The following is a 263,767-nucleotide window of genomic DNA, read 5'->3' as shown; positions in this document are numbered from 1 at the left end:
CCTAACCCTAACCCTAACCCTAAAACCCTAACCCTAACCCTAACCGTATCCTGGGAAGAGCCCTAACCCTAACCCTAACCCTAAAACCCTAACCCTAACCCTAATCCTAAACCCTAACCCTAAAACCCTAACCCTAACCCTAACCCTAACCCTAACCCTATCCTGGGAAGAGCCCTAACCCTAACCCTAACCCTATCCTGGGAAGAGCCATAACCCTAACCCTAACCCCAACCCTATCCTGGGAAGAGCCATAAACCCTAACCCTAACCCCAACCCTATCCTGGGAAGAGCCTTAACCCTAACCCTAACCCTAACCCTAACCCCAACCCCAACCCTAACCCTATCCTGGGAAGAGCCATAACCCTAACCCTAACCCTAACCCTAACCCTAACCCCAACCCCAACCCTATCCTGGGAAGAGTCATAACCCTAACCCTAACCCTAACCCCAACCCCAACCCTAACCCTAACCCTATCCTGGAAGAGCCATAACCCTAACCCTAACCCTAACCCCAACCCCAACCCTAACCCTATCCAGGGAAGAGCCATAACCCTAACCCTAACCCTAACCCTAACCCTAAAACCCTAACCCTAACCCTAAAACCCTAACCCTAACCCTAACCCTATCCTGGGAAGAGCCCTAACCTTAACCCTAACCCTAACCCTAACCCTATCCTGGAAAGAGCCATAACCCTAAACCTAACCCTAACCCTAACCCTAACACCCTAACCCTAAAACCCTAAACCTAACCCTAACCATATCCTGGGAAGAGCCCTAACCCTATCCAGGGAAGAGCCCTAACCCTAACCCTAACCGTAAAACCCTAACCCTAACCCTAAAAACCCTAACCCTAACCCTAACCGTATCCTGGGAAGAGCCCTAACCCTAACCCTAACCCTAAAACCCTAACCCTAACCCTAAAACCCTAACCCTAACCCTAACCCTATCCTGGGAAGAGACCTAACCCTAACCCTAACCCTATCCTGGGAAGAGCCCTAACCCTAACCCTAACCCCAACCCCAACCCAATCCTGGGAAGAGCCTTAACCCTAACCCTAACCCTAACCCCAACCCCAACCCCAACCCCAACCCTAACCCTATCCTGGGAAGAGCCATAACCCTAACCCTAACCCTAACCCTAACCCCAACCCAACCCTATCCTGGGAAGAGTCATAACCCTAACCCTAACCCTAACCCTATCCTGGGAAGAGCCATAACCCTAACCCTACCCTAACCCCAACCCCAACCCTAACCCTATCCTGGGAAGAGCCATAACCCTAACCCTAACCCTAACCCTAACCACCCTAACCTAAACCCAAACGCTAAACCTAACCCTAACCCGCTAACCCTAAAACCCTAACGCTAACCCTAACCCCCTAACCCTAAAACCCTAACCCTAACCCTAACCCTAAAACCCTAACCCTAACCCTAACCCTATCCTGGGAAGAGCCCTAACCCTAACCCTAACCCTATCCTGGGAAGAGCCCTAACCCTAACCCTAACCCCAACCCCAACCCTATCCTGGGAAGAGCCTTAACCCTAACCCTAACCCTAACCCTAACCCCAACCCCAACCCTATCCTGGGAAGAGTCATAACCCTAACCCTAACCCTAACCCCAACCCTAACCCTAACTCTATCCTGGGAAGAGTCATAACCCTAACCCTAACCCTAACCCTAACCCTAACCCCAACCCCAACCCTATCCTGGGAAGAGTCATAACCCTAACCCTAACCCTAACCCCAACCCCAACCCTAACCCTAACCCTATCCTGGGAAGAGCCATAACCCTAACCCTAACCCTAACCCCAACCCCAACCCTAACCCTATCCAGGGAAGAGCCATAACCCTAACCCTAACCCTAACCCTAACCCTAAAACCCTAACCCTAACCCTAAAACCCTAACCCTAACCCTAACCCTATCCTGGGAAGAGCCCTAACCTTAACCCTAACCCTAACCCTAACCCTATCCTGGGAAGAGCCCTAACCCTAACCCTAACCCTAAAACCCTAACCCTAACCCTAACCCTAACCCTAACCCTAAAACCCTAACCCTAACCCTAATCCTAACCCTAACCCTAAAACCCTAACCCTAACCCTAACCCTAACCCTAACCCTATCCTGGGAAGAGCCCTAACCCTAACCCTAACCCTATCCTGGGAAGAGCCATAACCCTAACCCTAACCCCAACCCTATCCTGGGAAGAGCCATAACCCTAACCCTAACCCCAACCCTATCCTGGGAAGAGCCTTAACCCTAACCCTAACCCTAACCCTAACCCCAACCCCAACCCTAACCCTATCCTGGGAAGAGCCATAACCCTAACCCTAACCCTAACCCTAACCCTAACCCCAACCCCAACCCTATCCTGGGAAGAGTCATAACCCTAACCCTAACCCTAACCCCAACCCCAACCCTAACCCTAACCCTATCCTGGGAAGAGCCATAACCCTAACCCTAACCCTAACCCCAACCCCACCCTAACCCTATCCAGGGAAGAGCCATAACCCTAACCCTAACCCTAACCCTAACCCTAAACCCTAACCCTAACCCTAAAACCCTAACCCTAACCCTAACCCTATCCTGGGAAGAGCCCTAACCTTAACCCTAACCCTAACCCTAACCCTATCCTGGAAAGAGCCATAACCCTAAACCTAACCCTAACCCTAACCCTAACACCCTAACCCTAAAACCCTAAACCTAACCCTAACCATATCCTGGGAAGAGCCCTAACCCTATCCAGGGAAGAGCCCTAACCCTAACCCTAAAACCCTAACCCTAACCCTAAAACCCTAACCCTAACCCTAACCGTATCCTGGGAAGAGCCCTAACCCTAACCCTAACCCTAACACCCTAACCCTAACCCTAAAACCCTAACCCTAACCCAACCCTATCCTGGAAGAGACCTAACCCTAACCCTAACCCTATCCTGGGAAGAGCCCTAAACCCTAACCCTAACCCCAACCCAACCCAATCCTGGGAAGAGCCTTAACCCTAACCCTAACCCTAACCCCAACCCAACCCCAACCCCAACCCTAACCCTATCCTGGGAAGAGCCATAACCCTAACCCTAACCCTAACCCTAACCCCAACCCCAACCCTATCCTGGGAAGAGTCATAACCCTAACCCTAACCCTAACCCTATTCTGGGAAGAGCCATAACCCTAACCCTAACCTAACCCTAACCCTAACCCTAACCCTAACCACCCTAACCTAAACCCAAACGCTAAACCTAACCCTAACCCGCTAACCCTAAAACCCTAACGCTAACCCTAACCCCCTAACCCTAAAACCCTAACCCTAACCCTAACCCTAAAACCCTAACCCTAACCCTAACCCTATCCTGGGAAGAGCCCTAACCCTAACCCTAACCCTATCCTGGGAAGAGCCCTAACCCTAACCCTAACCCCAACCCCAACCCTATCCTGGGAAGAGCCTTAACCCTAACCCTAACCCTAACCCTAACCCCAACCCCAACCCTATCCTGGGAAGAGTCATAACCCTAACCCTAACCCTAACCCCAACCCTAACCCTAACTCTATCCTGGGAAGAGCCATAACCCTAACCCTAACCCTAACCCCAACCCCAACCCCAACCCTATCCTGGGAAGAGTCATAACCCTAACCCTAACCCCAACCCTAACCCTAACTCTATCCGGGGAAGAGCCATAACCCTAACCCTAACCCTAACCCCAACCCCAACCCTAACCCTATCCAGGGAAGAGCCATAACCCTAACCCTAACCCTAACCCTAACCCTAACCCTAAAACCCTAACCCTAACCCTAAAACCCTAACCCTAACCCTAACCCTAACCCTATCCTGGGAAGAGCCCTAACCTTAACCCTAACCCTAACCCTAACCCTATCCTGGGAAGAGCCATAACCCTAACCCTAACCCTAACACCCTAACCCTAAAACCCTAAATCTAACCCTAACCCTAGCCTGGGAAGAGCCCTAACCCTAACCCTAACCCTATCCAGGGAAGAGCCCTAACCCTAACCCTAACCGTAAAACCCTAGCCCTAACCCTAACCCTAACCGTATCCTGGGAAGAGCCCTAACCCTAACCTAACCCTAAAACCCTAACCCTAACCCTAACCCTAACCCCAACCACAACCCCAACGCTAACTCCAACCCCAACCCCAACCCCAACCCCAACCCTAACCGTAACCCTAACCCCCAAACACCCTAAAACCCTAACCCTGACGCTGACCCTAACCGGTTCAGCTCAGTGGATAGAGCGTCGGACTATGGACTGAAGGGTCCTGGGTTTGATTCCAGTCAAGGACATGTACCTTGGTTGCGGGCACATCCCCAGTGGGGGGTGTGCAGGAGGCAGCTGATCGATGTTTCTCTCTCATCGATGTTCCTAACTTTCTATCCCTCTCCCTTCCTCTCTGTAAAAACTCAATAAAATATAAACAAATCAATAAAATATATATTAAAAATTAATAATTAAAAAAAAAACTAAATGAAAGGAACATGCTCCTGAGGACACATTATTCTTTCATATTAAAATGAAAAGACCTACCTTGGCAAGTAGCTCAGTTGAATAGAGTATCCTCCCCATACACCAAGTTTGCAGGTTTGATTCCCAGTCAGGGCACATATAAGAACTAATGAATGCAACAAATTGATCTCTCTTGCTCTCTTAAAAAAATAAATAAATAAAAAATAAAGGAAAAAGCCCTACCAAACTGATTTACAACCCTGACAGTGGGGAGATAGTAATGAAAAATAAGGGGAATTTCATTTTTTTAAAAAATATATTTTATTGAATTTTTTTACAGAGAGGAAGGGAGAGGAATAGAGTTAGAAACATCAATCAGCTGCCTCCTGCACACTCCCTACTGGGTATGTGTCCACAACCAAGGTACATGCCCTTGACCAGAATCGAACCTGGGACCCTTGAGTCCGCAGGCCAATGCTCTGTCCACTGAGCCAAACCAGTTAGGGCGGGGGAATTTCATTTTTGTTGCTTACTAAACCCGAGGCAAAAGAGATAACAGCCAACCTTCTGGTAAGTTAGGCTTGTTTTTGTTTTGTTTTTTAAGATTTTTAATTGATTTTGAGAGAGAGGGAGAGAGAGAAGCATCAGTGTGAGAACAAAACATCTATCTGCTGCCTCTTGCATGCCCCCTACTGGGGATCCAACCTGCAACACAGGCATGTGCCCTGGCCAGGAATCAAACCAGCAAGCTTTTGGTGTATGAGACAATGCCCAACCAACTGAGCTACACTGGCCAAGGTTAGTTCTGTGTATTTTTCTTAAGTCTCAATAAAACCACCAAAATTCCATGCAAAGCAACTCAAAACTGGAGGCCACAGTAAAGCACTCCTGGCCTCAGTGAAGGGTTCTGAGTACTCACCACCACTGGCCAATCGTGCCTTCTCAACTGGAATGGTGATCTAAAGATAAACTTAGAGACAAGGTAGAGGGGGTGGAAGTCACCGCAAGGGTTGGAGTCATAGACCACTCTCCCATCACCCCTGCCAAGAGGTGCCAAAGCTGCCCTCTAACCGGTAAAGCTCTCAATCCCTGATTTGCAAGGGGCCTGGGCCAGGACCCCCCCGGCGGTCCCGTAGTCGTGGTGGTGGTGGTGGCAGGGCAGCCCACCCTCCAGTCTGCTCAGGGCCTGCTTCCTTTCATACAGCCACTGGGACAGCATTTTGTGGGTCCTTGTCTCCTGGATGCCCCAAAGAGCCTTGGTGCTTCTGGAGAGTCATTGGTTCTTCCTCAGGATCTCTGGGAAGGGCCTCTCCTGGCACACCAGAGCCAAAGTGTGTGTGTGTGGGGGGGGACATGCATGCACACCCAAGTGCTTAATTGCCAGGTGTGGCATCTGGTTAATGCTTGTGGCTCCTTGCCTAGCACAGGACAGGGCATGTAGTAAGTGCTCACATTCACCTAACAAATATTTGCACTCCTACCGTTAACTTTGGGAAAATAAAAGAGTGAAAAAGAGGTCCCTGCTTTCATGGAATTAATAATTTGGCTAGAGGGACAACAGATAATACCCCAAATTAATATCTAACTATAAAGCAGTTCAGTGCCAAGGAGGAGCCTGCAAGCAAATCATCACAGGGGCTCTGACCAGGCCGGGGCAGGCAGGTGGTCAGCTCCCAACCTTCACCCCAAGCCCAAGTCATCCCTCTGTGCTCTGCTCTACCCAGAGGCTGGGGATCTGCATAGGACTTGGAGGGCTGTGACTAGGATGTCTCCTCACCCAGACTCTATGCTCCCTGTGTAAGGCAGGGTCTTGTCTCCTGTGCCTCATTCTCCCCCCAGTCCCTTGTGTTTGGCCGGCAGTCAGGTTGATTTTAAGCTAAAGAATTCAGACAACTAGTACTTTCAATAATAAAGATTTTTAAAAAGATTCAGACAACTTCCAACAACTTTATTGAGAGACTCAATAAAGAACCCTGCCACCAAGCCTTTTTTTGTTTGTTTCCAAAAAAGCAGTTTTGTCCACAGAAAGCCCAAAATAGTAAGTCCCAGAACTACCCCCACCAATAGCATTTTTTGAAAGGCAGACAGTTTATAAAATTTAATTTATTCAGAAAAAAATAATGTGTTAAGAACTTAATTCCAAAGGACTGAAAGAGCCCAAAGGCTAAGCAGCACCAGGTCAGGTGCTGAGAACTGCCAGCAGGATCAGGCTTTGAGGAAGGTTCCATCAGGCCTACCAAGATAGGGCTGCAGGCATAGTGAACCCCTATGAGGTGATGGAGGTGGGCGCTCCCCTTCCAGGCTCCCATATCCCCTCTGTGTGTTCTTGGTCCCAGCCAGGTTAGCCATTCCCCTATGAACCCACAGCTGTTAACTAACACTGTGCTACCTCCTCCCAAAGCAAATCCATATACACACAATGAAAGAATCTGTTATCAGCAACAGTCTTTAGTACAGCAAACCATGACCTTGGTCTCTGAAAGTCCTGCATTACTGGTTGTGAGGTCGCTTGGCCACTGGCTCTTCCTCCTTCTCCTGTTTCAGCCATCGCTCCAGACATCCTGCACCTCCTCTCTTGGTAGGGAATGGGCTCTTCCGCAGGAACTGGCTGGACCACTGGGGCACATCTGGCTCTGCCTTTTGGGGTGTTTTTGGGTCTTCCTTTTTGGGTGACTTTGTGGCCAGCCACTGCAACATCTTCTGGCTGCTGCCACTTGCCTTGGACTCCTAGGAAAAAGATGAAAAAACATTTAGCTCAAGCTTTTGGGAAAAGGACAACTCCAGGGGAAGAGGCATGAGGTACTGACTCAGATTTATAAATTGTTACTAAGGGCCAGATAGGACCCACTAGTCAGGAGTGGGAAGAAAGGAGCAACTGAGTGTACTCCAAGGGTGTAGGGGGTAGGGAGTAACTCTTAGAGAAGGCTTGATGAAGGTATGTGGGGCCGTTCACAGAAGAGCACTGACAGGCATTCAAACATGCAGAGAATGAAGCATTCTCAGGGAAAACAATGTAATTTACTGGGACCTGGCAGAGTTGGGAGATGAAGTTGGGGAGACAGGGCTTAAACAGCCTCTAAGATTAGGGATTCGGCCTAAGCCTGAACAGGCTGTTTCTCTCCATGTAACTTCTCTGCACAGCCTCTGCTTGCCCAGCACTGCTCTTCTGCTTCCCTTAACTGCACCCCAACCCACACTGAAGGTTCTGAATTCAACAATGCTACCTCACCAAAATGTGAATTCTTTTGGTGTAAAGACCACGGCAGAAATGGGGCAGTGTCTAGTGCAAAATGAATCGTTTTTAGAGACATCTAATTGGGGTTGCATGAGTTTGCAGATAAATGAGACAAAAGAAAAAAAGATGACACTGACTATGGATATGGAAAACTTTTTTTTTTTTTTAATATATTTTATTGATTTTTCACAGAGAGGAAGGGAGAGAGGTAGAGAGAGTTAGAAACATCGATGAGAGAGAAACATCGATCAGCTGCCTCTTGCACATCCCCCACCGGGGATGTGCCCGCAACCCAGGTACATGCCCTTGACCGGAATCGAACCCGGGACCTCTCAGTCCGCAGGCTGACGCTCTATCCACTGAGCCAAACCGGTTTCGGCTGGATATGGAAAACTTTTAAAAAAAGGAAAAATGGGGGGTGCTCTTGCAATCGTCGTCCTTAAGACCTCTCGGCATTCTCAGATGCCTGTTCTTGGAAGACTCAGAGCCATTCCTGCTTCAGATCCCTCTATGCACCTAAAAACAGTAGGGCCAGCTTTTTGCTCTGAGCTCCTTTTCCCACTGCGGGCCATTTGTTTGTTCAATTTCCCTTCAAAATACATCTACAGGATCGTTACCAACTCTAAGAAGTTAATGTTGCCGAAACTGGTTTGGCTCACTGGATAGAGCGTCGGCCTGCGGACTGAAAGGTCCCAGGTTCGATTCCGGACAAGGGCATGTACCTGGGTTGCGGGCATATCCCCAGTAGGAGATGTGCAGGAGGCAGCTGATCGATGTTTCTCTCTCATCGATGTTTCTAACTCTCTATCTCTCTCCCTTCCTCTCTGTAAAAAATCAATAAAATATATTTAAAAAAAAAAAAAAAGAAGTTAATGTTTATAGCAGGAGTGTTCTCAAATAGTCCTGAAGGGGAACAAAGATTGGAACTCCTCCAACATGTGGTTGGGAAAGCAGAGATAAACTGAAAAGATACAAAAAAAAAAATCACAGTTAATTATGGACAGATTATGGTCAAGGGCTCTTTTTTCTTTCTCACAATCACCCTCTAGAGTAGAAGCCCTCAAACTTATTACCAAAGAGCTTCTTAATGATAGAGAAATCCAAGCTCAGTCCTGAATAGTGACTGAGTCAGTAGGTCGACATAGGGTCTAGCATTTACGTTTGAAAGAGCTCTCCTGAGGACTCTGAATTACAGCCAGCTTTGAATCACTGCTCTGCTCACCCTGGCCATGGATAAGGAATGTGAGTTTTGGGTGGTGGCCCTGATTGTAAAAGGCCATATCCTAAAAGAAAATGCTAAACTGACAGAAGACAGAAAGCTCAAAAAAGACTGTCAGAGTCACAGACCCCTACCTTTTTGACCTCTAAGCCAACAGGAGCCAGACACTCAGGAGTGTTGTTTCGGGAGTTGTTCACCACGGTAGAGACTGGATGGAAGGTGATGTTTTCTGAGGTCTGGATTAACTTCAGAGCTTCCTGAGTGGAGACCTCACCAAAATCAAGCCATTTAGAGACTGCCTCCTCTCCATCTAATATGGCAGGCATCCTAGCCAGGGAGGTCAAAACATCGGTTAGAAGAGACAAAGTGAAGGTAGGGAGTGAGACTTGAGTTAGTTGAGAGCACAAATCATCCCAAGGAGAAGCTCGCCCTCCCTCTGTGCCTTACATGCTGATTGTTGCCACGTGCTCCTTGACCACAACTTGACAGAGCATGAAATTCAACACTAGGAGAGCCAGCTTATAAAGTTTTATGGCAATGACAGGGAACAGTAATTATGACTGGACCCAGTGCACTGCAGTGTGCACATTAGCAAATTGGTAACTTTTCTATGATGCCCCAGGCTACAATTAAAGGAGAAACAGATCCTGAAAAACTCGTCTATCAACAATAATCTCCAGTCTTACAACCTATGACAGATTTACAGTAAGAAAGACCTATCCAGTGGTCGGCAAACTGCGGCTCGCGAGCCACATGCAGCTCTTTGGCCCCTTGAGTGTGGCTCTAACACAAAATACCGACTTCTGTGCATGGGCCACGAAGTTTCAATCGCAGTGTACATGCTTGTCCGCACGTGGTATTTTGTGGAAGAGTCACACTCAAGGGGCCAAAGAGCTGCAGTTTGCCGAGCACTGCTGTAAAAGCTAACTGTTGTTTATATCATGAACAGTGCGACTGAAATTTCATGGCCCATGTGCAGAAGTTGGTTTTCAGCCTGGCGAGTCTATTTTGAAGAAGTGGTGTTAGAAGAAGTGGGGGGGGTCAGGCGGGCGGCGCAGGCAGGCTGAGGGATACGCAGCTCGGGGGAGGGACATTGTTTTGAGGTACGTTCGCTGAGGTCAACCCCTTCCAACTCTCCCATCCACACTCATCTATGTGATACTTGTTTAGAAGACGAGTGTGGATGGGAGAGTTGGAAGGGGTCGACCTCAGCGAACGTACCTCAATCAGATTGAGGACGTTTTTAGCAAAGGCCAGCTTAGGAGTACCCTAATTATGTTAATAACAATGTACCTACCTATATAGTTTAAGTTTAAAAAATTTGGCTCTCAAAAAAATTTCAATTGTTGTACTGTTGATATTTGGCTCTGCTGACTAATGAGTTTGCCGACCACTGTCCTAGGCCAACGCAAAGCATGGCACACACTTCATTGGTGGGTGGTATAGTTGATTTTAGGAGATAAATGCATAAATATCCACTTCACAATATCTCATAAGTTGCAACTCTTCCAACACACACTCCCACAAGCAAACTATGGGTCTTTTTAAGGTAAAGTACTATATTTATTGTAGTACCTTGTATTTTGTAATCACCTAATACATAAAACTGTGGTAATTTTTAATAGATTTCTATTTTTTTAATGTGTCAGTGACAAAGTTTTTAAGTGTAGTCCTCTTAACCCCTTTCCCATAAAGTGTCATTTTCATTATACGATTTTGCATACTATGGAGATTTTTAGGAATGCATGTCATGTTATAGCCAAACTGACTGTAACTGTATTCTGTAAGTAGCTGTCCTAGTTTCCTACTGTCTAAATGTGTGCACACAGCCAGGCCGGCACCACTCAGTGGTCAAGCAACGACCAGGCAATCACAGTTCGATTCCTAGTCAGGGCACACACCCCGGTTGTGGGCTTGATCCCCAGTGCAGGGTGTGCAGAAAGCAGCTGATCAATGATTCTCTCATCATTGATATTTCTATTTCTCTCTCCCTTCCTCTCTGAAATCAATAAAAATATATTAAAAAAAGAAAAAAAGAATAAGGACCTGGCGGACCAAAGCATTTAAAAAGTAATTAAGTAAATAAATAAATGTGTGCATACAGAAACTTTAAATTTGAAAAGCTACCTACCTAAAAACAAAGAGAACACACCCTCCCTGGTATCCTTCTGGACCCAGGGATAAGAAGTATGACTTGCCTATGGTGGATGTCATTCAAGCCTTTGCAGGAATCCACTGTGATGATGGTGTAGGAATACAGGCAGTCTCCTCCCTGTGGTGGCTCCCAGCAGTCAAAGATCCCGGCCATTGTTAGTAGCCTCCAGTTGTCCCAAACTTTCTCCCAGTCCTCAGGACTACTTGCAGCATCAATGCTGCTTGACTGGAAACAAAATACATGGGCAGATTAGATACTCATCAGCCTTCTTCCACATGCAAGTTGGGTACTACTACAGATTTAAGAGCATCACAATCATTTTGGAAGTCATTTAGCACATACCTTATTTACTCAAAGGAAAGAGGATTGGTGGCAAATACTCACCAAAGCCATAAATTTATGGTTATTTCAGTGCTTTCATAATACAACTTAATACCTTCATTAGGCATCCAGGCCATCTAGTCCATCATTCCAGCTTTCACTTACAATGTTAATCTGAACCAAACCAAGCTGTTTGTAAACGAAGCTATCATATAATTTTGTTCCCACTGTCTTACTGAAACAACCTTCCCTTCCCCAAAATGTCCCTCTCACCCTTTCTTATCATGCCAACACCTACTTGCCATTTAAGATTCAGGTCAAGGCCTAAAATACAGAAAACTAGAAAGAGTGTCACCTTCACCTTAAATAATAAGAAAAAAGGCTAGATAATAGACCAAATCATAACTTCAATTCATTAGAAAACTGAGGTCACAGGGCAACCAATTAGCCTAAACTTCACAGAAAGACAGGAATCTCTGTGGGGAGATGAGACATAAGCACTGGCTTAACAGTGGCAACAGGAGGAAGGCAAGTCCTTCATACAGCAGATAGGAATTGAGATAAAATTATTATCAAATTGCTATAAGCAGAGTGTGGGCTAGCCTGAGAGTACAGGATCCCTGAGAGTACAGGATCCCTGAGAGCTACAGACATCAGGAAGTTTCCATAGACCTCCCTGGGTGCTCACAGGAAAGACGGGGAACAGGGCAGGAGACTGGAGAAAGCCTTTCCTGCTGGTGCATGCCTGCAGGAGGGGCGCTCTCCTGCTTCAGGAAAGGCATAAAGCTTCACCTGATCACTTTTCCTCTAAGGCAGCAGTTCTCAACCTATGGGTCGCGACCCCTTTGGGGGTCGCCTAAGACCATCGGGAAACATATATATTTTTACATATTGTTTTTGTGATTAATCACTATGCTTTAATTATGTTCAATTTGTAACAATGAAATTGGGGGTCACCACAACATGAGGAACTGTATTAAAGGGTCGCGGCATTAGGAAGGTTGAAAACCACTGATCTAAGGAATAAAACCCTTAAGGGGTCAGGGGGAAGGGTAATAAACCCGGTCACTCTTAAGATACAGACAGGTAAAGACTCATGGGGTCTGGAGAAGGGTAAAAGAAAGTAAAAAAAACAACCCCAAAACCCTCTACTCCCCTGGGGAAGGACCATGATCACTGAGAAAGGCTGAGCCTGAGAGCTAGTGGTACAGTTCTGCCTACGAGTGAGACTGAATGAAGACAACAGAGAATACTCCCCCTCCCCTTCAGAGTAGCAGCACCAAGTGACAAGCAACAGCAGTCTAATTCTGGATAAGGCACAAGAGCATGGGGAGATCCTCTCTAGGCACAGGCTCAAAGGGAAATATTATAGCTGAAGGGAGCAGAGCTACTGAGAAAAATCCTCTGGAAAATCAACTCTTACTCTAAACACAAGGTGACACCAAAGAAATTTAAAACCAGCGGTGAAGAAAGGTAATCATAACAACAAAATTCAAACCCAGTTCAGCTGACAAGATCCCCTCAATCTCACATGGTAATGGCCTAATAGAAGGATAAGTGTATCCATTTCCAGGCATAAATATTATTTATCTCAGTTTCTATGTTACATACTATGGCAATCAATCAAAAATTACAAGACACAATCCTGGCCAGGTACTCGGTTGGTTGGAGCATCGCTGTGATACACCAAGGCTGTCAGTTAGATCCCTTCATCAACCAATGAAGGCATACGTAGAAAGCAAATTGATGTTTCTCTCCCCCACCCCAATCAATCAATAAATAAAAATTAGCCCTGTGGTGTGACTTAGTTGGTCAGAGTGTCGTCCTGTGCACCCAAAGGTCACAGGTTAGATTCCCAGTCAGGGACATGCCCAGGTTTTGGGTTCAATCCCTTTTGGGGGTGCATGTGGGAGGGAACCGATTAATGTTTCTCTCTGCCCTCTCTCCTTCTCCCTTCCTCTCTCTCTAAAATCAATGAAATGCATGTCCTCAGGTGAGGATTAAAAAAAACCCCACAACAAGACACATAAAAAAGCTAAAACAAAGAAACCAAACAATAACCAATCAACTGCCAAGAGATATAGAAATCAACAGAACCAGATTCAAGAGATCACATTTCCCAAATGCTGTAAGTATCAGGGATTTTAAAATAAATATAATATGTTAAAGGCTCTTGTAGAAACCCTGGCCGGCTTGGCTCAGTGGATAAAGCGTTGGCCTGTGGACTGAAGGGTCCCGGGTTCGATTCCGGCCAAGGGCACATGCCTGGGTTGTGGGCTCGATCCCCAGTAGGGGTTATGCAGGAGGCGGCCGATTAATGATTCTCTCTCATCATTGATGTTTCTGTCTCTCTCGCCTTCTCCCTTTCTCTCTGAAATCAATAAAAAAATATATATATTTTTTAAAAATAAAGGCTCTTGTAGAAAAGGTGGACTACATGCACGGACAATTTGGTGAAATTAGAAAGAATCAGAGAAACCAAGATGGCGGCATAGGTAAACACCGGAAATTGCTGCCTCCCACAACAACTTCAAAAATACAACTAAAAGACAAAACGGACATCATCCAGAGCTACAGGAAGGCTGGCCGAGTGGAAATTCTACAACTAGAAGGAAAGAGAAAAGCACACTGAGACTCAGAGGAGGTGCGGAAGTCAAGAGCAGAGGTACGGAAGCGCACGCAGCAAGGGCTGGCAACTGAGGACACGGCTGTCATTTTGAATCGGGAGGGAGTCACAAGCCCCTGACTGCTCTGAACTCCAGTTCCGGGAAGTCTCTGCGAACCCAGACTCATACGGGGAGAAATAGACTGTCTGGCAGCGGGCAGAACACGGAACTCGAGGGTGGCTTTCTCTCAGAGGTGCTTGCAGTGATTACCCGGACACTGAGACACAGGGACCCTTAGGGCAGGGCTGAGGATCAGCCATAGCTGCTTGCTCCACCCTGTTGATTCCCGGAGACCCCGCACCACCCAAGCTGCGGCAGAGGCTTTTGCATATGAATGGCCTGGCCCTTTGCAATCTGAAAATTACCTAACAAACTGCAGCTGGGCCAGACAGACCCAGAACTTCCAAGAGAAGGCCCAAGGCCCCACAGCAGCTTGCATTGCTTCACAGCTGGGCCTCATCTAGGCACCTCCAAACCCCAAACAAGGAAGGGGAATCTGCAGATCTCTTCGTAGCTCCTGCTGGGTAGCCTCAGGCAGAGGCTAAATTAGCACCTCCTTAGATCCAAGTGTACCCAATGGTCAGAGTGGGACCATCCAGATTACAACTCCTCAGATCCATAAGGGACACACTCAGGGGGAAGACTCAGTGAGCACCAAAGCCCCACTGAAGCAAGTCTTGCCCCATAGGAGTGTCTTCAGCACAGAAGTTCTCCCATTGTAGACACAGCTGATTCACACAGCCAATTGGCCTGGAGGTCAATTCCTCCCAGTGATACCTACAACAATCAAGGCATAACTACAACAAGACTGTGCACAAAGCCCACAAAGTGGTGCACCAAGAGTGTCCACCTCAGGTCATTGGGGAAGCTGAGCCACTGGGCCCTACAGGACGACACCTAGCACACAAAGCCACTCTACCAACACAAGGAAGCATAAAAAATGCGGAGACAAAGAAACAGGTCACAAATGACAGAAATGGAGGAAAGCAAACTACTGGATATAGAGTTCAAAACCACGGTTATAAGGTTTTTCAAGAAATTTCTAGAAACCACTGATAAATTTAGTGAGACCCTGGAGGATATGAAAAAAGACCAACTAGAAATTAAGCATACACTGACTGTAATAAAGAATATTATACAGACTCCCAACAGCAGACAAGAGGATCCCAAGAATCAAGTCAAAGATTTGAAATACAAAGAAGCAAAAAACACCCAACCAGAAAAGCAAAAAGAAAAAAGAATCCAAAAATATGAAGATAGTGTAAGGAGCCTCTGGGACAACTTCAAGCGTACCAATATCCGAATTATAGGGGTGCCAGAAGAAGAGAGAGAGCAAGATATTGAAAACCTATTTGAAGAAATAATGACAGAAAACTTCCCCTACGTGGTGAAAGAAATAGACTTACAAGTCCAGGATGCACAGAGAACCCCAAACAAAAGGAATCCAAAGAGGACCACACCAAGACACATCATAATTAAAATGTCAAGGGCAAAAGACAAAGAGAGAATCTTAAAAGCAGCAAGAGAAAAACAGTCAGTTACCTACAAGGGAGTACCCATACGACTGTCAGCTGATTTCTCAACAGAAACCATGCAGGCCAGAAGGGAGTGGCAAGAAATATTCAAAGTGATGAATAGCAAGAACCTACAACCAAGATTACTTTATCTAGCAAAGCTATCATTCAGAATTGAAGGTCAGAGAGCTTCACAGATAAGAAAAAACTAAAGGAGTTCATCACCACCAAACCAATATTAAATGAAATGCTGAAAGGTATTCTTTAAGAAGAGGAAGAAGAAAAAGGTAAAGATAAAAATTATGAACAGCAAATACATATCTATCAACAAGTGAATCTAAAAATCAAGTGAATAAAAAATCTGATGAACAGAGTAAACTGGTGAATATAATAGAACCAGGGGCATAGAAAGGGAGTGGACTGACAACTCTTGGGGGGAAAGAGGTATGAGGGTGCAGGAAGGGACTGGACAAAAATCGTATACCTATGGATGAGGACAGTGGGAGGGGTAAGGGCAGAGGGTGGGGAGGGAACTGGGTGGAGGAGAGCTATGGGGGTAAAAAAGAGGAACAACTGTAATAATCTGAACAATAAAGAATGAATTAAAAAAAAAAAGAAAGAATCGTAGTAGCACAGACAATAGGGTGGTGAGGGGATGGGGGTGGGGCTTGGGGTAAATGGGGGAGAAAAGGAGGACCTATGTAATACTTTCAGCAATAAAGATTAAAATAAATAAAAATAAAAAAAGAGGCACCCGCTAAGTTCCTGATGGATGAGATACCATTGCTTTCAAATGGTTCAGAAAAAAAATACAAATAAAATAAAAATATATTTTATCAATTCGTAAAAATAAATGAAGGTTCTTAAGCTGTTAAAAAAAAACATAGGTCATTAAAAATTCCAAATTAAAACACAAAGAAAAACTAATGAAGCATACAGAAAAGAACATCCAAAAACTATGGACAATATCAAATTATCTAACACATGTGTAATTAGAATCCCAGAGAGAGAAAAGAGCTCAGCCCATGTGGCTCCATGGCTGAACATCGACCTATGAGCCAGGAGCTCACAGTGCAATTCTTGGTCAGGGCACATGCCCGGGTTGCGGGTAGAGGGTGTGCAGTAGGCAGCTGATCAATGATTCTCGCTCATCATTGATGTTTCTCTCTCTCCCTCTCCTTTCCTCTCTGAAATCAATAAAAACTTATTTTTAAAAATTTTCTAAAAATAGTGGTGATGGTTGCACAACTTTAAATATACAAAAAAATCAGACTTGCATAATTTTAAAAAGTGAATTATCACTTTTATAATCAATAAAGCTACTAATTTTAAAAAACTCTATGAAGGCCCTGTCCAGGTAGCTCAGTTTGTTAGGGCATCATCCTGGCACACCAAGTTTGTAGGTTCAATCCTCTGTCAGGGCATATACAGGAGTCAACTAATGAATGCATAAATAAATGAAACAACAAATTTATGTTTCTCTCTCAAAATCAATAAAACACTATGAGAGAAGAAAAAAAATGCCCTTCTTTACATTAGTCCTCTGTATCTTTCTAAATATTTACTGTGAGTGCTGCTGCTGATACCTTTTCTGTTTTGATTTGGGGAAAGTAGATGAAGTATGGCTGCCTGTGGCTTGTGTTCTGACATCGCTGCCACTCATAGAATCCATCTGCTAGAACAACACAGCGTCTTCCTTTTCCCAGAGGCACCTGAGGGAAAATGTGAGCAAGATACGGTCTTAGTGATAGAATCACGTTTCATGGACTTGAGTTAAAATCTTATGTCTGCCCGGCGGTGTGGCTCAGTAGTTGATCATCAACCCAGGAACCAAAGAGGTCACTGGTTCCAATTCCCAGTCATGGCACATACCCAGGTGGTAGGCTATATCCCCAGTAGGGGGTGTGCAGGAGGCAGCTGATTAATGATGTATCTCTCTCATCTCATTTATGTTTCTATCTATCCCTCTCCCTTTTCTCTCTAAAAATAAAAAATTATACGTTAAAAAAAATCTTGGGTCTGATTTTTAGCCAGTTTGGCTCAGTGGATAGAATGTTGGCCTGTGAACTGAAGGGTCTGGGGTTCAATTTTGATCAAGGGCATATGCCCGGGTTGCAGGCTCGATCTGCAGTAGGGGGCATGCAGGAGGCAGCCAAGCAATGATTCTCTCTCATCATTGATGTTTCTATCTCTCTCTCCCTTTCCCTTCCTCTCTGAAATCAATAAAAATATATTTAAAAATAATAATCGCCCTAGCTGGTTTTACTCAGTAGATAGAGCATCTGCCTGTGGACTGAGGGGTCCCAGGTTCAATTCCGGCCAAGGGCACATGACTGGGTTGTGGGCTCAACCCCTAGTGGGGGACATGCAGGAGGCAGCTGATCAATGATTCTCTCTCATCATTGATGTTTCTGTCTTTCTCTCCCTCTCCCTTCCTCTCTAAAATCAATAAGAATATATTTAATAAAAATAAAAAAAATAATCTTGGGTCTGCCAGTGTGTGATCTTAGAGTAGTTATTTCTCTGTGCCTCAGTTTTCACATGTATAAAGTCACCGTCACACAGATGTTGAAAAGATTAAATGTACACAACAGCAATAGCTCTCTAACAAATAGGCACTTGTGGTAGCTGGTCTCCAAAGTTGGTTCCCCAATGAACCATGCATCCCAGTATTCATCTCCCATGTAGTTCCCTCCCATACTGATTTTGGGCTGAGCCAATAGCGTGCCATAGAAGTGATGCTATATGACTTCCATGACTAGGTCACAAAATCCTGCAGGTCCTGCCCTACTGTCTTGAATCATGAGCTTTGGTAAGCCAGAAGCCATGTAAAAAGCCTGACTACCCTGACAACCCCAGCGGTGCACGTGGAAAGGCTTTCACTTATTCTACCCACGCCATCTGGGATGTCAGACATATGGGTAAAGAAGCTATCTTAGCCCTAACCGGTTTGGCTCAGTGGATAGAGCGTCGGCCTGTGGACTGAAGGGTCCCAGATTCGATTCTGGTCAAGGGCATGTACCTTGGTTGAGGGCACATCCCCAGTGGGGAGTGTGCAGGAGGCAGCTGATCGATGCTTCTCTCTCATCGATGTTTCTAACTCTCTATTCCTCTACCTCTCCCTTCCTCTCTGTAAAAAATCAATTAAAGCCGAAACCAGTTTGGCTCAGTGGATAGAGCGTCGGCCTGCGGACTGAAGGGTCCCAGGTTCGATTCCGGTCAAGGGCATGTACCTGGGTTGTGGGCATATCCCCAGCGGGGGATGTGCAGGAGGCAGCTGATCGATGTTTCTCTCTCATCGATGTTTCTAGCTCTCTATCTCTCTCCCTTCCTCTCTGTAAAAAATCAATAAAATATATTAAAAAAAATCAATTAAAAAAAAATATATATGAAGCCATCTTAGCCCTAGCTGGTTTGGCTCAGTGGATAGAGCATTAGCCTGTGGACTGAAGGGTCCCAGGTTCAATTCCCAGTTGGGAGCACATGGCTGGGTTGCAGGTTCAATCCCAAGTGGGGGACATGCAGGAGGCAGCCCATCCATGATTCTCTCTCATCACTGATGTTTCTCTCTCTCTCTCTCCCTCTCCCTTCCTTTCTGAAAAAATAAAAAAAGAAACTATCTTAGACATCCAGCCCCAGCTGTCATCTGATTATAGCTACACAAGTGAAAACTGTCCACTTGAGCACAGTCAACCCACAAAATATAAGAAATAATATAGTTGATTTGTTAAACCACCAAGCTTTGGCATGGTTTATTACACAGTAATAAATAAAACAGCATTCAACACTTTGGGACCTTAAGAGCGGTTCCAAAGAGAACCTTATTTTACTTTTCAGGTACCTAAGGCTCTAATAGCTCTGTTCATAAACAATACCTTTCCCTAGATGAGCTACCTACCTTGAAGGACCGTTTCTCCATTATGGTATCACTACGGCAGTTGCTCGTGTTGAACTGCAGTTTGGAAGGATCATCTTCTTTGAACCAAGATGGGACCAAGCCCCATCGCATAGGAGCAATGATACGCTCAGATGAGTCTGCACCCTGCCAAAGGTTAATATGATCCAGTGAGGAGATCATAATAAAATTTTAAAAACCAAGTTTAGCATATGCATTACATTACTATTAGTATCAAAACACAAAGAATAGAGAAAAGATTATTAAAAAGGAAAGATTCTACTTGAAAACAATTTTAGTAATTTATCATGATGTAACTTGTTCTTTAGCAAATATATTTATGGGAATGTAAGACATTCTGCTTGGGTAGAATAGGGGATATAAAGAGATTCTGTTCCTACAAACATTTAATTAGTGTCTATTAAGGAATGTGCTTAGTTTTTCCCCTTACAAGAAGAGAACATAAGGAAGTATGTACACAAAATTTTCCAGATTTCTACTTGTGTTTTTTCCCCCTTTACTGATTCTATTGTGTATCTTTTCACTGTTATAAAGCTTAGCGACTATATGCCTTATATGTTGAGTCCCTCTAAAATTTTCCAAATGTGGGGGCAGTTTTGGCCCCCAACACATGGTTGTTATACTTTTTTTGGCATTTGGCCCTTGAGAATTTGATAAAATTTACAGATTGAAGTGCACATACACACTATTCTGCATAGCATAGTACGCATGGAAGAAACCAATGGTAGAGAGTACATTTTTGGTGCTACTACAATAGTCCAGGGATCTGATAATGATACAGTAGCTCTGGTGATAGTGAAAATAAAAGACATTTAAAAGATAGAAAAATGAGGTGGGAGAACCAAGATGGCGGCATAGGTTAACGCCGGAGTTTGCTGCTTTGAACAACTACTTCAAAAGTGAAACTAAAAGACAGAACGGACATCACCAAGAACCACAGGAACGCTGGCTGAGTGGAAGTCCCACAACTAGGAGGAAAGAGAAACGCATACGGACACTCAGAGGAGGCACAGTGCTGAAGTCAAATTCTGAGGTGCGGAGTGCGCAGAGCGGGCTGGCGGCGGAGGGCGCGGTTGGCGTTTTCAATCGGGAGGGAGTCGCAGACTCTGAGCTCCAGATACGGGCGAGTCTCTAGGGACCCTGACTCAAACGGGAGAAGCGGGACTGTCTGGCTTCGGTCAGAGCGAGTGCAGCTTTCTCTCCGAGCTTTGCAGCGGGTGCTGGGACTCAGAGAGGCGGAGCCCCTGGGGACAGGACTGAGAGCCGCCATAACTGCTCTCTCCGGCCCACCCTGTTGATCCTGTGCGACCCGCCCCGCCCAAGCCCTGCACACAGGCATTTGCCGGATAGCCTCAGGCAAAGGCTAGATTAGCACCTCCCTAGAGGACAGAAGTTCTCTCACTGCTGACACAGCTGATTCTCATAGCCAATTGGCCTGGAGGTCAAACCCTCCCTGGTATTAGCTACAACAAGGTTTAACTATAAGACTTCGCACAAAGACCACTAGGGGGTGCACCAAGGAAGCATAACAAAATGCGGAGACAAAGAAACAGGACAAAACTGTCAATGGAGGATATTGAGTTCAGAACCACACTTTTAAGGTCTCTCAAGAACTGTCTAGAAGCCGCCGATAAATGTAGTGAGATCCTCAAGAAATCTAATGAGACCCTCGATGTTGTGATAAAGAACCAACTAGAAATTAAGCATACACTGACTGAAATAAAGGATATTATACAGACTCCCGACAGCAGACCAGAGGAGCGCAAGAATCAAGTCAATGATTTGAAATGCGAGGAAGCAAAAAACACCCAACCGGAAAAGCAAAATGAAAAAAGAATCCAAAAATGCGAGAATAGTGTAAGGAGCCTCTGGGACAGCTTCAAGCGTACCAACATCAGAATTATAGGGGTGCCATCAGAATTATAGGGGTGCCAGAAGATGAGAGAGAGCAAGATATTGGAAACCTATTTGAAGAAATAATGACAGAAAACTTCCCCCACCTGGTGAAAGAAATGGACTTACAGGTCCAAGAAGCGCGGAGAACCCCAAACAAAAGGAATCCAAAGAGGACCACACCAAGACACATCATAATTAAAATGCCAAGAGCAAAAGATAAAGAGAGACTCTTAAAAACAGCAAGAGAAAGAAACTCAGTTACCTACAAGGGAATACCCATACGACTGTCAGCTGATTTCTCAACAGAAACTTTGCAGGCCAGAAGGGAATGGCAAGAAATATTCAAAGTGATGAATACCAAGAACCTACAACCAAGATTACTTTATCCAGCAAAGCTATCATTCAGAATTGAAGGTCAGATAAAGAGCTTCACAGATAAGGAAAAGCTAAAGGAGTTCATCACCACCAAACCAGGATTATATGAAATGCTGAAAGGTACCCTTTAAGAAGAGGAAGAAGAAGAAAAAGGTAAAGATACAAATTATGAACAACAAATATGCATCTATCAACAAGTGAATCTAAGAATCAAGTGAATAAATAATCTGATGAACAGAATGAACTGGTGATTATAATAGAATCAGGGACATAGAAAGGGAATGGACTGACTATGCTTGGGGGGGAAAGGGGTGTGGGAGATGCGGGAAGAGACTGGACAAAAATCGTGCACCTATGGATGAGGACAGTGGGTGGGGAGTGAGGGCGGAGAGTGGGGTGGGAACCGGGAGGAGGGGAGTTATGGGGGGGAAAAAGAGGAACAAATGTGATAATCTGAACAATAAAGATTTAATTAAAATTAAAAAAAAAAAATAAAAGATAGAAAAATGAAATTGCGGTGCAACTGGAAAAATAAAACAGGGATGATTAAGTTTTCAGTCCCTGACAACTGAAATAAGGATGCCACTATTGAACAAAAATTCTGAAGGGTTTGATTTGGGGAAAGGTCACATGTTGAGTTTCTGATAATAGTGGCAAGTCTAGACATGGCAATTTAAATAAATGGTTGAAAAATCTTTCCCATTTCCCCCCTTGAGAGCTGGAGTCTATGTTCCCTTCCCTTGAATCTGAATGGGCTGTGACTCACAGGATGTGGCACAAGTAACACTATGATTTCTAAGGTTAAGTCAGGAAGTCAGCTTCCTGCTTATTTGCTGAGACATTGCTTTTGGAACTCTGAGCTGCCCTGTTGTGAAAAAGCCCAGGCTGTGTGGAGAGATCACATGTAGGTACTCTGGCTACCAGCACAGGTTAACAGCCACAGGTTATCAACTGCCAGATAAGTGAAGATGCCCCTAGATCAGAAGTTTGCAAATTTTTTTTTAAATAAAAGGCCAGATATTAACTACTTCTCAGGCTAGAGAGTCTCTGTTGCAACTATAACTGCTGTTATAGGGACAAAGCATTAATAGACAATCTAGAATAATAAAAGCATAATATGCTAATTAGACTGGACAGCTGAACATCTGCACGAAGCTGCGGCAGCAGGGGCCTAGGCAGAGGAGTTAGGGGCGATCAGGCAGGCAGGCAGAGTGGTTAGGGGCGATCAGGCAGGTAGAGGTGGTTAGGGGCGATCAGGCAGGCAGGCAGGTGAGCGGATAGGAGCCAGCGGTCCTGGATTGAGAGAGGGTGCAGGCCGGGCTGAGGACCCCCCCTGCCCAACACACACACACACACACATTAATTTCATGCACCGGGCCTCTAGTAGATAAGTAAATGGATATTGCTGTATTCCATATAATTTTATTACAAAAATTATCAGAGGGCTTTAGTTTTCTAACTCCTGCTCTAGATGATTCTAGACCCAGGTGACAAGTCTTTTCAGCGGAGACCCCAGACTTCAGGAAAGTAACAAACAATATCTGCAATGCTTTGTCTTAATTTCTCACTAGTGAACATAATAAAGGTTATTTTGGCCCTGGCCAGGTAGCTTAGTTAGAGTGTTATCCTGATATGCCAAGGTTCAATCCCCAAGTCAGGGCACACACAAGAAGCAACCAATAAATGTATAAGTGGAACAACAAATAGATGGTTCTCTCCCTCTCAAATCAATTTTTAAAAATAATTAAGGATTATTTTAAGTCACTAGAATAAGATCCAAATAGAGCTGTTTACTATGTCCAAAAAGCATGAAGAATTAAACTTAGGAGAGAGGCAGCATGATAGAGAAAATGGGTCACCAAACTTTTTCTGTAATGGGCTAGATAGTAAATAATTTTGGCTTTGTGAGTTCATATAGTCTGTTGCAATGACTCAAGCAACTAAACTCTGCCACCATTGGTAGTGAGAAAACAGCCAAAGAACAAATGAATGAGCTTGGATCCGTTCTAATAAAACGTTATTTGCAAAAACAGGTAGTGAGCCAGATATGGTCTGAGGACCATAGTTTGCCAACCTCTGGTACAGAGGGAAAAAATAAGGCCTTTGTAAGACTAGGATAAAAAAAATTCCTTCCCTATCGAAATAAACCTACATTTCTATGAAAAAAAAAAAAAAAAAAAAAAAAAAAAAAATTCCTGCTATTTACGAAGTTGGACTAGTTTCAATTTCCTGGACCCTCAACTTTCCTTTTCTGTCAAAATAGAGTGAATAATACCTGCCTTGGAGAATCATTAAAATGTGTGGCATGGAATACACATACAAATTGCAATTGAGTATTTTTTTAGGTTAGAATTACAAAGGTGACTTAAAGCCATTAGGATGAAGTTTCTAAGGGAGTAAATCAAGCACGGGATTTAACCTAGTGGTACAAAAAGAGAAATGAGGGGAAAGTAGAGTCCAAGAAAAAGTACCTAGAGAGAAAAAAGTTAGAATGAGAAAAGTCAAGAAAGGAATCATCATCAGTAGTGGTGTCTCAAGAAGAGCTTCCCTTTTAATTAAAGCTAATCCTTCCACTGTGCTCTTGGTAAGATCCTGTCCTGTTTCTTTCAAAATCTTGTCTGAATAGTCAATCCCCTGTCTATACACATACTCCAGTCTCATTATTCACGACAGGTTCTACAACATTGCTGCAAACACTGAATTAGCAAATACTGATCTGCTGCTCTTAGGGGAAATGCAGGGCTTGTTTCCCATGAGCCAATGGTGACAACATTTTCATCAACTGATTAATATGTCACCTTGTTTAATGTGTACTTCTGTTTTTTTTTTTTTTGTTTTTTTTTAAATATATACTTTATTGATTTTTTACAGAGAGGAAGGGAGAGGGATAGAGAGCTAGAAACATCAATGAGAGAGAAACATGGATCGGCTGCCTCCTGCACAACCCCCACTGGGAATGTGCCCGCAACCCAGGTACATGCCCTTGACCGGAATCGAACCTGGGACCCTTCAGTCCGCAGGCTGGCGCTCTATCCACTGAGCCAAACCAGTCAGGGCGTGTACTTCTGTTTAAAGACACTATTTCATATATTGCTGATCTGTTAATGTTGAATTCATGACTAACAGCACAGTAAATTATGCTGGAATGAAGCTTATCTAACACATGTATTTTCTCTGAAAGGCATATTACAACCTTCCTACACTTGGGAATACTAGCCAGCAAGCACTCCAGGACTATGCTTGGGAACAGTTTTATTTTATTTTATTTATTTTTTATTTTTTAATATATTTTATTGATTTTTTACAGAGAGGAAGGGAGAGAGATAGAGAGTTAGAAACATCGATGAGAGAGAATCATCGATCAGCTGCCTCCTGCACATCTCCCACCGGGGATATGCCCGCAACCCAGGTACATGCCCCTGACCGGAATCGAACCCGGGACCTCTCAGTCTGCAGGCCGACGCTCTATCCACTGAGCCAAACCGGTTTCGGCATTGGGAACAGTTTTAAACAGTGAAATCACAAATGCATAAAACATAACACTAAAAGGACACTTGTTTATAGTATAAGAGCTGAAACAAGAAGGTAGAGCTACACACACACACACACACACACACACACGAAGGTAGAGCTTCATTTTTTGTTTCTTTTTTTTTTTTTAATATTTTTTTTATTGATTTTTTACAGAGAGGAAGGGAGAGAGATAGAGAGTTAGAAACATCGATGAGAGAGAAGCATCGATCAGCTGCCTCCTGCACATCTCCTACTGGGGATATGCCCGCAACCACGGTACATGCCCTTGACCGGAATCGAACCTGGGACCCTTCAGTCCGCAGGCCGACGCTCTATCCACTGAGCCAAACCGGTTTCGGCTTTTGTTTCTTTTTTAAGAGCTTTGTCTTATTCAATTAGGTGACCCAAATTTTCAACACCTGTATTGTCCATGAATGACAAATATACCCGTGTTTAAAAGTAACATAGTATATTTGGAGGTTTACAAATACATTTTAGCAAGTAGGCAAATTTGCAAACACAGAATTTATAAATGAGAATCAATTGTGTGTGTGTGTGTGTGTGTGTGTTTTCCTCCCTTAAAGACAGAGGCAGCCTAGGTAAATTGTGTGGATCCTGAGAAAGAAGATATCTACTAAGAAAGGCTCCCAGTGGCTGAGTTCAAATTTAAAAAACAGAGCCTAGTAGCCATTTCTATACAGGGGCCTTTCACACAAACTTCTCTTGAGGGAGAAGCCCACACTAAGCTGCTTGCCTACGCTGTGTTTCGCCATCTGAGCCAATCCTCGTGAAGGAGTACCTGGAGCCTCGGCCTTCGGACTGAAGGGTCCCAGGTTCAATTCCAGTCAAGGGCACATGCCCAGATTGCAGGCTTGATCCCCAATAAGGGGCGTGCAAGAGAAAGCCAATTAACGATTCTCCCTCATCATTGATGTTTCTATCTCTCTCTCTCCCCCACTCCCTTCAGCTATGAATTCAATAAAAAATGTATTTTTTTTAAAAAGGAGTACTGCCCTAGCCCGTTTGGCTCAATGGATAGAGCGTCAGCCTGTGGACTGAAGGGTCCCAGGTTCGATTCCGGCCAAGGGCATGTACCTGGGTTGTGGGCACATCCCCAGTACGGGGTGTGCAGGAGGCAGCTGATCGATGTTTCTCTCTCATCGATGTTTCTAACTCTCTATCCCTCTCCCTTCCTCTCTGTAAAAAATCAATAAAATATATATTTTTTAAAAAGGAGTACCTGGAATCCTATTTTCAACCAATTAGACTGAGGATTTCCCCGTCCAATCAAGGCTGCGCAACTATATCCAGCTTCTTTACCAATCAAAGCAGTTCCATTCTAACCAATCAGGACTGTCTCTTTTGGACCAACTGAACTGTGAAGATTTGGCATCCTCATCTGCATGAGGGCAGATCAATCAGGGACCAGTAGCGGGACTTCTTGTCTACTTAACCCATTGTATGCCATAAGCGCCTGCAGACTCAAGCAGTGGCCCTTCCCCACAAGCCATGTGCATCTATTAAAAAAAAAAATGTTTTCCCTAAGTGGTAGCCCTGACCAACTTTAAAATGATTTTTCGTGATAATTTTCAGTTGAAAATATTCAAGAACACCCGAATTGTGAGTAATATCTTTATTTTTATAATGTTCATTGCAAATTGATTTTTTAAGTTAAATTCAAAATATCATGGCGTGTGGGGATGGTTTTTGTTTTGGGCGTGTGGCAGTTAACTGGTTAAGTTAGCTCCTCTCTGGCTCTAAAAGCACACTTTCTCTTTCCACCAAAGACTGACAATTGCCTTTCCCTGCCTGGAGTTGAAACATCAAAGATGAAACAATGAAGATATCTTGCTGGAGCAGACCAGCTAAGAACAGAGCAGAGCTGTCCACTTGTAGAGGAGCCTGACCCCAGGACCATCACACAGCCATGCCTTTTCACAGACGTGCTGTGTCATAGTTGAGCTGTTTGCACTGAATAAGATTTCTTTTTTCACCACACCCCAAACTGGGGATTCTAGTTTGTGTTGAATTAACACCAGTGACCTCTGGTTGACAACTGTATGCCAAAAGAAAAACAAAACAGTAAGTGTTCAGTATAATTTAAAAAAAAGAAAACCCTGGAAGAAATGGTAGGATAGAGGATGTAAACCCAAGCATTACTTTCATCAGGGATAGGAAGAAGAAAAAATGTGTGAAAACAGAGCCTTTGTAAACCTAACCCTAACCTCTCTTCCAGAATCCAATGTGCCTTCCAAGCAGAAGGGACCCCTGCTCAAAGCAGAATGAGAATAAAATAAATAACATTATATATGGCCAAATAAATGATGTCTCATCAGAAATTTGCAAAACAACACTCTTAAATCTGAGGTTCTCAACATGGGGCAATTTTGACACCCACCCACCCCCACCATCATCACCACCAAAACCTGATACAGATGGGGGAGAGGGATGCGCAACATCTAGTGAGTATATTTGACATTATCAGGAGTTGTGTTTGGTTGCTATGATGTGGGTGATGCAACTGGCATCTAGTGGGTAGGGGTCAGTGATATTGCTAAACATGTTACAACACACAGGACAGCTTCCCACAACAAAGAATTATCCCACATAAAACGTCAATAGTGCCAAGGTTGAAAAACCTTTACTTTTACAAATTCCAGTGATCACCTTTAACTTGAGTGTGTTCACTGGATAATTGTAAATCAAACCCAAACGTGAGGCCGCCCTCTACTGGGAACAATGAATAAAAAGTGGCTGCAGCCAGGCCAGTATGACTCAGTTGATTGAGCACTGTCCCATGCACCAGGAGGTCCATGGTTTGATTCCTGGTCAGGGCGCATGCCTGGGTTGTGGGCTCCATTCCTGATAGGGGTCATGCTGGAGGCAGAAGATCAACAGATGTTTCTTTCTCATTGATGTTTCTATCTCTCTCTCCCCTCCCTTCCGTCCTCTGAAATCAATAAAAACATTAAAAAAAAAAAAAAAGTAGCTGCAAAGCCAAAATACTGAAAATATTGCTCAGTATTACTCATCGTTCCTCTAGATTTTTGGACTTGTGACCAGAACAGCTTGTAATCCTGAGGTAGATAAATGAAAGAGGAAGTAATTTGCAAACCACTGGTTTCAAATGTAAATGTTGCAATCTATACATATGTACTGGCCGTTGATGATATGGATTAAATGAACTGATGAAATGGTTCTAATTTTGCTTTACAATTTACAGGTTTGAGAAAAAGAAAACCAACTATTTATCAAAATTAGGAAAGCCTAGCAATCTTAGTAAAATTTATTAGAGATGTGGAGTCAAAACACTACATCAATAAGCAAATTCATACCACTAACAGAAAAGGAGGTCTAAACTTGCTAGGGCCTGCCTCCACCTTCCCCATTCCCAGTTCCGGGAAGCATTTACTCAAGTGGGGTCAGCAGTCTGAACCTTAGTCCCAGCTGTATCCATCACTAACTGGGTAACCTTAGACAAGTCACAATCTTTCTACACTTCTGCCTTTACATCTGTTTAACAAAATTATTCTTCCAGCTAACATTCATTCTATAATTCTAAAGAGGTAGTACCAAAAAAAAAAAAAAAGCTGAAAAAGAGTAAGTCTCATACACTTAATTCTTCTCTCTTTTCATTTCAAATTACTGTATACCTTCTTTGAAAACATGTTTTATCTCCCAGTCAAGGTTCATTTTATTTTGATTATCCTCTCATTAAAAATAGTTTCCTTAAATGGTTTCATAGAGGAAGGGAGAGGGGGAGAGAGCCAGAAACATCAATGATGAGAGAATCATTGATCGGCTGCCTCCTACACTCCCCACACCGGGGATTGAGCCTGTAACCCCGGCATATACCCTGACTGGGAATCAAACCATGATCTCCTGATTCATAGGTCGATGCTCAACCACTGAACAACAACAGCTGGGCAAGAATAAACTATTTCATGTAAATGGCTTCATTCAATCAAAAAGATAAATGCTATTAGGTTATTTTAAAATAATGTGATCCCTACAATGTAGAGGTGAGTCTTTCTTGACTACCATATTATCACAAGAGTTCTGAAGAGTATGTAGCACTGGTATAATCAGCTTGATAAAGCCATTTAAGCATTATGGATCACACAGAAAAATCCAGCATGGAAATAATCATGTTTTTAAAAACATATCAAGGATATTTAATATTTAAATTAAAAAACAAAAGACACAGAGAAACTATTAACTTCTGGAATGAAGCATTTTTATCACATGCATGCTTATAATAAAAATAAAGCAAAGAACAAAAACACGATTATAAATTATTGGTCACTCCAACACTACAATAGGTGAATACACAATGAATGCAATTCAGATAACCAAACCTTATACATCTAGCTTCAATAAAAGATAAGCATAAAAAGACTGAAAACAAGCAGAGAGAACAGAAACTTCTGTTCTGCAACCTTCAAGAAACATCAGAGGTGTTTTAAGTTAGCTAGTCTTAATCCTGCCTTAGGCCTAGAGATTCTGATTCAACATGACTGGTAAGGGGCATGGAAATATTATTATTATTTAAAAAGGAAAAACATTAAATATTTTTTTTTTGAGAGGAAGGGAAAGGGAGAGAGATAGAAGCATCGATAAGAGAGAATTATTGATCAGCTGCCTCCTGAGCCACACCAGCCAAGCAAAGAAAAAAAAAATATTTTTAATCCTCATCTGAGGATATGTTTATTGATTTTAGAGAGAGGAAAGGAGAGAGAGAGAAAGAGAGAAACATCCATTGGTTGCCTCCCATACGTGCCCCTACTGAACCAGCAACCTAGGTATGTGCCCTGACTAGGAATCAAATCTGCAACCTTTTTGATATATGGGATGATGCTCCAACCAACTGAGCCACCCAGCCGAGGCCTTTTTTTTTTTCTTAAAGATGCTCAAATGACCCTGATGATCAGTGTGGTTGGAAAGATGCTGCCTTTAAAAAATGTATTCAAATACAAGGCTCATGTAAATTGGACATGCACTAAGAGTGATATGCCTTGTATAAAGAAGGCACTTAAATTGAGCCTGAAGAATATGAATCATCTTGCAAGATTGAAAGATACCAATAAAACTCCTTCCAGCGAGGCCCAGAGTGGTTCTCAACGGGGGTCCAATAAAGGCTGGTTTTAAAGATCATCTCAGGGACGGAGCATACACCAAACCAAACGCAGTTAACCCAGAACAACACAGGTTTTACCTGCATGGGTCCATTTATATGCAGATTTGTTCCAATAAACATTGCAAATGTACTTTCCTTAATAACATTTTATTTTCTCTGGCTTACTGTATTTTAAGAATACGGTTTGTAATATACGTAACATGCAACAATATGTTAACCTACTGTTTCTGTTACCAGCAAGGCTCCCAGTCAAGTGTAGGCGATTAGTAAAGTTTTTGGAGAGTCAGAAATTATATGCAGGTTTTCAGACTTTTGCAGGGGTGGAGGTGGGGGTAATTGGCGGCCCGCCCGCCCGGCCCCGGCCCCCCCCCCCCCCGCCCCGCCGGAAGCCAATACAACGCGGATAGAGCGGTTACCTTCTCGAAGTGCAGCCGCGACAGCAGCACGGGGCTGTCGGACTGCGGGCTCTTGTTGTAGGAGGGCCGATACCGGTCCGGGTCTCTCCACTCGGGGAGCCGGGGCTGGCCCTGCCGATCCCGGTAGGCGCACGCCCGGGTGAGCGCGTCCCTGGGCAGGTGGCAGGACGTGCGCCCGCACATTCTCAGCGCAGCCTCAGCCTGCGGAGCAGAAACACGGAGCAGCCTGAGCCCCAGCTCCTCCCGGAGGGACTCCCGCCCCACCCTGTCCGCCCTCCCGTCCGGGGCACTGGGCCGCCCGGCAGCGAGCCGCTGCTGACCTCCACCGTGGCAGCAGGCCGCGGGGTCCGGCCCGCAGAGCCAAACTCAGCCTCTCCCCGGCGGCGGGGACCCCAGGCCACACCAGCCCCGGCGCCGCCTCCCCCGGCCCCTCAGCCAGCGTTGGCGCACTCACCGCCTCCCCCCGCACCTCCCCCCGCACCTCCGCCCGCGCCACCTCAGCCCGCGCTGCCCCCAGCACCGCCTCCCCCCGCACCTCAGCCCGCGTTGGCGCACTCACCGCCTCCCCCCGCACCTCCGCCCGCGCCGCCTCAGCCCGCGCTGCCCCCGCACCTCAGCCCGCGCTGCCCCCAGCACCGCCGCCCCCAGCACCGCCTCCCCCCGCCCCTCAGCCCGCGTTGGCGCACTCACCGTCTCCCCCCGCACCAGCCGCCCGCGCCGCCTCCGCCCGCGCCGTCTCCCCTCGGCCGCCCCAGCCGGCGCAGCGCCGCTCTCCGCGGGTCCCGCTCGCTCCGCGCCCGCCTCGCGGCCCCGCCCGCTGACGCACTAGCCCCGCCCCCAGCCGAGGAGGCCCGGGGCCCCCCCAAGGCCCTGCCGCCCAGCTCCGTGCGCTCCCGCTCCGGGCGAGGCGGCCCCGGAAGGTGAAGCTTCGGAAAGCGCCCGGGAGGCGAGGGCTGCCGCCGGGACTCCTGGAGACCTGCTTTCCTCCACGTTGGATCCGCAGGTCACGGCTCCCCCAGCACCGTCCCAGGGAGCCTGCGGGGCCCTTTGTGTAACTCTAGGGGGGAAGTCAGGAAATAGTTTTACTTCACAGTCCTAATAACGGCCTCGAAGTTTGGGGCGAAAGTGGACCATCAGGAAAACTTTCAGGAATCCCACACGCCACTCAATTCAGTGGGCACTGGCATGCACCTTCCCAAGGCCCTCACCTTCACCCCGTCTGAGTCTCTAAGGGGGGGGACGGGACTGGGTTCCTTTTTAAAAATATTCTGATTTCAGAGAGGGAGGGACAGGGAGGGAGAACATCGGAGTCACTGATTGGCCTCCGGCACGCCCCCGGGGGGATCCAGCCAGCAGCCCTGTCAGAATCTGGGGGAATCCAACGGTGACCTCCTGGTTCATAGGTCAGCGCTCAATCACGGAGCCCGGTGGGCCGGGCTGAAGATTTTTAAATAGATTATTTACAGAAGGGAGAGGGAGAAACCCTGATAAGGTGAGAGCGAAAAACAGGGGTGGCTGCCTCCTGCACGCCCCCAACCAGGGATCCAGCAGCAACCTGGGCGTGTGCCCCAACCAGGAATCAAAGCAACAATCTGGTGCAAGGGATGATGCCCAACCGGGGCCACACCAACCAGGGCTGTCCTGGATTTTTAAAAATGGGCTTTGCAAATGTATTTCAGTCACAAAGTTGCTAAACCACCTGGCAAATGTAACTAAGGTGGCCTCTGAGCCTGCTCCCTTGGGACATAGACCAGGGATTTCTGCCTCTGGAGCCAATAGAGTGCTCGCTACAGGCTGTTTTTCCTGTCTGTGCATGCCCTGAATTGGACTGAGGTGGGAGCAGGCAAACCCCAGCACACACTTCAGATGTTAGGATACCCAGGTCATCCATCCAAAACCCTCAGGGGCCTCCGTCCATTATGTAGAAAAAGAAGGTGGTTGTGAAAATGCAAAAATAAGGGCTTGAGCTCAAAGCCTGTCAGCTGCTGTCATTCCCTCAGCAAACCTGCACAGCTCCTGCTCCCGAGTGTGGGGCCTGGACAGAGATGAGTAGGAGAGGGTCCTGCCTCATGGTAAGAACAGCAGCCAAAGGTCTGTGGATGCAAAGAGGGCAGAATAGGTGTTCTTGGTGGTGGGGAGGCCTAGAAGGGAAAGGTGGAGCCCCTAAGCATGGGTCAACAAGAAGTAGCAGTCATTCAATAAATACATACTGATTTATTTATAGGGATAAGCTGGTTTCTTTGGGGATAAATTCAAGAGATGCAAGCATTTTATTAATTTGTGATATCCTTCCCTGGCAGGCAGGGCAGCAAGTTCTAGGATAAACTACTAAAATGATCCTTAAAAAAAAACAAAACAACACGTTACCCCTAACAGTCCTGGGGCAAAAGTAAAATAAAAAAAAACCCACCCCAATGATTCCTAACTGTTTTTGAATACAGAAGCTTAGGATGGAGTTTCCACTGGATACATGAGGAAGGTGCAACTTCTGCGTAGTGTTGGGGGCAAAGCGGGAGTAGGACCTCAGCCAACAGATGCCAAGATGATGTCTACTGGCAGCTCCTCTGAACTTCTGGCTGTCACCTGCATTGTAACTGTGTCCAAAAGCAGCAGCCGGGAGCGCACAAGGATGTCATGACCACCCCGGAAGACACCTAGAAGGTGAGAGAGAAACACAGGTGTGTAAGGCAGAGGGGGCTGCAGAGGCTATGCTGAGGTGGCATTTGTAGCAACTGATCAAGGCCGCCCTCGGGTAGTGAAGTGGGAGTAGGCTTGGGACCAGGAAAACTGGACTGAAATGCCTGAGTGACACCTTGCACACATCACTTTAACCTCTCTGAGCTATAGTATCCTCAACCAGAAAGTGGAGGAAATAATACTAACCATATTTTAAGTTTCTGTCAAGACCAAATGAATTAGTGGACGTATAAGGGTGTACCTGGTATCACAGAGGCTCTCACATATGTTGGCTGAATCTAAGAGCACAGAGGAAGGGACAGCCCCGCCATGACAAAACCGCAGAGCAGGTGTCTGCAAGACCCAGGGGACTGGGTTGCTTCACTGTGGCCGGAAACATGGGCTTGGGGCTGTCAACTGTGACAGGGCACTGAAGCAGAGCTACTGTTTATAAACACTCAGAAAAAAAAAAATCTCCATTTCCTTTTACTCATTGTTTTAGGTGTGATAATTGTATTATCCACCGCCCTCCGCCCCCCTTAAAAAAAGGATCATTAGAGGAACATAGTGATACGGGAAGATTTACATATATGATATATTTGTAATCTGCTTTACAATACTCGGGGGGAAACAATGGTAGGGATATAGATGCTATAGTTGTTGAAGCTAGAAGATGAGCTCATAGATATTCATTACACTATTCTATTTTTTAAAAAATATTTCCATGATGAATGCTTAAAATCCCATTCCTATTAGAAAATTAGACAAATAATATGAAAATGATTCACAAAACAGAAAATAAATGGTACTTCACAGTTGAGAAGAAGCTTAATGTCATTCAATATACAAGAAATGTAAAATAAAACTACACCAAGATACCATTTTCCATCCAGCCTGGCAAAGGTCATAAGGTTTGATAACACACTGCATCAGAGTGTGGAATGAAAGGCATACAATTTCTAGGAAAGGTAACTGGAAATATTATCAAAATGAGAAATGCACTTTGATGTCAGTGCACACGAGCCAAATAAAGTATGTGGGTATACATATATGCATGTGTGTTATTCACTTTAGCAGTGTAATAGCAAAAGACTGGAACATTCTTTGACGTCCATCCACCAAGCCAAACCAGTTAGGGCGGAACATTCTAAATATTCATCAATATAGGCTGGTTCTATAAAATATGGTATGTCCACACAATGGATTTTGAGGCAGCTACAAAAAAGAATGAGGATTCAGTTTGGAAAGATAAAAAAGTTCTGAAGATGGATGGTGATAACTGCACAATAATATGAATGCACTTAATGCCACTGGACTGTACACCTAAAAATGGATAAAATGGTAAAATTTATTTTGTGTATATTTTACCATAATCTGAAAAAGAAAATGAGAAAACGGTAATGATAGGGAAGATTTCCAAGATGCACCGTTAAGTAAAAAGTAAAACCATTTGGCCCTAGCTGGTTTGGCTCAGTGGATAGAATGTCAGCCTGCAGACTGAAGGGTCCCGGGTTTGATTCCAGTCAAGGGCACATGCCCGGGTTGCAGGCTTGATCCCCAGTAGGGGGCATACAGGAGGCAGCCAATCAATGACTATCTCTTATTATTGATGTTTCTCTCTCTTCTTTCCTCTCTGAAATCAATAAAATATATATATATATATAAAATAAAACCATTTGCACATAAACATTTGAATTAAAAAGAGAAATATGTACATATTAGCTTTTATATCCATAAAATCACTGGAAGGATATACTGGTATTGTTTGTAATAGTAACAATGGTTGCCTGTTGGAAGGGAACTGGAAGACTGGCAGCAAAGGCTGGGATGCAGACTTTTCACTGCAGGTCTTTTTATTACTTTGTGAATTTTCAACACCATGAATTTTTCGTCCCTGTGATTGCAGTGGGAGCCCACAGCCCAGGCTACATGCAGTGGCATCCAAGCTACAAGATACCCAGGCCCTTCCCGACTGAAATGCTGCTTACCGGCCAGGAGTAATGTGTGGGTGTTCTTGTTATCTGGCACTTTGTCTGACCTCTCACAAGGGTGCATTCCCAGGAATTTCACAATATTTCCCACAGCCTCTGTAGGGAGAAATGCTAGTATCATTAAGCCACATACCTTTTTTACTTTTTAATTTCATTTTCAATTAGTTTCCATTCAATACTATTTTGTATTAGTTAAGCCACGTAACTGGTCTCCCCCTTGTGCCACCACAGCTTCCCCATCCCCTACCCCTACTCTGAAGGGCTTTTAATAAAGTGGCATCTGAAATATGTGCTGCAGAGATGGCTCTGACCCCTGGGGGCAGAGGAGCAGGGAGCGAATGTGAGGAGTACTTCAACAGTAGCAAGGACTTTACCTTCCAGTGTCTTGGTGGTAGACAAGGTGAAGGTTTCCTCCTTCTCAAACTCATCCCCCACCTCCTCCCAGGCTGCTTCGAAGTTCAGCTTCATGACCTTTTGGATGTGGTCAGCTACAGTGACTTCCAGGTCTTCCAGCTGGGGAGATGGGAGTTAAAAGTTAGGTCCACACCTCCAGTGGAGAGTCCTTGCTCCGCACTGGGCCTCTGCTCTGAACTCACTGCTCACTCTTCCTGCAACACACTGAGCAGTTACTTCCTAGGTGCTGAACACTGTGCTAGGCTCAGGTGATACACAGCAACTTGACCAGGTACCTGTCCTCAAAGTCCTCACAGCCAAGTATTCCCCTGGAAAATGCCCTGACCCAAGTGCTCACCTGAGGGTGTTAGCTGCAAGATCAAATCCCTTTTGAAGCCTGCCTAGAATCAGTGCCTCAAAGACCCAGGGACTATATAGGAGAGCACACAGAGGTCTGAGTGTCGCTCCTAACACTCAGGAGGTACTCCCCTTTACTTCAGCTGTGTCCTCTGGGCCTGATCCATGCGTCCATCTTAGCTGTGTCCCTGAACAGGACACATAATTATCCCCCGCACCTTGGACTAAGTGTACAAAAAGACTTCCCATTCATCCATCCAACAGATCTTCACTAAGCCCTATTCTTGCAGATGTTTAAGGTGTGCTTAAGTAGGACTCAGCTCCTACAGCAAAAGCAATGTCAGACCCAGCTCTCCCAGGAAGCTCACTTGGTCTCGGGCAGTTCCTGCCCACTGGGTCATTGCTGGCTCAGGAAAGGCCCTTCCTCAACAATGACTCTAAGATAATACAACACAACAGTGATGTCAATTGTATTCCACAGTGACAGGCCCTCTAGTTATAAGGAACTTCAACAATCTCCATTCCCAAACTGAGCATCATGGTCTATAATCAGGTGGTACTGAGCCACTGCTCCATGGTCAAAGCCCAGAAAGATTCCATTCTAGCTCAGAAAGGTAGAATTGGAAGGGCCGTTTCAGTGTATAAAAGGACTAGCTAGCAGATACAAACTCATCCAATTTCTCTAGAAAGCAATTTATAATATAAATGGAAAAGTCTTAAAATCATGCTTACCCTTTGACCCAATTATTCTACTGCCCAGAATCTATCCTACAGAAATAATCTGAAAATTTGTATCCAAAGGGATATTTAATGCAGCATTTATAAATAGTAAAAATGTGGAATCCCAAATTAAAGGAATCAAGTGAGTTATGACACAGCTATATAAGAATATTTTAAAGTCTATGGGTAATGTTTGTTTGGACTTTGTTTTTATATTTTCCAAGTTTTTTTTACACACGAGCATGCATTTTTTTTACGTTAAAAACAGTTTCTTTCAAAGAGAGCTGTAAAGCTCAAAACAGCAAGAAAATGCTTCAAGTCTGGTTGTCAGCTTCTGGGGGGAGTTATTCTCAGCTCAGGCACAAACAGCCTCTTGACTCTAGCTTCTTACCACATATTCATCTTCATAGCCTTCATCGTCAGTCTCCCCAGTGGTGGGATCACAATCCTTTACAGTGAACTTCATCATGCAGCTGAATGTGCAGGCCACTGTGAGAAAGAGAGGCTGTGGTGAGGATGTCCCTAGTCACTACAGGGATGAGCTTCTCCATAGGGGAGGTGGCCACAGCCAGCTCTCGAGGCCTTTGCCATGTTATCAGTAGTGGCAACATGCTATCCAACCCCACAAATCTGGACAGAAGGCACCACCTTGTTGAAGGGCAGGAGAGTTAAGTCATGAGTTTGAGGAGTCCCATTGTGGGGAAGGGAGAAGGGGAAAGCAGGCCTGGAAAAAGAAGCTGATGGCTTCCTTGGGAATGTTTCAGTGTTTGTGCCTGTCTCTACTCTTTCATGGTATAATGTAAGGATACTGGTTTGAGGACCAGAAAGACATGGTTTTGGCCTCTTATCAGCTATTTGAACTTAGATAAGCCACTTAACCCCAGTCTGTTTCCTTCATCTATGAATGGGCCTCTATGAGGAGGAAATTTAAAGCACCCAGACTTAGCCATTCTTCTTCTCAGGACTGAAATCAAGGAGTTGAAGCTGTAATAAGAGATAAATGGTCAGCACACTAGCTGCCCATCCCATTCTGACCCTGAGGCCAGCATGGTATCTGGAGGGGGGCTCACCAGCTGTGGGGTCTTCCTTGGGTAGTGCCACCAGCGTGTAGCAGGTTCCAGGCTGATTGTAGGGTAGGGTCCAGGCGGGCACATAACAGAGCACCTCATAGCCCTCAGTGGGCTCCATCTGCACTGTGACATTCTCCAAGGTCTGGTCATTGAGTGTGTTTGTGCAGTCGAACTGGATTAGGAAGGAAGAAGGAGTTACTTAGACACTGCTCTAGGTCTAAGCCCTGATGCAGTAGAAAAGCCAGGAGATTCTACCTCTCAGGGGCCAAGCTGACTCCCATCCCAGTCACCCTGCTTAGGTTCCTTGTCTCTATGCTGACATTCAGGAGCCAGAAAGGTTCTGGGTCAAGGGTGCAAGAGACACACCAGTTGGTGACAGACCCAGTCATCAAGTTGGGTCCCAACCAACTCAGTATGGGGAAGCCATTACCCTACAGGACCCATCAAATCTGGGACCGCTGCATGGTCTCACGAGGCTTTAGCAGAACCTCAGCCCTCTCTGCTCACCTGGAACACCATGTGGTGGGTGAAGGTGTGTTTGGTGCAATGGATGACATACTCTGTCTCTGACTCAGTGAGGGCCACAGGCTCAGGCGAGGACTTGAAGAGGGGCCCCAGCCCCTGGAATTCTGGCACTGCTGCCAACTGCTCTGAAAAACACAGGCCACACACACGTTTACTCAGCTTCTCAATTCCCAGAATAACTTACTTATGATGGTTTCTAATAAATGCTCATGCCCAATTCTTAAGGTCTTTCATCCTACTGAGATGGGTGGAGATGTACACACAACTATTTCCTATTTCCTAAATATACTGACATATTTTCTCATCTCCCTAGCTTTGCTCAGTTGTACCATCCACCATGAATACTCCCCTCCCCTTGGTCCCACAAAAGATCTCAGAAGCAACGAACTGACTAGGAGACCTCAATGTACTAGGCAAAATCCATTTGGAGACCCGCCCGCCCCCCCCCCAACCCCTTTAACTTTAGAAGCTCACCAAAGATTCTTAAAAGAAGATGAAAGTAGGAGAGTACTAAGGGTATTAGATGAATGCTGTTATAGCTACGGAATCCGATCCTATACATTTGTCAGTTAAGACAAATGGCCAATAAAAAATGTTTCATTGTACACCTGAAACTAGTCTAATATTGTAGGTTAATTATAATTGAAAAATGCATTTAAAAAAAAAAGATGTTTCAGATTCTGCCCTAGCTGGTTTGGCTCAGTGGGTGGAGCCTCCGCCTGAGGACTAAAGGGTCCCAGGTTTGATTCCGACCAGGGCACATGCCTGGGCTGCAGGTGGATCCCCCCAGTAGGGGGCATGCAGAAGCCAGCCAGTCAATGATGCTCTCTCATCACTGATGTTTCTCTCTCTCTCTCCCTTCCTCTCTGAGATTAATTTAAAAAAAAAAAAGATTCAGTGTTGCAGAAAACCCAATCAGGGTGGTCTATGGGCATATGGTAAAGCCCAGCCCATGGACCCCACCCTGGCCGGTCCCGGTGAATGCGGCATCTGCACAGGATGCCTGCCTATGATGGCTCAAGCTGCTGCTCTCTTCCCCATTCTACATCAGAGGCAGGACTCTTCAAACTATGGTCATGGATCACCTATGTCAGAATTACCCAGGAGCTTGTTAAAAACTCTGATTCCTGCCCTGGCTGGTTTGGCTCAGTGGATGGAGCATCGGCCTGCGGACTGAAGGGTCCCAGGTTCGATTCCGGTCAGGGGCATGTGCCTTGGTTGCGGGCACATCCCCAGTGGAGGGTGTGCAGGAGGCAGCTGATTGACGTTTCTCTCTCATCGATGTTTCTAGCTCTCTAGCCCTCTCCCTTCTTCTCTGTAAAAAAATCAATAAAATATATTTTAAAAAAAACACACAACTCTGATTCCTGGCCCAAATGGCATGGCTCAAGGCTGAGCATTGACCTATGAACCAGGAGGTCATGGTTCGATTCCTGGTCGGGGTACATGCCTGGGTTGCGGACTCGATCCCCAGTGTGGGGGGTGCAGGAGGCAGCCGATCAATGATTCTCTCTCATCATTGATGTTTCCATCTCTCTCTTCCTCTCCCTTCCTCTCTGAAATCAATAAAAATATATTTTTAAAAAACAACAAAAAACAAAACTCTAATTCCTGGACCCATCCCAAAAATGCTTTATCAGAATCTCTGGGTTTGGGACCCAAGAACCTGAATTTCTAGCAAGTTCCTCAGATTAATTATATCTAATTATATTTGAAGACCACTACTCTAAGACTTCAACTTGTCTTTCCAATTTAATTGAACTCCTTAAGGACAGGAATTGTACCCTGTGGCCAGGGATCTGATATTTTTTCCTGTACTTAGTAGGTACTCAATTCTATTTCAGGGATAGAGACAGAAAGTAGGCATTATTGTTATTATTTTGCTTCCTCCTCACCACAAAGAGTCTACGTGATTGCTTCAGTCCGCTGCATCCTAAAAGACATTCTCTAACAAATGTGCAGGCAATAGGATCCAGCCCACTGCTGGAACTTGGCAGTGGGGTTTAGGGATAGGCCTTACTAGATACCTAGAAACAGTCAGCTTACATATTAGGAGGAACTTTTAGGCTATCATGATCATCAGCCACCAAATGTGTTTCTATGGGAATTCATTTCCCTGGGCCTCAAGGTTCTAGAACTGGTACTTACTACCTGGGGGATTTTGCTTCTAGCTATCAGTCAATGTTTCTGAATTTCAGTGTCTTCATCAATAAAATAGATACAATAACCTTTCTCACGGGTTGTTGTGATGATAAATGAGACAATAAGTGTCAAGATATAGCAAAGTTTCTGTAACTTAACATGTGACTAATAAATGTTATATTTGGAAGATTATTCAAAATGGAATTGATAACGTCTAAGAGGCTTAGGAGGAATCTTCCTTGGAAGGTGTGACAGAATGATTGCCCCCACCCCCAAGATACTCACATGCTAATTCCAGAACCTATGAATATGTTTTGTCACATGGTAAAAGGGACTTTGCAGATAAAATTAAGGTGGATCTTGAGATGGGGAGATTATCCTGGATTACCTGTGGGCTCAAATGTAATCACAAGGGTCCTTATGAGAGGGAGGCAATTGGTGGCCTGAGTCAGACGGCTTTGAAGAGGCTATGCTGCTGACTTTGAAGATGGAGGAAGGAGTCACTACGAAAGAAATACGGGAGGACTCCAGAAAGTAAAAACATCTAAGAAACCATTTTCCCCTGGAGCATCCAGAGGGAGCTCAGTACTGCCAACACAAAACTCATTTCGGACTTCTGACCCTAGAACTGTATGATAATATATTTGTGTTATATTAAACCACGAAGAGTGTGGTGATTTGTGACAGCAGCATGAGGGAACTAATACAGAAGGAAATGTTTTGAGTTAGGAGTGATCCCAGCCCTGGCAGGGTACTCGGTTGGAGCGTCATTCCATACATCAAAAGGTGGCGAGTTCGATTCCTGATCAAGGCACTTAGGGGAGGCAACTGGGCAATGTTTCCCTTTCATATCGAGGTCTTTCTCTTTCTCTCTCTCTCTCTCTCTCTCCCTCTCTCTCTCTCTCTCTCTCTCTCTCAAGTCAATAAAAACATATCCTTGGGTGAGGATTAAAAAAAAAAAAGTGATCCCAGTTAGAGCAGGATCCTAGCTTTCCTGAATCTGAAAGTTAACATGTTGACAGGAGACAGGATTCTGAAATGGACTGGGAAAGAGGGGATTTAATACAGTTCAACAATAACGATCTACTCTGAGGAAGGAAGGCACTGTGCTAAGTGCTGTGTATACAACCACACAGAACTATTTAAAACAGAAAAGGCAGAACAGAAGTGATCAGACAGAAGAGCTTAGGAGATCAGTGAGGGCTACACAAAGGAAGAGGGATATGTGCTAGTCCCTGAAGGTAGGAATTCAATGGATAAAATGGTCTAGCAATTAGGTACATAGCCTTGTCCCTTAATGCAAGACCAGAGAAATAGATAAATACTTAAAATGTTACAATACAACTTAGACTGAACACATCTGGAACCTAAGAAAAAGTACCCGTCTTAAAATCCCAACTGTTCTGAATCAAACATCCTGAACTGGCCTGGGTTCCAGCCATTTGAGGCTTCAGAACCAAGGCTGAGAGGCAGCTCTAAGCCAGTTTTATTTGGACCTTAATGTCAGCTCCTTCACCTGCTTGCTGTACAACCTTGGGGAATTACTCTCTCCGAATTTCCAATTCCTCAGATTCCAAGTGGACCTAATATCCTCCACATGAGGATCAAATGTACTGTCAAAATACTCTCAGGGCTCAGCATCAGGACAGACCCAATGAACGACAGTTCTTACTCTGAATTCCCGGAGGAGGACAACTACTCCAAAGCTGAGGAGACTGAGCCCTGCCCCTAAGAGCCCCACCGAGTACTGTTACTCACCCTGGAAGATCTCCTGCCGGGTAGCTGCCACTTTCTCAGGCTGCTTAACTGCTGTGATGGGGGTGCTTTCTGCAGGAGCAAATACAATGGTGATCAACAACTGCACTAATGGGGCACTGTGGTGTTGAGCACAGTGCTGTTATTTAGGGATTACAATTTTCTGAGAGTGTAGTATTAAACATGTGAGAAAGAGAGCAAGTGTGCCTGTATGTGTGTGCGTGTGTGTCCATTTCCTGGAGCCAGACACAAAAAGGATTATTCCCTCCTCCCAGCACAACCCCATCCATCCTGGTTAGGTTTAGTGGCTTCATGGCCAATGCAGACCCTCCAATGAAGGCCTGAACCTGAGGGCCTCTGAAAGGAGTATAGGCGTTACTCACCTGTTCTTTGCTCTGCCATGGGTGCGGTGGCCAGGGGCACAGACTTGAGGTCAAAAGGTTTTTCTGATGGTTCTAGAGTATACTGCTGTAGAGCCCTCTCCAAACCAGGGATGGACACGGTCAAACCTAGAGGCCAGTGAGAGAGAGGTCACTCTGCTTGGAAGGAATGACAGAATGAGCACCAGGAATCCCCCATGGAAAACAGGCCCAGGGATCGGGGTTGTATGACCCTGAGAAAGCCACTTAACTCTCTGAGCCTCTACTTCTTCATCCAAACCCTCCTTGATAGGATTGGTGTAGGGAATAAATATACATACAGCAGGGACTGGTAAACAATAAAGCACTATACAAACGGTTTTTTAAATTAATGACTAGTGTTTCAATTCACTGGGCTGTTTCCACCCACATTGGGTAAACCACATGACCCGAGGTCTACTGGGCTCAGAGGCATGCCATGAAGTTGCCATGGAAGTTCAGGAAATTGGTGCCTCCGATTATCCCTGCCCAGCTCAGAGTAATGAAAAGGGTCACAGCTCTGGGAGGGGATCAAAGACAGAGCAGGAAAGGCTCACCATTTAGGATGTAGCTCGCATTGAGGGCCTTCTGCTTCTGTTCCAGGACATTGAGATAGAAGGTGGCTCGGTCCCTGACTTCATTGTCATCATCCATCACACACCTGCAGCCAGAACACAAGGCACTTCTGAATAAGGGGTGACAGGATGGGTACTGAAAGCTTCATCACAGAGTGGTGAGAGGAAGCCGGTCTCTTCAAGCTCTGAGAGCACAGTCCCAGATGTGGTATCTAGCCAACAAAGCCATGAAGGGACCCACAAAACTCTAACTAATTATCAGGGGGTGACCATATTCATAGTCCCTGGATTCTCTCCCAAAAGCCAACCCAGGAGGGAGGCAATGAATCTCCTGTATTCAAGAGCATATGTCAAAAAAAAAAAAAATTAGTATGACCCTGTAATTTCACTCCTCGTTATATCCTCAATAGAACTGAAAACATATGTCCACACAAAAATTTGCATAGGAATGCTCATGGGAGTATTATTCACAGGAGACAAAAAGTAGAAACAACTCAGATGTCCACGAACTGATGAATGGATAAATAAAATGTGGTATAGCCAAAACAATGAAATATTAGTCAATAAAAAGGAATGAAGTACTGGTCTATCCTGCAACATGGATGAACCTTGAAAACATTTTGAAGAGCCCAGACACATAAAAGACCATAAATTGGCCGAAACCGGTTTGGCTCAGTGGATGGAGCGTCGGCCTGCGGACTGAAAGGTCCCAGGTTCGATTCCGGTCGGGGGCATGTACCTGGGTTGCGGGCATATCCCCGGTGGGAGATGTGCAGGAGGCAGCTGATCGATGTTTCTCTCTCGTCGATGTTTCTAGCTCTCTATCTCTCTCCCTTCCTCTCTGTAAAAAATCAATAAAATATATTTTAAAAAAAAGACCATAAATTGTATGATAGCATTTATATGAAATATCCAGAATAGGCACATCCATAGATATAGACAGTAGATTAGTGGTTGTCTAGGGCTGATGGTGGTGGGAGTGTTAAGAGAAAGTGGAGAATGATAACTAATGGATACAGGATTTATTTGGGGGGGATAATCTTTTTAAACTTAAATTGTGGTGATGGTTATACAACTCTGAATAAAAACCAACATATTACACATTTTTTTATTTTTTATTTTTTTTATTTTTTTTTTAAATATATTTTATTGATTTTTTACAGAGAGGAAGGGAGAGAGATAGAGAGTTAGAAACATCGACGAGAGAGAAACATCGATCAGCCGCCTCCTGCACATCTCCCACTGGGGATATGCCCGCAACCCAGGTACATGCCCTTGACCGGAATCGAACCTGGGACCCCTCAGTCCGCAGGCCGACGCTCTATCCACTGAGCCAAACCGGTTTCGGCCATATTACACATTTTTAATGGGTAAATTATAAGGTTGACAAATTGTGTCTCAGTAAAGTTCTTTTTTTAATAACTCAAATGAACAATGCTCACATCTGGGTGAAGGCATTTTTGTATATTGTTTTTCATGCTCTTCTATGCCATCTATTTTCCCCTACAATCCATAGTTGTATAATTTATCACCCCTCCCCTTTACAGTTAAAGAGACAAAGGAAAGTTGCCTGAGCCTGCGGGAACTCTGTCATCCATCAGGGCCCTCAGGCACAGACTCACCTCTTCAGCAACACCAAGATACTGGGTAACATCTCTTCATTCTGGGCTCCAAACTTGGCCAGAGCACTCACAGCACCTGTGTTTATGAAGCACATAAAGTATACCTGATACACCAGAGCCAACACAACAAGTGTCTCTGGGGGAATCTTTACCCAGCCTCAATTTCCTCATCTATTTCATTGAGAAGCCAGTCCCAATCTAGGGTTCCAGGAGCCATTTTCAGCATTAACTATGATGAGGCCCCAGGAGCTGGCCAATGTCAGGCTTCTCAGCTTATGTATCCAAATGGCCTAATTCAGTTAAGCACTAGATCAACATCAATGAGAAAATGAACAATTACTTCATGATTACCAATTGCTAAAACAGAAAAATCTATCCAGTGGGCATGAGGAGAAAAAAGCAGTAAATTAAAATGAATAATATACAGTGGGGCCTTGACTTATGAGTGTCCTGACTAATGAGTTTTTTGAGATATCAGCTGTCTCTCGGCTGATTTTTTGCATTGAGTTGATAGAGTAATTTGAGTTAACGAGCTCCTTAACGAGCTTGGTCTCGGAACAAATTAAACTCGAAGTCAAGGCCCCACTGTAATGATTGCACAATAAATTACATTTATTTAAAAGAGGAATTTTATGGTATGTGAATTATATCTCAAAGCTATTGTTAGAAAAAAGAAATAAAGTTAAACACGAAGTGGAAAAAATCAATAAAACAAATAGATTAAGAATCATTCAACTAGATGACCTCTAAACATCTAAGGTTCTTCTACAATATTATAAAAAACTGAGTTTGTGAGCCCAAAACACCAAGTGCCCTGTCCCCACTGGGGCCTCAGGTCCCTTTGTAAGAGCAGTCTACTTAAGACAAGCTAAGAGTCAAAGTTCAGCCCTATCTCAGACCTACCTGCCCGGACCTCCTCATGCTCCAAGACCACTCGGTTATAGATAAAGCGAATGTACTTGGAGGGGTTGTTGGTCTTGGGCCCCTCCTGGCCCAGGAGATGTAGGATGCGGGTGGCCAACACAGTGAATTCGCAGTCCTCGATGAATTCACACAGGTGTGACAGTCCTGTCTCCTTGCTCTCTGAGTTCTCCTCAATGATGCTGATGATGCAGTCCACAATGGCCCGCTTATACTCAAAGCCACCCTGCAGTGGGAAGGGTCAAGATGATCAAGGAGGCTGCTGGCTCCAGAATGAGCTGTGAGGCTCGGAGACTAACCAGGATCAAAAACAATCTTTTTGTGTAAAACAAAAGACCTGGACTGAATGTTTGCTGGGACCTTTCCAGTTCTAACCATACTTGGTCTAATTGAAACATGTTGAGTCTTACTTTCTTCCTAACTTTGACATAAAAGGCAAAATGGGTGGTACAGATGCTATGGCAAACAGTGTGGTGGTTCCTCAAAAAAATTAAAGAAAACAGACTTGCCATATTATCCCAGTTCCACTTCTGGGCATATACCCAAAATAACTGAAAGCAGGGTCTTGAAGAAATGTTTGTATACCCATGTTCATAGCAGCATTAATTACAATAGCCAAGAAGTAGAAGCAATCCAGGCGTCCATTGACAGATGAATGAATAAAAAAATGTGGTCTATATATACAATGGAATATTATTCAGCCTTAAAAAGTAAGAAAATTCTAGCTCTGGCCAGGGAGCTCAGTTGGTTAGAGCATCGTCCCAATATGCCAAGGTTGAGGGTTGGATCCCCAGTCAGGGCACATACAAGATCAACCAATGAATGCATAATGAGTGGAACAACAAATCGATGTTTCTCTCTCTCCCTCTCTCTAATCAATAATTTTTTTTAAAAAAAGATATGTCTTTTAAAAAAAACAAAGACAATTCTGACACATGCTACAATGTGGTATATAACCTTGAGGACATTATGCTCAATGAAATAAGTCAGTCACAAAATGACAAATATTACTTGATTCCACTTATATGAAGTCAAATTCATAGAGAAAGTAGAATGGTGGTTGCCAGAGGCTGGGGGGCAGAAAATGCGTTGCTATTTAATGGGTAGAGTTTCAGTTTTACAAGATGAAAAAGAGATGTTGCACAACAATCTGAATATATTTAATACTGATCTGTACACTTAAAAACAGTTAAGATAGTAAATTTTGTCATGCATAGTTTAACCGCAATTTTTAAAAAAAAGGCAAAATGGGGCAGTGGAGAATCAGAAGATCCTTGATCAAATCTATGTTCTGCTAGTTACAGACTTTAATGACAAAGATGGCAAATGAGATGCCTACAGATGCTAAGAATGCAACCTGGCAACATGAAGCAGACTAAATGGGAACGGAGGGGCAAAAGACAGTGCCTGTCCCATCTAAAAAAGGAAATCACCACTCAGCCTCGCATTACTGCCAGATCTGACAAGTTTTTTGGGCGAAACTGGAAATCTGTTATGGTGGTGGTGGCAGTGTTTTCCTGATTTTTTTAATAACGGCTACTAATCTGAAATGTTTAAAGCTTTTACAATCTAAGTAAAACTTATCTGTGGATCAAATCAGGCCCCTGTTCTCAGATGAGTTTGTTTTATGGCTGTGAGCCGCTTACCTTCCCTGAGCCTCACACTCCTTCATAATAAGGACCACTAGAGTGTTTACCTCAGAGTTATTTTGAAGAATAAATAAATGCATTTGTACAGTTCAATAAGGTTGTCATATGAGTAGGTACTCTGTAACCCTTCAAGCACTATTTTCGTATCACCTCTATAGGCTGGTCCGTCAGCCTGGTGGGCAGCAAGCTAAGAGTAGGTGCATCCAGGCTGTGCTGGCAGCTGCTCTAACTAGAGAATGACAAGCCTCTCTGCAGAAAGCTAGAAACAGACTCCTTTCTAGAAGACAAGGTCTCCCTGTCTAAGTGCTGCAACCTGATAAGTGAAGGTCTTACACTCAACTTTATATGGACCCATGAATTTTTCTAGGAAAAAGGAGATCCGGGAGAAAATCATGGGCTTTTTAGTCAGACAGATAGGGGCTTAGACATATATTGGTCAAGTGACCAGAGGCAGATTACTCCACTTCTGAGTCAAATCTCTGATTTTTATTTTCTATTTTTTTAAAATATATTTTATTCATAAAAAAAAAAAAAGCCGAAACCGGTTTGGCTCAGTGGATAGAGCGTCGGCCTGCGGACTGAAGGGTCCCAGGTTCGATTCCGGTCAAGGGCATATACCTGGGTTGCAGGCACATCCCCAGTGGGAGATGTGCAGGAGGCAGCTGATCGATGTTTCTCTCTCATCGATGTTTCTAACTCTCTATCTCTCTCCCTTCCTCTCTGTAAAAAATCAATAAAATATATCAAAAAAAAATATATATATATATATATTTTATTCATTTTTTACAGAGAGAAAGAGAGAGGGACAGAGAATTAGAAACATTGATGAGAGAGAAACATCAATTTAGCTGCCTCCTGCACACTCCCTATTGGGGATGTGCCCACCACCAAGGTATATGCCCTTGACTGGAATCGAACCCGGGACCCTTCAGTCCGCAGTCTGACGCTCTATCCACTGAGCCAAACCAGTTAGGGCAAATCCCTGATTTTTAAAGGGAGAAAATAATGTCCATGGACAAGGCCTGTTATGAGGATCACAAGATTGTGCACACTGTGTAGTGTCTCCAAAGTGCTGGGTCCATTAGCTAACAGCTCCCTAAGCGTTAGTGTTCTCCTCCCTTCAATACCTTTGGGAACCCCAAAGACACCCAAGGCAACGGCTCCTCTACTCCTCGGTCCAAGGGCCACTCTGGGGCTGGGGCCAAGGAGCACCAAATATCTGGGGACCAAATCTACTCCACAAACATTTTGCTTCTGCTCCTCTGAATTAACTGCTTTGTTGAGACATCCAAGAAAGGTGGGGTAAGTAAATCACTAATTCATGTCAGAACGAAGAGAACAATGTCACAATATTAGCATAGGTTTCACAAGAAACCACCCCATGGAGTTCCTGGAATGGTCCAGAATGCTTCTACACTAGCTACCAGTAGAAAACACATTTTCCATTATCTGCACAAGTATTGCCTCAGAGGATCTACTGTTTAAAGTCAGGGTACTGAGTCTTTATAGTTATTACTGTAATTACTAGTAATTGCTACACGTTTATCTGTTGGTTCACAAGGAGTTTAAAGGGCCACAGGAACCAGGAAATCTACCCAGTTAACAATTTGATCTGGGTTCACCCAAATGACATGGAGGCAGCAGCCAAGTTGCTCCCAGCACCAGGAGCCCTGGCATGCCCTGCATGCGTCCTACTCTTACCTCTTCCCGCAGCATGGAAAACAGGAAGTTCATGAGGACAGCATGTTTGCGAGGATACTTCTGACACAGGGCACTGATGGCCTGGACGACTACCACCTGAGTCAAACAGACATGCATAAGCAGAAGCCTCCTGCCACCAGGGTGGAGTTACTTAGTTCACTAATTGCTAATGAAGTCCTTCCTTAAGCAAGGCCAGACCTGGGATGTGACACAAGGCAGGGAAACAAGGAACTCCATCCCCCACCTACCCTCAGGGAACATGCAATCCCTGAACCCATCCAGGGCAGGACAGCAGGCAGAACAGTCCCAACAGTCCCAGACCCATACACAGGACCCCAAACTCTGCTTTGCTACTCAGACCTCATGGTAAGTCTATGAGCCCCCTCTCCATCTCACTTGTCCTGCTTCTCTTCCTATTGCCTCCTCACCCCCATTCCTTTGATATTCTCCCAATCAGCTTTTCTGATTCCTCTTTGGGTATTGTCTCCTCTCCTCTTCTCTTCTCTCATAATCCCTTCAGCAATCTTATCTCCTCCCATAGTTTTAACTACATCTTCTATGCCACTGACGCTCAGATCTTTGTCTCTTGTCCGAGCTCAGTGTTTCTAAATGTCTACCAGATAACTCCACCTGGTGCCCACAAACACAACACGTCTGCAGTAACCATCACTACCTTCTCCTTCCTTCACCCAAGACATAACTTTCTCCCTCCTTCCCCAAACCAATCAATGGCCCCACCATCAACCCAAACTGGAAAAAAGCATCATCCTTGACAGCATTTACTCCCTCGGTCCTCACACAATGTCCTGTCAACTGGCTATACAAAGAAACAGTGTAGACAAACACCAGAGGCAGGACTGTGCGCATCTCCCAAGGCCAAACCCCATGAAGGATTATGTACCAGCCTTCTCCACTGAATCTTCAAGCCTGAACATTCCCTCAGGTCAATCCTGGCCCAGTGGCTAGGGAACATGGAGTGGGAACACAGAGCATCTTCCTGATTCTGGGGACTGTGGGTGTTCCCTAGGTGCCCTGGGTACCTTGAATTCATCTGAGATCTCTGACATGAAAGAGGAGATCTGCTTCATGAGGCGGTCAATGCTGCTCTCGCTGCCAGTCTTGAGCAGAGTGGTGATGGCTAGCGTGGCAATGCTGCGATTCGAATCTGTGACAAGGTTCTCTAGGTCTAGATTACAGGCTGTCACTGCTGACGGATGCTTCATGGCAACCTATTTTGGGAGGAAAGATAAAAAAGACAAGGACAAGAGATAAAAAAAAAAATAGGACTTGTCATCCCACTAGATGGGTTTGGTCTGGTCAGAGCTCATTTGGATGAACTCATGTCACCATCTGGTAGAAAGTGACTGTGACTAGGGATACATACATCCAGGTAAGGTCAGGGACATGGAAATACCTCCAGCTGGATCAGGTTACCTCCCGTGACCCTCTCAGAAGGCCAGGTCCCCTCTCCTGCCTGTCTTGGACCCTTACCTTATTGAGGGTACGGACAGCGGCATAGCGGAGAGCGGCCTTGGGTGAGCTGCAGAAAAGCTGGAGCACTGTGGGGAGACAGATGCCATGTGTCAGGCTGCTCTCACTGCTGGGCAGCTGGAAAAATCCAGGTAGGCCTCCAGGAGAGGGCAGGAATAGGGCATCGAGGGCATGCAAGGGCTCTGAGGCTGTTCAAACCCAAACCCTCTGCTTCAGCTCATTTCCCTGCTGGCACCCCCACCTCAACCAAGGAAGCGAGTTCTCTCCCTGGGTACTTGAGCCATGAGCACAGAGGCCTTACTATGAACTCGAGAGCCCAATGGATCCCGTGAATGATGAGAGTGGCTGTTTACTGAGCACCTGCTGTGTGCCAGGCACTCTGCTGGGGAGCTGCCATGCCTTGTCTTATTGATTCCCCACAACCTTATGAAGCAGCTATGGTTATCCCCATTTAACAGTAAGGAGGCTGAGGCACAAAGGGATAAAGCAACTAAAGTAACGCTAGGTTAGGAGTAAGTAAATGGCAGAACCAGGACTGAAATCGAGGACTGCCTGCACCTGAATGAAGTCTGAGCTGTGAAGTAGAACTCCATTCCTTTCTCCTGAAGCACATACAGAACTTCCTCACTCCTGGCTTCAACAACGGCCTTGGTTCCTCTACTAGCAGATGCATGTCAGGCAGCACATCCCTTCCTGTGCCTTAGGTGTCAGGAAGTTCAGGGCTCAATTCTGCACTCGAGGTAGTAGTAAATATGACTGCTGTTTTCTGAGGTAACCATGTTCTTTTCTATTACTTGGCTGTATTTTGAAGGCTCTATCCTATTTATGTGTTTCATTATTCTGGAAATATGGGGAATACAATAAGAATGAATGACTGAATACTTAAATCAGTGAATAACTTCCTTTGGTTCTTCTGTTTTCGTCTCCAAGAAGAAAGAGACTTCTCTCTCCAAACATGAACCCCATCTCTCTGCCTGGCCAGGTTATAACATTATTATGGTGATCAGAAAAACATGTCCATTCATTCCAAAAAGGCTGCACTCAAACTCTCCTGCCATAACATCTTGACTTTCATTGGGTTCGTCCTTCTAGAACACTCTCCCCCTCTCTGAATCTGTGTTTAGCAATCCTAGCAACATCTCCTTTTCTAAACTCTTAATATACCAAGTTTCCAGTACCAACTACTTAGCACATCACATGTGCATTCTTATATACAGTGAGATTGCAACACCTAGCACCGTGACCTGTAAAAATAAAGCAATGAACAATTCAAGGCAGGTGGATTCTCCTTAATAACAGCAAAGAACACTTTCCCTGTGGTCACCATGGTGCTAAGCACTTTTCCAAGCCATTTGTATAGATCACACAAATTTACTGCCTACTGTAATCTTATGTAACAGGCACAATTACTATCCACATTCCAGAGAAGATGAAGCATGGAGAAGACGGATGATTTGCTCAGGCTCACTCAGTTGCTAAGGGGCAGAGCCACTTAGCTATCAGGCCCTGCCCTCTGAATTGCTTTCTCCTTTACCTGAGACAGCTCAGCACTTAGGAAGTATGCACTGGTTTCATAATTCCTGGTTTCCTCCACCAGGCCCTCTTGCACGGCTGGCCAGCCCGACAGGTGCAGAGCAGATCTGAACCTCACCTATGGCACTTACCAGAGCCCCAGTCTCTTTAGTGGTAAGATGGAACTAAGTGCACACCATCCCCCAAAGATAACACATGTGAGAGGCCCCAGTAGAGTACCTAGCACAGAGCAGGTGCTTACTGGGTACTAATTCCTTTTCTTAACATTAGACTGTGGCCTATTCAAGGGCATTTTCTTTCTTCCCCTGACCCCCAGCCCAGGGCCTAGTTCCCAGCAGGTACAAATGTGTGAAGTGGAGTGAAGGAATGCCTGGTAACCTGACACAGCTGGGGCCAGCTCTTTGGCACTGCAGCCTGGCAGATTGACAATGGCCGAGGCAGCCTCGTAGACCACCATCTCATGCTTGTTGCGTAAGCAGCTCTCGATGAAGTCAAACAGTGGGCTGTCACGGCTACAAAAGAACATAGGCAGTACGGAGTTGGAAATGGCCCAGCACGGTAGGTTTAATGAGGCATCATCTAGTGAGGGGAGACAAGAGCCATTACCTGCTGTCCTCCTCCTCCAGCTGCTTGCTGGCCACCCGGATCATCATGCAGTAGGCAAAGGGAGACTTGAGGCCGTGCCGTGTAAACTTGCTAATCATTTTACTGACAGCCAGGCGGTCATTCTTACGTACATGGTATAGGAGCCCCAGTGCGTGGTACTAGAGGACAGAAGATAGCAGCTGAGTACAAACATGTGAAGCCTAGGTCTACGAGTGTGTGGCCTGGGGCAGGCCACTGCATCTCTCTGGGCTTCAGCCTTCTCATTTTTAAAATGGGCATCATAATGGCTGTGACAAGTCCTCCAAATGGTCTGGATAGACACTCCTGACACAGTGTATATGAGTATATCTGTAGTTATTGTTCCTGGCCCCGGTTCTGGCCAGGGCTCTGACAGGCATCATTGAGTACAGATGTAAAGGGGACAACAGACGCCACAGAGGTGAAAGAATGGGAAGAAACCCAGTGTCTTTAGACAGAGGAGGGAGCTGGGCCCTGAGCTTGCACATAGGTAGATAAGTAGAAAGATATTCTTAGACCAATGACTTGCCCAAGGACTAATGGCTGGTACTGGCAAAGATCTAGAGGACCTGAAATCCAGGGATTCCATCTTAGAGATGCATGGTGTACAAAGTTATTTCCTATCCCTTCTGCTCTTTTCTGTTTCCTTATCAGAGTGGCGTTCAAGTGCTAAGAAGCTTCTCTGACCCTGGGAAGTGTTTTGAGATGACCCTGGGAGATGAGAATCAGTGCAAAGGGTGAAGAGAAAGAGAAGAGAAAAATACACAGAGACTGTACAGGTATGCACCAGATGTGTCAGATATTTATAGATGTTGTCTCATTTTATCCTAACAGCTTAGTGAGGCAGAAACTTTCATTTCCATTTTATAGACAAGCAAACTGAGACCCACAGAGATAAAAGGACTCCCTGCCTACATCACTAAAGAAGAGTTACGTAGACAACAGTCCCACGAAGATATTTCTATGCATCACTGACAAACCCAGGTCGCGAAGGCCCTCTGCCTGCCTGGGCCAGGTTGGCTACAGTTCATACCCCAAAACTTTATCAAAATACTTTAATATTTTGGCACCAGGTGGTAAGTAATCTCTAACCCAAGCCCCCCTCTACAAAACCCCTCAAATCTCCCCATAATCCAGTGACAAAAGGATTAAATCCTGCTCTGGCTAGGGGCCACCAGGATGTCTGTGGTGAGAGTCCATTCTGACTTGCCAGTGCCATGCCATCGGCCTAAATAATTTAAAGCCACTGCTCCTCTCACACCTCACCTGGACCATGATGTTATCACTTGATGCCGCCTCCTGGGCCTCATTCACCCAGCGCTTGACCACGTCAAAGCTGCACTTCAACAGGTGCTGTGGGCAAAGGGGCACATTAAGGGGCAGGAAGTCAAGAGGCTCTCCCGTCACATCTGCTGGGCCTGGCTTACGGTGCAGCCGGGCCCTGGTTCTTCCCTCAGACAAAGCCCAGGACGTCTCCATTGTCTTGGTCTTCTGAGATGGTGCACAAGCATAGGACAGCTCCCACCCTCACTCTCCTAGGCTTTAACTCCTATAATAAGTCACCCCAAAGGATGGACCAGGCTCTTCAACTGACCCCTCCTCAATCAACCCAGAATTCCCTGGCACTTTTCACTAAGAAGGTAAGTGGGACTCTCAGATGGGGGGATACAGAAGCACTTTTTATTATCTACTGGAAAGCAATTCTAATATTTTCTTTAGAATATATCCTGCTCTCCTCCAACCCCAACCCAACCCCTAGCCCTGCAGGGTCCCGGATGCAGTTACACACCAGAGAAGACACCAGGGCAGAGCTGGAGACACTGGGCACCTTGTCCACGATAGCCTGTTTCATGTAGCGCTCAATAGCCTGCAGCATGGTGCTCTGTGGGGACAAGGAGTGGGGCAGGAGGGGACCCAATCAATCCTTAGTCACCTTCAGGAGTGCAGGTGACAGGGGGTGGAGAAATGAGGCGAGGAGGAAGCAAACATGTTTCCTATGCACTCCAACCCTCATCATCTGGCTCAGTGCTTTGCCCAAGAGGCAGGGACAACCTAAAGCATGCAAAGGATGAAACTGAACTTGACTGAAAAGCAGGGAAAGGACAGATGGCTGGACAGTGGCAGCAGACTCACATCCGTGATCTGGCAGAGGGCTCGCACGGCTGGGCCTCGGTAGTTGTCTTCTTTCCCAGTCATGTCCTTTGTCAGGCTGCAGGGGGAGAAGGCAGAAAACTCAAAACTGCCCAGATCACTCCCCTGCTTTTACTAAAACATTTCCGAGGCTTCCGACTGCCATTACCACCAAGCATAAACTCTTAACAAAAAAGTCCCCGAATAGGCCATGGGATCTCTCCGCTCCAGGCATCTGTGTATGCTGTTTCCTTAGCCTGGAAAACTCCTCACCCCATCACCTCCACCTCTGCTATCTCTTATTCCTCCTTCAGGACTCTGTTCAGTTCTTCTAGGAGGCCTTTCCTGACCCCAATTCAAAGCGGGTGCCTTTTTGGTCTGCTCTCACAGCCTATCATTGTCCCATATTATATCCTATCTGAACAACCTGACTGCCTGGTTATTTCTCTGTGAATTCTCTGAGTGCAGAGGCAATGTCTGTCTTGTTTGCTGCTCCAGTCCCAGAGCTAATCACAGGGACTGATAGACAGTCAACAGATATCTTCAAATGAACCCTCAAATAAATATATGACATCCCCTGCTATACCCTCCCCAAAAAACTGTGACAAGAATAAATAAGAGAACTGAGCCCTAGATCTTAAGGGCAGGGATATACCTTAGTCACATCTGTCCCCTGTATCACTCAGCCTAATGTAGAAACCGGTACTTAATAAGGAAGCCTATTTGTATACCTCTTGTATTCTCTATGTCCATTTTTCTTGTGTTCTCTCTTGGTACTCACTACAGTCATTGTGAGAGTTCCAGGCTGGCTAGGTGACTAAGAGAAATCTAAGGGAAGGAAGAGTTTGTGCCTGAGCTAAGGCCAGAGAATTAAAAGGGAAACAGCATACTCTGGAGGCTGCCATGGGGTGGGCAGCAGTAAATGAAGGATAAAGGAATCAGAAGATGAAAGGGCGCCTAAAAGTATGTCAATCAAAAATTTCATCGTCTAGCCCTAGCTGGTTTGTCTCAGTGGTTAGAGTGTCTGCCTATGGACTGAAAGGTCCTGGGTTCGATTTCAGTCAAGGGCACATGCCTGGGGTTTCGGGCTCAATCCCCAGTAGGGGCTGTGCAGGTGGCAGCCAATCAATGATTCTCTCTCATCATTGATGTCTCTCACTCTCTATCTCTCTCCTTTCCTCTCTGAAATCAATAAAAAAATATATATATTTTTAAAGTTTCATTGTCTAGTATATATGAGAAAAAATGGTCTCTCTGTATCAATAGAACCCATCAGAAGAACCATCCACAGACCCAAGACTTACCTACTGGTGACGATGATGACATCCTCTGCAATGCTAGACATCTCCTTGATGGTCAAGTAGCACATTCGACGAAGGGTGGGCTGGGAAAGAGATGGAAAGAGCCCTATGACTCCTAGCCCAGCATGAGGGCCAGCGTTAGAAAAAGAAAAGTCCAGACTACACGAAACTTATCGCTTCTCGGCCTTTTGGCTAAGATCAAGTGCAGACTACACGAAACTCCAGGCTTTCCCCCCCTCAAGGAAAGCTGGGGGTGTGGCACTTACATCGTTGGACTGAAAGAGCTTGGTCATGGCGAAAAAGGCCTCAGTTGCTTCAGTGGTCCCCAGGTGCTCCCCCTGTTTTAATCAAAAAAGAAGTATCAGCTTGGGATGGACGAGCCAGAATGCTCTTGCAGCTGGATCAGCCCAAGCCAAGTCCTCAGAGCCCTCAGAGGCTCCATCAAAGGCAACACATCAGAATTGGATGCTGAGGGGATCCAGAGCTGGGCCATTGGCTACAACCACTAATGGGCTGTTGAAGAGCCTAAGGGCTACTGGACTTAGTACCCCAACATCTCCCAACACTGTTTTCTCCACCTCTAAGCCTCTCCGTTACCTGATTTATGAGGTAAAGGATCTTGGTGAGAATGTGGGCACATTTCCGAGGGTTGATGGGAGTTTCATTAAATACACGGGCCTAAAAAGAAGTGACCAAGGATATTACTTTCTAGTTCAGTATATTTCCTTCCATTTCCCATCAAGCACATTCAAAGGCTGAGAAGTCCCAGAGTCAATAAACACAGTTGCTTAGATAAGCTTATTTTCAATAGGAAAGAGTTTTAGCTTTTATTTCTTTAATTCATCTAGTAACAACTCCTGAAATCTTCCTTAATTTCAACATTAGTTAGGAATATACTCACTTATTGACTAACGGGTAGTAGTAAATGCTTGTTAAATAGAAAGAGAAATGCAGAACAACAAAAATGTAAGCATACTGCACTCTCTCCAGGAAGAAGTTTTCCTGTCTTTCCAGGAACAAGTTTCTTTCTCCCCTATTGGTTCTTTAAACCAGCACTTTGAATGTGCTCGCATATCAATCAAATCCATCTGAACATGATGCTCAAAGAGTGGAACAAATGACACTTGCCTCCTGGAGCACCGCACTCTTCTCAAGGTGCTGGAATGGGTTGGAACCTCCACCTAGATCAGAGAACAGAGAAGGCTGAGCACAAGCTGTGACCCTGAATTTCAAAACTCTCCCATAGAGAAGGGACATAGGACCCTACTGTCTACCTAGTCAAGTCCAAACTCCTACGAATGGCAATCAACGCTCTACAACCTGCACGTAAATCATACCACCCTCCTGCAAGGGTTGCCCTGTACCACTTAGTCACTCAGCTGCCCGGGCACAGTTGTCCTGTGTCTCTCACAGTGTCTCGTCTCGCATTCATTAATGCAAAAGGTACTTAACTGACCCCTACTGTGTGTGAGGACCACCATCTCCCAGTGACTAGGGTGTCTGCACAGGAGATGTCACGTTTGTAATTAACTACATGTTTTATTATTGTTTGGTTTATGTCTCTCGCCTCCGTGATGCCTGTGACCGTTCTAACATCCCCAGCAGAGGCAGCAAGTGTCTCACTTCCACTGCAGTGTCAGGACACAGTTAAGTGCCTGGCCTGCAGTAAGTGCTCAAGATGTTCGCTGAACAAATGAATGAGTCCGGGTTCTTCGCCGCAGGACACTGGCCCCACAGATAACGCCCCCGTTTGCCAGCACCAACTCAGTGCTGGCGAATCCCAAGAGATCGGACGGGAAAAGGGACAAAAGAGCATCTGCTACTCCCCTGACAGATGCGGAAACTGAGGCCCAGAGAGGCGCGTGACCCGCCCAAGGTCACCCAGCGAACAGCGGTCCGATCTAACGAATGCGGGGCAATGGAGCATGCGCTGGCTCTCCGAGGCTCGCCATTGACCAGTTGTGGACCTTTGCACGAACCCCTGCCCCTCATGGGGCCTCGGGTCAGACAGAAGCCCCGAAGGAGGGCTCCCAGGGAGGATGCTGAGAGCCTACGCGATGGTCCAGCTTTCCTCAGGCCTAGCTTTAAGCCTGGGCCCCCTCACCCGATTCCTCGTCTTTCTTGTCGAATTTCTTCAGCATGGTGGCGCCGGAGGGGGCGCAAAGCAGTAACCTGGTGCTGGACCGGCGCGGCGACCAGCGGTGCTCCGATGGCGTTTTCACACCGCACTTCCGCCGGCCACGTAGCCCTGCGTTCTGCGCAGGCGCACTCCGCGCTCTACGCATGCGCAGGTGCCGACCGCCCCGCCTAGTCGGGCTTTAACCCTGGTCCTGTCCGGAAGGGGCTTGGGCTGCCGGGGAGGCGTAGGGGGTTTGGGGCGAGGGGTGACGCGGCCGAGGCCTTAGACTCGGAGCTGACGGGCACCCCAGGTCTGCACTTTACTCCCACCTTATCTGTACAATAGGAGGAGGAGGGGTCCCTGCGCCATTGCGTCGTGGCGTGAGTTTAAACGGGCTTTGGGAAGTGAGGCGCCTAGCACACTGGCCCGCGGTAGACCCCCAATTAATGTTACGTGTTATCCCCTTAGGGAGGCCTCTCTAGCCACTGCTCACTTTCAGCCCTCTGCCCTGGCCTGGTTTCTCTCCCTAGCTAGAATAACCATCTCACACACTATTTTTAATTTCTTGCTTTTGTTGTCTTTTATTCACTGCTGCGGCATATAGCAGGTGCTCAGTAAACTCTTGTTGAATGAATTAATGCATGAACTTGCTTTATAATTTACCTCTGCCCACCTCCTATCACGTCTGTTTCTGGTGCAGATTGTTTTGTAAATTCAGGGATCTAGCTAAAGTAAAAGATCAGCATAGAAACTTAAATGTGCTTTTTAAATACTTGGGGTATTTATCGGGAGCCTGTTAGATGCGCCCCCTAGCGCTGGGGACGAGAAGAAATGGGAAATGGGGAGAATGAAACATAACCCAGGGTTTATCTCCCTTGGGCGGCACACCTCGATGCCAAGGTAAGGACCGAAAGTGCCCTCGTGCCAAATTGACTACCACAAAGCCGAGTCAGGATGACTGAGCGCTGCGACGCCTGGCACCGGCCTGACTGGGGAGGAGAAAGAGCCCGGCTGAGCGGAGAGGAGTGGCCAGATTTTGGGGCACAGGCCTGCCGGTGAAGGTGGTGATGATAGGAGAGCAGGGGTAGGGGTGTTGGGAGAGGGGCCAGGCTTCAGGGTTGCAGAGTAGGGCTGCGGGCTATTGGGAAGTAGGGGATGGGGACAGCGGTCTTGCGCCAAGGTGCAACTGTCAAGAGCCAGAAAGATGTTCAAAATCTTTAACCAGTAACCCCACCCCTTATCCGGAGGAAATCATCTAAAAAAAGAAAATAAAATTGCCCACTTCAGCAGTTTGCAGCCAGAAAATTTGAAACACCCTAAATGTCCAGCAATGAAGGGATGACAGTGGGAATTATGGAACAGCTCTAGGATGAAATATTCTGGACGCACCATTTATAAAGGAATATTTCTTTTCTGTTTGGTTGTTTTTAATTTATTTTTAAAATTATAGTTGACATACAATATTATATTAGTTTCAGGTGTACAACACAATGATTAGACAAAGGGATATTTCTGATGACTTGGGAGGCAATATTCAAACTTCTTATAATGAGACATTAAAAAAAGAAAAGCAGGGTGTAAAAGTGTTCATAATTAAGGTGAAATAAATTTGCCTCATGGTTAAAAACCAAGAAAGAACCCCAGAGATTTGGATTGTGGTGTTAAGACAATGAAATATGAATGAACTGTATTGAATTAAAGTAGTTTTTTATGTTATGATATTCTAGGAAACTATGTATCAAGAGCAATTTTTTAAACCTTATCTTTACAGTGAGGATTGTGAGTTGTGACTCCAGCTTTAAGTATGGGTTTATAAATGTACAGTTTTTATTTTTATTTTTTAAAATACATTTTTATTGATTTCAGAGAGGAAGGGAAGAGAGAGAGATAGACACATCAGTGATGAGAGAGGATCATTGATTGGCTATCTCCTGCACTCTGAGGATGGAGAATCAAACCATGACCTCCTGGCTCATAGGTCGACGCTCAAACCTGAGCCACACCCCCTGGTCCTCTGTATCATAAGTGTTGATATCAATACCTAGTAGGGCAACTCCTTCCATCTTATTCTCCTTGCGGCATGTCTTGCCCCTTCTTGGCCTTTACTCCTTCACATCACATCAGTCTTCCAAATAAAGCTCGTTCCATAAACACACTTATTGGGTTTTAATTGGAATTGATAATATCTATAGGTCAATTTAAGCAATCTTTAGTATTAGTGTATTCAGTCAAACCTCGTTTCTCAAATGTCTCCCATCTCGAACAATTTGGTTCTCTACCAAGTTGTTCACAGAAAAAAATGTCTTGAACCAAACTTTGGTTTTCAAACTGACAACCCTTTCAAGGTGATACCTCAGCGTTACAAAAGGTGTCTTAGAGGCAACATGGAAGAGAATGCTATTGTTGCTGAGGAAATCAACAGTTAGCACAATTTTAGAACATAAAGAGGCCATCAAGAGTGCTAATGTTGCCAAGAGTGTGAAAGAAACAATGACCACAGGGAATTAAAGACTTAGAAAAGCAGTTAGGTTGCATTCCTAGTTAGGGCACATGGGGGGGCGGGGTGAGGTGGGGGGGCGCGGGGAGCAGGCGGGGGAGGGGGCGGGAGTTTAGGCTCAATCCCCACCAGATGTGCAGGAGGGAGCCAATCAATGGTTCTCTCTCATCATTGATGTTTCTATCTCTCTTCCCTTCCTCTCTCTGAAATCAATTGAAAAAATAAAAAGAGGTACTTCTATTTAAAAAGAAAAAAAGCCGAAACCGGTTTGGCTCAGTGGATAGAGCGTCGGCCTGCGGACTGGAGGGTCCCAGGTTCGATTCCAGTCAAGGGCATGTACCTGGGTTGCGGGCACATCCCCAGTGGGAGATGTGCAGGAGGCGGCTGATTGATGTTTCTCTCCCATCGATGTTTCTGACTCTCTGTCTCTCTCCCTTCCTCTCTGTAAAAAATCAATAAAATATATTTAAAAATAAATAAATAAATAAATAAATAAATAAATAAATAAAAAGAAAAAAAAAAGAAAAGCAGCCAGTGATAGCATTTGGGAGGCAATGATATGTGAACAAGCAAAGATGCTACATACTTACCTGAAAAACATCCCTGGAGTGCTGAAAGTGATGCCTTTAACACTAGATTGCCCAAGGAAGTCATTTTGACTGCTTTTTAATTTCAATTAGAAAAACAATTATATATATATAAGGACACAATGTCTTAGAATTTTGTGACTTTTTGTACAACATATAAATGCATTTATTAATAATTGTAGTTACCTCCCCCCTCCTTCATTTCCGGTATATATATATGTGTTATACCTATATTGACCAAAAGCAGTCATTTTGACTGCTTGGGGGGGAAATTTTAAATAATCAAATGACTCTTATTATTGAATTGAGTAAATTTCTTATATGACCAGTTCAGCTCTGTATTGAAATAACAGTTTTCTTTTTTTTTCGATTACCATCACATGATAACATACAAGTACATGATAAATTGTCGATACTTGATAAGTTGCAGTTGCTCAATAAGCTAAACTAGTTACTTGTTATTCGAATCTTTATGCAGTGATACTTGTTCTAATAAGTTGTTTATTTTATTTCTTTTGCGCCCTAAATTCATGAAAGAAATGTCGAATAGAAGTGAGTTATTGGAAAAGCTAAGGAACATAAGTGAAGAGAGCTCCGATATTATTCTTTCACAATGCAGTCATTTTGACTGCTTTTGGGCAATATAGGTATACACTAAGTTTCAGTCTTTCTAGTGTTAAGGCTAGTAGGGAGTGGTTCGATAAACTTAAGAAGTGTTTCTAGATTAAACCGTGATTAGACATGTCCTGTGTATAAGAAAGGTTAAAATGGAATCATTTGGGGATCCGGAACGAATTAATTCAGTTTACATTATTTCTAATTGGAACAAATGATTCAGTTTTCAAACAAATCACTTCAACAGCCTTCCAGAATAAATTAAGTTAGAGAAACGAGGTTTCACTCTATTTAATTTGTTTTTTTAATTTTCTTTTATTGATTAAGGTATTACAAATGTGTGATTATCCCCCCATATAATTTGTTTTTTAAAAGTTAATCTCACTTTACTTGCATTTTCCTTTGATGGCTCCCAAGCATTGTGTTATATGTTGCACAAGCCCTCTCATTTAACCCCAAGAGTGGATATGGGTACTGTTGTTATCTCCGTTTTCCAAATTAACTGAGGCTTACAGGATGGCATGACTTGCCCAAAGTCACCCAGGGGATGCAGTTGAAGAGCCAAAGTTTAAGCCCAAGTCTATTTAATATTTAACTTCAAAACTCTCACTTTTAGTAAAGGTTTGCTTAAGTCATCCCCTATTAGAAATGTAATTGTTTTCAGTTTTTCCACGTGTAAATAACATTATGATGAACATCTTGGTTATACATTTTGTTTCTGTTTTCCATTGTTTCCCTAGGCTACAATTCTAGTAGGACATTCCTTTGTCAAAGAGTGTGCTGTATACTGCCTTCTGGAAATTCATGTCAGTGCTACTTCCCCCTCTTGTTTTAGTGTCAGCATTTACCAATCATTGCCCCTAGTGAACAACCGGGAAGAGAAACTGACATTTTTACAGCTGTTGTAGGCGGCCGGAATGGCACCAGCTGTCTGACCAGTGGGGTCAGACTAAACGTGGGTTCAGCAACCTTGGTACTAAGGTTCTGGCTAGGAAAGAATTCAGAGCAAGACCCAAACTGTAAGAGAACATTTGGTAAATACAGCGGTAGAAAAGGTAATTCCTAGAAGAAATGGGCTTGTCAAACAAGCTCTAGGGGTAAAGGAAGGGCCCTTGGAGCGTGGTAGTGAGGAAGCTAATGGTAATGTGCCTGGGGAGGGGGAAGGGAAAGGCACACTGGGTCCTCCATCCTAAGGGTTTTAAGGGCAGAGATTTTAGAGGAGGTCCCAGGAGAAGATCTCAGTAGACTATTCAGTAGCTTTCCAGGTGTGTCCATTCAGGGTTGTGGTCTCCACTGATTGATTGGCCAGCACCAGGTCATTATTCAGTGGAGCTGTATATCAGTTGTGGTTGGTTTTATTGCTTATCTGGGCCTGGGGCTGAAATACAACTGAGGCCTAGATTTATCTCTAGGGAGGAAAGGTCAGGAGATCCAAACCTCAGGACCAGCAGATATGCTAGGGGAGGGAAAGTCACCTTGGGGGTGAGGTCCCACCCTACAATTGATTGTCTGTTGCTAGGCACCTGGGGCTTTCCACCCTGATGACCTTCTGTATCTGGCCCATAGTCCTTGCTCTGCTCATGTCTAACTGCTTTCAGCACAGCCACTACTTTTGACCAAACACAATACTAACTCATCCTCTTATATTGTCTCATTTGATTCTCAAAACAAACACCAGGAAACTAAAATTCAGGGAAGCATATATGCATTTACCCAAGATCACATAGCAAACTAGGGACGAAAAGCAGCCAGAGTATGTTACATGGCTGTTGCTCTCCCAGTCTGGCTCAGCTGAGTGGCCACCTTCTCAGAGAGGCATTCCTGACCTCTGTAGTTAAAGTACCACCCCCTCTGTTTACCATGATCTTGTTTTATTTTTTCATGGAAATTTATCACTGTCCGAATGATCATTAGTTTGCTTGTTATATTAGTGAGGGTTCTGCAGAGAAATAGAAACAATAAAATGTGTGTGTGTGTGTGTGTGTGTGAGTGTGAGAGAGAGAGAGAGAGAGAGAGAGAGAGAGAGAGAGAGAGATTGATTATAAGGAATTGGCTCAGCCGGGGCCGGTTTGGCTCAGTGGATAGAGCGTCGGTCTGTGGACTGAGAGGTCCCAGGTTCGATTCCGGTCAAGGGCATGTACCTGGGTTGCGGGCACATCCCCAGTGGGAGATGTGCAGGAGGCAGCTGATCGATGTTTCACTCTCATCGATGTTTCTAACTCTCTATCTCTCTCCCTTCCTCTCTGTAAAAAATCAATAAAATATATTTAAAAAAAAAAAAAAAAGGAATTGGCTCATGCAGTTATGGGAGCTGGCAAATCACAAGGTCAGCAGTCAGCAATCTGAAGACTTAAGAGAGCCAGTGATTTAGTTCCAGTCAAAGTCCAATGGTCTGAGACCCAAGAGATCTCATGTCTGAAGACAAGCAAGCTCAAGACTCGGGAAGAGCTGATGTTTCAAATCAAGTCCAAAGTCAGGGAAAAAGCCGATGTCTCAGAAGGCAGTCAAGCTGGTGTAGGTCCTTCTTATTCAGCCTTTTTGTTTCATTCGGGCCTTCAACTGATTGGATGAGACCCACCCACATTGGGGAGGATTCTCTGCTTTATTCAGCCTACTAATTTAAAAGTTAATTTCATGCAGAAACACCCAGAATAAAATGTTTGACCAGATATCTGGGTGCACCATGACCCAGTTAAGCTGACACAAAATTAACCATCACACTTGTCTATTGTTCTCTCTCTCCCCCTTCAGCTGCTAAGGCAGTTCCTTGACACCTGGCACATAGTAGGTGCTCAGTAAATAGCAGTTGAATAAACAAATGTCAGCGCTCAGATTCCAGCCCTGGTCTTAGTAACTCCATGTTTATTCTTTTTCTGCAATAAGAAATCCCTTCATGTTGATCCCTGATTTACTAAAAAAAAACCACATTACATCTCAAGTCAAACCAGTGTTTGTGTGCAGTTGTGTGATATTCTTTTTGTGTTACGTTAGCACCCTGAACTAGGAGTGTGAGTGTAAATCAGCTTCTTGTGGATCCTCAGTTCCCAAGAAACAAACATACATCTTGCCCTTCTCTGTGTGTGTGACTGTAAGTCTAACAGGCCTGCCCCAGGGCTGCAAAGTTACTGAGAGTTTTCCTGCCACTACAAAGAAGGAGGAGAAGCAATCATCTGCAGGCTCTCTCCACCCTCCAGGAAAGGTGGTGTGGCTGAAAAGTTATTAAATGACTCACCTGAAACTTGTGACAGTGAATGGAAAGGGTTTAGAACATCTCCACCCACCAGCAGACTAAAGAATAATGACGGTCTAATAAACCAAAAGGGAGTGTCTGTAATGAGCTCTGAGGCCTGCTCTCATCCCTTGGTAAGTTTCTTTATACAATCCGTAACACCTGGACACAGTAAACATTAGGTTAAGCCTGGACCTGGGGATTTTGTAGTCAGGAGGCCCCCAGAACAATTTTGTCTTTACATAAACAACTAAAACACACACACGATCTATGGTAGAGTGAGCACAAATCATACTTGTATAAATATAGAAGGAATATATTTCATATAATAAACCTCGGTACCTGAGTTCTGGCTAGGAAAGGATTCAGAGCCAAGACTCAAACCAAAAGAGAACATTTATTTGAGAAATCACAGAGGTAGAAGAAGTAATTTGTAGAAGAAATGGGCTTAGGAAACAAGTTATAGAGGCAAAGGGCCGGCCCTGGGAGTTTGGGAGTGAGGAAGGTAAAGGTAAGGAGCCTGGGGGGAGGGAGAAGAGAAAGTGGGCCTGCTCCCAGGAGGGAGAACATGCTGGGTTCTCTGTGCTAAGGGGTTTAAGGGCAGAGATTTTGGGGGAGGTCTGAATAGACTATTCAGCAGCTTTCCAGGTGTGTCCTTTCAGGATCTAGCTCTTCACTGATTGGTTGGTCTGCACCAGGACAGGGGGTCATTATCCAATGCAGCTGGTCCTGAGGTCAAACATGGGGTCACTCTGGTTTTGTTGCTTTTATGGGCCTGGAGTAAGGCCTAGATGTTATCTCTAGGGAGGAAAGTTCAGGGGGTCCGAACTGCATGACTAGTGATATGGTAGTGGAGGAAAGGTCACCCTGGGGTGAGGTCCCACCTTACAGTTATCCTTTGCTAGGCATCCATGACTTTCCACCTGGTGACCTTCTGTACCTGGCCCATCGTCCTTGCTCTGCTCATGTCTGTCTAACTGCCTACCACAGATCCATTTCAGATATATTTTGGAAGTGGAATTGACACAATTTGCTGTGGGTGGGTGTAGCAAGGGAAAGGAAAGCATCAAAGAGGATGCCAATGTTTTTGGATTTAATTAGCCAATTTTATTTATTGAACTGGGAAACCTAGAACACTACCTAGTATAGGGAGGGACAGAAACAAGATTCCCAGTAGCCCATTTTCTGCATTGTTGCTTGTCCCTCCCCACTGCACCCCCCAGCCCAGGCTGTTAGCCTTTCTCCCTGGCTACTGCAATAGCCTCCATCCTGTTTCATTCCTCTCCAATCCTCCATCATGCTACAGCTGGAGTGGCCTTACCCACACAAACCTTCAGTCACTCCCTGACAAGCAAATAATTGCTTAGTCTAAGACTTCAACAGGTGCTATTGACTTACGGATTTATAAGCTGTTAGAGCCAGAAGGGTCCTTAATAGCCAATTACTTCAAATTCTCAGTCAAGTGGTCTTTATGCTTCCACATTCCTCAACCCCCTGGTCTGTCATTACAAGAGGCGGTGCAACATGGTGACAGGAGCCAGGTTTTTAGAGTCAAATAGAACCTGCATTCAGTTAAGGTAAGTTACTTATGTTCTGGGGGCCCTAGTCATTTTGTCTGTGAGGGAAAAAACTTTCCTTTTTAATTGGTGTGTTGGGGGTCAACAGGACACATTCAGGTTCAGTGACTAGGCAGAGGATTCATACAACTCAGAAAAGCAATTATACTCATGGTTACAGTTTATTACAACAAAAGAATAAAGATTAAGATCAGCAAAGGAAAAGTGCATAGGGCAGAGTCTAAGAGAGGTAAGTGTGAGCTTCCAGGTGTCCTTAAGAGTGCTACAGACAGTGCTGAATTCTCCCAGCACTGAATGTGTGACAGCATGCACAAAATGCTGCCAACCAGGGAAACTCACCTGAGCCTTCGTGCTTAGGGTTTTGTTGAGGGTCAGTCACAATGGCATGGAGCACCGGCATGACTGACCACGGGTATTCAGTCTCCATTACCTCCACCCCCAAGTCAAACTGAAACAGCATGGTCCTTGGCCTCGGGAAATAAAAACAGGTGTTCACCATAAATCACATGGTTAGCATAAGCTCTCTGACATAGCCCAAGGCCCTGGGTGGGACAGTCTAAGGCAGCGGTTCTCAACCTGTGGGTCGCGACCCCTTTGGCGGTCAAACGACCCTTTCACAGGGGTGGCCGAAGACCATCCTGCATATCAGATATTTACATTACGATTCATAACAGTAGCAACATTACAGTTATGAGGTAGCAACGAAAATAATTTTATGGTTGGGTCACAACATGAGGAACTGTATTTAAAGGGCCAGAAGGTTAGAACCACTGTTCTAAGGGTTTCTGTTGTGTCCCAGAAGCCAGTCAAGTCCTTCTTGGAATGTGCAGAGTTTAGCACCTCAAGCCTGCTGAGTTATCCTTTCACTGCATACCTGTTTTGAACAATTGCCATGGGTATCAGCCAGAGTCCAGTCAGGAAAATTGAACCCACTATAGTATTTTAAATAGGGGGAATTTAATAGGGGTTGGTCACATGGGGGATAGAATAGCTGGGAAGCTAAGCAGGAGACACTGAGGAAACCCAGAAGTTGGGCGCAGAAACAGGAAATTCCTACTGCTCCTAAGACTAGAGGTGGTATTTTTTTAAAAAAATATATTTTATTGATTTTTTTACAGAGAGGAAGGGAAAGAGATAGAGAGTCAGAAACATCGATGAGAGAGAGACATCGATCAGCTGCCTCCTGCACATCTCCCACTGGGGATGTGCCCGCAACCCAGGTACATGCCCTTGACCGGAATCGAACCTGGGACCTCTCAGTCCGCAGGCCGACGCTCTATCCACTGAGCCAAACCGGTTTTGGCTAGAGGTGGCATTACTAGAGCCCAGGAGCTGAGTCATTGTGGGAACTGGTATGTGGGGGCTACCAGGTGGGTAATGGGCCCACAGAGGGAGGGATGTCCAGTAGGGAGTGAGAACTACAGAGGAACATCAGGTCCCATTTCACCCCCAAGGAGAGGGAGAAAGGGCTAAATACCCTGGCCTCTCACTTCCTCCTATCAGTCAGTCTCCCACTTGAATGTTCTATTAGCTGAACCCAGCTATGAACCAACTGGTAAGGGAGCCTGGGAAGTGTAGTTTCCATAAGCCGGTGAGGGGTGGGAGGGGGACTTCCTAGGAAATGAGTCAGACACCATTACTTAGGGCCTGTTCTTTAAAAAAACTTTTTAGTTAATTTATTGGCGTGACATTAGTTAATAAAATTACATAGGTTCCAAGTGTACAGTCCTATACTGCATCATCTGCATATTGTATTGTGTGTTCACCATTCAAAGCCAAGTCTCCTTTCACCACCATTTATCCACCTTTATTCTCTTCTACCTGCCCCCATCCCCCTTTCCCTCTGGTAATCACCATGCTGCTGCCTGTGTCTCTGAGTTTTGTTTTGTTTTCTTAATTGCTTCACCTTTTTCACCCAGTTCCCAACCTCCCTTCTGACAGCTGTAGACTGTTCTCTGCATCTATGACTCTGTTTCTATGTTGTTTATTTTGTTCATCAGAGTCCACAGATAAGTGAAATCATATGGTATTTGTCCTCCTCTGACTGTTTTTTTCACTTAGCATAATGCTCTCCAGCTCCACCCATGCTGTCCCAAAAGGAAAGAATTCCCTCTTTTGTATGGCCCAGTAGTATTCCATAGTGTACATAGTGTAAATGTACCACAGCTTTTTGTTGTTATTGTTAATCCTCACCCAAGGATATTTTTTCCTTGATTTTTTTTTAGAGAGAGTGGAAGGGAGGGGGGGAGAGAGCGAGAGAGAGAGAGAGAAAAGAAAGAAAGAAATTTCGATGTGAAAGAAACACATTGATTGGGTGTCTTCCACATGGGGCCCTGACTGGGGGCTGAGGAATGACTCTGCAACCCAGGTACATGCCCTTGACCAGGAATAAACCAGAGACCCTTCAGTCGCAGGCCAACAGTGTAACCAATGAGCCACACCAGCCAGGGCAGCCACAGCTTTTTTATTTACTCATCTACTGATGGGCACTTGTGCTTTTTCCAGATCTTAGCTATTGTAAATAGCACTGCAAAAAACATAGGAGTGCGTATATTCTTTCATTTAGTGTTTCAGGTTTCTTCGGATATATGCCCAGAAGTGGGTCATAAGGCAGATCCGTTTTTAATTTTTTGAGGAAACTCGATACTGTTTTCTTTTCTTTTTTAAATATATTTTTATTGATTTCAGAGAGGAAGGGAGAGGGAGAGAGAGATAGAAACATCAATGATGAGAGAGAATCATTGCCTCCTGCATGCCCCTTACTGGGGATCGAGCCCACAATCGGGGGGGCATGTGTCATGACTGGAAATCAAACCATGACCTCCTGGTTCATAGGTTGACACTTAACCACTAAGCCATGCTGGCCAGGCGATAACTATTTCTTAAGGTTGTTTTCCGATTTAAAAAGGTTGTGCAGCATTTAAACAAGTGTGCCATAGCTCTTGATAAATATTGTTTTGTGAATAGCTGTTCCTTTCCACCTATAGACATAAACTCCTCCAGAGTCTAGCCTGAATCTTTTTATATTTTTATCCTTCGTGTTTAGCACAGTCCTGGCACTTAGAAGGTGCTCAAGGACTTACTGAAGGAATTGGAGGTGAGAGATAACGTAGAGAAGGGCCACGGATGACTCCACAGCTTCTAATCTGGACAAACAGAGGGGTTGTAACTGACAGTGACTTCAAGGTGGGAAGCAGATTTCATTTTGCTTATTTATATGAGTAAAGCATATTCTAGTTTATACAAATTGCATTTGAGCCATCTGTGGAATACCCAGGTTAATTTATCCAAATTTTAATGGGAAAAAATACAGGTCTCAAGCTCAAGAAAGAAGTGTGGGGTAGAGCTAGAAAATGTGTCACAGGTTGCTAAACAGTGGTCTGTGGGCTAAGTCCGTACTATTAATGGGTTTCATTTGGCCAGAGCAATTTTTTAAAATAGAGATTATTTTTTACAGAACTTTTAGGTTCCCAGCAAAATTGAGCAGAAGGTACAGAGAATTCCTTCATACCTCTTTACCCCCAACACACACACCGCTTCCTCAGCTATCAATATCCCCCATCAGAGGGGCACATTTGTTACAGTCAGTGAATCTACATTGACATCATAATCAACCAAAGTCCATAGTTTACCTTAGGCCTTACTCTTAGTGTTGTATATCCTACAGATTTCGGAAAATTTATAATTATATGTATCTGCCATTATAGTGTCATATGGAGTTTTTCAGTCTTCCCTAACAATGTTCTGTGCAATTTTTAAAAATATATTTTTATTGATTTCAGAGAAGAAGGGAGAGGGAGAGAGAGATAGAAACATCAGTGATGAGAGAGAATCATTGATCGGCTGCCTCCTGCACACCCCCTACTGGGGATCGAGCCCACAACCCAGGCATGTGCCCTTGACCGGAATCGAACCCAGGACCCTTCAGTCCACAGGCTGAAGCTCTATCCACTGAGCCAAACCAGTTAGGGCATCTGTGCAGTTTTTAAGATAAATTGCCAACAGTTTAAAGTTGGGAGATTAGTTATAAAAACCAAGAACTTTAACTTCTGTTGAAAAATAAGACATCTGGAGACCCTAATCCCATGTTCTCCAAAGGCAACAACTCGCTGGAGCTTTTAGGCAGGCAGGTTCCCATGCTCAGGTTTGTTTCAATCATTTTCATTCTACCCGCATGTTACCTTAGTTGGCTCCTTTGTCTTAGATGGTAGTTTAAACAGGGAGATGAGGGAATGAGGACAGAAAGCAGCCAAGAGTGGGTCCTACTAAAAATTAAGAGGTAAAAGAAAGCAGGCACAGTGGTAGGTCCTGTGCTCATTGGTCCTTCTACCTCTGGGCCCTTTTCTGGGTTTCCCTAATACTTTACTTGGCTTCTTGTTGCTTCCTCAAGAATCTAATCATTGTTGATCTTGGAGAAGTTGGGAGTTGATCAAGAATCTAATCACTGCCCTGACCGGTTTGGCTCAGTGGATAGAGCATCGGCCTGTGGACTCAAGGGTCCCAGGTTCGACTCTGGTTAAGGGCATGTACCTTGGATGCGGGCACATCCCCAGTAGGGAGTGTGCAGGAGGCAGCTGATCGATGTTTCTAACTCTCTATCCCTCTCCCTTCCTCTCTGTAAAAAATCAATTAAAAATATATTTTAAAAAAGACTCTATTTATATATATAAAAAAATAATCTAATCACTGTTGATCTTGTACTTGGAATTCCTTTCCATACTTCTTTTTTTCTCTTTTCTCTTTCCTAGCAAAAGGTTAGTGAAAGCTAGAAATTAAAAATAGCTCTGTTCTTCCCATTCATTTTAATAAAACTCTTGGATTGCATACTAAGAGTGAATGAGATAGCAATTCTTGAGGTATTTTGTCAAAATGATTAACTGACCAAAAATATTGGAGAATACTGTTTTGTCACATAGAATAAAAATGACCTGGAATAATTACTCTTTGCAAGGGCCTTTGGGTTGTTTTCTGATATTCTAATCATGACTAACATGTGGATAGCAATTTACAGTGTAAAAAGTACTTCTTACATACATTATTCTAAACTCACAACTCTCTAGTGAGGTAAGTATCACCCTCCCCTTTGTGTGGTAGTTCTATTTGTACTAACATTGATTCTGCTTTACTATAGCATTGCAAAGGCCAGCATAAAACACATGCCAACTGATGTTGTCACTAGCAAATCAAGGTTGGAAGGTATTTAAAGAAAACAGGAAAAGCCTATGGAAAATGCCTTGTCTTAGCAACTTTAGAGTGAGGTATAATAAATGCAGGCTCTATTTGGGCAATCTCAGGCATGATGCCAAGAGGAAAAATGAAGTCCTCATTTAGTCAATAAAAATTAGTCAGACCTTGCCAACCTTTGACCTTGGAGGGTCTATAGTTTAAAATCATATAATTAAACTAAAACCTGTTTTCAAAGACTTGCTATGATTTTACTTTTCAGTGTTATCTGTTTTCTCTGTTGTGAATCTTAAACTACAGTTTCATCATTTATTTCCCTAAACAATAACCCAATATTACTGGGTTTTATATTATCCCTTATATAGGAATATATAAAGATATTAAAAGTGGGTAGGGGAAAAAAAAGGTAAGGGTCTGTGGCTATGATGTGAAGACCCTTGCGGAGACTGTACTGTTTTAGCCTATCTGTGAAATCTACCACAAAGAATGGAATGAGGTCTTCAAGAAGCACCCGGAAACCATGAAAAGCTAAAGTCCTTGGTTAATGTCTCCTAACCTTCCAACAGGAAGTTATTTATTGGCTCTTATTCAGCTGGGACCATTACCTAAGAAGAGTAGAAAGATAATAGTAAGGGGAAAGGGAATTTTGAAAAAGAAGAGGGGCAGAAATCAAAGACAAGTTTCACCCTCCAATTGTGTCTTAGGTCTTCTTGAGGCTCTGTTACCACCCTTGGTATGATTCATCGCCATGAGGCTTTGCCTCCTATTATTCTTCCAATCTTCCAATAATCAGGGGCATGCAAAGTGCTGCATGCAGGTGTGCGCACACACAGAGACAGACGTTGCTCTGAACTTGGGATGATGCCTGTGGTTAAAGAGACTTTTCACCTACCACCTTACACTGAATTTTGAAGACATACACATCATTTGGAAATTGAAACGCTCCTATATCCCTTCTATTAGCCCTTTACTCCCCTCCTCACCCCAATAAACAGCCTCACAGACAGTTTCCTCAGAATAGCAAACAAACACGAAAAACTGGTTGAACAGACGGTCTGCAAAACCCTGTACTACAGATTCTTCTGCTCAAAGACTGCACAGAAAAGGAATCAGAAATAGACACTTGGTTCAGTTCTGCCCAAATTTAAAAACATTGTTCCTCCTCAAGAATAGCGGCCAAAATGTTATTATTACTCAACAGCTTCATCTTCAAGGGAGAAGACAATCTTGTGTTTTACTTTTAGTGGTGATAGCCTATTTTTTGAAGGTCTTTTCTTTTACCATAATTATCACATACATTACACAGGTGATCCCTAAAGCTTGTCAGAGTCGGAAGGCAGATGCCCAAATTGTATTAGGTTGAGAGGCTGTGAAAATGCTACTCACATATGTACTTCGTTTCTTCTCTTCCACCATTAAATATTCCGTTAGATGTCACTGGGTTTTCCACACTTGTTCCACTTGCATACCATCCACTCCATTTTTGCCAAATTTACCCATCATTGTGCACTATCTTTGTGATTGTTTCCATTTTGTTGTACTTCTGCTCTTGATTCACATTTATTTTTAAATTAACTCACACTTTTCTTATTTTAAGAGAAAAGTTGGGAAGCAATCTGTGTCCATTGATAGATGAATGGATAGAGAAAAAGTGTGCATATATACAATGGACTAGAATTCAGCCATAAAAAAGGATGAAATCTTGCTATTTAAAACAACATGGACAGACGCTGAGGGTGTTATGCTAAGTGAAATAAGTCAGACAGAGAAAGACAAATACCCTACAATCTCCTTTATATGTGGAACCTGAAAAAAACAAAAACAAAAACAAAATGAACTAATAGATACAGAGAACAGACCAGTGGGAGATAGAGGGTGTGTAAAATGAGTGAAGGTATACAGGCCATTTTACTGTAAGTGTGCTCTCAGTGCAAATGGGAAAGACAGCTCATGAGCTCAGGACACTACTGCCCAGGCCAGTGTGTATAATCCACAGCTTTGGGGCCAGGATTGCAGAAGTGTGGCTTCTACTTCTATCAAGGGAGAAAGAATAAGCAGATGAGAAAGAAAAGAAAAAAACTATTACCTGAAATCGTACTGACTTTAGCTTGTTCAAAAACGACTTCCCCTTTCAAAGTCACTTTGTGAGCACTGACCATACCAGAATAATGAGCATTCTCTGCGGCCGGCTAAAGGGTGAGTCAGGATTCTAAATTCTGGCTGCAGTGCCGGGGAAATGGAAACACCAGTGAAGGAGTACATCATGATGTCAGCAGTTTCTGAGGGCTGGTCAAAATGCTAAAAACAAAAAACACCCTATGGTTTTGTGATGCAGTGAATACACCTAAATGCCTCCCCACCCCCCCACCCCCCTGCAAAATGAAGCAAAGGGTTTGCTAAAAGCAAATCTAAAGGCTCACCAAAAAGATTTTAAAAATAATCTAAAGGCTCATGGCATCTGTCCTGAAGCAGGAAGAAGTTTTGCTATGTTTTGCCTAGCATTCAACATGGCACCATTTAAGCATATTGTGGCATTTAGTAGATGCAAAGTGATGGTACAAAGTGTGGGAGTGCAGCAGTCTCCTCAAACTCAATGAAGACAGCTCTGAATGGCATTCCCTGAATAAAATTCCTCTGTCCCTTCATTAACAATCCAAATCCAAGTTTCAGAAATTCTTTATCCCTAAACTTCACATCACTTTGAAAAACAACGATCACCAAAATGTCAACTCGTACAATCTTGTATAACTGACAAAGGATTGGTATCCAGAACATATAAAGAACTCTTTCAATTCAGTAAGAAAAAGGCAATAATCCAATGGAAGAAAAAGTGAGCAAAATTGGCCCATCTCAAAAGAAGAAACTTGAATAGCCTAAAATATATTACCTCACTGGTAATCTGGGAAATGCTAATTGAAAAAATGAGATAATGAATGAAAATTCATGTTCACACCCCAAAACTGTACATGAATGTTCATGGTTGTATTTTTTTTTTTTAATTTTTATTGCTTAAAGTATTACAAAGGGTATTACATATGTGTCCATTTTATCCCCCCGCCCTAGACAGTCCCCTAGCCTCCCCTATCCCCCAATGTCTTATGTCCACTGGTTATGCTTATATGCATGCATACAAATCCTTTAGTTGATCTCTTACCCCCCTACCTCCTGCCCCGCAACCCTCCCCAGCCTTCCTGCTGCAGTTTGACAATCTGTTTGAGGCAGCTCTGCCTCTGTATCTATTATTGTTCAAAAGTTTATAATGGTCTCTATTATCCATGAATGAGTGAGATCATGTGGTATTTTTCCTTCATTGACTGGCTTATTTCACTTAGCATAATGCTCTCCAGTTCCATCCATGACGTTGCAAATGGTAAGAGTTCCTTCCTTTTTAGAGCAGCATAGTATTCCATCGTGTAGATGTACCACAGTTTTCTAATCCATTCATCTACTGATGGGCACTTAGGCTGTTTCCAGATCTTAGCTATGGTGAATTGTGCTGCTATGAACATAGGGGTGCATATATCCTTTCTGATTGGTGTTTCTGGTTTCTTGGGATATATTCCTAGAAGTGGGATCACAGGGTCAAATGGGAGTTCCATTTTCAGTTTTTTAAGGAAACTCCATACTCTCTTCCATAGTGGCTGCACCAGTCTGCATTCCCACCAGCAGTGCACAAGTGTTCCTTTTTCTCCACATCCTCTCCAGCACTTGTCGTTTGTTGATTTGTTGATGATAGCCAGTCTGACAGGTGTGAGATGGTACCTCATTGTTGTTTTGATTTGCATCTCTCGGATGATTAGTGACTTTGAGCATGTTTTCATATGTCTCTTGGCTTTCTGACATGGTTGTATTTTTAATAGCCCAAAACTGGAAACAATATGAATCTTTCCATGGATTATAGTTAAACAAACTGGCCCATCCATACCATGGAACACTATTCAATAATAAGGAATGGACTGTTTGTTTTGTTTTTTTTTTAATATATTTTATTGATTTTTTTACAGAGAGGAAGGAAGAGGGATAGAGAGAAACATCGATAAGCGAGAAACATCGATCAGCTGCCTCCTGCACATCTCCTTCTGGGGATGTGCCCGCAACCCAGGTACATGCCCCTGACCGGAATCGAACCTGGGACCTTTCAGTCTGCAGGCCGACGCTCTATCCACTGAGCCAAACCGGTTTTGGCTGTTTTTTGTTTTTAAATAAATCTTTATTGTTTTACATATGTCCTCTTCCCCCCCCCCCCCATTCACTCCCTCCAGCCCACCCCTGCCCCAGGTCTTCAGCACCCTATTGTCTGTGTCAGGAATGGACTGTTGATACACACAACTCAATGACTCCAGGAAAGCATGCTGAGTGACCAAACTCAATCATAAAAGGTCATATACTGCATGATTCCGTTATGTAACATTTTTGAAAGGACAACATTTTGGAAATGGAGAACAGGGATTAGGAACGAAGGAGAGGGTGGGAGGAAAGTAGGGTGGCTGTAAAAGGGCAATTAGGAGTGAATCATGTGGTGGTGTAACTGTTCTGCACCTTGAGTACAGACCTACATGCATATGAGATATAATTGTATAGAACTGAATAAAATACACACACAGAATACAAGTAAAATTGGGAAAATCTGAACAAAATTGGTGGGCTGTATCGATTTTAATATCCTGGTTGTGATATTATACTATACTTTTGCAAGATGTTACCATTGGGGGAAATTGGGTAAAGGATATGTGGATCTCTTGGTATTACTTCTTTCAACTATGTGTGAATCTACTATTATCTCAATAAAAACAAACAAAAAGGAGACAGCTTATTTCATCCATTAGATTGGCAAAAAATTAATCTCACAATATAGAGTGTTAGCAAAAATTTCAAAAATATGCCGAAACCGGTTTGGCTCAGTGGATAGAGCGTCGGCCTGCGGACTGAAGGGTCCCGGGTTCGATTCCGGTCAAGGGCGTGTACCTGGGTTGCGAGCACATCCCCGGTGGGGGATGTGCAGGAGGCAGCTGATCGATGTTTCTCTCTCATCGATGTTTCTGACTCTATCTCTCTCCCTTCCTCTCTGTGAAGGATCAATGAAATATATTAAAAAAAAAAAAAAAATTTCAAAAATATGATGCACTTATCCACTGCTGAGAGTATAATTTGGTATGGTCACTTTTGAGAGTAATATGGCAGACAACCAGAGATATTTAAAATACACACCTTTCATTGCCCCAGCCATTTTCCTTCTGGGTTTGTATACTCTGGGAGACTCTTCCACATGTCCTGAGCAGGCCTGTATACAAGGGTGCTTATTACAACATTGTCCATATAGCAAAACATGAATGTCCTCCAACAGGTGAATGGCTAAATACAATATAATATATTTATAATACACAGCAGAAAAAATAGTGAACTAGATAAGATATATATGTATACTAGAAGCCCGTTGCACGAAGATTCACGCAATAAGTCTTCCTTCCCCTGGCTGCTGGCACCAGTTTTCCTCTGGCACCCGGGACCCAGGCCTTTGGTCCGGCCACAGCAGAGAAGCCAAGTCTCTTCAGTCTTCACTCCTCTGCGCCTGCGTATGCAAATTAACCACCATCTTTGTTGGGTTAATTTGCATAGTTGCTCTGATTGGCTGGTGGGTGTAGCGGAGTGACACCAATTTGCATTTCTCTCTTTTATTAGTGTAGAGATATATATAACAATATCAGCCCTGGCTGGTGTGGCTCAGTTGGTTGGAGTGTCATCCAGTACACTGAAATATTGTGGGTTTGATTCCCAGTCAGGGCACATACCTAGGATTAGGGTTTGAACCTGGTCAAGGCATCTCTCTCTCTCTCTCTCTCTCTCTCTCTCTCTCTCTCTCTCTCTCTATCAATAAGCATATCCTTGGATGAGGATTTTTAAAAAAGAAGCACAATATCAAACTTGAGAAGCAAAGTACAGATTGATATTTATTTATTCAGAAAATATTTAAATGCCTCTCCTGTATATGTAGCTGTTCTAGAACCTGGAAATACAGCAGAAAATAGACAAAGCCAGACAAAGAACATAAAGATATTATGTTCTTGTAAATGTAAGGGAACACAAGTTAGTAAACAGATATACTATTTATGTAAAATTTTAATTGTTCATGTAGGGTTTGATATGTATTTATATATAAATAATTTTTAATATACATATAAAATAGACCAGGAGGATATACACAATTTTTATATCAGGAGGAAAGAAAAAATGTGGGACTTGGGGTGAAGAAGGTTAAAGGGAACATTAGCTGTATCTCTAATATTTGAATTGCTTAAAAGCCATTCTATTGCCAGGTATATAAATTCAAATGTTCTCTTTTGTAGTTACAATGCATAATTGAAAGATATTTTCCTAGCAAAAAAATTTACAGTCTAAAGTTAATGTTCCTTAAATTGAAGTCTGAGTACAGCTCTCAAGATTGAGAAATTGATTACTGATTCATCCTTTCCAAACACATGATTAATTTATAAACAAAATGTCCATTTGTTTAAATTTCCAAAGAAAAGGGCTGGAGATATAGGAAACAAATGTATAGATTAGATTTTGACTCTCCTTTTCTTACCACCACTGCAATTGATTGGATTAATCAGGTTATGAGTATAGCTAACAGTCCCTTATGATATGTGGGTTAAAAACACGGGTCCAAAAAATGCAACAAAAAAAATCAGTTCTTTTTGGGACTTGTAGGAACTCTGCAACTCTATAGGTCTCCTATTCTCATTTAAAATGAGGGGATTAGACTAAATACTCTGAGATTAGACTAAATATTCTTGTCTTGATCTTAGATTCTAATTCACCCAATAATATGAGCTGTCAATTTAATCTTTGAAAATCAATTACATTATTTTGTAAATTATGAGAGCTACATGATAAAATTGTACATTTTATAATACTGTCTCAAAGAATAATTTAAGACATCCTGTCAAAATAGTATTTGGAAATGATTTAAACACGTTATTTTTCTATTCCTACCTATTCAAAGTTTCAATAATGTAAGTGCTTAATAAGAAATTACTTTTGAAAAATGAATGCATCTTCCTAGCTGGAGTTTCTCAGTGGTTAGAGCATTGGCCCGCTTTAATTCCTATCAAGGGCATGTACCTGGGTTGCAAGTTTGATCCCCACCCAGGTCAGGGCGCCTGTGAAAGCTAATCAATGGATGTCTCTCTCTCCCCCCACTCGCTCCTTCCCTCCTTTTACTCTCTCTCACGTGAGGACAAAATAAATAAATGAAAATGAATGGGTAGTTTTACTTTAAAATTATTTGCAAATAAAGTTTTTCTCTTACCAGTTAGTTTGCAGCAGTAGAGACAGTTTCAATTTGAGGTCACAGAGGGCAAAGTCAACATGGAACACTAAGTTATTTTTTTAAGAATAGTTATTGGACACTGGGGGGTAGGGGAGGTCAGGGGTTGTCAAGGGTGGGAAAAAAAGGAGACATATGTAATACTCTTTGTAATACTTTAAGCAATAAAACAATAATTAAAAAAAAAAGAATAGTTATTGGGCCGAAACCTGGGCATGTGCCCTGACCAGAACGAACCAGCAATCCTCCAGTTCATAGGTTGAAGCTCAGTTGAGCCACACAGATCAGGGTGGAATGCTAAGTTATTCATCAGTGTTTCACATTTTCCTTATCATTAGTTAGCATTCCCTACATATCATTTTAAGGAGTCAATGGGAAATTGTAGGATTAGGTCTCAGTAACTACTGGGACGCTGGAAGCTTTGTGTTTAAGCATTCTGCCTCTGTTTGAAGTGTGTCCTGTCATTTATTTACTCTATTACCTTTAACAGATTACTTAAATCCTCTGGACTTTTTTCCTCATGGGGATTTTGTGAAAACATATCAAAAGGTTATAGCCTGGCTGGTGTGGCTCAGTGGTTGAGCATCAACATTTGAACCAGGACATCATGGTCAGGACACATGCCCAGATTTTGGGCTTGATCCTCAGTAGGGGGCATGCAGGTGGCAGTTGATTAACGATTCTCTCTCATCATTGATGTTCTGTCTCTCTCCCTTCCTCTCTGAGATCAATAAAAAACATATTTAAAAATAGAATAATAAAATAAAGAGGCTATAAACAATGCCTGGCATATAGTAAGCGCTCAATAAGTAACAATAACAATCATAATGGATAACACGAGTAGATATTACTCTATGCTAGGCACTGTTATAAAACTTTATACTATTAGCTATTTATTAGTATAACTGATGCCTATTTCAGGATTTAGCTTAGTAAACTATGTTTCTGCTTCAGAAGCAGGCAGGATAGGTGGAAGCAATTTATTTTTCTTAAACTTAGCTGCAAACATTCCAAGTCACACAGACTATTTTCCTGCTGGCTGAGATAAGACATGGAGGAGTTTTAAAGGATATATACCATTTCCTTTCCTTTTATCAGCAGAAGCTAAGGCATACACTATGCAGTTGAGCTCTTTAGCAGAAATTAAGAGTTGGCAAGTATTGCTATTCAACTGGTACGAATTTTAAGAAATCCTGAATCATGCTGAATCATAGCATTTTAGTTGGTTCTCTTAATACTTTCTTATGGCCCTGTCATCCTACAAGATTACGGGCAAGGCCTGTGACTTAACTAGTCACCTTTGTAATCACTACATTGTTGAGCACAATAACTGGGTAAGACTGAACACGAGGGGAGGAGGGGGATAAAACACATTTACTGCCCTAGCCAGTTTGGATCAGTGCATAGAGCATTGGTCTATGGACTGAAAGGTCCCAGGTTCAATTCCCGTCACAGGCACATGCCCAGGTTGCGGGCTTGATTCCCAGTGTGGGGCATACAGGAGGCAGCAGATTATTGATTCTCTTTCATCACTGATGTTTCTATCTCGCTCTCCCTTCCTCTCTGAAATCAATAAAAATATATTTTAAAAAACAGCCAAATTTACAGAGGAGGAAAATATAACAGGAACCTTTCTTCAAATACAGTTGGCAGTTTATCTTTTTAGTGGATTTTTTTTCTTTCTTTCTTTTTTTTTTTTTTTAAAATATTTTATTGATTTTTTTACAGAGAGGAAGGGAGAGGGATAGAGAGTTAGAAACATCAATTAGCTGCCTCCTGCACACTCCCTACTGGGGTTGTGCCCGCAACCAAGGTACATGCCCTTGACCGGAATCGAACCTGGGACCCTTGAGTCCGCAGGCTGACGCTCTATCCACTGAGCCAAACCGGTTGGAGCGATTTTTTTTCTTTCTTATTTTTAAATGTCTCTGTGAATAGGTGTACCCCAGGGCATATCCAGGCAGCACGAGTAAATGGAGTTAAATCCCATCATAGACCTTCTCTGGAGATAGTCAGACTGCCTCATGATGACTTTGGTTCTATTAATAATAGTCATTATGGAAAGCCGGATGCCAGGTAGAGAAGAGCCATTAGCTATTACTACTCCCAAAGCCAAGCAGCAAAGATTATATTATATTTCCATTCCTTCTACTTAAGTCTTTTAAATCCTATAGAAGAACACTATGTCCAGTGTCTCTATTTCACACCCACCCTCATTAAAAAAAATATTAGGAACATTCGTCCTTGAATAGCAAACATTGATGTAGCTCTATGGTTGTAATTGTAAACAAAAGTCAAGCCAGGAAATATTAATTTATGTTTCTTAAGACAATTTTAACTTGTCTTCCTAGTATGGCATGGATGCACCCAAGGTGGACTGCCTACCTAGCCTCTTGCACTTGTTAAACTCAAAGGCAAACAGAGACCAACATTGAAGACTCCCTGAGCAGATAAAACCAGTTTAGTCATTAATTCAGCTTAATTACCAATCACTGCAAAAACACGATTTTCTCACTGCATAAGCTGCTTTGTAACGGTAAATCCCTGCAGCTCATTTGAGTGCTCCTAGTTTATAAACTGTCTTTTTGGCATGTGCACTGTAAATTTTTACCAATTACTACTTCAGTGACCCTTTGGTTTTATTTTGGCTATTTCTGAACCTTTGACACATTACACTGACTCACTTAGGAAAGCACTACTAAAATGTCTGCAGTTATACTTACTATTCCTTACCTCAAGATATTATAAATATTAATCAGTCGGAGAGGGGAAATCTATAAAGCTGTGTAAGCTTATTGGTAACAAAACAGTTATATTATTGGTAACTCCCGTGTTACAACTCAATACATCAAGTGCTAGACAATTCAATCTTATTGGAAATGGGGCCTTTTTATTCTGAATTTTAAAATGTTAAGTTTAAATTGTGTTAGTCAACAAAAATTTTAAAAAGACCATTAGTCTTTAAAAATAGTCCATTCCCTTGCCCAGCCGGTGTTGCTCAGTGGTTGAGCATGGACCTATGAACCAGGAGATCATGGTTTGATTCCCAGTCAGAGCACATGCCTAGGTTGCTGGCTTGATCTCGTGTCAGGTGTGTAGGAGGCAGCCGATCCATGATTCTCTCTCATCATTGATGTTTCATCTCTGCTTCTCCCCTCTCCATTCCTCTCTGAAATAAATATTTAAATTTTTTTTTAAAAAGCAGGTCTCAAGACTTCAACTTAAAAATATTTTTAAAAATTAAAGTCCATTCCCTCTTTATGTTGACAATCTGTTAAATGCTTTACAATAACTAAGTAAGCCCTAGTGATTTGAACCCAGGTTTAATACCTGACCCTTAATATCTGTGCTCTTAACTACTTTACTGTCTCCTCACAAACATGATTTCAAAAGCCACACTACCTTGAGGCGGGAAGGATTCAATGAGTTGAAACTAGGGCAAAGAATAGGATAGTCACTAAAGGATAAAATGGACATGGCTGGGATAAACCAGCCAACAACATGGGTTGCATACTGATCTCAAGCTGCATTTTAAGTGTGTAAGAGACTATAGTACTTCCAGGACCTTTTAAAGTTCAAGAGGCTGGAGATGACACTTGGTTGTTGTTGTTTTTAATATATTTTTATTGATTTCAGAGAGGAAGTGAGTAGAGAAAGAAACATCAATGATGAGAGAGAACCTTCGATGGGCTGCCTCCTGCACGCCCCACACTGGGGACTGAGCCCACAACCCGGGCATGGGACCCGACTGGGAATCCAGCCGTGACCTCCTGGTTTGTAGGTCGATGCTCAGCCACCGAGCCACGCAGGCGGGGCCTTTCCTTTTTCATTACACGAAAATTATGCAAGACTCTCTAATTCTTTAGTTCACATTAAACAACTTAAGTTGATGTCATCTTAACAGTACCTATGAATATATATATATATATATATATATATATATATATATATATATATATGCAATCTCTTTTGGAGAAAACACCAGGTCTAAAGGCCAATCAATTCTGGCTGTGAAAGCCCAGGCTAGATGGAGCCCCTAGCACTCACTCTTCCTTCCACCTTTCGGTCGCAGGGAACGTTCATAAATATTCTAAACCGGGCACCAGGTCTGTTGGGAGGCGGTAAGCCTCAGTGCCATCCTCTATCTTCGCACCTTCCCCAACCTGGCGCCTTTCCCTGGTCGGCCACTGACTTAGAGGCGGGTATGCGGGACCCACAGGTGAAAGCAGGCAGTTCCGGGCGCTGCCCTGGCTCACAAACACTACAACACACCTCAGGGCCTGCGGCCGACAGCCCCAGCCTCTTGTGACAAGACAGACCACTTCCCCCCAGACTGATGGATCGCGGACTGGGGCCCGCCTCTGAAGGCGCGGCCAGGGCAGGGGTCGAAGGGCCGACACTCTTTCCGGAGCCCACGGAGAGGAAGGAGTTTGTCCCGGGCCCACGCTCATCACAGACCCGTCCCCTGGCGTCCCTCCTCGCGAGCGGATGGGACAGATCGCCGAGGCCGGGACACACAGGCTGGCCACCCCTCCCCCCGGCCCGGCGGGGCGTGGAATCAGCGAGAAGGCCGCGGGAGGGGACGGCGACCGGAAAGTCGGGAAATAAGGGCCGCGCGCGCGGAGAGCTGCCGGAAAGACCGAAGGGCGCGGACGAAAACAGCCCCGCGCGGCCCCGTCCCGCCCTCGGGCTGCGCCGTCTTCCCAGCGAGAGGCTCTGATTGGCCGCCCGCGCCGTGCGCACTGATTGGCCGCGTGGGCGAGGCGGCGGAGAGCCGTGCGCAGCGGCGTGTGTGGGGCCGTGTGCAGACCAGCGTGTGGCGCAGGCAAGGACCCTCCTGAAAATAAACAGCCGCTACCTTGCGAGCCGCTTCCCTCGGCCTGCATCGCATTCTCCGTCGCGGCGGGTCTGCCCAGACGCAGAAGGTGAGGATCGGGAGCGAGGGGAGGGGAAAGCCGCGCTGCGGGCCCGTGTCCGAGGCGGACGAAGAGGGCAGGGAGCGGTGAGGCGGCGATGGCGGCCTCACTCGAGCCTTTTCCGCTGCTGCGTCAGGCGGGAAACTCGGCTGCCCCCGCCGTCTCCGGGCCAAGTTTCCGGCCTCCTGCAGTCGGGGTACCCTCCCGCCCTTCCTTCCGTCCTGGGAAGCTGGCTCCCCGCGCGTCGTGGCCTCTCTCGGGGCGAAGGCCGCACCCCAGGCCACAGCCTTTACAGCCAACGAGGCCCTGGCTCGTGCGCTCTTGGGACCGAGGCTCCGAGCCTTCGAGGGTCTCGGGCTGCGGGACGGAGGGTCGTTTTGGCGGGAACTTCTTCAAAGGAGGCCTTGTGGTGGGAAAAGGCCTCAGTGCGGAGGGAGGGGGATGGGGCTGGGCCCTTAATGCAGGCCACGTGCTGGTGTAATGGGCCGGCGGGCCATGTGCCAGGGGAGCGGGGTGGGCCCAGGAAAGGGTCCTGGAGGAAGTTGTGGCATGTGGGGGGTGGTCCTCTCCGCGGGGAGGCCCGAAAGCCTGGAATCACACTCTCCATACTGGATAGCTTCCCGACTCTTGAATTTTTATAGCCAAGCCTTAATGTACTTGTCTTACGTTACACTTCGAAAAGGGGCAGTTAGGGCTCGCTTTCACGAATCAACACTATTTAAGTTAGAGGGGCCTTTAAAAAAAAATCTCATTACCAGAGCGGAACAAATGGCTAAACCTCCAAAATCATAGCATCGTTCATTGGATTAAGGAAACCGATACTGTTGAATCTAACAGTGAGACGTGGTTGATTAGCCAGCCTCCGTCTAGATTTTCCAAACGTGAAAGGCATCGTGGCCCGCATTTGGGTTCTCATGATGTTAATTGTATGACGGGTAAGGATTTTGCTTGTTGCCACATGTTAACCACGTGGCCTCAGACACACGGGGCACTTCCAAGGAAGTGACATTTGGGGGGGGGGGGGTGAAGGGGTCTTAGAAAAAGAAAACATCGCTCATTGTGACTTCAGATAGTGTCTAAAAGTCTGTTTTCATTTTTTGTTTCTTTTAAGGTGAAGGAGGATTAATTACATCATCTTGCCCCCAAATTTCAAGTTTTTTAAAATAGGTTTTTCTTTTTTCCAGTTGTATGACCCAGTTTTAGAGAGAAACATAACCAGTTAATTTCCTCAACGCTATCTCTCTAATCAACTAAATCAACAGCGTTGTTCCTTTTTTGCTTAAGCACCATAAATTGCAAGTTAGGATTTGAAGGTTTTAAAAAATGTATGGAATGAAGTTCCTACCTCTTTGCCCCCCCCCCCCCCGCCCCCCAAAAAGCAATTATTTTCAAATACTTCTAAAAAATCACTGATTATGGCTTAATCAAACACCTTCGAAGTGCCACATACATCGGGGCATGCTCTTTAGCTTGTTGAACCTGATTCTTGCCTTCAGGGAGCTCTGTGCTGGAATATAAAAGGAATAATGTATTAGATCCCAAGAGGTGGACAAAGAATTTTTCTTTCTAAATTGCAACTCTTGGCAACAGTATTTTTAAAAAAGCTAACCGTAGGAGCCAAATTGGTGGAAAATCAAGGGTCAGTTTTTACACCAGCATTTGAATACCTGGAACAGGCAGAGTGAAACCTTTTTTAAGGTATCATAAATGGTTTTGTAATGTGATTTTATGACTATTCTTTTTTTATCTTTTAAAATCTAATAAGAATATGTGGTATGTACATGGGAAGGTACCAAATCAGTGCTACAAGCAATAGAGCCACAATTCGACTTAAGGCATACCTCATTTTATGGCAAGTCACTGTATAGCAGCAGATGTTATGATTTTTACAAATTGAAAACAAGACCCGCCCTGGATGGTTTGGCTCAGTGGAGAGAGCAGACTGAAGGGTCCTGGGTCGATTCCAGTCAAGGTCACATGCCTGGGTTGCAGGCTAGATCCCCAGTGGAGGGCGTGCAGGAGGCAGCCGATGGATGATTCTCATCATTGATGTTATTCTCTCCCTTCCTCTCTGAAATCAATAAAAAAATACATATATATATATATATATATATATATATATATATATATATATATAATACATATATATAAAAGAAAACAAGACCCTCCAGCAAAAAGATTAAAAACACTTTACTGCTGTGATCTGGAACCAAACCTACAATGTATATGAGGTGTTCCTGTAATTGGAAAAATAGATCTGTTGGTTAAACACTTGACCACAAGAGATTTTGCTTTTGCTTTTTCCCCTGCAGAAGTGAGAGTTTTTTTATTTTTTTAATATTGGCTCCTTTCCTCTTCATGGCCTCCTGACAGTAAGTGGAGAGCCAGGAGACTGATGCCAAGGCATCCTGGCCTGCTATGTGGAGAATGCTCTTTCTATACCATCTTACTTAATAGAACTATTCTGGCAGTGTCAGATGCTGTTGCAGTAAGGAGACTGGAGTAAACTGCACCATTTTCATGTTGTAAGTAAAAAGCTTCTGGAATAAAATGAGAGCTTGTGGCCACCAAAATTCAAGTTGTAAGCCAATGGAGTCTTAATTAGAAGTATGAGGGTATAGTGCAGTGATTACCTGGTGTTCCATAATTGCAAATGAGAGCATTAGTGAGTGAAATCAGGTTGCCGCGAGCCCTGGCTGGGTACGTAGGTTGGTTAGAGCATCATCCCAATAAGCAAGGTTGTGCGTTTGATATCCGGTCAGAGCACATACAGGTAGCAACCAAAAAATTAACTTCTCTCTCTCTTTGAAATCAATAAATTAAAAAAGAAATCAGGTTGCTAGTCTTTGGGTCCGTGGTGGCACTCTTTAAGTTATACCTTGAAGGTTAAGAAAATCTGTCTTGGCTTAAAATTCAGGAAAGCTGTGTAATGGTACACTGTGAATAAATTCATTTATGGCTGTGGATTTTTAAATGTAGAGTTTTGAAGTATATTTTAAATGTAGAACTTTAGAACAGATAACTGCATTAAAATTTGTGAACATGTGGTTTACAGTTATTTGCTATATAGCAGTAATATGCTGTATAATATATATATATTTTTTTAATATATTTTATTGATTTTCTACAGAGAGGAAGGGAGAGAGATAGAGAGCTAGAAACATCGATGAGAGAGAAACATCGATCAGCCGCCTCCTGCACATCCCCCACTGGGGAAGTGCCCACAACCCAGGCACATGCCCTTGACCGGAACCGAACCTGGGACCCTCCAGTCCGCAGGCCGACGCTCTATCCACTGAGCCAAACCGGTTCCGGCCTGTATAATATTTTTGAAGTAGGGAGTGAATTGGTATATTCTTCCTGTACTTTATTACCACTTAACCCTAGCAAAGGACTCTGCAGAAGACTTGAAATGCTGACTTGAGAACTTTCTAGTTACAGTATAAGGCTTTGAGTAAGTCTCTTGGTCTCAGATCTCCAGTTTCTTTGTCAGTAAAATGGGAGCAAGAGTACATAACTTGCAGGGTTGTGAGCATTATAGATAACGTGTTTATTAACCCTTGACTCATAGTAGATATTTAGCTATTAATTAAAACCCTTCGGGGTAACGAGAGCAGACAGCAGTATATGTAAATACTAATCAAGGTCATGCAGTAAATGCAGGAACCAGGATAAGAACATAGAATTGCTCCCAGTTTTGTACTTTGTTCTCCATTATTCTGGTCAGAATGCAGGTAATATACAATGTAACTTCCTTCGAGCTTATCATCTGTAGTATGTTTTTGCTAATAGTCTGAAGTGTTTCAGTAACTTGTTGGAACACTAAACTGATTCATTAGAGCATAAAAATGAGTGGGTACATTCATGGGACTAAAGCTCTGCTGTGGTCTAAATGCAATTAGGTCAACAATGTTGGATGAGTCAGGGATAAACCTAAGGTTAAAATAACTAGAGATAGAGCATATGTGAGTATATATAGCTGTGTTAGGAAAATCATAGAAAAATAAAGCTAGCCAGATCACACACACATACACACTTTCCTTTTGCTACTTTTCTTTTTTTTTTTAATGTATTTGTGGAATGAATTATGGAACTCATTGTTAGTCTTGGGCATGTACTGTTAAGATTTAAGTAGTTTACTGGCTTTGTTCTTAGAACCAAAAATATGGTTCAGTTACTAACATTAATGAAGACAAATAAGTATAACCATTTGTGTTTTGATACCAATACCAGGATTTAAATCTTAAAGCCTAAATGAGTGCAAAACCTGTAAAATAGGTCTCTTAGTTTACAGTACATGGCCCCTCACAGTGAATCTTCAATCTTTTCAAGCAGTATCTTGGCTGCTTTTAGTACTGTTGCTTGATTTCTCTGTGCTCTTACCATCTTTAGGTGTGGTTTCTGTCATGAAAATTTAACACACAAAAATCGAAATGAAAGCAGGTAATCTGTTGAAAACATGAAGTCATTTATAATTCTCGTTTTTTTAAGTTGGGCATAACTGATTAAATCACATTAAGCCCAAGTCATTTAAAAAATATATTTTTATTGACTTCAGAGAGGAAGGGGGTGGGAGACAGAAACATCAGTGATGAGAGAAAATCGTTTATCGGCTGCCTCCTCTACGCCCCCTGCTGTGGATCAAGCCAGCGACCCAGGCATATGCCCTTGACCAGAATCAAACCCAGGACCCTTCAGTCCGCAGGCTGAAGCTCTATCCACTGAGCCAAACCAGCTAGGGCTATAATTCTCTTCATTCCATTCTGGAAGTAGACTTGAGATGGGAGAGTTGAGTATATGCAGAGTTAGCCTGCTCTAAGCCTGCTATATAGATATTAGACTGAGCTCTATCTACTTTTAAGCAGTCTAACTTAATTGGGGGAGAAATGGAAAAGAAACTATATAAGCAGAGGATATAAACCCTTGCAGTTTTTAAAATTTAGAATCTATTAAGCACTAGACACCTAGCAACAATTCTCATCACAGATCAGTTTTATCATCCTTTTCCAAATAAGGACAGGAGAGGGGGTCAAGTGCCTGAGGTAACACAGCAAACAGATCCTTAAGCTGGGTCAGATGGTTAATCCAGAGTTACTTATGGTCCCCAAATCTTGCTGTGTAAGGATACATTGGTATAGATACTGCTATGATTTTTAGCAGCAAAAGGAAGAAAATATGTGCTCTCTTAACTGCCTGACAACAGTGAAAATAGCTGTATTTTGTCTTACAAGTTAGCATGTATGTGTGTTTTGTAGCATTCTGTAAAATATTACTGAGGCTGTGAATTCTTGGGGTAATAGGAAGAGCCTAGGTGGCAAGTTAGGGGTCCTGGCTTGGCTGCTAACTTTTTAGTAACATGGAGTGAAAAGTTTCTGTTACATAGGAGATTTTATTAGATAGTCTGAAATATTCTTGAGTTTAGAGTGGTGGTAGTCCATCCTTAATGGGTACCTAATTGAAAAGACATTGTTGCTTTAAACTAGCAATTTTTTAGCTGGTGTACCCTAAGAATTTTTATATATTTTATTGATTTCAGAGAGGAAGGGGGAGAGAGAGATAGAAACATCAATGATGAGAGAATCATTGATCGGCTGTCTCCTGCATGCCCTCTGCTGGGGATTGAGCCCACAACCAGGGCATGTGCCCTTGATCGGAATCCAACCCAGGACCCTTCAGTCCGCAGGCTGAAGCTCTATCCACTGAGCCAAACCAGCTAGTCCCTGAGAATTTTTAAAACATGCAATACCTGTTTCAATTAGTATATTTTTTGGTGTGCTGCAGAATTTTAGTAATTATTTTACATGTGCCATTAGTTGAAAAAGGTTGGAAATTGCTGCTTTAAACTAATGGTACAGTGACTTTTGATAGCAAGAATTTAGGTATTTTATTGTCAGTACTCAATTAGATTGGATTGGGTCTATACAAGAAACACAATTTGTTTCATTTAGCAAATGACTGTTAGGCCTTACACACACACATACACACACCACCCCTGGCCAAAAGCAGTTAAAATACTGAGTTATATAACTACTAAAGGATAATCATGGAGTGTTGTGATGATTCAATAATGCATTACTTGGTCTCTGCCCTAAAGGAATGTGATAAAAGGCAAATATGGTAGTGCCATCAGACAGATATTAACAAACTGTCCTGGGTCTTAATAGGAAGGAGAGTTCCAGGCTGGGAGATGTCAGATTTTTTTTATAGAGTTGGCATTTAAGTTGGCCCTTGAAGGTTGGAAAAGGTTGTGACAGGTGGAGGGGGCAGAGGCAGGACAGTGCAGCAAAATTCTAGCCAAGAGCAGTCATAGGCCTTGAGAATCACGAAGCCTGAAGTCTCAGTTCTGTCTTACTTTACTGTCTCTAGTTTTCCTAAGGAATAGCATGAAATTCTTTAAAGACCTCTTGGCTAAATGCAATCTGTATATGATGATTGGGATAGGGGATCTCTCCCAACCCCCACCCCGCCAGGATAAGCAGCATGACTCTAAAATGGTCGACAACTGGTGGTCTGCAGACCACTGGTGGTCGTGAGGTCCAAAAGGTTGGCGACTGCTGCTCTAAAACATATTAGGAATAAGTAAGGAAGATATATTACAAGGAGCTGAATGAAAATGTAGACCAGCTGATTGGCTGTGTTTGAGCCAAAGGGGAGAAGGCAGGTTGCATACACATTACCTGAGCCCCACTGGGATGTGCCCTACTGATGATAGGTCTTTGAAATATTAATGAAATTAATGTTTTCTTTACCGTTAAGATTTAGTGGGTTTATTTAGTTATTTTTAATATATTTTTATTGATTTCAGAGAGGGAGGGAGAGAGAGAAAGAAACATCAATGACGAGAATCATTGCTTGGCTGCCTCCTGCATGCCCCCTACTGGGGATCAAGCCCACAACCCAGGCATGTGCCCTTGATTGGAATCAGACCTGGGGTCCACAGGCTGACGCCCTATCCACTGAGCCAAACCGGGTAGGGAGCTAGTGAGCTTTTTCAAAACCTTAATTTATGTGAGAATAAAATTTGTTGATGTGAACACAAAACATCTAAAACAAGTTTCAGTGTATAAAGTCCTGCTTTTGCCACTAAACTGTTCATGTCTGTTTTGCAGAATAGTTTAATTGCAATCTAATTGGAGAAATACTGCTTTTCCTAAAATTGTAGTTCATAGAGAAATCACATTTTGACCAACTTTCAGTTAGGAATTCGGGTAGGAGGAAATAGAGTGTTTTGTTCATCTGAGAGTTACTTTAGCTAATTGTCTGCTCTCCAAAATACTACTTTTCCTGTCATTTCTTTTTTCTCTGTTCATTTTGGATCTGGGTCCCATGAATGGAGAAGAAAAAAAGAGTTCATGAAAAATCTATATGTAGGTTAATCGGTCATTGAGTAGCTTAATTTTAATATTTCTGTGCAGAAAGTAAACCTAAAATTTTAACTACTGACTTTATTCCACTGACAAAAATCTGATAATTCATTATAACATGTTTTACTTGTACTTTACTATTATGAAATAGATTATTTTAAAGCAACAGTCTTAAAGTGGGGGTTGCTCAAACTATCATTTCTTTAGTTTTAAACAGTTTTTTAAAAAATATATTTTTATTATTGGTTTCAGAGAGGAAGAGAGAGGGAGAGAGAGATAGAAACATCAATGATGAGAGGGAATTGTTGATCAGCTGCCTCCTGCTCACCTACACTGGGGATCAAGCCCTCAACCTGGGTGTGTTGTGTGCCTTGACCAGGAATCGAACCGTGACCTCCTGGTTCATAGGTTGACTCTCAACCACGGAGCCATGCCAACTGGGCCATTTCTTTAGTTTTAAAAATGCATGTTGAATATTGAATTGTCATGTTTTCTAAAAGATAGTATCTTGTTTAAATATTAAATTTTAAAATACTTGGGAATTTTCAAATTGCCTGGATTACCTTGTATAAGGTAGTGATTGTTTTTGTGCAAAGAACTCATTGAGAGCAATAGGTAAATGTGCTCAAATTGGTCTGACTGTAAATTGGAGAAGATTGTAAACTGCAGTTCATTTTGTAAACTGCAAAATGAAGAAAATAGGAATGAGGGAAGGATGAAGTACCATAATCAGCTTTTTTTCTGTGATCATTTTTATCTGCCACTCATTTTTTCATTCTGTTTTTTCAAGTGGAAATTAGCACTTTACATGATTTAGACTAACATCAATAAAGAAAGCAAACGTAATCTCGAATTTTGCAAAAAAACATTTTTAATCTTCACTGTCTGGTTTCTCCTGACTAGAAATTTACATTATGTATCTGCATGATTCTTAAATAATGACAAGTGGCAAGAGTTGGTAGAAAGATTCCTCTGAAAATTTACACTGCATCTGATTGCAGAGTTAGGATAAGTAGACACTGACATTTTTTAAAAAATGACAGTGGAAGCTTTTGAAACTCGACATTAGCTTAAATTTTTGGTCACTAGATTTTTCTACAACTTGATGAACCATGTATGTACCATGTACTGACTTTTGGTGCTTTGGTGTGTTTGGATGATTCCACTATCCTGTCCGTTTTAATTGAAACAGTATGTTTTGCTAGATCATGGTGCTTATTATACTTGGCTTTGAGAGGGTATTTAAAAAACTTGGTGTATTGCTTGACACTGGAATTTAAGGGTAAAAATGTTTAGATGTGGAAGTATGGCAATGTAAAGGTTACATTATTTTTAGCTAGGTCCCTTTTTAAAAGCCACTATACTAGGAATTTGTCCTGCAACATTCCATTTTGTTCCAGGAATAGCCTGTTTATTTTTAGATTGTTATATAAAAAGTATAAAATCCACTTGCTTTGGTAGGAGTTTTGCTTTAAATATAAAATTACAGAAAAATTTGAAAAGAGAAAAATAGAAAAAATATAAGTGGTCCAGTTCTTTAGATGGTATCAGCATGTTGGTTTACTTCTTTGTTGTTTTTCTTATATATTTTTATTGATTTCAGAGAGGAAGGGAGAGAGAGAGATAGAAACATCAATGATGAGAGAGAATCATTGATCGGCTGCCTCCTACAGGCTCCCATCTTGGGGTCAAGCCTGCAACCTGGGCATGTGCCCTGACTGGGAATTGAACCGTGAACTCCTGGTTCATAGGTCGACACTCAACCACTGAGCACACCAACCGGGCTGTTGTTCTGATATTTTTAACATACTGTACCCTCTATGTAGAGAAAATTTATATCCTGCCTTTCTAAAGACTCAAGCAAGAGCTCAGTATAACTAGGTACTGTTAGGTGCTAAGGTTACAGAGAGAAATTATTTTTCTTCACCTATCCCTCACAGAATCCACACTACAACTCCATTGGTTTGGGTTATTCCAATTTTATTACCAGTAAATGACTTCCAGTTGCCCAAAATAATGTTTACTGACTTAACAACCATGAAGATGTGTCCTTTAAGTTGGATCTGGAATGAGATATTACTAATTGTTTAATGAGTGTTCATTGATAAGCTGAAAATTGCATCACTCTATCAATAACTTTTGTGTATTGATCTATACATGCATAATCTTATTTTTTTAACAATTATATGAAAATATATAAGGCTTTACTTTATTCACTTTTAATATATTTCATAATTAGGTGTATAATGCTTAAGCATATAGTTGTGTGGTTATTTTCCTAAGCAATATTATTTGTTGGCTTTTCCCCCCAGAATAGTTATCCAAAAACATACTAAAAGGGAATAAAAGCTAAAAATAATTTCAAGTGGTTAAATGTTCTCATTTTTAATATTTTGAAGATCTGACTGCAGCCATGAGCAGCAATGAGTGCTTCAAGTGTGGACGATCTGGCCACTGGGCCCGGGAATGCCCTACCGGTGGAGGCCGTGGGCGTGGAATGAGAAGCCGTGGCAGAGGTGGTTTTACCTCGGATAGAGGTATTTTTGTCAAATAAAAAATTTTGAAGTACTAGAATATTCATTAGTATCAAGACTGGTCTAATTTGTTAAAATTTTTTGTTTTTGTTTGTTTCTACCCAAAATAGGTTTCCAGTTTGTTTCCTCATCTCTTCCAGACATCTGTTACCGCTGTGGTGAGTCTGGTCATCTTGCCAAGGATTGTGATCTTCAGGAGGATGGTAAGTATTTAACACTTCTCATATCCTTCTAGAACTTGGAGAGGTGAGCATGCACAAAGCATTGGAAAGATTTTCCACTCTTGAGGTTTCCTATTTGTATGGTTTAAAACACAGCAACATTTTATAAAGGTTTTATAGTCTTGGTCTGCTTCTTTTTCTTATTGTTGAAGCCTGCTATAACTGCGGTAGAGGTGGCCACATTGCCAAGGACTGCAAGGAGCCCAAGAGAGAGCGAGAGCAATGCTGCTACAACTGTGGCAAACCAGGCCACCTGGCTCGTGACTGTGACCACGCAGACGAGCAGAAGTGCTATTCGTGTGGAGAGTTTGGACACATTCAGAAAGACTGCACCAAAGTGAAGTGCTATCGGTAAGTCGTTAGAATGTTGCTGCAGGTAATGCTCATTGCAGATACTGTTTTAGAGATGAATTTGCTATAAATGGAATGACCTTGTGGATCAGTTCAGTGTTTAAAAATAAGAATGGTAAAAGCTTTGAGATGTACATACCTGTGAAATCCTAGAAATTATTTTGCATAAAGATATAACATCTTGGCCTGTAATTTGGTTTTGATGTTGGTTTATCCCTTCTGGTGAAAATTTTAATTTTGTGGTTTTGCTACACAATTGAGTAGCTTTGTTATCTAATTTCTTCTTGCTTTTAGATCAGGGGTTAATGATAAGACTTAGTGTCATGCAAACAAAAATATGTTGATTCACTTGTCATTGCTTTTTGTTCTGCGATGACTTTATGTATTTCAGAGAGGAAGGGCGAGGGAGAGAGAGAAACATCAATGATGAGAGAGAGTCCTTGATCAGCTGCCTCCTGCAAGCCCCAAACTGGGTACTGAGCCCACAACCCGGGCATGTGCCCTGACTGGGAATTGAACCCTGACCTCCTGGTTCATAGGTCAACACTCAGCCACTGAGCCAAACCAGCCCGGGGTGCAATGACTATTTCTTTAGTACAGTTTTACATTTTCTGAACACCATTGTGAAATTTTTTATTTATTTTAGGTGTGGTGAAACTGGTCATGTAGCCATCAACTGCAGCAAGACAAGTGAAGTCAACTGTTACCGCTGTGGCGAATCAGGGCACCTTGCACGGGAATGCACGATTGAGGCCACAGCCTAATTATTTTCCTTTGTCGCCCCTCCTTTTTCTGATTGATGGTTGTATTATTTTCTCTGAATCCTCTTCACTGGCCAAAGGTTGGCAGATAGAGGCTACTCCCAGGCCAGTGAGCTTTACTTGCCATGTAAAAGGAGGAAAGGGGTGGAAAAAAATCGACTTTCTGCATTTAACTACAAAAAAAGTTTATGTTTAGTTTGGTAGAGGTGTTATGTATAATGCTTTGTTAAAGAACCCCCTTTCCATGCCACTGGTGAATAGGGATTGATGAATGGGAAGAATTGAATCAGACCAGTAAGCCCGTTCTGGGTTTGTTAAATATGTTCCCATGTAGGAGGTAAAAACCAATTTTGGAAGTGTCTGTGAGCTTCCATAAATAACTTTAATTTTAGCATAATGATGGCCTTGGATTGTCTGACCTCAGTAGCTATTAAGTAACATCAAGTAACATCTTTATCAGGCCCTACATAGAACATCCAGTTGAGTGGGAGTAAACAAAATAAAATGACAAATATGTCTGTTAATGTCTATGGGAGGAAAATCGGGATAAATGCCTAAAAAGGAACAACTTAACGCAGCATTGATGCTGGATATGCAGATGGTGATGGCAAAGGTTTAGAACACATTTTTTTGCAAAGACTAAATCTAAAACCCAGAGTAAACATCTATGCTTAGAGTAAGCATAATTTGGAGCTATTCAGGAATTGCAGAGAAATGCATTTTCACAGAAATCAAGATGTTATTTTTGTATACTATATCACTTAGACAACTGTGTTTCATTTGATGTAATCAGTTTTTAAAAGTCAGATGGAAAAAGCAACTGAAGTCCTAGAAAATAGAAATGTAATTTTAAACTATCCAATAAAGCTGGAGGAGGAAGGGGAGTTTGACTGAAGTTCTTTTTGTTTCAAATTTTCATTGCTGTATATAGTACAAAATGCCATATTAAAGAAGGGAATGTGGAGTACTGAAAGCTGACAGTTTGGACTTTTTTTTGTGTATTAACTCAGTCATGTCTTCAGTAATGAAGAAATATAAACATAGGCTTAACTACCTCGGTGTCCGTTTTGAGGGATATAGAGAAGATTTAATTTTCTTTCTGTGCCATTGTAATAGTGCCCTTTAGTTCATTGTTGATACTGAATAGTTGTAATACCATTGCTATGTTTTAGCATTTCGTATTTTTCCTGGGCTTTACAAGGATCTGAAATACTGGATTCCTTGTTTTTTCTTTTTCTAAGATCTGATCTAGTGTTGAGATGGACTTTGGAAATCATTTAGCTTAAAGAATTCACTTTGTAGGTGAGTTAACTAGAAGGTTCATTTGCTTAAACGTGTAGCGACCTAAAGCCTAGAACCTCAAGTGTCCTTTCTACCCTATGTCCTCTATTCTTTTTTGTCCCCCCACTAAATTAAATACAGTTAGTGGCAAAATTTCCCGATTTTTTTTTTTTTTTTCTCTTCACAATGTCATGTGATTTCTTGTATCTATTGTGAATTTTTTATCCTTCAAGTGGAGTTTGGTCAATTTGTGATAGTATATCACTGCAGTGCCACGATGTTGGTATGTCAGCTGTGCTGTGTACCAATTCAAACTTTGTCAAATAGTCCAAAGCAGGCAAGAAAGAAGGCATGGCAGGTTCATTTCCTTATGAATACAGTTTTACATGTTTCTCTTTCATTTTTTATTTTTCCTAAGCATGCTGTCTCTGATGCTAACTAAACACATTAAATATGTTAATAATCTTGGTTTCTACCATAGTATGTAACAGAAGACCTGTTGTCATATGTACTATTTAGAGTTGGGGTGGTGTGGTGCATGTACATGGGATTGTTTTTCCCCAAGGTTTCTGGCCTCAAGTACAAAAACAAAACATAGCAAATGAGATATTTAGAACTACTTTGCTTCACACCATTCTTTGGGCTGCATTTGTGCCTAGTAGCCTTTGTTTTGAGACCCTTTGATAAGAACATTTATTTGTATTGACCTTAGTTACCGAGCAAGTGCAACATGAAAATAGGTTTTGTAGGGAAGTCAAGCTAATTACTAGAACCAATAGCTAAGAAATCTAATTCTGAACTTGGAGAATCTTCCAGGAGCTATGAACTAGAAAGAACCCACTCCCCCTGTGATTCTCTCATCTCTGCTGATATTCCCATCCCTGTAAGCTAGGTAAAAGATTGGGGATTTCTCTCACAATATGGGTTGAAGGGATTGATGAAGGAAAGGTAAGTGGGGTAATACAAATAATTTTGCCTTGTCTAAAGGATAAGACTTATTAATCTTGCTCTTGCACCCCTGTTTTGTTGCCTTTTTACCTACTAGAATAGAGGCTTTATCAATCACTTAAATGAGAGGATCAAAAAGTCCTACATAGCCAGTTTTTCCAAACCAGCTTCAATCACAGTTTAGAAATTGCATTTGGTTAAGTTCCTTTAGTCTCTTAATCTCAACAATTGTAACCTTGATTTTTTTTCCCCCCAAGAAGACAGTTTTCTTGAATGTCCTATGTTTACTGATCTACATGGTGTCAACTTTATATCCCCCGTGTTTCCTGATCTAGAGACTTTATTATTGGGTTCAGCTTGAATTTGCTTTAACAATGTTTAAAAGTGTATTGTTGCCCTGCTGGCATAGCTCTGGCTGAGCATTGACCTATGAACCAAGAGGTCACGATTCAATTCCCTGTCAGGGCACATGTCCGGGTTGCAGGCACCATCCAGTACAGAGCATGCAGGAGGCAGCTGATAGATGATTCTCATCATTGAGGTTTCTATCTCCCTCTCTCTGAAATCAGTAAAAACATTTTTTAAAAAAGTGGCCCTAGCCAGTTTGGCTCAGCTGTTAGAGCGCTGGCCTGAAGACAGAATGGTTGCAGGTTGTGTTCTGGCAAAGGGCACATATCTAGGTTTCAGGCTCAATCCCTGGTCCCAGTCCAGGCAACCAAGGTATGTGCCCTTCAAACCTGCCACCCTTGTCTGGGCTGACGCTCCATCACTTGAGACAACTAGCCAGGGCAACATTACACTTTTATCTATTCTTATTTACTTTTTGTTAATCCTCTCCCAAGGATATTATTTCCCACTGCTTTTTTTTTTTTTTTTAAGAGTGAGGGAGGGGGACGGACAGAGAAACATCTATGTGAGAGAAATATCAATTGGTTGGATGCCTCTCGTGTGTGCTCAGATCAGGGCCAGGGATTGAACTCTTGACCCTTCTGTGCTTGGGCCGACACTCTTAACCACTGAGACACACTGGCCAGAACATTTCTAGGACATCTTATAGAAACATTTATCATAGACATAAAAAGTCTGTTATTTATGGACGTGTAGAACTCAGGCAAAATAAAGTGTGAACTTGAAAAACATTTGAATTAGTTTCTGTCTAAGAATTTTAGTATAGCAAATTCTTAAAATTGCTTGCCTTTAAATTTTAACAATACCATTTGGAGGTAGAAAAGTGTCTCACATTTACAACATTATATATATATATATATAGACTCACATGCAGACAGACATTTGAGCCATGAGAAAAACTTAAAAAACTGGGATTCAAATTTTGCCCTGGAGGCCTTCACAATTTATATTTGTCATTGACAAATCAGGTCCCAAATGACCTTCCCTCTTTTAAAATATGACCAGCCATTTTTAACACTTCAAAAAATTGGGTTGACAACTAAACAACATCATAGATTGATCTATTTACCTAAATCCTCTTCAAAGGTGTGAGAGACCAATTAAAAATGTTTTCCATTCATTATACCTATTTTATCGTTTTTCTATATTTGGTGCATGAAAATTAATGTAGATGTATAAGAATCCTCATTTCAGCCATCTTTCAAATATGTTTAGTGATTTCAGAAAGAGGAAGGGAGAGAAACATCAACTGGCGGCCTCCTGCACCTTCCCTACTGGGGATTGAGCCCAAAACCTGGACATGTGCCCTGATCCAGGATTGAACAGTGACCTCCTGGTTCATGGGTTGATGCTCAACCATTGAGGAACACTGGCCAGGCTCAGCCAACTTAGTATCAATGAAGGGCAGATAGGGGACTTACTGGCTTTCGAGGAATCATTTCCCTTGTTAATTTTGAGATCTGTAAAGTCTGAACAAACTTCCAGAAAAAAACAGGCCTTTTGTGTACTCCAGTCTCCTAAGAATACCCAAGCAAGGGCCAGTAAGAGCTTCCCAGATGCGACGGGAACCGAAAGCACAGGTCCCTCGGTGCACTAATTCCAAGGTGTCCTTCCCAAGGCTGCCATCAGCTTTGGGATCGGGATCATCTGTACTGAACTGGACAACTGGATGCTCATCTCTGCCACTCCAGGTTCAGGGATCTGAAAAACTTCCATCATCCCATCAGCTATCAGGAACAGCTCAAAAAAAGGCATGGCTCTGCGACTTGAAGCGAGGAGGCCCAGAATTCCAAGAGAAACACCCAAGTTCATTAGATGTGTAAAAGGAACCCAGTGGGGCCCAATGGGCCACTGCTGGTACCTTGCATCGGGTCTGGGTCCATTGGGTGGTCCTGGGTGGGCTTCTTTAGAATCCTGTGCTATGCCAAGTAAATTGATGAACTTATAGAGAATTACATTTTTTTTTTTTAGTTTGGAGCATTGGTTCTCAATCTTCCTAATGCCGTGACCCTTTAATACAGTTCCTCATGTTGTGACCCTCAATTTCATTGTTACAAATTGAACATAAAACATAGTGATTAATCACAAAAACAATATGTAATTATATATGTTTTCCGATGGTCTTAGGCAACCCCTGTGAAAGGGTCATTTGACTCCCAAAGTGGTCGGGACCCACAGGTTGAGAACCACTGGTTTAGAGGGAGGGAGAGAAACAATTTGTTTTTCCACTTATTTACGCATTCATTGGTTGATTCTTGAATTTTTATTATTGATTTCAGAGAGAGGAAAGGAGAGAAATAGGAACAATGATGAAAGACAATCATTGATCAGCCGCTTCCTGCACACTTGCACTGGGGACTGTGCCCGTGACTGGGAATCGAAATATGACCTGGTTCACAGGTTGACGCTCAACCACTGAACCACAATCAATCATTGGTTGATTCTTGTATGTGCCCTGACAGGATGAAACCCACAACCTTGGGGTTTCAGGACAATGCTCTAACCAACTTAGTCACCTGGCAGGGCCCCTGTAGAGAATTTTTATGAGTTTATTATTTGAGCCAAACTGATGACATATGCCTGATAGCAAGATCTCAAATGCACCCAAATTCCATTGAATTTTGAAATGCATAGCAGAGCTACACTGGTAATATCTTTTATTTTTTTAAATATATTTTTATTGCTTTCAGAGTGGAAGGGAGAGAGAAACATCAGTGATGAGAGAATCATTGATCAGCTGCTTCCTGCATTCCCCCTACTGGGGATCGAGCCCACAACCCAGGCATCCTTCAGTCTGCAGGCTGACACTCTATCCACTGAACCAAACCATCTAGGGCTGTAGCAAAGCATTTTTTTTCATATGTTAATTTGATTGGTCTGTGCATTCTTGCTTTGATACTTAAACAACTGAAGAGAGTCCTCAACCATTTTATTCCTGCCCTGGCCAGTGTTGCTCAGTTGGATGGGTGTCATCCAGTGCACCAAAAGGTTGCCAGGATTCCCGGTTAGGGCACATGACCAGGTTGTGGGCTTGATCCCTGGTAGGGTGGGTGCAGGAAGCAGCCGATTGATGTTTCCCTGACATCTCACATCAATGTTTCCCTCCCTCTCTAAAAAATCAATAAAATATTTTTTTTAAAAAAACAGATGATGAATGAGAAGCAAATTTACCGGTTTTGCTCAAAGAAAACTCAGCCTTGGAGGCAGTTTCCCAGCTTGCTATCTGCAATCATGCCATGTACATTCTAAGTATATTTGGCATATTTTAAGTTCAGTGCTTTATGTAAAAAGTACCTGTTTTTATGCTGTCTCTTCATCAGGGCATGAGCTCCAGAATGTTTACTGGATTTTTTATTTAAAATTTATTTTTATTGACTTTAGAAAGGGAGAGGGAAAGAGAGATAGAAACATCAATGGTGAGAGAGTATTGTTGATGGGCTGCCTCCTGCATGCCCCACAGTGGGAATCGAGCCCATAATCCGGGCACATGCCCCTGCTGGGAATCGAACCATGACCTCCTGGTTCATATGTCAATGCTCAACCACTGAGCCACTCGGCCGGGCTGTTTACTGGATTTTTTAAATACTTCAGTTGTTAAATGAGATGAAATGCTCAGCCTACAAAGAACTTGGGCCTCAGAGGGTTTTGTTTTTGTTAATTACCAAAGAAATAGGTACGCGAGTATATTATTGTCATTAGCACATGAGCTTTGAGGCCTCTGGGGCCGAGATGTGGGACCCACAGTAGTTCTGCTTCCCTCACTAGGGCTGTCCTCTGCTCTCTGTCCCTTTCCCTCCCTTCTCCTCTCCACAAAAAGCCTTTTTTTTTCCATCCTGTCCAACACAGGGCTTTTCTTTCTTTTTTTTTTTTTATTGCTTAAAGTATTACAAAGGGTATTACATATATGTCCCTTTTTCCCCCCCCGCCCTTGACAATCCCCTGGCCTCCCCTACCCCCCAGTGTCTTATGTCCATTGGTTATGCTTATATGCATGCATACAAGTCCTTCTGTTGATTTCTTACCCCCCTCCTTCCTGCCCCACAACCCTCCCCGGCCTTCCCACTGCAGTTTGACAATCTGTTTGAGGCAGCTCTGCCTCTGTATCTATTATTGTTCATAAGTTTAAAATGGTCTTTATTATCCATGAATGAGTGAGATCATGTGCTATTTTTCCTTCATTGACTGGCTTATTTCTTTCTTTTTTTTTTTTTTTTAATGTATTTTATTGATTTTTTACAGAGAGGAAGGGAGAGAGATAGAGAGTTAGAAACATCGATGAGAGAGAAACATCGATCAGCTGCCTCCTGCACATTTCCCACTGGGGATGTGCCCGCAACCAAGGTACATGCCCTTGACCGGAATCGAACCTGGGACCCTTCAGTCCGCAGGCCGACGCTCTATCCACTGAGCCAAACCGGTTTCGGCTGACTGGCTTATTTCACTTAGCATAATGCTCTCCAGTTCCATACATGCTGTTGCAAATGGTAAGAGTTCCTTCTTTTTTACAGCAGCATAGTATTCCATCGTGTAGATGTACCACAGTTTTCTAATCCATTCATCTTTTGATGGGCACTTAGGCTGTTTCCAGATCTTAGCTATGGTGAATTGTGCTGCTGTGAACATAGGGGTGCATATATCCTTTCTGATTGGTGTTACTCACAGGGCTTTTTTCTTTCTTTTTTTTTTTTTTTTTTAAATATATTTTATTGATTTTTTACAGAGAGGAAGGGAGAGAGAGAGTTAGAAACATCGATGAGAGAGAAACACCGATCAGCTGCCTCCTGCACATCTCCCACTGGGGATATGCCCGCAACCCAGGTACATGCCCTTGACCGGAATCGAACCTGGGACCTTTCAGTCCACAGACCGACGCTCTATCCACTGAGCCAAACCGGTTTTGGCAACACAGGGCTTTTTTCAAGTTGCTGTTTTTCATGGAAGATTTGAGTGTGGAATAATGTATGACTTTCTCTTTATTATGGTACCATTTAAATACATATAATGAGCAGTCTGGATGACATAATGCCACTTGGACAACAGAGAAAAGGACAGTAACACATAATGTGGGACACAATGAAAGCCATTAGATGGGCAAATGTTGCTTGGGTTTGAGGATGTTCTGTTGGAGTTCTTTTATTTATTTATTTATTTAATTTTCATTGATTTCAGACAGGGAGAGAAAGAAACATCAGTGTTGAGAATCTGGGTTCGAGCCTGCAATCCAGGCATATGCCCAGACAGGGAATCCAACCATGACCTTGTGGTTTATAGGTCGATGCTCAACCACTGAGCCACCCCGGCCAGGCAGTTAGAGTGCTTATTTTGCTTATTTTTGTTTTGTTAATCCTCACCTGAGGATATTTTTCCATTAATTTTTAGAGAAAGTAGAAAGGAGAGGGAGAGACAGAAACATTGATGTGAGAGAGACACATCAATTGGTTGCCTCCTGTAAGCACCCCGACCAGGGCTGGGGAACCTGCAACCAAGGTATGTGCCCTTGACCTGAATCGACCCTGGGACCCTTCAGCCTGAGGGCTGATGCTCTTATCAACTGAGCCAAACCAGTTAGGCCCGTTGGAGTGCTTTTTAAAGATTTTTTTAAAAAATATATTTTATTGATTTTTTACAGAGAGGAAGGGAGAGGGATAGAGAGCTAGAAACATCGATGAGAAACATCAATCAGCTGCCTCCTGCACATCTCCCACTGGGGATGTGCCCGAAACCCAGGTCCATGCCCTTGACCGGTATAGAACCTGGGACCTTTCAGTCCACAGGCCGACGCTCTATCCACTGAGCCAAACCGGTTTCGGCTTTTGTTTGTTTTTTGACCCTAGATTGTAGGGTCACTTGAATGAGCCAAAGCATCCTACTATTTTTTTTTAATTTAATAAAAATATTATTTTTTTGACATTTAAAATAATATACTGTAATTAATCTGAGTAATAAACATCCTGACATTCAAATTCATGATTAAGACCTTGGGGGGAGTGGCAGGGCGGTATAAGTAATTCAATCAAGGTCTGGCATCCTACTATTAATGGAAAAGAGATACTCTTTCAGCACCCTTTTTCACTGCTATGACGGTGCTGTTGGACATGCTTCCTCCTTCTGTGTGTTATGCCAGGAAACACTACCAGGGTGGCTGATAAGGCAGTCAAAGTCCTCAAGGGCCTGTGATAGAACCTCATGGTTGTCACAGGATCCTCAGTCCCAGGCCAGGTCATAAGTGCTGTCATAGCCAAACTCCTCCTGCGCATACAAAGGGTATTTGCTCCACATATGTGGTCTGCTATTGCCTCTTTCCTCTTCACTGAGGCTGTCGCATTCATCAGAGCCTCTGGAATCTTCATCTCCATCACTGCTCTCCTCCTCTGGGTACTCATTGCGCCAATTATTCTCACTATTCTCATCATCTTCATCTTCCTCTTCATCAACGTCCTCTAGTTGTTTGCCATCATCCACCAGCTCCCACTCCTGGCTTAAGGGCTGCACAGAGAGGTCCTTCTCAATCCATCCTGGAGTGGCTGTCTCCAAGTAGTAAATGTCATACACATAGTCATCCTTCTCTTCCTCCCGGTGCCCGACACTTGGTCCATCCTCAGATATAGTTAACCGCTCAGGGAGCAACTCTTGTGGCGGATACACTGAGGGGTGGCCCGGGGTCGGGGCAGAGCGCGCAGGAGCGGCTGGACCAGGTCCTCCTGGGAGCATGTGGTGGCCACCAACTGGAAGACATTTTTCTCTGCTGTTTTCTACAGACCCTCGGGGGGGTGTCTCTTGGACCGCCGACTCCCCCGCATCTCTCCGGAAGCGTTTACAGGCGAGGACCAGGGCCTCGGCAGGCTCCTCGCTGGGCTTCCGCTTCACGCGGAGTGTAGCCGTGCGACTAGCCTCCATAGCGGTAATCGCCGTGCGACTAGCCTCCATAGCGGTAATCGCCGCGCGACTAGCCTCCATAGCGGTAATCGCCGCTCAACTAGCCTCCATAGCGGTAAACGCCGCGCGACTAGCCTCCATAGCGGTAAACGCCGCGCGACTAGCCTCCATAGCGGTAAACGCCGCTCGACTAGCCTCCATAGCGGTAAACGCCGCTCGACTAGCCTCCATAGCGGTAAACGCCGCGCGACTAGCCTCCATAGCGGTAATCGCCGCGCGACAAGCCTCCATAGCGGTAATCGCCGTTTGACTAGCCTCCATAGCGGTAATCGCCGCGCGACTAGCCTCCATAGCGGTAATCGCCGCGCGACTAGCCTCCATAGCGGTAATCGCCGCGCGACTAGCCTCCATAGCGGTAAACGCCGTTTGACTAGCCTCCATAGCGGTAAACGCCGCGCGACTAGCCTCCATAGCGGTAATCGCCGTTTGACTAGCCTCCATAGCGGTAATCGCCGTTTGACTAGTCTCCATAGCGGTAATCGCCGTTTGACTAGTCTCCATAGCGGTAAACGCCGCTCGACTAGCCTCCATAGCGGTAATCGCCGCGCGACTAGCCTCCATAGCGGTAAACGCCGCTCGATTGGCCTCCATAGCGGTAAACGCCGCGCGACTAGCCTCCATAGCGGTAAACGCCGCGCGACTAGCCTCCATAGCGGTAAACGCCGCGCGACTAGCCTCCATAGCGGTAAACGCCGCTCGACTAGTCTCCATAGCGGTAAACGCCGCTCGATTGGCCTCCATAGCGGTAATCGCCGCGCGATTGGCCTCCATAGCGGTAAACGCCGCGCGACTAGCCTCCATAGCGGTAAACGCCGCGCGACTAGCCTCCATAGCGGTAAACGCCGTTTGACTAGTCTCCATAGCGGTAATCGCCTTGCGACTAGCCTCCATAGCGGTAATCGCCGTTTGACTAGTCTCCATAGCGGTAATCGCCGTTCGAGTAGTCTCCATAGCGGTAATCGCAAAGCACGTCCAGAGGTGTGGATTCTTGGTAAAATAATGTGTAGCGCAACAGAAAGGAAAACTGTGTTCCTCTGCGCGGAAACCACCAGTAAAGGGTAAAACGATAGTAACCCAGTCTGAGGATAAAGCAGACCGCCCCTAGTAACGCCAGAGTTCCCTTCCCCAAGACGTACAACACCTAGTTCAGTTATGGTGGCGTTTTAGCGCTAGCGGTATTTTCTGCCCAAAGTTTGCACAAGATGTTTTTCAAGTAAGTTTCTTGTACTTAGAAATGACAAGTTAAAAAAAAGTCTTTTAAACTTGAAAAGCATTGTACTCTGCGCAGGGTATTATGGGTATGCAAATGAGGCTAAGTCATCACCCTTGACATTGTACAGATACCTTAGTAGTCACTGGGTGCCTCTGGAGCCACCATTAGAGGGCGAAGCAGAGGTCAGGCTGACTGGGCTCTAAACCTCATTCTGGTTCAATCATCGAAACTGGTTTTTTTTCCTTTTTGTTTTTTTAATTAAATCTTTATTGTTCAGATTATTACAGTTGTTCCTCTTTTTCCCTCCATAGCTCCCCGCCACCCTGTTCCCACCCCAGCCTCAGCCCTCACCCCCCCCACCGCTGTCCTCATCCATAGGTGCACGATTTTTGTCCAGTCTCTTCCCGCATCCCCCATACCCCTTTCCCCCCCAAGAATAGTCAGTCCACTCCCTTTCTATACCCCTTGAAGAGACAGAACAGAACTTGAAAGAACTAAGCAGAACTAAGCAGAAATGCACCCTCCTCCCTCTTCAAGGACGAAGCAGGGACATACTCTTCTCCCTCTCCTCTATCTTGTCTTGCAAGCCTGGGCCCTCAGCCCAAGCCGCCCCCCCCCACCCCCCCCCCCCGAGAGTGACCACAAGAATGCTGGTATTGTCCTAACTCTCCCAACCACCCACCTGAGTGGACCAATGAAGCTCCAGAAATGTAGCTAAGGTCCTAATAAGGCTATAGTGGAGGACAGTTCCAACCTTCAGAATGTGATGGTCACTTCCTGACCCTTATGCTGTAAAACCCTGACCAATCTCTGTAACTCACGCCACCCCTAAAGCCCACCCCAAATAGCTAGCCCTATATAATCTTTGTTCTCCTGGGACACGCTCTCTCGCCTCACCGCTGTGCCGGATAGAGGCTGGGAGCCAATTCTATAGAATTGATCAATAAAGACTCGTTGCTTTTGCATCAGAGGAGGCTCCCTGGTGGTGGATTATTGGGGACCCCGAGCTCTGGGCATAACACCCTGATTCTATTATAGTCACCAGTTTATTCTGTTCATCACGTCAGGGTTAGCTCAGTGGAAAGAGCGTTGGCCACACTGTTCAATTCCGGCCACTTCTCTCTTATCAATGTTTCTTTTTCTTTTTTTTTTTTTTTTAAGATATTTTATTGCTGAAATGGCTCAGTGGATAGAGCGTCGGCCTGCGGACTGAAGGGTCCCAGGTTCAATTCCGGTCAGGGGCATGTACCTGGGTTGCGGGCACGTCCCCAGTGGGGGATGTGCGGGGGGCAGCTGGTCGATGTTTCTCTCTCATCGATGTTTCTAACTCTCGAAACATCGATCAGCTGCCTCCTGCACATCTAATGGAGATGTGCCCGCAACCCAGGTCCATGCCCTTGAACGGAATTGAACCTGGGACCTTTCAGTCTGCAGGCCGACTCTCTATCCACTGAGCCAAACCGGTTTCGGCTAAAGGTCTTTTGAAGCAAGTCTCTAGAGGCTGGGGTAAACGTAATCAGGTCACTATTTCCTTATGTTAGAGCAGTGATTCTCAACCTTCCTAATGCTGTGGCCCTTTAATACAGTTCCTTGTGTTGTGGTGACCCTCAACCATAAAATTATTTTTGTTGCTACTTCATAACTGTAATTTTGCTACTGTTATGAATCGTAATGTAAATATCTGATACGCAGGATGTATTTTCAGGGGTCGCGACCCACAGGTTGAGAACTGCTGAATCGTAGCTATAATTTATTTATATTCAAACTTATATAGTGTCACCAGATTCTTTGTGTGCCACCAATGAGGAATGCTTCTTAGTACACTTGGCAAATCTGAAACCCGCCCAGTCGGTTGTGAGAATTCGGTCCATTCATTGAGAAGAGAGCATGAGAGAGTAGCCACAACAACTTCACACAACCTTAGACAATTGCAGCGCTGCTGGTTCCTGCAGTACTGATAATTACCGCGTGAAATTTCGCAGTTGTTCTCGCGGGAGAAAACCAGCCGCCGGGGCAGAGTCGCAGTACTGGTGCGCAAGCGCAATTTTGCCAACGCCCCATTCTTCCTACGCACGCGCTGGTGACGTCAGAAGTCAAGGGAAGGCCGCCTACAAGGGCAAGTCTGCATTTCCTCCCCCTTCCCTGGCCCATTCTCAGTTTCACTTCCGGTCCCTTATTTCCGGTTCCTTCCCTGCCCCCCTTTTTTCCTTCCGACAGAAAAATCGGTGGTGCGTCAGTTAGAATCTTCAGTTCCCGCCGGGGTTGGCCTCCCCTGAGGCCGGGAAGTTCTCTGGCCACGCGGTCCGAGGGCGGCCCCCCTTACTTGCACCATGGTGAGTAGGGGGACGGGATGTAGGGAGAGCGAGCCGGCGGGCCGTGAGGACTCCCCCACCATCGGAGGCGCTCAGGCGGCATCACTGCGGGCCTCGGGCTCCTAGACTGTAATTTGGGAATTCTTTTCTTGCCTCTCTTTAGCTGTCAGAATTTGGAGGAGGAAACTGGAATGTCGAGAGCCACCATCTCCCAATGGTGTTTTAATCTGGACGAAGCGCTTTACGTTACAGATAGGGGAAACTAAGGAAATGAGAGGCTCTAGGACCGGCCCCGATTCAGGGTGTCGGATTGTTTGTCCCCAAGTCACACTGCGGTTGTGACCATATGTTCCTAAGAGTATTTGACTTAACGTCCGTTCTTCCCCGCAAGTTGTAAACTTTCCGAGGGTAGGGTCTGTTCACCATTTCTTCTAATGTCCAACACTGTGTCTGACACGTTGCAGAAGTTCAGTAACGTGTGAATGAATGTCACAGTGTCATTGCATGAGGGTGCGATCTCTGGGCTGGCGTGGTAAGTGGGCTTCATTCAAGAAGTGCTCACGACGGGTAAACAGAAGAGTGCTGGTACAAAAATGACGCGCATACGTGTTGGTTACAATAGTATTTTCATTAAGTGAGGCCTCCATAAGAAGCACTCGACGCCATAGTAAGGTTAGAATAATTACAACATAAGGGCACAGTATAGAATAATTACAACATAAGGGCATAGTGGAAGCCCTTATAGATTGATGAGCACAAGTGCCTAAGAAGAAAGGAACCAGCTGGCTAGAAGCAGCACTTTCTGTAGGAGGACATGCTCCAAAGTTACTGCTGCATACTGTCCTTTCTGAACTCTGGCGAGCAGTGGGCATCTCCTTGGACCTGGATATTTATGGTTACAGGAGTTGTTGGGTATTTTATACAACTGTCACCATCACACGTTCATCACCCTGGATACATACCCTTATCACTGATCACTTATAATTGATTCATTGTTTTGGAGGACGTTCCTGTGAATTCCATGGGAAGAACCATGGCAGAATTCCCAGCACCTCGCATGGTGTTTTAAGCATGGAGTCAGCATTGAGAAACACTGAATTTAATATTTAGGAACTATAGGCTTTAATGAAATACTTAAGGCACAGACCACCTCAGCCTTCAGCAGGATGGCTTCCCCTCCGAGAGCCTCTATTTTATTCCTTAGTAGACATTGTGCTCATTTATCCCAAAAGCATTTGCCAAGTTTGTTTCTGTGTCCAGTGAAGTGGAGGGTCAGAAAGGAGTTTTAAGTGAGCTCATTTGCTGAGTGTCTATAAACTGCATAACTGATGTCTTCATGTATTTCTCTCATTAAGTCATCATGACATTTCTATGAGATAAGAGGTACACACTATTGTTTAAAGTAGGCTTAGAGAGACTACTTCTTAGGGATGGTAAGTTGAAGAGCCGAGAATAAAATTCAGTTACATGACTCAGCAAGAATTCTTTCTACTTATATCCAGAAAACATTTTCCCTGCCTGACATTGTGTTTTTCAGGGATAATTGACTTGGCACTAATGTGACAATACTTACATAAAACTCACTTTGTAAAAGTTTTCCTCAAATTGCATTGCCGGGGAACAGGCAGTTGTGATGCTGGATAGGAAGTGCCATGGTAGGTATACCCAGACAAAGGGTAGCAGTTGAGCTGGGAAGAAGGGGGTCATGAAAGAACTTCTGGGATAGTGATGACAAAGGTAAATTTTGAAGGATGACCAGGAGTTAGATCCAAGGGGCTGGGGAGCAAAGATTTTAGATAGAGGGAGCAGCATAGGTAAAGTCACAGGATTTGGGATATCTTTTAATATATATTTTTAATATGTTTTTATTGATCTTAGAGAGAGAGGAAGGGAGAGGGATAGAGAGAAGGAAATATTCATAAGAGAGAACCATTGATCGGCTGCCTCCTGCATGCCCCCTAATGGGGATCGAACCTGCAACCTGGGCATGTGTCCTGACCAGGAATGGAACTGTGACCTCTTGGTTCATACTTCGAGGCTCCACCACTGAGCCACACTGGTAGCACATAATATATTGTTTTATTTTGAGAGGATGTTTACTAAAGCTGGGGACAAGGAAGGGCTTAGGATAGAAGAAGCAACAGGAGAGAGCCTAGGCAGGGTTGCTTTGGGTCTCTAGAAATGTTATAGGAAAGAAAAGAGCCTCGGCCGCTTTGGCTCACTGGAAAGTCAAAGGAAAGGAGCCTTGGAGATGGGGTCAGGGTTAGCCCAGGATGAGCTGTTGCTGCCCATTGCTCCTCTGGTTGCAAGTCATTTTAAAAATGGATATTGTTCTTCCCTTCTCTCTCCTTTCAGGCCCGAAATGCAGAAAAGGCCATGTAAGTATCAACTTGATTTTGTCTGTAAATTTTATGTAACAATTATTACCACAGAGCTCTTTCTGTATTTGGTCCTTTTGGTATATGAGCCTTTTGGTACATGTTTCTCTACATACTTTAAAATAGTATTCCCATATTTTCCCATTTGTTTTCCCCATTAGTGTTTTCTGACAGCTCCTAGAACTTTACCAGATGAACATTCATTCATCTGGGGATGGTGCATGGGCTGTGAGAGTGGCAGCTAGGGCACCCCAGGATATTAGCCTTTAACATCTGGATGTGTTGCTCACCGCAGTGGTCTGATAAATAGTTTCCCACAGTCCTTACATGCAGTGAAAATAAAATAAAAACTCATAACTTCTCTGGTTTCTAAATCACAACACACACACACACACACACACACACACACGATGTTAAATATGGTCATGAGCTGATTTACCCTATCCAGGAACTTGGGTGACAAGAGTCTGTGAGCAAGATCTAATGGAGTCTTCTTTCTTTCTGGTAGGACGGCCTTAGCAAGATTTCGCCAAGCTCAATTGGAAGAGGGAAAAGTGAAGGTTGGTGTAAATTTTCCTCATACGTTGTAAATATCATGAACAAATGTGGTAAAATTCTCTCCTGAGTAGTCTTCAAAACTCCAAATCTTCCTATTTCTTGTCTGCACTTGACACACTTATGAACCTATACAGTTAAATTCCAGGTGTATGTCTCTGTACCTGGGGCAGTGTGAGGATTTGGCTGCTTGTCCTTCTGTCTCTTTTGTACGATGATAATTGAGTTCTGATATCCCAGCTCTATTTAATATTGAATAATAGGAAGTGGAAGTGCTATGGGGAACAGCTCTAACCTGAAACCAATAAATGATCTCAAACTCACAGAGACTCAGCCAGGTTAGGGATAAAATGTACCATTCTTTGAATTATTTTATTTTTTTCTTCAGTTTTTTGTAATAGTTTCAGGTGTACAGAGTAGTGATTAGACAATCATACACTTTACAGACTGTTCCCCCTAATATTTCTAGTTTCACCTGACACCATACATAGTTATTACAATATTATTGACTATATTCCCTATTCTGTATTTTACATCCCCATGACTATTTTGTAACTACCAATTTGTACTTCTTATTCCCTTAACCTTTTTCCCCAGTCTCCCAACCTGTCCCCTGCCCTTCTGGCAGTCATCAGTCTGTTCTCTATGAGTTTCTTTCTGTTTTGTTTGTTCGTTTATATTGTTCTTCAGATTTCACATATAAGTGAAATCACATGGTGTTTGTCTTTCTCTGACTGACTTATTTTACGTAGCATAATACCCTCTAGGTCAGCGGTTCTCAACCTGTGGATCGCGACCCCTTTGGCGGTCGAACGACTCTTTCACAGGGGTCGCCTAAGGCCATCCTGCATATCAGATATTTACATGACGATTCATAACAGTAGCAACATTACAGTGATGAAGTAGCAACGAAAATAATTTTATGGTTGGGTCACAACATGAGGAACTGTATTTAAAGGGCCAGAAGGTTGAGAACCACTGCTCTAGGTCCATCTATGCTATCACAAATGGTAAGATTTCATTTATTTTAAAAAAACAAAAACCATTTTTATTGACTTAGAGAGGAAGGGAGAGGGAGAGACAGAGAAAGAGAGAGAGAAACATTAATGTGAGAGAGAAACATTTATCAGCTGCCTTCCACATGCACCCCAACGGGGGATTGAGCCTGAAACCTAGACATGTGCCCTGACTGGGAATCGAACTGGTGACCTTTTCTGTGCACCTGATAATGCTTGACCAGCTGAGCAGCACTGGCCAAGGGCATTCTTCTTTATGGTTGAGTAATATTCCATTGTATATATATGTACCACAATTTTTAAAAATGTATTTTTATTGATTTCAGAGAGGAAGGGAGAGAGAGGTAAAAATGATGAGAGAGAATCATTGATCAGTTGCCTCCTACACGCCCCACACTGGGGACTGAGCCTGCAATCTGGGATGTGCCCTGACTGGGAATCGAACCGTGACTTCCTGGTTCATGGGCCGAGGCTCAACTACTGAGCCACGCTGGCCAGGCTATTATTGGACTTTTAAGTTGTTTCCATTGGCTTACTGTATTAAATACAATGCAATGAATGTTTTTGTTTATATAGTTGTTTCCTAAATAGAGACTATAGAGTGGGTTTAAGACTTGATTAAGATCTGCAATTGGAACTTCAGATGTGTTTAAACCATTAGACATCTTAGATTTCAGGCCTGAATCAGTTGAATGGTGAATGAAGCTTGTACTTTCATACAATATAGTGCTAACGTGTATAGCTTCTTTTTAGGAACGAAGACCCTTCCTTGCCTCAGAATGTACTGAGTTGCCGAAAGCTGAGAAGTGGAGACGACAGGTAAATTCTGAATATGATCTTAGTAGAAGTAACAAGTCTCTAATTGCTTCTTATTACCTAAATGACTCTTAAAACCAAAATTCTAAGTTTTTTAATCACCAGTTTTTAATTATATTTTCCTTTGCTTTTAGACATATTGAAAAGTCATAAGAATTTACTGACTTTTTTTTTTTTACAGATCATTGGAGAGATCTCTAAAAAAGTGGCTCAAATTCAGAATGGTAAGTTTATCTACTTAAAGTGCTTGATTTTAAAAGACACAATTAGACTTGGGGACTTTGACACACTATTCTACCTTTTTATTGATTTATTGATTGATTGTAGAAAGAGAGAGGGAGGGATAGAGAAAGAGAATATTTGTTCTAGATCTGTGAAATATGCTTTTGGTATTTTTATTTATTTATTTATTTATTTATTTATTTATTTATTTACTAGAGGCCTGGTACATGAATCTGATGGGGGCCGATCGGGCAGGGCTGGTGGGGAGGAGGGGACATAGGTGGTTGGCCGGCTGGCCCTGCCCCTGATCCGGGTGTGTGTGGGGGGGCCGATCGGGGGTGAGGCTGGCCAGGGGGAGGGGCCATGGGTGGTTGTGGAGAGGGGCCTATGGGGCCCTGATCAGACCTGTTGGCTGCTACAGTGCGCGTCATAGTGACCAGTTGTTTGGGTCACTGGGCTTTTATATATATAGATTTTTATTTATTTTTTGTTAATTCTCACCCGAGGATATTTTTCCAGTTATCTTTTATTTATTTTTTTAATCATTATTTTTTAATGAGGCCTTTTTTTTTTTTTTTTTTTTTTTCAATTAATCTTCACCAGAGGATATTTTTCCATTGATTTTTAGGAAGAGTGGAAGAGAGAGGGAAAGACAGAGAGAAACATCAGTGTGAGAGAAACACATCAATTGGTTGTCTCCTTCACGAGCCCTGACCAGGGCCAGGGCTGGGGAGGAGCCTGCAACCAAGGAATGTGCCCGTGATCAGAATCGAACTTGGGACCCTTTGGTCTGCAGGTTGACGCTCTATCCACTGAGCCAAACTGGCTAAGGCTGTCTTTGGTATTTTAATAGGAATTGTATTGAAGCTATAGATTGCTTTGTGTTGTATGGATATTTTAATTATGCTAATTCTTCCAATCCTTGAACACCGTATATGCTTCCATTTGTTTGTTTTTTCCTTTATTTCTCTTTTCAATGTCCTGTTTTTCGAGTACAGGTGTTTTACCTCCTTGGTTTAGTTTATTCTTAGGTATCTTATTTTTTTGTTGCAGTGGTAAATGGGGTTATCTTTTTAGTTTCTCTTTCTGAGAGTTCATTACTGGTGTATAAAAATGCCATTGATTTCTAGATGTTAATTTTGTATCCTGCTTCTTTGCCAAATTCATTTATTAAATCTAGTATTTTTTGGTGGAGTGTTTTGGGTTTTCTATATATAATATCCTGACATCTTCGAGGAATGACAGTTTTACTTCCTTCTTTCCAATTTGGATGACTTTTTCTCCTTGTCTGATTTCTTTTTTCATCTCATTGGTAACCCATTCATCATTTAATAACATGCTATTTAGCCTCCATGTGTTTGAATGTTTTTTAGTGTTTTTGTTGTCGATTTCTATTTTTATGCCATTGTGATCTGAGAAGATGCTTGATATGATTTTAGTCTTCTTAAACTTATGAAGACTTATTTTGTGTTCCAGCATGTGGTCTGTTTTGAGAATGTTCCACGTGCACTTGAGGAGAATGTATATTCTGCAGCTGTGGGATGAAATGTTCTGTAAATATCAATTAAATCCATCTGATCTAGTGTGTTGTTTAAGGACATTGTTTACTTGTTGATTTTTGTTTGGAAGATCTATCCAGTATGTCAGTGGGGTGTTAAAGTCCCCTAATATGTCTATTGTTGTGGCATTTATTTTTATGATCATGACACTGAGTGGTGTTTTGAAGATATGATATGAATGTTTTTGTTTTATAGCTGGTTTAGGTGAATTCCGAATTCGTGACCTGAATGATGAAATTAACAAATTGCTAAGAGAGAAAGGACACTGGGAGGTCCGGATAAAGGAGCTGGGTGGTCCTGATTATGTAGTAAGTAAGCAACAGTCCCTGTGGCTGTTCGGGATGAGCTTGTGAGATTTTGGGCGGGCTGGATAGGGCCTGTCTAGGAGCCTGCAGCTCCCAGCCTGTGACTGCTAGAGGGCAAGCACTCACGACATGAAAGAAAGCTTGAAAAAGTCCCTGTTGGCCCTAGCCCGTTTGTCTCAGTGGACAGAGCGTCGCCCTACGGACTGAAGGGTCCCTGGTTCTATTCTAGTCATGGGCACATGTGTGGGTTGCAGGCTTGATCCCCAGTAGGGGGAGTGCAGGAGGCAGCCGATCAGTGATTCTCTCATCAGTGATGTTTCTATCTCTCTCCCTCTCCCTTCCTCTCTGAAATCAATAAAAATATATAAATATTTTTTTAAAAGGTACCTGTTGCATGTGGACAGGAAATCTATGAAAAGGATAGGTTGGATAATGTTTAAAGACTCCACAGAACAAGGCTCAGATCAGATAGGATACCTACAAATACCAGCCAGATGTCCCTGAGTAAGCCCCTTGGTTTCTCTGGGCCTTGTTTAAAATGACCATGGCCCTGCCCAACCGGCATAGCTCAGTGTTTGAGTGTCGACCCATGAACCAGGTCACGGTTCAATTCCCAGTCAGGCCATGTGCCCAGGTTGCAGGCTCAATCCCCAGTGGGGGGAGTGCAGGAGGCAGCCAATCAATGATTCTCTCTTATCATTGATGCTGAGCCCCAGTGTGGCAGGTGGTGGCTGAGTCTGCCACTGAGGTTAGAGTCCCCTCCCTGGTATGTTGATTTTTCTCCCAGCTGCTACCTAATCGATGAAAAGAGTTATTACAATGGATGGTGGTGATGGTTACATGACCTTATGAATGTATTTAATATCAGTTTTGTGTATGCATAAGAATGCTTAAGATGGTAATTTTTTTTTTCCTCATCCAAGGATATGTGAGGGTGGGGAGAGGGAAGGATAGAGAGAGAGAGAGAGAGAGGAAAAAAAAAGAAACATCGATGTATGAGAGAGAATCACATTAATCGGTTCCCATATGTGCCCCCACCGGGAATTAAAATGCTAACCTTTCTGTCCACGGGATAATGCTACAACCAATTGAGCCACACTGACCAGGGTGATGGTAAATTTTATGATATGTGTATTTTTCCACAATAAAAAAAGAAGAAATAATACATTGTCATCAAGTTCAGAAAAGTATAAAGAAGCAGAACAACACTTAGTTGTCTGCAATACTTGAATATTTCCTTTTTTTGTAATCCTGCTTTTTTCTTTGATCGTCATCTGAGGATATGTATAATAATAAAAGCCTAATATGCTAATTAGGCCAGAAGTCCTTCTGGATGACCTTCCGGACGAAGCTGGGGCTTCCAGGGTAGCCCAGGTCCGGGGTGCCTGCCCGCAGCTGGAGGGAAGCCTGGGTCCCAGGTCTGGGTCCCAGGTGCCGGAGGGAAGCCGGTGCTGGCAGCCGGGGGAAGGAAGGCCTATCCTTGCACGAATTTCGTGCAAGGACCTTGGCCCCGGCCCCCGCCCGCCATGGCCGGGGGCCTCTGCGGCCTCTGCTTTGGCCCCTGTCCACCACCGCGTGGCGGAGGGCCTCTGCCACCTCTGCTGTGGCCCCCGCCTACTGTGGCTTTGTCTGGGAGGAAGGACATCTGGAAGGACATCAGGTCTAATTAGCATATTACCCTTTTATTATTATAGATTTTTTTTTTTTTTTATTTAGAGAGAGGAAGGAGGCAGGGAAAGAGAGAGAGATAGAGAAGTATCCATGTGAGAAAGAAATATCATTTGGTTGCCTTCTATACCTGGCTTGACTAGGGACCGAACCCACAACCTGGGTATGTGCCCTGACCAGAAATTGAACCCACCACGTTTCAATATATGGGAGAACACTCAACCAACTTTTAGGTATTTAGATGGATTTTTAAAGGATAAAAAGGTACCTAATTATTTTTCTGTGTACATAAATATTTTCTCTTTTTCTTTGCCGTTAAGAAAGTTGGCCCTAAAATGCTGGATCATGAAGGCAAAGAAGTCCCGGGAAATCGAGGTTACAAATACTTTGGAGCAGCAAAAGATTTGCCTGGTGTTAGAGAGCTATTTGAAAAAGAACGTAAGTAATTAATGTTTGTGTGGGTTTTGGCCTCAAATGTTTTTTAAACATTACAAATAGACTTTTACTTGTCACCATTGAAGTAAGTCTGAATTTTAAGCCTTTGAGTGCCAACCAATATCCTAGGAACTATGCTAAAATTGCCAAGGCATTTTTGCTGATTTTACAGCAGTTTAGGAAAAAAATTATGAATCGCAAGTAAATGAAGTTACATATTCAAAAACTTAAGGAAACCTTTACTACATTTGTTTTCATCTTTGACATATATTGTTTGCTGATTGTATTATAAAATACTAGTAGAAAAAATATTTGAACAAAACATATAATGTTAAAATAGAGGGACACCCTTCTCCAGTATCTTCCACAAAATTGTCATCTTCACATCAAGAATTGACATATTTAGCAATATCATCATCACTAATAAAAGCAGACTTAGAACTGGATGCCATTTCGAAGCTTTAGGGCTACAGAATCTGAGTAAACTTCATAAAAATCGTAGTACCTGTAAAAAATTAGGCAGATAAATGCCAGTCGTCAATTTTAGAACTACAAACGTTCGGCATCATAAGTACTCTGCACTTAGGTGCCATCTGTCAATGAAGAGTGAACTACTAGCATCTAATAGTGACACTGCAGGAGGAGCGTGATCGTGCTCCCCGGCACTCTAGGGGTTAAACAGATTCTTGGCCTGGGGGCTCATATCCATTAGCTCACTTAACTTTCAGAGCCTGACTCATCCCTAGTGGCTTTGCCAGAACTGCTACCTTCACCATGAAGCTTCATGAGTTTTCCCAATTCAAACTTGTGCTTCTTCAGCATTTTTACTTTTCTGACAAAGACATCATGGAGCAGACAAATAGAATGGCAAGACTTTTCTATGTCTTTTCCAATGCTATCTGGAATCAATTTTTTGACTACTTCTTTCAGGTCATTTGTACCTCTTGGGTCATGATTTTCAACTTTTTCCGGATTTGGCAGACTGTTGATACTGAGCCTAAGAAGTCTTTTGAACCTGATTTCTGTGTTTTTTAGTAAAACCAACACAGAATAGATGAATTAAATAACTGTCGGTAGTCTTGATGTCAACATGAGCTTTAATCATGGGCTACTATTTTTTGAATATGGAACACATTTTGTCACAGGTTAAGATCCATGTCATGAAAATTGGGCAGTTTTTGCCCTGAGTATCCTCAGTAATTAGCTTTAACTTTCTAAATACAACTTTATCATTCTCAGATAAGTTAGGCTCACTTCAAAAACATGACCCTTAAGACCATCAGGCCGAAACCGGTTTGGCTCAGTGGATAGAGCGTCGGCCTGCGGACTGAAGGGTCCCGGGTTCGATTCCGGTCAGGGGCATGTACCTGGGTTGCGGGCACATCCCCAGTAGGAGGTGTGCAGGAGGCGGCTGATCGATGTTTCTCTCTCATCGATGTTTCTAACTCTCTATCTCTCTCTCCCTTCCTCTCTTTAAAAAATAAAAAAAATAAATTTAAAAAAAAAAAAAAAAAAAAAGACCATCAGGTGCAATTTGGGTTTCTTGAGTCCTGTGACTAGTGTTTTTCTAATATTTCTTACATTGAACATAACTCGTGCTTTCACATCATACCAATCTTTCTCAGAAAACAGATCAACCACTTTCTCTTTGGCTCCCTTTTTGCCACTTTCTGATGCCGCTCAGAGAACCAAAAATACTAGCCTTGAATTTATTAGTAATCATCATAACAGTAGACATGCTGTTTGCTGGTTGCTTCTCCTATATTACTTCTTAGCTGCACAACAGCCCAGTAGTATCAGAATTATTGTTCCCAAGTTTTTAACAAGAACCTTTAAGCACTAGGAAATGAATTTACAGGCCCAGGGTACATAATTGGGGCTGAAAAGTACCTAGAAATGACTAGTGCCAAATTCCACACTCTTTGCACATACTAGACTCTTATTCTGAATGAGGAGTTCCTCTCTTTTAAATGTCCCAAAATTACAAGGCAGGATTTTAATTGAATTGGATTCATATTTCACTTACCTATTATTTGGGGGGGAACCCCCCCCCCAAAAAAAAACACCTGACAAGTAAAACCATGGACCTAACCACAATAGGTAAAGATAGAGAAAAGTCAAGCTGCTCTGTGTCAATCCAAGACAGGCACCCTTATTTCTCCTGTCCTTTCACGGCCCTGGGAAACTTCAGTTGGCCTTTCACAATGGAAACCACTGGTCTGGAGTTTTCGTGCACAGGCATACACTGGAGATAGTACAGGTTCAGTTCCAGACCACAGCAATAAAGCAAATATCTCAGCAAAGAGAGTTATGAATATATTGGTTTCCCAGTATATATAAAGTTGTTTACACTATACTGTAGTCTATTAAGTTTGCAATAATAGCATTATGCTAACAAATAATGTACACACCTTAATTTAAAAATATTTTATTGCTAAAAAATGTTAACCATCATCTGACCCTTTAGTGAGTAATCATCTTTTTGCTGATGGAGGGTCTTTCCTTGATGTTTATGGCTGATGACTCATCAGGTTGGTAGTTCCTAAAGACTGGGGTGGCTTTGGCAATTTCTTTCTTTCTTTTTTTTTTTTTTTTAATATATTTTATTGATTTTTTACAGAGAGAAAGGGAGAGAGACAGAGAGTTAGAAACATCGATGAGAGAGAAACATCGATCAGCTGACTCCTGCACACCTCCCAGTGGGGATGTGCCCGCAACCCAGGCACATGCCCTTGACCGGAATCGAACCTGGGACCCTTCAGTCTGCAGGCCGATGCTCTATCCACTGAGCCAAACCGGCTTCGGCTGGCAATTTCTTAATAAGACAACAGTGAACTTTGCCTCATTGTTTCACTCTTCCTTTCATGAATGATTCTCTGTAGCATGCCATGGTGTTTGATAGTATTTTACACACAGTAGAACTTATTTCAAAATTGGAGTCATACATACACACACACACACACACACACACATACACACACACTTGGAGTCAGTCCTCTCCAACCTGCCACCACTATATCAAGTGTATGTAATATTCTAAACCCTTTGTTGTCATTTCAACACTCTCCACGGCATCTTCATCTTCTATCCACTGAGCCAAACTGGCCAGGGTTTCTATTCCATCTCAAGTAACCACTTTCCTTGCTGATCTATAAGAAGCAACTCCTCATCCATTCAAGTTTTATCATGAGGTTGCAGAATTCAGTCCCATCTTCAGGCTCCACTTGTAATTCTAGCTCTCTTGCTGTTTCCACCACATTTACAATTACATCCTTGACTAGAGTCTTGGACCCCTCAAAGTCATCCATGGGGGTTGGAATCAGCTTCTTCCAAATTCTGGTTAATGTTTATATTTTGACCTTCTCATGAATCATGGATGTTCTTAATGAAATGTAGAATGGTGACTCCTTTTCAGCAGATATTTCATTTATTTGCCCAGATCCATCAAAGGAATCACTATTTATGGCAGCTATCGCCTTACAAAATATATTTCTTAAAGAATAAGACTTAAAAGTTAAAATTACTCTTTGATCCATGTGCTTCATAATGGATGGTGTGTTAGCAGACATGAAAACAACATTAATCTCATACATCTCTTGGGTGACCAGCTGCATTGTAATGAGCAGTAATATTTAGAAAAGAATCGTTTTTTTCTGAGCATTAGGTCTCAACAGGAGCTTAAAGTATTCAGTAAACCTTGTTGTAAGCAGATGTGCTGTCATGTAGGTTTTTTGCCCCATTTATAGACAGGCAGAGTAAATTTAGCATAATTATTTTGTAATTGAATTTTCTTATTTTTATTTTTTATTTTTAGAGAGAGAGGGGGGTAGGGAGAGGGATAGAGACAGAAACATCGATGAGAGAAACATCAATCGACTGGCTCCTGCATATCCCCTGCTGGGGATAGAGCACATAACCTGGGCATGTGCCCTGACTGGAATCAAACCAGTAACCTCTTGGTGCATGGGTCAATGCTCAACCACTGAACCAAACTGGCTGGGCTATTTTTATTTCTTTTATTACTAATGAAATTGATAATTAAATTCAGTTATTAATTGACATTTGCATACTTATGAATTTTTTTCTTAAATTATCAGTTTTATTCTTTGACCAATCTGTTGGGTTATCATTTCTCTCCTCCACAACCCCAAATTTTTATTTTTCGATTTTAAGGAGAGAGAAAGTAAGGCGGGGGGGGGGGGGGGGGTGGAGAAAGAGAGAGAGAGAAAGAAGGAAGGAAAGGAGGGAGGGAAAGAAACATCGACTTACTGTTTCACTTATTGATGCAATCATTGCTTGATTCTTGTATATGCCCTGACCGGGGATTGAACCCATAACCTTGCATATCGGATGACACGCCAATCAACTGAGTTACCCAGCCAGGGTGTCATTTCCCTTTTGATTTTCAAGATTTACTTAAATATTCTGAATAGTAATCCTAAGTCTGAAAATATTTTCTTCAGACCTTTCTCACTTATCTGTTTTGTTTTTTTATAGTTTGTTTTTTATATACTTATGTTTTCCCCTAATGTTTTTTTTCCCCCCGTGTTTTTGGGTTTTTTTTTCATTAAACATTATTGCATTTTCTGTTATCAAAGCACCTTGTGAAAAACAGTATTATTGGGGCTGGAGGCTACCCCATCTCATACACATTCTGCAATGAACTATTCTAAGATATTCTCAATTTTCATTGTTATATAAATAGTGCTGTGATGTACATCTCTGTCCATAAAGCTTTGCCAGCTTTTGTTGTTGTTTAATTAGGATAGATTTTTTTTTCTCTCTTCTCTCTCTCTCCCTTTTTTTTTGTTAATCCTCGCCTGAGAATATTTTCCCATTGATTTTTATTTATTTACTTATTTTTTTATTGATCTCAGAGAGGAAGGGAGAGGGAGAGATAGAAACATCAATGATGAGAGAGAGTCATTGATTGGCTGCTTCCTGGATGCCCCCCACTGGGGACCGAGCCCACATCGGGCACGTGCCCTCAACCAGAACCAAACCCAGGACCTTTCAGTCTGCAGTCTGATATTCTATCCACTGAGCCAAACTGGCCAGCTATTGATTTTTAGAGAGAGTGGAAAGGGGGGGGGAAGAGACAAAGAGAAACATCAATGAGAGAGAGAGAGAGAAACACATCGATTGGTTGCCTCCCGCATGCACCCCTACTGGGCCAGCTGGGGGTCAAGCCTGCAACCAAAGTATGTGCCCTTGACTGGAATCGAACCCGTGGCTCTTTGGTCCATGGGCCAATGCTTACTATCCAATGAGCCAAACCAGCAAGGACAGGATAAATTCTTTTTAAATGGACTAATTGGGTGAAAGGTTTCAACACTGATGGATAGTACCCCTTATAAAATCCAATTACTAGTGTAAAGAAATGTCTTTCATATTTTCATGAACACACATACTATATGCCTCTGTAACAGTGTGTACAGAGAAGGCTTGAGTGTGATAATGATGGGAAGTTCAGCTAAGTTGGTACTCTTTCTTTTAGCTCTTCCTCCTCCAAGAAAGACACGTGCTGAGCTCATGAAGGCAATTGATTTTGAATACTACGGCTACCTAGATGAAGATGATGGTGTTATTGTGCCTTTGGAACAGGAATATGAAAAGAAATGTAGGTCTACAGGCATTTCATTTCATTATATTTGGCATCTGGTTTCTCTCTCTTGAAACTGGGTTTTTAGATAGTGCTTTATGCCAGAAGGGAGTTTTCTTTGTTGCTAATGGTTCTCAGAGGAAATGATCTGCTAATGCCCTAACTCCCAGTAACTATGAGGCAGTTAGCATGGTGTTGGGCCAGAAGGAGCATGTTGGAGAAGCTACAGAGTGTCATCTTACCTGCTCCCTGTCCACCAGGATTCCTTCCCAGGCTAGCCTTTCTTGAACTCATGAGGTAGTGCCCACTTAAGGAGGTTTAGATCTGCTTTAAACACAGGTAATGGGATATCAGTGTAGAGCAAAATGGGTCTCCCTTTCTGAGCGCTTCCTCCATGACAAGCAAAATGCTGAGCCTTTCATGGACATTCTTTTGAAGCCTCATGACAACTCTGTGAAGAATAAGTGCTACTCCCCAGGAGGTGTACTGAACTAGGGCTTCAGAAGCAGGTAGTCAGGAGTTGGAGCCCTTTGCCAAGGTGCTGTATACGGCATCTCTTTTCACCTGGGCGCATCAGGAAGTCACCAAGGTTGATGAACGGGAGGATCTGAGGGTGTTCCCTAAAAAGCTGCCTTGTCATGACTTAAGTCAGAGCTGTGTGAGACAGACTGCCCCTCACACCTGATTCCCTCCCACCAGGGCAGAGTGAAGGGCGACCCTTTTCTGAGGGAACGTCTTGGCTTTGCTCTGCATGATGTTTAAAGCTTATTTAGAAACCAAAGTAACACCGCTGTCTCTTGTCTTCAGTCAGAGCCCAGTTAGTGGAAAAGTGGAAAGCAGAGAGAGAGGCTCGGCTGGCAAGAGGAGAAAAGGAAGAGGAGGAGGAAGAGGAGGAAGAAATCAACATCTATGCTGTCACGGAGGAGGAGGTACTGGTGGGCAGTGAGGGTCTCTCTGGCGCTCACTTACCTTCTGCTCTGAGTTGTGAAGCCTGGACCTTTTGGGAAGGGTGTCAGTGCAGGTCAAGTTTAGCCACCGCTTTTTGCCTTGCTTGGGACCTCCTGGTAAGAGCTACAAAGTGATCTGCAGTTGTGGCTGCTTGAAGGCATTTGGGGGAGGCTATGCTGTGAACCGAGGCCGACTGCCCCTAATGTTGGGCTTTGGACCCTTTGCTGGACACTGTGATATGAGCTGAGGCCAGCTGCCAGTTGTGCTAGGCTTATGGCCACTTATTTGAAGCTACATTTCAAGCTGTGACTGGCTGCCACTTATGCCAGCCTTGGGGACACCTGATAGGAGTTATGGTGCAAGTTGTTGAGACCAGTTGCTGCATATACTCAGTCTGGGGCTGCTTACCAAGAGATACAAGGCATGCTGAGGCCAGCCACTGCTTGTTTGGGGTTTATGCATCTTTCAGTGATTTTAAGAAAGTGCTTATGTGGAACAGCTGCTAGAAGAGGCTCAGGCTGGGTGATTGAGTTGAGTGGGGCTGGATCTCAGGGAATCAGGGTGGGGAGAACCATGTTAGTCAGGCTGGATGGGAGGAGGGCTCAACAAGGAAACAATGCTGCCTGCCAACATTTCTGTCCTGGAGAGAACTGCCCTGACTCCTGCCCCTCCAGCACTTGTCCTGAAGCTCGTCAATTTAGTTCCTCCCCAAATGTATCTTGCACTTTTCAAGCTGTTGCCCCAGTGCTGGAGCCCAGAGTGAATGAGTTTGTGAGTCCATTTCCAGGCCCCTCAAGAGGAGTGCCTCGGTCTCCAGCATTCCTCCGTTTCACTTGGATGAATTCTCTGCTGTTTCCACAGCCCAATGTTATGGGATTCCTCTTCCTGGCACTGGTGCTCTGGGTTGGGGAGCCTGGTATGGGGGTGGGGCCCCCTGTTCCTCACTGGGGACATCCGCAGCAGAGATATCTCTCTTGATTCTTTTTTTTTTTTTTAAATATATTTTTATTAATTTCAGAGAGGAAGGAAGAGGGAAAGATTGAAACATCAATGATGAGAGAGAATCACTGATTGGCTGCCTCCTGCACACTCCCTACTGGGGATTGAGCCCACAATCCAGGCATGTGCCCTTGACTGGAATCAAACTGGGGACCCTTCAGTCCACAGGCTGACGCTCTATCCACTGAGCCAAACCAACTAGGGCTCTCTTGATTCTTAATTGCCATACTGTGAGTATGAGACCTGCTGGTTCAGCATCTCTACCCCTCCTGCCGGTCTTGACATGACGACTTCTATGTAGCTTAGTTATAGGGCTTTTGTTCAGTTGGTCTCCAGGTTGTTCTCATGACAGTCTATAATTTAGTTGTAATTTTGATGTGGTAGTGGGAGGACAATACAGCATTTACCTACTCCATCATTTTGACCAGACTTTAAATTTAATTTTTTTTAAATAGATAATAAATTTACAAAGATCAAGAACAAAACAGTATATAAAGATAGTCAACAAAGATTGTCTTTTGCAGCTCTGCCCTCCATCTACCTAGTTCTTGCTGCTGTCACTAGTTTCTATTCTCTTTTCTTTCCTACTGCAAAAGTTAGCATACTATACACAATGTTTTGTTGATTTTTATACTTAACTAGAGGCCCGGTGCACGGATTTGTGCATCGGTGGGGTCCCTCAGCCTGGCCTGTGCCCTCTTTCAATCCGGTACCCCTTGGGGGTTGTCAGACTGCTGGTTTCCACCCAAAACTGGCAGTTCGACATCACCCAAGGCATATAGTAGTGTATGAAGCGGCAGGCGGCTGGGGAGGAGCCTGAGCCTGGGCCGGGCACCGCGCCACTTCCACTCATCCCAGCCCCGCTGCGCCTGCTGCTGCCACTCCGTAGCACTGCCGTGGAGGTGGGAGAGGCTTGCGCCCCTACAGCTGCACTTGCCAGCTGTGAGCCCAGTGTCTAGTGCCCATCAGTCAGCTAAGCGTTGCTCCTGCTATGGGAGCGCACTGACCACCAGAGGGCAGCTCCTGCTTTGAGCGTCTGCCCCCTGGTGATCAGTGTGTGTCATAGCGACCAGTCAACTGGTCGCTTAGGGTTTTATATATACATAGATGATGTCTTGGCTTTGTTTCTGTATGAGTACAGAACTTCCTAATCTCCCCGCCCCTCCCTCACCCCCCTTTTAAACAGCTGCAGAGTAGTGCATTTTATAGCACTGCCAATGTTTATTTCATGGTCTCCTACTCATGGACTCTTGATTGTTCTCTGTTTGTAGTCTGATGAGGAAGGCAGCCAGGAGAAAGGAGGCGAAGATGAGCAGCAGAAGTTCATCGCCCATGTCCCTGTGCCGTCGCAGCAAGAGGTAGGGTGAGCTGCGTTGGAGGTGTAGTTTCCCAAGTGCCAGGGGCCTTGCCTCTAAAGGAGACTCCATTGAATGCTTCACTGGGTTCTTTTCCCATCTGTCCATATGAGCAGCTCTGACTCCTGACCACATGGCACTGGTCACTGTGCTTATAATAGGGGTGGGATCTAGAGAAGCAGGATTTTATCTGCTTTAGAGGAAACTGGTAAACATTCTGTTGTTCACATGCTTCCAGTGGGAGAGAAAGGGACCTTCAAGACGCTCTGGGTATTGAGCTCAATGGCCTCCTTCACAGGGACTCCCTCCTGGCTGGGTTCCAGCAGGACATAGAGGGCCTCACTGAGGAGTGTTGCCTGAGTCTTTTACTCTTATTCACAGATCGAGGAGGCACTTGTGCGAAGGAAGAAGATGGAACTCCTCCAGAAGTATGCAAGTGAGACCCTGCAGGCCCAGAGCGAAGAGGCCAAAAGACTCATGGGATATTAGGGCTGAGTGAGGGTGCTCCCTGGGTCTGGAAACCTGTTGGAAGTTCTTCAGCCCCAGCTGGCCCTTGCATTAACCTACAGGGTTCTGCTGTCCTGGGACTACAGACTGGCAGGCTAGTGCGGCAAGGCTCCCTGCTACTTCTTACCATTCGTTCTTTTACCTTTTCTTACCTCAGCTATGGTCTCAGGGGAGGAGTCTGTCCCATCCCTCCCTTGCAGGCTGCCTACATGCTATCAGTTTAGCTGTCACCTTTGTACAAATGTTTTGCTACTGTATGAACCCACTTATTTTTATATTGAATGGGTAAAACAGGCTGCTAACTGGCTGCCTATAAGTGTTTTATTTATCCTTTAATGCCATTTGGTGGGGAGGGTGATCAATTAGTGACCACCATTTAAAAAAATGAAGTTTTTCCTAACAAGACATTATTTGTAACTCCTCTTGAAAAAAGGAAATGTGTCAACCCTGAGCCCACATCCCATGTGTCAGTAGCCAGCCAGAGCTGTACCTTTTGGGCCTGGCATAGTTTTCTGTGGCCTGCTCAGCTTGCCTCATTCCCTCCTGCCCAGGTGGCAGGAAATTGAATTTGCTATTTCTGTTTTATGACTGGTTCTGTAGAGAGCTATTTTTTAAAAATTAAAATTTATTTTTTTAAATTAAATTTATTGGGGTGACATTGGTTAATAGAATCATATAGGTTTCAGGTATAGATGTCTATGATACAAGATCTATATGTTGCATTGTGTACCCACAAATCAAAGTCAATCTTCCATCACCATATATTAGGCCACTTGAGAGCTATTTTTATTAAAGATTTTTATATGAAGGGGAAACCTCCATGCCTGCAGCTGCTTGTTCCCTGGTCTCCCTGTATCAAGGTGATGGTTGCATTAAGCTGAGGTCAGTGGGCAGAGCCAACCTTCCTGTGCCCCCTAAGTGGCCTGGGTGAAAGTACACTGGGGATGCCCAGGAAGCACCAGTTGGATCCAAACCTGCCACCTGAGCTGGGTCTTTTCTTTCCAGTGGGAGAACTGACAGCAGAGGTGCAGCCTCTAGGGCAGTGTTGGGGGGGCCTCCCCATATGCAGAGGGGTCCTGGGAGTGTCTGAGAGTCAGTGTCAGGGCCAGGAGATATTTGGTTCTTCAGGTGAGTCTTGGCTTCTTTGAAGGAAGTGCTGGTGTACCCCAACCCCCACCCAAGCCGCTGGGCAAATGTGTGCAGGGTGCAGGGAGGGGTTGAGGTAGGAGCTCTGGGAGTGGAGGCCTTGGGGCAGAGCAGAGTCAGATTCAGCTCTGGGACCCAGTACCCAGCCCGGGCCTGGCCTGAACTAGGAGGTTCAGGTGCACATTTAGTGGGGGCTTTGAATAAGCCCCTCCAGGTACCTGGCCTCAGTTTCCCTGCCTTAAAGTCCAGGACTGGACTTGTGAGTTTGACCCGGGGTCTGGGTAGTCCCTGCTATGGGCAGAGAAAAGGAAGGACCCTTGGCACAGCCTGGCCCACATCAGAGCCTCTGGGATGGGTGTGCAGTGCCCGGCTCAGATGTGGGTTTTTCTTTCAAGGGACACACATTGGGCTTGGGGCTGCCTTGCATTCACTGAGAGCAGGAAATTCAGACAACGGTGTTTCTTCTCCCTGGAAAAGGTGGTTGGCAAGTGCCTGGAGTTGGCCCATCTGGAGTTTCCAGGGCTCTGGGCCTTCCTCACTCTGTCAGCGGAATTCAGCAGCCTTCTGCCACCTGGGACAGACAGACAGGAGGCCCTGCTCCAGCCCTTCCAGTTACTAAGCTCCTCCCAACCCAGGATCTCATCTTGGCATCCCCGATGCAGGCAGGACGGGAATTAAGAATCCTATGTCCTTGGAAATGGAGGCCCCGAGTGGAGAAATGACTTGCCCAAGTGCATACAACTAGTCAGGGCAGGCCTGGACTTTGCATGGAGGTTGGTCTGAGCCCATGATGTCAGTTTGTCTCAGAACGAGGCTTGGCCGGTGGATGCATGCCACCTGGCTGCCATGAGCAGTCATGCCATGCTCTCTTCATCTCACCCCTTCGGCCGAGGCCTTTTGTGAGCGGCCAGGAGCAAACCCATTATCGTGGTGGACTCTGGGTTCACAGGATTCCTGGTGCCCGGAGCCAGTTCAGGCCTCAGCAGTGCTTTCAGCACCTAGGTGCCGAGCCCCTTCTCGGCGCTGCTCTGGGAATAAGCAGTGAACAAGAGTCTGGCCCTCACGGGGTTCTTAGATTTGACTTGGAATAAGAGCTAAACTTCCTTCCCTGACTACAGAAGTACCTGGCCTGATATCCTGCTGCTTTTCCTGGCAGAGATGGGATCCACCCCAGGCTTCTTCCTGTCTTACAGGTCCTGGCTACTTGTTTGCCAGAGACCCCAGAAATGAAATCTCTGCAGGGCCCGCACCACAGGCCAGGGACAGCAGGGAAACCTGAGTTGGCTTGGATGTGACCACTGGTGGATGTGACCGCTGGTGGGTGTGACCACTGGTGGGTGTGACCGCTGGTGGGTGTGACCACTGGTGGGTGTGACCACTGATGGATGTGACCACTGGTGGGTGTGACCACTGGTGAGTGTGACCACTGGTGGGTGTGGCCACTGGTGGCCCAGCTCATGCTCTGTCAGGATTCTTTGTTTACCAAACCGGTTTCATGGTTTCCATTACCGTTGGTTCTGCCTGAGTTTCCTAAATGGCAGCTTTCTATATACACATTTCCATGGACTTCCCTCCCCTCCCCTCTCCCCATTGGTCTTCTGAATCTAAAACATCAATCTTCCTTCTGTTTTGTTTTAAGATTTGTCCTGTCAGCCTCACCTAGACTTCCTACTGCCTTCCCTCCCTTGCACCCTATCCGCTGCACTCTGCCCCCTGACTTCACTTCACATGCCCCCACTTTGGGTAATTTATAAACGAGATTAAAAACATTTTTTAAAAAAGATTTTTTATTATTGATTTTTAGAGAAAGAAGAAGGGAGCGGGACAGAGAAACATCGATGTAAGTGGAACATCAATTGGCTGTCTCCTGCACACCCCCAGCAGGGATCTAGCCTGCAAACTAGGCAGGTGTCCTGACTGGGAATCGAACTGGCAAACTCTCAGTGCCTGGGACAACACCCAACCAACTTTCCTCCGCACCATGGGCTGCTGTGAGAGGGATGGCCTACTAATGGAGAACCAAGGGGCTGGTTTTGCTGACTCATCGAATGCCTTACCCCAACTCCATCCTTTACAACTGTCCCATCTTACTGCTTCCTCCCAAAGCCCCTGCTCACATTAATGCAGCAGGATCCCCCCTGGAGTCACCAGGTGTTCTCTCACTTCCAGCACGTACTGCTTGGCTAATGACACAGGTCCACTGGGAAACTACAAGTGGCATCCTGGCCCTTCAGGCATCTTTACATCTGCTTCCTTCCTGCTTTAACTCCCCCCACCCACCCCCCCGCCCGCAACACACACTTCCACCCCAAACAAACGAAAAAACCCCCATAGAGGTAATATCTTCTGTAGGGTTGACCCCGTACTACAGACTTCCTACACAGGGTACTTTTCTGCGAGTCCCTGAGCCTGGGTTCCCACCTCACTAAGATGAGTGGGACAGGCAGATCTGCTCCCAGGCCTCTGTCTGGGCCCTGTAGGATCCTGTGAAAACTGGTGTGGGGGAAGAAGAAACTTCTCTGCTCTCAAGGTTCTTCTGGCTGGTCTACTAATTAAATAGACGTGAGACAGCAAAAGAAAATGACCAAATATAATACATACATGTGTATGGGAACCTTGCAAACATGATAGAGAAACCTCGCATGCAGGAGAGGTTCAGAGATAGAAAGGGAACATGGATGTATATAAGACATCCTGAGCTAGGGGTGAAGTAAGGTACCTTGGGGACTTCAATGAGTCATTGCAGAATGATAACAAAGACAGACACCTAACTGTTTATTTTTTTGTTAATCCTCACCCGAGGATATTTTTCCATTGGCTTTTAGAGAGAATGAAAGGGAGGGGGAGAGACAGTGAGAGACACATTGATTGGTTGCCTCCTGCACATGTCCTGACTACGGCCAGGGATGATGTACATGCCTTTGACCAGAATAGAACCCTGGACCCTTCTGTTTGCCAGGCTGACACTCAATCCACTAGCTAGGGCCAAACCAGTTAGGGCTAAAAACAGACATTTAGTAAACTGAAGTTTACCCTGACTTCTAGACAGGTCAAAAGACATTACGTCTGTCCAACCAGTGTGGCTTAGTGGTTGAGCGTCGACCCATGAACCGAGAGCACTGGTTTGATTCCCGTTAGGAGTGTGGGCTCAGTCCCCAGTGGGGGTTGCACAGGAGGCAGCCTATTGATGATTCTCATCATTGATATTTCTTTCTCTCCCTTCCTCTCTAAAAATCAATAAAAACATATTTTAAAAAAAGAAAGCTGCAGTTCTCTAAAACTTAAAAAAAGTTATTGCCCAGCCAGTGTTGCTCAGTGGTTGACGTTGCCCTATGAGCCAGGAGGTCGCGGTTCAATTCCAGGTCAGTGGGCTCGATCCCCAGTGTGGGGCATGCAGGAGGCAGCCTATTGATGATTCTCTGTCATCATTGATGTTTCTATCTCTCCCTCTCCCTTCCTCTCTGAAATCAATAAAAATATATTTTAAAAAATTTATTTCTGATAATTTTTTATTATGGGCAAGGCCCCTGATTCGAGGGGCAGAAGTTTCTTATGAGCCTGATGCTAAAATTGTTTTTAAATCAAAGTAATTATATACCACTGAGTCACATCTTAGGGTGGCTCATTCTGAACCCCCACACTGGCAAATTTGAGGACCTGGGAAATAGGGGAGGGGCTTTATGACCAGGGACCATATGAGGTAAGGTGAGCCTTGAACGTGCAGTGTTTGGAGGGTCTGGGCTTGTGACTGAAGTCTGAGCAGGGGTAGCTAGGTAAGAGCACTTCTAGTAGGCCCATTTGGTGTGAGGGTAGGGGGGCTGTGGGGCCAACTAGAAGCTGAGAGAGGAGGAAGCTAGGGCAGTCCTTGGGAGGGGCACTGCTCTGGGTCTGAGGGTAGTGGGGAGTTGGGGGAGGTTCAAGTAGGGGTGCTGAGAGCCAGATAACCCCATATTTTCAGTCAGAGCCTCAAGTGTGAGGTGGGTACCATCAACACAAACAGGCATGCTCTCCATCTGGGGAGAACACCCATGCCATTCTCTTCCTCCTCTACTTCCCCACAGGCATGCATCTCCTAAACTGTAAGGGACCCACAGAGACTTGCAACCAAGGGAACAATAGGCAGTAGTATTTTGTCCCTGGCTAACCCCCTGAATCTATCTCCAAGGCCCCCTTTTCTCTGACCTCCCTTGAGCCAAAGCAGCCCAGCCTAGGTTCCCCTGTTGATTCTATGCTAAGCCCTTCCTGTTTCACTGTCCTGAGTGTACTTTTGCTGCAGCCAATAAATTCTTGCCTGCTTTGCTGCAAAACAACAACACCCTCCCCCCAAAGAAAGAAACCGAAAAATGGAGGGTTGGGGTTCATTTGACTCCTGTTTATGAAGGTTTGGACTTCTGGGAGGGGAGAATGGGATGGCTGTAGTTTTGTTGGCTGTCAGGTGAGCTGAGGACTGCCTGGGAGGGAGACTTCCCAGACCTCAGCCAGCATCAGCCCAGGACAATTAAGTCTACAACTGCTGTGGCATAGTTTGCTTTCTTGATGTTTTTAATTGTCTAATATTTTGCATCAAGCACTCTTCTATATTAAGAACACGGTGGTATCACCCTAACCGGTTTGGCTCAGTGGATAGAACATCAGCCTGTGGACTCAAGGGTCCCAGGTTCAATTCCGGTCAAGGTCATGTACCTTGGTTGTGGGCACATCCCCAGTAGGGTGTGTGCGGGAGGCAGCTGATCCATGTTTCTCTCTCATTGATGTTTCTAACTCTCTATCCCTCTCCCTTCCTCTCTGTAAAAAAATAAAAAAATATATATATATATTTTTAAAAAGAACACAGTGGTATGTTTGGTGTCTGGTTGTTTTCATGGTGTTTTTCACCTTCATTTCTAATTGGGGGCACATTATCAGAACTAGTCTGGGCACCATCAAATAAAGCAAAATGGATAATATTGTTAGAGGCTATAATGATGGTGACTGTAGAAAGAAAGAGAAAGCAGAAAGAAAGGAGGGAGGAAGAAAGAGAAGGATGGCACTTGTCTCTCTAATCACTTGGGGTTCTGATTCACAGAACATTGGTGTTACAGCACATGCTACAGATGTTACAGCTAGGATAGTGCCACCTTGTGGCAGTAGCACAGTTAAAATTCACTCAGCTTACCGGCTTTTAGCTTTGAGGATGTTAAATTCTTGATACATTTTTTAAAAAATTGAGGTGTGTTATTTCAAATTTTGGTCATTAAGTAAGACATTGCAAATGGTTTTTTGAATTGCTCTATTTTAAATAAGCATAATTCAATTTCAGATAAAATGCGATTATGCTATTCAGGAATTTACCACTAAAAGAGAGGAAATGCAGGGTTTTTTTTAACAGCTTTATTGAGATACTAGAGGCTCAGTGCATGAATTCGTGCACAGGTGGGGTCCCTCGGCCTGGCCTGAGATTGGGCCAATCAGGACCAATCGGGGCACTGATGTGGGGTGGCGGGGAGGGACCACTGGAGGTTGGCTGTGGGAGTGCACTAACCACCAGAGGGCAGATCCTTCATTGTGTGTCTGCCCCCTAGTGGTCAGTGTACATTATAGCTCCCATCCAGTCTCAGGGCTTAACGGTCGCTTAGGCTTTTATATATATACTAGAGGCCCGGTGCACAAAAATTTGTGCACTCGGGGGGTAAGGGGGTCCCTCAGCATATCTCGCTGATTAGCCAATGGGAAGGGTAGCGAAGTTATGGTTAATTACCATGTTTCTCTATTATTAGATAAGATATAGACTAGCTGCCTGGTGCACGAATCTGTGCACCAGTAGGGTCCCTCGGCCTGACCTGCACCCTCTCACAATCCAGGACCCCTCAGGGGATGTCGGACTGCAGGTTTTGGTCTGATCCCCACAGGCCAGGCCGAGGGACCCCACTGATGCACGAATCCGTGCACCAGGTCTCTAGTATGCTATAAGATCTTTGGTTAATATCTTCCTGACCTCCCCCTTCCCACAGAGATTCATCAGTCACCAATTAGAGGCACGAGGAAAGGAAGGAAGAAGGAGGAACATTGAACGTGTGGGATGGGATGGGATGGACAAGTGGCCAGATAGCCCAGTTGGTTTTTATATTGGCCTTGCCTGGAATTACTTTGGGATGGGGTAGTGCATGTTGGTGTTGGCATAAATTTTGCCAGAGAGCCCAACCACCATTTGCTTTTGTAGGATGATGGAAATGTTCTAAAACTGGACTGTCATGATATTGTATAACTCAGAAAATTTATCCAAATCTTTCAAATGTACATTTATAATAGGTGAATTTTATGGTATGCAAATTATCCCACTATATAAAAGCCTAAGTGACCGTTTGACTGTTCAACCAGTAGCTATGATATGCACTGACCACCAAGGGGCAGATGCTCAATGCACAGGCATGGAAACATAGAACAGACTGATGAATCTCTGTGGGGTTTTTATGAATGACCCGGGCATATGCTCTGACCAGGAATCAAACTGTGACCTCCTGATTTATAGGTTGAAGCTTAACCACTGAGCAACACTGGTTAGGCTGCTACTCCTTTTGAGTGGAGGCTATTTCTTGCTGCTCCCACTGTCTGTGCCTGTCTGACATACCAAAGCTGTGCTCCCAGCACTGCTTTTCCATGGCACTTGAGGGCTGCCTGTCTAGTACTGTTGGTTACTTCCCATGGTAACGGAATTCAAACTCTTCCAGAACAAATAACTCTTCCACCTTCACCATGGGTCTACCTTTGTCTCCTCATCCAGTCTCTTCCTCACTTGGCCAGTAAAGCTGGTGAAGGGTTCTCAGGGGGTACACTAGTCCTGGGGGACTTGTTCTCTGTGGTCTCCTTAAGCTACAAGAAGGCCCTATTCCCCTTTCTATTGGGGAGGGTATAGATTTTTGTCTTCTTCTTTGATGTATTCAAGACCCTACAGCCATGGGCAAACTACGGCCCGCGGGCCGGATCCGGCCTGTTTGAAATGAATAAAACTAAAAAAAAAAAAGACCGTATCCTTTTATGTAATGATGTTTACTTTGAATTTATATTAGTTCACACAAACACTCCATCCATGCTTTTGTTCCAGCCCTCCGGTCCAGTTTAGGAACCCATTGTGGCCCTCGAGTCAAAAAGCTTGCCCACCCCTGAAGAATACCTGATCCATAGCAGGCATTAATCAAACTTACTGAATTAAATGGAATTAGAAGAGATCAACCAAAGGACTTGTATGCATGCATATGAGCCTAACCAATGGACACAGACACCAGGGGTTGAGGGGATGAGTGTGTGTGGGGGGTGGGCAATGGGGATAAGGACACATATGTAATACCTTAATCAATAAAGAAAAAAAGAATAAATGGAATTGGAAGGCTATAGCCCCCTTGTAAGAGAGCTGTATGAAGAGAGCAGGAATGTTCTTAATTCCCTTTCATCTTGTTAGCTGGAAAGTGCTTTGGGAAATAGGTTCTATTTGATCTATTTTAAGCTTCTTACAGATGTTTGAATATAATTTCTCTGAGGATCCCTGGTTCGCTGGGCCATCGTGGGAGCTGGTTTGTCCAACAGAACTGCCCACAAACCTCCCTTATTCCTCTGCTCAGGCCAATCTTCAGTGCGTTTCAGATGGGTTAGTTCCCCCATAACACCAGCTGAGCCAACCTATTCTGAGACATTTGAGCAGCTGTTTCAACCGCTAGGCTTTCTTTTGGGGTTGTGATGTCCCAGCTCCTCTTTCTGGCTTAGTTGTCCACCAAGTGAGGTTCCCTAATTCTCCTCGCCCCAGAGTACTGGGAGGTCATCTTGAGCCATAGCTTTCAGGTGCCTCTCCACAAGGATAATGGCCTCCTTCCCAGTTTTGTAGCCAGCTTAATTTCTTAGACTTCTCCTTTATCCTTTTTAGTGTGCTGCCAGGCCTTTTCCTTCTTCAGTGTGGGAAAATGCTTCCTTCCATCCCATCTTCTGTTAGAGGGATTCTGCATCATTTGCCCTGTTAGTGTGAACACTAAGATGACACTGCTGTGGTTGTCCACTCCCCTAGTGAACACTCCAGAGGAGGACATTCTGGATCCAAGTGCTGGGTCAACAGGCACCCAGGCCTGCAGGCCCAGAGTCCCCACCATTCCTATGAGCCTGCTTCTGACTGGGGAAGAGCAGCAGGCAAGCGACCCCAGACAGGCTGGCCAGGCCTGTGGAACAGGGAGGAAGGACGGGAGGCACTGGACAGCATCTGGGGTCTGGGCTGTAGAGTAGCTTAGCTAAGGCAGAGGTGGGCGGTGTGGAGCGCGGAATGAATAGGTGGAGGGGGCGTGGCGAGTGCTGGGGCGGTGCCGAGGGTGAATAGAAATGTGGGTGATGCTGGGCTAGGTGTTGAGGGCGGATCTGGGGGCGGAGCTGTAGGCGGGGCCTGGCGGGGGAGGAGCTGAGGGCGGACCTGGGGGGCGGAGCCTGGTAGTGGAGGAGCTGTGGGCGGTGCTGAGGGTGAAGCCGGGCAGGGGAGGAGCTGTGGGCGGTGCTGAGGGCGGAGCCGGGCGGGGGAGGAGCTGTGGGCGGTGCTGAGGGTGAAGCCGGGCAGGGGAGGAGCTGTGGGCGGTGCTGAGGGCGGAGCCTGGCGGGGGAGGAGCTGTGGGCGGTGCTGAGGGTGAAGCCGGGCAGGGGAGGAGCTGTGGGCGGTGCTGAGGGCGGAGCCTGGCGGGGGAGGAGCTGTGGGCGGTGCTGAGGGCCGACCTGAGGGCCGGACTGGCCTGGCGCGGAACCGTGGGCCAGCGGCGCGCTTCGCAGATTCCGGATTAGGAGAGTTGGGGCGGAGCCGGGGCCGGCGGGCTTCGGGCTGGCCGGGGCGGGGCGGAGGGCCGGCCCGGGCGGACCGGGGCCGGTGTTCGGCGGCGCCCCAGCTTCAGGTGTTGGGGCGGCTCCACGTCGCCGGGCGCCTGTGGCTTCCGTGAACCCAGGCCGCCCCCAGCGTCCGGAGTGCCGGCCCTCGGCTCCCTCGAAGCCATGGCAGGGCCGGGCCCGGGGGACCCAGACGAGCAGTACGATTTCCTGTTCAAACTGGTGCTGGTGGGCGACGCGAGCGTGGGCAAGACGTGCGTGGTGCAGCGCTTCAAGACCGGCGCCTTCTCGGAGCGCCAGAGCAGCACCATCGGCGTGGACTTCACCATGAAGACGCTGGAGATCCAGGGCAAGCGGGTCAAGGTGGGAGGCCCGGCCTGGGGTCCCCGGGCCGGGGGCCTGGCCCTCTTGGGCCACTGCGCAGCCGGGGCTCCGACGTGCACTGGGGTTGGCCAGTGCCCCGGCAGGTCTCCCTCAGCGGGGCGGGGATTGCTCTGTCCCCTCGGTACCTAGCGTCCAGGAGAGTTCGGAGGCGTCTGCCAAACCCCTTTCGCTTTTCCTTTTCCCTCCTCCCGTGGGGCAGGCCTGGGCCTGGGGGTCTGAGCCCGGTGCCGTCCGCACAGCGCCTGCCTCGGGCTGTGTGTGTGAGTCTGTGTGTGTCTGGGGGGAGTGGGGAGGAGACTCTGCCCTCGCGAACTCACAGCCTTTACTTTGCTCCAGAATCATGGGGAGGCAGCTGAGCGCCTCGGTGCCCGGGCGGGGGGCCTGGTGGACTCCGGGCTGGCCCGACCCGTCCCCCCGCGGGGGAAGCCGAGTTCGGCCCGCGGGTGGCGAACGCCGCGCGAAAACGACACCCGCCCCGCGGCTCGGAGCGATCAGGAAGTAGCTGCCTCTAGGACCCGAGGGCCCAAACTTTGGGTCAGAATTTCCGGCCTGGCCACGCCTCTCTGGTCTCTTTGTGGACTTGCTGGTGGAACTTTACTCGTCCACGGCCGGCGCTGGTCCCCTCCCCCAGCTGGAGTTTATAGAAACTGAAAATTTCGCAGATACCGGAAGGTAGGGCTGAGGACCAGTCTTTGGCAATGGCTCGGAATAGAAGCAGCAGGATGTAGTTGCCACAGTGCCTTGGCAGTTGTTTGATAAATAATATTTGTGATTATGAATCAGAATTTCTTAACCTGGTGTCAGCCCTCTCGGACAAAGCATTGTTCTTTCTCGCTCAGGAACTTAACTTCGCTGTACAGAAATCCTTGTCCTTCTGTCACGGTTTTGAGTTCACATGATCTCCAGGACAACTTTTTTATTTTTTTTTCCTTTCAATTGTGATTATCTTTTACTTTATTAATTTTAGAGAGGGGGAAAGAGAGAGACAGAGAAACATCGAGCTGTTGTTCCACTTATCTTTGCATTCATTGGTTGATTCTTTTTAAAAAAAATATATTTGTATTGATTCCATTTATTTTTATTTTTATTATTTTTTATATATTTTATTGAGTTTTTACATAGAGGGAGGGAGAGGGATAGAGAGTTTGAAACATCGATCAGCTGCCTCCTGCACACCCCGTACTGGGGATGTGCCTGCAACCAAGGTACATGCCCTTGACTGGAATCGAACCTGGGACCCTTCAGTCCGCAGGCCGACGCTCTATCCACTGAGCCAAACCAGTTATGGCTGTATTGATTTCGGAGAGGGAGGGAGAGATAGAAGCATCAATGATTAGAGAGAAGCTTTTATCAGCAGCACGCCCCACACTGGGGATGGAGCTCGAAACCCAGGCATGTGCCCTGACGGGGAATTGAACTGTGATCTCCTGGTTCATAGGTTGTCGCTCATCTACTGAGCCACACCTGCGGGGCTCCAGGACAACTCTTAAGAGCACTGGGCAGGGGCAGTACAGGGCAAGTGTTATCTCTGTGTTCTTGAGAAGTTGAGCCAGGGTATTGGAGTTGTTGAGTCCTGATGCTGGGGGCTCTGCCTCCTTGGTCTGCTGTAGCCTGCTCATGGTTGCCTTTGGCCCAGATACTTAGCTCTTTGTTCCTGCAAAAGTTGGATAATTTCTCAGTGTTGCCTCCCTCCTGCCCCTTCAAGGACAAAAAGTAAGCCAATAGCTTTTACATGGCCACAGTGCATCTAGTCGATGAGACAGTGGAAGCAGAAACTACCTGCCTGAAGGTTTTTATTTTTTTATGTTTTATTCTCACATGAGGACATTCATTGATTTTTAGAAAGGGGAAAGGAGAGAGAGAAAGAAGAGAGAGAGAGAGAGAGAGAGAGAGAGAGAGAGAGAGAGAGAAGGAGAGAGAGAGAGAGGAGAGAAAGAGAAACATCGATTTGCTTCCTTTAAGTGCCCGGACCTGGGATTGAACCCACAACCTAGGTATGTGCCCTGACTGAGAATTGAACTGGCAACCTTTTGGTGTGCAAGGACCAAGGCTCCAACCAATGGAGCCACACCGGCCAGGCCTGAAGATTTTTAATTTTTTTAAATATATATTTCAAAAATATATTTTTATTGGTTTTAGAGAGGAAGGGAGCGGGAAAGGGAGAAACATCAATGTTGAGGTCTGCTGTCTCCTCTCGCCCCCTATTGGTGATTGAGCCTGCAATCCAGGCATGTGCCCTGACAGGGAACGGTGACCTCCTGGTTTGTAGGTTGATGCTCAATCACTGAGCCACACCGGTTAGGCTGAGGGCTTTTTTTGTTTGTTTTATTTTGTTTTAAATAGTCTTTTGGGTTTCTGTGTGTTTTTGGTCTTCTTGGAACAGAAGGGAAAAAAAAGCAAGGTGTGGCAGGCAGCATTGAGTCATTATTTGGGCCACCCCTTTTAGAGCTAGCAGGTGGCCAGGAAAGGGCTGTGGAATATATCCATGGGCAAGTTTGTGCCCTGTAACCAGAAGCCACAGGGAAAGTGGAGTATTAAAACATAGGCATAATCAGCAGTGGTGCTCTTGCAAGCCGTAAGCCTGCTCCTCCTCCAGTGTTTGTGGTGGCCCGTGCTGAAGGTGGTCAAGGAGGGGGCAGGGTGTTCCTGTTTACCTGGCAAGATAACAACCTGTGCCCCTTTGGAGCCCAGGGTGTACTGTGAACCAGAGTACAGGTTATGCAATGCAGAGCAGGCAGTTCATTATTTCTTTTCCTTATGGTCACCTCCAGATTTTTCTTAGGAAGCAGCCAGGTGGGACTGGGAATAGGACAACAGTGTAGAATCATTGCCCTTCTCGAGAGTTTGTTTGCCAGCTATTTTACAGATGTGCTCTTATTATTAACACAGGACACACTTGCACCAGAGCACACAGCTACTGAGTGGCAGAGGTTGGAATTTTTCTTCCAGTTTTTCTGATTCCAAAGCATTGAGATCTTTCTCCTCCTCCTTAGAATCTGATTGTTGGAAGTGGGAGAGCCTTTGACGGTTATTTACCTCCCCCTTTTGCAGTCAGAGAAATCTGAAGCCCGGCGCACTGAAGAGGCTCTGAATTAAAACTGAGCGGTAGTGCGTGAGGGACCGTCTCTGAAGTCAGGCTTTCTGGGCTCTCCTGACTCATCAGGAACCAGTCATCTTTCCCCTCAGAGACTGTTTTCTCATCTGTAAAATGACTGTGAGGTGTCTTCCAGCAATGTAATTGAAAAACATAGGGTTATTGAGGTTTAATTTACATACAGTAAACTTCACACCCAATTTTAGGTGTATAGTTCTGTGAACTTTGACAAACATATGCAATCCTGTAACCACAGCCACAATCAAGGTCTAGAATACTTCCATCAATCCAGAAAGTTCCCTTGTATCCTTTTGTGTTATTGTCTCCCTTCACCCTAGTCCTGGCAAACACTGATCTGTTTTCTGCCTCTATAGTTTCATCAATGTGATTTTAACTGGAACCTTTGGTGAACAGAAGGGATTTAGTTTTAGAACCTTTCCAGGTTCTGTCCGGGGTCCAACAAGCATCCGGTGTGATCTCCTAAACTCCCTTTTCCTGGAATGCTGGCTTTTGCTCGATTTAAGCTTAAGGAACCTTAAAGATAGATCACCTAATGGTTTTCCAGCTCCTCCAAGCTCCAGTGCTTGAGGATATGGTGGGGTGAAGGGGGAAGGTCAAGAGACCACAGGTTTAGAAGAGCCTTAACGAACTTCTCACACAGCCAGAAAAATACTAATTTTAGTTAGTTTTATATTGAGGTCCCACTTGTTTTCATTTGACTAAAAAGTTCTGCTAAAAAATAAAAAGTTTGAGACATCACAGATATAATTAAACCCCTTTATTTTTATAGTTACTTCCTATTGGATCCAGAATAACATTCAAACTCCTTACCTGAAGAAATGGGCCACTGCCTGCCTTACAGACTTCATCTATTTCCCTGTGCCCCTCACTCAGAAATCTCCAGCCCCACTAGCTTTTTCTATTCTTCAACCATACTTGCCTCAGGCCTTTTGTATTTTTGTCCCTGCCTGTCACACTCTGTCCCAAGGGGCTCTGCTTGAGACCACCGCTTCATCATTTAGTTTCCACTGAGAATGCCACCTATTCAGAGAGCCCTTCCCTGGCCTCCTACCCCTCCTTTTTTATTATGGGATAAGTTTAAGGATAAGTTCATAGCACTTACCAAGACTTGAAATTATTTTGGTGTTGGTCTCCCCCTGTACAATTTTAGCTTCTTGAAAGCTCAGGGATCCAGTGTGCCTTGTGTAATCAGTGAATCCCTACACCTACAACAGTGCTCAATACATGTCTGTTAATAATTTTTATATTGAGGAAGCTGAGGCCAAAATACAAAAGTGAAGTGACCAACATGCCCAAGGCCACATGCAAGTCAGTGGTAAAACCAGGATTTGAACCCAGTCAAGCTGGCTTCTAAGCCCAATGTTTTTTTTTTACACTTGATCCACCCTTCTGAGTCCCTTTGTGTTCATAATGATAATCCTGAGATCTTGTAAGTTAATGAATCTAGTAAAAGTGCAGTTGTGGCCACCACACTTTGAGAAAAGAATGTGAACGTGAGCATTTTATAGATTTTCAGTTATAAAGATTGAAATCCCAAAGAATTTCAGGGTAAACAGATGTTCAGCTAACAGAACATCTAGCCAGTTCCAGATAGCTCACATAGCCTGCTGTGCTGGTTAGCAAGGCTCTGTATGGGGTGATTGGTTCCTGTCCCCTACCTCATGTGAATGCCGTTTGCTCTAGCTAATCAGACTGAACTTCTGAGAGTGAATCTTTCACATTGTGGAGTCTCTGAAAGAAAACACTGGATTAGGATTCTGAAGGTCTGGGTTGTATGTCCAACCACACTGCGGCCGGTTCCTTGGCATTTACGAAATGGAATGAATGATCTTCATTCTGCCTACTTCTTAGGGTTGTTGGAAAACTGTGGACATGATTAAAATAGTTTAACATTCTCTGTATATATTTTTGAATAGATAATTCATTCACATGGTTCAGAATTCCAAATTTCAAAGATGTGAAAGGACATACAGTAAAAAATCTCTTTCCACATTTGTTTCCCAAGCCAACCAGTGCCCTCTAATAAGAGGTAATCAATGTTAACCCATTTTTTTGTCTATCTTGAAAGTATTGTAAATAAAACCAAGGAGTCCTAGCCAGTTTGGCTCAGTGGCTAGAGCACTGGCTTGTGGACTGAAGGGTTCCGGGTTCGATTGTGGTCAAGGGCACATACCTTGGTTGCAGGCTCCTCCCCGGGCCAGTCCCTGATCGAGGAGCGTGTAGGAAGCAACCAATCAATGTGTATCTCTCACATCGATATTTCTGTTTTTCCCTCTCTCTTCCACTCTCTAAAATCAAGGAAAGCCCTGACTGGTTTGGCTCAGTGGATAAAGCGTTCGTCGGCCTGTGAACTGAAGGGTCCCAGGTTCGATTCCTGTCAGGGGCATGTGCCTTGGTTGTAGGCACATCCCCAGTGGGGGGTGTGCAGGAGGCAGCTGATCGATGCTTCTCTCTCATCAATGTTTCTAACTCTCTATCCCCCTCCCTTTCTGTAAAAAATCAATAAAATATATTTAAAAAATAAAAATAAAATCAAGGAAAAAATATCCTTGGATGATGATTAAAAAACAACAACAACCCCCCCCCCCCAGGAATCACAAATATAAGGAATTATTTTATTGCTGTTGTTACTATTTTTCTCCCTACATTAGACAAATTATTTTTTATTTTTAAATTAAATTTTTTTTCAATTATAGTTTACATTATTATTTTGAATTAGTTTTAGGTGTACAGCACAGTGGTTAGAGTCCAGCCATGGGCAAACTACGGCCCACGGGCCGGATCCGGCCCGTTTGAAATGAATAAAACTAAAAAAAAAAAGACCGTACCCTTTTATGTAATGATGTTTACTTTGAATTTATATTAGTTCACACAAACACTCCATCCATGCTTTTGTTCCGGCCCTCCGGTCCAGTTTAAGAACCCATTATGGCCCTCGAGTCAAAAAGTTTGCTCACCCCTGGGTTAGACAATCATATAGTTTACAAAGTGTCCCCCGCAATATTTCCAGCACTTATCTGGCCCCATACATAGTTATTACAATATTATTGACTATATTCCCTGTGCTGTACTATACATCCCATGACTATTTTTGTAACTACCAATTTATACTTCTTAATCCCTTCACCTATTTTACCCAGTCCCCCAACCCCATCCCTTCTGGCAACCACCAGTCTATTCTCTGTATCTATGAGTCTGTTTCTATTTTGTTTGTTTGTTTATATTGTTCTTTAGATTTCACATGTAAATGAAGTCATATGGTATTTGTCTTTCTCTGACTTATTTCACTGAGCATAATCTGTAGGTCCACTCATGCTTAGACACATTATTTCTTAACCTGCCCCTCTCCCACAACTCACTCCTCCCCAACCTCACTGTCCCCTAGAAAATTTCAGTTGGTTCTAAATCCTTAAAACATTCTGAATGTTCCTCTACTCAACTCTTATCTGGGACAACACAAAGGCCTGTTATGTAAACTTGTTTTTGCAGATTACTTGGGATGCAGGCCTCAAGTTTACACAGAGAGGTTAACCTTGTAAAATTAGACACCATTTCTTTAGCTCTCTATCAGGTTCACTCTCCCCTTTTGGGGGCTGGATCTCTCATTCACAGAGGTAAATACACCCCTGGGCCAGGTCTCCAGATTTCAGGACCTTCAGCCTTGAGTCTAAAGCTTCCCTTGGCCCTACAGTCGTTGTTTGTGGCACTTCCAAAAGGAAGGTAAGGGTAGGTAAAAAGAACCAGCTTCTTTTTAAAGCTTGCATCCATAGTCTTTCCAATCAGGGGCTGGCTTTGCTCATGTGCTATTCCTATTTACATAAAATTGGTTTGACTTTTTCAGTTTTGATCAGAGATAGCGAAAGGACTGTTAGGTAAGAAAGAAGTTCTTGTTGGTTGTCTGAAGAAACCTGTTGTGTGTGTGTGTGTGTGTGTGTGTGTGTGTGTGTGTGTGTGTATATATATATATATATATATATATTTTAATTTTTATAAAATATATATATATTTTAGAGAGAGAGAGGAAGGGAGAAAGAAACATTGATGTGAGAGAAACATCAAACATCAACTGGCTGCCTCTCCTCTCCTCTACTCCCCAAGCCCCCATGGGTTGACATTCAACCACTGAGCCATACCAGCTGGGCTGAAGAAATCTGTTCTTGATACCAGTGGCAACCATCCTCATTGCAAAATAAGCCTTGCCGCTCAAGTTTTCTGCAAGTCCTGAGGCAGCATGTGAAGTGGAAAGAGGGCCAGTGTTAGAACCCAACAACATCAGGTTAAAATTTTGGCTTTGCCAGATAGGCCCTGATGTCACTGCTTTTAACCTGCTTCACCTGCAAACCCCTAACTTTAAGGACCTGGTGTATAGCAGACCATCAGTAGATGGGAACTGATGTTGGTGTGGAAATCACCTGAGAGAGACAGTGGCATGGGAAGACAGGAAGTGTGGGGTTGCCCAAGTTACTTCACTGGTCTCTTACTATATCAGTCAAATGAAGAAAAGAATCCTTGTTTGACCTACCCATATAGGGTTTTCTGTGTAAGAAAAAGGAAGGGCCTGGCCCCTGCAACGGATACTGGCAGAGATTCCACAAGTCACAGACGGCCTTTAGCACCTTGAGAAATACACTACATGTCAGGTAGATGTTAAAATGGCAGTGAGTTCACGGTTTATTTATCCATACTGTAAGTATCTACTCTTTCTTAGGCATTGTTATAAGCACTGAGGAGGAGAAAAGGGAAATAAGAGACCGTTCTTGTTCTTTAGGAGCTAACATCTGGTTGGCGAACATCTGTGGAAACCAATACCTAGCGTGCAGTGGTGTCAATGCTGTTTCTGTAGTGACTGTGATTTCTGAACCAAGACTTGGAAGACATGGCCTGACAAGTACATATGTGTTTATTGTGGTGACAGCAGGACTGAAGTTTTAAAATTAGTACTGTTCCCTGAAAGCAGGATCCCGTGGCTGTCATAGGGATGTGTGTTGAGTGCTGCAGGGGCACAGAGGAGGCAGCAATCTGCTCGTCCCAGGGTTACAGAGGTAGTGAGGTTTGAGTTGGGCCCTGAAAGATAAGTGAGAGTTTCCCAATGGGGACAGACAGAAAGGACTTTGCTACCAAGATCACGTATGTACTAACTGTGGAGATGTGAAAGTGGAAGTGTGTGTGTTCAAGTCAAGTGTAGTTGGAGTGTGGGGGCAGTGAGACTATGGATGGGGTCAGGACCAGCCTTCTGATCATACTAGAAGGCGTGTTGACTGTCCTAAGGGAGGACACTGGTAACGTTTGTCTGGGAAAACCACCGTTTTTTCCTGAGGCTTGACATGGGCCGGAGGCATAATCGGCAGTGATTTTAGGGCAGTCAAGGGATCAAGTCTGAGTGAGCCTGCCGGCTTGGCCCACTCTCCATTAATTCAAGTAGCAGGGCATAGGAGGCACAGTTAGAGGGAAGGCAAAGTTCACTTTGGGACATATGGCATCTGAGCCCCCTGTAAGCCAGGCCCTTGTTTATGAGAAGTTTTGGAAAAAAGGAGCAAGTTGAGTTTCAGGGAATTATTGCAGAGGCTGTGAGGGCTGCATAACACCATTTACCAAAGAAATCAGAATTTGTAGTCGGGCTGGAAATGATTTGTAGAGTTGCTGTGCACACAGAATACAGCATGGGGTCACACAGAGCTCTTCTTCTTTTTTTAAATTAAATTTATTGGGGAGACCAGCCAGTGTGGCTCACTGGTTGAGCATCGACCTATGAACCCAGGAGGTCACAGTTCGATTCCCTGTCAGGGCATATGCCCGGGTTGCGGGCTTGATCTCCAGTGTGGGGCGTGCAGGAGGCAGCCAATTAGTGATTCTCTCTCATCATTGATGTTTCTAGCTCCCTCTCCCTCTCCCTCTCTGAAATCAATAAAAATATATTTAAAAAAATTTATTGTGGAGACAGAGCTCTTTTTATATTACTTTCCTGTGACTCCTCATCTAAAAAGTAATTAGACTTACCTTTTAGGGCTGTTTTGAGTATAAAATGGACCAATAGATGTGAAGCACTACTAGTGCCTGAAGGTTCTCAAAGCATGTTACTAGTAGAACCCCACCTTCACTCTGTGCTCCCACTGGCCTGGCAAAATGAAGCTGGTCGCCGCTATTCCCAAGTTACTGGTAAGGAAACACAGACTCTAGGAAGCTACTATGACCATCCTTGATCACCTGACTGGTGGAGTAGGTCAGGATTCCTGATTTCTCTTTCATTCAGACTGCAGATGGCTCTACCAAGGAGAGCTGCATTGTGACAAAGGACAAGGAAAGTAACCTTCATGCTGGGATTTGAGGAACCCGTGTTTAGGGGGCTTGAGGAATTTATGCTCAATACTGCTGACTGCAGAGAAGTCGGCTGTGTTAGGTTCACGTTGTTTATTCCTCCGTGTATTGCTAGCTCAGCATTCTCACTTTTCTCTTCACTTGGTCTCTGTCCAGCTCCCTGACTGTCTTTATTCCGCTAATAGACCGGAGTTTTGTAGTGTCTACTATCGCCCTATTGGTGCACTCATGTCTCAGGCTGTGACTTGTTTGTGAGCCTGGGCCAACCTCTTCTCTTCCCTTGGAGAACCGAGGCAGGAGAATGACAACAGTGTTGGCTGGAGGAGTGGCCCACAAACCACCTCCTGGTTTGACTCACTATATCCCAAGATACCATGAAAAATAGCTCAGGAACTTGTATTTGGGTCACTCTGACCAGTTTTTAGAGTTTTGCCCTGAGCACTAATTTTACCAAAGTCCTTTTCTACTGTGAAGAAGCAAGGAACTTTCCATTGCCTGATTTGTCATGCAGGAGAAAGACTTCAAATAAAATCCTCTTATGTTTCCATTCGGCGGGACAGTGCTGGACACGGTTTTTGGGAACTTAATCACGTGTGCTTTTTGTTTGTTTGCAAGAATAGTGTTTATATGGTAAACAAATAGCAAAAGTACAGCCTTGGCTTCCACTAACCCCACAGTCTTGGTGCAGGAAGGTCATCTTCCAGCAGTGAGTTGGGAGAGTCAGGCGATGCAGCGTCACCAGTCTCTGTGTTTCAGAGCAAGGCCCTACTGTCAAAGGACTCGCCATAGTTCTTCAAAGGCTGTGGTAAGCTTTGCGCAGGGGAAGGCCGCAGAAAAGGGTAGTTGCTGATGGACACTATTTTCTCTGTATACTCCACACTGAGCTTGCCATGGGCCAAGGCCCCCACTACAGAGGCAGTAGGTTGCTGCTGGGCACCAACTCTTGCACATTACTGACAACTGGGATGGAAAGAGAAGTACCAATTTTCAAGCATCCGACTGGGAAATGATCTCACACTGGATTCTTAATTACCGTAAGAGCTTCTGGGGGCCATCCGTTGCTCGAACACTGCATTTGTCTAAAAGCTGAACCATGAGGCCAAAAAAAACCGGTCAAAGGTTCTGGGAATTCGAGTCTGGGGCTTCACTTCAGTCAGCACATTATTCTGAGTATGGATATAACCTTGCAGCAAGACAGCTCGGTTGAGAGGACTGAGGTTTTGCAGTGTCTACTATTGTCCTATCGGTGTACCATGTCTCAGGGTGCATTTTATGTTCCCTGTCTGGCCCCCAAAGACACCTTAGTTTGGGACATTTGACTTAAATGGCTAACATTTTATGGTGTGGGCTGTTATACAGTCAAGAATTAAGGGCTTTGTGAGCATGGTGGAAAGAATGAATTCTGCTAGGGTTGGGCCCAGGCCTGTGTGTCAGGGAAAGCTCCACTGACCATGTGACTTTTGAACTGGGGTCCTGAAGGTTTGGTAGGAGTTCACCAAAAGATCAAGATGAATGCAGTCTATCCTAGAAAAAGGAGGTAATGACAAAAATGACAATACCCCACCATGGGTGTGGGGACTCAGAGGGACAGTGTACACTGGAAGTTGTTAGGTGTGGAACTTAGAAGAGAAAATAAACCTCATGGAGACGGTGCTTCCCTGACTGAGGCAGCAGCTGTTGGGCTGGAGCCTGTTGCCACCAGGGCCAGAGAAGGATGGAAACAAGGACTCTTGCTGTATTGGAACCCCCACCCATTCTACCCATTTGAAACTCACCTGACCGTCCCCTGCTGAGTGGGAGGCTGGCAGCTCCTGTCTTCCGAGCTGACACCCTCTGGGAGCCATTTCCATCCTAACTGGACCTCACTTCAACCCTTTCTGCCCAGCAGAATCTTCTGGACTTCACTCCAGATATCAGCAGCCAAGGCAATTTCCCCTAAAGAGAAAGCCTGGTAGGGAAAGGTGAGAGAAGCTGGAGTTGTGCCAGGTGGGGGGTGAGACAGTTAAGGAGTGAGGGCGCAGGTACAGTTCACAGTACAAAGTCCCTGTCTGTTTGTCAAATGAGAGTACAGGAGAGTACTTCTGGGGGGCAGGGGGGTGGTTTCCTAAACTAGGGCCTAGAGCCCAGCTACTAGATGGAGAGCAGGCAGCGCAGGGTAACAGGCTTGTAAGGGCAGAAATAGTATTCATCCATCCACCATATATTTATGGAGCACCTTCCACATGCCAGGCACTGTGCTGGGTACTGGACACATGGAGAAAGCCAAACAGACACAAGTCTCCCAGGAAGGTTCTCTTTAATTTATCTGAAAATATCTTTATTTAACCCTCATTTGTGAGAGATTTTCTTTTTTCCTGGATAGACTTTGGTGCTGAGAGTTTTTTCTTTTTTTTCCATACAAAGATTCCTATTTATTCATATCTGATTTATTCATTTTTTATTTTATTTTAAAACCCGTATGGTTTTATGAACCGGTGTCTCCCCAATAATTTCAAAGAGAGAGAGAGAGAGAGAGAGAGAGAGAGAGAGAGAGAGAGAGAGAAGATGACACGATCTGATCCGTGAGTACTGCCTCATTTAGGTTTCAGCTCCCAGGTGGCAAAAATGTTTTTGTGCCCTAACTGGTTAGGCTCAGTGGATGGAGAGTTGGCTGGCCTGCGGACTCGGGGTGTGTGTGTGTGTGTGTGTGTCCCAGGTTCGATTCCGGTCAAGGGGGGTCCCAGGTTCGATTCCGGTTAAGGGCATGTACCTTGGTTGAGAGTTTTTTCTTTTCAACACTTCTCAGCATTGTCTTCTGGTATTCATTATTTCTGATGAGAAGTCACTTGTCATTTTTGGTGTTGTTCTTTTATGTCTTTTTATTCCTCCCAACTGGTTTAAAAATTTCTTTTCTTTTCTTTTTATCAGTTTGGCTATGGTTTCCCATTATATATTTTGTATTTCTTTTGCTTGGGGTTTGCTGAGTTTTTTGGATAATTAAGTTAGTATTTTCAACAAATTTGCAATTTCATTCATTAGTTCTGCTACATTCTCAATATTTTCTACTTCTATGACTGCAGTTATGTGAATATGAGACTGTTTGATATTGTCCCACAGATCCCTGTTCATTTTTTTTTTCAATCTATATTTTTCCCCTTTATTCTTCAGATTGAATATTTCTTTTAATTTTTCTTCAAATTCACTGGTTCTTTTTTTCTTTTGCATTTTCATGCTGCTGTTAACATTATTGAATGAATATTCCATTTCACTTATTGTACTTCTAAGTTCTAGAACCTGGAGTCTCTTTTAAATATCTTTAAAAATTATTTTCATTTTTTGCTGAAATCCCCTATTTACCCACTTATTGTGATCATATTTGCTCTAATTTTTTGACCATATTGTCCTTTAGTTTTTTTATTATATTTAAAATAACTGTTTCAAAGTATTGCCTATTAAATCTATATATGGGCCATTTTGGCATCATTTTTTTATTTTTAACTTATTTATTTTTAATCCTCACCCAAGGACATGTTTAGAGAGAGGAAGGGAGGAAAGGAGGGAGAGAGTGAGCGAGGGAGGGAGGGAGAGAGAGAGAGAGAGAGAGAGAGAGAGAAACATCATTGTGAGAGAAATATCGATTGGTTGCCTTTCTCACATGTCTCGATCAGGAATCAAACCCAAAACCCAGGTATGTGCCCTGACTGGGAATTGAACCAGCAACCTTTCGGTGCACAGGGTGACACTCAACCAACTGAGCCACTCCGTCCGGGCAATTTTTTTTACTGGCATTTAAATTTTCTTTTTATTTTTCTTTTTTTATTAAATCTTTATTGTTCAGATTATTACATTTGTTCCTCTTTTTTTCCCCCATAACTCCCCTCCTCCCAGTTCCTACCCCACCCTCCACCCTTACTCCCCACCCACTGTCCTCATCCATAGGTGCACGATTTTTGTCCAGTCTCTTCCCGCATCTCCCACACCCCTTTCCCCCCCAAGAATAGTCAGTCCATTCCCTTTCTATGTCCCTGATTCTATTATAATCACCAGTTCATTCTGTTCATCAGATTATTTATTCACTTGATTTTTAGATTCACTTGTTGATAAATGTGTATTTGTTGTTCATAATTTGTATCTTTACCTTTTTCTTCTTCCTCTTCTTAAAGGATACCTTTCAGCATTTCATATAATACTGGTTTGGTGGTGATGAACTCCTTTAGCTTTTCCTTATCTGTGAAGCTCTTTATCTGACCTTCAATTCTGAATGATAGCTTTGCTGGATAAGGTAATCTTGGCTGTAGGTTCTTGGTATTCATCACTTTGAATATTTCTTGCCACTCCCTTCTGGCCTGCAAAGTTTCTGTTGAGAAATCAGCTGACAGTCGTATGGGTATTCCCTTGTAGGTAACTGGGTTTCTTTCTCTTGCTGCTTTTAAGATTCTCTCTTTGTCTTTTGCTTTTGGCATTTTAATTATGATGTGTCTTGGTGTGGTCCTCTTTGGATTCCTTTTGTTTGGGGTTCTCTGCGCTTCCTGGACTTGTAAGTCTATTTCTTTCACCAGGTAGGGGAAGTTTTCTGTCATTATTTCTTCAAATAGGTTTTCAATATCTTGCTCTCTCTCAACTTCTGGAACCCCTATAATTCTGATGTTGGTACGCTTGAAGCTGTCCCAGAGGCTCCTTACACTATCTTCGTATTTTCGGATTCTTTTTTCATTTTGCTTTTCCAGTTGGGTGTTTTTTGCTTCTTTGCATTTCAAATCTTTGACTTGATTCTTGCGCTCCTCTGGTCTGCTGTTGGGAGTCTGTATAATATTCTTTATTTCAGTCAGTGTATGCTTAATTTCTAGTTGGTTCTTTATCACAACATCGAGGGTCTCATTAGATTTCTTGAGGATCTCATTAAGTTTATCAGCGGCTTCTAGACAGTTCTTGAGAGACCTTAAAATTGTGGTTTTGAGCTCTATATCCTCCATTTCTGTCCTGTTTCTTTGTCTCGGCATTTTTTATGCTTTCTTGGTGCACCCCCTAGTGGTCTTTGTGTGCAGTCTTGTTGTAGTTAAGCCTTGATTGTTGTGGGTAATACCGGGGGTGATTTGACCTCCAGGCCAACTGGCTGTGAGAATCAGCTGTGTCTGCAGTGAGAGAACTTCTGTCCTCTGGGGAGGTGCTAATCTAGTCTTTGCCTGAGGCTAACCAGCAAATGCCTCTGTGCAGGGTTTAGGCAGGGCGGGTCCCAGGGGATCAACAGGGCAGGCCCAGCGAGCAGTTATGGCTGCTCTCAGTCCCGTCCCCAGAGGCTCTGCCTCTCAGAGTCCCAGCAACCGCTGCAAACCTCGGAGAGAAAGCTGCCTTCGAGTTCCAACTGAAGCCAGACAGTTCCGCTTCTCCCGTTTGAGTCTGGGTCCCTAGAGACTCGCCCAGAACTGGAGCTCAGAGCCTGGGACTCCCTCCCGATTGAAACAGATAACCGCGCCCTCAGCAGCCAGCCCGCTTCGCGCGCACCTCCGCACCTTTGTATTTTCCGCACTGCGCCTCCTCTGAGTCTCGGTATGCTGTTCTCTTTCCTTCTAGTTGAAGAATTTCCCCTCAGCCAGCCTTCCTGTGGTTCTGGGTGATGTCCGTTCCGTCTTTTAGTTGTATTTTTGAAGTGGTTGTTCAAGGCAGCTAACTCCGGTGTTTACCTATGCCGCCATCTTGGTTCCCCCTAAGTTTTGTTTTTCAATTAGAGTTGACATTCAGTATTATTTTATATTAGTTTCAGGTATACTGCATAGCAAGTAGACAATCATATATTTACAAAATGTTCCCCCGATAATTCAAGTTACCACCTGGCACCATACATAGTTATTAAAATATTATTGACTATATTTCCTATGCTGAACTTTACATTCCCTATGACTGTTTTGTAACTACCAGTTTGTATTTCTTACCCCCCTCCCATTTGGCAGCCATCACTCTGTTCTCTGTATCTATGAGTCTGTTTCTGTTTTATTTTGTTCTTTAGAGTCCACGTATAAGTGAAATAATACAGTATTTGCTTTTCTCTGTCTAACTTATTTCACTTAGTGTAACTCCCTCTACATCCATCATGTTGTCACAAATGGTAAGATTTCATTCTTTTTCTATGATGGAGTAATATTCCATTGTATATATGTTCCACATCTTCTTTATACACTCATCTATTGATGGGCATTTGGGTTGCTTCCATATCTTGGCTATTGTAAATAATGCTGCAGTGAATGTAGGGGTGCATATATCTTTTAGAAGTAATATTTTGGATTTCTTTGGGTATATACCCAGAAGTGGAATTGCTGGGTCATAAGGCAGTTCCATTTTTAATTTTTTGAGGTAACTCTATACTGCTTTCCACTGTGGCTGCACCACTCTGCATTCCCATCAATAGTGCACCTTTTCTCCACACCCTCACCAGCACTTGTTTGTTGATTTATTGATAATAGTTTTTCTGACAGGTGTGAGGTGATATCTCATTGTTGTTTTAATTTGCATTTCTCTGATGATTACTGATGTTGAACATTTTTTAATATGTCTATTGGCCATCTGTACATTCTCTTTGGAGAAGTGTCTACTCAGGTTCTCTGCTTATTTTTTTTCCTCCCTTGAGCCATAAAATTTTATTGACAGATCAGAGGAAGAGCTGGGGTAAGGCTCCCTCCCTTCCAGAGCATCCCTCTGCTGGAAGCAGGAAGCCCAGGAGTCTGCTGGACTCAGGCCGTCTTGGTGACGGGCAGGTTGGTGATAGGCTTCCTGGCCCTGACACAGGCTGTGGTAGGTGACGATCTCCTGCTCCAGCTGTGTCTTAATGTCAGGAGCTGCTGTTACTCCAGGTTCTGACGCTTAGTGCCAGCACAAATGTCACTCAGCTGGGCTTCGATACTGCTGATAGCGCCTGGACCTGTCACTAGGCTCTGAAACAAGCCTGTGTTCCAGCCAGCGTGCCTATTAGGGTGGCTTTCATGTTGAGCTGAGACTGAAGCTTGATCTCCAGACCAGTTGGTGACCTCTGTCTTGCTAATCGGTTTTTTTTTTCTTTTATTTAAGAAAGAGAAAGAGAAAGGGGGTGGGGGAAAGAGAGAGAGAGAGAGAGAGAAACATCAATTTATTGTCTCACTTATTTATGCATTCATTGGTTGCTTCTTGTGTGTGCCCTGACCAGAGATTGAACTGCAACCTTGGTGTATCTGGACAACGCTCTAATCAACTGAGCTACCTGGCCAGGGCCATCTTGCTAATGGGCTAAATCGGCAGTTACTCTGTGTGGCCAGCGACCTCTGGTTCAACTCCTCAGTCTGGCTGGTGAACCAGGTCATCATCCTTCCAGTTCTTCTCAGGTTCTTCTCAACCATGACCAGGTTTCTCATATCACTCGGGATCTTAGCAGGTCAGTGCTGGAGTGGAATCCACCTCCACACTGACCTTGTCACCACCTGGCCCTTTAGGGCACTGATTTCCTCATGGTTCTTCAGATAGGCCAGCTTTTCCTTCAGGCCTTCAATCTGCATCTCCAGATCTGCTCCTGCCATGATCAGCTCCTCCAGCTCTTTGCACAGGCTATTGATGTCAGCTTCCATGCTCATGCGTAGGGCCTGCTCTGCCTTGAACTTTGTTGGAAGTCATCCACAGCCAGACGGCATTGTTAATCTGCAGGACAATCTTGGAGTTCTCAATGGTGGCACCAAGAATCTTGTCTCGAAGATCATCAATGGCCTGGTAGTAGTGGCTGTAGTCATGGGCACCCCGGGCGCCTGCTTCTGGTGCCAGTGATGATCTTCACCTCCAGGTCACCTGTTGGCCTCCTCCAGGGCATGTACCTTCTCCAGGTGTGAGGCGCTGAGGTCTTGAGGTTCTGCATGGTCACTGTCTCGTTGCCCACCAGAAGCCTGTCGGACCCAGCCAAGGTGCCCACATAGCCACGTCTGTAGCCCTCAGAGGAGGGTGAGAACACGAAGCAGACGGAGGACATAGACACACCACAGTCCTCCAGGCCCCCATGAATGGTGGGTGTGCGGTAGGCGCCTTTGCTCTGAAGTGCAAGGTGCCCGCCCATGCCCTGGAAGGATGAGGAGGCCCACAACTGCCAATGCAACTATAGGAAGTCATAGTGAAAGAGGACTCTGCCACTCATCAGAGGAGTGGAGAGGCTCTTACCTCTCCCTACTTATTTTTAATTTGGGTTGGTTGTGTGTGGTTTTTTTTTTTTTTTGGTTTTGTTTTTGTTTTTTGAAAAATATATGGCCCTAGCCGGTTTGGCTTAGTGGATAGAGCATCAGCTTGCGGACTGAAGGGTCCCAGGTTCGATTCTGGTCAAGGGCACATGCCCGGGTTGTAGGCTCCTCCCTGGCTCATGTGGGATCTTAGTAGTTAATTAAATTACTGGTTGATCACTTTGAACCTGTGTATGTTTGTTTTTATGTTTTGTTAGTGTTCAAGGATGTTTGTTTTGCCTCTCTAACCGGACAGAACTCAGCCTCCAAACCTGAGACTTACGTTGGGTCTTGGTTTTAGGATTTGTTGGGGCAGGTTTATGAAGGCCTTCCTCCAGCCATAGTTCTCACTCATAGTATACAGCCTTCCTGATGTCTCAGCTTAATAGCTGGGTCATTAACAATGTGCTAAAGAGGCACCTTGATGTGTCTGGGTAGAACTTCAGCATCCCCTAGCACTGCTCAACCTCTATTTCTGTGTTTGGTCTATTCTTAACTCTGTTGGAGCCACTCTGGTAAGATTCTGGTAGTCTGATCCTGTGCATGGAGTCCTCAGGTGAGGACTCACTGGGAACTCCCCCACATAGACTGTTGGGCTCTCACACCCCCTACATTGCTCCATCCATCACATCTAGAGATGCTGATCTTTGCCTCCCTGGCTCAGTGGGACCACCATGCTCTGCTTGGATTCTATCCACTGTCCTGTGGCTAGGAAACCGCCCCTGGGTAGAGAGTTTTGGTGATCATGAGGTACATTTCATGAGCTTTGCTTCTTGCAGGGTTACAGTTTTGTGCTGCTTGTTTACATCAGGCAGCACAACGGGGTTGAAAATGGCAGCCTCCCTGTTTTCCTCAGCCCAATGGTTGTTTGTGGAGGGAAGGTGTGTCTGCTGTTGGTCACTCTGCCAGGGCTGCAAGTTGTCCTGGAGTGCTGGGCCTGCTCTGGATGGGTGAGCATCCAGACGCCCTGCTTGGCTGTTGTCTTGGGATCTCACTTAGCGATTCCCTTTGCTTCCTTTTGAGTTGAATTCTCTGTTTTCTGAAGCCCCCGTTTTCTTATTTTTGATTGGTTTCTTTAGGTAGAGGAACCTTCAGTAGTTTCCTGATAAAGGGTGGTAGGAAGGTAAATTTTTTGAGGCCTACACGCCTGAAAATGCCTTTATTAAACCATCACACTTGACTGATAGTTGATTGAGTAGAGAATTCTAGATTGGAAATAATTTTCCATCATAATTTTAGGCATTGTTTGATTGAGTATCTAATACCATGTGAATCTTTTGTGTGAAACCTTGAAACCTGTTTTTTCTTTTTCTGTTTTTACTCTGGGAGTTTTTCTTCCCTATTATTCTGGAATTCTCAGTCAGGTGTTTTGTGTGGGTCTGTTTTCCTTCATTGTGTGTGTGCTTAGTGGACCCTTTCAATCAGTTCTGGGCATTTTCTTGAAGTATTTCTTTGATTTTACTTCCTCCCCCGACCCCCTTTGAACCTTTTACTATCACATATTGTACCTCCCAGGCTGTTTCTACAATTTTCTTTTCTCTTTTCCATCTCTTTGTATTTATTTTTTCCTTTACCATGGAGGGATGTCTTCAACTTTTATCTCCCAACCCTTATGTTGTATTACTCATTTTTGTTATATAGTTAATTTTCAAGAGCTCTTTTTTATTTCTGACTGCTCCCTCTGCTTAACGTGTTTGTTGTTGTTTCACAGATCTTTTCTATCTCTGAAACTCTTGATGATTGTTTTTGAGGTTTTTGCTTTTGCATAATTTCTGTTTCCTCCAAGTTGCTTTTTTCCATGTTTATCCTCTGTCTTTAGTGTTATATGCTCTCCTCTGGGGTGTGGAGATGAGTGCTTGGTCATTTGGATCCCAGGTTTGTGTAGTGTCAATGTTTACGCCTTTTGCTTCGCCCCATGCATGAGCTAGCAGGCAGCATAAGCCGTGGGGTATGGAGCCTGGTTTCCCTGTAGCCTCTTAGAGCTGAAGAGTAAATAGGAATCCTCAGGACTGGAGGATTGTATTTGGCATGTTGTGGCCCAGAGGTTAACTCTCAGACTTTTCTTGGTGGGGCCTAGGGAAAAGGTTGTCCTCCATACCGAGAGGGGCATTATCCCTGCCCCCAGGAACTGTCTGAGACCCCTGAGGTCTGTCCCACTCCGGACAGACTAGAGGGCCTCTGATACCTTGAGAACTAGATAGAGAGGCACTGACAGTACTTGTGCCAGCAAAGGAGCGTGGATGGACCTGCAGCCCAGTGTGGACCAAAGGCTTGTGTTCATCCTCAGAGAGCCCCAAGAACCTGTGATTTCTGGAGTGGAGAAAGCAATCCCTGAGCTCCTGAGAGCCTGGTACCTGCCTGCTCTGATGCCTGTCCGCACTATCTCTCCCAGTCCTAGAACTGGTGGTGGTCTCCACCTAGAGTGGGAGGCCTCCTCATCTGGGCACAGTGTAGGGCCAGGTCTGCCCTGCTCTATCTTGTGTCTGTCTTGCCAGACTGCTGCCTCTATAGAAAGCTAGAGAAGCTCCTGCCACACACAGGTACCTCTCCTGCTGGCCAGTGTCCAGGAGGGCTGGGTATTGGGCGCTAATGAGTGTTGTTAAGTGAAGACATGGGCAGGAAAAGATGCCAAGCTTTTTGCGTTTGGTCAAGATGGGTCAGTTGATGGTAAAGGCCCCAGGAAGGGCTCTGCCCGCTGCTTCCCCTAGGCCCTCATTGACACAGCCCAGGCCTCCCTTACCACCAAGTAGGGAGTATATTCCTGGGTATTTCTGAGGCAGATAGAGAACCCTAGTTGTGGGGGAGCCTTACACAGCGCAGGGCCACTGAGTTGCTTTCTAAGGGCTCAGAAGGGCTTCTCTCTCTCTCTCTCTCTCTCTCTCTCTCTCTCTCTCTCTCTCTCTCTCTCTCCACCTTCTAGACCTTCTGTGTGATTCCAGTCAGGGTTTGGGCTGGTGGCCTGCCAGTTGGAACCAGTGCTTTCGGCATGGGTGTGTGGGGTTGCCCTCCCTGTCCCGGCCATGTCATCCGGTTCATGGGAGGCTTCCTATGTCTTTAGCTGCAGATCTGGGACACTGCCGGCCAGGAGCGATTCCGCACCATCACCCAGAGCTACTACCGCAGTGCTAATGGGGCCATTCTTGCTTACGACATCACCAAGAGGAGCTCCTTTCTGTCAGTGCCTCATTGGATCGAGGACGTGAGGAAGTATGCTGGCTCCAACATTGTGCAGCTGCTGATCGGTGAGCTGGGAGGGATGAAGTCAGGGCTGGCAGGGTTCCTTGGGACCACAGATCCTGTCTCAGTTTCTCCTTTTAAAAAAAATTTTTTTTTAATTGATTTCAGAGAGGAAGGGAGAGGGAGAGATAGAAACATCAATGATGAGAAAGAATCATTGATCAGTTGCCTTCTGCACACCCCCCTATGAGGGCTTGAACCTGCAACCTGGCATGTGCCCTGACTGGAATTGAACCATGACTTCCTGGTTCATAGGTCGATGCTCAACCATTGAGCCACACTGGCTGGGCTCTCTCTTTTTTTAATCCTTACCTGAGGATATTTTTCCATTGATCTTTTAGAGAGAGGGAAAGACAGAGCAAAACATTGATGTGAAAGAAACACATGGATTGGTTGCCTCCTGCATGTGCCCCAACCAGGGCCCAGGCCGGGGAGGAGCCTGCAACCAAGGCATGTGCCCTTAACCGGAATTGAACCCGGGACTCTTTGGTCTGCAGGCCAACACTCTATCCACTGAGCCAAACCGGCTAGGGCTTCTCTCTCCTTTTAAACAAAGGAAAGCCAGAGCCCAGAGCGGGCCTGAGCTTATCCAGGCAGGAATGGAGCCAGAACTTGAAATTCTGATTCTGCTCGTCACTTGTGAAGTTTATTTAAAACTGGAGTTTGGGAAGAAAGGGAGCTAAAGTTTGATTTGCGGCGCACACGTGTCTGCACAGTGGTCAACACTGGTTCAGTCTTGACACGTGTCTTTGGGTTTAATTCCCATAACCTGACTACTCCTTACTTGTCAGGGCATGGGCATGAGGCTCAGAGAAGTGAAATGATTTCTCAGTTCAAACAGCCTGTGAGCATACACACGTGAAATTTGAGTGTAGTTTAGTACTAATCATAATTCAGCAGATTAGGGCTCCTCAAATGTTCCCATGCCTCCAAAGCCATAAAGCACAGCTGCTGGGCACCACCTGCAGAGCATTCAGTTCAGGAGGCCTGGGTGAGGCCCAGGAATGTGCATTTCTAACAAGTTCCCAGGTGACATCTGGGACATAGCTGTTGCCGACTCAGGGAACCCACTTTGAGAACTACTGTTGCAGAGATGCGGATACCTCCATTTCCCATTTTTTTCTCCTCATAAACTTCCCAGAACTGGGCTCAAGAAGCTTTGGACCACTTGTGTGACCCCTGGGTCCTCACCTCAACAGTCAGACTGATTTTTCTAAGATGAGGTTGTACAGGTGGGTCCTGGATGTTGCTCCAGCTGGGGAAAGGGTGGCTTGGTCCCACACACCTGCCTGGACTGGGGTGAGAAGGGCTAGCAGAGCTCATCTGCCGGGAAGTAATGGAGCTCTCCTTGCCCAGCCTTCCACATTCCTTTTATCCAGGACATTTAAAATAAGACATTTTATTATTGAGTATTTTACACAAATACAGAAATAACATAGTGTAACGAACCTTAGACCCATCACCCAGCTTCAGTAACTCATGTCACATTTCACCTCCACCTCATCCCCTCCCTCCCTTGTATTATTTTCAGGCAATTCCTAACTACATCTGTAATATTTCATCTGTAAATATTCCAGCATGAATCAAAAGATAAAAACACTTTAAAAGACATGACAAGAGTACCATTTTCACATCTAAAAATATTGACATTTCCTGAATAAATCAAATAGCTGACCTGTGTTCAGATTTATAATTACTCATAAACAACATGTGCTTTTTTTTTTCTTTTTGAAATCAGGATAAGTTTCACATATTGAAATTGATTGCTACATCATTTAAGGTTACCAAATAAATTTCAGATATTTATAGACATTTATCTATTTTTTTGTCCTCCCTATAATCACATTATAAAAGTCAACCATTTAGAAACTTAAAAAATGCTTTTAAAAATTGGGTCAAGGAGTAGTTTACTAGATGATTTGGGATGTAATGAGACACCTCACACCTGTAGGAGGAGCCAGTGATGTACTCTCAGGTAAAGTGGTCGTCTGTAGTCTTAGTAGTAGAAAAATAAGAGAGAATAAATAGTAAGTATAATAACGGAATTTTACCAGAAAAAAACCAAACACAAAAAGAGCAGTGCCAGATTTCTTTAACTTACACATTTATGGAGTACCTGCCAGATGCCAGTTGTTTTCATATTTGTTGTATCATTTAATCCCTGCTCTGCTGAAGGTGGCATCAGATGGGGAAATTGAGGCTCAGAGATGAAGTGACTTACCTAAGTGATAGGAAGCTGGAGTTTCTACCCAGATTTTCTTCTGACTTTAAAGTATGGTATTCTTTTACCTAAATTTTATTGCTATATCTTAGAAAGAGTCAAAATATACAATCCTCTGGCAAAGGTTAAAAACAAAGGGTGGGGTGGACTACAGGATAGAATAGCAGCTTTAAAATAACAGTTTGGTTGTTGTTTTAAAGATCACCATGCACAGCTAGGAGCTGACAGGGCATCAGGTGGGATTGGGCTTCCCTGCACCAGCCGACCTCACCACGCTGCTCCTGGCCTTTCCCCGCAGGGAACAAGTCGGACCTTGGCGAGCTCCGGGAGGTCCCTCTGGCCGAAGCGCAGAGCCTGGTGGAGCACTATGACATCCTGTGTGCCATTGAGACGTCTGCCAAGGACTCGAGCAACGTGGAGGAGGCCTTCGTGAGGGTGGCCACAGAGCTGGTCATGAGGCACGGGGGTCCTCTGCTCAGTGAGAAGAGCACCGACCACATCCAGCTGGATAGCAAGGACATTGGAGAAAGCTGGGGCTGCGGGTGCTGACTGGGGTGCAGGGCAGGCAGGCAGGGGCCTCCCCTTCTCCTCGCTCTGGTCTGCCAAGCCCAGCCCTCCAGAGCTGGCCCTCTAGGGCACCCGTGATTCTAGAGCAGCTGGATAAAGTCCTGGAATCATTCATCCCATGGCCTGGATGCTTGATGGGAAAGCTCCCCCAAGGAAAGGAGAAGCAGGGTTCCTCCTGCAGGAGCCTGTGGTCACAGGGCAGGGTGTGGGGCCCGCCCTGCCGGTCAGTGGCTGTTCCCTTCATGCTCTTACATTTCAGGACTGGCCCGAGCTCACAGTGTGGACCACAGCTGGAGAGGGGCCTGGACCTGCCTGCCCTGCTCTATACAAACTGGTTCTGACCATTTCACACCTGTGTCTGCTGCAGCCGTAGCAGCAGGTTGCTGCCTCCCAGGGGTGTGACTGGTTCCCAGGTCATTCCAGGGCCTCCATATGTAGCTGAGAGAGCAGAGCAACCAGCCCAATAGGTGGTTTCTGAGCACAGCCCAGGGAAGCCCCGACTCCTTCCAGGGCAGGAACCTTTTTCACTGCCAGCTCTGAGCTCACAGACACCATGGGGCCCAACTTGCTGCCTTAGCAAGACCTCTCCAGTTTTCCATGTAGCTTCTTGTTTTCATTCACAAAAGTGTAGGCCCACAGCCAAGCAGGGATTGTCTGCTGGCTTGGGACCCAAAGTTTTGTCACTCAGGTTGCAAAAACAGTTAATTCTTCAGTTCTGAGGTCTCAGAAGCTTGGGGGTTGGGGAATGAGATAGGAATGTGGACATTTAAGGGAAAAGTAAAATCTTGCATCCTTGAGGCTCAGGTCTGAGAAATCTGTCCTGTCATGTTTAGAGCACCAGCTCTCCGCTGCTCCCAGTCTAGCTTAGATTTCCCAGCCGAAGAGGCGAGGCCTGGTAGTTCTGGGCCTGGGCATTTCACCACCCGTCCTGCCCCTCCCCTCCTCTGAGCCCACCTGCCCCCAGCAGCCTCCACATGCGCAGATGCTGAGGTCAGAAGGCAGGGTGGAGCCGAGGTCACTGGGCGTCTTCGAAGCAGCACCAGAGTCTGGCGTAGCTCAGAGGATCACAGAGTCTGGACTTAGGTGATCTTCCTAAGCCGGCTCAGTTCTCCCGTCAGCCCAGTTCAGCCCCGCTGGCCTCTCAGTGTGGGGCCTCAGGAGATGAACTGAGAGGCCGCATCATGGAGAGGCAGCCCAGAGCCTGCACCTGACAAGCAAGGAGGCTGCTGGCTTTAGTCCTCAGCGGCCTTGCTGGTGAATGGGGCCCCGGTGCTGGTAGGGAGCTGGCGCCTGCCCGGCCTCGCCATTGCCTGGGCTCCACCTGCCGAGTAGAAAGTGCCTGTCACCGAGGGGTTCCCTGAAGAGGGTTCCTTTAAGGTCAAAGGTCCTTAAAAGACAAAGGTCCTCCAGCCCCATGACCCCTGCTAGGGGCTAATATTTGGGCAGAGCTGGGCGTTGAATTTAGGCCCCAGCTAGAAAATGTCACCTGCTGTTTTTGGGGTCTTGGGGCAGAGGCAAGGGCCTGCATCCCTATGATTGACTTGCAGCCCCACTTCCAGCTGAGAGCACGGTGCCCAGCCCCGCAGGGTTCAGGGAAGAGGGAGGTCCTTCTGCCCCCGCGGATGGATGTCCTTGGCGGGTAGGCACAGGAATGGGTAGCTGGCAGGTGGCAGGCTCATTTGTCACTTCGGGACGTGAGCCACCACAACCCCCGTCCTTAGGGCAGGAGGCCTGAAACCCTGCAGAGGCTTGGCTTAGAAGGGGAAGGAAGAGCCACCTAGCCTGGGACCAGGGAGGCTTCTTCTCACTGCTCACCTCTTGGTTCACCCAGAAACCAAGCAAACAACTCTGATTCCTCCGCGTCACAGTCCCGAGGTGTCGGAGACACTGGCCATCACATCCTCTCACCTGGACATCTCACTGACCTTGGTCCTGGGCTTCTCATCCCACTGCCCCAGCCACCGCCTGCAGCCATCAGTGTCCACTGTGAGAGGTCACTCCTGGTCCTGCCACCCCCCCAACACCTTTCAGGGTGTCCTCAGGTACTTGGAGTGCTGTCCACACGGACCCAGAAGCCCAAGGCCTTCACAGCTCCACCCTGGCTTCGTTCCAGCACCTGCCTGTCCCCCAGGAGCATCCTGCCCCCACTCCACTTACCTTTCCGGCCCCCCCTCCACTTACCCTGCCCTTTTATTCATGTCATTTATAATCCCACAAATGACCCAGCTGGATGCCCCGCAGAACTTGCCCCACCCCAAGCTAATCTCTTGTTCATCGTTCTCTCCTGCAAGAATGAGTTCTTCCCTACCCTTGGCCTGTGAGGTTCCTCCACCCACTCCCTGGGCTGAAGCCATTTTCTGATGCTCCGAGAGATGCCCTCAACCTCAGACACAGACGCTAGCGCTCAGGGCCTGGCTGCGGGTGAGGCATTGACTGCTTGCCGCGGGGTCCCTGCTCTGCATGCCCGTCAGGCTGGGGCCGCTCTCTCTCTGGGCCTTATCCTGTGTCAGATGGAGTAAGAGAAAATGAGGGAAGTATCTGAAACAGCAAATAAGACTTGTTTCTGTCTTCTTTCCCAGCAGCCTCTGGGGCAAAGGAACAGTTTAATCTCTATTTATTTTATTAGTGTATTTATTTTACTTGTAGAGGGAATCGAACCTGCAACCTTCCTGTGCATGGGATGACGCTCCAACCAACTGAGCCACGCCAGCCAGGGCTCGCTCTTTGTTTATAAATTATCTAAGCACAGGAGTAGGTGGGGAGAGGGCCCGGGTGTGGGAGAGGGAAGGACGTCGGGGAATTGTCCTGGCAGCCAGGCCTGGAGAGGGCAGTGTGGTCTAGGTGAGGCAGATGTGACATGGGCTGAGGGAGGACGAGGGAAGCTGATAAGAGTCTGGGAGGAGGACTGGGGTGGGCAGGAGACACGTGTGATCCTGACTCTTAAGCCAGAGGTGGTCCCCTGTCCTCGGGGGTGGGGGTGGGGGTAGGGGTGGGGACTGACCCCAAAGGCACAAGTCCCAGCAGACGCGGAGCTGGAGGAAACTCCTAATTCACATTGAATCCAGTTACTCTTCCCCAGGAGGGCTGCTGGGCGGGGTGGGAGGGGGGGCGGCGGGGGGTCTTAGGGACACTCTGAGCCCCACTGCTCTGGACTGTGGGGCGGGGAGTGCCTTTGCCAGCCCAAGGATGCCATTTACATTGGAATTTTACATTACCTGTTTATAAATATATACATCTTTATGTCACATCTATTTTTAAAAACATGGAAAAGTTGCCTTTATGGAAACTTAACAGAGCCAGAGTGTACACATTCCTAAACCATTAAACAGTTTTCTCTAATGAGCCAGTGGCACCCAAGACTGGTTCTCTTACCTTTGAGCCCAGAGCCAGCTCAGGTGGCGATACCCCCACAGAGGGTCCCACCTGCCTGCCTGCCCCTCCCATCCCCGTTCGTCTCCAGGCCTGGAGTTGGTTGATGAGCCTACACGTTGCCCACTGCCCGTCTGTTGCCTGGAGACTGTTAAGATCTCTCTGCCCCAGACGAGTGTGGGATCCAACTGCCCAGGGAGCAGGAAGGAGTTCGGGCCCCATCTCTGCCAGGATCTCAAGTGACCTTGGGCAAGTCACTGGCCTTTCTGGACCCAGGTTCCTTCGGTTGTTGTGTGGGGAGGGAGGTTGGGAATGTTATTTGGTGGTTGCCCGGAGCACGAGGCATTCCTCACTTCAAATGTCTACTTTTTCAGATGAGCCAGCAGACTCGGGGTGGGAGTCCCCTGCTTGCCAAAGCCTTGGAGCCGCAAGGAAGTTTAGCTCTTATTCCAAGTCAAATCTAAGAACCCCGTGAGGGCCAGACTCTTCTTGTTCACTGCTTATTCCCAGCGCAGCGCCGAGAAGGGGCTCGGCACCTAGGTGCTGAAAGCACTGCTGAGGCCTGAACTGGCTCCGGGCACCAGGAATCCTGTGAACCCAGAGTCCACCACGATAATGGGTTTGCTCCTGGCCGCTCACAAAAGGCCTCGGCCGAGGGGTGAGATGAAGAGAGCATGGCATGACTGCTCATGGCAGCCAGGTGGCATGCATCCACCGGCCAAGCCTCGTTCTGAGACAAACTGACATCATGGGCTCAGACCAACCTCCATGCAAAGTCCAGGCCTGCCCTGACTAGTTGTATGCACTTGGGCAAGTCATTTCTCCACTCGGGGCCTCCGTTTCCAAGGACATAGGATTCTTAATTCCCGTCCTGCCTGCATCAGGGATGCCAAGAGATCCTGGGCTGGGAGGAGCTTAGTAACCGGAAGGGCTGGAGCAGGGCCTCCTGTCTGTCTGTCCCAGGTGGCAGAAGGCTGCTGACTGAATAAGGAAGACCCAGAGCCCTGGAAACTCCAGATGGGCCACACTCCAGGCACTTGCCAACCACCTTTTCCAGGGAGAAGAAACACCATTGTCTGAATTTCCTGCTCTCAGTGAATGCAAGGCAGCCCCAAGCCCAATGTGCGCCCCTTGAAATAAAAACCCACATCTGAGCCGGGCACTGCACACCCATCCCAGAGGCTCTGATGTGGGCCAGGCTGTGCCAAGGGTCCTTCCTTTTCTCTGCCCACAGCAGGGACTCCCCAGACCCTGGGTCAGACTCACAAGTCCAGTCCTGGACTTTAAGGCAGGGAAACTGAGGCCAGGGACTCAGAGACACTTGCTCAAACCCCCCTTGATTTCACACCTGAACCGGCCAGGGCCAGGCCCGGCTGGGTGCTGGGCCCCAGAGCTGAATCTGCCCCTGCTCTGCCTCAACCCCCTCCTCCACCCTGCACACTTTTGCCCAGCGGCTGGGCTGGGGGCAGAGGCCGCCAGCACTTCCTTCAGAGAAGCCAGTATGCAGGTGCCCTGCCCCAGTTATGGCCCCTCTCATCCTCACAGCTCTGAAGTCCCTCCTCTGTCACCTTCCCACACGCCACTCCCCATCCACCCAGACTCTGCCCAGCCTCTACTGACTTGGCTCCTGCCTCCAGTTTCCACATATGACTGCAGGTCGCACACTAACCAGGTCACCCCCTTGCTCAGACCTCTGCATGGCTCCCTGCTGCCCTCAATCTCCTTCAAAGGGGCCCCCAGGACCACCCAGAGCCCGCTGCACGCTCCCCGACACTTGCCACCCCTAGCCACACATGACCCTGCCATTTCCACAATGTGCTGCTTCCAGGCAGGCAGACCCCCCCCCCCCGCGACCCCCCCAACCCACCTGCTGTGTAAAGGGCTTCTCCAGCAGGACTCCCAAGGACAGCCTCCTGGCCCTGACATTGACCCTCAGAGACACCCAGGACCCCTCGGTGCATGGGGAGGCCCTGCCACTGCCCAGAGGCTGCCCCAGGTGGCAGTTCTCTGCTGCCGTTCTCCCACTGGAGAGAAAAGACCCAGGTGGCAGGTCTGGATCCAGCTGGTGCTTCCTGGCATCCGCGGTGTACTTTCACCCAGGCCACCTTGGGGCACAGGAAGGCTGGCTCTGCCCACCACCTCGGTTCAGGGAGCCCAGGGAACAGGCTGCAGACATGGAGGTTTCCCCTTCATATAAAATTCAACGCTGCCAGTGATGACGGTGTTTCCCAGTGAGCTGGAGGCTGTGTGCTGGGCTGAGGGGACCCAGGAGCCGGGGCCATCATGAGCAGGGCTTGGGAGAGGAGGCCAAGAGAGGGTTTCAGAGGCCCATGAACCCCAGTGAGGGTCACAGGCCAGCAGCTGGCATCATGCAGGAGCTTGTTAGCAATATTGAATCTCAGCGCCCACCTCAGAGCGCCTGCGTCAGAATCTAAATTTTAATAAGGTCTCCAGGGATTTGTGTGCATGTTACAGTTTCTTAAAGATAAATATTTATTGATTTCAGAGAGGAAGATAGAGAGAGAGAGAGAGAGAGAGAGAGAGAGAGAGAGAAACATCAGTGATGAGAGAGAATCATTGATTAGCTGCCTCCTGCACAACCCCTACTGGGGATTGAGCCCGAAACCTGGGTTTGTGCCTTGACTGGGAATCGAACTGTGACCTCCTGGTTCCTAGGTTGATGCTCAACCACTGAGCCACGCCGGCCAGACTGCAGGTTACAGTTTGAGGAACACTGGCCTACACACCCTGCCCACCCCTGCAGGGTGCATGGTCAGGCCCTGACTGCTCAGACGTTTTTAGGTTCTTCTTAAAAAAGAAATCCTAAGAGATCCTGCCCATTTCCCTCTGGGTGAAGTGTGTTTTCCTTCCTTTGTATGGTTGCAGACTTGATGCGTAGACATCAAGGGCAAAGGGCTGATGGTTGGCTCCTTGACAAGACCCAGGCTCCGACTCTGACCAAGATGGACAGAGACAGGGCCATGGAGGGCATAGTGGAACCCCCGGGGCCAACCTAAAACCCACCTTCCATGCACACTCTCACCCTGTCTGGCAACATTTGAACCGTCCTCCCTGCCTCCCTGATAGGGGTTCTTGTTTTTTTCTGGATCCATGGGCGCTTTAAGCTGTATCCCCCTTTTTTTTCAGAAAACATGTAGATTCGTAGATAGCCCTGAATATGGCACATCCAGGGATGAGGAGGCAGGAGGGCGAGTTTCTGTCTCCAGGATCTTCAGACTTCCTTTAGGATGGCGGTGACAGCTGTCTGAGGCGGATGTTTACTGAGGGGTTGCTATGCTATTTCATTACAGTGTAAGCACTTGCCTGAGAGCCAGCGGCCGCGATTAGACCCGAACCCTGGCCGTCAGGCTCCTTGACATCCCGGGAGGGAGCCGTGGGTTTTGTGGATGAGGCTGCGGCTGCAGCAACAGCTACCATGTTCTCAGGTTTAGCTTTGACACGATGGCCACGATTCTAAGTGGACCTTTCTTACAGTAGCACTGCTTGCTGGGCAATCATGTGTCTCTCTCTTGTCGATGTTTCTCTCTCTCTGTCTCGCCTTCTTCCTTCCACTCTCTCTAAAAATCAATGGAAAAATATTCTTGGGTGAGGATTAACAACAACAAAAAAGATAACTTTTGTATCAGCAACAATCCTCATTTAATTGCTTATCTTTTGAAATTTTGAAGGGATGTTATTGCAGAAGGAAGGAAAAGGATATATGAATTGTTGAGAGAAGTTAAAAAACTAGTTTGTCCCAATAAGTTGGTTACTTCTGAATGAGGAAAAAGAGACAAACTAAGAAGGACAAGGGAAGCTGTAGAAGGTTTGTGGAAAAGGAATCTTGTAAAAGGAAATGTATGTGTGAATGATGTTCCCAATTATGGGAACGTGTTTACCTCCTGACCTAACCCAGCAAGGACTAGTAACTGTGTTAATTCAGATGGAAGCTGAAGTAGCTATGAAAAACATGGCCTTTTTGTTGTTAATCCTCACCCGAGGATATTTTTTCCATTGATTTTTAGAGAGAGTGGAAGGGAGGAATGGAGGACGGTGGGAGGGAGAGAGATAGAGAGAGAGATCGATTGGTTGTGTCCTTGACCAGAAATCAAACCTGAGACCCTTTGGCGTGCTGGCTGGTGCTCTAATCATGGATCCACACCAGCTGGGACCATGCAATTTCTTCTTAATGAAGTCTACCATTTAACAATGTGTTTTTGTTTTGTTAATCCTTAGCAGAGGATATCTTTTCCATTGATTTTTTTTAGAGAGAGTGCAAGGGAGGAGAGACACACAGAGAGAGAAACATTGATGTGAGAGAGACACATTGATTGGTTGCTTCCTGCACGCGGCCCCACCAGGGCTGGGGGTCCAACCTGCAACTGAGGTACTTGCGCTTGACCGGAATTGAACCTGGGACCCTTCAGTCAGTGGGTTGATGCTCTAACCACTGAGCAACTGGCTAGGGCATTTGACAATGGGTTTTATTCAAAAGGTTATTAATGTGAGCCCACATTTGCATTTCTGCTCCAGAGCCAGCAGATGTCAGCACTGTGCTGTGCTCCCACCACTGGGGCAGTGCCCAATGATAATGATCTCTACCCAACAGACAGCAGATCCTTTGTGGGAGGCCCCTCCTTGGGGGGACTGAAGGGAGCATCAGGGCTGCAGTGCAGGGAAGGGATGGGGATAGTCACTAGTGGCTCTCAGCACTGAGAGGTGGTGAGGGCAGTGCTCAAGAGGCAGTCTCTAGAGCCAGACTGCAGGCTTTATTTTTTGAAAAAAACGTATTTTTATTTATTTCAGAGAGGAAAGAAGAGGGAGAAAGAGATGGAAACATCAATGATGAGAGAGAATCATTGATCGGCTGCCTCCTGCACGCTCCACACTGGGGATTGAGCCCGCAACCCGGGCATGTGCCCTTGACCGGAATCTAACCTGGGACCCTTCAGTCCATAGGCCAACACTCTATCCACTGAGCAAAATGAGCTAGGGCAAGACTGCAGGCTTTAAATTGAGCTGTGTGGCCTTAGGCGAGGTTACTGACCTCTCTGAGCCCCAGGTACCCCTCTATAAAAAATGGGGTGTGACGAGGGTAATAGTACCTAACCTTCTGGTGTGGTGGTGAGAATTAAAGGGGAAGATATGTGCAGAGCAAATGCCTTGCACATTAAAAATCCAATAAATGGTTATTACTATCACCGTTACTTTGCTGCCAGGTGCTACCACGGAAAGGAGAGAGGCTGAACAGCGGTTGAGATGGCGAGAGCACGTAAAGTGATCGATAGGCAAGGCCAGCGGGAGGATGACGTTCCCTTTCCTCCTTTGGGAGAGCGAGAGGGGGTTAGACCAGAGCAGTTCAGGAATGTGGAGCTTCAACCCAGAGCCCTGTGAATTCCTGTGGCCTTAGGATTTGAGGCCCAGCGCCATCCAGAACTCTCTCTGCGGAAGTAAGTGTCGAGGGCAGGCCTGGAGGGGAAGCGGGCCTTCAGGCAGCAGCTTCCTCTTCGCGCTGAGCAAGGCGAATGGGAGGGCACGTGCCAGCAACCCAAGAAAGCACAGGAGACGAAGGCCCTTGAACTCGGGCATTGTTCTGTGACCATCCTAGAATTTCCATTTAAAAAAAGATCCCTGCGCTATTTCGCCAAAAATTAATTGAGTGCCCATTATGAGTCTGGTACTGAGCTCCAGCGGGTGAGACTCACACACAGAACAGTTACGGTTCCTGCCTTTACGGGCTTGCTTTCTAGCGGGGGAGACGGGCCTCAGACAGAGCCCTGCAGATGGTGCTGGGCCCCGAGGAGGCACAGGAGGCAACTGAGGAGTTAGCGCTTGGCCTGAGCCCTGGAGGAGGAGAAGCCAGCCATGGGGTGATCTGGGGAGAGAGCATTCCAGGCAGCGGGAACAGCAAGGGCAGAAGCCCTGAGGTAGGAGAGGTGTGAGCTCTAAAAAAGTCAGAACTACTCAGTGGTTCAGTAAAGTGGAAAAAGGAAGGCAGTTTATGAATTGATGGAAAAGGGGTGAGACTAGGGCAAGAGAAAGCAAGGGCACACTGGCCCAACCTCAGAATTGTCTCTCTTCCTCTTTATCTCTGCTAGTCAGGTCCTTGTCTTCACTTCTGCAGAGTGTGAGACGGTCCAAGGCATGACCCCACCATCTCTAACTCAGGTGTTTGCAGTTTACACCGAGCAGTTCAACTTATAACCAGGGGCCGTGGGACATAAGCTCCTCAGAGACCAGCACTATGTTCTGCTTGGTGACCCCTCCTCCCAGACTGGCTGGTGTGCTCTGAAGACAGAGTCTGGGTCTGAGGCCAGCCCTGCCACTTCTCACCTCGGAGATCCAGTTACACAGCCTCAGCGGGCCTCTCTGGGCCTCAGTTTCCTTGTCTAAAAAATGGGGGTCTAGCCTGGCCAGTGTGGCTTAGTTGGTGGAGCGTCATTCCAAGCACAGAAGGGCTGTCTGTTCGATTCCCGGTCAGGGCACATGCAAGGTTTGCAGGCTCGATCCCCATTCATGCAGGCTGATCTCCGCATACGAGAGGCAACCAATCAATGTTTCTCACTCACATTGTGGTTTTCTCTCTCCCTTCCTCTCTCTCTAAAATCAATAATATATATATATTTTTAAATGAAGGTCTAATACTGCTACATACTCATAGGGCTGTTTTCACTTAGTGCCTGGAGTACAATAAGCCCAGAAGTGATATTAATAGCCTGCTTATCATAGTGCCCAGAGGGCAGAGAGTTAGCACAATCCCTTCTGCAGGAAGAGTTCTTGCAGCTTCCGTCGTCTGCCCACTGGCCTCGCCTACTGACAGTGCTTGGTTTTCGCTGCTTTTCCAAACCCCCTCGCCTTCTGGAGAAGAAAACCAATAGGCCATTATTTGAGCTAAAATCCACTTAAGCAAACATATTTACTAGAACACATGGGTATTTCTCTCTCTTTTTAAAATTTTCAATTACAGTTGACATTCAACATTATTTTATTTTATTTTTTTAATAATTCTTTTTTAAAAAAATATATTTTATTGATTTTTTACAGAGAGGAAGGGAGAGAGATAGAGAGTTAGAAACATCGATGAGAGAGAAGCATCGATCAGCTGCCTCCTGCACATCTCCCACTGGGGATATGCCCGCAACCCAGGTACATGCCCTTGACCGGAATCGAACCTGGGACCCCTCAGTCCGCAGGCCGACGCTCCATCCACTGAGCCAAACCGGTTTTGGCTTTTTAATAATTCTTTACTGTTGCCCTGACCGGTTTGGCTCAGTGGATAGAGTGTCGGCCTGCGGACTGAAGGGTCCTGGGTTTGATTCAGGTCAAGGGCACATGCCTGGGTTGCGGGCTTGGTCCCCAGTGGGGGGTGTGTAGGAGGTGGCCAATCAATGATTCCCTCTCATCATTGATGTTTCCATCTCTCTCTTCCTCTCTGAAATCAATAAAAATATATTAAAAGATTCTTTGTTGTTGAAAGTATTACATATGTCCTCCTTTTCCCCTCGTTGAACCCCTCTAGTAACCCCCAGCCCCCCGTCCCACCCCAGGCCTTCAGCAGCCTATTGTTTGTGTCCATGGGTTATGCATAGATGCATGCACAGTCTTTGGCTGATTACCTCCCACCTTCCCTCTGAGATTCCACACTCTGTTCCATCCTTCCACATGTCTGGATCCACTCTATCAGTTTATTTTGTTACTTACTTTCCACATATGAGTGCGATCATGTGATACTTGTCTTTCTCTGACTGGCTTATTTCACTTAACATGATACTCTCCAGCTCCCTCCATGCTGTCTCAAAGGGCAAGAGATTCTTCTTTTTTACTGCTGCATAGTATTCCATGGTATAAACGTACCACAGCTTTTTTATCCACTCACCTGCTGATGGGCATTTGGCTGTTTCTAGATCTTAGCTATTGTAAATTGCGCTGCTATGAACATAGGAGTGCACACATTCTTTCTGATCGGTGCTTTGGGTTTCTTAGGATATATTCCTAGAAGTGGGATCACTGGGTCAAATGTTAGTTCCATATTTAATATTTTGAGGAAACTCCATATTATTTTCCATAATGGCTGCACCAGTCTGCATTCCCACCAGCAGTGTACTAGGGTTCCCGTTTCTCCACATCCTTGCCAGCACTTGTCATTTGTTGATTTGTTGATGATAGCCATTCTGACAGGTGTGTGGTGATACCTCATTGTCGTTTTGATTTTTTCATGTCTCTTGGCCATCTGTATATCCACTTTGGAGAAGTGTCTATTTAGTCCTTTGCCCATTTTTTAATTGGATTGCTTGTCTTCCTTTTGTTAAGTTGTATGAGTTCTTTATATATTTTTGATATTAACCCTTTATCAGATGTATCATTGCCAAATATGTTCTCCCATACAGTGGGCTCTCTCTTTTCATTTCGTTGATGGTTTCTTTTGCTGTGCAGAAACTCAATATTATTTTATATTAGTTCCAGGTCACACGAGTATTTCTTAGAATAAATCAAGATAAATTCTTTAAGCAAATCTGAATTAGGTTAATGAAGAGGATGCTATAGAGCAGTGGTTCTCAACCTTCTGGCCCTTTATTTATTTTTTATTTTTTTAATATATTTTATTGATTTTTTACAGAGAGGAAGGGAGAGAGATAGAGAGTTAGAAACATCGATGGGAGAGAAACATCGATCAGCCGCCTCCTGCACATCTCCTACTGGGGATGTGCCCGCAACCCAGGTACATGCCCTTGACCGGAATCGAACCTGGGACCTTTCAGTCCGCAGGCCGACGCTCTATCCACTGAGCCAAACCGGTTTCGGCCCTTCTGGCCCTTTTAAATACAGTTCCTCATGTTGTGACCCAACCATAAAATGATTTTCGTTGCTACTTCATAACTGTAATGTTGCTACTGTTATGAATCGTAATGTAAATATCTGCTATGCAGGATGGTCTTAGGCGACCCCTGTGAAAGGGCCATTCGACCGCCAAAGGGGTCAGGACCCACAGGTTGAGAACCGCTGCTATAGAAGCTTTATGTAAAGATTGGGAGTCTCTGGAAAAAAAAAGAAAATTGACTTATATAAAACTTTCCTCAAAGACTCAATTGTCAGCCGAGCACCAGATAAGGTCAGCTTTTGTCTGGAAATAGGCATTAAAAAAATACTAAAATCATTTTTGCCAGAATCCTTGGGGCAGCCTCGTCCTTTCTCCTTTCCTTTTGCTGTGAGCATACAGTTGCATTTACTGAGCTGGAAACTCCCAAGAAATGACACAAATAGCTAACCAAGGACAATTCAGCAGATTTCTTAAACTGGACAACAGGCATGTTTATATAAGTTTGCAAAAATTCCTGGGAACCACTCTGGTCCTTTGAAAATGGAAACTTACTTTTGCCTAAAATGTGTTCCCGTCTGTTGGCAGGGTACAAATGCAGTATAATGCTGACATTATCTTTCAAAATGCTTAAATAAGTAGCATTTTAAATCAAGTCGAGCTGGTCCTTTCCCAACTAGTGACCTCAGCAAGCTTCCTTGGTAAAGTGGGTAAGCAGAAATGACATTTAAAAAAAAGTGACTTTTTTAACAGAAAGTGACTTTTTTAACAGGAAGGCCAACGAATGCCGAGAGTATATGGCACCGGTGGACTTGTAGGCCCCACAAACCAAGCTGAAGAAGCCTTTATGGACTCGGAAGGAAGTCACTTCAGCTGAGTCTTTTTGACCTCAGCACTGTTGACATTGGGGCTGGGCAAGTCCTTGTGGGGGCTGTTCAGCAGCCTCCCTGTTTAGCAGCTTCTATTAACTAGGTGTCAGCAGCAAATACACCCCCACCCCCACCCCCAGGTGACGACCAAAGTTGCCACTGTCCCGAGGACAGAACTGGAAGCTGCGGCTCTACATAAAGCCCAGTCTCCATCTGCTCTGGCGAGATGCTCTTTAGACGCCTTTGCCAGAGAAAGGGCGTCCTTCTGTAAGCCTGCCCTGGCAGCTCCTGAGGCGTAGGGCCGCCGAGTTTTACTCCAGCGAATCAGTAAGGATGACAACGTATCAGTCAATTCCAGCAGTGGGGCATTTTAAGTACAATAATGATCTACAACTTTAGAATATTTCGGGAAGAATGGATTTTGTATTCAGAGGCAGAGAAGCCAGGCCTCGAGCTTACTGTCTTCATAAGGGGGCATCCTGGGTGAACCTTAGAATGGCCTCCCTCTCAATGACCAGTTGGCTACCCTGCGAGTCTCCCAGTGCAATCTTGCCCTCAATGCCAGCAAGAGGCGATATCTGTCTTTTCTTGGGAACAAATGCACTGATCAAACTAATTAATGAAGGACAGTGGGTTCAAGAGATAAATAAGAATTGTCTCATGACTGGATTTCCCCCCCTTTCCCGGGGCAGGGGAGGGAGGGAGAAAAGGGGAACCGTACTCGAAAAAATCGCAAACCCATAATTAATATTCTCCCATTGTTCGACTGGTGTGGCTCAGTGGTTGAGCATCAACCCAGGAACCAAGAGGTCACCAGTTCGATTCCCAGTCAGGGCACATGCCGGGTTTGTGGGCTCGATCATTAGTAGGGAACGCTCAGAAGCAGCCGATTGATGTTTCTCTCTCATCAACATTTCTATCCCTCCCCCTTCTCTCTCTAAAAAGTCAATAAAAACATATTGAAAATAGTCTCCCATTATTAAACTACAAGCTATAGCTACCGTAAGAACAAACTAACCCCAAACTATGGCTTGATATACATATGAATTACTCCATGAAAATCAGCTTTACTTTTTAAAACTTTATTGATTTACCACCTGATTAAAGCATGGGATATTTTAACATATTATACATAATATTTTTACATAGAAAACTTTACATAGCATTTCATATTATATAATTCTGCTTATTCTTTCAAAAATGTATACATCCATTGGGCAAGGAATGCTTTTCATTAAATTACCAATATTAAATGCACTTAATCATCGTGTATAGATTAAACAAAAGTAGCTATTAACGTTTAGGCATTTTAAGAAGGTAAAACATATATTTTGCACATAAAGAAATATTTGATGCAAATATGCAGATAAAATTTTTAAAAAAATTAGAACACTGAGAAAAACGACACCTTTGATGAGCGTCTTTTTATGACAGCAAGGATTTCCAGATATATTCATTCTTTTAAATATTCAGCTTTGGTTTCTCTTGTTTCCCAAACTACAAAGCTGCTGATAGCAAAACTCCAAGATTTCATGTGAGTTCAAGCTATGTTTATCTTAACACAAATATAGAAACAGAATTCAAAAAATGCAGTATTGAGAATCCAGCTTCTGTTTAAACCAATACCATTTGCATCATAACAACAAACATCTGAATGAGATGGTCATACTTTTGTCAACAGGTTCCTTTAATAACTACTAAAGACTACTAAATGTATAGCCATAATCACAAAGGAACCACAAAAAAGTTTTTTTCTTTTTGCATTTTGTACAAAAGTCACCTGTCAGAGGAAAATGTTGTGTTTCCAGATATTAAACAATTTCCATAATGTATATTCTTTGGTTGTATGTGCGAGTACCAGGGGAAAAGTGTGTTTGATTCTAAAGATACATATTTGAAATAAAATTTCCCATCTGTTTGTTGTTAAGATACCAAAGCTGGTGATTTCTATAAAGGACAATGAAGAAGAACAAAATTGCTCAAAGCAGAAGTAACAAAAACTTCTCTGGAGACCCAGCACATATAATCAACACTTACAGCATCTGGGAAAGTAAGGCCTTGGAAGCGCTGCACGCTGCTCCTCAGCTTCGTTAACACACGGTGCCCTGGCCGGTGCTGCGAGCCACACACACCCTTCTCACTAGTGTTTGAGTGGCACCAGCCACGTTCACCACAACACAGAAGTGGAATTTAGGCTGAATGGCTTATTACTGGAGGTAACGGATTTCCTCTGTAGGTCACGGTCCGGAGACAAGAAAAATTACCCTTCATGGTTTTACGTCCAGTGTTTAAAAGTCCACGCTGGTACAATTCAAATGCCTCATTTAGAAAATTGAATCATTTAAAAGATAAAGTGAAAAAGAAATGGAAGCCTGAATGTTTCAGCATGTAACAGAATGTACTACACATTTCTTACTCCGCAAAAGGAGGCAAAAATTAAAGAGAAGGCAGGAATATACTGGAAAAGTCTTGCAGTCACCTTCGAGGAAGCAAATGTCATATGACAGTCTCAGAAGGAAAGGAAAAATCCCAATCAGGGATGCAGCTGTACCGAAAATGTAATGAACATGCGTGTTCCCCATTTATGCCTTAAGTACAAATGTCGATGGAGATGACTGACTTGTTGGGGCTGTGACAGACCATCGTACCAGGAGTCAGCCAGTCTTAGAACGGAGCTCCCACGTTCAGTGCCAAGATGTAAGGGACTCAAGACAAGTCAGTCCAATGTGCTCTCCCGTGTCCCTTCCTGTTATATAGTTCCTCTTAAATGTGTGTAAATAATGTAAAAACATAAGCCTGCTTTTTTTCTTTGGTAAAGAAATGAAAACACTTTTGGAGAAAGAAAAAAGTAGACAGAGTACTGCTGGCCCAAACCAAACATTTCTCAAGGCTGTTAAAAAGAAAAACATTTAGGAAATGGGTTTCTTAATAAACAAAAGCACCAGAAATCCTTCTCTATAAAGAAAAAAAATATCTGCTTTTATAGATAGGTTCCCAACTTACTAACTTCTAAGGCACCAGAGTTGACATCGATACAACCCAATTACAGGACTAAAGGGCGTAGGTAGAAGTCTGAATGCGTTAAAAACTGTGTAACACCTTTCCTGATGCTGAGCTGCTCTTGGTGAGCAGTGGGCGAGAGGGCAAAGAATGAGGTGTGCTCTTTCTCACGGACTCACAACAACGTGAACTTCCAAATATCCTGCTCGCAGGCTTTGGGCTGACCTGTACACTGCCTGCTTTCACATAAGGTGCATCAGAATCCAGGTCTACTGCAGCTAAAAATATTGCACCATTGTTAACACAGAAAGGGCCTCAGAATCGAACCTTCCAAAGAATTCAGCTCCTGGGCTCAGATCAGCAGAAGCACTGGGCACATGTCGCCTCCTGCCAAGGTCACAGACCAGCTATGCTGGCCCCACAACAGCACAGGTCTGTTCTGGTTGGACCCACACACGGGCCTGAGGAGGTTCAGAGCAACTGTCTCCCGCACAGCCACTGCCCTCTCTTGAGGACCCTGCACTGGGGACTGTGCAGAGAGGGACACTAACCATTGGTCCACTCACGATTCTGAGGTGCAAATAAAAGGTTTACGCAAATATAAATTAATTCTTAAATTACTACTTCATATATTAGATTTCAGTGTGTGAGATGGACAATGTATCCTGGAAATTTAATTTGATATCCATCCACCACAAGTACTTACTTCAAGGAAGGCTAATCATCTTCATTAAATTCTTCCCCCTATAGTCTTTCTCCCCAAGTGACTAAAACAGGCAGAGCCAGGAGGCACCACATTTTAACCTTGCACGCTCGTCTAACTTAATCACGAAACTCTGCCTTAATCAAATCTTCAATAATACGTTTTTGTAAAATACTTTAAAAATCACTCAGACATAAACAGAACAGGAAAAACACCCTCTTTGTCCCCTACATCTCCCCAAACTAATCTACTGCAGCTGACTCACAACTGACAAACAGTCAAACTTGTCTAACACACTCAAACAACAACAAAACCCAGCATCTTAGGTGGCACTTGGCCGTTACAAGAAATTTTATTGACAGACTCTAATAGTCACGAACCGATACAGCTATGTCCAGTATTTTAAAGGAGAGCGACTTCCTCTGACAAAATGGTTCCAGTCAATCGTGGGACGTCCCTAGAGAGGACAGCACGTGCAGCGACAGGTCTGACCGACAGTTCAGTCAGGGAATGGAATGACGGAGATGAGAGACTCCCCACCCGCTGTGCTAACGGGTCTGCAGCAGTTTAATACAACACCACACGCCCTGTTCAGGGCGTTGAGGGACCAGCGCAGAGGCCAGCTTTATCCAGACCATCCTGAGCTCCAAGATGCTGACTCCTTGTTTCTAGGATCTGCCCCTTCGGGAGATGTGCCAGCAGAGGTGGCGTGGCGAGTGTCCGGAGGGCAGCAGGGCCAGGGCTACCACACTGGTGACAGGGTGCCTGCTGCCTGTGACGGCTCTTCTGGGATCCATATCTTATATACAACACCTATCCGTAGGAAGAATTTCCGCAGGACTGCCCGGAGCTCAGGGATCAGGTCAAACTGCATAATTTCACACAAGTAGGGGTAGTACTTCGAAGCATGTGCTTTAAACTTGAGGTGGGAGAGAGGAGAGAGAGTAAATTAGACACAGAACTGCTTTTTGGCACTCGTTTTACAGAAGTATTCACCTCTCTCTGGAACTTCTTGCAGTATTGGTGCTTTTTTGCTATTAGAAAGTTGGTGCAAAAAATTTGCCAATTAAAACTTCTTTTCATTATATTTAACTCCAAACACACACTTAGGGATAGGCTTGCTACAAAAGTCAACTTTAGTTTTAGTAAAGCAAGTTCCCAGTGCGAGACCGGTGCTGCCCAATCTCAATCTCTTCCAACACAGCCTCAATGAAGACCACCACAGCGCTGAATAGCATGCATGTTGCTATGGCTTCAACGTCAGCCTTTCCTAGCTGGGTTCTGCGAGAGAAAAACCCAATAACCTAAGGCTTCCAGTGTCTGTAATGAACTAACCTCCCCAATGCATGTACAATGGTACTAGTTATGTCACCATCCTTGGAAGAGTTGAGAAGATAGTTAACTTGCACTCTGAGTAAAAAGCCAACCCAAACCCATGTCCTAGTGGAGACACAGTTTATTTGCTTACCTTTTCATCGTTTATTTTGAGGGTTTTTGTTAGGAGTAACAGCAGGAGACTTGTCCAGGCCTCCCGATGGCTTTCAGAGTTCACGGTGATGAAGTAGGCGAGAGCCTCACTGCACACACTAGAAGAATCAGAAGGGCACACGGAACGAAGGATGAACAGCTCACGTTCTACTGAGCGGAGAATGCTTTACTCTTACAATGAGTATTTACCAAGCACCTGCTCTGGCTGTGCCATCTTGAGCAAATCGCTGAGCCTCAGTTTCCTCAGCTGTAAAATGGGGATAAGTAACTATACCAAACTCAAGGGGCCGTTGTGAAGATTAAAGGGACTACGTATGTTAAATGTCAGCTAAGCTCAGGCCTGGCACACAGCTGGGGCTCAATCAGTGTTTGAGCACAAAAAGCGAGAGCTTATTATCCCCAGTTAATTATAACCTGCCTTTCTCTTCTCATATCACATACGATTCTAACATTTTAAACATGTTAAGCTAAAAACATTTACGTATCTTCTTTAGAGAAACTTTACACCACTATGTAGGTAAATCTCTGTTGAAATGAGCAACTGGTGTGCCCTTTAAGTCTTTTTTCAGTTTATTACTTGTTAGTCATACACTCTCATTGTAAGAAGCTGAAAAGTGCATAAAAGTAAAAAGGAGGAAAATATCCATAATTCTATTGTCCTGAAGGACACATGACAATATTTTGGCTTAGTATTTCCTTCCAACTTTTTCGTTTATGATTAAAAAAAAAACACAACACTGCTGAAAATCCTAAGTATACATAGTTTTACATCTGCTTTTTTGTGTGGTGAAACTTACTAATTTCCACATCAGGGAAAATATTTTTTAAAAACTTTATTTTTAATGGCTGCATAATAGTATTCTATTATAGATTATATTGTAATTTAATTTCACATTTGAGCTGTTTTAAATGTTTTTTTTATAAGTAAGCCAACAATTAATATTATGTGTGGGAATACTTGTTCCTATATTCTAGATATTTTCTTAAATAGATTCTGTAACAGTGGATTACTGACACAAAGAAGTGAACATTTTTAGGTTCCTGATTTATAACGACACCTGATTTCCAGAAAGAGCCTGTCAATACAGCCCATCAGTAGTGCTGGGAGCGAGTCTTATCACACGGATGCACAGGGGTAGCAGTGCGTACTGCTGGTTTTAAATCTTAAAGGTGTAAATGGAACCAGGTCTGCCCGGCTCAGCAGCTGAGTGTTGACCTATGAACCAAGAGTTATGGTTTGATTCATGGTCAGGGCACATGGCTGGGTTGCAGGCTCAATCCCCAATAGAGTGTGTGCAGGAGGCAGCTAATTAATGATTCTCTCTCATTACTGATTTTTTCTATATCTCTCTCCCTTCCTTTCTGAAATCAATAAAACTATATTAAAAATAAAAAAAGGTGTAAATGGAGGCTCTGACATAGCATCTTGCTCACAGTTGCCCAAGAAGCTGGGTGGCAAAAATCTACTTTTTCTGTCTGGGGAGCTCTCAATGGCGTCCCACTGTCCTCCCCATAATCAAAGTAAGTGCATCCTGGCATTTGTATGATTTAATACATTCCTCTTGGAAAAAAGAAATGATAGGATGTTAGGGCTCACAGTGCTCGAAGGAGAACCTAGCAAGGACTTCACTCCAGCCCTGTTGACTCTGAGTCCAGGGCACGTTTCACTGCCCCTGTTTCTGAACCTTGAGAAAATTACAAATTAAAGAAATGCGGCCCTGCCACCTTCAGGGCATTAGGAAAAGTGAAAATGAAAAGTCACCAAAGAGAAGGAAAACAGTTTGAAAGGACATCAGTGTAGAGGTACTTTTCTCCTACTCTTCTCAATTCATGGTATTGCGGTGGTGCATTTTGTGTATTACAGATAAGAAATTTAATCAGAAACCGATTTTCTTACTTTAAGAGTCGCTGCTGTATTTCTTCCCAGGAATCCCTGCGGTTCTCATCGACATACATTCGAAACAGGATCCTCAGACAACAGGCCAGGCTGCTGGTTTCTTGTTTTAGAAGATTGGGTTTAGACTTGCCTTTAAAACCTAGAGATCAAATAGTCACTGAAATTGTGCACATTCTAGGTTACTGCTGAAAATCATCTGGGAAGCTAATCTAATCTAGTAAAAAGTACCCAAACAGCTCACATTCTTTTTTTTTTTTAAAGTGTTTTCATTGATTGGGGGGGGGAGCTTACATTCTTAATATGGCTCAACTATAATACCAGGTAAAGGCAGTCAGGACAGCTCACCCGTGCTCTGTGTAAGACACACTTCGTTCTCACTGCCTGCTCTCTGCTCCCTTAGACTCTGCTCACTGGCTGGTGAAGCCATTTGTTTCAGCTTCTCAAGATTCTAGCATGTTGCAAGAACTTCCCCCAGCACCCCCCCCCCCCCATATAAAGCACGCATAAGAACACATTTTCTTAAACAAAGCAGTACCAATCAACCACAGAGATGTGTAACCCACTCTCAGAGGCAAGACCTTATAATAGGCAAAGACAGCACATCTAGGTATTTTAAAGTCATAGAGAAAAATGAGATTTAAAAATTGTGGGTTAAAATAGGCATTTGGGGATTAAAGTAATGGTAATACAAAAATTATATGAAGTATCACTACTGTGCAAAATTAAAAAAATGAGCCTCCCACCATCACCCCAGGATTTATGTAAATATTTTTGGAGGTGAGGAAGAGAGTGGACCCCTAAAAGCTTCAGAAAATGTATGAATGCTTTGTTTCTCCTAGACTACTACACTTATTATATCATCATATAACTACATAATTTTAATCTAATGTAAAAAATATTTTTATTTACTACATCAATTCAATTCTTTCAACTTGTTTTTCCATCAAAAACTTACTGAGAATCTCTCACAAGTCAGGCAATATTCCTGGTACTGCGATAAAATCTATCCAGCAATTTCTTTCTTTCTCCCTCAAGCATGGAAATAGTTGGTAAGTTATTGCAGCTATGTGTACAATATCAGGAACCTCTCAAAGGCTTTAAGGTTTTAGGGTGATAACCACTGTGGCCGCCTGTCCTATCTGCTGTGTGTCCTCACCTGCTCGCCATAGGACAGTTCGCTGCTCGTAATTGGAGTTGAAGGCTTTTGAGAATGAATGGGACTCCTGCAAGCAGTCCAAAAGCTTGAAGAGGTGCTGGGAAGACATGCACTTATACATGCCCTGATCCTCCGTCTCTATGTGGATGTCCGCATCCAGCGTGTCTTGCTAGAGGGGAGGACAGAGCACTAAGTAAGGAAGATGAAATGGTTTTGGACATTGTAATATCTGATACAGGGAGTTATACTCTCCAAAAGTCCTGTCCTCTGTGTAAGACAGACTAGACTGCATTCCTCAACACCCTGAACTATTTCCCACTTAGACTCTGCACACTGTCTGGTGAGAGAATATTCTGAGCTCTTGCACAGCGGAGGGCTTTGCTGGCCAATGTTTCAGTTTGGTCAGTATTGCCTTCAGGGTACGAACACTGTATATTTCTCCAATTATTTCACTACAGGAGTGCATTGTTCTCTTTTTATTTTATAAAGAAATTGGAAATGGCAAAATCAAACTGTAGTATTTTCTGTGACAGAAAGTGTAAGTCTCAAAATATACTCCCTGAAAGGCAGAAATTATTAAGCAAAGCCTAACTGGAATCTTTAGCTTCATCAGGTGATGAATGAACTTAACCATTTAACTGCCACGCATCCAAAACAGAAACCCCTGCGTCTATAGATGCTTACAGTGAACAAAGGGTTAAGTTCGACAACTGTGCTTTCCAATGTGAAGAAAACAATGCATAAAAACATGTGTGAAATGCTAGAAATTTTTATTGAACACGTTGCCTGAGATGTGAGATGTAATCAGGGATTTTATATCCCTTAAGCCTTCTTGGAATGGACCCCATCCTCCTCATAAGGCAGAGGTTACAAGAGGACAAAAGGAGCAGAGTTTGCAATATTCTCCAAATTGACCTATAGAGTCAACAGCTTATCAAAATCACAGTTGACTTCTTTGTAGAAACTGACAAGCTGTCTTAAAATTCATATGAAATGTAAGTGACACAGAGAAGCCAAAATGTCTTGAAAAGAGAAGAGCATTGGAGATCTTGCTTCCTGGCAATGTCATCAGTTTGGCTCAAATAAACTCTTACATATATAAAAAAAGCACAAAGTTTGAAGACTCATACTTTCCAATTTCAAAACTCAATAAAAAGCTGCAGTAATCAAGACTTGTGGTAACTGGCATAAAGGTAGACATAAAGATCCATGTAACAGAACTGAGAGTCCTTATAAATCTATCTATAATAATAAAAGCATAATATGCTAATTAGACCAGACAGCCAAACAACCTTCCAGACGTCCTTCTGGACGAAGCTGGGGCTGCGAGGGCTGAGGCAAACTGCTGTGGCTGAGAGGGCCGAGCCCCTTGCACAAATTCTGTGCATCAGGCCTCTAGTATCCTAATATATAAAAACCCAGGGTCCATAATGACTGAACGAAGGCTTGACCAAACACGGGAAGTCAGTCCCAAAGAGAGAGGCAGGGTCTGATCTGCAGCCTCCATGGCAGCTGTTGATCAGCCGTTGCCTCTCTCTTTCTCTCGGGGCTTCACCAGCAGCTGCGCCTCTGTTTTTCTCTGGGCCTCCAAGGGGGCTGCTGATCAGCCTCACCTCTCTGATCAGGTCCGGAGATGCTGACTGGCATAGAAACCGACCAATCAGAACCAAATCTGGGTGTGAGGAGCCAATGGCTGCCTTGGAGGTGGAGCTTTTGATGCTGACTGGCATAGAAACTGACCAATCAGAACCAAATTGGCCAGCAGGGGACAGCAGTTACGGGCGATCAGGCAGGCAGGCAGAGAGGTTAGGGGCGATCAGGCAGGCAGGTGAGCGATTAGGAGCCAGCGGTCCCAGATTGTGATTGGGCCTAAACTGGCAGTCGGACATCCCCCAAGGGGTCCCTGATTGGAGAGGGTGCAGGCTGGGCTGAGGGATCCCCCCCTCCCCCCGTACACAAATTTCATGAACTGAGCCACTAGTTTAATAATAATAAAGTACTGATACCGGCTGCAACATGAATGGAACTAGAAAATATTATGCTAAGTTAAAGAAGCCAGACACCAAAGCACACATATTATATGATTCCATTAATATGAAATAACCAGATTAGGCAAATCCAGAAGTAGATTTGATTAGTGGTTACTAAGGGCTGGAACCAGAAGGGAATGGAAAGTGACTGCTAATGGTTAGGGCATTCCCTTTGGCAGTGACAAAAAATATTCTGGAATTAGACCGTGGTGATATTTGTACAATTTTGTGAATATACTAAAACCACCAAATTGTACACTTAAAAAATACAGCCTTTGGCCCACAGATGTTTTGTTCATAAGTAATTATAGTACTTAATTAGGTGCTTTCCCATCTGAAACTATCTTAATTCTGGTTTCTCCTGAAAACTGGAAGACCATCAAGACTTGCCTCCCCTACAGCAGCACCACTGGAGCTGGGTATGGCTTTGGCTCTGACTGGGGCTCTCTGTCAGTAACACCCAGCCTGCAGCAAGCACTCACAGGATCTGCTAGCCCCTGAGGCACCTAAGTTTGAAACCCATGGTATAAGGTTACTGTTCATGTTTTGGACACTCAATTCTCTATTTCCAAGAATACTGGTGTGCACAGAAGATTGCGTATGTAAAACAAAACGTGAACTTTCTCAAGGAAAAACTGGTATTATCTGCATATGTTTCCCTCTCAGTTATTTGCAGTTAAATTATATACCAATTATGAGAAGTAGTCCTGTGATTAATAACATTAAATGTGGGGATGGCATCTGAGCAATGGTATGCTGGTAAATTGGCTCTCTGGGGAATAAAAATAAAAAGAAGCCCTGATGTTTAGCGTTTGCTGATTTCTGTGGTGTAAATACTTCCATCTCGGCCAATCTGAAGCTACCAATATTATTATTTTTTAAAAATATATTATTGATTTCAGAAAGGAAGGGAGAGGGAGAGAGAGATAGAAACATCAGTGATGAGAGAGAATCACTGATTGGCTGACTCCTGCATGCCTCCAACCGGGGATCGAGCCCACAACCCAGGCATGTGCCCTTGACCAGAATCGAACCTGAGACCCTTCAATCCACAGGCCGATGCTCTACCAACTGAGCCAAACCGGCTAGGGCCAATATGATGTTGAACACGGGGTTGGGAAAAGACGAGAATGATGGGCTCCTGCGAGCCAGTACCAGCTGGTTCCAGCACACCACTGCACCTGCACAACTTCCCCAGGAGCAAGGATGCCCTTCTCAAGGCCTGCTTTCATTACCTGGGCAGCAACCATGTGCTCGGCATCTTCTTTTTTGCTTGTTGCTGGGTAGAACACGATGTTGTCAATGGCTTGTATCAATTCCAACTGGACCACGCACTTGATGAGGAGGCTGGCAAACAGTTTCTGATCTATATTAGATGATAAAGATTAACCCTAATAATAATTCAGCCAGCATTGGATAAATATTCACTGAGCTCCTACTATGTGCCAGGCACGGTTCTTGATGCTGTGGCCTAACAATGAATAAGCAAGATAAAAATCCCTGCTCCCATGGAAGAAACAGACAACAAACAAGGTATCTAAGTGTATGACAGAGTATGTCAAATGATGAAGATGTACGTAGGGGTGGGGATAAGGTAAAGATGGGGTCAGGATTGGTTTGCAAATTTAAGCAATGTGGTCAGGAAAGGCCTCTCTGAAAATGTAGTATTTGACCAAAGACCAAGACCCGAAGAAGGAGAGGAATCAGCTATGGAAGTCCAGTGTCCTCCAGTCACCTTGTGGGCCACGCCTACAAAGCAGCTCAGGGCTGTGCCCTAGACACAGGAGGCCACAGGTTCCTATGGTGGCCAGACGCTCCTAAGAGGTTGTATCTGGGTCTTGAAGGGCGGGGCTCATTTAAGTTCTTAGTTCTGGATTGCCCTGGAGACAGGATTGCTTTCTGCATTTCCTACTTCAAGAGTCGTGTACCCCTTTTGGTGGTTATCCCATCTTTGACTAGTTAATAATTCTTTATGTTGAATTTTCCCTGTCCGTATTATCGGTGGGGTTTCTGCTAGACTCTGACTAGTGTTGCAGCCATCTTTTCTTCTAAATTCCTGGGCTCAGGGGCAGCCTATGTCAGGCACTTGATAGGTGTTAACTGACTTAACTATAGTAAAAGTATAGATTTCTATTCAACTTACTGTTATAGAATCAGAATATGGAAAACACTAAATGAAGTGTTTAGTGACGGCAAATAAGCATGGGTCATCTTCAAGTTTTTGAAAGTGGCTATGAAATTATGTAAGATCTCCATGGAGAATTCATTTTAATTAAAAAAGAATACAGTGGAGTTGCAATGTTGTAACTTACACCAATTCAATTATGCATCGTTGACCAAAAATAAGAACAAGGAAAGAAAACAATACAAGCAGAGGAAGAGATTCTCCTGCTGTTCTGCTCACTGAGCTGAAGCCTAGAAGGGAGGCGAGATGGGAGCCTGGAGAAACCAACATGCTCCTTGGAGGGACGGCAGGGTCTTGAGTCCCAGGCGTCTCTCAGCGTACAGCTGTTTTGCTGCACTGACAGAGGTTCTACACTTGCTCCCCATACACAAGCCAGCCCTTTACCTGGAGTTGATGAGGCAACAGTGCTCATGCTCTCAGGGACATGGGGAAATGGCTGTGCTGGTTAGTGGGAACAGTGCATCAGTCTCCAGCATGGTGCCTTGGTAATGCATTTCAAGGGGGATTAGATTTTATGCCTTCAAAAGATAATGAACACATGGCTTTGTCTGATGTGCTGTTAAGAAGTTAATGGCAATGCTAACACCTACAGCCTGGCATGTTGAGAAGTGGGTGAGTATGTTAGGAAGAAAAACAATGGGGCACATAACTTTAAAAAGAGCGGACTCACATCAGAACGGTTCTGATTTCTCAGTTAGCCAAAGTGTGCCTGAATCACAACTCTACTACATATTGCAGGTCATGCCATGGGTATGAGTCCCAGGCCACTGAAATGTAAAACTACCACCTCAGAGGGCTAGCATAAGGGTTACATGGGGTCACACACATGAAACACACTGTTCAGTGCTTGGCTCATAGCAACTGGTAAACATATTTTTTTTTAAGAAAGTGACAGACAGCAAAAAACACCAGAAGCAACACCATAAGATACAAATTGGTAAAAGTAATTTGAAGCTAACATCCAGAAAAGGGATCTCTAGCACAAAAAGAGCTCCTCCAAACCAATAAAAAAAGAGCAACAACCAATACAAAATGAGCAAAGATTATGAAGATAGTTCATAGAAAAGAAAATAGAACTGCTTCTTAAACACATTAAAAAATGGCTCAGTCTCACTCATTATTAAAAAGCTGCAAATTAAAATGACTCCAAATATACCAAATATCACCTAGGTGTTTCCAGAGATCATGTAAACAGGTATAACCTTAATGGGCAGCAATCTGGACTTATCTGCCAAAATGGCAAATAGCACTTATCAGTTAACCCTGCAATCCAATGACTAGAAATTTGGGTCATATGGTAACAGAAAAATTCATAAATGATGCACACTAGGTGATTCATGCAGTATTGACTGTAACATAAAAATAGTGGGAATAATACAAATGTCTTTTTGTAGGGACCCAATTACACAAATAACGCCTACAGACTGAAATAATATACAATCGTGCAGAAGAATGTGAAAGCTGCTTAGGTACTGATTTTGAATAAGCTCTAAGATATATTAAGTGATAAAATAATAATGCATAGTATTCTACAATTTGCATAAAGAGGAGAGAATTGATGTAAATGTATATACAGTATCTATATGTAGTATATATATATATCTGTAACTATCTATGTGTACATATATATTGGTGTGTCATGGATAAGCATTTCTTGCATATGAACAAATGTCTCTGGAAAGGCACATAAGAAACTGGAGGTACTGGCGGCCAGATGGGAAGGAACTGGCAGACTGAGGCACAGCGTGGTCATGTTTACCCTTTTGTGTCTTCTGAGTATCTGAACCATGTAAATGTGTTACCTATTTAAAATAAATAAAAAATAAAAAAGTGGTCTTACTTGCGTATGGTCTACCTTTCCAGCTCTCATCAGTGGGGTTAGAGAGCTGGCTCTGGCCTCTCTCAGAGGCATTTTTGTCTATGCTGCTTAGAGACTGGCGGTCCAAATCCACATCCTAAAAGTAAACCAGAGAGAAAAACAACGGTCACTTTCTCTTCATCTGTAATTCAGCACCTAAGGAGAGCGGTGCCTGTTTTAACACTGGGGCCCAACTTAAACGTAAGTGTCTTGCTCAGCTTGAAGTACAATTACATTGCATGCTTAAAGTGACACTTCTCAGAGGCTGCACAGGAAAGATTACGAATTTCAATGATTTCTTCCCTCCATTAAACCTTCATATTTTCTCATTCCAATTTAGAGGGCATTTCTCGACATATGATTTAACAATGAGCATGACCAAATTTTAATGAGATCAAATTAAAAAATAAACTAGTGCAATAGCTCGCCCTTTTTCCTTTTTAAACTGACTACAGAAGACAGAGTTTAATAGCTATGTATGGTGTCATGGGGATACTGGATTTATTGGGGGGATTACTTTGTAAGTTATATAAATGTCTAACCACGATGCTATATACCTGAAACTAATATAATATTGAATATGTCAACCATAATTGAAAAAATAAAAAAGTTATAAAATGAAAAAAACCCACCAGAAAGTTTAAATAATGGGCTTCAAGAAAAGTTGCTATATCCCAAAATGCCTTTTGAAATCTAATGCCCTTTTTGTTATTTGGGACTAGACGTTAATATTACAAACACTGCCTGGCTGGTGTGGCTGAGTGTTGACCCATGAACCAGGAGGTCACGGTTCGGTTTTTGGTCAGGGAGCATGCCCGGGTTGCGGGCTCAATTGTGTGTGTGTGTGTGTGTTTGTGTGTGTGTGCATGCATGTGTGGTCCAGGAGGCAGCTGATTGATGATTCTCATCATTGATGTTTCTCTCTCCCCTTCTTTCCTCTCTGAAATCAATATAAAAACACATTTAAAATAAATTACAAACACTTGTAAAATACTGGTAAACCAAAGTATTTTAAAGTGGGACTTGAATTAGAACTTTATGTTGCTGCACACAAAAAACAACTACTACTTGGTAGTCTGTGTATAACTTCCGTTATACAGCCAATGTATTGTTAACGTTTAGTAAGTGTCAACATGCTGCAGCTGATGCTCTAGTTCAGTGATGGCGAACCTTTTCAGCTTGGCGTGTCAGCATTTTGAAAAACCCTAACTTAACTCTGGTGTCACATATAGAAATTATTTGATATTTGCAACCATAGTAAAACAAAGACTTATATTTTTGATATTTATTTTATATATTTAAATGCCATTTAACAAAGAAAAATCAACCAAAAAAATGAGTTCGCATGTCACCTCTGACACCTGTGTCATAGGTTCGCCATCACTGCTCTAGTTAATCCTTGCTTAGTTGGAAAGCCAGGTATGAAAGTATGGCATATACTGAACATTCTTTTCTATACAAATGATTAATTTATTCTGAAAACAAGCAAACAAATAAACAAAAAAACCCCCTAAAAACTACTACTTCATTGGTGGAGAGAAAATGCACTCTCTACTTAGGAGGATTATAAATAAAGAAAATTACACGGAAGTATTTATAACAGTGAAGTATGGGAACTGACCTATCCAACAAGGGAGAATTCATTAAATAAATTATAATAACGTGCAGCTACTGAAAAGGCTGTTCTCAGAGAATATTTAAAATATGGGAAAATGCTCACAATGTTAATACATTATGTGCCAAGTAAGCCAAATTTCAAATATGTGGGTTACGTGAGTGCAGTCACATAAGAAAAAACTAGAAATGTTTTGTGTTTTTTATTGAGTGAGATGACTTATTTTCGTAATATTTTTCTACACTTTTGAAAAACCGTGTTAATGAACATGTATCGTTTTTAGATCTTACAACGATTTTAACTCACTTCCCATCAGGAAAGCATTAACTCTTTGGGCTGCTAAATCTTTTACTATAAAACGAGAAAAGAGAACCAAAAAGAAATCTTACCAAATGTTTTTCTGATGAGTCTTCCTCCATTCCTACAGGCCTCCACGTCAGCAAGCTTGAGAAAATGCAGAAAAGGAAAATGATCACTTGAAAGGCAACGCAGAGCTCTAAGACTCCACTGCACACACAAACAAATAACGACAATCACACTGACACTTACACATGTGGGATGGTTGTTTTGAAAATATCCATCATACAACTGCACGTTTTATCCCAGACATCAGGACTGAATTTCTCTCCATTGGATATTACTAAGTTTTCTAAGCAATTTGTACCTGATCGAGCCAACTGCTCATTATCTGTAAAATAAAATAATATCTATCATTAAACTTCAACTGCTCTTTGATTCCAAACAGATTGCTGATGCTTCATGTTGTGAAGTGGAGACTATGCCACTGGTGGGTTTATAGGCTTTTAATTAATGCAGGATTGCTACAGATAGTACTAACATTTTTATAGTTCAAGTGGGGGAGAAATTATTTCTCATAGCTTTACTGCTAGGGATCGGAAGAAGGTCAACATTTTGCTACCTAATTAACTGGCTTCTTGTATGAGAAATGGTAAAAGAAGATGGGAAGGATCAGAACAGTGTTTTTAAAAATGTAGTCATTCAAATTCTATTTTTCCAATTTTTGCCATATCAGTATCAACTGCTTTATCATTTATTTTAAAACTGAGTCACTTTTTGAAAAGCTTAAATTAAGCCTCATCTTACGAAGCCAAAACTATCTAATGCATCCAGATCTAATGTGCTATGTGGGTATTTTTCCTAATGCACACTAAATAAACACCTAAGTATTAAAACAAAAAATGTCCATCGATGAAGCTATTGCTCTTGACTCCCACAGTACATTTATTTTATTTTATTTTTTAAAAATATATTTTATTGATTTTTTACAGGGAGGGAGGGAGAGGGATAGAGAGTTAGAAACATCGATAAGCGAGAAACATCGATCAACTGCCTCCTGCACGCCCCCCACTGGGGATGTGCCCGCAGCCAAGGTATATGCCCTTGACCGGAATCGAACCTGGGACCCTTGAGTCCGCAGGCTGATGCTCTATCCACTGAGCCAAACCGGTTAGGGCTCCCACAGTACATTTAAAAAACATTTTATTATAGAAAATTTTAAACACAGACAAAAATAGAAAAGAATAGTGTAACTTACAAAAAGGTACATCTTTTAAAATATAAAAATACATCCCATCTTAAAGAAATATAAGCTGACTTGGTTGATTGTTTTTATGTTCTAATTAAAATTTTAAAAATACATTTTCACCAATGAAATTAGGGGTGGGGAACATCCAGCTAGAGGGCCGCCTAAGGCTGGGAAAATCATTTGGTCTGGCCCTGCCAAGGCATTAGGGTGAGTTATTAAATGTTTGACCAAATATAGCATCGAATTTTTAAGCTGATAATTTTGTATGGCCTGTGAATGATGTTATAAATATCAAAATGGCCCTTGGCAGAAAAAAGGTTCCCCTCCCTTGAATGAAATGATACAGTGTACTCTTTGTCATTATAGCCATGCTTTTATATGTGGAAAAAATTAGTCTCTCATGAAGGACTATGTCAAGATAAATGATGCCTAGAGACATAGAATACCTTGTTTTACACACCACTGCAACTGTGCAAATATATCAGAAAGAAGAACTTCATTCAAAGCTTCATAAAACTGGGTAAATACGTCACAAATAGCATAAAGTGCATGATTACAAGTTGTTGTCATCCACTCAGATTTCTGGAAAAACAGTAAAAAGATAATATTTAAAGACCTCTCAGTCCCAGACATCATTGACAAACTATTCTAGAAAGCAATCTAGCATCGTGTATCAACAGTCCTATCAGTTCACATCCATTGGTGCAATAACACTTCTAGGAATGAACCCAAAAGAAATAATCAAAGATTTGTGTGGGTGAGGTTTATGTTTATCACACTGGTATTTATACACTGTAAACACAGATACAAACTCATGTCCAGCAATGTGCGATTAAATCGAGTACATCCATTTGACAGAACATTAAACAGTCATTCAAAGTATTACTTACAAAAATTTCTAATGATTTGGAAAAAATGAATATAAGATTATGCTAAATATACCATACATCAAAAATTTAAATATTAAAAATGAGTAAATAGGCATCTTTCAAAGAAGATATAAAAATGGCCAATAGCCACAGGGCAAGGTAGTCAACATCACTAAACATTAGGGAAATGAAAATCAAAACCACAATGAGATATCTCCTCACAGTTGTTAGAATGGTATTCATCAAAAAGACAAGAGATAAATGCTGGAGAGGATGTGGAGAAGAGAGAACACTTGTGTACTGTAAATTGGTACAGCCACTATGAAAAACAGTATGGAGGCTCCTAAAAAGAATAAAAGAATATATATATATATATATCTACCATATGATCCAATAAATTCTACTTCTAGATATATATCCGAAAAAACTATGTTGAAGAAATGTCTAGCCCTGACTGGTTTTGCTCAGTGGTTAGAGCGTTGGCCTATGGACCGAAGGGTACCAAGTTTGATTACCAGTCAAGGGCACATACCTTTGTTGTGGGTTTGATCTCTGGCCCTGGTCAGGGTGCATGCAGGAGGCAACCAGTAGATGTGTCACTCTCACATCTCTGGCCTATCAAATTAATGATTAAATAAATTACAAAGAGCTGGAGTGGATACGGGGAAGCGGTAACTCGCATACATTGCTGGCAGAAGTGTGAATAGCTGTAAGTGTATTTGGAGGTCAACTAGAAGTATCAAAAGCCTCAGTGATGTGCAAGCCCCAAACCTGGCAGTCAGACCACTTCTCCTAAAAGCAAACTGTAGCTGCAAAATGTTCATTTCATTGCTGTCTAAAGGAAAATTGGAAACAATCTTCCGTGGACTATGGAACATCCACAGATAGGAATGTTTTGCAGTCCTTAAAAACATTGTGGAGGACAAGCTGCAGTTGTAAAAAAACACACATTAAGTTAAAAAAGCAGTTCCCAGTATATGACGGGATTCCATTTTTGTTAAAAAAAGAAAAGTGTATAATACACACACACACAACACACACGGCATATCTGAAGGGGTTAACAGTGGTAACCTGTGGAAGTTTTAAACTGTGGGTGCTTAAATTTTTTCTGTTTTCCAATTTGTTTTATAATGAAGAAAAATTTTAATTACCTTAATATAAGATTAGAAAACTGTATCTACACTATAACCAGGTCCATTCAACAACCTTATTTAATCTACATAAAAGACAGAGGAAAACTTGCCAAAACATTAACTCTAATTTTGGAATGATTTTAAATGATGTTTTTTATATTCCTAATATTCCATATTAAGTATATGTTCCTTCCATATCAGGGGGAGGGAGGGAATGCTGTTCCTAAAAGAAGGTAAAAAAGTTACTCTCCCATCTTAAAATCTTGAGCTAGAATGCCTTCTCCTCAGCCCTTTACCTCCAGGGGAGAAATAACGAAGACAACTAAAAACATCTCACATCTTTTTAAAAAAGGCCTAATATTTGCTGACATCATCTGACTGCAACTTCATATTAAAAACCCTTTTAAGTGTGTTTTTGAAGGGACAGAGTCACTCCACTTTTTACTGATTGTTCAGAAGTTAAGTGAACCAGTCAGGTGCCCTGCTGATCTGGCAGGTACGATGCCTCAGGGCCAAAAAGGCAGAGCGTGGTGATTTATTTCCACTCGTCCTCAGACAGGGAGGGCTTCTTCTATTAGTTGATATTGGTAGAAGAGTGCCAGGAAGGGTGTTCCCATTTTTAAAACACATCTCAAGTGGCTCAGTATTTAAGACTTCCATGTAGATGAGGACACAACCCCCAGAGGCAGACAAAGGCCAGAGAGGCTCGTCTCCCATCCCATCCCAGCTGCGCTGTAGTCATCACCTACCTCCGACTGCTGCTCCGGGAGTTTCATATTATCAAAAATCCTGAACACGATTCTGAACAGGTCCTGCCACCAGTGCTTTTCAAAGGTGTGGCCATAGCTCTTCATGATCTCGAACATGACCGTGAGTCCTCTGCAGGAAACAAAGCCAGGAGCAGAAGAGGGAAGGGGGTGGGGGAAGAGAACAGCAGAGAAGAGAGGGGGAGAGCATGGGATCAGGTGAGCAGGTGACTGAGGCTCATTCAGTGATGGGAGGGGCACCGCCCTGAGACACAGTTACCTTGTCCGCACATCTAGCTTGCACCTATTGATGATGCAGGAGAGCTCAAACAGAATGGGGAACCAGCCTCGGACCCAGACTCTGTCACCAGGAGCCACATTCATGTCATCGCTTGTGTATTCTTGTAGTACCTACAATGAAAGTCACCTGTCAGATATAGACTATGCAAGCAAAAGGAAGGAAGTGAAAGGGAACTACACAGGGGGCAAGGCCTCACACACGTTCTCTCCTGAAAGTATCCATTCAGCAAGGGATGCTGCAAAATCTTAGGTCTTAGGTCTTTCTGGAATGTTAATACAGTACTTAAAGTACTACTTAAAATAATAGCAGCAGCAGCTACTATTACTGAATGCTTGTCATGGGCCAGGGACTGTACAAGTGCTCTACATGGTTTAATAATTCTCACAATGATTCTGAGAGGCAGGGAAAAAATGATGGTCCCATTTTATAGATGAATCAACTGAGGCACTTAAGAGTTTAAGTAAACTGTCCAAGGTCATGCAGTTAAGAGCTGGCAGTCTTTCCATAGCCTGGATGTGAGGCCCTATCTCTAGGATTTCTAGCCCTCTGCTCTGTAACCACTCTTAAAGTGGCATTGTTTGTTGTAAAGGAATTTCTTTATCAACTCTGGTTATCTAACATTAGGCAATTTCTCTCTGTGCTTCAGTTAACTCCCCTGCACAATGGGGATATAACTACCCACCTCATAGGTCTGCTTTGAAGATTACATAAATCAACGCACAGTGCCTAGAATGGTGCCTGACATGTAGTAAGTGCTCAGCCGATAGTGGCTCTCATTATCATCATCATCTTAATGAGCTGTTGTAGGGGACCTAGCATGTCATCTCAGGGGCTTACAGTTCTGCAAAGAATGCTTGACAAGAGATCTAGCCACCATAGTTTATGTTTGTTTCCACCCAATTTCAGTGTTTTGAGATTGTCATTTAAACCAAGCAGGCCTCCTTAGATAGATGAGACATGATAGAAAAACCCAAAATATTTCCAGGTGATTTTTCAATGTGACTTCCCAGCCATGTCACAATGGCATAATGTCATTTCCTAAAAGGGAGGTTTATTTTCCTTCAAATAGAAAGGTCTAGCTTGTTCAGTTTTGCGAAAATTCAAAGCTAAAATACTATTATTGTCTACAAAATAGTTTGTAGGATACCAAATAAAAGTTCAGTTGAATAAAGTAATTTCATAAATACAAAATACAGAAAAGGTATAACCCCTACAATGGAAAGCTCTCTGCCAGGAGTGGGGTTTTGGCCCCACAACTCCTTCCCCTCATCTCCCACATGAGTGAGGAATGTACCCGAGGCCTCTCGGAGACATATTTGGCACAGAAACGGATGAGCCGGATGGCTTCCATGCTGGTGTCAGGGAAAGCGGCGTTGCAGGCAAACTCCGACAAGCACTTCACAGCATCCTGAAAGGAGTCGATGGCTGCAGGGAAATGGTGCTGGAAAATAGTTGCTGGGGAGACAAAGGCACATAAAAAAAAATAAGACCAGGATTTAGAAATGGGGATTAGAGACAGACACACACACATACCCCAGAGAGGATTTCTTCTGTGAAAATCTAAGAAAAGCATGTCAGTATTTCTGTAAGACAGTGCTTCTTAGTCAATTATTCAGGAATAAGTGCACTGGGTACAATTTGGGCTAAACTGGTTCCTGAGCTCAAACAATGACGTAAAGACCCAAATAATAATTCATTCAATAAACATTTGAGTGTCAACTATGTGCAAAGCATGGTTATGGGCCCTGGAGACAGAGATGATGAATCAAACTTGCTGCCTCATGGTGCTCGTGCTCCAATGGGCAAGACAGACAACAATCACCTAAGTCAATACATACATAAGATAATCTCAGGTGGGGTGAGTTCTAGATAAGGGCAGAAGGTAAGAGGGCTGTTTAGGCTGGTGGTCGGGGAGACCTCTCCGAATAGGTCCTGAGAAGTGTCCCTAAGGAAGTGAGAGAGGGTGAGCCATGAGAAAGCCAAGCTGCAGCAGGATGCCAAGGTGTCATTTAACTGAGGCTGCTTTAGAATGGAGCTTGAGGAACAACGTAAGACGTAAACACTGATCTGTGTTGTGCCGTTGCCCATAGTGGTTTGTCTGCCAAAAGCTGAGCCCTGAGCAAGGCTCTGGCCTAGTCTGTGATCCTGACCTCATCCCTTAATTCTCTGGTTGTTTCCTTCCTAAGACCACACCTTGTGCTACCTTGCTGAATGGAATCTTGTAAAGATAAATGTCAATTGCTGGGGTCCAACCCCAGCAGGTCCAGGGGTCTCCAAAGGTGTGGACGGAGTCGGCGAAGAAGGAATGACACAGAGGCAGCGTTCAGTTGATCAGCATGGTTGGGTTCTCTTGCCTGGTTCTATTGCCAGGTTCTGTAGGTTCTCCAGCCAGGTTCTCCAGGTTCTCCAGCCAGGTTCTGTAGCCATGTTCCCTTGCTAGGTTCTCCAGCCAGGTTCTGTCCAGGTTCTCCAGCCAGGTTCAGTCACCAGGTTCTAGTCAGGTTCTCTTGCCATGTTCTATCCAGGTTCTGTAGCCAGGTTCTGTCTCAAGGTTCTTCAGCCAGGTTCTGTCTAGTTTCTCCAGCCAAGTTCTGTAGCCAGGTTCTGTCCAGGATCTTTTGCCATGTTCTCTCGCTAGGTTCTGTCTCTAGGTTCTGTGGCCAGTTTCTGTCCAGGATCTTTTGCCAGGTTCTTTCCAGCGAAGTTCTTCTGTCTCTAGGTTCTGTGTAGGTTCTGTGTCTAGGTTCTGTGTCTAGGTTCTGTGTCCTGTTGTCTTGTTACATCTGTATTTATACCAGTTGATTCCAATCCTATCAATCTCTATTCCAAAGGTTAGGGCGTTTCTTATCTCCATTCCAGGGAGTAAAGATTATGTAGCTTAAGCATGATTGTTCGTAGTTAAAGTGATTAATTACCCGCCTGGCACTTAGTTAAGGGGTTTTATTCCCTCCCTAACTTCAGGGGAAAATCCCTACCTGGGGAAACAACCTTTCTCAGAGAGGTGACCTTGGTTAAAACACATAGTGCCAAGAAGGTGAGCAAACACATTAAGAACAGTATGCCATATATGCCAGGTCCCTTGAAACAGCAAGGATGGACCGGCTCCCGGCAGTCAATGAGCTAAAGGTTAAAGGCAATTTAGAAACCTAAAGTTTTCAAAACCCTACAAATATCACATGATCTAGGAGAAATATATGCGTACCAAGAAGTTTACAAAAAGTTAAAAAAATGAAAAAAGATGAAAGGTGACCCAATGCTTTACAATTTCCACGAAGACCAAGACCAGTAAACATCTTGTTACATGATCACAGGCAGGACAGGGACTTCTGGTCAGTCTAGGGTAGAGGGACATAGTGCTGGATTGCCTGGTGTGAATCCTACTCCACCACTTCCTAGCTGCGTGACCTTGGGCAAGTTGTTCTACTTTATTTTTTGATGTCTCGGTTTTCTCTTCAGTAAAATGGGGAAAACAATGGTGTAGTCACTTCTCATTAATCATGGTAGTGGGTTCTCTAGAGTAGCTATGAACACTGAATTAGCAATTTCTGAACTATCACTTCTAGGGGAAATTCGGGGTTAGGTTCCTACGAGCCTCGGGCCATCACACTCTCATCAACTGATCACTACGTAACCTTGCTTTATGTGCATCTGTTTAAAGACACCTTATTTAATATATACTGTTGGCTCATTAACAATGAACTCACAGCCAACAAAGCACTGTAACTCATGCCTGAATGAAGTTTATGTAAAACATGTATTTTCTCCATAAGGCACATCACAGCCTTCCTGTGCTTACGGACACAGGACAGCACTTTAGCACTATGTACAGAGCCATTTTAAATGGCAAAGTCACCAACAATAAGACAAAAATGCAAAAAACGTGGCAGTAAGTGCACTATGAAAAGGACGCTTGCATATTTACAGTAAAAGAGCTGAAACAAGAAGGCAGAGCATGACCTTCTAACCCAGCTGGGAATGTGTACCTTGGGCGACTCAAGTATTTCGCTGTTCTGTGCATGTGCACGTCCACAAATGGCAACAAAAGTGCCAGGAGTATTCGTGGGGGTTACGTATAAATTTCAGCAAGCAGGTGAATTCACCAACATGGACGCTGCGAATAATGAATTGACAGTATTTCCTTCACAGGGATGCTGTGCACGTGTCAAGAATGTGGCACATCATTATATCACAGTACAGCTAAACCAAGGAAGCCCTTTTTTGGGAGTAAAAGAGACAGGAAATAAGTGGTCCCTCTTCCAGACTTGTGGGTGGATGTTAGGAGGGAAGAGACACCTACTGACAATGTGACCTGTGCTCTGGAAGGCCAGCTCCACGATGTTCCCATCGTGATCCGAGGCTGCTTGGTGGAACACGGCAAAGATGTTCTTCCAGCCCGAGCGGATGTTGGCCGCCTGGGAGTTTACCATCTGGGCAATGCAGCGGATCACCATGTCCCGGATGGTCGGAGACCTGAGGAAGAAATGGGGCAGCCATGTCATCTGTACTTTGGATAGTGGGAAGACATATAAACACAGCTTATCATGTAGAAGCAGCACTGAACACATTTTTTTAAACTACGCAGTAATCTACATTCACTTAAAAAAAAATTAGAGACAATATTTGACCAAAGCTTGGTCATGAATGTATCCTTTGGATTGATTTATGACCAAAAGGGGGAACTGTGAATAAAAAAAAGAGATTCTATGGAAAGGAACCTCACAGGATTGATCATAAATTCCTAACTGGGCAGGTCACAGTGAGTAGTCATGCCCCAGGCAAGACCTGTCTGTTGTTTCTGTGCATCTAGGTTAACACACCTTTGAAATAAGAGACCACATAATCTTGTTAACTATCTTGTAATCCAATCTCTGCCTTGTTTTTCCCCATCTCCATGTAACTGTCCTTATGTTTCCTTTTTAATATCACATCCATAAAAAAAGCCGCAAAACTATTATTCTCTGGAGCTTTGAGATCTTGCTCCCCAGCATATGTCGGCAGTTTGCCTCAAATAAACTCTTACACAAATATAAAAAAAAATTACAGACAACAAAAAGAAAAAATGGTAAGTAATCACTGTGGCAGACAGTTAGTTGCCTACCCAGAAGCTACCCTCCCACCTCCTTACAACAGAACTCTCACTGCAGGCAGCAACATGCCCAACATCAGGAAATGGATCATAAACGGTATAAGATAAATGGCAATCTTGTAGCATGTGCCAGGTCTTCGATTTCCCAGCCTCCCTTGCAGCTAGGGGAGCTCCATGATTTGCTCTAATTAGATGTCAGAGAAAATGTCCGGCATTAGGGAGAAGAGGTTTCTGGGAAGGTTTAGCTTTTGTCTTAAAAGGAATACACATGGCAGGCTCTGCCCCCTTTTCTCTTATTTTCATTCTGAACGCAGCATGATGGCTTGAGCTAGAGCCTCAGTACAGCAATCACAAACAACAGGCTCAAGGATGAAAGTGACCTTGTGGATGGCCAAAGAAATGGAAAGAACCTGAGTCCTTGACAACAACTGGGCTGTGACTGCCCTGTATAAGGAGTGTTTCTATCCCTATCCCCTAAAGTTCTTTAGAGTAATTACCAATGATTTACTGAACATTTACTTATCTATCCCACTGGAATATAAACAAGGACTTGGTTTTTAATTTTATTATGAAAAATTTCAAACATATATGTAAGTAGAGAGAACAGAGTAATGAATAATGTATACCTATCACCTAGCTGCAATGATTATCGAATTAGGGCCAAATGAAAATATAAATTTTTGACTGTTTTTAAAAAAATATATATTTTACTGATTTTTTACAGAGAGGAAGGGAGAGGGATAGAGAGTTAGAAACATCGATGAGAGAGAAACATTGATCAGCTGCCTCCTGCACACCCTCTACTGGGGATGTGCCTACAACCAAGGTACACGCCCTTGACCGGAATTGAACCGAGGACCCTTCAGTCCACAGGCCGGCTCTATCCACTGAGCCAAACCGGTTAGGGCTGACTCTTTGCTTTATTGCTGTATGCTTGGCACTTAGAATAGTACCTAGGAGATGGCATGCCTCTTACACAGCCAAGTGAATGAATGAAAAGCGTGACTGCTTCAAAGGGCTAGTAGCTGCCCTGACCTCTTTATCACTTTCCTGGGGCACAAATGCTGAGTCACATAATCCTTGACCTTGCTGGAGGCTGCTTCAGCAGTGACTCTTTCTCTGCCTCCCCCTCCCCATCAGCCTCAAAAAGACGGGTCACATATTTCTACTATTTGCAGTGGTGTAATGTGTCCTTTGGGGAATGTTACACACAGATCGCAGTGTGATTTACTTAGAGACAATAGATGCGAATCAGAGTCTGTTCATTTTATTTGCTTCCACCATCAAGGAAGAAAAAAATTAATTGTGTGGTTAGTGGTAGGGGGTCCTTTTAGGGGTCCAATGGGGAAATTTTTAAAAAATATATTTTTCTTTTTTTAGAGAGAGGAAGGATGAGGGATATTGAGCCTATAATCTGGGCATGTGCCCTGATGGGAATTGAACCGGGGACCTCTTGGTTAATGGGTTGATGCTCAACCAATGAGCCTCACTGGCTGGGTCCAATGGGGAATTTGACCAAAGCTCTTTCAGAACAATGCACATACCTGTTTTTCTTCATGATATGCTCAAAGGGTCTCAAAAAATCTTTCTGGAAACGGAAGTTGGCTAATTCTCCCTTCTCAAGAAACTTCATGGAAAGCTGCCTTAATGAGTCAACAGCAAAGATAGCCACATCTTCATTAGGGTTACAGCCAACCTGAGCAGAACAGGATGTAAGGTGAAATAGACACAGTGAAACAACTGTGGATGTGGGGTTCTGAACCTCAAAAATGGACATCCTGCCTTTAAAATAAATGCTCTGGGAAAACACACCGAAGGAGGAAAAAAATGGTTATTTTATGGCTATGACCTGTATAATTTTATTTAAGTTTAATGGTGAAAGTAATGCACATTTAGTTAGAAGTTCTTTCAAAATGTGCTAATTTGTTAAAAATTGTGGCAAAATACACGTAACACAAAATATATCATCTTAACCATTTTTAAGTGCACAGTTTAGTAAAGACATTCACATTGCTGTACTACCAGAATTCTCTTCAATTTGCAAAATTGAAATTATATCCATTAAATAATTCTCCATGTGCTATTTAACTTTATACAAATACGCATGACAGGTCAAAAGACTTGGAAGTCTCTGTGAAGCCTTTTCATATTGCCCATGTTTGCCGCCTAAAGGAAAAGATTATACATGTGTATCATCAGCCTCAAAAAATTCAGTAGAAATAGTGAGGCTTTTCAATTCCCTTAACATTAGACTTGTCTGTGGCTTACCTACTTTTAGGGACTGAAGTTATGGGTGTATTTTGGTTGGTACTTCTTAGACTTCTCCCTCAAGAAGAAACCCTAACAGCAGAGCAAGGGAGTATTTCTCACCAGAACCCCTGACAATGGATCTAAACCACATGCAGGAGGAGCCTGCTCCAGGCGAGAAACTTTACTGACACGTGGCTGACTGGAAATGTTTGAATTTTAACAAAAGTCATCATCATTTAGAAAAAAAAAAGAAAAAAAATCAATAGGAAAATGACTACATGATGATATGTTCAGATGGAATAATGTTTGGCAATTAAAAAGAAAGAATAAATCCAGCCTCATAAAAAGAAGGAAATTCTGTCAAAGGCTACACAACATGGATGAACCCTGAGGACGTTATACCAAGTGAAATAAGTGAGACACAAAAGAACAAATACTGCACGATTCCATTTATATGAGTACCCAAGGTCATCAAATTCACAGACAGAGAGTAAAAAGTGGTTTCCAAGGACTGGGGAGAGGAAGGAATGGGGGTCGTTGCTTAATGGGTACAAAGTTTCAATTCTGTAAGATGGAAAGAATGCTGGAGATCACCACAATGAATGTACTTAACACTTCTGAACTCTACATTTATACATGGTTAAAATGGAAAATTCTGTTATGTATGTTTTACTACAATTAAAAAAGAATAAACCCATATATTCTAGCGTAATTAAGAAGCAAATTACAAAATATGTGTAATACTATTTATGTTTTTTAAAAAAGCAAAATAAACCAAGACAATATTATCTATATTTCTATGAGTACCTACATATGCATGTGTATAGAAAAATGTCTGGAAAGGTATATACCAAACTGATCAGAACAATTAGTTTTGGGGGGTGTCCTGTTGGGGGTGGTGATGGTCAAAGCTGTTTTTATTTTTATTTTTTATTAAAAAAAAAAAATATTTTATTGATTTTTTACAGAGAGGAAGGGAGAGAGATAGGGAGTCAGAAACATCGATGAGAGAGAAACATCGATCAGCCGCCTCCTGCACATCCCCCACTGGGGATGTGCCCGCAACCCAGGTACATGCCCCGACCGGAATCGAACCTGGGACCCTTCAGTCCGCAGGCCGACGGTCTATCCACTGAGCCAAACCAGTTTCGGCCAAAGCTATTTTTAGATATAATTTTTTTTAAGATGTTCATGTAATGTTTATGAAATTAGAGACTAATAAAAAATATATCCCCATCTTAAAAATCCAGAAGAATTCAGTAATTCCTGTTTCAGAAATACACAGCAGGCTTATTGTGCAGCTTCGCATACCCTAAGACACACACGGGGCCTAATTTAGAAGAAAAGAAATGTGATTGTTCCAATGGCTCTGCTAGAATCCCCAGAGCTAAGTTACAGCTGTACTTAGCCATCCATTTCTTTAAACCTTGAGATTCTCATGTGCTCCAGTTCCCAAGGGAAGCAGACATCTTTCTGAGGTGGTGGAAAGAATAAAAAGCCCCAGGGTGAGCAACTGAATTTTCCAAACTTTGTGCTTAACGGCACCGATTAAATGGAATGAAGTTGACAACCATGAAATGTCTAAGCACTATCTGCCAGCCCACGTCCCAAGCTTGCCCAGAAGTGACCCAGTGATAACTGAGAACTGGCATGTAGAGTCTTGACAACAGAATTGCAGGTCGGAAAGGGAACTTGTAAAATTGATGCTCCCCACCAAAAGCAGTTCCACCGAACATGAAACCTAGACTTCCAGCAAGTTCATATCAATCATGTCACCTGGTCCACTAAAAGTTTATTTACCCGAACAGTGGGAAAGATGGTTGCTAAATGAGTTGACTTTAGATGAATGAGTGTCACTATTCACTCAGCGAACAGTTGCTCTGGGTCATCTTCAGACTCTTGTGGCTGTTTCCTCACTGAGGGTTCAGATGAAAGGTCACATCCACAGAGGACTGACATACTGTGTCACCTGACCCTTTACCATCGATTATTTTATCATAAAATGTGGGTGAACTCCCTGAGGGCAGGGACCTCATCTGTCCATTGCCTGGTATAAGGCACTCAGGTAGTTTGTTAAACAGATGTTGTGAGGTACTCTACTTGGAGCTAATAAGGACACAAAGTAAACAAAAACTTTGATTAGTTGATGTACCAAGTTAGAAGCCAGACTACATCTGACAATGCCTTATTTCTGTAGGGCCCTGGAGCAGGCTAGCAGCTGCCCATGAGAGCCAACAGTGTCCAACTCTTCCTTAGTCTACACAATTAGTGGCATCCTATTCCTAGCCTCAAATTGGTCCCTGGGGTGGGGAGGAGCACTACAGAAATTTGCAGATGCTACAAATTATTTATTGGCACTCTACTGCTTCTTCTATATTCAATGGCAGACAACTTCTTTTTACGATTTTTCTTCTATTCAGTGTAGAGAGTGACTCTCTTTTGGGTAAATTGTTTTTTTTGTACTATTTTTAAGCATCTGTATTATAACTCTTTATTATTATATCTCCAGGCCTGAGAAATTTTTGTAAGTTGTGAAGTGTGTTTTGGTAGGAAACATCGTGTTATTAAGCTGTTACTTTTCCCTTATGAAGCAAATAGCATCACAAATACATACATACACATATAATACATACATATTCTTCTGATTTCTTTTTCTTTGGTCAATATAGGTGTGCATGTGTCTACCTGTATATAATGAAACCTCTGGTGGAGAGAAAGTTTAGTCTGGCTTTCTCTCAGTAGTTGTCAGTTTCAGAGCACAGAAGGTTCTTGCTTAGTTCTAATTAAAAAAAAGTGTTAGTTTACTCGACAAAGGTTTCAGAAAAGTGGTGGCAATGGAAGTTAGAATAGAATGGAAGTGACATTTAATAGAGACACTATATGGAACATAAACTTTTCAGAAAGCACTTTAGGATTTCATAATGCTTTCAAATACCAATATGTTTGTTGAGTGACTATAATACTCTTTGTGATGTTAGCCTATGTCCTGGAGGTGGGATATAGAAGTTTTTGCACAGCCTGAATTCGTAATTCATTCTCTATGAGTTCTATCAATATGTAAGTATGCTATTGGTCCTACTGAGCTGTCTTGGACTCCACAAGGAAAATGGATGACAGGCACCTAAACTCTCATCGCTTCACTTCTTTTTAAAATTTAATTGCCTGCTTGTTTTGGACATCGATGGAATAGTTTTGAAATTTGAAGAGTTACCTTGTTGAAGTGATCTCCAATCACATGCCATATTCGGGACCACTGCAGTCGGATCCGATTCATGTTGTAGTACGATATCTCCACAATCTTCTGTAAGCTGAACATGCGGGGATGATGGGGGGAAGCCAACTCGTCCATGGACACGGCACACAGCCAACGGACAAAATCAACTACAGGCCAAACGCAACAACACATGCAAGGCCTCGTTAGTAATGGTCAGTCACAATATGAGGCGTCTGTAGTTGTCACAGAGGAGTCACATACATACCTATTGCATTTCCATCCAGTCTAGTAGATCCAGTAAAAATTCTAGGAAGGTAATTCCAGACATAATAAAATAAAAATTAGATTTGGAAGCCTAAGTTTCAATCTCAAACAATCTTAGAAAAGAGAGAAAGGAAACATTTCAGGTCTGGTATCTCCACTTTAAAATAAATGCTGAAGCATCAGAGGTACAGAACTGGTCAATGAATTGCCTTGAGAACAGAAATGCCTACATTGACAGAGAAAGTGACACATCAAAAGGAGGAGGGGCCCTGACCGGTTTGGCTCAGTGGATAGAGCGTCGGCTTGGGGACTGAAGGGTCCCAGGTTCGATTCTGGTCAAGGGCATGTACCTTGGTTGCAGGCACATCCCCAGTAGGGAGTGTGCAGGAAGCAGCTGAATCCATGTTTCTCTCTCATCAATGCTTCTAACTTTCTATCCCTCTCCTTCTCCCTTCCTCTCTGTAAAAATCAATAAAATATATTAATAATAATAAAAAAAGGAGCGGGGAATGCCTTAACCGGTTTGGCTCAGTGGATAGAGCGTCGGCCTGCGGACTGAAAGGTCCCAAGTTCGATTCCGGTCAAGGACATGTACTTTGGTTGAGGGCACATCCCCAGTAGGGGGTGTGCAAGAGGCAGCTGATCAACGTTTCTCTCTCATCGATGTTTCTAAATCTCTATTCCTCTCTGTAAAAAATCAATAAAATATATTTAAAAAAAAAAGGAGGGAGGAAGAGTTAAAACTTATTAGCATGTGATGTCACCAGAGTGGGAATGGTTTAGTGAGGACTTCCAAAACGCTGCTCTTACATAACAGCAAAAAAACCGGCAAAAAATTACCAAAATCAACATTTTCAGAACTGAACTTTGAAATTACCAAAGGCTTATAAAAATGTTTATTCAAGAAAAATGGCTTAATCTTAGTATGAATTGTGAACATTATGGCATTTTTAACTTGACACAATTTGGTCACAAAGTTAAAGTTGCAATTTTTTTTAAAAGGTCATGATGCAATTCAAGGTCAAAATTGAAATGAATGTGAAGGCTATTAGCAGTTATGCATCACGCAACACTTTGAACAGTTCTTAGTTTGAGTGATCTGGAACTGACAACATTGACAACAGTCAAACATACTAGGAGTCATTCACCTAGTAAGTACATAGGGCAGCGATTTTCAACTGCTGTTCCCTAAGAATTTTTTAAAATATATTTTTATTGATTTCAAAGAGGAAGGGAGAGGAAGAGAGAAATAGAAGCATCAATGATGACAGGAAATCACTGATTGGCTGCCTTCTGCACTCCCCACACGGGGAGACCGAGCCCGCAAGCCAGGCATGTGCCCTTGACCGGAATCGAACCTGGGACCCTTCAGTCCGCAGGCCAACGCCCTATGCACTGAGCCAAACCAGCCAGAGCCCTAAGAATTTTTAAAATATGAACTACCTGACTATTTAGTCAGGGGCACTGAGCTCCAGGATTTCACTCCAATCACCCTCACATGCACCCTAAGAAGTAGGTACTATTACAACTCCCCATTTTCATAGAGTCCATGCTTCTAACTGCTACATTGTACTATTCTAACCACTGTTTGTGGGACCTAGGAGCCTGCTCTCTGCAATCAGATGGCCTGGGTTTGAACTTAGATTGTCAAATAAAAATGACAACAGCCAACACAATAAAAACCATCTGGTGTAAATGAATAAAAATATTTTACCTATTTTTTTTTGTCAGATCAGCAACAAATAGATTTTTTTGGTGTGCCACAGAACTTTAGTAATTGGATTATATGTGCCATAAGATGAACAAGGTTGAAAATTGCTGACACAGAGGACGCCAAGCCCCTGGGTGGTCCAGCTTCACTGGAGAGAAAAGTCATTACCTGTCTACAGCTACGACCACACTCTGGGAGCTGGTCTCCCCAACCGATTCCTGGAAACTGGCCATCTGTCTTTTATCCACTCCACCACTCACCAAATTACCTGAAACACAATGCACAAAACCAGTGCTTCCAAACAGGCAAGTATGTAGCACACAGTATCAACATGCAGACAAAAGACACAAATGAGAATGGTTTGCAGGCAAAAAAATCTTCAACTGCTGATGGAATAAAATTAAACTTGGGTTTTGGGGTTTGGCTTTTAAAATGAATTCTTATACTTTCCCTTGTTTGTATTAATCATCTCTCTTTCTTCATAGTGTTTTACATTTTTATAGTATTAAATACCTATTATTAAGGAAAACAAATTTGAATTAATGGACACTAACCCAGAGCTTCTAGAATATGTAATGGCTTACACCTGCTGAATGTTCAGTATAATGTCCCAGGATTTCACTCCAATCACCCTCACATGCACCCTAAGAAGTAGGTACTATTACAACCCCCCATTTTCATAGATTCCATGCTTCTAACTGCTACATTGTACTACTCTAACCACTGTTTGTGGGACCTAGGAGCCTGCTCTCTGCAATCAGATGGCCTGGGTTTGAACTTACCTCTGCCACTTGTTTGCAGGGTGGCTTTGTACCCCACTTTATCCTCTGTACCTCAACGTTCCTCATTTACAAACTGGGATAATAGTCCCAATCTCACTGAGAACTTAGTGTGGCCTGCATACCTGTTTGCCCTACTTACTATTATTATTGTGTTATATCACTGACAGGAGCCTCTCAATCCAACATATAGCCAGACATAATTCTACTTTCATAAGAATACCATTTTAAAAAGCCCCCCAAATGAACATGGAAGAGAGGTTGACTCCACCTTTTAAAATCTAGAGATACACATACCCACTCCTCTAATAGGAGGTACCAAAGCTGTAGCCTTTCTAAAGAAAGTGGCTTTTCCTCCCAGTATAGTTTTATGTACTAGTGTATAGAGAAAAGAATGCACCCTGCTGATTTTGATAAAATTGGCATTACTTGATAGTTTCATGACAGCTAAGACTGCTGAAGCAGCACTTGCATTAGTAAACATACTGTCAGCTGGCACAGAAGGAAGAGACGGTTTATGAGACAGTCCTGATGAGACAAAAAGTGTTTCATTCTGGTTGACTTGAGAGTCCGTGATGGCCAGCTGTGGGGCCTGGAGTCTTACCGAGACCAAGGCCCATGAACTCTTCTCCCACCAACGTGTGGCCCTTCAGGCTCCCCTCTCTTTCACGTCCAGACCCAGACAGGTAGCGGGTCTTCACACCGGTTCCTATGAGCTGAGCGAGCTCTAGTTGGCTGATACACTTCAAGATCTAATGAAAAGAAGGCATGAAGAAATAAGGTCCCATTTTATAGCCTAAATTAGTGTGATATTAAATTAGTCATTAAAGAGTCCTTTGAAACACACAGCTTTTCAGGTGAGAATAAAATCTGAGGGTGTTAGGGTTGGGGAGGTTTCCCTAATCCCAGAATGTAGGTTTGGACAACAGATTTCACTTAAAAAACAACAACAAACTATTAAAAAGAGAAAGAGAAAATGAGCAAAATAAAAGCTGGTATAACGGAAGTTATGCCATATAAATGTTTATGCAAATTTAGTAAGTGCTCAAGACAGAAAAAAAGGTATTTGACTAGAGAAGGAGATTCCATCCACCATGCCACTCAATAAGTGCACCATCTATTCTGACTTAGCCACCCCACCTCCTTTCTACTCTATACAATTTACTAGCCTCCCTGCTGTTCCTTTAACTTGACATATCTAGTCCTACCCCAGGGCCTTTGCACTTGCTGTTTCTTATGCCTGGAACATGTTCATTATACTCTTCCCCTTGGCTCACTTCTTAAGATTCTCAGCTTAGGCATGTGTCCTTAGAGACACCTCCTTTGACCACCCCAAGATCACACACCCTCCCCTGGTCACATACTTCTTAACATTATACCATATAATTATTTGTTTGTTCTCTGTCTTAAGTGCCAACAGGGCATTAACTCTGTCTTGTTCACTGCTGAATTCCCAGCACTAAAAAATAGTTGGCAACTATTACTTGGTTAACTGAATGAATGAACATGTGCCCTAGAATGGACGAGCAGTGGGAGAAAAGAGTATCTTCCAGCCCTGTGGGTGGTTCTGGTGCTTGAGATCGCATACCTACACCCAAGCCTCTCTCACCTGGAGCTTACCTAAAGAAACAAATGAGTTTCAGCTTCTCCTGGAGGGAAAGCTAGCCTCATGAAACTCACTGAAGGGTGGTGCACACATCTCCAGATAAAGCCCTCCTAACGAATTTTCATGGGAACTTCTGAATAAAGCTGAGTTTTGCCTTTCATACTGATCTTACAATCCAATCCCAGAGGACAGGGCTCCACTGTGCCACTGAGCACTGCTGAGTATCTTTACTTATAAACTGTCTTCCCCTTGACTGAGAAAGGTACTTAATTCTACCAAAGAAAGCCATTCCCTGGTTGGTCCACACAGCATACTATTAAATTATTACTAGTAAACTATTAATGTCCCCACTCCCCTTTCCAGAAGCTGGGGATAGCTAGAATCTCAAGTATGTGAATACTTGTGGCCAAAAATTTATTGGCTCTAACCTGATTTCTCAAGGTTTCTGACCATCAAATAGGTGGTTAATTCATTTTTAATATTCCAGGTGCTGCAAATGCTTGGCAACCAGTAGAAACCCCACATGGATCATACCTCCCAGGTTAAAAAAATAATTGTAGGAGAGAAAGCAACTATTCATTAATTCACTAGGTATTAAGACATCTCAGAAGACAGGAAATTATTTTTTAATTAATTTTTTCTTTAAAGAGAGAGAGAGGAAGGGAGGGAGGGAGAGAAAGAGAAAGAGAAAGAGAGAAACATTAATTTGCTGTTCCACCTATCCATGCATTCATTAGTTACTTCTTGCACGTGTGCTGTCTGGGGATAGAGGATTGAACCCACAACCCTGGCACATCGGGATAATGCTCTAACCATCTGAGCTACCCGGCCAGGGCAGGAAATTATTTCTTTAAAAAAGTACCCAACTTATAAAAAGCAAAACACCCATCCTCCATCTTTTCTAACATGAAATACTCCAGAGTTGTATAGAGAAAGGAAAGGATGGGTGAAAAGGGACAAAGGTCTGTGCCATGATGATCATGATAATAACTAACAATACAGTTCTAAGCCCTTTTGTGCATATTAACTACTTTCATCCTTACAACAACGCTGTGAAGGTTGTAGAGAGGAAGAAGGTGAGGCTTCAAGATGAAGTAACCACCGTGCCCTACAGGCAGGCAGAGGTGGATGTCCAGATAAGACCCCCGCAGTCTGACTCCAGGCTGTTTCCCGGAACTACTCAATCCCTGGGTGGGGGAGGAGGCTAACAGCAATCCCCACCACAGCCCCCACCACTCAATATTCTCGTCTCTCTTCTTAATACTTTTCTCTCAGGACAAAAAGTAACATGTGTACATGGTAGAGAAATAGGAAAATAGCATTTAAGGGGAAAAAATCACCTTTATAATTCTATCACTCAGATAGAATATTAACATTTTCAATTTTTTATGTATATATTTATTGGTTTCAGAGGAAGAGACAGAAACATTAATGATGACAACTGGCACAGAAGGAAGAGAAATCCAGATTGCCTGATGTCAAACATTCATTGGCTGCCTCCTGCTTGCCTCCTACTGGGGATCGAGCCTGCAACCCAGGTATGTGCCCTGATCAGGAATCGAACTGTGATCTGGTTCACAGATCAATGCTCAGCCACTGAGCCACACTGGCCAGGGGGGATGTTAACATTTTTTTGGTTAATCCTCACCCGAGGATATTTTTTCCACTGATTTTTAGAGAGAGTGGAAGGGAGGGGGAGAGACAGAGAGGAGAAACATCGATGTGAGAGTGACACATTGATTGGTTGCCTCCCGCATGTACCCCGACCTGTGCTGGGGATCGAGGCTGTATCCAAGGTGTGTGCCCTTGACCAGAATCGAACCTGTGACCCTAGTCCGAGGGCCAACACTCTTCCACTGAGCAAAACCGGCTAGGGCAGGATGTTAACATTTTTATTCTTTTAAGCCTCATTCTCTCTGTATGTTTGGCACAAGGGATGAAGTCTCACAGTGTTTTATTATGACTTTCTGATATCCTCAGTATTAGTTTCTAATAACATCTTTATCTTTCTTCTCTAAAGTCTCTTTAATCCATAGGTCCCCCACTTCATCTACTATTTTTCTTGCAAGTTATTTGTTGAAGAACCCGGTCGTTTGCACTGAGGGTCTATCATACCCTAATCTGCAAACTGCATTCTCATTATCATCATTTACTGTGCTTCTCTGTCTCCTGTATTTCCTGTGACTGCAGTAGAGGCTCGAATTGATTTAGGTTTGAGTTTTGGGCAAATGTGACTGGTTGTGCATGATGTCTGGTTGTCTCTCCTTTCCGCAACATCATTTTAAATGGCTATGTAACAAAGAACTGGTGCACCACACTTTTTTAAAAAAGAGCAATCTCTCATTGTTGGAACATCTAGGCTGTTTCTACTCCAATCTTTTCCTTAGAACTAAAATTTCGATGACCTTACAAGCACATTTGTACACATAATTATGTGAGAATGTTGGGATATTGTTTAGTTAAATGAAAATGTGAACCCACTAGCAATTTCCCTAATGGCTCATTGTAAATGTTGACCGTTTTTTAAAGAGATAACTGGGAGATACATCAGGCTCTTAGCTTTGTCCTAAATCTACTCACTGATGGTGAGACCTCCCAGGAGGTGTGTAAGGACTTGGGGAAAGTGGCATTAATGTGGAGCAAAGCTGTCACAATAGAAGTGCACTATGTGAGGACACTGGCCACGGGGTGTAAGATCACCTCATGAGGTGGTGCATCTGAACAAAATCATTTCCCTCACCACAGCCCCAGAGACCGACCTTTAGATATATGAGGTATTTGTGGATAAGAGAAAACCCAGAATTAAAGTTAGGCTCGACTTCAAGAAAACTGAAAGTGACCAAAGAGAAACTGACACTGAATAAAAGGAATGCGGTAGTCACCTTAACTAAAAAAAGGCAATTACCAGGCTTTCAGAGAGACACACACCTCGTGCCAGGAATTCCCAAGGTAGTTGCCGTCAGTGTGAGCCACGGTGATAAGCGTCTTTATGGTGTCAATGTTTTTCTGCTTCATTTCTGTGATGCTGGAGCTGGCTGTCAGCAGGGAGAAGCGAGCAAGAGCCTGAACATAGGCATCTCGTTCCAGCTGTAATGGAAGCCCAGGAGAGAACATTGAGATCCCACCCTGAGCATGATCGTCTTCACATCGATGGGGCTGGTGCACTGGGCTTCTCTGATACCTTCTGTACACACGACAGGCTTCAGGCACATTAACATGCCAGTTATTCCATGCTGGTGTCTTCCTACTATCAGAACATCCCACTGAGGCTCCCATACACCACATGCTTGAGAACTAGCCCTCTCCTTTTCAGATGACCTCACACTTATGTTCCTGTTCCATTTCCTTTGGAGGAAGAAGAGGAGGAATCTGCTGAATGCTAACATTATCCCTTAAATTCTAGTATCTGTAACAATCCTGTAAGGTAGGTCTATTTTTTTCAGGTTTACAAATGAGGAAATACAAGGTGTCTTAGAGAGAAGTTAGCTGGGTCAATGTCACATGGCTAGAGAAATAGCAGAACAGGGTAGTGAAACCCAGACTGCCTGATGTCAAAGCCTATGGTCTTGGTACAAAAGAAAATTTTTAACTGTAAAATAAATGAGAATAGAAGATTGAGTTTTTAAAAATAAATGGATGCAAATTCTTACTTAGAAAATGAATGGGAGTGACAATGTCCTCATTTCATAACAGTTTGAAAATTAAATTTTATTTGCTAGAATCTTCCAAGATTCAAAAAGTTTACAGACATATTCATTTCCTACTGAACTATTTGCTCCCTCCAGAGAAGCCGGGGAAATGAGGGAATTATAATAAAAGCTGATTTTTAAGCACCAGGGAAGGCAAGTTAGGCAGACCAAATCCAATCAAGTAGCCTGAACTTTCAAAGAAAGTTTTTCAACCGTAAAACCTTTCAGAGAGTTTTAACCCAAACCTCCATTTCCCCTCCTAATGAGGCAGTTGTTAGCACAAATCTGTGGGCTGCTTCTCAGTGGGCATAAGGAAGGAGTTTGCTGAGATTTTTTTGGCTAATTGGAAATGCCTGATAGTTTCTAGGTTTTGCCAAATCTAAAAGAACACAGCCTACCAGCATTTCTGGAGCTTTGCTAACTTACACCCACCTGCATTCCAAAGATGCAGGCGATCCGGATTGCACAGCGGATGCCCTCCAAACACAGGGAGGCCACTTCAGTGTCATCACAGTTCTGCAGTCCAATGCTGTAGGCTGCCAACAGCGGCGTCCACACCAGCTACCAAGGAAGGAAGGTTTCAATAATGTCTAGAATTTCAGTGGGAAGAGCACTTACAGGCCATACTGTTAGTTATGAGTACAGCCAGGATGCCAAATTCACTGCTATTTTTATTTCAATCTATTCCAGTTACAATATAAAACAGTTCCTCCTAAACTGTGGTCAAAGCTGTCACTACAGAGATGCCATATACTACATGTACAGGTCAAAAGAAAGGATGGTAACTATGTGGCTAGTGTGTCACCACTACGCCTACCTGTGCTCACGGGAGACATCACTGATCAATCAGATCCCACAGTGCAACAGGCAGCATTACCAATCAGAGGTTAGCGTGCAAAATAAAACCTATAGGCAACGTACCTCCTATAACTTAGTTAATTAAAAAGAGTCCTAATTCAATTATTTAGACTTTATTTGTCCTCTAATTTTCTTGTGAACTCCCTGAAAAGAAAAGCTCACAAAAATCTAGAATTGATAAACTATGTAGCATTAGATTGTGTTTCTTTTTTATTTTAAAAAAAATATATTTTATTGATTTTTTACAGAGAGGAAGGGAGAGGGATAGAGAGTTAGAAACATCGATGGGAGAGAAACATCGATCAGCTGCCTCCTGCACACCTCCCACTGGGGATGTGCCTGCAACCAAGGTACATGGCCTTGATCGGAATCGAATATGCTGACGCTCTATCCACTGAGCCAAACCGGTTAGGGCGTGTTTCTTTTTTAGACATTTTATAAATAGAGAGGCCTCAGGGTATGGTGTTTTACTTCCACCTACTCTCATCTGATAAACTAACCCTGAGGCCACTGAGATGAGCTATTACAATAAAACGATCTCTTTTGCCTGAATAATTATTAATTCATTAAATTCCACCAGCAACCCTGTATTTGTCCCCTTTTTATAGATGATGAACAGAGAGAGGCTGAGTAACTGACCAAGGTCACAGAGCTACAAAGTGGCAAAGGCTTGGCGTAGAGGGAAGTGGAGTAGAGTATAGTGGGGATACATGATGATGGATGGAAATGTGATTGGGGTGGTGAACACTCAATACAGCGTACAGATGATGTGTTGTAGAATTGTGCACCTGAAACCTGTCTTTATTTTGTTAATCAGTGTCACCTCAATAAATTCAATTAAAAACAACAACAAAAACTAAAGTGGCAAAGACAGGGCTCCAACCCAGACATTCTGACTGCAGAATCTATGCTTTTGGCTGATGCTGGCACATCCCCAGCATCATCAAAGGGCTTCTAGAAAGGATTCACCTCAGTTACTATGCAAAAAGCAATTCCCAGACTTGGCCTTTCCTCTCCTCAATCTCTTCATCGTTATGCACTTGCTGGTTCGCTTCCTGCTGGTTAACTCCAGAAATGGGGTTAGCCACGTCCTAACTTCTCAGGATACTCACTTTGAACATTGGCCGGACGTGATCCAAGTGAGTGGCACTCGTAAATGGGGCTTTGGCGTGGCTCACAGCCTCCATCAGAGCTTTGGCTGTTTTAGCCATTTGTTCCATCTCCAAATTGTACAGCAGCCGTCGCTGCTTTTCACTAGCTACATCTACAGAGAAATAAGAGAATAAGAGCTAAGACTCACTGAGTGCTTGCTAAGTGCCAGGCACTGCTTCAAAAGATTTATAATGACTAATTCACAAATCCTCCCAACCACCCCATGAGTCTGTTAGAAATATTGTCATCATACAATGAGGCACAGAGTGTTAAGTAACTTACTCAGGGTCACACAGCTAATAAGTAGTACAGCTGGGACTTGAGTGGCTCTGGAGCCTGCACTATAAACCACTACACTCTGCTGCCTCGCAAACAAAGACATGGGTAGCTTCAAAACGGCCTTAACTAACAGAATCCTAATCAAGGTTGGCAAAATCACCACTGGTATCAAAGCAAAGTTTTAAGGAACATTTTTGGGGAGCAATTCAGATTATTTATTTTAAATTCTCTCTTGAATCTAATCACAAAGCTAGCAAGAAGATGGTGATATGAGAGAACCAACATAATCCTAATAATTAATTTAACCACATTTCTTATTCAGTTATCTATATATGCAAATTAACATTATCATCCATAAAATTAGCTTAATCATGCATTCTGATACACTTGAAAACTGCAGTGAATATAAAGTTTGCCATTAGACCTTACTCTGCTTAGTAGATTTGGTTGCGATCGTGTGCTCTTTTGTTTCTTTCATTGCAATTTTCTTGCCTTCTATCTCTTCATAGATGCTTGAGAGATATTCTTCTGGTAGATCTTTACTGTCATTGATGCCCCGATTCATTTTAATATACTGCTCTTTTGTCATTTTATTTTTTACCTAAAATTTAAAAAAATTTCAAAAACCATTTAGAAAATATCCAATGTCCCAAATAAAGCTACTTATTTAGCTACCAAATATATAAATCATTAACATACTGTACCTGAGGGCTGTGCAAGTCTGTAGTTAGCATAATAATCGAATATGCTAGGACGTACGCAGTGTCAGCACTAGCAAAAAGTGTTTGCCTGGAAGAAAAGATTCCAGATGTCAGAACACGCATAGAGATGAGACTGGGACGGTCCAGTGCTGATGAGGACATGCTTCACTGAAAGCAGGCTGACTGCTCCATGTGATGCCAAATGAGTAAAGAGTTTCATGCTTTCATCATCACTGATTGATAATTAACAACCCAGAGTGTAGAGAAAGGTAGTTAAGAATATTTGTCAGCTTTGGATTTCTTTGAATAAAACAGTTTCAAGTCAGTTTTTTAAGAAGATCCCCAAATATCCTCCAGAGAGTAGGTTGAGGCAAGCGAGGCACCCTCACTCCTGGGTGTCAACTCTGCAGTACTAGACCCTGAGAGTGAGGCCTCTTCGAGGGAGCACCCTTAGTGCCTCACTTGCCTCATGCTGGTCCTCTTACTGTCAGCATGCATTTCGTGCTGGGCACTGGGTAGAAAGCTGACTAAAACTGCTGTCCAGTTATTAACAATTTACAGTTTACATTACCCACTGTAATATTTAACAATAGAAATATTTGTGTGTTCTAAACGTTATGCCGGTGATGTCTGACTGTTTTTGTCTTATGCAAGGAAAAAAGGACAAAAACTGGTAGATGCACAGTTTCATAATAGGTGAGGCTAAAGCTAGAAAAAACTGGTCTGCTCAACTGCTCCCAATAGGAAAAGGAGAAATTCTGAAGAACACACAAAAGGTCTGCATTCTAATGTGAAATTTAATTGGGCCACATATTTACTGATTAAGAGAAACAGACCAAGGTCTCCAGGTCCACACAGGAAATACAGGCATACCTCAGAGATATAATAGGTTTGGTTCCAGACCACCACAATCAAGTGAACACTGCAATAAAGCAGGGGTCCTCAAACTACGGCCCGCGGGCCACATGCAAATACAAATATTGTATTTGTTCACATTTTGTTTTTTTACTTCAAAATAAGATATGTGCAGTGTGCATAGGAATTTGTTCATAGTTTTTTTTAAAACTATAGTCCGGCCCTCCAGCGGTCTGAGGGACAGTGAACTGGCCCCCTGTTTAAAAAGTTTGAGGACCCCTGCAATAAAGCAAGTCACATGGTTTCCAACTGCATATGAAAGTTATATTTACACTATAGTAATTTATTAAGTGTGCAATAGCATTATGTCAAAAAAATGTATATACCTTAATTAAAAATACTTCATTGCTAAAAATACTAGCCATCGTCTAAGTCTGCAGTGAGATATAATCTTTTTGCTAGATGTCAATGGCTGCTAACTGATCAGAATGATTGCTGCTGACGGTTGGGGTGGCTGTGGCAATTTCTTAGCTAATTGTTTGATGCAAGAGGCCTAGTTTACAGCCTATCTCAACTTCTGACATGCCTTCCTCACTAAGTTCAATCATTTCTAGCTTTTGGTTTAATGTGAGAGATGTGAGACTCTCCTTTTCACATGAAAACTTAAGAGGCCACTGTAGGGTTATTAATCGGACTAATTTCAATATTGTTGTGTCTCAGGGAAGATAGGCCTGAGGAGAGGGGGAGAGATGAGGGAACAGCCAGTTGGCAGAACAGCCAGAACACACACATTTATTAAGTACACCATCTTATATGGGTGTGGTTTGTGTTTCCCCAAAACAATTGCAATAGTAACATCAAAGATCACTGATCACAGATTACAGTAAACAAATATACTAATAATGAAAAAGTTAGAAATACTGTAATTACCCAAATGTGACCCAGAGACACAAGTGAGCAAATACTTTTGGGGTGCCTATATATTGAAGTAAATAACATCTAATTATGTCTTCACAGCAAGTTCTAGCATCCATTTAGTTAGAATGACCAGACGCTTCCTTTGCTGACCATGCCATCTCCAGGGGACAGCTTGCTGTACACTTGCAGGACTGGAACCAATTAATATGAAAACCGAGCTCACTAAAGAGACAAAACTGTTATCAACATGTTTCTACGGAACAATTCCACATCATTTTCACAGTATATCCAGACATTTTTACCCTAGTAACTTCATGTTCAGTGGCAAAAGCGTGAGCTTTGATTGAGGCAAACCCATATCGAACCCTGGCTCTGCTTATTTACTAGCTGATTACTTTTGGACAGGTTGCTCAATGTCCCAGAGTCTGTTTCCTCATCTGTAAAATGAGGATACCACTCCCAGACTTACCATGAATTAAATGTAATGCATGTAAAACTCACGGCCTGGCTGACACATAGCAGGTGTTTAATAAAGGTCAGTTCTCTTTTCAATTTCACTTTCTACAAAAAACATGAACTACCTATGAAAAAAGGCCCTAATATGGAATCAAGCACTTAGATGGGTTTTATTAGTTACAGAGTCATTTTTTGTAACCTGCTCATCAATATGTAATTAAAGAAAAACTAAAATCCTGAGATCTAGCCTATATATTAAATCAGGGAGTTATTTTTGATTAGGGAAGAGGTGACCAAGTGCTTCCTCTCAACCCAAAATACGCTCTTATCATAATTAATAGCATGGGCTCTAGCTGTGATCTTGGGCAAGTTATTTAGCCTCTCAGGTCTCAATCTCATTGTCTGTAAAAGGGGACATAAACAGTTGCTCTGAGGCCTTACACAAGATAATCCCTCAGCACAGTGTCTGGCACATGGTGAACAGAAATTTTAGTTGTTTGGCATAGACTTAGAAAGATTACACTCCACCCCCAACCAAACCAAGATTAGTGTTCTAATGTAGGCAAAAAGATGATGAACAAGGGATTTAAATATGATGCTCACCCCTGATTGCACTCTATGTATCTTGCGGCAAACTTCTCCATTAACCGATCAATCTTCTGGGCTTCCCCAGGTAGGCGGAAACCTTCTAGAAATGTCCGCAGGGCTGAGACAAACTCCTTTTCACAGAAGTCAAGTTGGTCCACATAGGCATACATCACTTCCTTGTTGAACCTCGTGCTGTCTCCCAGGAAATCACCTACTTGGGTCTGAAACACACGCATTCACTTACATCTAGAAATTGTCAAATATGAATGTGCAATGAAAGACACTTCAAAGTGGGGAGGCAGAGTGCCCAGTTCAGGACACTCAAGACAAGATAAACTGCTAGAAGCTACGTGATTCCCTCAACTGTCCGCCCACCCAACAATTCCAGGTCAGTCTGTCCTGCCACAAAAGAGGAGAAGGGAGCACATGAGACTTAAAAAGGGAGAAATGATGGGGGGCACTAGGGAGGGCGGTCAGTGGCAGATAATATAGTTTCTAGCAGCGAAGGCATACTTCTAGCTCTGATACTGTGCCACCAAATACACAACCACCTGTCAGGAGGTTAGTTTATTCCCTTCAAAGAGCTTTTTGCATCACTGGCCAAAGGGAAGAGTAGGGCTGCTATAAGCAGGCATGTGGACAATAGCCACTGCACTCAGGGTCAGACAATCTCTATGTTAAAACCTGGTATGGTCTTAGTGTTACTTGATAGAACCCACTTGCAAGTGCTCAACTCCCAGTCTTACAGAATCGAGACGCTCCTCCTGGTGCAGGAATTGGGCAATCTCTTCAACTGATGTTCCCAGCATGCTCTGCTCCTGGAGAAACTGGATCCCTCTCTTGGGTTTCTTGTTGAATCTGTTTTAAGAAGAGATGGGACACGGATTGAAAATCTAAAGGATAGAAATACCTGGCATTTGAGGTAGGTTACAATAACACCATGAACAAGCCATCATCTATCAGCTAGGAAGGTCCTGTGTATCCTGGCAGGTTTCTGAATTCCATCTTCAATTTCTCACCTAGCTATAGAGGTTGTTGTCACCCAATATCCGTACTCCCCTTCTGCAACATTCACAAAACCCAAGATGTTTATCTGGGGACACAACTCCTTGAAACAAAAACTACATTTCCTTGCCTCCCTTAAACAAAGTACAGCCATGTGATAAAGTTCTAGTCAGTGAGGATTTGAGCAGAAGTGTTATGGGTACTTTCTAGGAAGGCTCCTTAAACAAAGCCGACCTGACTGGGAGGTATACTCTTTTTGCCCTTTCCCTCTTCTTCCCCAGAATATATGTGTGATGGCTAGTGCTCCAGCAGTCATCTTAAACCATGAGGCAACAATGAAGATGAAAACTGTGTTAAGGCTGGTGAAGCAGAAAGCTAAGAGGAGCCTGGATCTCCGATGTCCATAGGAACCACTACAAAAGCTCTAGACTGCTTTTGTGTATTTCCTGTTAAAGGCAGGCAAACTTTCCACTAAGGTATAAATTCAACTTATTTACCAGGCTGTGCACAGGAGAGAATGACATTACATATAAGTACAAACTGTAGCAGGGGCTGTGAAGGAAGAAGATGAATAGGGTGCAGGAACAGAGAACAACTTGGGACTTGTTAGTGTGGTTACAGAAGGCCACTTTGAGGAAGACGTGTTTTGCCAAGTCCAAAGGATGAAAAAGACACAGGAGTATCCCAATGGGGGGGGGGGGGGGTGTGAGAACAAAAACACCTGGAAGTATTTAAAGGACTGAAACGATTATGTGATTCAGGAGTATTGGCAGGAGATGAGATTAGCAAGAAATGAGGTCAGTGAGATGAGCCAGGGGCTGGGTCAGGCTGGGATGAGAAAATGGAAAACCTGGAATGACTTTAGGCAAGGGAGTGATAAGACCTGATTTAAGTTTTCAAAAAGATTACTTTTGAAGGATGTAGGGATGGTGACAGAGGAAATGAAGAGATCTACACTTCAATCACTCAGAAGCTGGACAGGATATGAGTGTGTGCATATGTATTTTTGTGTGTAAAAGACTAGAAAGAAACACATTAAGATTTACCAGTGGTTACGATAATGGTATGGTTTTCAAAGATGTAGGGCTGAAATTACTTTCAAATGGTTCAGAAGAAAAAAATCCATAGGTAACACTAATGTGGCAGATGTTAATTTTCTGTATGTTAAAAATTTTCATAATATATAGTTGGAAAAAATGTTACCAATGGTGATTTCCTCTAGGAGTAATTTTATGAGCAATTTTAACATTCTTGCTTTATACTCCTCTGTATTTTCTAGTGGTTTAATTTTTTTTCATTAGAAAATAAAAAGAGCAGGCATCAAACACAAACCCATTAAATTTCTCTCTCTAACACACAAGACTCACTCACTCTGCTGGCTTAATCAGGCTCGGCTGCAAGTGCCAGCACTCGCCTCTGCAACAGGCATTTCCCTTTGAGGAGCCAGCCCCAGGTCCCCAGAGAAGATGTGGCTTTGTCAGAGAGCCCAAGAGATTCAGCTAGAGTAGCAGCCACACTCACAGCTCAATGCCATGTTCAATGATTTCTTTCTGTTGCTTGATGACCTCAAACTGCTCTGGATCATCCTGAATAGTTGTCTGGGTCCCTGAGGACACCGTGGACTCCATGGAGGTCACGCTGCTCCGTCTCGCCATGTCGAGACCTTTCCCATCCCCCATTTCCTGATCTGTGGGCCTCTCCTGACCTGCAATGACATAATAGAAAAGAAAACCGTATCAGCAGAAGGGAAACAGACATGGCTGAGCTCAGGTCTGGCTCTGCAATTCCCTTTCCCACACCTATAACAATAAGTTTGCACTGTCAAGATCATAAGCATAAAACCGTGATATTACTCTAATACTTTACTTAAAAAATTACATTTTTGTGAAATTTGATAAGCTAACTCTAAAATTCACATAAAAGTATAATGATAAAAAACAGTCAAGACACTTGTACTGGTGCAAGAATAGACAAATCAATAGAACAGAATAGAAAATTCAGAAACAGACATATACACACAAGAGAATATGGTATGTCATAAAGGTGGACCTTTAAATTGGTGAGGGAGACTAATAAAAAATGTTGGAACAATTGGTCCTCCATTTGGAAAAGTGAAGTTAGAGCACAACTCATACATATCCCTCTTCCAAATTCCAGATGGATTAAAAAGCGGAACCTTTAAAATACTATAGGTATTTAGCAAACTAAAGTGTTTTTGCTAATTCTAAGGCAATTATAACAGGACAACTTTTCCCAATAGCCGTAAGTAGCCTATTGTGAATGGAGGCAGTGGTGGCAGCAACGCTTTCTCACCAAGGCTGGTCTGGTGGTTGGGATTCACATACAGGTCTTTGCTCCACTCCACCATGCACTTGAGAATGGACACGAGGCACTCTAGTCCTTTCTTCCTCAGACTGAGCTCCTAAAGGACAAAAGTGACATGGCACAGAGACTTAGATAAATTAAGTGCAGATATCTATAGGGCTCTTAGGGAATTCTATGAGGACAGAAGATAACCACTGTCAAGGGAAAGTTAACAGGTGACATTAAGTATTAAGGGCTCATTGTAAAAACCCTGAAAATCTCTGAAGGTATTCATTACACACATCCTAGCAGCAAAAATATTGGATGTGTGTTTTCTTAAAATGAACAGTGCTTTCTGAATTTCTAAAAGGAAGTTCATTACTTGTATAATTTGAAAAAACACTTAAAATACTTTCCTTTAAAAAAACAAAACCAAAACCAAAACCAGGGTGTTAAACCAGTGATCTCAAAATAAGACAAAAAAAATCTTGTATTATGCAACAAACTAGTGATTCTGAACACACTCTTATCTCCCAAACACTCACAAATGTATTCCCTTTTAAGGCTCATTCTACAATAAAAACACCGTGTTTGTTTTTTTTAAAAATAGTATTTCTTAAATAAAAAATTAAATATGAATTGCAGATAATCTAAAACAAAAACAAATATTTTAGGATCAAAACAGCATCTAAGGTGGCACAGATCTCTCTATAAATCTAATGTCAATATGAATGTTCTAGGAAAAATGCCATAGACCAAATTCTACACATAATTCCAGGCAGCTCACAGATGTTCTCACAGTTCCTTTAGAGGCCCCAGGTTAAGGACCCTATTCTTTACAGGCACACTGATAAGAGGCAATCTCTTCTGCCTTACTGGAGCCTGAGATCCTGTTTTCACAAGGTCTCTGGAAAGGTGACTGAGAGTGAACTTGCTTCCTACAAATGTCACCGCCTCAGTGAGACTAACTCTGATGACGTCATTAAAAAATGACAACACCTCCACACTCCTTCTCTATCATCCCTGCAGCTTATTTCTTCCTTGTCTGCTTATAATTGCTGTGACGGCAGCAATTGTGTGCATGTACATACATATGTTTGTTTTGTATTCCCAGCAGCAAGGACAGTGCCTGGCACATGGTGGCACTTGATAAATGCTTATCAAAATGAATGAACTTTAAGTATAAATGAGTGTTCTTAGTATTTTTACCTGCAGAGGTGTCATTCCCAGCTCATGTCCACTTCTTCCCTGAGCAATTTTGGATAAATCATTTACGAGGCGCTCAAAAATGTTAGCAGCATTTAAATCACAGTCGTAGTTGACATAAATATCTACAACACACTGGGCATCTTGGAAAATAACAGACAGATATTAGAAATTCTGATTAAACATAAGTAACAGTTATGTTTTCTTATTGAATAAGGTTCCTTTGTCAAAAAAATTTTCCCAGTGAATTGCTAACTCAAGTGGACATACCACAGTGTCACACACAAGAAATGAATGTCTTAAGTAGTAGAGAGATGGGAGACCCTCTCTCCAGGCCTGGGCAACTACCTAAAATCTCAGGCAGTTCATTCCAACTTTCCAAGCTCACTTTCTTCATCACAACAGGAGTAATAATTGCCTGATCCACTTTAAGTTGTGTAATTCTTATGAAGTTATGTTTGATGGTGGACAAGTAGGATGCTGGCTTTACAGTCACACAACTGCATTGTGTAAGGTAAATCCAAATTTACCTAAGCACCCAATCAAGGGTTGGCAGCACCAATACCTTGGACCCTGTGACTAAAAAAGCACATTCAGCTGATAGGCAGGGTGACCAAGTGTCCCAGTTTTCCAGGATTTGAGGGTTTCTCAGGATGTGGAACTTACAGTGCAAAAACCCCAACTTCCCAGGCAACGAGGCTGAGTTGCTCATCCTCCAAAGGAGGTGGGGTGGGCCTAGTCATTAGGTTAGCATTGGCCTATAAGGTAATGATTTTCCCAGCACTTCATTAAAACTCAAAGAGGAGGAGTTACAGATCTTCCTCTGGACTTGGGAAAATAAACACATCAAGAGGTTCCGGGCTAGCCAAAGGGAGGAGCACCCTCAGGGAGAAAATACCTGCACAGATCCTTGTCAGAGTCTGAATGACCATCCACCTGTGCTCAAAAGAACTTGTTGATGTTTCTAAAATGTTCAGGAAAATCTCTTTGAAAAAGACCTATGTGACATGAAGACAAAGGAGGACACCGATTAGTAGTTTAAATTAGGGCTCAAAACCTCAAAGACTTTAGAGGACAGGCAGCTCTTACGATGAAGAGAGGCATATACATGCTGCTGAATCGCAATGAAACCCTGTCTGCGTGGGAACAGCTGGAGGGCCAGGGCACAGGGAACTGGGGAACACGGGCTCATCACAGGGAGCAGCTGCTCCCGAGTCATCGCCAAAAGCTGCCACATGGAAATGCAGGACCGCTGTCGTGACTTTTCAAGAGAAACCAGAAATCTGGATTTTCATGTAGAATCTGATTTTTCCACTTGGGACCTAATTCAGGGTAGTTCAAATAATTTAGATCAAACAAACATATTTGTGGGGGCTAAACCTAGCACACAGACCACTCGATTTAAACCTTTGGTTAAAATGAAAGGAATACAAGATTTTTGGGCAGTAACTTTTCACAAAAAAGTATTCTTCTCTCCTCACTCATTCAAAAAGTTCTTTGGGGGGAAGGCAACTAGTAGACTGTGTAACTATAGTTCTTGGTGACTCTGCAACCAGCAGTTAACCATCTGGTACAAAATGAAAAAAAATTAATTTGGAGTTCGTACCTCTATCTGCATTTTCAAGTGCATTTTAAAGTTTGAAAGAAGAGTAAGAAAAATGGCCAGAGAGAGCTCAAAGACATCAGGCACTGAAGAGACGCCGTTTTTGGACAATGCCACACAGAGATATTGCTTGATTGCATTGATGAACATCTCGTGAGTCCTAAAGACTGGGCCGGCGTTCTGCAACACCGAGAGGAGCAGCTGCAGGGAAACCACCTTGGAGCGCAGCTCGTGGGACCTAGCAAAGAAAACAAAGAACAATGATGGGGTTAAAAGATAAAACTTAAAAATCATGTTTCTCGAGAAGGCCTCACTCCTACCAGTGAGAATTTTCTGAGAAGCCAATGAGTTAAGAACTAGCAAAAGCACCTAAATGTCAAGAGAACAAGGGCAGATGACAGGAGATGGGTCTTCTTGGGACCTGCAGATCCTGTGAAAACAAGAACTGCCAGCTTCTATTCTTTTCATCCCCCTCTGCCATAAAGTAGATATAGCAGGAGCAAAGTAAGTGTCAACTGGCCCTGGAGAGCTGGTTCTGCAACTACCCTGATAGAACAATTACTTTTACCACCTCATTCATGGAACCTAAGACATCTGGCTTTCATAGACAATGAAGATGGTGCTCTTTATCCACCTGCCTCCTGCCCACTCACTCTGCCCACAGGGATGGTAAGAAATGAGAAATGTCCATAAACCATTTTCCTAAGGGTTATATTCTCAACAGAAGAGTTGAAGGTTCTTATTAATGACTAATAATAATGATGACAATAATAGTGGCTATAAAACTCTTGCAAAGTGCAAGACGCTGTGCTTTATATTATTTTATTAAATGGGTCCTGTAAGGTGATTTTCCATATTCCCATTTTCCAGAAGCTCCTACAAGCTGTGGAGCTGGTCTCAAGTGTAAGGGCCAGGACTGAAAGTAGTTCTCTCTGCCTCCAAAGCCTCTGCCTGGACACTCCACAGTACTTCCATTCTTGCGGTCGTTCACTCAGTACTACAAAGAAAGGTTGGTTTCTCTGGTTAGAATCTGGTTCTGTATCCATGCAACAAAGGTTTTCAACCAGGGCAGGAAACTGAAATTTGCTCACATCCTGCTCCTGCCCTCATTAGTACATTAAATTGATTATAGTCAGTAAAAAGAGGGTGCATGCATGTTCAAGGTAATTATTTTTAGCATATAAACCAAAAAGGCAAAATTGGGCAGAATCTTGGTTGAAGGGGACACAGAGACAATTCATTGTGAAAGAAGTGATTGTAGACACCACATGAATTTAAAAAGCTATAAAACTATCCTTAATAAATTTCTGCCAGGCGTCAAAGCACTGGGTTTCCTGGAACCCCTGAGATCCTCCTGGATTACCTAGGTTATAGACAGCCAAGAACTACTGTCTGCTTACTTTGGATCTGGGGGGCCTTCACCAAGGGGTTTCATGGACAGCTTGCAAAGGGAGCGAAACACAAGGAAGGCATCCTTCTGCAGAATGTGAGAGAACCTAGCAGCCACTTGATGTCCTTGTGCGTCTGATTCCTAAATAGAAAAAAATTAAAGGTCAAAACAAAAGGATAATTATTTTCAAAAATAAGAAATAAGTATCTCATGGAAATGCCAATTACTTTATTTATTCAATGGGGAAGTGAGGGATGGAGGGGGGAGAAATGGCAAAATAGGAGCTATGCGGGAGTCATTAAGGCAATTCTAAAACCATGTTCCTTGTCCTTCAAAAAGTGAGTATGGGTGGTTTAAAATGATCAATTTTAAACATTAAACCATAAAAAAACTAAAACAAATATAGGTAATGATTATATTAGCTTGGGTAAAAAGGTATTTCTAAGAATACTATTGCAAGGTAAATGAGAAATATGATAGGTATTTTAAAATAAGCTTCTTTAAATAAGTAAACTACATTTAAAAATAAAAATATCTGAAACCTATGGAAAGGATTAATATTCTCAATATACAGTAAGTTCTTATAACTCATTAAGGAAATATGGAAACCTTTATCTCAAATAAAAAACTGGTAAAAAACATTAATAAGCAATTCTCCAAGAAATGCAAATGCAAACTTAAATAACCTTACTACCAATCATTAAGGCAGGCTCTTTCTCCTAAGAGACTAGCAGGGCTCTGAATGAACACTATTGTCCAGTTTCAATGAGGAAATGACAGTTTACAGTGGGCACAGATTCCAGTATTACCTTCCCACAGGCTAATTTGATGTTAAGGATCAAAAGCCTTAGCGCTTCCAACCCTTGACCCAGCAATACCACTGCAGGGATTTATCACAAAGAAAGAATTAAGGATGTGCACAAGCTTTATCTATAAGGATGTTCATTATAGAACTATTGTTTCTTGTGATAAAACTGAAATAACCTAAAGGCTTAATAGGGAATTGGCTAAATAGATTACAGTAATCCATATGATTGAATTTTACATGGCCATTAAAACATTAGTTAGATCTATATGTACTGATGTGGAAAGATGTCCATAAGATAGTGTTGAGTGAACAAAGCAAGTCAGCATTGTACATAAGACATGAGACACTCATATGGGCTTAAATACATCCCGATGTGCATTCTTAACAGGGATAATATAACCCCAAGGGGCTGCCACAGACTGAATGTTTGTGTTCCCCCAAAATTCATATGTTGAAACCTAATCTCTAACGTGATGGCACTAGGAGGTGGGGATTTTGAGAGGTGATTAGGTCATGAGGGTGGAGTCCTCATGAATGGGATTAGTGCATTTATAAAAGAGGTCCCGAGAGCTCCCTCACCCCTCTGCCATGTGAAGACACAGAGAGACCACTGACTATGAACCAGAAAGCAGACCCTCACCAGATACCAAAACTGTTGGAGTCCTGATCTTGATTTCCCAGCCTCTAGAACTGTGAGCAATAAATTTCTGTTGTTTATAAGCCACCCAGTTTATGGTATTCTGTTATAGCAGGTTGAACGGACTAAGACAAGGGCAAAAAATTGGTTCCGGGGGGGGGGGGGGGTGGTGAAAAATTCTTTTTATGTATAAGCAGTACATAAGCAGATATCTAATTTATCAGTAGCTTTAAAATTTCATAAAGGGTGGGCGGTGAGCAAGAAAAAGAAATATGTAAAAAGGCTCCTTAAAGAGGTGATAACGAAAAAAGTTTGAGAAACACTAGTGAAAAGGTACAGGGAGTGCGTTCACGTGGGATGTTAATGTTATATTACTTCCTGTTTTGAATGTTTATATATAGTCAAACCTCAGATCTCAAACATCTCCCATTTCAGTTCTCAACCAAATGGTTTAGGGGGAAAAATGTCCTGGTTGTCAAACCAAACTTAGGTTTTTGACCTGACAACCCTTTCATGCTTACACCTTAGCATGACAAAAGGGACTCTCAGGCAACACAGGAGAGAATGCTTTTATTGCTGGGAAATCGATGAATAGCATAATTTTAAAACATAAAGAGGCTATCAAGAGTGCTAATGTTGCTAAGGGTGTGAAACAAAACAATGATCACAGGCAATTGAAGAGGTAGACAAACTGTTGCTGGTTTGAATAAATGAAAAGTAGTTAGCCAGTGACAGCATTTCAAAGACAGTGATATGTGAAAAAGGGAAGATGCCCATGCTGACTTCCTAAAAGACAGCCCTGGTACAAGTGCTGAAAGTGATTCATTTAAGGCTAGACGGGGGTAGTTTAATAAATTTGATAAAAGAAGTATTTATTTATAGATTAAACAGTACATTAGACATGTACTGCATATAAGGATGGTTAAAACAGGGAATCATTTGTGGGTCTGGAACGAACTAATTCAATTTACATTATTTCTAATGGGAAAAAATGATTCGGTTTTCGAGTAAGTCGCTTCTCAAACAGCCTGCTAGAACAAATTAGGTTTGCGAACCAAGGTTCCACACATAACATTTTCAAGAAAACAATAAAACTATTAAAAAAAAAAAATTGTAGTGAACATATCGGCCTGAAAAAAATGTTCATAATATATATTAAGTTTACAAAATAGGTCACAAAACAGCATGTATATTGTTATTCCATTTAAGTGAAAAAAATATGTGAAGGGTAGGAAAATTTAGAAGGCTATAAAGAAAATGTTAACAAGGGTTATCTTTGAGTTATGGGATTATGGGATTATTTTCCTATAATAAATGCATATTACTTTGAGAGAGAATAAAAAGGGCAAGAAATGTGTTAAAAATCTGAATAAACAAGGTTTAATAACAATGTTAAATACAGCCAACATTAATTAGCATGTTCCAAAAATGGAACCTACTAACACAGAATATCAGGCCAGGACTCTGACCAGTAACTGAAGAGGGCTCAGTGGTTTTCACTCACTTCTTCTGGCAGAGATTTAATTCTGCATCTTCTAAAAAGGTAAAAATCGAAATGAATCCATGAGAGAATCATCAACATACCAGGTTATCCGCTGACGACAAGGACTGCCTGTCATCTGCTATTCCATTGGTCTGTGAGTTTTCGTCCACTGCTGATGGGACAGCATATTCCTGTCCCTCCAGTTCGCCAAGGGCCCTCTCGGATTCTGTCAGACTGTGCTTTTGTGCTGCTTCTTCAAACACAAGTGCAAAAATCATTAGCAAATTAGTACTTATCCCGAAAGGTAGCCTGACATCAGGAAGAAGTGATTCATGTAACCTTCTAGGTACTGCTTTTTCCCTTTTCCTGCATCACTACCCCATGACTGACATATACGTATTGAAAAGGCTGCCCAAAGTGACGCGTAGGTTTTCCATGTGTCTGTTATCCATAGCCCCAACACCAGGGTCTTGGTTAATACTGTAGTCCATGTCAATGGTACGTCCAGAATTGTGATACAGCAGCCCTGCCCCCTCCTTCCCCTTCTCAAAAAGATTAGAAACAGCTAAACATGAAAAGTGCAGATTATTTTTAAAAGGGCTATTAATACAGGGGTTAGAGAAAAAGAGCCACATAAATGAAAGGGTTTGATAGTTATAAAAGAAAACCTCAGTTACAAAAAAAAAGAAAATGAAGACGTGAGGTTCCTGGCAGCAATGTGAAAAATGGAAAGAGAAAGAATTAAATAGATTTTATCATTTAATGAAAGAAAGCTATATTTGATGATTAGCAGAACAGCGGAACTCCATGAGAATTTACCATGTGGATCTTCACATATAGATGGGACATCAAACAACTCAATAAACACAATCTTCCATAATGGTTTTACAAAGCATATATTCATTCAACAAATTTTATCAAGTGCCTATTATTTACCAATCTCTGTACTAGGGACTGCGGGATATAGCAGTGAACAAGACAGACAAATGTTTATTACGTGAGGACTTCTTGTATTGGCCTCAGAAAACAATCTAAGGATGTGAAATAAAATCATTCAATTTTAAAGACATTTCTAAAAGGAGTTAAATAATGAAATCTATACATACAGCTTGGTGGGTACCCTAAATCAAGAAAAGGATAGGCTTAGAGCAGTAGGTCAAATTTCTTTGATGATAACCTTCATTAAGAAATACATTTTTAAAATCATGAACTAGTACACATGTGCACATAATTAAAATGCATGTTTCATGAAACAATGCTTAACACACCACATGCAATGCATTCAGTTTGTATTCTATTTATTTTCTTTTTTCTTTTTTTATATTTTAGTGATTTTTTTTTTACAGAGAGGAAGGGAGAGAGATAGAGAGTTAGAAACATCGATGAGAGAGAAACATCGATCAGCTGCCTCCTGCACATCTCCTACTGGAGATGTGTCCGCAACCCAGGTACATGCCCTTGACCGGAATCGAACCTGGGACCTTTCAGTCCGCAAGCCGACGCTCTATCCACTGAGCCAAACCGGTTTCGGCTATTTATTTTCTTTCATTTATTTCAAAAAATGCTCACTGCAGTCCACTAAATTATTGATTTCTTTTTTTTTTTTTTTAAATATATTTTATTGATTTTTTCCAGAGAGGAAGGGAGAGAGATAGAGAGTTAGAAACATCGATGAGAGAGAAACATCGATCAGCTGCCTCCTGCACATCTCCAACTGGGGATATGCCCGCAACCCAGGTACATGCCCTTGACCGGAATCGAACCTAGGACCCCTCAGTCCGCAGGCCGACGCTCTATCCACTGAGCCAAACCGGTTTTGGCATGATTTCTTAATCCACTAATGGTCTATTGGCACTGGAACTGAGCCATATAAGTTTAATTCCACTGAAACCACACCATAAAGTTGAGGGAGTTATGAATGAAATATAACAAAAGAACAAGCTTCCATGTGCATCTGATACCTACAAGTCAGTGGTTAGCCATGAAAATTCAGCAGTAATAGACACCACCTCAGGGCTCACAGCCCACTCCTGGAAAAACTGGATATATACGGGAGTGGTCCTCTCTGTCTCTATGTGGAACACTCAACCCTAACATTGTCAGACTGTGCTTCTTGAACCCAACCCAAATGAGAATAAAATCACCTGCTAAAAACAAGTAATTTTTGGATTCCATATGAAAGATGAGCAGACATGGGCAGATTCATTTTCCATGGGCTCACTGGGGCGGGGCACCCTACCACTAAAATATCTGCCTAAGGGCTTTTTTGAAGGAATGGGGTAGAAGGAAAGGCTGGGTTATTGGTTCTTACCTTCGACAGCAGATGTGACCACATCTTCTAAGATCTCCTTCACCACCTCCTGGGCTCCATCATCAGTCCCTACACACACACCCAAATACACAAACACAAGTATATACATGTGGGCATTTCTAGGGAAAATAGGAAGGAGATTTTGCCCATGTTCTCTAGAATCAAATTTCAGAAGGCAAAGGGTGCAAATAAGTACCCACCAAGGCCAGATCTGATTGTACCAAGAGAAGACAAGTCTCATGAAATCTGGAAATTCTCAGGCAACATCAGCTATGATTTCATCTTTCCTTTCATGGAACACTAGTACCCCCCCAACTTACACACTTTTCCTTCCTAAGTTATAGTTGCTCTAAGTCCCAGGGTCCTCCTCCTCACCCCCAAGTTGGAGGCAGGAGCTGGATTTTATCCATCTATGGTTCCTAGCAGAACAAAAGAAGATGGTTTCTCTTGTGTCTTCACCTCGGGAACACGAAGCCTTAGTAAGTGACTACTTTCTGCTGCCTTGTTTTCCCTACAATGTAAACCTAGAACTTAGCATGAGATTTTTAATGTGCTAGTTGAGGATTTACTAAATTTTAAATGGAATTATTCTGTAAAATGTTAACAGTTTAAGTGGAAGAGGTTCGGCACCATTTGTTTTTGTAGAAAACTAGATCTGGAAGAACTATTAAACAGCCCTTCTAGAAGTAAACATTATAGAACATCACAATGACCAAAAAGGCCGTCACATTAAATAAACAAAACCAAAATAACCCTTTAAATTCTTCCTCAAGGAGGATTTTCAATCAAGCCACTATTTTTTAATAAGTTCCATGCTTGGTCCCCTGTCCTGGAGTACAGCCCAAAGTGTTTTCATTTCCATTGAATACTTAACCTACCACAAAACAGGCTCTCTTTATCCATGACACTGTTCCCACCACCTTCACATCAGATTACCAGCTGAAATATCTATTTTTTTTTTTAAAACTAAGTCATTGTTAAAGCTGAAACTTATTTGAAAGATGATAACAGCAAACACTTACATAGCCCTAAGTGCCAGACACTGCTGTCATTTAATTCTCACAAACCTATAAGATAGGTACTAGTTGTATTCTCATTTTACAGATGAGGCTCAGAAAGGTTAAAGATTTTGCCCAAGGTCAAAGAACTAAGTGGTAGAGTCATGATCTGAACTTAGGCTGTCTGATCAGAACCTCCATATTGGCTGAGGGAGGATAAAGTTTCTCTATTGTATAGTACTTAAAAATGGTTATTTAAAAGTGAACTAACCAATCAGTATATACATAGGTAATTGTGTACCTACAATAACTACATATTAACTATATAAATGCTAATGTGTAATGTGGGGAGTTAAAATGTCAGAATTTCAAAAATGAACTTAAAAGAAAATGGGAAGTGATTGCTAAGGGTGTGATGAAATGTTCCAAAATTAATTGTGGTGATTGTTGTAAAACTCTGTTAATATAAATGGGCAAACTTATGGTATATGCTATATCTCAAACAAGTTGGTTTTTAAAGAAACTGACAAGAGTAGCTGGGCAATCAGGAGAGGTGTGAATGGACAAATGGGATGAGGTTCCCTGGGGAAGGTGGTTAGCCATGCCCAAGAATTCATATAAGTAAGCATATCTTACGCTAAGGACTTTTAGCATACCTTATGCTAAAAAAAATCTAATTTTGTGAGTTTACAAAGAGCCATCTGATCCACTTCTTAGACAGGCAGATAATAATGACAACTGGAAAAGGGAAATAGATCCTCAGGTCTTTGGGTGAATTATCTCCATCTACACAAATTTCTTGGGAGGCAAATTATCCCAGGCAGGCCATGGGGAGGATTCCCAGTTAAGCAGGAAAATGTATGTGAGTGTTCACATAATGAACAGTGCCTTGCACAGTGCCTGGCAAAGCTAGGGGTGGTGTGTGATGGTGGTTACTATAGGATGGAACCATGGGAGGGTGGATGTGTGGTCTCTATCACTTTAGCCCAAGACACTGTCTCCGCCATCTGCCTCTCAGGCTGTCCATCCTCCTTGCTTCCAAGGCTTCTCAATCCTTTCTTTGGAAGGTCCCATTCTTTCTGTAGAGCCACATCTTGAGAACTGACGGCACACCTCCATTTTGACCTACTATTTGCAAGTTTGTGGTTTGTTTCTCACAGGCAATCTGATTCCCACATTTTTGGGAGAAGCCTCATGGGGTGCACCAAGTATTGGCAACGAAATCCACAGCAACATACTAACTGCAAATCATTCTCACAAAATTTTAAGTTACTGTGTTTCTGCAAAACTATATTCTGGAAATCAAGTATCTCCCCCCCGGCCTCCCGCCCCCGCATTTGTTTAAAATAGTGTATTTACTGTCTGCCATATGTGTTAGGCACCATTCCAGGTGCTGGAAATATAGTCATAAACAGGGCGGCCTAGGTCTCAGGTGGGCACAAGTAAACATTAACTCGGTAACTTCAAGTAGTAATAAGTGCTATGAACAAAAGAGGCTAGGGGACAGACATGATAGGGAGCTTCAGAGAGTGATCTGTTTGAAATGAGAGACTTTAAGATAAAGGTGGGGCAAAGAAGGGACAGGAAATACAAAGGCACCAAGAGCAAGTCTGGCACTTTTAAGAATCAGAAATACCACCTGCACACTGTATAGTAGAGGTGTAAGAAGGGGACAGAGAGGTGGGCAGGGGACAGGTCAAGCAGGGCCTTGGAAGCCACAGGGACAAGGTGGACATAAATTTTGCTCTGAATGGGACAGCATGGGGAATTACCAATGGGGTTTAAGCAGAGGAGGGTTGTGATCTAATGCATGCTTTTAAGAGATCACTTTGGCTGCCATGTAGAAATGGGCTGTAGTGGAAGCACTTTCATGCAGCTCAGAGAGACACAGCTATGCTTACTACAGTGTGTTTTAAAATTAATATTTATTTATTGATCACTGCCTGATAAAGGTTACAGTAAAAACCTGGTCCTTATCCTGAGAGTTGAGAAGGCAAAGATGATGACATATACAGTGTGGGCCAGGAGTTTCTGAGCACCTTCCCTAAGACACATGACAGCAGGACTGAGTAGACGGCACGTCTGTGCTCACCCTGCGATACATGCAATTCTTAGTGGCCACTTTCTTTTTTGTCCTTCCCTTGAGTGAACTGATACAGCACAACATTCCAGTAATGACACTTAGCCTGTTCCTATGTATGCCAAGCACTCTGATGACTTACAGAGGAACAAAAGCTGCTCCAATCTATACTCTTTAGGAGGGAACACACTATTGACAGAAATCGTCACCAATAATGTGACACAAGAAAACATGAGAGCAATTATAAAGATGGGTCAGATATTTCATGTAGAACAACCAGCTAGAGTAATGAATTATTTGACAGAATCACTTGGGAAGGTACATTCCTGGGGAAAAAAATAAATTTTGGATCTGGTTCAAATCAACTGTCCAAGGAAAATAATCTTATGATAACCCAATCCAATATTTCATGCCTAATACATTATTTACTTTAAGACTATAAACAGGTGGGGAATATCTCTTTCATTTAAAAAAGCAAACAAAAACAGGTAATGTTCTCAGTCATAGAATAAGAAAACAAAGCTGTCTATCTGTCCATCTACATCTCCAGCAACTGCCCATATTTTGCTCCTCTCACTGATGTCTGTGAGTATCAAAGACTTGCCAGGCAGTGGGTAAGGCCTGGAGATCCTGTGTGTGACAGATGAAGTCCCTGTCATCCTCTGGGAAGATAACACAGACACTGAACTAACCACCCAAATAATTAACTATTGGGAGATAAGTGCCCCAAACTAAACCCACTGCATTGAAGCTGATGTCAAGAAGCAGTAGCCAGCCCCGCTGGCTGTGGATTTGATTCCCAGTCAGGGTGCATATGGAAGACAGGTGACTGATGTCTTTCTCATATTGATGTTTCTCTCTCCCCCCTCCACCCCCTCTCTAGGATCAACAAAAATATATCCTTGGGTGAGGATTAAAAAAAAACCCAGCAGTAAATAGATACATTTCAGGAATTACTGAGAGAACACTACACAGGTGACAATGGGCATTAGCCATCATGCCTTGATGGTTGTGTTCCATGAGAGGAAAGCAAAGAGAAAGTCAAAGGGAAGGCCCAGAAATAGAGGAGCTGCTACTAGAGGTTTCCTGCAGATGTTACCAGACTCCTGTCCCTCTCTTAGCACATGGGACATACCTGATAGCGATGAGCTTCTTTCTCTGGGTGCATCTCCATTCTCTGAGCTCACTTTTTCAGAACCACTTGTGTCATGTGCACCATTGGTTAAATCTGTCTTTTCAGGAGTTGTTGGTTTGCTTTGTGCCTCACTCTGCTTCAAATGACTGAACTTTGGGGATCCTGCTGCAGCTTGGATCACAGGGGACTGGGGTTTCGACTGGACTGGTTTTTCCAATTCTCTGATCTCCTGAAACTAGAAGGCAACAAAAAAGGGATTAAATCCAAATGGTCCCAGAATTTTGATAAGGAACAGAAAATATGCCATCCTGTTGCTTAAAAAACTTCCAAAGAGAAGGATAAAATTTTAACAAGGAAATAAATCCCTTTGACAAACTCAAAGCAAATTCTGAATGCAAATTTCAAAATACCTGCTAGATTCTCTCTCTTGCTTTTTATAGCGAGAACGAAAACAAAAGTGTAGAGAATTCAGAGGAAGAAGGCATACGCTTTAAAACACTAGTGAATCTTCGCCAGGCACTGAGGCCACACACAAAACAGTTCACAGCATGGGATGCTGTCCCACCCCCAGCAGCTGATGACTGCTCTCACTTACCACTTGGTTTTCCATGCGGGTGAAAATGACATTCAGCATCTGAGTAAGGGTAGCCTTGGCAGTGGTTTGATTGATGAGATTTTTGCTGGCCAAATAGATATTGTAACATGTCCTAACAGTCTGTAGGATAGTGCCCTCGTGAATTTCAATGTGCGGGGACGTTACTGCAGTCAGAAGAGCCTAAAACAAAAATCCGAAACCTTCGCCTTCACAAATACCCAGCTTGTTCCCAGTTTCTCACAGCCAAACTTTTCCACAAGGTTTTGCTTTGTTTTTGTTTGGTTTGACAAATTTTTAAAAGAATGGCTCTGCAAACTAAACTGGATGCTTAGTACTAAGAGATGACTCACTAGTGCTCTGAGTTTAAAAACAATTATTAAATCCATAAAGTCCAAATTATTTAAAGTAATTAAGTTGTAAAGTGGGCTTTCTACCAGCTTACTTTTTAAAAAGAAAAAAAAAATACTTCTCTTAAGAAGAAAAATGCTCCAACTTGATCTCACCTAGATTAACACCAAAATATACATGTTTTGATAGGGGAGGGGGTCAGTTTCAAGGGAGCTTTAGGAAAGGTGCGGCTAACACGGAGCCATCAGTCATTCTACATCCAGAACTTAAGATACAGAATGTTGGTTACACTCATCTCGATCCTGCTCTTTGTTCCACGCCAAACCATTCCTGGCAGGATAAATGGAACAGGGAAATGGAATGGGGGGCGGGAACAGGGCAAACTGGTGATAGGAGTATCAACAGGAACCTGCTGAGAAATGGCAGATTGGGAATCCAGAAATTCAAGGGGCAGGACCAGAGGACTTCAAACCAATTTAATTCACAAGCAATTTACATTGTTATTAGTGGAACTGTTTACTCTGAAAACACACCTGGTTCCACTCTTCTTGTCTCATTCCACGCTAATAAATTCTGACACTTTATAAAAGATCTAAGTGATGCTTACATTTTTCTGTTCCAGCTCAGCACCACCTGAGACAACTAACACATGGTAAATCAGAAATCCAAATTACCACAGGGGACTAGTTTCAAATTTAAAATCCAGACCAGGCAAATTCACAGAAATACCTTAATTATTTGTAACTGGACTCCTTCATCCGTTTGAGGGCCCTGAAAACAATTGCAAATGGTTTCAACGATCCTGTCAATCAGCCGCTTCCCTGGAGCTCCACTGTCTGGAGCATTGCCGGTGATGTGCCCATATGCGATGAGTTTCTAAGCACAGAAAGAACAGAGAGATGAGGCCACCCCCTGTAGCAAATGACAAGCATGGCCTTAACTTCCAGTTCCCACAGATCCCTCTGCATCCCAGGCACATGGTGGGCACATCCACCCTGAGAGTGTAGCTTTGGTTCTGTTCCTTCCTCCATGGCAGAAGAGCCCCAAGATGGTGAAACAGTACCTGATGGAAGAGGCAAGTTGTAGAGCAGTCCCCAGTACACAACCACTCATTCGAAAAATTGAGGGATTAAAACTATACATAATAGAGTTGGAAGTAGTCAGTGGCTGCCTGGAGTTGAGGGGATTAGAGAAATGGGGGGTGACTGCTGAGGAGCACAGGGTTCCTTTCTGAGGTGACAGAGATGGTTTCAAAGTAGACTGTGGTGATGGTTGCAAAACTCTGTCAATATATAAAAATCACTAAATTGTACACTTTAAAGGCTAAATCATATACATGTGAATTATGTCTCAAGCTGTTAAAAAACCATATATATATTTTTCTTTAAATGGAAAAATACATAAAAAACATAAATTGCTTGAGAAGGAACTAAGCAGCTGAGGGTAGGGGTGGTACTAAGACACTTTATAGCAGCAGTCGGCAACCTATCGGACCTCACGAACCACCAGGGGTCCGCGGACCACCGGTTGGCGACTGCTCATTATAGTACATTCTTTCATTCTTTCTGAATGTTGAGTCACATCAGTATATTTTCTATTCCAAAAATTAAAGCAAAAACACTAAATTCCACACCTATGTTATCAAACAGTGCATGTTACCCACGTGGCTGAAGAGATAAGTGGCTGCTTGGCCCACAACCTCATAATCAGGTGACAGATCAGCTTGGACAGGGGCCACCTTTCAGAGGCAACCTGCCTGTCACCTCAATGGTGACCTGGATTTCACCATGGAGAATCAGAGCTGGAAGGGAACTCAAAGGTCTGGAGGCAGATGACTTCCAAGCCTGGCTGAGATTCAGATTCACCTGAGAGAGCTCATTAAAAATACAGCTTCCTGGACCTCAACCTAAACCTACGAAACCACAAAATCTGGGGTGGAGCCTAGGAATCTGTTTTTCTCCAACTATCCAGGCTATTTTGAAGGCTGAAAGGAACCACTCACCTGACACAAGTCATCTGGGATTCATGAATTCTAAATCATCATCTGCTTCTAAGGACTTAGTAAAGACTCTTAAAAATGCTATTCTATTCCTTATCCTTTTTGGTTTTTGGCTTGTCACATTTTCACCTCTATCTGCACAAAGTGACAAGCATCTGAGGTTATGTACAGTGCAGCCACCACTACCCAGGAAGACCCACCACCCTGCAGAGGCCTGACGCTGTTTCCCAATGGCTTTCCCCCCGCATTCCATGGTAGAAGAAAAACAGATTAAGAGAGAGTGGCTGAGGGTAGAAATATGATACTGCTGGATTGGGTGACTGAATGAGCAGGAGAAAGGCCTGCACACACTCTGCTGATCAGATCTCCAGATTTGGGTTCGGTAGGAGAAGGGGTAGGGGACCAAAGTGTGTTTTTTATTTTTATTGATTTCAGAGAGTAAAGAAGAGGGAGAGAGAAATAGAAACATCAATGATGAGAGAGAATCATTAATCGGCTGCTTCCTACATGCCTCACCCTGGGGATCGAGCCCACAACATGGGCATGTGCTCTGATCGGGAATCAAACTGTGACTTCCTGTTTCATAGGTTGATGCTCAATCACTGAGCCATGCGGGCCGGGCCCAAGTGTGTTTTTGAAGAACAAGTCAAAATGCCCTTTACCTCATCCCCTCAGAGCTGCTGTATATGCAGGCTTCCCAAGAGGGCAATGCTGGCTACCTGCTAAATGAGCTTTGGGTTTGGACACTGCTTACTCCTTACTCCTAATGGACTCAAGTCTGATTTGAGCACTGGGAAGAGTGGGATGATCTATGAACTCCTAAAATGTGAATATTGAAAAGGAGGCACAATCAGGAAGGACGATGGTGTTGAGAAGAATATAATCATCATGCCTTCCAGTGTTTTGACGAAACTTCAGATGCGTGGCCTTCTGGACAATCATCTGTGATTTCATGTTGGAGCATTCACTGTATCCCTTGGGATTTCAGCTTTATCTAAGCTTATTGTGGCTGAACCAAGAAAGAAGGCATATGCAGATTTCTACAGAAATTATGATTCCATAAAACATTTTGAGGAGAAGAGGAATGCTGGTATCTTTCAGAGTGCAAGCTGATTTTGGAATGTAAAGAATTTCTTTGGGTTGAGTTCCATGGAAGTTTGTCACTGACCTGTGTTCCTGAACTATGAAACATAAATACTGGGACTAAGGAATAGTTTCGATAAACAATTAACAAATACTATGGACAGTAAATTTTTAAAAAAATATAAGTAGGCCCCATAGAACCCAACACTAATGCTGCAAAACAAAGATGGAAGTGAATTACCAGATGTTTAATTCAGATACAAAAAAAAAAAAAATGGAATTATTCTTCCCACTACAAACTCCTTAAAAGGCACATGACCCTTCAAATTGAAATGGGTTTTAGTATGATTTTACTCTGCTGTCTGTGCAGAGACAGGGACAGAAGAAAGCAGAGTTCCTGCATTCTGTGGTCTCTCTAGTTCTGCCTTCTGCTCCTTCTTGTGCCAGATATTGTTCTGGGTACTGGAGGTACAATAGTGAGTAAGGCAGTCTTTTTTCTCCTAGGGTTTATATTCTCCCGGGGGGTAGTGGGACAGACTAAAGCCAAAAGTCTGGACTGGGACCCATAGGACCCTGTGTGATTTGTAGTCATCTTAAAAAAAAGCAAGCAATAATGCACAGCATTATCTCATTTTTGAAAAAGAGAAAATTATGTATTTTTATAAATGCATAGAAAAAAGCCTGGAAACATATCTGATGTCCAGTGGCCTGAGCATGCTTGGCAAACTCCCTGGGGAAAAGTGCTTTGCAGTGAGTGAGGTAGGAAGCTTCTACTGGCAGGTTTAAGCAAAAGATTAACACAATGTCATACATTTCTAAAGGTTTCTCCTGGTTCCTGTGTGGAGAATAGGCTGAAGGGCAACAGGAGTGGAAGCAGAGGACCAGTGAGGAGGACACCTCAGCTGCTGGTGGCTTTGATGTTGGGGGATGATAGAGATGGAGAGAAGATCCTGCCCTGATCCTTGATACAGTAAGGGGATGGGAAGAGAGAGACAGAGGAGGGAGGCCTTTGGGCAACTGGCTCACTGATACGTGTCCAAGGAAGCTGCATGCACAGGGGTATTCATTGTAACCCCAAGTTAATATCCTCTATAGGGGAAGGGATAAATAAAATAGTAGCATTAATATTCCACATACCAGTAAAAAGGATTGTCTTATATTTGCCTATACCAATATAACTAGATCTAAAAAAGACACTGCTAAATAGAAAAAAACTGCAGGAAAATTTGTAAAAATGATACCATTTATGTAAAAAAGAAAAAAGAAAAAGAGAGGGAGGAAGAAAGAAAGAAAATTATAAGAAAGAAAGGAAGAAAATTATACACCTAAACAGGCAATTGGGTTTGGGGCTAGTGGTCCAAGGGATTTTGGCCTCATTGGTAATGTTCTAAAAATATTTTAACAAAGAATGTAGTCATATACAATTTATATAATTACAAATTTGCATTTAAAAATCCAAAGTTTTCTAGAAATAAGAGTTAAAAGACAATGTTTGTGGTATGAACAGGACAGCTTAGACCAGTGGTTTCCTACAGCCTTCACTGGGGTGTAAAAAAAAATATTAGAACTTTATTTCTACATATTTTTTTGTCTTATCTTTTTAAAAGTTCTATTTTCTTATGTTTTGTAATATATATAATTTAATAGCAGTAGGACATTATGTATAATCTTACCATTGAAGAAATATGACTACATTAGGAGGATAGTCTTTAAAACATTTTGTTACTGATATGTGCCTGGAGAAACATGGAGATCATTCCTTAACTTAAACAAGACTGAACTGAACGCTCCTTCCCCAGTCCTGGCCTTGGGAGAGTGTGTGGCAGACCAGATGCTGAAGGAAAGGAATGCAGAGGATCTTCATCATTTATTAGAAGTAAGCAGAGGGGAGGCTTCTTCCAATGGGGAGAGGAAATTCTGAGCTAACTCAAACCCAGAAACACCTTTACCAACCATCACCGCTCCAACCTCAAAGAAGATACCTTCAAATGCCCAGGGCAGAATGCGGATGTGTATGCAGCTGGCTCCAATCCAGCCAAAACCAACCTTTACCCACCTGGCCTTCCATTTCCAAGACAGAAGTTACCTCACGCATACTGGGAAAAGCCAGTCGAACAGGCTTTGCAAGGACAACCACCAAGAGGAGATTAAATTTTCATTTAGTATTTCTATGTCATAAAAAGGATGACACAGGAGTACCTAACAAATTAGAGAACTTCCATTCTAAAAAAGAGCTAATCATATGTCATAAACCACAGACAGGCACTCTACTCTTGAATTTTCAACTCAAAGTCAAAGCAGGGCATCAATGTTTCCAACAGAAATCGTACACATGCACAGATTTCCAGAAACAGAGTATTTCTAGGATAACAGACCATATTTTTAATTAAACTGGCCAGAACTACAGGATAATAGTTGGGAGTGGGGGTTAGCAACTTTTTTCTGTAAAGGACCATATACTAAATATTTAGGCTTTGCAGGTCATATGGTCTCCATTCCACCTACTCAACTCAGCCACAGCAGCCACAGATAATACATAAATGAACAGGCATGCATATTGCTATGGACTGAATGCTTGCATTCTCCACAATTCCTATGTTGAAGTCTTAACTCTAATGCGATGGTATTCAGAGGTGGGGCCTTTGGGTGTGATTAGGTTTAGACAAGGTCATAAGGGTGGGGTCCTCAGGAAAGGATTAGAAACACCACAGAGCTAGTGAGCTCTCTATGCCATGTGAGGACACAATGAGAATTTGACTATCTACAAACCAGGAAGAGGGCTCTCATCAGGAACTGAAATCAGCTGGTACCTTGATCTTGGATTCTCCTGCCTCCCGAACTATGGGAAATAAATGTCTCTTTTTTAGCCACCCTGTCTGTGGTATCCTATATAATAAAAGCATAGTATGCAAATTGTCCCCCTGACCGGGAGTTGTCCGGGATTTTGGCCAGGGGGTGGGGCTGGCTAGGGGAACGGAGGGAGTACTTGGCTGGCAGCTGGCAGCCACTAGGAACCCTACCAGTGCACGAGTTTCATGCACTGGGCCTCTAGTTTGTTGTATTACTCCAAGTACATTAAGGCAGCTATGTTCCAATAAAACCTCATTTACAAAAGCAGGTGGCAGTCCAGATATAGCTCATGGCTATAGTTTAAGGACTCCTGGTTAAGAACACAGATGTGGGGTAAGGAAATCCCACACACCCACCCAATTCCATCTCTTCTGGGCCAGGGGAACTTGGTGGGGCTTGTCATTTTATTCTCCAACCCTCAGTTTCCTTGATTCTAAAGTAAGGCTAAGAGTAAGTAACTCAGGGGGTTTGTGAGAAGATTAAACTTGATGATGAGAATAAAGCACTTTGCACAGGGCCCAGCATAGGCTGAGCATTCAATACATGTTAGCCATTGTGCTTAGTATATCAATAACATTAACTATCAGCACCAGCCCTGTGCCTCAGCAGACATAACCAATCAATCATGGCACTTTCTAAAGAAACCCAGATGAGGCTTCATGTTTTCAACACAGCTTTGAAACAACCATAATATAGAACCTATTCACTATTCCTGTTCTAGAAAGTACCAATAAATATGGATCTCTTCAACATATTTTTAAAAATGTATCCATCTTTTTTTATTGATGTAGGCTGCCCACTGGGTTTAAGAATAAATGTCCTCTGAGGTAACCAGAAACTCCAGGAGTAGATCATTAAAAAAAATACAGGGTGGTGAACACATAATACAACCTACAGACAATGTATTTTAGAATTGTATTTCTGAAACCTATATAATTTTAAAATGAAGAAAAAAAAAATACAGGGATGCTGGACCAGGAATTAAATCCAAGTTGTAGCTCTATTTCTGTCTCTCACTATCTGTATATCATTGAACAAGCTACCCTAACTTCTCTACTCCTGCTTCTTCATTAGTAAAAGGTAATTTATGACAAGGTTAATGGTGGTCTAAATACAGTTGATCTTCATTATTTGCAGATTTTGGATTTGTAAATGCACCCACTCACTAAAATTTATTTGTAAGCCCAAAATCAACAGTTGTGGTGATTTTGTGGTAATTTGCAGACATGTACAGAGCAGTGAAAAATTCGAATCACTTAATGCACAGGTTCCCAGCTGAGATCAAACAAGGCGACACTCTGCCTTCTTGATACAGTCCTCATACTGTAAGCAGTATCTTTTTTGTGGTCCATTTAGTGTTATGTTTTTCCCATTTTGTCCTTTTAAAATAGGGCAAAAGCTTGCCAATTAAAATAGCCCCCAAATCTAGTGCTGTCTAGAGTTCCTAAGAGAAAGAAGATAGTGGCGTGCTTTATGGAGACATTATGTGTATTAAATTTTGTTCAGGCATGTGCTATAATGTTGTGGACTGTGAGTTCACTCTTAATGAATCAGTAATATATATCAAATAAGATGTCTTTAAACAAAATACCCAGAGAACAGTTACATACTGATCAGCTGATGAACATGCTGAGGCCAGAGGCTCAAGGGAACCTAACTCTATATTTTTTCTAGGAACAATGGTACAGAATTTATTACACCAGTGTTTGAAACTATTATGCAAAGTGCTGAGGGCCCAGAAAACCTCAGGGTATTGCCCTTGGATTCCCAAAGTGAAGTTTACTGCCACACCAGCAGCCACCAGTGAAGCTGAACTGCTAGGTCCCGTCTGGTCTGCAATTGGCCACACCGGAGGCAGTATTTTGGTGCTATTGTTTCACTGCCACCCAGCCTTTCCCAACACAGGTTTTATAGAGTACAGAAAACAGAGAAAAACAGGGCATGCAGGGGAAGGAGATGGGCCTGTGTAAGATCAAAAACGCTGTTTTCTTGACTGAGGAGCTGGCCAGGCTCCCAAGGTCTCATAGTCTGCTTAACTGATGGCCCTCATCATCTTCCCACAGGGTGGGAGGGGGAGTTGGAGCATGGGAAGAGGCCCATGTTCCCATTTACCATATAACAGCTTTATAAGATTTTACTACAAATAATGAGATTTGACTATATCTATTTCTCTACTTGATTTTATGAATTTTAATGCCATCAAGGAAGAGATTAAATAAAAATTCCTTAAGTGCCCATGTGTAGCAAATATTCCAACTAATGCTAAAGGTTTCATTTAGAAAAACATACGTAAGAGAGATCAACAAAATAGTATTTCTAGGGAATGAATTCTTTTTTTAGCTAAGGTAATTAGTCCCCTCTTACTTCCCTTCCTCATGAGACCTCTGTAAAGAATAAGTTGGGATGTGCCTTTTTCTGTCACCGCAGAAAGTATTCTGAGTAGCAGGGGACTCACTAGAGTGGCCTGCAGAGAACCCCCTTTACACAATTAAGCTTAAACATGGTACCTGCAAGCAGTCGAGAGACGTGCTGACCACCCGTGGGGACTTGGACTGGCAAGCTAGCTCGAATGGAAGGAAATACTTGTCAGCTTCAATGAAGTTTGCCTTGGGTGGTGCGGCAGTGCCAAGCCTGGGAAAAAAAGCAGGAGAGGGCCAGCGAGGGAAAATGAGAAAACAAAAAGTTTGCTTTTCCTACACCTAACTCTAAATTCCCATCCCATCTGCAATCATTTAATTAAAAATACCTACAAACTGCATCTGTGGGGCTAAACAATTCAAAGTTAATACATACATGCACTTGGAAAAAACACCCAAGTGCCACCCACGTGCAGAGAGCGAGGTGTATCGACTGCATCCGGGAGTGAATCTTGGCATTGCCATGTCAGAGTTCTATTTCTGAAATGTGACTACTGGCTTCATTTCTGTGAAGATGAGGAACAGCCACTTATAGGGGCAAGCTGTCCTCCTGCTTAAGGAAGCATGACATACAAGAGACAAGGGCTTTACCTCTTGTCAAGAAAAGGTACAACAGCATTAACTTGACCTTTCTTACTCTTTCCTCCAAATACAGTTATTGAGCCAGTAACCTGTTAACCTAGCATCGGTTCAAACACATACAGAGCTCTACAATGTGTCCAGCTCTGGGCTAGGAGAGTATGTGCTGCCCAAGGATCAGAAATCTAAGAAAACATGCAGAGAAATGGGTCCCCTTAGTCACTACCTACTCTCTTAATATCGTATTTCAGCAAGGAGAAAGTGCCCCAGCTTACCTCTGCTTTTCTATTTCTGCTTTAATTTCATCTGATGAGGAAGAAAGAAAGGCCTGTTAGGAATATGCAATGTTTATATAAAAGGAAACTTTACTAAAGACATTCATAAACTATTAAAAATAATATTTATAAGATTTTAAAGTACAGAAATACTGATATGAAGTGATGAAAATGATTTTATAAACAGTAATAGCTAACACATAGCAGTTACTACATGCTAGGCATTGTTCTAAATTCTTCACATATTTTAACTTATTTAGTACTCATAACAATCCCATGAGGTAGGTACTACTATCTCTTACTTAGAGCAGGACTTCTCAACCTCAGCACTGGTGACACTTGGGGACAGATAATTTAGTTTGGGGCTGTCCTATGCACTCTGGGATGGTTAGCAGCATTCTCTGGCCAGTAACACCCCCCACTCCCCGCCTGCAGTTTTGATAACCAATATGTCTCCAGACATTGCCAGGTGTTCCTTGGAGCAAAACTGCCCCTGTTGAGAATCACTGGTTTAGACAGGGGAAACCAAGGCACAGAAAAGTTAGGTAACTTGCTTCCTGTTACCTATCAGGAACTGGGGAGCCAGAAATGGAACTCAGGCATTTTGGCTCCATAGTCCACGTTCTGGCTATTCCCCTATTCTACAAAATGTATGTTAATGTAGTTATCAATATAGTATGGTAATACAATAACACCTCAACTGTATAAAAATATGCATGGAAAACTGCAAACAAATAAAATATCAAAAAGTTGTCTAAGTAGTAGGATTTTTTCTCTCACACTTTCTATGGTAAGCATATGTACTTTATTTTTTAAAACAACAAATGTGTTTTTAAAATTGTGGTAAATATTCATAAGATAAAATTTACCACCTTAACCATTTTCAAGTGCACAGTTCAGGGCATAAAGTACATTCATACTATTGTGCAAAGGCATATATAAATTTTATGAATTCAAATTAACTTAAAAATCTTAACCACGGAGGTTACACTTACGGAAATAAAGTGTCATTATTCATAAATCACAATGTCAAAGAGATAGTCTTATTTCCAGAGGTACAAGGGTTTACACCACTGAAACACCAGAACACCCTATCTAAACACCCAGAATTCCCTACACCAACTCAATCATACATGTTCATATACGTTAGGCTCAATGTATCCCCAACATGGGCCAATGAAGCAGCCTACCCTGAGTGCCATGCACGTATCCAGGTAATGTCTAAAACATCAGCCTTCTTTATACAATCTTGAGAGCCATTGGTTTGAATATGGCATTAACTATCCTAGCAACCCCAGAACACAGATCTGGAAGTTACAAATTTCCTTTTTTGGACACCTCTACTCTAGACTGAACTTTAGAATGTGAAAACTGAATACCTGGACTCACTAGAGGTGGCAAATTCTAACCTTCAAACCAATCTTTCAACGTCTTCTTACTGCATTTAGAAAACAGGAGCCAAATACCCACATGATTAATATCAGGCATTTTGCTCATGGACCATAAGGCCTGTGACAGAGTTTGTTAAGAGAGCTCTGTGGCATGGTTCCTGCCCTTCATGGACAAGAATACATTAAGGGAATAGTTCCAGCTTCCTCTAAGCTGAAGCCCCCATGAAATCTAACCCATGAGGCTGGTAGCTAAGCGTTCAGCCTCTAGAAATCTACATCCAAAACCTCAAGGTTCTGCTTGGTGGTAAAATTGTCACTGTGTGACACGCTTGAGGGGCACTTTACAAATATAAAGTTTCCTCCAATCATAACTACCTTGTTAGAGTTAAGCTTAGTCAGTAAACATTTCTGAAAGAATTAGGCCTTTGCTAGAGTCCCTGATAACCTATAAGCTTTAAAACAATCTGTTCTGGAATGCCACTGGTGCCAACCCACCAATCTGTGAATCTATCATCAGGACTGCTACTTACTGAGGTACCCATGGTTATAAAATCAAGTGCAGGGATTACACAGTCAAAGGCCTATGGGAGCCACCAGGTAGGGAACCTCAGGGGGAGAGATGGGTGGGTGTAGGACATTAAGGGCAGGGAGGACCCCTCCCTACCCAACAGTGCTAAGGGCACAGCAGCACCTCTGCTCCAGCTGACTGATACCTCTAGAGACCATGAGCCTAGGAGTGCCAGTTGTTCTGACTTGGATTTTTAAAGTGAAAGTTCTGACTACAATTCAAAGCAACTTCTACTATTTAAAAAAATATATATATGGCTCAAATAAAACTGTTTTGCAGGCTACCCTGACCCTGGAGCTACCAGTTGACAACCTTTGCTTTAAGGGGTAGGGAAGAATCCAAGCGAAAGTACTTTACTGACTACCAAAAAGTAACTGCAGAGGATAAAAGTGACTTTTGAGGACTATGACCAGCACTGTGAGGACAAAACATCTAAGTTTTGTACAAGTTGTATGTTGCTCAGCCGAAGAGCTAAGAGCAACTAAGAAGCCAGAGGGCCAGGATTCAAGCTAGATCCTGTTAAATTTTACAGATGAAAAAACAAGACCCAGAGAGGTTACAAGAATAAGTAAGTGGTGGAGGGAGACTTGAACCCAAAATTTGGGCTCCAGAGTCCATGTTCATAACCTCTTGGGTACCTTGACTCTCAAATAAGCACGTAGAATTACTCTGTAAACTGTGAATGCAGAACAATATAAATGTTGGTTTTGGTATCATTATGTCAAACTGTGACTGCCACAAAGCATTGGTTTTTGTACTACTCTAATGAGCTCCAGATGCCTTGGGGAGGCTTTTACAACTTGGCTCTGGAGTCTCCCAATCCCCTTTCCCGGCCTGCTGCCGCAGGACCACAGTGAAGGTGCACTCTGGTTTTCCAAGGAGAATGAACAAGGGCCAGAGTAACTTGCAGCAGCATCAGTATTAAGTGAAGAGCAGGGCCAACCGCAGTGAGCAGGAAAGAGAAGACTACTACTACAGAAGCTGTGGCCACAAATCGTTTGTTCACAGATTCTCTTTAGTTTTCTTAATTTATACTTAAGTATTCCCACAAGAATTAGGACTTGTTGCACTCTCTAAACCACTTTTTGTTAAAGGAAAAACAGTAAAATCCTCTCCACCCAGCACAGCAGGGGTCCAGATGATGGGCAGCCTGGGGAGGAAGGCAACATGGCCTGAGCAGACCTACCTTCTGGCAATTTTGAGGATAAAGGGGAGGGTGGCCACAACAGAAGCAGGGAAGCCAACCAGGCAAGCAATATGGGGATTTGGACCAGGGTGGAGACTGGGGGGTGTGGTGGTGGTGGTGGTGGGGGTGTAGAGAGAAGTACCAGTCTGAACCACATAAAAGTGCCAGTTTTATGGTCAAATATTAGTAGTTTCATATCATCCAACTAATAGATTCTGGATGTAACTGGATAACAATATTTTTTTCCCCCATTAAAAAGAGGCAGGAGCCCGGCCAGTGTGGCTCAGTGGTTGGACATTGAACTATGAACCAGGAGGTCACAGTTCAATTTCCAGTCAGGGTATATGACTGGATTGCAAGCTCGATCCCCAGTGTGGGGTGTGCAGGAGGCAGCTGATCAGTGATTTTCTCTCTCCCTTCCTCTCTAAAATACATAATTTAAAAAAAAGAGGCAGGAAAAGGAACAGGGAAAAGGTGTGTGGCAGGCTGGTATGGGAAGAAAAAAATAGATTTGTGATTCAGGGAGAAACAGGTTCAAGTCTTGGCATGGAGTTCTATTAGCTGAAAGATGCCAGGTGGGTTATTAATTATCCCTGAATCTGGATTTCCAACTTTAAAAAATTAGGATAATAGCCCTGGCCAGTGTCCCTCAGTGGTTGGAGTGTCAGCCCATGCAATAAAGGGTCTCGGATTTGATTCCCAATCAAGGGCAGGTACCTGGGTTGCAGGTTCAATTCCCAGCCATGGTTGGGGCGCATGTGGGAGGCAACCAATTGACGTGTCTCTCTCACATCGATGTTTCTCTCTCTACCCCCTCCTTCCCTTCCTTTCACTCTCTCCAAAAATCAATGGAAAAAATATCCTCGGGTGAGAATTAACCAAAAAAAAAAAAAAAAAAAAAAAAAAGGATAAAAGGCAGCCCCATGTGCTTTAAGAGACTGTGACTAGGCAGTTGGGAGCAGGTAATTCTCTCAACTACCCCACGAGAAAGGTACTGTGAGATTAATGGCTAAGGCACTATGTGGCATACAGCAGGAGGTCAATAAATGTCTTGCTCTTATCTTAAAACAGGAGTTAGCAACAGTGCAAAATCTCTAGTGCCATAGATGGTACCAGACAAAGCCAAGGGAAAAAAGCAAATGAGTGGAACCGAAATCATCATCAAAACAGCTGACATTCACTAGCGGCAGGTGCCCATTCAGTCTTCATCACAACCCATGGAAGCAAGAGCACTCTTATCCTTAACTGTCATACAGGTGAGGAATTCGAGCACAGAGAGGTGAAGTCACCTGCCCATGCTCACAGCCTGGAAGAGCTACTGTATAGTCAGGATTCACACCCAGACTGGCCGCTCCAGAGCCGGCACTCCAGAACCTGTCCATGATGAGAAGGGGGAGAGGGTGGGTGAAGGAAGAGGAGCATATGGTGGGTCACAGCTGCTCCATTTACTGCTCCACTTCTTACCAGGCATTGCTTTCCCAACTGCCAACTGGGTAATTAGAAGCAATAAATGAGTAGGCCGGAAAGAAAGGAGACCTGAGTGGGGAGGGGTGGAGTGGCTCCAGTTGAAAAGCCACAAGGTCTTCCTGGGAAATCCTTTCTGGGCATGGCTGCCACCTATGAACCCCTTGGGTCACACCTCCCCCTTCATCAGAGACTTTGGCACTAAGTCACATTCTCTCCTCAAGCTCCACAGTGCCATCACTGTGTGGGGTGTGCAGGAGGCAGTTGATCAGGTGGAGTGGGAAGTGGATAGATATATGAGCCTGATGTTCATAAGACAGGCCTGGGTTGGAAATCGAGATTTGGGAGTCATCAGAGTCTGGATGGGGATCGGAAAGTCCCACAACATCCCTTCAAACCTTTACTACTCCTCACACATCTGACCTGCCACACCCCTCTCTACTATGCTGCCTTCAATTCCTTCAACTCCCCCTCCAATGATCTCCTTCACTCTAAACCACCCTGGTGTGGCTGGTGACACTGTGAATCTTGTCCCCATGTGCAATGGTGGCACTTCCAGCTCCTTCCTGCTCTCTGCCCACAACCTCCTTTCCTTCCAATTGACCTACTCAACTGTAAGCAGGGCCTATTTTTGGCCTGTCAAACTTTGACAAGGTTAATATATCAGGCTTCCCCTATCTTCACTTTCCAGGACAGAATCCATTAGCAGGACTGTTATCTGAATGATATGCAATCGATAGCTTTGTGCCTCTCTCTCTCTCTCTCTCTCTCTCTCTCTCTCTCTCTCACCTTTACTCTTAACTGCTGGCAAAATTCCAAACTTAGATTGTACTACCATCTCCTTTTGACCTGTTCCCACCTAAAAACCAGACCTCTGACAACAGACCAAGTTGGTAGATCTATAAAGCCATAATCAGCACCCCAAATACTGCTACTTAAGCCCATCTTCTCTAACGTTCTGCAATGACTACTGCACATTTCTCTGCTCTCCTTAAACACCCCATCTCTCCCTCCTAATCATCACCATTCTTTACTCATCATCGATGGAGTGGCCCCTACTTCACACAGAAATTAGAAGCTGCCACAAGGAGATTCCCTCTATTTCCTGTTAGCAAACCTGCAAATTGACTTACTTCTGCACCCACCACCTCCACTCCTGCTAGAAGACAGTTGGTGTCCAATCCCTCCAGTTCTGCAGTCGCCCATCCCTGCCTGCCTTCTCAGGAACTTCATGCTTTCTGTATTATATAGAATCTCATCACTTCTGACCAGGCCACCACCATCATCTCCCACCCAGACCACCATAACCGCCTCTTAACTGGTCTTACTGCTTCAGATCTAATCTGCCCTCCCTCCCCACATTTTTCTCCACACAGCAGCCAGAGGGATTCCCTTGGAATGTAAATCAGATGATATATGCTCCTCTGCTCAAAGCTCTCTACTGACTTCTCATCTCACTCTGAGTAAAATCCAAAATCATGACCTTGGCCTCCAAACCTTTATAAGATCTGGCCCCCCTGCTATCCCTCTGATTTCACCTTCTACCGCCTGCCTCCAGCCTGCTTGTTGGGCTTTCCTGTTTCAGGGCCTTCGCACTTGCTTTTCCTGCTGGCTGGAAGGCCCTCCCTCCCCCAGATAGCCACATGGCTTCCCCCCTCACTTCTTTCAGATCACTGTTCAAATGTCACCCCTTCAGAGTCCTTCCCTCACCACCTAAAACTGTCATCTCTACTGCTCATCATTCTGTATCTCACCCGCTTTATTTTTTCAGTTTATGCTGACTCATTTTTCTAATTTTTCTTCACAGTACTTACCAATCTTGACATATTATGTATCAGTCCATTTGTTATTGGTTTTCCTCAGTAGAATATAAACTTTATAACCAGAGACTTTTGCCTGCTGTCTTCACTGTTCAATTCCCAGCACCTAAGAATTCCTAGGCATGGAGTAGGCACTCAATACTTGTTGAATAAACTGTCCTTTCTCATTCCTGCATTTAACCTTTGCCCTCAGCGGGCTCCCTTCTCAATAACACTGAAACAAGTTCAAGCTTTTACCTTTAAATAAATAAACAAACAAACAAACAAACAACACACCTCTACACAATACAACTTCCATGACTTCCATGTGAGAGTTGTCTGTGCTCACTGCCTGTATCCTCACCTCTCACTCATGCCTCAACCCACTCCAGGCTGGCTTTCACCTTCACTACACCACCAAAACAGCTCAAGCTAAATCCACCCACATACCACTCAGTCTGATAGGCATTTTTCCAGTCTCTATTTGACCTGAGCTCCCTGCAACATTTGACCTTATTACTGACCTCACCCTTCTTGAAATTTTCTATGCTTCTTAAGCACACATTTTCATCTGCCTTCCGCCTCTTGCCAGCCCATCTCTTCTTCATTTACCTTACAGACTTAACTTCCTCTACTCAGCCAGAGCAGGCTGGGTTCCTAGTTCCCTATGCCTCTCCTTCCCTTTACTCTCTCTTTCTCTTCAGGCCGTCTTACCCTCACCTATATTTTCGATCCCCACCCAGACTCTGATGACTCCCAAATCTCAATTTCCAGTCCAGGCTTGTCTTATGAACATCAGGCTCATATATTTATCCACTTCCCACTCCACCTGTCCAATTGGATGCTCAAAGGCAGGTAATACTCAACACATTCAAGTCCCAATTCATCCCTGACCCCCTCCTCTTCCCACACTCCCATTTTAAAGAACGGAACCAACATCCATCCAGTTGGGTGAGTCAGAAACTTAATTGCCTTAGCAATCCTCGTTCTCAAGTTCATACCCAATCCATCAGCAGGTTTTGTTAGCTTTACCTTCTAAGCAAATGGGAAAACCATTCATTTTGCTCTATTTCTATTGTCACCACTTTAAGTCCAGGCCACTAACATCTCTCATTTAGATGGTGTCAACACTCTCTGGTCTTCCTCTAAGACAGGGGTGGGGAACCTTTTTTCTGCCAAGGGCCATTTGGATATTTATAACATCATATGTATGCCATATAAAACTATCAACTTAAAAATTAGCCTGCTATATTTGGTCAAATATTTAATTAACTCACCCCTAATGCCTTGGCAGGGCCAGACCAAATGATTTCGTGGGACCTATATGGCTCACGGGCCAGATGTTCTCCATCCCTGCTCTAAGATGTTCTGAACACAATGGCCCAAGTGATCTTTCCAAAAATACAAAACTGGTCATCCCATTACCTTCTTCTCTGTTTAGAACTCTTCAGTGTGGTCTCACTGCTTTTGGTCTAAAAGTCAAACTCCTCACAATGATCTCCAAGGGCCCTGGCCTACCTCTCCCACCTCATCCTCATTCTTTCCCTGACTTTTTTTTTTTTTTTTTATAATTGTAAATTCACATATAGTTATATCTTAGTTTCCTTAACAGGTATACCACCTTGCTGCCACAGGACCTTTGCACATGCTGCTTCCCCATACTGCCAAAATGCCTCTGACCTTGACCTATTTAATTTTTATTTATCATTCAGATCTCCGGACTTCCTCAGGAAAGTTTTCCCTCACTTCTTGTTCACTCCCCTTGCAGGACCAGGCTTCTCTCATTCCTGGGATTTCTCAAGTTGCTAGTATGGCCCAGAGGACAAGATCGTTTGAACAATGCCCCTCTTCTCCATTAACTGAAAACTCCATGAGAACAGAACAGGGTCCTTGTTTTTTTTATTTTCCTTGCATCATACACCAGGTGTGACACCCAAATAAATACTGTCTAAATGAATTTCAGCCTCATTCAGTCAAAAGGAAAAAGAATTATATAAAGAACAAATATAAACTGACCACTCCCTAGGGCTGAGGGCAAATTTAAGAGTTTTATGTCCTAGCACAAGGAGGCTATTCTCCCTATAAATCTATAAAACTTCATAAAATACCTAACAAAAAGCTAAAAGATTTATTTATAAACAAGACAGTAAACCAAAAGAAGTTTCTTATAGGAAGACTCCAGGATTAACAAACATGAAAACTCTTTTCTAAGATAACCCTGCTGGAAAGAAAGTCAAGTATTTTCCTGGCAGGCCCCTCAGCCTGGTGAAAATGGTGAGAACTAAATACAGTGCTGAGCTATTTATGTAGGAGACTCCATGTACTTGCTGATTAAGTGCACGCTTTTCACAAGTTCACTCTTTTCCATAAAGAATGGTCTTACTGTTTTCCCCAGCACTGTTTACAGAATCTTCCCTGAGATTTACAAGTACAGGACAGAGCTCTAAATTCATCCAACACTTGCTTCTCTGGTGTCCAAATGTCAGAGACTAGCAAAAAGGTCCATAAACCAATGAATAGGGAAGATAGAGAAGAGCAAGCATTCAGCTCCTTCTCCTTTAAACATGGTAACACCAATGCCTCTGAATTTTAGCAGGTCATCTGTTAAGTGCCAGGTACTGTGTCAGTAATTTCACTCATTAATTCACTTAACCATTACAATAATCCTGTGGCATAGGTATTATCACCTCAGGAAACTCAGGCTCAAAAAAGCTAACGTATAAGCCCAGGTTCACAGGACTAATGAATAAGCAAAGTTTCAAACTCAGTTCTCAATGAATATTCCACCAATCTAATAAATAAATACCTTTCAATAACCAAAATCCAATTTTTAGATGCTGCTTCTAGAGAGATGACCTCCTCCCAAAGAATCATCATAAAGCTTTTCAACAAAGAGTAATCTGTCAGGCTCCTGAATCCTGTTATTCCTCAGAACTTTTATAATATACAGCACTCATAAACAAAATGTCCAATCAAAATACCAGAAATTGCTAAAATTAAATATTTTATTCTATATATTAATTTAAAGCCTTACTCTATCTGCTATGACAATTTAGGGATTTTTTAAATTTATATTTTTCAAATTTTGCACTGAGGTTCTTCCTAATAGTGAGAATAGTTATTTTGAACACATCAAAATTAGAACATCATTATCATACGGAGGAAAAAGCAATTTACCATCAGATAGATGGATGTATAAATGTTAAATGTTTTTTGCACATTAATATACAACTAAGAATTATGAATGTACTCCCTTAATTGGCTCCTTCCCAATGACATTTAAACAAATCTTTCATATCTTAAAAAAAAAAAAAAAGACAAAAACAACAGAAAGAAAACTTCCCATGATCCATATCTCCTCCTCCCCTTCACACCACAGCCAAACTCTGGGAAAGAGTTGTCTGAGCTCACTGTTTCCCTACCTCCCACTCATGCCTCAACCCACTCCAGTCTGGTTTCCACCTTCATCCTGCCATCAAGACAGCTCAAGCTAAGCTCTCCAAAGATCCACTTATCTCTAAATCCCATATATTTAACAGAGTAGAAAATCTACAAATTAATTTATCATTTATGTCAGGCTAGAGCTGTGTTGTATATAGCTGCTTCCCCATCTGGCTGTGCAGGTGTGGGCAAGTTGCTCTCTGGGCCTTGGTTCCCCTTTCCCTACTGGACCCAAAGACAGACATCAATTATATGAATTGATGAATTCATAAAACTCCAGAATTAATATGAGGGAGTTCACGGCTGATAAAGAGAGATGTCATAAATCAGAAGAACGTCATAACTCAAATGAAACTTATGGGAAACCAGCTCTTTACCCTCATTTACTTCTTCCCATTAGTCCATAAATTAAACCAAAGACCTATGTAGTAAAACCCTGCAGGAAAAATAGTTGTGATCTTTTTCATTAGAGGCCTTTCAAATACATCCCAACTATAGAAAATATGGTCTCTTTACTTACTGAGTGGTTTACTTACAGAAACTTTATTAAAACTTCATTTGCACAGAAACATCATTGTAGTATAATAACTGTTTAAAGACTTCATATACAAGAACTTTTATATGGAGAAACAATACAGCATGGTAGTAATAGTTCTTGGGCACTGGAGCCAGATTGCCTGTGTTCACGCCCCAGCTCCACTGCTTACTGGCTGAGTTATGCTGGCCAACTTCTCTGGGCCTCAATGAGGGTAACAGTAAGAACTAAACTGCATGTAAAGCTCATGGCACTGTGCCTGACACACAAGAAATGCTCAGTACATGGTAGATATCATAGTTACTACATAACATGAGATGTTAAAAAGTCACTCAATTGGGTGTCTACATTAATGATAATTCAGGTTCATCAATTGTAATAAATGTACCACTCTGGTGAGAGATAGTGATAATGGGAAAGGCTATGCATGTGTGGGGCAGGGGCTATGTGAGAATTCTTCTCTGTACCTTTAATGAAATTTTGCTGTGAATCTAAAAACTACTCTAAAAAATAAATTCAATTTTTAAAAGTCATTTGAAAAACGTATAGGTATGTTTACTATTGGCTTTACATATTCTTGATAATGACTAAGAAATAATGACAACAATTATAGAACACTTAACCCTTACTTGGCCATTTGTGCATATTAAATTATTAAATAAGATATTGTATCTCTTATATATATGTATTGTTAGAATTCCATTGAAGTTTTTCAGATTTCCAGACAAATTTTTCTATGCTCAATTTAAAAGCACTCAATTATCTTGTCAAGTCTGCAAACTCCATATAGTTCAAGAGCAGATGCCCTGGCCAGGTGGCTCAGTTGCGCTGGAGTGTCATCCCACATACTTAAAGGTTGTGGGTTCGAGTCCAAGTCAGGGTATATATCTAGGTTCCAGGTTCAATACTGGTCAGGCATGTAAGGAAGGTAACCAATTGATATTTCTCTCTTCAAAATCAATAAGCATATCCTAGAGTGAGAATTAAAAAAAAAAAGCAGCAATATAAGTTAAGGAGAGATCATGGGGAAAAAATGGCTCTTAAATAAGACATGAAAGGGAGTTTTAGTAATATAATTATGTTACCCAACAGGGGGCTGAAAGGTTCAAGCTTACTTATATGTCAAAAATTTGTTAACATGGTAAAGAGCCACAATGTCCTTGTGGTGATGAATACTTTCACGGGCTCTTCTGATTTCTCCAGATAAAGGCTGGAAGGACACAACCCCTACTTGGGAGTCTCTATCTAAGCATTTGGCATTTAGTGGAGATGAATCAGTGAGATTACTGCAAACTTTTTCCATTTTGATCATCACTGTTTTTACAAGAGACAACCACCCCATCTTCATTGGGTTTATTTAGCAATAAACACAGTCTTTTTGTTATGTAATTAAATTCTTATTTATTGCATCTACAAACCAAATAAAGAAAAAGCCACTGCTGAATGAGGAACCAATGTAGGTTAATATACTACATTAAGCCAGAGCACTTATAGTTTCTCTGGTTTGTAGCTTAAAATAATAAACATAAGAAAGAGCAGCAAGCCTTTACAGAGCACCTACTACATGCCAAGTTCTTTGCACATGTCAACTAACTTTATAATAACCCTTTGAGGAAGGTGATCTCTCCAAGATCACAAAGATAACAAGTGGAAGGCAAGGAAACGCAGGCAGTCTTGAGTCTAGAGCACACACTCCTAATCCCTATCCAGCAGCCCCTCTCCCCTCCCCTGACAAGCTACAATTGGACTCATATCACAGAGGCTGTTTCCTGTTAAGTGCTCTTCTCATTCAAGGATTTCGACTTTGAGTAGTCATTTAACATTCCTCTTATCAAAAATTAATGATAATCCACACATGGTAACCTCTAAAATACTAGCTCCATTGCAACCCTTCTTATACACAGGCTTATTGTGGCTACTTTTACTGGAAAGAGGGCTGTGTCTTGAGATGCAGAGTGACATCTTATTAGGCACTTTGCTGTACGTTTTCTACTGTTTATAAGTAAAACAGTCATTTTTATTTAACAGCAACAACACACAATTACTCTCTTAAACAAGATGGCTGGTTCAACTCAACACTAAAGTGTAGGTCTCCTTACTATAGCTCCTATTACTCAATTTTATGACGATGAGCCACTATGTCAACTTGCTATTCATTTAACCTATGGTCGAATTACTTCCTTTACAGGCTATGTCTTACATTCACTACTAACACACTGAATGTGCATTCCACAATATGGGTTGGAAAAATCTGAACTTCTGAAGAAAGATATGGTCCAAAAATGTCTAATAAGCTCTCAATGTTATGGCCCTTGATGATCCATTTTATAAGTAGGTTCCAAGAATGTGATATACAATTTGGTGAAAATTATATGTTGTTTTCTGAGGAAGGAATGGAGACTTTTCTGCCAAATAACTATTTTGAATCGTGTGTGACAATACACTTAAAAGTAATAGTGAGAGGATAGAATCCAGGCAGATTTCCAAGCAGAGTTATAAGTATCAGGCCTTTTGGCCTAACTAACAAACTGCTTTGTAGTGCTTATCGAGCATTCCTGATAAAACGACATCCAACACGTAGCCTTGGTTTTTCTGAACAGAAAAGCGTTGCAAGTCTAAATCTCAGTAAATTCCTCCAAGATTATCTAAGCAACAACCTCTATGTCACTAGTTCTTGACCCTTGAGGGAGCCAGACCCTGATGGGAATCTGATGAAAGCCAGGGACCTTCTTCCCAGAGGAGCGCAAAGTTCACAAGCCCACTCCCAGGCCCCAAGAGAAGAATCTCAGCACTGTACCTTGGACCAGATAAAGTGAGAAAGGTGATGGCAATCTCAAACTGTGCAGAAAAGAAAGCTTTCCGCTTACGCAGTTTGTTAGGAAAAACAGGTCTTTTTACATATTCCAAACCAAAGGCATAGGGGCAGTGAGGCCAGATCTAGTCAACCGTATTGATCCTCACCGCCCGGAACGCTCTTCTCCCAAACCCCACAGGGATGCTCCTTGCCTTTCAGTATTCTGTTCAAATGTCACCCCTCAGAAAGGATTACTTTCTTGACACCTCATCAAAAGCATTCCTTTGTTATCACATCTCGCTCTTTTATTTTCACAAAAGTACTTATTAGTATTCAAAGGTGTCTCATTAATTTTCTTATTTACTTATTTTATCTCCCCTATTAGAGTTATAAGCTCCTAAAAGGGCAACTATCTTGTCTGACTCGTTCCCCACTGTATCCCCAGTGCCCATCACGGTGCCTGGTACACAGTGCGCATGTGACAAATATCTGTTGCTTTAAACTGAAAAATAGGATGTTGATGTTGGAATTAAGGTTTTAACTAGTTATGAGTCAGCGCCCTCTCCCTTTCCGTAACTTGGGGTCTATCCGATCAGTGTCTACTGTGTGCCAGGCACGGTTGCAGGTGCAGCGGACCCGGAAGCGAATAAAACCGACGAGCACCCTTGTCCTCACAGACCCTCCCCTGGAGTGGACCGCCCGGGCCACGTCTCGTCCACACCATACCTGGGAGACGCGGGAGAGCCCGCTCCATGCCCCCCGTGGAGGGGGACAGGGGAGCTCCCCAAGTGGAAGGAAGACGGTCTCCAACCCGCACTTCCACAGCAAGCCTCCGGTTTGCCCACACCAGCCCTCCCCACCTGCCCGCTCGCACGGAGCCCCCACCGGGTGCAGAACTGACTCGAGGCAGGACTACAGTGAGGGGGTGAGGGGAGGAACCAGGAAACGGGACGCCGAGGCGAGTGCCCCAAGGCTGGAGGCGGGAGAGCCTGCCGCGCCGGTCGCCACAACTTGCGGGGTGACCTTGGGCCAGTCCCGAGGCGCCAGAGCATCCGTCTCCCCCGAGGTCCTGAAGGAGGACGGCAGGGTGGGACTCGGGGTCGGGGGGAGGCGGAGCCCCGGAGGCCGGGCTGAGGGCGAGGGGGGTAACGGCCGACGCGGGGAGGCCGGCGCGGGGCCGGACCGGGTCGGGGCGGCTCACCCACCGAGCGCCACCTGGCAGGCCCTGCGCAGCTGGGAGTGCTGGGGCCGCTTCACCTCCTTGTCGGCCAGGATCTTTTCCAGGGCCCGGGACACGAACATGCTCTTGGTCTGGCTCTCCTGCATGGCACCAGCCCGGCGGGGGCTGGGAGCCCCGCGGGCTGGCGGCACGAGCGAACGGGTGAACGAGGCCGCAGACCCGGCGTCCCGGTCGGCACCCGCCGCGTCCGTCCGTGCCGCCCCGTCAGGAAGCGACATCGCGGCCCCACAGCGCCGCCATGTTGGAGCGCGTCACGTGACCACGTGACTGGCGGGGCCGCTGCGGCCGCCGCGCGTCCGTCGACCCCGTGACCCCGGCAAGGCGGGGCCTACACTGGGAAGGGGCGGGGCCAGTGGACGGGGAGGGGCGGGGCCAAGGTGGGGGAAGGCAGGCAGGAAAAAAGAGGGTGGGGAGGCGAATGGAAGTGGGCGAAGGCGGGTCGGGACCTGGAGGGCAGAAGAACGGAGGTGAAGGCAGGAGAGACGGCGATGGGGTGATAGAAAAGGAGGCGAGGGGACCGCGAGGCAGCGAGGACCGTGAGAGTGGAGTTAGGGGTAGGAGAGGAGATGGGAGGAGAGGAAGGAAGCGGGGAAAGCTTGGGAAAAAAGAGGATTGGCCAGGGACTGAGAGAGGTGATCAAGGGACAAGAGGAGGAGAGAGAGGCAGCCAGGGGAGTGGAAGAGGAGGGGAGGTGGTTAGAGATGAGGGGAGGTGGTTAGAGACGAGGGGAGGCATGAAGGTAGGAGAAGCAGGGGGGGAGGTGGAGCTGGGGTGAGTGGAAGTGAAGGGGTGAAGGCAGGGAGGAGGTAGGGAGTGGAGAGCGTAGGAGAAGAGCAGAGAAGAAAGAAGAAAAGAGATGAGAGGGATAAAGGGAAGAGGGGAAAGTTAGGACAAAGGCAGAGGAATGAAAGGGACAAAGAATGGTGTGGGAGGAGGTGAAGAGGAGGAGGTGAGAAAGGATGGAAAGAAAGCAGGGTGGGTGATGGAGAGAGAAAAGGAAATGAAGGGGATGATGAGTGGACGGGGAGAAGCCAGGGGAAGGTGGAGAGAGAAAGAGAGACAGGTATTCGTGTGCACTCTCCAAACGGGATTTCTCCCTGCTGTTGGCAAGACACACCCCTTCCGCACAAGCCTCCTGTCTGTGCAGCAGAGCTGACCCCTGGCATCTAGTATGGAGACCCTCTGTGCATCGTGCCACCCCTCTGCACAGTGCAGCCAGGAAGAGCCACCCCAAGTGCATAGCCCTCTGGAGTGCATCCGTTTATTCTCATAACCTTGTGGTTCCTCCCCGTGCAGTACACCAGGGCAAGGGGGCTTGGGGTGATGTCTGACAGAAGCAGAAGCAGAGATCGCCAGTGTTATACAGCTGCAAATGAGTATACGAAGACAGATAACTCTGGCCCTAGGGCACCTTCTCCCCATCCCACGACCAGTGATATCACAACACCACTGGTGATGCCCCTTGGAGCCCTTTCTTTTACACTGCCATCCTCTCCCAAGTGGGGCCATGGTGCTTTGGGCTCATGCAAGAACATGTCTTTCTTGGAAACCACAGAAACTTCCCATGCAGGCATGTTCAAATGCTCAGGTCTCAGTTCAAACATCTCAGGGAGGCCCTCCCTGACCACCCTGTTTATTTATTTATTTTTAATTGATTTCACAGAGGAAGGTAGAGGGAGAGAGAGAGACAGAAACATCAATGATGAGAGAATCATTGATCGGCTGCCTCCTGCACACCCCGAACTGGGGATCGAGCCCACAACCCAGGCATATGCCCTTGACCGGAATTGAACCCACAACCTTTCAGTTCGCAGGCTGATGCTCTATCCACTGAACCAAGCTGGCTAGGGCCTGACCACCCTGTTTAAAGAGCCACCTCTCCCGCTGGCCCCTGTGGCTCAGTTGTTTACTAAGCATCCTCCCATGCGTGGCGAGGTCACTGGGTTCAATTTCCGGTCAGGGCACACGCTCAGGTTACAGACTGGATCCCCAGTGGGGGGCATGCTCAGGTTGCAGACTCCATCCCCAGTTGGGGGCATGCAGGAGGCAGCTGAATGATGATGTTTCTCTCTTTCCTTCTCCCTTCCTTTCTAAAAAAATCAATAAAAGCATATATATTTTTAAAAAGTGCAAAGCCACATGAACTTAAAAAAAATTAAAAAAATAAAGTAGCCCCTCTTTCCCTACTTGGTGTGTTCATTGCATTTTCTGACCTTTTTAACTTGTTGACTTGTTTGTGATCTGCCAGGTATAGGCCACAGAAGGACGGACTGTATCCCCAGGGCCTGGTCCAGAGCCAGGTCGAATGTTTCATGACCATGAATTCCATTGCTGTAAATGTGGCTTTATAGCTCTTCCTGTTAAAAAGTGGAGTCTGTTTCTTTGGGGTGGCCTTGTGACTTGCCTTGACCAATAGATGTGATAGAAGTGAGGCTGTGTGTGGTCCAGAGCCTGTGCATCAAGAAGTCTTGGATGCTCAGGAAGCATCTGGAAGAAAGAGCACATGGAGAGAGAGGCCCAGCCGTTCCAGCTGACCCACCCGCTGAATAAAGCAGCTTCAGTAAGCCTGGTGACACCAGCAGAACTGCCCAGCCAACCCACAGAGTAGCAGAAAACAACAAATGATTGTTCTTTTAAGCCACTCCATTTTGGAGTAGTTTGTTACACAGCATGGGACACCCCTTAATCCTTACGTGTTGAATGAATGAGTGCTTGGATGTGTGAAACTCTCTGGGAAGTGCAGTGCAATCCTCTGACTAACAGAAGTTTTGAGCCACCCCCCACAACAAGGTCAGGCTATGTCACTCCCTGCTGAAAACCCTACAGGACTCCCCAGGGCCCTTGGAATTGAATCTAAGGGGAAGTTTCTCCTGCTAGCTGGAATTAAAACGTTCCTATGAAACCTTACGTAAGCTGAAATGGCATAAGGTGAAGAAGCAATTACCATTAATGTATATGGGAAATTTTTTGAGTGTTCCCAGATAACTTAGCAGGACACCACATGTTGTGCACCCGTCAATCCGCTCAAGCTATAGACTTGCCATTTTATCTATTACTGGATGCTGGCTAATGGAAACCACTTTGCTACTAGCAGAACCAGTAGTAACTTCGGCAGCTTTCAAGAT

The 263,767-nt window shown here is 43.7% G+C and overlaps 7 protein-coding genes and 1 pseudogene across 27 annotated transcripts; 4 read left to right on the top strand and 4 right to left on the bottom strand.

Moving 5' to 3' along the window:
* Window positions 1–6,368: 6,368 nt before the first annotated feature.
* On the bottom strand, window positions 6,369–31,620 carry HMCES (5-hydroxymethylcytosine binding, ES cell specific). 2 transcript variants are annotated; one of them, XM_036321799.1, is made up of 7 exons: window positions 31,495–31,620; window positions 30,805–31,005; window positions 19,450–19,593; window positions 17,117–17,263; window positions 11,094–11,275; window positions 9,030–9,222; window positions 6,369–7,168 (listed from the first exon to the last, which is right to left on the bottom strand). In XM_036321799.1, exons 2-7 carry the CDS (start codon window positions 30,985–30,987, stop codon window positions 6,932–6,934), a joined length of 1,086 nt encoding a protein of 361 aa, XP_036177692.1. In that variant the 5' UTR covers window positions 30,988–31,005; window positions 31,495–31,620; the 3' UTR covers window positions 6,369–6,931. The 2 variants fall into 2 exon arrangements, with proteins under 2 accessions (XP_036177692.1, XP_036177693.1); XM_036321800.1 differs by having other exon boundaries at window positions 17,138–17,263; window positions 31,495–31,619.
* A 1,378-nt stretch (window positions 31,621–32,998) lies between these two features.
* COPG1 (COPI coat complex subunit gamma 1) lies at window positions 32,999–58,635 on the bottom strand. 3 transcript variants are annotated; one of them, XM_036321796.1, is made up of 24 exons: window positions 58,483–58,635; window positions 57,507–57,559; window positions 56,976–57,056; window positions 56,645–56,716; window positions 56,382–56,461; window positions 55,081–55,156; window positions 54,737–54,829; window positions 54,214–54,300; window positions 52,930–53,087; window positions 52,702–52,835; window positions 50,791–50,858; window positions 50,340–50,528; window positions 49,300–49,395; window positions 45,932–46,175; window positions 45,029–45,104; window positions 43,389–43,492; window positions 42,817–42,942; window positions 42,437–42,505; window positions 38,519–38,661; window positions 38,012–38,183; window positions 37,333–37,430; window positions 35,846–35,984; window positions 35,469–35,567; window positions 32,999–33,458 (listed from the first exon to the last, which is right to left on the bottom strand). In XM_036321796.1, the coding sequence occupies exons 1-24, from the start codon at window positions 58,517–58,519 to the stop codon at window positions 33,328–33,330; spliced, it is 2,625 nt and encodes an 874-aa protein (XP_036177689.1). In that variant the 5' UTR covers window positions 58,520–58,635; the 3' UTR covers window positions 32,999–33,327. The 3 variants fall into 3 exon arrangements, with proteins under 3 accessions (XP_036177689.1, XP_036177690.1, XP_036177691.1); XM_036321797.1 differs by lacking the exons at window positions 56,645–56,716; window positions 56,976–57,056; window positions 57,507–57,559; window positions 58,483–58,635 and adding an exon at window positions 55,809–55,905 and having other exon boundaries at window positions 56,382–56,447; XM_036321798.1 differs by lacking the exons at window positions 32,999–33,458; window positions 35,469–35,567; window positions 35,846–35,984; window positions 37,333–37,430 and adding an exon at window positions 37,449–37,925.
* A 25,644-nt stretch (window positions 58,636–84,279) lies between these two features.
* Window positions 84,280–96,633, top strand: LOC118662862 (CCHC-type zinc finger nucleic acid binding protein). 4 transcript variants are annotated; one of them, XM_036321828.1, is made up of 5 exons: window positions 84,280–84,438; window positions 94,193–94,309; window positions 94,438–94,530; window positions 94,701–94,899; window positions 95,546–96,633. In XM_036321828.1, exons 2-5 carry the CDS (start codon window positions 94,207–94,209, stop codon window positions 95,661–95,663), a joined length of 513 nt encoding a protein of 170 aa, XP_036177721.1. In that variant the 5' UTR covers window positions 84,280–84,438; window positions 94,193–94,206; the 3' UTR covers window positions 95,664–96,633. The 4 variants fall into 4 exon arrangements, with proteins under 4 accessions (XP_036177721.1, XP_036177720.1, XP_036177719.1 ...); XM_036321827.1 differs by having other exon boundaries at window positions 94,698–94,899; XM_036321826.1 differs by having other exon boundaries at window positions 94,193–94,330.
* Window positions 96,634–104,161: 7,528 nt separating this feature from the next.
* LOC118663610 (probable RNA polymerase II nuclear localization protein SLC7A6OS) lies at window positions 104,162–105,290 on the bottom strand. Its single transcript, XM_036323415.1, has one exon. It carries the CDS (start codon window positions 105,252–105,254, stop codon window positions 104,502–104,504), a length of 753 nt encoding a protein of 250 aa, XP_036179308.1. The 5' UTR covers window positions 105,255–105,290; the 3' UTR covers window positions 104,162–104,501.
* Window positions 105,291–108,159: 2,869 nt separating this feature from the next.
* LOC118662836 (pre-mRNA-splicing factor ISY1 homolog) lies at window positions 108,160–127,952 on the top strand. Of its 5 annotated transcripts, XM_036321764.1 has the most exons (12): window positions 108,176–108,779; window positions 110,296–110,413; window positions 111,114–111,136; window positions 111,645–111,696; window positions 113,461–113,526; window positions 113,705–113,747; window positions 115,500–115,612; window positions 117,598–117,715; window positions 123,210–123,332; window positions 124,122–124,243; window positions 126,533–126,619; window positions 126,998–127,952. In XM_036321764.1, the coding sequence occupies exons 2-12, from the start codon at window positions 110,411–110,413 to the stop codon at window positions 127,103–127,105; spliced, it is 858 nt and encodes a 285-aa protein (XP_036177657.1). In that variant the 5' UTR covers window positions 108,176–108,779; window positions 110,296–110,410; the 3' UTR covers window positions 127,106–127,952. The 5 variants fall into 5 exon arrangements, with proteins under 5 accessions (XP_036177660.1, XP_036177659.1, XP_036177657.1 ...); XM_036321767.1 differs by lacking the exon at window positions 115,500–115,612 and having other exon boundaries at window positions 108,160–108,779; window positions 113,450–113,526; XM_036321763.1 differs by lacking the exon at window positions 110,296–110,413 and having other exon boundaries at window positions 108,178–108,779.
* A 9,060-nt stretch (window positions 127,953–137,012) lies between these two features.
* On the top strand, window positions 137,013–161,942 carry RAB43 (RAB43, member RAS oncogene family). 2 transcript variants are annotated; one of them, XM_036321769.1, is made up of 3 exons: window positions 137,013–137,455; window positions 158,172–158,349; window positions 160,864–161,942. In XM_036321769.1, exons 1-3 carry the CDS (start codon window positions 137,258–137,260, stop codon window positions 161,112–161,114), a joined length of 627 nt encoding a protein of 208 aa, XP_036177662.1. In that variant the 5' UTR covers window positions 137,013–137,257; the 3' UTR covers window positions 161,115–161,942. The 2 variants fall into 2 exon arrangements, with proteins under 2 accessions (XP_036177662.1, XP_036177661.1); XM_036321768.1 differs by having other exon boundaries at window positions 137,018–137,455; window positions 158,166–158,349.
* A 13,309-nt stretch (window positions 161,943–175,251) lies between these two features.
* On the bottom strand, window positions 175,252–260,902 carry ARFGEF2 (ADP ribosylation factor guanine nucleotide exchange factor 2). 10 transcript variants are annotated; one of them, XM_036321757.1, is made up of 39 exons: window positions 260,608–260,902; window positions 246,225–246,255; window positions 245,461–245,584; window positions 237,751–237,897; window positions 236,674–236,853; window positions 236,079–236,313; window positions 231,866–231,946; window positions 229,656–229,807; window positions 226,637–226,767; window positions 225,240–225,474; window positions 224,532–224,631; window positions 223,637–223,776; window positions 222,437–222,545; window positions 221,645–221,828; window positions 219,865–219,976; window positions 219,134–219,339; window positions 216,305–216,389; window positions 216,030–216,201; window positions 215,282–215,433; window positions 213,744–213,872; window positions 212,551–212,709; window positions 208,621–208,768; window positions 207,406–207,505; window positions 205,528–205,568; window positions 205,260–205,429; window positions 201,343–201,494; window positions 199,010–199,182; window positions 196,007–196,167; window positions 194,692–194,822; window positions 194,415–194,544; window positions 192,110–192,245; window positions 190,667–190,805; window positions 190,507–190,561; window positions 188,485–188,599; window positions 185,695–185,825; window positions 182,430–182,598; window positions 181,274–181,412; window positions 179,357–179,474; window positions 175,252–178,807 (listed from the first exon to the last, which is right to left on the bottom strand). In XM_036321757.1, exons 1-39 carry the CDS (start codon window positions 260,858–260,860, stop codon window positions 178,631–178,633), a joined length of 5,502 nt encoding a protein of 1,833 aa, XP_036177650.1. In that variant the 5' UTR covers window positions 260,861–260,902; the 3' UTR covers window positions 175,252–178,630. The 10 variants fall into 10 exon arrangements, 6 of the variants coding, with proteins under 6 accessions (XP_036177650.1, XP_036177651.1, XP_036177654.1 ...); XM_036321758.1 differs by having other exon boundaries at window positions 178,631–178,807; window positions 231,866–231,934; XM_036321760.1 differs by lacking the exons at window positions 175,252–178,807; window positions 179,357–179,474 and adding an exon at window positions 179,481–179,623.
* Window positions 239,909–240,133, top strand: LOC118663158 (annotated as a pseudogene).
* Window positions 260,903–263,767: the final 2,865 nt, after the last annotated feature.

This window comes from Myotis myotis, unplaced genomic scaffold, assembly GCF_014108235.1.
Source record: "Myotis myotis isolate mMyoMyo1 unplaced genomic scaffold, mMyoMyo1.p scaffold_m19_p_9, whole genome shotgun sequence".
NCBI classification, from domain to species: Eukaryota; Metazoa; Chordata; class Mammalia; order Chiroptera; family Vespertilionidae; genus Myotis; species Myotis myotis.
Note: the sequence above shows the minus strand (reverse complement) of the source record. Positions and strands in the feature narration are given on the sequence as shown.

Coding starts and splice junctions, on each gene's coding strand:
- COPG1 (XM_036321796.1), bottom strand. CDS start 58,519: ATGCTGAAGAAATTCGACAAGAAAGACGAGGAATCGG. Junction 56,462..56,644: donor AGCTCTTTCAGTCCAACGAT/GTAAGTGCCACA, acceptor TCTCTTTCCCAG/CCCACCCTTCGTCGAATGTG. Junction 50,859..52,701: donor GCTGGCCCCAGCTGTGTCAG/GTTACCAGGCAT, acceptor GTCTCCCCACAG/TGCTCCAGCTTTTCTGCAGC.
- ARFGEF2 (XM_036321757.1), bottom strand. CDS start 260,860: ATGTCGCTTCCTGACGGGGCGGCACGGACGGACGCGGCGGGTGCCGAC. Junction 225,475..226,636: donor GAAGGCCCCCCAGATCCAAA/GTAAGCAGACAG, acceptor TTTCTTTGCTAG/GTCCCACGAGCTGCGCTCCA. Junction 221,829..222,436: donor CAACCACCAGACCAGCCTTG/GTGAGAAAGCGT, acceptor ATGTCATTGCAG/GTCAGGAGAGGCCCACAGAT.
- LOC118663610 (XM_036323415.1), bottom strand. CDS start 105,254: ATGGAGGCTAGTCGCGCGGCGATTACCGCTATGGAGGCTAGTCGCACG.
- LOC118662862 (XM_036321825.1), top strand. CDS start 94,207: ATGAGCAGCAATGAGTGCTTCAAGTGTGGACGATCTGGCCACTGGGCC. Junction 94,331..94,437: donor TGGTTTTACCTCGGATAGAG/GTATTTTTGTCA, acceptor TACCCAAAATAG/GTTTCCAGTTTGTTTCCTCA. Junction 94,900..95,545: donor ACCAAAGTGAAGTGCTATCG/GTAAGTCGTTAG, acceptor TATTTATTTTAG/GTGTGGTGAAACTGGTCATG.
- LOC118662836 (XM_036321764.1), top strand. Junction 123,333..124,121: donor ACAGGAATATGAAAAGAAAT/GTAGGTCTACAG, acceptor TCTTGTCTTCAG/TCAGAGCCCAGTTAGTGGAA. Junction 126,620..126,997: donor CTGTGCCGTCGCAGCAAGAG/GTAGGGTGAGCT, acceptor TCTTATTCACAG/ATCGAGGAGGCACTTGTGCG.
- RAB43 (XM_036321768.1), top strand. CDS start 137,258: ATGGCAGGGCCGGGCCCGGGGGACCCAGACGAGCAGTACGATTTCCTG. Junction 137,456..158,165: donor TCCAGGGCAAGCGGGTCAAG/GTGGGAGGCCCG, acceptor CTATGTCTTTAG/CTGCAGATCTGGGACACTGC. Junction 158,350..160,863: donor CATTGTGCAGCTGCTGATCG/GTGAGCTGGGAG, acceptor CTTTCCCCGCAG/GGAACAAGTCGGACCTTGGC.
- HMCES (XM_036321799.1), bottom strand. CDS start 30,987: ATGTGCGGGCGCACGTCCTGCCACCTGCCCAGGGACGCGCTCACCCGG. Junction 19,594..30,804: donor CGCGGCTGCACTTCGAGAAG/GTAACCGCTCTA, acceptor AACCTTTGGCAG/GGTGCAGACTCATCTGAGCG. Junction 11,276..17,116: donor TATCAGCAGCAGCACTCACA/GTAAATATTTAG, acceptor TTTTGTTTCCAG/TCAAGCAGCATTGATGCTGC.